A 249,562-nucleotide genomic window follows, 5' to 3' on the forward strand; every position below is an offset into this window, starting at 1 on the left:
AATGATAAAGTCTTTGATTTGAATGAATTTAAATTTTTCTTACTCAATGTTTATCATTTTCCTCACATGATGCTCTTTTCAAAGAACACATTCTTTCCATTAAAACAATAATAAAATCCTTTACAGGGAAAGCTGATTGGACTAGGACATGGCTGCATGGATTCTACCTCACCAAATGGTCCAAAGGCCTTTCTTCCAAATTTCTGGCAGGAGCATCCTGAAGTACCATCTCCAAGAACAAAGGACATTCCAACTTTCAATGGGTACACTCCAACATCTCCTAGCTCTCCAAAGCAGAAACATAGTTTAAACATTTAAATCAGATGTGAGAAGAGAGCTTAGGGCCAAAAGAAATTAGCACTGATCAAGTGAAAGTGGAAAGTAATTTGGTATGCATGGGTTCTCCTCCGCTTCAACCCCATCTGTTTAGCTCTTATGGGAATGCGGTTTTTCAAGGGAATTCCAAATGGGAATTTCCTATAAGGAGATATTTGTGGTCTCTTAACCTCACGCTAGGGGACCGGTACAAGAAGACGAAGACGAGGGTGTCTTGGGTTTGCATTGACAAACATGGTAATGCCAATAAACCTTCTACAGATTTATTACAACTATTGCCAGTGATACCGATCTTTAAAACTCATAGGTAAAGCAAATCTCATCTAAATCCTTTTGCTGCAATATTCTTGCACCTAATTGTCTTACCCTTGTCCCTTGGAACTATAAAATTGTATTTACTTCACTGTGTATTGGCATTCGTTAGACCCCATGGAGAACACTGGCTGATCACCAGGATGCCATTGTAGAGTAGAGGGAAAGGCATCGCTCTGAGATGAAAGTAGAGATCCTTTCTTCAAGACCATCCTCTTGTGAAAACCCCCTGGTTGGCTTCTTTGAACTAGCCCCTGGCTTCCTTCTCTTTTCCAGATGTTTCAGTCTCCACTTCCTTGATGACCAACGTTTTACTTCCTACTTATAACATGAATTATAGGATTTGCTAGTCACTGAACAAGAAGTCAGAGGGATCCAAAGCATGAGAAGGATAAATGTACTGTTGCTGACCAAAGAGAGGCCGCTAGGATCAGGTAATGACCACACACACACGCACGCACACAAGCACACACACACACACACCCCACACATGCACACATACATAGAAACTGAAGGCAAATCAATGAAATAGAGACCTCAGTCCTACACCCACAAGGAACTAAATCCTGCCAATGAGCTAAATGAGCTTGGAATGAATTTGTCCACAAAGCTTCAGATAAAAGCCCATCTAGACTTCTGACCTATAGGATTGTAAGATAAAAACTGAGTGATATTTTAAGTTGCTGAGTTTGTGGTGATTTGTTACAGGGCAACAGAGATTAACACAATATTGGCCAGGTGCAGCGGCTCAGACCTGTAATCCCAGCATTTTGGGAGGCCAAGGCAGGTGGATCACTTGAGGTCAGGAGTTCAAGACCAGTCTGGCCAACATGGAGAAACGTCATCTCTACTAAAAATACAAAAATTAGCCAGACATGGTGGTGGGCTCCTGTAATCCCACCTACTAGGGAGGCTGAGGCATGAGAATTGCTTAACCCAGGAGGCGGAGGTTGCAGTGAGCCAAGGTCACGCCACTGCACTCCAGCTTGGGCAACAGAGCAAGACTCCATCTCAAAAAAAAAAAAAAGAAAAAGAAAAAGAAAAGAAAAGAAAAAAGAAATTGACACAGCATCCATACAAGTGAAATTCTTAGGTCATAGCATGTGTACATGCTGAACATTGTAAAGTAGTACCAATTGTCTTCGAAAGTATTATAGCAATATTTACTGCCACCCCCAGTTTACAATAGTTCTAGTTGTTCATATTCTTGTCAACACATAATATTGTCAGTTGTTTAAAATTTTCAAATCTGGTGTATGTGTAATGGTATTGACTATAGCTTTAATATGCATTTTTATGATTACTAATGAGACTGACCATTTATTTCTTAATATATTTTGTAGCCATTGAGTTTTCCTTCTTCTGTGCAATATTTGTTCACATCTTTTAACCCAATTTTTATTGGGTTCTTTTCTCTTATGCATTGATAAGATTTCTTTAAATATTCTACGTGTCAATTATTACTTCACAAATATCATCTTACAATTTTTATCTAGAGAAATATTTTGCTATTTCAAAGTCATGAAAATATTTTTTTATAAATGTATTATACTTTTGCTTTCATATTTAGGTCTTTTAATCCATCTGGAATTGAATTTTGAGGATGGGTTGTGGTAGGATCCAATTCTATTTTTTTCCAGCTGGCTAACTGATTGTTTTTGCAGCATTTATTCAAATACCAGTTCTTTCCCCTCTCATTTGCAATCTCAACTGTGTTTATGTCCAGTGACAATATCTGTGTAGATCTGGTTTTTGAACCCCATCCTGTTCTGTTGTTCTATGTTTTAAAATTTCTGCATCCATACTACACAATCTTAATTATTATATTTTTATACCATATTTTGATAGCTTATAGGCCTAGCCTTCCTAGGCTGGTTTCTTTTCTTTGGCTGTACTTGGTCCTTTATGTTTCCACATAAGTTTAAAATCTGCTTATAAAGTTACAAACACACACACACACACAAACACTTTTGGGATTGCTTTGAGTGTATGTCAATTTGGAGATAATATGTTCTAATCCATGAACATAGTATGTTTCTCCTCTTATTTAGGACTTATTTCATATAGGTCAGTAAAGAATTTTAAAAGGCTTATAATTTTTAGAACCTTTGTGCTATTCTTTTACATAGAAAGTAAATTAAAACATTTTATAATGCACAGAAAAGCAACAACAGAATGGAGAAACCTTCTAGGACTTATGAAACCTTTTCCTTATCTTTTTATAAGGAAACTTTATATATCTACTTCTGTTAACTCATTTAATAATATTTTAAAAATTATTTTTATTTTATATATTTAAGGTGTACAACATGATATTTTGATATACATATTCATAGTGAAAGGACTATTTACAGGCAAGAAAATTATCGTATTCATCACCTTCCATTGTTACTCTGTGTGTGAGAAAGAAAGAGTACCTAAAGTCTACTCTCTTGGCAAATGTTCAGTATACAACACAGTATTATTAACTACATCCTCATTCTTCACGTTAGTTCTCTAGACATATTCATTCCACCAAACTGCAAATTTGTAGCCTTGGACCTACTTCTCCCCAATTTCTTTTCCTCTGTACCCCTAATAACCACTATTAGACTCTTAGACTCTCTGTTTCCATTTATTTGACTTTTTAAATGCTTTTTAGTGCTATTCTGGTATCTTTTTTAAATTCATAAACTTTATTTTTTAGAGTGGTTTTAGATTCATAGCAAAAAACAAAAAGGCATCTCTTTCATTTCATTTTCCAAACATTTGTTGCCAGTATATAAAAAGACAATAGATTTTCTTATATTGGTATTATATCCATAATCCTGATAAACTTTTTATTTAATCTAATAAGTTTTATATAAATCTGTTTCCATTTCCCATATATACATCATGACATCTACAAATAATAACAATTTTGTTTCTTTACAATCCTTATACTTTTATTTTTCTTGCCGTAGTGTACTTTCCAAGACCTCCATTATGATGATTATTAGAGATCTTGGCCAGGCACGGTGGCTCAAGCCTGTAATCTCAGCACTTTGGGAGGCCAAGGTGGGAGGACTGCTTGATCTCAGGAGTTCAAGACCAGTCTAGGCAACAAGGGGAAACCCCATCTCTACAAAAAAGTCAAAATTAGCCAGGTGTGGTGGTGCACGCCTGGTTGTCCCTGCTACTCTGGAGACTGAGGTGGGAGGATTGCTTGAGCTCAGTGGTTGCAATGAGCCAAGATCACACCACCACACTCCAGCCTGGGCAACGGAGTGAGACCCATTCTCAAAAAAAAAAAAAAAAAAAAAAAAAGAAAGAAAGAAAGAAAAAGAAAAAAAGAAAGATTGTTAGGACCCTTCCATCATTAGTCATCTAAAAAGAAGTGTTTTCACCCTTTCACTGTTAAGAATGACATCTATGGCAGAATTTATGTTTTGTTTTGTTTATTTTTAGGTATAGTTATGTTAAGGGAATCATCTTAGTTTGAGAAGGATTTTATTAAAAATCACTTGTGATATTGAATTTTATTAAATATTTGTCTATATCTATTGAAATAATCACATAATTTTTCTCCCTTAATCAAATACTTTAGAAAATTACATTAACTGATGCTCAAAGTTACGCTAGCCTTGCATTCCTGGAATACACAAACTTGGTTATGATCATCCCTTTGAGATGTTGCTGGATTTGGTTTGCCAATATATTGCCTAGAATTTTTGCATCTGTGATCCTAAGTGTTGTCGGCCAGTAATTTTCCTGTCTCCTACTATCCTTGGTAGGTTTTGGTATCAAGATTTTGGAAGCCTCAAATTGAGGTGAGGAGTGTTTTCTCTCTTGCTGTACTCAAGAATAGTTTGTGTAAAATTGGAATTATTTTTTCTGGACTATCTGGTAGAACCTGCCATTGAAACTATTTTTGCCTAGAATTTTAAGATTTTTTTGACTACTGATCAATCTCTTTGAAGCATATATTATGTTTTTAAATTTTGGATTTGTAATGTTATATTTACTCCCTGACTACAAATTATCTCATATAAAAAAAAATTTCACTAGCAACTAAAAGAATGCCACAGGAGGGCCTTAAGCTTGAAGCTTTTGAGTGTAGAATTTTTGTTCAGGAGAATCAGAGGAGCAATGAACTAGCTCTGTCCAGAAATGAAAGCAGGTGGTGACCAAAAAAAGGAAGAAGGCAGAGAACAAGGAAGATAGTCTCCAGTGTTATTGATTGTATAAATCTCAATTCATCACCCCAAAGAAAAAAGATTTCATGCTCCAACTACCTAACTCATCCACCAAAAAGAGAGAATCGGCCATCACTAGGCTCTTCTTTTTAACTTACCTCTGGGCAACACAATACCTCTTTGTTCTTCTCTGCATTTATTTGATTTTAAATTGCATGAGCAATTTACATTAATATTTCTCTGTAGCACTCACAGATTTCTGCTGGGTCAGTCCAGGTCCAATTTATAGGCATGGAAACTGATTTCCAAAATCAATTAAGTGGCTCCAAGGAATGAGGCTGCAGAGCCAAGATGCGAATCTGAGAATCCTAGGATTGGGAGAGACCTCAGAAATCATGTGGTGGCTATTTTGTACCGTTGAGAAGGCCAATAGGGAACAGCCAGTGAGGGACAGAGCCCCAGCCAGAATCAAGGGTTTGACTGCTAGGCCAGGTTCCGTTACCCAGAGAGATTTGCCCCCCGTAGGAGTCACTTCACTGATGCGTTTTAAAGGTCTTTAAGGAGGGAAATGCTTGCTTTTGTGCAAAGTGTGTGTAGTGATAGTTTCAAATCTCTCAGTCAATAACAGGAACATTCTCCCATATAGTGACCCTTGGTTGAAAAGGCAAGTTCAACCATTGTGGAAGACAGTGTGATGAGTCCTCAAAGATTTAGAACCAGAAATACCATTTGACCCAGCAGTCCCATTACTGGGCATATACCCAGTGGAATATAAATCATTCTATTATAAAGACACATGCACACGTATGTTCCTTGCAGCACTATTCACAGTAGCAAAGACATGGAATCAACCCAAATGCCCATCCATGATAGACTAGATAAAGAAAATGTGGTACATATACACCATGGAATACTACGCAACCATAAAAAGGAATGAGATCATGTCTTTGGCAGGGACACAGATGAAGCTGGAAGCCATTATCCTCAGCAAACTAATGCAGGAACAGAAAACCAAACACCACTTGTTTTCACTTATAAGTGGGAACTGAACAATGAAAACACATGGACAGTGAGGGGAACAACACACACTGGGGCCTGTCAGGGGAGGCTGGGGAGGGGAGAGCATTCGGAAAAATAGCTAACGCATGCTGGGCTTAATACCTAGATGATGGGTTGATAGGTGCAGCAAACCATTGTGGCATGTGTTTACCTATGTAACTATACATCCTGCACATGTATCCCAGAACTTAAAATTAAATTAAATTAAAAAGAAAAGGTAGAAGCATTATTAGCAGAGAAAGTGGCCTAAAATCACAAAGAAGAAAACGCTTGTGCATAAATGAATACTTCATACTCTAAATCTGTTTACATTTTATGAAGAACTTTTCAAAGGATCTGCTGGCTCGTGTTTCTCTGATGTTTTATAGTTTACAGAGCACTTTCTCCTGTGCTGTTTCATTTACTACGATTCAACAAACCTTTATTTAGTTCAGATGGCTGCAGATGTTTACCAAGGCCCTTGCCATGTGCGCAGGGAGACAAACATGTATACAACCTCTATCGTGCATGACAGGCATGACACCTTTGAATGAGGCTTCTGGCATTGGCAGTGGGAAAGCAGTTGTATCACGTGGGTGTCAAGAGCAGTCTCGTGGGCAGCATGCTTGAGTCAGCTCATCTGCAATTGGCGAGATTTCACCAGGAGGCCATGAAAAGGCTGACCCACCAGATGTGAAGGGAGGGAAGGCGCAGCATTGCCGGGGACGAAGCAGCATATGGCAGTGTGGCCAAGGGGGCAAGGGCACGGGCTCCGTAGTCAGAGACCTGGGTTTCAGTTCCAGGCTGCTATGTACTAGCTGTGTGACCTTAGACATATTCCTTTACTTCTCTCTGCTTCAGTTTCCCTGTAGATAAATGGGGGAGGGTAATAACACAATATCACTCTTAAGATGAATGTGCAAATTGATATATAAAGCACTGAGCAAAACACCTGGCACGTGGTAAAAGTTACCTGTTGTTGTATCAGAAAACCATAAGTAGCTTGAGGAAGCTGGCTGGTGTCATTGGTACTGTAACTTCCATGATAGAGCAAATTGAACCTTATGATATTGACAAGGAGGAAGGTCTCTCTGCAAGTGGTAAGAGGCTCAGGTTTGTGTTTTAGGAAAGAACTGGCCTATTATGAAAGGAGAGCGATTGGAAGCAAGGAATGGAGGAGGTAGGACTTCTACCAGTCACTGTGAGAAATGGCTCTGTGCTTTGTCCATTGTGTGTGTGTGTTCATGCATGTGCACGTGTGTGTGTGAATGTGTGATCTCTATTTTCCTCCATACAGTGCCATCTCCCCCATGGCAGGAGCCCTGGCTTCCTTACTCACCCAGGGCTCCTGTGCCTGGTACCCTTGTGCTAGATGAATGAATGTGTGAAACTGCAATTCTCGCAATACTTGACCATGGGCAGGAACGGGATGGCGAGTCCGTTTTACACATCAGGAAAACCACATCAGGAGGCTCCGTGACTGCCCCACTGCCCTCACAGTAAGAGGCAGCAGTGGGCCTAGAAAAGGGGACTTTTTACTCTTGGTGCCTGAACCTATCATATCAAACTGAGAGGTGTAATAATAACGCTTACTGCTCATGATTTGAACTAGGTCACTTCAGACCAAGAACAGAAGATTAGAACTCAATAAATCAACAAACGAATTATAATTATTGTTTTTATAGAGATGGAATGGAGTCTCACTATGTTGCCCAGGCTAGTCTCAAACTCCTGGGCTCAAGCCATCCTCCCACCTCAGCCTCCCAAAGTGCTGGAATTACAGGTGTGAGCCACCACACTTAGCTAACTTTTTAAATTTTTTGTAGAGATGGGAAGGGAGTGATGGTGGGGCGGGGGTGGGGGTGGGTCTTGCTATGTTCTCCAGGCTGATCTCGAACTTCTGGCCTCAAGTAACCCTCCTGTCTTAGCCTCCCAAAGTGCTGGGATTACAGGCATGAGCCACTGTGCCCAACCTATGAATTGCGATTCCATTTTTAAAAACTAAAAAGTTCTGCTGGTGCGCACTAGATGGCAGCAACGTGCATCATTTTAAGGACGGTGAAAGTAGCCGCTGCACACCTTGGTAGGGTCTGCATAGCCCTGGCCCTCGGCTAGGGCTGGGTTTTATTATTTCATGTACGCTTCCCAGCCTCTCAGTATTGCAGGTACTTAGCAGAAAGGATTAAGTCCCAAGTTCCTGAAGCCTAACGTCACCAACCTTGCTATTGCCAAGAGCAGGCATGGAAAGCTTTCCCCTCCTCTCTGTAAGCCAGCAATTGACTGTCTTGCCCAGTCATAGAAGAAGCCACTTAGGGGAAGCCTTGATTCCCAGAAACGGCTGAATTAGGGGTTCTTGCTGCAGGGACAAAGGCTTCCTCCGGGCCTTAGAATGGGCTGAGAAAGCCTACCATCTGCCTTCCCAGCCAGCAAGGCACCTTGACTTTGGCCGGGCTGGGCCAGCCCTGGACACACTGGTGACAAGCCACGCCTGCCAGTGCCCAGCTCCCTTTTTCCAGGCCCTGTCATTTAATGGCAAATATTTATTGAGGGCCTACTATGCACCAGGCCTTATGTCCCAGCCTCCAACTCCACATGCTTCACCCCCACACTGTCTCCTATACAGGAGCCATCCTATACATCCTATACAGGAGATCATCCTCCTGTCCCAGGCTCCTCAGGGCTCCTGACTTGTTTCCCCATGCCTGACTGCTCGTGCCTGGTCCCCCTTCTCCCTTACCAAGCCAGAAGAGGTTGTCCCAGCTGTACCCAGTGCTTGAGGATGCATTAAGGTATCTCTGTCAGGTAGAAAAGGGTTAATGCGTTGTCTTTCCCCAGACAACGGCGTGTTGACATTTTACCACTACACAGTGGTTGGGACTTAAAAGGTTAATGCGGGGCTGGGCACGGTGGCTTATGCCTGTAATCCCAGCACTTTGGGAGGCCAAGGCAGGTGGATCACCTGAGGTCAGGCGTTTGAGACCAGCCTGGCCAACACGGTGAAACCCCGTCTCTACTAGAGACACAAAAATTAGCCAGACGTGGTGGTGCAGGCCTGTAATCCCAGCTACTTGGGAGGCTGAGGCAGGAGAATCGCTTGAACCTGGGAGGCAGAGGTTGCAGTGAGCTAAGATCGCACCATTGCATTCCAGCCTGGGCAACAAGAGTAAAATTCCATCTCAAAAAAAAAAAAGGTTAACACAGTAGGATTTTAGAAGAGGCATTTGAGGGCAGCTGGACATTATGGCTTGAAATCATACCATGTGGTGAGGGGCTGTACCTAGGATGGCCCTGGTCCTGCACGTTCAGTGTATGAGCAACACTGCAGCCACTCTGCCCCACACCAGAGCCTGTGACTGAGCCTGGACTTCCTGAACCTCATAAATACAATATGTAGATAACAAATATAAACAAAAGAACAGCAATGATTATAATCACTAATGTTTACTAAGTACATGAATCTCCTCTAGCACTTTTTTTTTCCCCCAACAGGAAGTCTCCTTCTAACACCCAGGCTGGAGTGCAGTGCTGCGATCGTGGCTCACTGCAGCCTCAACTTCCTGGGCTCAAGCAATCCTCCCACCTCAACCTCTCAAGTGGCTGGAACTACAGGCTGGTGCCACCATATCTGGCTAAATTTTTAAAATTTTTATAGAGACAGGGTCTCACTATGTTGCCCAGGCTGGTCTGGAACTCCCAGCCTCAAGTGAGCCTCTCATCTCGGCCTCCCAAAGTGCTGAGATTATAGGCATAAGCCACTATACCCACCCTACTCCTTTAACTCTTACAACAACTCAATGAGGCAAACAAAATCATTATGCCCATTTTATTTTTTATTTTTTGAGACGGAGTCTTGCCCTGTTGTCCAGGCAGGAGTGCAATGGTGCAATATTGGCTCACTGCAACCTCTGCCCCCTGGGTTCAAGTGATTCCTCTCAGCCTCCTGAGTAGCTGGGATTACAGGCTCACAACATTATGCCTGGCTACTTGTTGTATTTTTAGTAGAGACGGGGTTTCACCATGTTGGCCAGCCTGGCTTCAAACTCCTGACCTCAAGTGATCCACACGCCTCGGCCTCCCAAAGTACTGGGATTACAGGTGTGAGCCACCATGCCTGGCCAGTTACGCCCATTTTACAGATGAGAAAACTGGGGCCAAAGAATTTATTTTCCCAGAATCACAAAGTTAGAAAGTGATGGGACTATGATTCAAATCCAAGTCCTGATTCCCGAGCCTGTGCTCCTTATTCTATTGCCCACTCAATTTTTCCCCCAAATCCAAGCCAACATCCAATGTTAATTCCATCTGACCTTGCTTATGGAAAGCAGCCCCCTCCGCTACCCCCGGCCCCACACACACATAGCCATTCTACTGAAGGAGACCAGCCCCAGATGCCTCCTGGGTTCCTGCTGTCAGTAGTAGGAATTAGTCCAACAGCTGGAGAAAGGAAGCCACCAATAACTGAGAGTTGGCTATTGCCTTCATTCTCTGCATTTTGCTCTTGTACAAAGCAACGTGTGTGTGTGGAGCCTCTAAGTATGTCCACATGGTGACATAGGCAAGACCATGGTACTTGCTTGTGACAACTGGATCTGAACTTCCCTGGAACTCAGGAAAATGTAAATTGATCGTTTGTGGCTCCAACAGCATTTTTTTGTACCTACTTTGGTCGAGGTCACCATACAAGGAGGATCCTTGCATGCTGCGAACACTTGTTTACCTGTGCGGCCTCCCAAGAATCAGCCCATGGGTGGAGACTGCCCTACTCACTTTTTATTCTCATGCCGACTAGCACAAGGCAGGTACTCAATGTGTGTCAGTTGACATAAAATAAAGTGAGCATGTCCTAGGGAGGTGAGACGATGGGAAAAGGTGGGTCTCCTCTTGACTCTCATCACCCTTGCTACCTGGGGTGCCTGTTCCTCCACCTCACTTCCCTGGAGTCTCCCAGTCTGTCTTGCCTCATTGCTCTGTCCCAGGGAGAGAGGGGTGACAATGTTGCAGAGCCAAAGCCATCCTGTGCAAAATCAGATAGGAGGAAAGTACATACAGTGCTACCCAAAGAGCCAGCACAGCCTGGAGGAATATGATGCTTTGGGGAGGTACCTAAGGATCCTGTATAGGAAACATAAGCCATGATGGAAAATAAAGTAATACAAGCAGTAACCTCCAAGACAGAAAATTGATTCATTAGTGCCTCTAGGTTGCATGACTGTGGAAAATAACTCTCCCGGCTGAATAACCAGTTGTGATCAGCAGTTAAGACTTCTCTTTTGTTTTACTTTGTAAGAAGAAGAGAAGAAAGAGAGGAGGGAAGAGAGGAAGGGCAAGTCAATGAGTTGTGTTGAGGATGAGAGGAGAGATTTATCTTTAAGACTAATAGCTTGTCAATGAGAGTCTATAAATAGCCTGCCTTTGAGATCAGCCAAGTCCCTATTATATACTAAATTCCTTTGCCTGAAAAATAAATTGTGGAAGAGAAAGGGAAATTATTTACATTCCATTTTATGGGAATGAGACTTGTCTGTGATCTTCCTGTCCGTCTGGTGGTTTCCACTTGGCTGGATTTATTGGCATGACTTGCCTTGTGGGTTCACTCTCACTGGGCTCCTGCCTCTTTAGGGGGCTAAAAGTCTTTGTGGATCCTGCAACAGTATGAGAGAGGGCTCTTCCATGCACACCCACCACTGTGTCCACAGACAGAACCCAGGGGCATCGTTCTGAGATTGCAGGGTGGCGTCTTCCAGCACATAGGTAAGTAACAAGCTTTGTGGTAAATTTGCAATGCAAAATAGCCACTTACCAGCTGCCAGAGTAGACACATTTTACTTTTAAAGTGTTGTGTGTACCCTTAAGTATTTGTAGTGCCTAACTGGAGTTGCTTTGAATTTGTTGAAAGGATTCAAGCCTTGATTTATTTATTTTTATTTTTTGGGTGTGGAAAGACAATGGTCTCCAAGTCCCCTTTAGCAGGAAGTCAATACCCCAGAGTTAATACTCCCTTTCTTTGAGGGAGCGATATTTCTCAAGAAAAGAAAAAAAAATATTTTTCAGCAAATCTTGACCATAAAATTCATCTGCTCAAGGCTTTACGTCAATTCAATGATAGGCAATTTATGAACCAATGAAGTCAGCCAGCTGGGGGGCAAATCAGGATGGAATAAACTTATGCATTATTTTTGTATTTGTTCAAAGTAAAAATAACTTTTGGAGTGCCTATGGTGTTAAAATATCAGGTTCAACATAGAACTTTCCTCTCTGCTCTTATTTTCCACCATTCAAGGCTGCAAACAATATGCTTTGAAAGAAAGAATGATTTTTGGAAAAATTGACTTTTACAAGGCATACAATCTAAAGAAAAGCAGAGTGGAATATAGATAAGTTCAAGTTATCTCCCTGCATGTTTTATGGGAGGTAAATTATTGATTTTGTCTTATATTTTTGTTCAAGCCACTTGTCTATCAAGTGCCCTTATACATTATCCTTTGAGAGAATACAATAGATCCTCCTAGACCAAGCTTCAAACATTGGAATTTTGATAGAGATTGCATTAAATCTGTAGGTTGCTTTGGATAGTATGGACATTTTAACAATATTAATCTTCTAATCCATGAACATAGGATATCTTTCCATTTATTTGTGCCTTTTTCAATTTCTTTCATCATTGCTTCATAAATTTCAGTGTACAAATCTTTCACCTCCTTGGTTAAATTCATTCCTAAGTATCTTCTCTTTTTTTGCAGCTATTGTAGATGGGATTATTACCTTGATTTCTTTTTCAGATAGTTCGCTGTTAGTGTATAGAAATGCTACTGATTGTTGTGTGTTGATTTTGTATCATGCAAATTTACCGAGTTTGTTTATTAGCTGTAACAGTTTTTTGGTAAAATCTGTAAGATTTTCTATATATAAGACCATTTTCTCACCAATGATTATTTATCTTACTTTTTACTTCTTCCTTTTGTCTAATAACTCTGGCAAAGACTTCCAATACTATGTTGCATATGGCAAGAAGTGGGCATCTTTGTCTTATTGCAGATCTTAGAGAAAAGGCTTTCAATTTTTTACTGTTGCACAAAATGTTAGGTGTGAGCTTCTCATATATGGCCTTTATAATATTGAGGTACATTCCTTCTGTACCTAGTTCGGTAAGAGTTTTTCTTTCTTTCTTTTTCAAATTACTACTTCTTGCAAACAAGGCTACTCCATAGGCAACGTGCACAGAGTAGCTGGTATGCATTTTTTTTTTTATCATGAAAGAACGTTGAATTTTGTCAAACCCTTTTTTGTTATTCAGTGAAATGGTCATATAATTTTTGTCCTTCGTTCTGTTAATTTGATATATCCCATTTATTGGTTTGTGTATGTTGAACCCCTTCTGCATGCCAATGATAAATCCTACTTGATTGTAGTGGACGATCCTTTTAATGTGTTTAATTCCATTTGCTCACATTTTATTGAGTATTTCTGCATCTATGTTCATCAAGAATAGTGGCTTGTAATTTTCTTTTCTTGTAATGTCTTTTTTTGGCTTTGATATCAAGGTAATGCTGGCCTTGTAAAAAGATTTAAGAAGTGTTTCCTCCTCTTCAACTATCAGAAAGAGTTTGAGAAGAGTCAGCAATAGTTCTTTTTTAAATGTCTGATAAAATTCAGCAGTGAATCCATCAGGTCTTGAGCTTTTTACTTTTTCTTTTTTTAAGAGACAGGGTCTCACTCTGTCACCCTGGCTGGAGTACAGTGTCATGGTCATAGTTCACTGCAGCCTCAAACTCCTGAGCTCAAATATTTTTACTATCTCAGCCTCCCGAGTAACCAGGACAGCCACCAATTACCCTTAATCGGAAGGGGTCTCATTATGTTCCACAGGCTGGTGTTGAACTTGCTCACAGCCTCCCAAAGTGCTGGGATTACAGGTGTGAACCACCATGCCCGACCCTGTGCTTTTCTTTGATGAGAGAGTTGGGTCTTTTTTGTTTTTTGTTATTTTCTTACTGATTCAATGTCCTTACTCATTGCTGGTCTCTTCAGACTGTCTACTTCTCTGTGATTCAAACTTGATAGGTTATATGTGTCTAGGAATTTATCCACCGCTTCTAGGTTATCCAATTAAAATTCCACTCTTTTTAATCTATCTTCTTTTTGGCTAAGAATAATTTTTAATCTGTCTTCTTTTTGACTAAGAATAATTATTTTAGACCTCTTGATTTTTATCACTAGCTCTTTTCCCAGTTCACTTCAGTAGAATCACATATGAGAACAGGTAAAAAGCAATAGAGTCACCGTGAGAGGCAGCTGCTGCCCAACATTCTATTAAAAAGAACATACGGGTTCATTCTGTATACAGTAAATTTGTGCTGAAGCTCTTAATGTCTTTAAGACATTATCATGGTGGTGGCGTAGAGGACAATAGTAGAATACAGTGATTAAAAGCATAAACTTTGATATTAGTCAAACTGGGTTTGAGTCCTGGTTCTGCCATATATCGACCATGTGAACTCTGGGAAGTTCACTCATTGATTCAACAAATGTTTGTTGAGTGCCTACTGTATGCCAAGCCCTAAATGAATAATACTGCAGTGAACAAGGCAGATGTTATACCCAACTTCATAGCTCATATACATAAGAGAGACATTAATTAATTACCCAAGGATTAATTTACCTAATGTTACAAAGAAGAAGTAAAACTGTATTATGAGATTGATTTGACCTGCTCTGCACAGTTCAGAAAGTTTCCCTAAGAAAGTTGGGAATCTAAGGGCCCAACATGAATTAACTAAGCACAAAGGGGAGGATGAGAACTTTGAGGAAAGGCAGTTGGTAGGTGGGAAAGCCCTGAAGCAGAGAGGAGGCTGGAAAGTCTGGAATAAGGAGAACAAAGGCAGAGGTACAAGAGGAGCAGCTGGTGATGCAAGCAGGGGCCAGAGCATGATGGGCCTGGAGGCCATATTAAGGATTTTAGTCTTTGCCCTAAAATCAATGGGAAGTCTTCAAGCAATGGAGGAACACAGTCAAATTTGCCTTTGCTAAAGATCATTTGGTCTTCTTTGGAGAGCACAGAGCAGATTGAGGCAAAAGTGAGAGGAAGAACCACTAGGAAGCTGCTGTTCTAATATGGGTAGTGAGATTGCAGAGGAGTAGAGAAATTGACTGGATATTTATGAGGTAGAGTGGAAAGAACTCCATTGGAAACGGAGGGTGAGACTGGGTCAAAGATGACTCCCAAATTTCCAAATTACAGGACTGGATGGAGAGTGGTGCCATTTACGAAGACTGGGACTGTGGATGAGAGTGAAATTTTGGAGGAGAAGGCCTTCAGTTCAGTTACAGTAGTCTTCCTTAATATGTGATTTCACTTTCCATGGCTTGACTGTTACCCATAGTCAACCACGGCTCGAAAATATTCAATGGAAAATTCCAGAAATAAACAATTCATAAGTTTTTAATCACAGGGTATTCAGAGTAGTGTGATGAAATCTCATACCATCCCACCCAGCATGGGAATCTTCCCTTTGTCCGGGATATCCACGATGTCTACACTACTGGTCCATTAGTCACTCAGTGGCCGTCTTGGTTATCAGATGGAAGAAACATAATATATAAAGGGTTTGGTACTATCTGTGATTTCAGGCACCCACTGGGAGTCTTGGAATTTACCCCAAGGAGAAGCAGGGACCACTGTATTCAACTTTGGTGACCTTCAGTTCCCTCTCCTCTATAGTAGAGGTGACAATAGTGTTGCCCCCATAGGAATATGGTGAGAATTCCATTAGGTCCCGAATGTTAAGCACTGAGCATGGTGCCTGGCACATGGAGAGCGGCAATGGCTGGAGACTAATGTTCTGCTCATCAGCCATTATGTGCAGAGGCACCCGTTCTCCTAGCTCCCTGCCCTTCTCTTTGTACCACTCACTACAGTTGTCATTTTACATGCATTTCTGTGATTCTTTGAATAATATTTGTCTCCTCACTCCATTTTAAGCTCCAAAAAGGCAGGGGCTATGATTTTGCTTAGCATTATATTCCCAACGCGGGGCATTGTGATGAAAATGGACAAACATACAGCCTGAGCAGGAAACACACGCTTCCCCAGAGCCCCATTCATTCCTGCAACCAGGTACCCGCAGCATGTGCACAGGGATGGCCTGCCATTTGATTACACCACAGCAAACCACACAGGTCTTCAGATTTCAATGCTAGGACACAAATCAAAACTCACCCATAGCCTAACCTCAAGCACCTCAGGAAGTTCTTTGGAAATAAACGACAGGTGTTTCCTAGCAACACTGCAAGCGGTTGTGCATGGGGGAGGCAGCAGGCCTATTTGGCGTTCCCACTTCCTGCTCTCCCTCTCCCCAGTGTCCTATTACTGCTACTCACAAAAACCTGGCTTTTCAAACTGTTCAGTTGTGTTTTTTTGAAGAACAGTCTGGGAAGCAGAGAGGAAGATCAAGAAGAAACAAAATTTACATTTAATTTAAAACATCATTTGAACCATTAATTTCCACGGCTTCCCTCGTAGAACATTAATACGAACATCTATCTAGCAATAAAACCATTTGATTTCATGTGTGTATTTTCTTAATTTGCTCCTATAGTTCTTATCTTCGAAGTATTCATGTGGCACTTTATTTCATGTCTGTTATTATTTATTACATCTTATGCAATGTCTCATCTCTGAACAGGATTACAAACACCTCCAGGGCTGGAACTGGCTCCTAGCGAGATATCTTGTCAACATATTCAGTAAGCACGTGTGCCTAATTGATCTGACTGCTTATCTCTGAGAAACACTGAAGTCACTAAGGAAGGAAAAGGGAATGGAAAGAAAGAGAGCAAACTCCAGCAAGTCCCCCTAGAGAGCAAAGCACCAACTCACTGAATTAAAGCCACATTGCAGCAGCTAGAATATTGCCTTCATGCATGTGGCTTTGCACAGTGAACTTTTTCTTCGTTGAACTTATAGGCTGGCTATCAGCTCTAATGGAGGCTCCTACAAACCCTGATTCTGATTCATAGCCTGTTGTGTAAGGTATTTCCCTCCTGGGTGGCATTTTTTTTTTTTTCCTTTTTGAGACAGAGTCCTGCTCTGTCACCAAGGCTGGAGTACAGTAGCGCTATCTCAGCTCACTGCAACCTCTGCTGCCTGGGTTCAAGCGATTCTCTTGCCTCAGCCTCCAGAAGTAGCTAGGATTACAGGCACGCGCCATCATGCCCTGCTAAGTTTTGTATTTTTAGTAGAGACAGGGTTTCCCCATGTTGGCCAGGCTGGTCTTGAACTCCTGACCTCAAATGATCCGCCCACCTCAGCCTCCCAAAGTGCTGGGATTATAGGCGTGAGTCACTGTGTCCAGCCTCACAGTACATGTTTTTAATCATGCTGCTTTCACTGTTTGTTGGCACCTGGCTAACACAGGTGCCATTATTTCCTGGAATCTCTTAAATGAGTAAATAACCATGGACAACCAACCAAGGAGGTCCCCATGAGATTACACCTGAAGCTTCAATCCTAAAGTCACAACAGGGGAGGCTGCAGCCGCTACTCTCTGCTGCTAATTCTACCCTTAGCCAACATCTGTGACGGCTTCTATTAGGCCTCATAAATTAAATCCAAAGAGTCAGCATTTCTCCAGGGCTTGGCTAGCTCCTTTCCTAAGCGTCTATCTCAAGTATTCAACCAGAAGGAGCGGAAAGAGTAATAAATCGACTCTTAGTAATACGATGAAGGCCCCACCTGGTACCAAGGGAGAAGGGAAAGAGAATTCCATCGTCATCCAAGAAAGAACATCCGCCAAGACGACCTCCACTGGCCAAGCTGGAGCTCCCCCAATGCCCTGCGCGCACCAAGTAGCAGTATTTCATTGCAGAGCTCCCGATTCCTCACTTCCAAGTCACTTAGTCCCGGGCCAATGAAAACAACAGGAGGAAAACCAGAGGACTGTAACTACAGTTACTGAAGTCCCAGGAGCAGCAGAAAACTCTAAAGGGCAATGCTGTTTTCATGGCGAAGTCTACACCCCTCGCGTCACTTATGAGGAGCCCCCAGCTCAGGTCTTTGTTCCATCCTTACGAGGTTGGCAAAAGGTCGAAACATTTCTCAGTGCCGCTCTGGAGTCAGAGCTTCTATCTTTTCGCTAGACCTGTTTTTCCTTCGATGATTTCAACTATAGGTCTGCATGTTTGGGGAACATTGAAACTGCTCTTGTGGGTGTTCACTGTACACGCCAGTTATGAAATTAACAGTGTTTAGATTTTAAGGGATTTTTTTGTATTAAGCAGACTTATTTTCCAAGCTTTGCTTTTATGCCGTTTTAAACACTAGTGAATCAAGGACTCATTCCGATTGTATGCAATTTTAAATACATACTAATATTGGTCAGGTGCGGTGGCTCACACCTGTAATCCCAGCACTTTGAGAGGCTGAGAAGGGTGAATTGCTTGAGCCCCCGAGTTTGAGACCAGCCTGGGCAAGATAGTGAGAGCCCATCTCCACAAAAAATAGAAGAATTAGCCAGGTGTAGTGGTGAGTACCTGTAGCCCCAGCTACTCGGGAAGCTGAGGTAGGAGGATCACCTGAGCCTGGGAGGTTGAGGCTGCAGTGAGCTATGATCGACTCACTGCCTGGGTGACAGTGAGAACCTGTCTCAGGGAAAAAAAAGATCACAAATATACAGATTACATACAGAAGCCGCTCTATTTCTGGCCTTAAATTCCTTCCCTCCCCTAGAAGTAGCCGCTGTTAATATGTTAGGTAAACTTCCAGTCCTGTTTGCAAGCATTTGTATAGATGAATGGATATGAATACTTAAAATTTTTTTTCATATAAATGAGATCATATGTCTATTGTTCTGCAGCTTGCTTTTTTGTTGTTGACAATAAAAATTCTATTTCAGGTCAATCCAAACAGAAAACCAAAAACAACCGTCCGTAAATGTTTTCAGGTTTCTTCAGGGAGAAAAATGAAACTGTTATAAGAGAAATATTATTTTCTCTTTCAGTTTATAGGATATTTGGGTCAATACTTATTTTCAGGAATTTTAGTTTATAATTTTTTTATTTTTAATTATTTTGGATACAAAATAGTTGTACATATTCATGGGGTATAGCTTCAAAGCCTTATTTATGTATATGTATAATAATATATTATTTTAAAAGCTGCATTATAGTACATAAAGAGAATGGGAATGTACTACACTTAATCTAGCAAACTACTAGATAAGCAGGTGGTTTGCAAGATAAATTATGACAAATGCTGTAAATATTTCTTTTTTTCTTTTTCAGAGACAAAATATGTTTGCCCAAGAAATGTTTGCTCTATGTTGCCCAGGCTGGTCTGGAACTCCTGGGCTCAAGTGATCCTCCCACCCTGGCCTTCAGAGTAGCTATGACTACAGGTGCACACCACCACACCTGGCTGCAAATGTCTTTGAAGAATAATCTCTATGCACATAAATATTTCTTAAGGTCACATTTCTAGAAATGCAATTGGTATGTCAAAAGATACATGCATTTTTAAAAGTTTTATTGTTTCAGAGATTTATCCATGTCATAGCATTTATCGGTACTTTGTTCCTTTTTATGGCTGAATAATATTCTACTGTGTGGCCATACCACATTTGCTTGTCCATTTATCAATTCATGGGCCTTTGAGGTTCTCCCACACTTTATTATGAATAATCTCGCTATAAACATTTGTGTGCAAGACTCTGTGTGTAGGTGTATGTTTTCATTTCTCTTGGGTAAGTACTTAGGAGCGGGATTGCTGGGTCATATGATAAATCTATGTTTAACTCCTTAAGAAACTGTCAAACTTTTCCAAAGTACCTACGCCATTTTACATTTTCACCAGCAATGAAACAAGGGATTCAATTTCTCCACATCCTAGTCAACACTTGTTATTGTATATCTTTTTTGTTACATCCATTCTAGAGCGTGTGAAAATATGTTTTTAAATTGGCTTTACTAATTTGCACTTCCCCTGATGTTGTATATATAATACCTGCTTCTCTACATCCTCACCAACTATAGCCATTATCAGTCTTTCAAATTTTTGCCTTGTGGATATTTGTGTAAAGGTTACCTCACTGTTGTTTTAGTTTGCATTTTCCTGATAGTAGTGAGCATCTCTTCATATGTTGATGGACTGTTTTTATTCCATCTTCTGTGAATTGCCTGTTCATATACTTTTTTTTTTTTTTAACTGGATTGACATTTACAGATATTCTGTATGTAATCCAGGTATTGCTGTATATATGCCTTAGTCTGTGACACTTAACCTTTCTTACATCTTTTTTGTACAAAAGCATTTAATTTTCTCTAGTTAAATCTGTCAGTTTTCTTCATTATAGATTTTGGGCTAAATATTATGCTTAGGAAAGCCTCCTCCAACCCTAGGATTATAGAAATATTCCCTTATATTTTCTTCTAATAATTCTACAGTTTTATTTTTATGCTGAACACTAATAAATTTGGAAGTTATTCTTACATAGAGGAATATATATTTGTTTGGTTCCAATTGCCCCAAAACTTTTCACTGAATTGTTTATCCTTTCCTAACTGATCTGAAATAAAATAAAATCCCACCTCGATCATTGTAAATTTTGACATGCAAATCAGTCATTTTCTGGACTTTATATGCCACTCCATTCATCAGTTTGTCTTCTCTGAGCCAATATTGAACCAGTTAAATTACTATTGCTTGAAGGTGTGTTTTGGTATCTGGTCTGGTAAATCCCCATTCATAACTCTTATCTGTAAAGAAAATATCTCAACTAATCTTTGCAAGTGTAATGAAAATATTTCTGGATTAACAAGATCTTGTAAGAAAAATAAGGTAGAACCACATAAAGGGTCGAAATGGAAAAACAAGGATAATTTCACATTCTTTAGCTCTGTCATTACTACCAGTGCAAGGACACTTTTGTCCACTAGCAGTTTCTATTCTTCATCAAAAAAGAAACCAGGGCTCATGTCTGTAATCCCAACACTTTGGGAGGCTGAGGTGGGTGGATCATAAGGTCAGGAGATCGAGACCATCCTGGCTAACACAGTGAAACCTTGTCTCTACTAAAAATACAAAAAATTAGCTGGGCGTGGTGGCAGGTGCCTGTAATCCCAGCTACTCAGGAGGCTGACGCGGGAGAATGGCGTGAACCCGGGAGGCGGAGCTTGCAGTGAGCCGAGATCACGCCACTATACTCCAGCCTGGGTGACAGAACGAGACTCCGTCTCAAAAAAAAAAAAAAAAAAGAAAAGAAAAGAAAAAAAAGAAACCAGGACTCCTTGAAAGGCACAGTCCTATGTCTTGCATCAAAACAAAAACAAAAACAAAAACAAAACAAAAAGACAAAGCAACAACAAAAAAATTAGGATGGCCCCAAACATCCTATTGTTGTAACAAAGTAAGGATGCTGCCATAACTGTCAAAAGCAATATTTTATTTTTTAAAAAACCAAAACCCCACAAAAACAAAAGATTAAGCGTGAAGGACTTCCACCAGCCAAGCTGTAATATTCTGAGCGTTCAAAAAAGGAGATGAAAATTATAAGGTGAGTCTATAAAGGGACACACCTTCATAGAGATTCGAAGAGAAAAAGGAGTTGTAATACAAAATTAAGATGATTATAGGATATGGCTAAGGGACTATTCATATATGTATGGACATTTTGTTTGTTGTGTGAAGAATAACACATTTTCATAAACCATAGACATGTGTTTGTTTCTAGCTATCCTCACAGGAATAAAGAAAATCATAAGATAAACTAGAAAATATAGTACAAAAAGACAAAAGAAGCCAGGCACAGTTGTGCATACCTGTCATCCCAGCATTTGGGAGGCTGAGGAAGGAGGATCACTTGAGGCCAGGAGTTCAAGACCAGCCTGAGCTGTAACAGAGTGAGACCCTGTCTCTACAAAAAAACTAAAAAAAAAAAAAAAAATCAGCCAGGCATGGTGGCACATGCCTGTAGTCCCAGCTATTTGGGAGGCTGAGGTGGAAAGATTGCTTGAGCCAGGGAGATCAAGGCTGCAGTGAGCCAAGATCGCATCACTGCAGTCCAGCCTGGGTGACAGAATTCTGAGACTCTGTCTCAAAAAAATAGAATCGTCATCAGTGATCACATATAATAAATAGAAATAAAAGAGTCCACTTAATCATATATGATCACAAACAGAAGAGGATCCAGCAGTTGTGTCAAAGATAATAAATAGCCAAATATCCCAGGGACAAGCGTTCACCACACAGACTTGATGATTCTTACTAGACAAAATCTTGAAATGATCCTAGTTATATGAGATACTCATAAGGCGTATGTAAGTTTTCAATTACACTAATGGACAAGATCAATAGATCGTAAAGGCAAGACAATGAGTAAGTCAGGCTGACTATGCAACATGAAAGCATCCATTTCTGGGAAGGACACCAAGTTTCCAAAATGAAAGAAGAAATGGCAAGATATTAAAAATTTCAAGACAAAGCAAGGAAGAATTAATTATAACAAAGGACTTCGTCCAGGGCCCGTGGTCCATGACTGCAGCAGCTTGGACTGTGCTGCCAGGCCCTCTGTCCTAAGAATCAGTCAAGAACCCAGATCTTGTTCCTTCAATTAGCCTGAGGGGGTAGTTCTTTCCTTTTAATCTTGGTAAAATTACTGCAAGCCCAGAAAGGAGAGTATAACTGAATATCTAGGAGAATATGAAAATAAATACGGTCATAGTAGTAGGAAAGTGTTTTTAAAAGTAGAAAACTAATGGACAAATGGCCAGGCACGGTGGCTCATGCCTGTGATCCCAGCACTTCGGGAGGCCAAGGTAGGAGGATCACTTGAGGCCAGGAGTTCCAGACCAGTCTGGGCAACATAGGGAAACCTTGTCTCTACAAGAAAATAATTAGCAGGCATGGTGGCATGCACCTGTAGTTCCAGCTACTTAGAAGGCTGAGGCGAGAGGAGAGCTTGACCCAGGCAGTCGAGGCTGCAGTGAGCTATGATCGCACCATTGCACTCCAGCCTGGGTAACAGAGAGTCTATCTCAAAAACAGTAATAATGGACATAAAGCTTGATTTTTTAAAATGGGTATATGTAAGCTATTTTTAAAATGTGCTAACCACTGTGTTCAAGTATAGTTGATATATTAAGGAGTTTACAAGGTTTTAAACAATCATGTATACTCGATCTATAGCTGCACTTTAGGCTGTTTGAGGCGATTTAATTAATTTAACTCACAATACATGTTTACATGCTCAAGAAAAATTGCTGTTTGTTTTCTTTCTCCCTTCCTTCCTAATTCAGTCAAAAAGCCACTAGGCAGTGCCTGGGAGGTGAAAGCAGTTGAGGAAGGTCAGGACATTGAGAAAATAAATAAATGAGTGGAGGACAGTGGAAGCCAGGATTGTCACTGTCGGAGGAGGGAGTGACAAATTCGGAAAGGGGGAAAAGAACATGCCACCAGGTTGGGATTGGAGGTATCAATGTGACCTCATGATTTTTTTTTTTTTTTTTTTTTTGAGATGGAGTCTTACTCTGTCCAGCCCAGGCTGGAGCACAGTGGCGTGATCTCGGCTCACCGCAATCTCTGCCTCCCAGGTTCAAGTGATTCTCCTGCCTCAGCCTCCTGAGTAGCAGGGACTACAGGCACGCACCACCACGCCTGGCTAATTTTTATATTTTTAGTAGAGACGGGGTTTCACCATGTTGGTCAGATTGATCTTGAACTCCTGACCTCAAGCAATCCACCCGCCTTGGCCTCCCAAAGTGCTGGGATTATAGGCATGAGCCACCATCCCTGGCCCGACCTCATGATATTCTATAAATACAGATATAAAAATAAACATCAATGCAAATGTGTGCATACATATTTACACTTAGACACACAGGCACATATACAGTTTGAGGGTTTCTAGGAGTAGCGGGACTGCAGTAGCAATGAACACACTTTCAACAAATGAGTGAGTGCCCTTTGTGCCACGGCGAGTGGTAATTATCATCTTGCCAGAAAATCTAGGAGCAAGTGGGAAGACATTCAAAGGATCCCCAACTGATAATCAGACTACGTTTTCTCATGAGACAAAACAAAGTAGAAACTGTGATTGTTAGCCTAGCTCATAAAGATTGTATTTATCCAAAGACCCTGGAAGTAAAATACTTCATTTTTTTATACTAGGAAATGTATGCCGGGTAGTATTATTTTAAAACTTCTTTTAGCTGTCCTATAGTATTTTAAATCTTACTAAACACTTTGAAATTGCCCTGTCTTGTTTCAAATCTATTACCACTACTGTAAAACACACACACACACACACACACACACACACACACACACACACACGCCGGGGGCGGAGTGAGGGGAGGGCGGGGAGAGAGAGAGAGAGAGAGAGAAGAGAAAGAGAGAGATTGGGGAAGTGGTCAAATGCATTGACAGCCTTAACACAGTCACCTGGGCAAACTGCCTAGTTATTCCAAGGATGCAGCTACTCCTCAATTGATTTTTGGATCTATCTTCTGTACTGGCTTTAGAGTTCATGGTACAACCTTAGAGATAGTAAATTTTTACTCTCCTGAGTAGATACAATATTTTAAAACAGTCCAAAGACACTAGAAGTTGGATGATCAAACTGAGTAACTTGTAGTTGAAAAATAAAGGCATACTTATAAAGAGACTTGAACCTCCGAAGTATTTTCACCAGTAGTATAATGCGATCAGGTGTATACCTTTCCAAAGTAACTTCTTTGAGGAATAACATTCATATAGTTGAATAAGCAAAAAAAAAACCTCATAATCACACTTCAGACATGCCATATGTACTGGGGTCAAACGCACTAAACAATGGCCCTTCTCAAAACCTGTCTCCCACTGTCCTCCAAGCTATCTAAAATACAGAATACTTTGAGCTGAGGACTGACGGCTGCAGCTGAAGGCCATAGGGTCTACTGCAATGTGTAATTTACAGTGCCATAAATACCTGAGATGACTCTGTTTGATATGATAAACTGTCAGCTGGACTGCCACAAGGCAATAGGACATAAGTGATTTGGGGGTAAGGTTGTCAATGAGGACCAGTCATCAAAAGGGAGACCCTGGAACCAACTCTCACCTTTGAACTGAACCCAACCCTGTTCTGTTCCAGATGCCCACTTTAAACAGATCAGACAAACATGGTTGCATGGTCCAAGCATGTGGTGATTTTTATTAAGAATAACTTTGGTTCTAAGAATTCCACCCTCAATTCTTTAATACTTTCCGTTAAAAACAATTATACAAGAGCAAATACAAAAAATATTAAATTATGAAAACCAATCCATTAAGGCTCCCTTTATATATATTATATACACTCAAACAAGTCAAGATTTTTCAGAGTAGAAGAATAAAGTCGACTGTTATAGCTTAGAAAGCAACACTGCTACTATGAGACTATAAAACATTGAACTAGTTTAAGAAAACCACGCTGTGGAAAAATGGAGCCATTTTTGTCAAAAAGTGGCTCAAAGCACAAAACTGCCCGGATGTTCAAGAGTCCTAGGGGTTTGGGCTGCACGGTATTAAGGGGAGAGAGGAGACTGACAGCCTGTTTGAATCAGGCTTGTAAGCCCAGGTCATCTGACAACTTCAAAGAGCTTCTCTGCCTATACATTCCACCGTTTAGCATAAAACACCACTTTACGCTATTTACAAGTCTCCTTTTGGCCAGATTTTGTACTACTCATTACAAATAATTCTGCAGATTTGAGTGAGATTAGGAAGGAAATGCTTTCTTAATTAACTTTTTTTTTTTTTTTCCCCCAGTGAAGAATGAATTCTAGTTAAGCTCTAGGAACAGAATTGGGCCTTCTAAAAGGAGCCTATCAGGGCCCTTGTGAATACGATCAAGTGGCAGAATTGCTTCGAGAATACAGATTTCAAGATCTGACATCTAGTTAGATAACAAGATAGGAGCCAGTCCCGAATCTTCATTTTGCAAACAGCATCACTAGTCCACAGACACAAAGAAAGAATTCCAGTCAATGTGCAATCAGAAATGGGCTTTTCCAGATCATCAGTCACCACACTTTCTTCTCTCAAAAGGAAGAACGATGGAAAAAAATAGTTACCATTCCATTCTTCAAAACCAAATTACTATAGAGCAACAATTCTTCTTAAGCATTTCTCATTTTATTCAAATAATACTTGCTGATGAGATAGATAATCCATTTCAGGTATAATCAACTAACATGTTTCTCTAACTAGCAGTATATTATCATTGCATTTACTTTTGTTCCCATTCAGATTGAATATGGGCCTAATTGTCAACTGCTAACACTAAAGCATTCCCATAGAAAGCTAATTTCTACTATGCTAATTAAGGATTCAAAAGCTCTGGATCCAGCTTTCTATGAGTCTTCAAAGAAAGTATGAGAAGTCTCTACAATGCAGAAATGACTGGCTGAACTGTCTCTATGGAGAGCATACTAAATCCTCAAAAATTCTTCCATATCACCCAGGCAAAAGGTACCGATGCCCACACCAGCAGCTTAAAACTAATTTTGCATGAGAATGCTGCTGCTGTCTATAACTCGGCCGCTCTCTGAGGAGCGTGGTGCTAGCTAGAATGAGGGCACTCAGCAGCCCCTCCCTTCCCGTCAGCTGTTCCTGAGAGATGCAATATAGTAGTCATCGACATCATCCTTATCAACAGCATCATCACTCGAACAGTGGTGAAAGTCTTTCTTCACAAGAAAAAACAAAGATAAATATATAAGCATTAATCAGAAATTTTCAAAGCTTGGATTCTAATGACACTCATTATCATTAGACATTCAAATGCTATACATCTCATGAAGCCTCCTTAAGAGCAATCTACACTGATTTCACATTAGAATGCCTAGTGAAATCCTCACTGCCCAGCCGGTCATGGGAACCTTCCCCACACTCCTCTTGGAGAAATGAAAAGATGTGCGGGCTTCTACTTGTGATACTGAAGCTGGGTTATATGAACTAGTTCCACCCTCTAAAGGACTGGAAGGTTATTCCATCTAAAAGAACTAGATCAGCAAGACATTTAAAAACAAAACTGAACAAAAATCCTCCTAGTAATCAAAGCAATTAACAAACGGACAGGATGTACCTTCTTGGAACTGGAATGTCACTATGTAGCCTACTATTATTACACAGAGAACCAAAAGGAATGAAAATAAAATCAAGATGGGTGTTTACAGGCTTTTAAACCTTCTCACCCTATTTCTAAATTTAGTGCCAACAAGGGTAGTGGCTGTGCTCAACATTCACGTTCCTTCTCTGGTGTTAACTGCAACATGGGTGAAAGTATAAATTAGACAAGAAAATTCTGGGTCCTCAAAATAAAATTTACAGTGGGTGAACAGATTAAATGCATTTCTATGTGATCTCAATTATCTAACATAACAAAAAGGAATTAAAAGTATTTTTTTTTTTTTTTTTAGCTTTTAAAAGAAAAAAGCTCTGGGTCCCACTAAACTTGGAATGGAAGAAAAACCAAGTCGTGCAACTCTCAAGAACTGATTCCAGTGTCCTCTTCCTTTTTCCTGTTCTCACTTTTCTGCTTGTTGGTTCTGTTAAGTCTCTGAACACGGGTCCATCATTCCAACTTATGTGCGGGGTACTGCCCTTCATTTGGCGAATAGGAACTGCAACCATCACAGGCAAGGCATCCACCCAGATCGTAGGAAAATCACACCAAATCCTACTGCAAGTCAAAATTCTCTGCTGGCTGGAACATTCTGCAGGGGCTTGTGCCCTGAGATTGAGGAGCACCCACAGACAGCTCTGTGGGGTGACACACGAGGCCTTGCTGCAACCTCGGCCTAGGACTCCTGGGCTTGGGCGACTTCTTGGCCTGTTCTCCTGAGATTGCCTTTCACCTTCACGAACTCGGGGGCATTTTCTTGCTCTTCTTGCAATTTCTGCTTCTCAAGTTCAAGCTAAATGACATTCAGAAAAGGAAAAATTATTTACAAACCAAGCAGCCTTTCAAAATACTCCTCTCTCTTTGCAAAGTCCCTGACAACTTTACTTCCCCATGGAAGGAAGTCTCTCCTGGTGCCCCACTTTTAAAAAAATGGATGGATGGAGTCTGGGTAACGTGCACAGAAACAGAGGCTACTTGGTTGTCACTGCAAATAGCACCACGAGATGACAAGAATTGAAAAGACAGGGCTAAGAAAACACATCCTGAGGTCAGCGCGCAGCTGCTCTGGAGTCTTCGTGAGGGTGAATTTCATAAAATGACCCCAGCACCCTGTGTGAATTCAGTGCCATGTCCCTGTTTTGCTTTTGCCTCTGGAATCTGTTTGAGGTCCTCAGTAGGATTCTTGTCCCCGCCTGGAACATATCTGACCCCATTTGCTGACATTTGTCTCCAATATTTCTTTCATAGTATAAATGTATACACTGACACGTCTGGTAAATCCTGCCTGCTCCAGCACTCCAACATTCCTCAAGATAAAAAAAAAAAAGAACAGCTTCCAGTCAATCCCCCTTACCTGCTCCAGCTTCTGCTGCCGTTTTAATAGCTCTATTTCCAAGTCAGATTTCTTCTTCTGTGCTTCTTCTTCCTTCTGCTTTATTACTTGGTCTCGTTTTCTTTTTTCCATCACCTTCTGCAATTCTGGTTTGTTCTGAGGAGCAAGACCCCTGCAAAAAAAGTATTAATAAAAATTTTTAAAAAGTTCATCTAATGGCTACATCGTTTTATGAACAGAAATATAACTTACAATATCAATCATGGAAAAGAGGTCTACAGAATTAGCATGATACCTACTAGGCTACAATAGGCAACATGGTGATCTAAGAAATTCACCAGCATGAAAGAAAGGCAACAGGAGATCTCCAGAGAGTACATAAAATCCATTCATTCAATAAAAATGTATCGGCCACCTGCCGCGTGCAAGACGGTAGGCTACGCAAAGAAGGGCAGTGAGGGTGGGGGTGCTCGTACGATGACTGTGATGGGTGCCCATGACGGAGACGGAGATGCTCAGGAAATCAGGGGGCTCTGCACGGAGAGAAGGCTTCCCAAAACCTAGCCCCTGATTTTTTTTTTTTTTTTTTCTGAGACAGAGTCTTGCTCTGTCGCCCAGGCTGGAGTGCAGTGGCACACGATCTAGGCTCAATGCAACCTCCGCCTCCTAGGTTTAAGCAGTTCTCCTGTCTCAGCTTCTGGAGTAGCTGGGATTACAGGTGTGCACCATCACGCCCATCTAACTTTTGTATTTTTAGTAGAGACGGGGTTTCACCACGTTGGTCAGGTTGGTCTCGAACTCCTGACCTCAGGATCCATTCACCTTGGCCTCCCAACGTGCTGGGATTACAGGCATGAGCCACCGTGCCTGGCCTCTGGCCCCTGATCTTATGCACTAAATGCAGCCTCAAGACCAGCCAGCACAGAAATTTAGACAGTAAAATGGCCCTCGAAACCTTCCCACTCTCCATTTTTCAGATCGGAAAGGGGGTTCTTGTACATCTAAAGGCACGTCCAAGGTTATATCACTACTGAAGGATATGGCCGTGCAGAATCTTAATCCCCTAACTCTCAGTCCAGTGCTCCTCCACTGAAACCCTTTCAGATGTGCGGTTGATTCTTTACAATGAAAGCAAGTCAGCCTTCAGGGAAGGTCTACATTTCTGAGAGATAAATTAGGCAGCCATCTCTCCAAATGGGGAGAAACAAGCCAAACAGGTCATGAACTAGCCACCCTCCATCTGAAATATTTGAGAGAAGTCAAGGGAAAGACATGTCTTAGCATTTTCTCCGGTGTGATCTCTGTCTAACTGTCAGCTTAAGATTTGCCTTTTCTATTTCCTTAGGATTTCTCCTATGGCTTTCCAGAATGCTGGATCATCCCGCCCACCTTTCTTCTTACTGTCTTCCTTAGTCACTTATCTTAGCCGGTCTCTGCCAACTCAGTAAGTAATCTCAACTTGATGTTAAAATTTACCAAGACAATTTAAAATCAAAATAGGACCAACCACCGAACAGGAAAAGCACTATCAATTTCAGGCAGCACAGGGTGTAGGTAACAGTGCACACACACCCATGCTATGCACACAGGCACGTAGCAGAATAGTAATTCATGCTTTTCTGAACTGTAGGCAACGAACACTACTGACTCTGTCCTGGACTCCAGGATGGGCCTGAGCACTTCCCACACACCTCCTGGTCTGGCTGCTGGTGACTGCTAATCTGTAGACCAGGGACAAGGTTGTTTTTTAAACAACTCCTGTCAACTACCGTGACTCACCAACTAGGACTCATCTGAGCAACTGTTAAATAACAATTTCCAATATATGTGCTCTGACCAGAGAAACTCAACAGCACACTCACCTTGATCCCTTTCAAGTCCACACAATCACATCTGTAAACCAATCCTCAATTGCATACTTCCTTGTTCATCTAGAATTTCTAAAAATTCTGGCATCTCTCCTATGTAGATGCTTTTAAAAATCACAATAAAAACTTAATTCAAAGTTGTTCTTTAGAGTAAAAATCAGTATATTCCATCTTTTTTTTTTTTTTTTTTTTTTTTCTGAGACAGGGTCTCTCTGTTGCCCAGGCTGGAGTGCAGTAGCATGATCTCAGCTCACTGAAACCTCCGCCTCCTGAGCTCCAGCGATCCTCCCACCTCAGCCTCCTGAGCAGCTGGGGCCACAGGCACAGGCCATCACACCCAGTTTTTTTGTTTGTTTTTTTGTTTTTTTGTTTTTTCTTTTTGAGATGGAGTTTTGCTCCTGTCACCCAGGCTGGAGTGCAATGGCACAATCTCGGCTCACTGCAACCCCCTCTTCCCAGGTTCAAGCGATTCTACTCCCTAAGCCTCCCGAGGAGCTGGGATTACAGGCGCCCACAGCCACGCCAAGATAATTTTCTGTATTTTTGGGAGAGATGGGGTTTTACCACGTTGGCCAGGCTGGTCTCGAACTCCTGAGCTCAAGTCATCTACCCGCCTTGGCCTCCCAAAGTGGTGGGATTACAGGCATAAGCAACCACACCCAGCTAGTATAGTCCATCCTTAATGACAGAGGACACACAGTCAAAATAATATATATCTCCAATTTCCCAATTTTTATTAGCAGAACTTTCCGTTAAAAAAAATCTGGCCAAATTTCCAGTGAAACAAAAGAGGCAGGTGACTTTTGTGCTTTAATTATGGTTTGCTTCATACTTATCAAGACTGAACAACAGGGTAAAAAATATGGACAGATTAAATCTTTAATCAGCACAATATAAGTTGCTTAAGAGTACTCTGTTCAAAATAAAGGTGTTATTAACCACAGGAAAAGCTGTTTTTAAGTAATCTGAATAAAGATTTACTCAGTTTCATGACTACTAAAAAGTCTTGATATAACACTATAGACAAAATTAAGGGATTTAAATTTTAGGATTAAGAATTTAGCTATCTGAATAATTTAAATTTGAAACATTTTTCTTTCCCTACATTTCACTGGCAAAATGAACTTCAACTATTATTAAATTCTCCTGGATTATGCAAAAGCTGCTGAACATTTGATGTATGACACAATTGGCTCACACTCTATTGCAACCTATGAATGGGTTTAACTATTACACAGTATTCATTTGCCTTTCAAAGATTTTACACAATAGTGACAGTAAGATAAAATATGTAGTAACAAAAAATTCAGGAAAATGGTGCTTATATGATAAATATTCTCTACTTACAGCAGTCAAGAAGTCATACAAATTTAGTTAAAATTTTATCACAGTGGATTACTTAACTTTCTGTGCTGAATGGAAAAAGTCAAGCATTGCCCATATAAGTCTCTAAGTCTAAATGGAGCAGAGATAGTGTTGACAGACAGAAATGAGTTTCTCCAACTTTCATAGTTAACTACAATACCACCCCTGGCATTAGAATAGTTGGTTCTCTTTAATCAATTCTGACATATACAGCTAACAAGTACTTTCAACCCCTTTATGACAGTATCACCCAAAAGCAACAGTAATTTCCAAGTTGGCTTCTTGGTCAGGTAGCTACCTGCGACTACTAAAGTGGGCAAAGCCAATTTTAAACATTATAAAATTAGTAAGTGCTCTTTGCAGAAAAAGAAAGGTAATATAGCCATATGTTAAATAAAAAAGCAAAAGCACATCCAAACCCTCTCCTTTAAACAAATCAGAGGAGCTCCACTCCACTGCAAATGTTCTGTGTGAACAGTGGCCCCAAAATTATACAAAGTAGAGGCCCTGTACCCATCAGCCCCTACCCATTCCTGCATCCAGAGAGAACTGTTACCGACAGTTTGGTCTATGTTCCTCCACACTTTCTATACCCATATAAACATGCCACAATTCTGCCACACCCCTATTGACAGACATCTATTTGGTTTCCAATTGTTCACCATTAAAAACAATGAGGCACTGAGCCTCTGTGGACATTTATAGCTGCAAGCTTCTACAAGTAGTTCTGTTGGCTAGATTCATAGAAGCGGAATTGCTGGCTAAGCACCTGCACATTGCATATTTTGATGAGCACTGCCAAAGTGCCCTACAAAAAGGCTGCAATGATTTATATTCCCACCACCAGAGTATGAAACAACTCTGAAAGGTACATTTCACATAAACCACTAAATACATTCAAGGGCAGATAGGGCGAGTCCACATTCATTCCACATCTACCTGAACTCTGTATCTATGTATCAATAACTGAAGTCATTCCGTTACCTGGGAGAGCATTCAGCCAGAGGAAAGGTCTGGGGCTCAGACCATCACAGAACAATGCCTGCCCACTTAGCCAAACATCTCCTGGCCTCATTATTTTTCTTGGGGTACAGGGAAAAGCTGACTTGAATTTCAGCCCTTGTTCTTTTTTTTCGAGGGGGCAGACTCTCGCTCTGTTGCCCATGCTGGAGTGTAGTGACATGACCTCGGCTCACTGCATGACCTCGGCTCACTGCAACCTCTGCTTTCTGGGTTCAAGCTATTCTCCTGCCTCAGCCTCCTGAGTAGCTGGGACTACAGGTGCGTGCCACCACGCCAAGCTAATATTTTTGTATTTTTAGTAGAGATGGGGTTTTGCCACATTGGCCAGGCTGGTCTCAAACTCCTCACCTCAGGTGATCCGCCCACCTGGGCCTCCCAGAGTGCTGGAATTACAGGCGTGAGCCACTGTGCCAGGCCTGAATTTCAGCCCTTGTTCTTTAATCTTGTAATCTTCCGGTTTGGCCTGCCTCATTTACATTTCTGGTTCAGTCATTTTTACCTGCATGGATTCGAACACAAATACTTGTATCCTTTATCTCTAGAACTGCCCCTGTCTTTTTCCATGCTGTACAGCAGCAAGTATTTATTGAGGAACTATTCATCTAGAAAAGCATGCCAAAAGAATGTCAGCTAAAAACCAGGAACGAGAAGCCACTGACTTCCAAATATACAAGCCAAAGAACCAATTTTAGGGATATGTTTAAGTAACTGACCTATTTATTCCAAAAAGTAATTTTTGTAGAGTACAGAATCTCTCTCTCTAAATAATATCAGAAATATTCTTAATTTTTTTTTTTTTTTTTTTTTTTTAAAGACAGAGTCTTGCTCTGTTGCCCAGGCTGGAGCGCAGTGGCACCATCTCGGTCCGCCTCCCGGGTTCACACCATTCTCCTGCCTCAGCCTCCCGAGTAGCTGGGACTACAGGCGCCCACCACCACGTCCGGCTAATCTTTTGTATTTTTTAGTAGAGATGGGGTTTCACCGTGTTAGCCAAGATAGTCTTGATCTCCTGACCTCGTGATCCGCTCACTTCACCCTCCCAAAGTGCTGGGATTATAGGCGTGAGCCACCGTGCCTGGCCCTTCTTAATTGTTTTTTTAAGGATCCCTTTAATAGTGATCTTTTAACCAAAAAAAAAAAAAAAAAAATCCTTTTGAAAGCTGCCTTTTTATACCACTGAGAACACCTATGGAAACTGAGAACTTGATGCAGGGTTTTAACAATCAGACCTAGAGGCTTCAAGACTTTAACCTGAAACTAAGCTGGGTCCTAAAGACGGTAAATAGAAGAGTAGGATTATACACTAGAAAGAGCATAGGTTTCACAGTTAGAAGATCTGTGGGTGCTTGTTCTCTAAAGCAGTGACTTGGCCTTTAACATATAATCTCTAAAATGTAACTGGAAAAACTGTCTGAATTGCTATAGAGCTTTGAGCTAAATTTGTAGCTATGCGTAGCAAAGGTATAGTCTCCACATAAACTTGTTTTTATTTCCAAACACTATTTCAAAAAACTATTACGTGATCTTGAGATGATTCCTTAAACCAGTTACCCTGAGATTACTCACATGAGTGAGGGTAATCTGAAGATAATGCACACTGGGTTACTAGAAAGAGCACCGGATGAGACAAAATGTAGGAAGACTTGTTATAAACTGCAGAAAAGCAAACAGATTTTCATTACAACACCATGCAATAATCAAGACTGGTTATTCCTTAACCAAACATACATCGTATTGATGGGACGTATCCTACAGTTCGGCACTAAAATTTAGAAATAAAAACCCCAGTCTCTAAAAAGTATACAAAATAAAAGATTAATAAAAGGAAAGAAATGAGAAATTCTCGGTCTAAAACCAGTGTATTTCTAACAAGTTTGCTATGACCTTGAAAACTCTTAAGAGATAAGATGACATACATTCATTTGATTTTGAAGTCTGTCTTTTCTTTTTCTTTTTCTTCTTCTTTTTTAATATATTTCCAACCAAACCAAAATCCGTCAAAGAAATGGGAGAAAAAGCAATAGGAAATTCCAGATGTTGCCACATAGGAAGTGGAAGATAGATGTGACTAAGTGATCACTTACTATGTTAAGCATTTTCATACAAGCTATTCTTTAAGTGTTTTTTTTCTTTTTTTTTTTTTGGAGACAGAGTCTTGCTCTGTCACCCAGGCTGGAATGCAGCGGCACAATTTCGGCTCACTGCAACCTCCACCTCCCATGTTCAAGCAATTCTCCTGCCTCAGCCTCTTGAGTAGTTGGGATTGCAGGCGTGTGGCACCATGCCCAGCTAATTTTTGTATTTTTACTAGAGACAGGGTTTCACCAGGTTGGCCAGGCTGGTCTTGAACTCCTGACCTCAGGGGATCCACCCGCCTTGGCTTCCCAAAGCGGTGGGATTACAGGTGTGAGCCACGGTGCCCAGCCTACTTTAATTTTTATAAGAAAGATATTATTATCTCCCACTTTAGAGATGAAGAAACAGATCTCAAGAGGGGATACCTTGGCCAAGATCATAAGATAGGTAAAGTGAAGTCCTACCATTTCTCTCTGACCCCAAAGCCCACGTCCTCTCTACACCATAGTACTTTAGGGAAACCCAGCATTGTCTCAGATCAGTTGAGCTGGGCAAACAAGGAGAAGAAAGAACAGGCCAAAGACAGCATGGAAGAAGCCCTGTCTCTAAAAAATGTGGAAATAGACGCAACTGCACAAATCTGTAGCTTTTACAGCAATATGACCCAAACTACTAAATACATTTCTGCAGAATAATTCATAGCCTATAATTTAGAGAACATTTATTCTGCAAATGTTTGTTTTACTCTGACCTTTATTCTGAGTTGGAGCCCTTTCATAGGTTTTTCTAGAAGAAAAAGTTTGAGCTAAAATGTTTCTTAGAGAACAGCTAAGTCCCCCACCTTACACTTTATAGATAAGGGAACTGAGGCCAAAGAGGTGAAGATAATCTGAAAATCTATGAGTGACAACTGCTATTCTGTTTCAGAGCCTACTAAACTGACGATCTTTCCACCAAAATGAAGACATGATTTCCCAGGCAGGATAGGATGGCTTCCAAATTCTGTGGTCTATTTTAGGAACTTGATAGTCTCATTTTGCTTTGGCCGTAATAATACCAAATTCATATATTCTTCCTTCTATTGTGTGACAAAGGCAGATGGAAGCTAAAATCTTCTTTGCATTCAATTTAATATACATTAATCCAACAGCTTCCTAGTAATAATGCTGGGGATAAAACAGGAGTAAGCCACATTCCCACACTCTAGAGGGAGAAATGTATTTACAAATACTTCCTGGGATAGATAGGAGTCATTAGTTCTACTGGAGTGTAGTCAGGAAAGAGAATTGCCATAAAAATGCCCCCTTTATCCTCTTTAAAACATTTTTTTAACTAGGCCTCCCTGCAATAAATTACCCTAATGCTAAACTTGATTTGCGTTATCTTTCAGTTCAATGGGAGACCTTTCACCAGGGCTTAGCAAAGCGTGGGCAAATGAGCCACCTATAGTCCTGCGAGATCTGAAAATAATCCTAAATGAAGCTTCCTAGTTCTTAAACTGAAAAAGTGGCCTTGCATCCTCAGTTCTCCTAGTCTCCTATCCCGCCCAAATTACTTAAAAAGCAGAGCACACCAGCCCAACATCCAAAATGATTATGGCACAGATGGAGCTTGCAAAGTAGATAGAAGGTAAATGTTTTCCTGTCCTCCAAAATAACAATAAAGACTATGATAATAACCATTTAAAATGCTACTCAAAAACAAACCAAAACATGAGTGTCCTATCTACTAAGTCTAATATGGTTCTAGAGACTTCTCCCTGCTACTGACAAATGCTGGAGTAGGCAGTAATTACCTGATTCCTACACCTCCCTCAGTGTAAGGAGAAAATTCAGAGAGTTTAAATTTAAGAATGTATTTCTCTTCTACTTAGGACATCTCTTCTATCCCTAATCCAGCCTCTTCCATCCAAATTTGGAAACAGGCATCCATTTCAGAAGGGAATCCGGGACTGCAGGAGTCTGGAAGCACTGCCGGCCACCGCAGTCACAGCCACCTGCAGGGGACCTGCCTCATGGAGGGATAACCCGGTTCTAGGATGTGAGAAGGAATAAGAAAGCCTTAACACAGGGCAAGAAATCAAAGAATCTTTGAAGCCTCTGTAAATACAATTAAAATTAAATATCATTATCTTAAAAGTCCTCTTAAAAAAAAAAAAAACAAACTATGCTCAAGAAACCGTTTTACCTTTTTTGATTCATAAGAAGTTCTCTGTGAAGATCTTGATGGTTCCGGGAGGTTTTGACAGGATTGATCAGTTTCTGAGGCCTAATGAGTTCAGGATTGTCATCTTCTATGTAGTCTGGCTCGGCCATGATGCTTCTTGTAATGAGATATGAGTCCTTAGGGTCGATATCCTCAGGTGGGCCGTCTGAAAGAGAAAGATGAGAAATACTCATTTGCAGTTTTTGCCAAGGCTTCTCCCACACATGCAGAGGCCCACAGAGCTGTGCTCAGTATGCTAACACATGCCATCCTCCTGGGTCCACTCTGAGGTATCACTGATATATCTTCTAAAGCGCTTGGAATGTAACTGGGGTGGGGCAGGGAAGAGAATGGTGGCCTGGTCTTGTCTTGCCCATGACTAAGGCCAGGGAGCCCTGTGGCCTGACTTCTATCACTGCCACTGCCACACCTTGAGTTCCAGTCACAAAGGATGCTTCCTGCCACCCTGTCTCCGTATACACTTCAGAACAAGCACTTGAGTATGTCAGAAAAAAGAAAGTTCAAATGAAAATTCGAACACTGGCCCACGAGGGCTGCAGTCGGACACATGTGTCAGGAAAGCAGGGCCTACAAACTAAAGCTGGCCTCTTGCCTGTTGAACTGGAGTTTGTTAAATATTTCGCTGACGGTTATTGGTTATAAACCTGTTTATCAAACACAGAACAAAGACAGGATGGAATCAGTCACCCTCCACCAGATTCTAAGACGCCTAACATTTCTCCTAGCCACTCAGCTGCATATTTACCTTATCTTATACACAGCATCACTGAGGCCAGTCACACAGGACTGAAACTGCTGTTTCACTGCCTGCTTCTCCCACCTCTGCGCCACATGTATTCCCCTGTTACAAAATACAAGGCCGGGAAAGGTAGCTCATGCCTGTAATCCCAGCACTTTGGGAGGCTGATGTGGGAGGATCCCTGAGGCCAGGAGCTCAAGACCAGCCTGGGCAATACAGCAAGATCCCATATGTTTAAAAAAAGTTTTAAATGCCCTGGGCATAGTGGTACATGCCTGCAGTCTCAGCTCCTCATGGGGCTGAGGTGGGAGGATCACTTGGACCTAAGAGTTGAGAGGCTGCAGTGGGGCTATGATTGCACCACTGCACTCCAGCCTGCGTGACAGAGCAAGAGCAAGACCTCATATCTCTAAAAGAAAAAAAAAAAAAAAAAAAAGAGGCTGGGCACAGTGGCTCATGTCTGTAACCCCAGCACTTTGGGAGGCTAAGGTGGGTGGATCACTTGAGGCCAGGGGTTTGAGACCAGCCTGGCCAATATGGTGAAACCTTGTCTCTACTAAAAATACAAAAATTAGCCAGGCGTGGTGGTGCACGCGGGTAGTCCCAGCTACTTGGGAGGCTGAGGCAGGAGAATCGCTTGAACCCGGGAGGCAAAGGCTGCAGTGAACCGAGATCACGCCATTGCACTCCAGCCTGGGTGACACATCGAGACTGTCTCAAACCAAACAAAACAGAAAAGGAAAGGGAATGAAATGTATATATACAGCCCCTCACATAACTTACTTTGGGACCCATTCTCCGTCTACACTGAGTCTGTGTTCCCAGGCTTACGTAAGTCCTCAAACCTGGCTCTGAATAAATCTAACTGCGATTTCTCTAAGTTTTAGCGCTTGTTGTTTCACTTGCTGGTCAATACGCACCGGACCCAGGTCCTTTATTGCTAATCCTTCAGCCTCAGCAAACCAATCTACACTACAAACATATCAATGAGGACCCTGCGCCAGTGGAAGAGGCTTCCAGGGCTCAGCACGGTGCTCGCTGCCTGTGACACTGGTCACTGTCTCCTTCCTTAAGCACCTTGTGGGCTTCATCCTGCTCGTATCCTTCCAGGCCCTTCCTCAAATGTCACCTTCTCAGAGAGGCCTGACTTCCTAGCCGCCCTGCTGAAAAGTATGACCCGGCCCCCAGCACCTCCCATGTTATGTTCCGTCCACCAAACCACAGCAACATTTTTACAAAGTGAATGTGAAAATAAAGAGAATGAAAATCCAAAGGCGAAGTCAACTGAAAAATCATGTAGCTGCAACGTTTGTTTAAATATCTTAAATATCACCGCATGATTAAGGCTCAAAATTATCAAACAATAAGGCATATATAATAAATTACACTAAACATTCCTCAGACACTATCTGCATTGATCTTTTAACAACAAGAATGCCTGCACCCTGAACTGAATTGAGAATTACAAACCTCGCAGAGGGTGACTCAGGGAACCCATCACAGCCAGCCTGATTTCAACACACTGTCCCATGGAAAAACGTGCTCCTCGGCAAAATCCTAAATGCACTACATACACCTCTATGCAGCCACAAGTGTCTGAAAAACTCAACTGCAGTTTGATTCTAGTTAATCATAGACAAGAAGGCTACACACTTCCAGAAAAGGCTATCTCTGCCCTTCACCACGGATAATCTCCACGACGCCAAACCCAAACAGACAACCGCCTCTGACCTTGACCTCGTTATTACAGTTGGGGAGGAGCTGGAGGGAATGTGACAGAAGAGCCGGCCAGTGATCAGCAGCGGGAAGAGCGCATGCAAAGGCCACAGGGTAGGAGGGTGCCTGGGGGGGGGGATGAGAAACAGCGAAGCAGCCAGGGTGGCTGCATGGGAGGGAGGGATGGTGAGGATATAGAGTGTGGGAATTTCAACACCAGTGCTGGCATTCTGGTCCTCACCCTGAGGGCCATGGGGAGCCATTCCCAGGTTCTGAGCAGAGTAATGACAGTATCTGACTCATGAGTTAAAAGATTACTCCAGCTCCTAGGTTCAGAACAGGCTGCAGGCAGGCAGGCAGGCAGGGAGTCAGGGCGGCAGCTGCAAGGGTCATCCAGGTGAGAGATGCTTTAGACTCACGCAACAGCAGCACAGGTAGGCGGAGAGCCTGATTCAAGATGTATTTTAAAGGTAAAGTCTCTGGGACTTCCTGAAGGACTGGACACGAGGCGTGAAAAGCACAGAGGAATCAAGGATGACTCGGAAGTTTCTGGCCCGAGCAACCAGAAGGCTCAAGTTGCCATGACAGGAGGCTGAAAGAGCAAGTGGATCCGGGACGTGTCGAGTCTGAGATGTCTGATCGACATGGAAGAGGTGACAACGAGAGGGCAAGTACAGTCAGCGCTCAAGCCCAGGTGACTTGCTCTCCTTTACCTGACTGACTGGCCCTCCGTGGCCTCAGGCTTTGCCTGCCCTCCACTTTCCATCCCCTCCTCCTCTGTCCCGCGCTCCCACTGCTCCCTCAACTACAGACAGCACAAGATGCCCACTTCCAGCCTTTCCTGGAGGTCAGCGCTCGGGTGCAAACATGCCGTGGGCCTTGTTGCCAGGAGGGAGGTTGAGCTTCTAGTGTGTAGAAAGAAATGACTTCAGTTCTGAATCTAAGAAACATGCCTTAGCTTGGGACTTTTTTCTGACTTCTCTTTAGACTTAGTTGCTTGGAAGTCTTTCTTCTCCATAGCACCAGTGGGGTGAGGGGCACCCGAGCCTGTCTCCTATTAGAGAGACACAGTCACTGGGAGCTGGTGCAGGAGGGGAGGGCTGTGGTTGACTTTTCAGACACTTGTGGCTGCACAGAGGTGTGTGTAGTGCATTTAGGATTTCAGCCCAGGAGCACGTTTTTCTGTGGGACAGTGTGCTGAAGTATACGTATATGCTGTCAACATAGGGGCAAACATCTTCCTTCTTTTTCACTGGTTTGTCCTTCTTCACAACTGGAGCTGGGAAAGGGAGTGCACAGGAGCGTCTCAGTCTGAGTTAAGCATGGAGACCTTAAGCCTGTCCTCAGAACAGGTGGCAGGGTCCCTGCAGCTCCTCATGCACAGGCCACAGTGGGGTCTGGGAAACAGTCATTTACTAACAAGGGGGTAAACGGGCCGGGAGCAACCCCCTCCTTGAGTCTCTGCACTCAGGGCAGTGGTGCTGGGAGAACCATGTGGGATCTGGGTTCCAGCTGCTTCTCAGTGACACCCCATCCTGGACCTGTGACTAGCACATGGCAATAACCATCACAATGACCTTCTTCAAAGCTCTCTTCCTTCTGCCAGCCGTCTTGCTCACTGCTACCAACGCTGGAAAGTACAACTCTGGTATAAGGGAACTCTTGCATCTCACAAATCCTATCTCCCAATCAAGCTGAAACCAATATTCTTGCTCTGCACATCCTTGCACCCCGCCTTCCTCCACCAGCGTGCTCACAGCAGCACTGCTCCCTCCAAAGGCATGTTGAGCCTTTTCCCACTGCAGCCCGAGACCTCCACAGAGCCAAACCCACACATCCGGCAGATTCAAACAAACGCCACATCTGCCCGGACACCTTCCCAAATTCCATGGGATGTTCTTTGTTCTCTTTTCCTAGTATTCGTCGACCACCACCTTTGTATTACAGCAACGTGGATATAAATCTTATCCTCTCTTCACTGCAAAGAACATGTCTGGTTTATGTTCCTATTCCTTTGACCCCTTGGACTTGTTCAGTAAGTATTACCTAAATGAAGTAACAAAGGCATGGGCTAACGACAGAGGGTGCCCCGAGCCATCTGGATTCCACCACCACAAGGTACAGTGCAGAAAGTGGGGCTGAGCGGCCAGGTACATTTCCTCACTGGGCATCAAGAATCCAGGAGCCTGAGAGTAAAGATGTGGTAGAAATGTCTAGAGGTACAAGTACTTTGCAGGCAAATATTATTGACATGAAACATCGTTTCTAGAAATAAACACAAAGATAATCTTGTCACAGTCACTTCACTGGTCAAGTAACTTACTCAAAGTCATTTTTTTTAAAATGTATCAAGTCAATTAAGGAAAACCAGCACCAGCTCAGTGAAGGAAAAATAAAACTGGTTTGAGATCCTGGACAAAGTTTAACTTCCCTGACCCCCAGTTCTATGTGTAAAACGAATGTTGTAAAAATTGAGTAAAATGTGTATGCAAGGGCTCTCTCTAATCCCTGGCACAAACATGAGAACTCAACAGAAGCTATTATAAGCCCAACTATGTGACGAGCAACATTTCATACTTTATTTAGAGGCCTGGAAATCTCTGTATAGGAAACTCTACTTCTCTGGGCTTCGATTTCTTCAAAAATGTTACTTCAGTTGAATGACCCGCAGACTTTCTCACTGATAACATTCAATGGTTCTTGAACCCATTCATGCCACTAACATAAGAAGCTTCTGCAAAGTCTAAAAAGGTCTATCTATCACACTGCCAAGGTGCTGCATGAAGTTCTGAATGGCTCCAGTCATTCAGAGTAGGGCAAGAAACAGGCAGCCCTGATGACAAGGGCCTCTCGTGCTGTTCTGAACGGAGGGGACTCAACAGATTTTTAAGCTAATGAATAATAAAAGAGAATTGTATTTCAGAAGATACACTATGCACTGAAAAATGCTGCCTGATCAGAATTCTACCTTTAATTTCCACTAAGCAACACATGGAAGTCATTATTTGACTCTACTATCCCAGAGAATTGGGAAATCCCATGCTTACAGATGGATTTTGAGTCCTTGCTTTTCATGTTTTTCCCTTTCCAAAGTTCACTCTGGGCCCAGCTCTCTGGCTATCCCGGGTACTTCTGCTGACTGCTTTCCAGAGGTGAATTACCATTCCCTCGGAAAACTTTCACAACTGGGCTGATAAAACGAATGCTGACCGTAGCTGGCTTGCCCCAGCAGACTGCTCTGGCTCCATATCTGCATATTTCTACATCAAACAGATACAATAAATTCAAAACCTAATCCTATAAGATTTAAAAATCAGAACTTAGAGATTATGCTAACTTTCATGTTTACCTAAATATTTAAGACCTAATTCTATCTAGAAGCACTAACACTTGAATCCTTTCTGAAACAATCTCTTGGCACATGGTAATGTGTACAGTTTACAGGTGTCTACTACCAACCAAAACGAAACAAACTTTTGAACTGTCATAACTTCTGGAAAGTTGAAAGTAATTCCAAGGTATTTTTGGAGAATCTGTTTCCTAAGCTGTCTCTAAGATTCTGGCAACCCTCTGGCAATACCCTGAGAAACCCAAGTTACGTAAGGTGGAGGCGGCAAACTCCAGACCAGGTCAGCCTGAAAACGGAAAGACACGGCTCGGATCCAAAGCCTCCCTCTCAGCACCCACAGTTCCCAGACAGGCAGGAGTCTGAGTTCCAGTAAGAATTTTTACCAAAGTGCAGTTGGCTTCATCACAAACTCCTGACTTGCCTAGCCCTAAGGCAAACCTAAAAGTTTCCATCTTAGACCAAGAGACACTGGCATCACCTGGAAATCAAAGGCAACAGACAAGTGCCCAGGGGATTTCTGTGGCCACCAACCTGGTGCACCAAGGCTTAGAAACGACGTCCCACCAGAGTCTTATGTGTAAGTGCAGAAATGTTATTGTTTCATCTCTGTCAAGGCCCACTACAGCTGTAGGACAGTCCCCTGTGGCTTCCCAGGACGGTCATTTAAAATAATGACGAGCTCAACAAATTTGCTGCCAATATGCTGTTGTACAAATGCCAAACAGTGAGGCTCTTGGGAAAGTATCACATTCATTTTCTCATCAATTTTTTCATCCCCCGAAAATGTATTTTTACAAATAAGGCACATATTTTATATTTAGAAAATGGCAGAGGAGGAGGGAGTGAGTAGAGTACTACGGAAGGCAAGAAATATCCGACAGACATCTGCCTACAGCAACCAGAAGCTGGCCCAAGTGAGGTGGGAACGACCAGTAGATGGCGACGGCTCCTCAACTAATGAGGTGTCCAGAGCCGGAATGGCAGGTCCGCTTTCCTTAGGACAGCCAGAGTGGGGCAGCCATGCCCGCTCTGCCCTCCTGCACTGTAGTCAAAGCACACCCCAAAAGCAGTTGGCCATTCTGAGAGATGTGGTGAAAGGAATCCATCCTGGAGCTGGTGTCCATGTCACCTGGGGGTATATGTAAGCTTCCCCCGTCACTTGGTCCTCATACAGCCCACGAGGTCGGGGTCATGACTCCCCAGTCTCCAAATGAGGCTGACAGTTTCAAGAGCATGGGTTAGAGTGGGGCTCCCTGCATCTGCATTCCAGCTTCCTCACTTGCTCTAAGTGTGATCTTGGGTAAGGGCCTTCGCCGGTTCAACAACAGCAACAATGAAAAAGGACTGATAGATCTCACAGGGTTGCTATGAAGAGTAAATAAGAAATGCACCCACCGGGCCGCGGTGGCTCACACCTGTAATCCCAGCACTTTGGGAGGCTGAGGCGGGCGGATCATGAGGTCCAGAGATGGAGACTATCCTGGCCAACACGGTGAAACCCTCTACTAAAAATACAAAAATTAGTTGGGTGTGGTGGTGCGTTCCTGTAATACCAGCTACTTGGGAGGCTAAGGCAGGAGAATCACTTGAACCTAGGAGGTGGAGGTTGTAGTGGACTGAGATTGCATCACTGCACTCCAGCCTGGAGACAGAGCAAGACTTTGCCTCAAAAAAAAAAAAAAAAAAAGAAAGAAAGAAATGCACCAAACACAATGTCTACAACACAGTAAGACTTCAACAGATGTCACCTGCTATGAGTGCTGTCACTGGCAACGAGTAAGAATAAATTAGTAACAATAACGCTGTCACTTGCTGCCCAAGGCTACCCAGATTTGACCTTGAGTCTGTGTAATTCCAAAAGCAAGCTCTTAGGCACTCCATGGGCTGGGATGACGATGGAGGAACCAGGTTTGAGTTTAACAGAATGATTTCCTGTCTCTCAACAGGACGCTGGAAGCTTTCTAATATCACAGCTTTACGATCCCAAACAGAAAACATCTTGCAATGGATGACATTAAAGTTAGACGGGAGGCAGGAAAGACAAATTTCATTCAAACATATTAATATAAATGTTTTTATAAGAATGTTTATGGCAGTGCCATTCATAATAGTCCCAAACTGGAGGCAACTCAAATGTCCACTAACAGTAGGATGGGTAAGTAAACAGCGGTGTGCTGATAAAGTGGAATACTACCCAGCAATGAGAATGAACCAACAATTCTGCAAGCAAAGCACAGTTGAATCTCACAAATACAATGTTGAGCAAACAAAGCCAGATGCAGAAGAGTATATACTGCATGCGTCCACGTACATAATGTTCAAAACCAGGCAAAACCAACCTTTGATGTTAGGTGTCAGGATAACGGTTATTTTGGGAGTGAACAGACGGCAGTACAAATGGGGCTTCCAGGGTCTGGAAAAGATTGTTTCTGGATTATACAGATTCTGGTGACACAGGTGTGTTCCCTCTGAAAATTCGCCCTCAATCAGTACACTTTTTTGGTGCATGCCCCCCTCTGCACGTGTAAGAGTACATGTTCAACAGCTATTAAAATTACTATCCAGAAATCACTTGGTAGCTGCTGCATTATGACAGTTCTGTCATTTCATCCATCTTAAACCGTGCACAACCCATGGGAAGTTATACAGCGTAACGGAAAAAAGCATCAGGCTTGAAGACCACCCATCTTGAATGAGAATCCCTTGTTAGGTCACTCATCAATTATGTGATTTTATAAAATTATTTAACTTGAGTCTTGATTTCCTCAACTGGAAATCAGAGCTAATACACTTGCACGTGCAGAGTTGATCTCAGCATTCTCAAAAACTCATGGAAAACATCTACCATCCATAGTACTTGCCCACATGACAGAAGCTCAACGAAGTGGGCAAACAGTCCCAACAAACTAATTCAATACTCCAACTCTCTGTTAAAGTTCCATCAACATGAAAGTGAATGACCATATACCGCAAGTATACTAGTTTAGACAAAGAATAATGATGAACCCAGTCTTGGCCTCTGTTCATTTTTCCAGTGTGGACAGGAAGGGATGACAGAGAGGGAACAGGGAGGGAGAAAGTGTTGTGGAAGAAAGGCAATGACTGGAGCAGGATCTCACAGAGGCTTGTGCCAAAGTTGGGTAACCCAAGACCCAGCTGCTATCTGTCAGAAGAAAGTGAGGCTGATGGTCAACCAATGACAGTTTGGGTTGCTTTCCATGGAAACTAGCAAATTACTCCTGCAACTAAATTTCTTCAGCCTTACACCTCCCCGAAGTCTCAATCTTGGCTAAAAAGAGGCATTTTCTATATTGTCCAAATATATTATGATCAAAGCCAAAGTTAAAAAAAATAAAGCAGCTCTTGCATAATCTAGTTTTGCCAGGAAATTGGATATTCAAACAAACTTAGAAAAGACTGAAGACAAAATATAGAGAGAAAATGAAAACAAAAACAAAAATACTCTAGGGTGTGAGAACAAGAAGTCTCTAGATAGAAGAAAACTAATAGAAAATAAAAAGTCATTCAATTCCTAGCTCAGGGGAGGAGGTAAAAATGGTTTAAAGGGTGAATAAAATCCTTCAAGGGCCCACAGCCAACTATAACAGCCCCTTGTCTCGGCAAGAGGCTGATCCTTGGTGACTTTTTTCACTCAGTTGAAAGTCCTAGGACTGCAGATAAGACACAAAGCCCACAGCCTCACTTCCTCCCCTCCTGTGCAGATTCCAGAATTCCCTGGTAGACTGCAGAGCTACCCTCGTCCTGTGAGTAGTACGTGGTGGGAGGGAGGAATGTCCCCTGGGCTCAGCCAACAGCAGCACATCTATGGGAGAAACGAGAAGGGTGACCAGACGTCTGCCATCTTCACCGTATGGAGGTGACACACAGTCGGAGCCTGCTCTGCTCTGCAGCTCTGGGTGCCCCAGCCTAGTCAGTCCCATCTGAGGCCCCAAAGCACAGAATGTTTATCAACCAAACAGGTGCATTTGGGCTTATTCCCAGGACAATGGCTGGGCCTGAGAACTATTCTAGAGAAATTTCCCCCTGAGAAGGGCCTTGGCTAACGTTCCCCAGACCAACTGCTCCCCAGGCGCTGGCAGTGTCACTTGGCCTGTCAGGTGTTATTTCCGGTAAGAAGTGCCTGTGCCTCTGGCCCTCAAGGTCTGCCCCCAAGGGCTGTGATCAGTGGTCAATAACAGAAAACAAGTGTCATTCTTCAAATATTCACAGCAACAGCATGTTACTATCCACATGACAGTCCACACCCGGGGGACTTTCCTCAGGTCATCCAGGGCTCCCTTCTTTGGTGACACTCTCCTGGGCATCTCCTGGGTCTGGGGCCGGTGTCCATCTCCTTGCTGATGCAAAGGCAGCCCGTGGACCACCCTCCCCCTGTCCTCTCCCACCTTTCTGCCCACACTTCCTCTTCCCTCCCTTTAACGCCACCAGCAGCCCAGGCAGGTGGCCACAGCCCTGTCCTCTTCTCTCGGTCATGCCTCTGGAGACCCCACACACCTTTACCCCTTCTGCTCCATGAGCTGTTTCTGAAGTGTGTGTGAAGATCGTTCCTGTCTTCCCGAGCTCTGGCTCTGAAATACCAACTTCGCACTGGAATGTTCACCTCAGAATCAACAGACATCGAGTCGAGCTCCACCTTACTCACCATTTACTGAAGGCCTCCCGGGTGCCAGACACTGCCCAGGTGCTGGGAACGACACTCAAACGACAGAGCCGACCCCACCCCAGAAGGCCTACACTGCAGCGGAAGTCATCCCAGGCAAATTTGAGTTGGAGCTATTGTTTCTCAAAAGCAACAGAGACGACAGCATACACATCATTCTTCAGCTGAGAAACAACCCCTCGCAGTCTTCCCTTAACTTCCTTATTTCTCCAAAAGGTTCTATCTCACAGGTTTCAACCCTAAGTACAGAATCGATCATCAGTTCCCTTCCATAAACGCATCTGAAAATCATCCCCTATCACCAGCCGCTCATCCCTCATCCTAGGAATGATGCACTTGGTTTCTCCACGGCCTCCATCCCCCCGGCTGCCTTTCCCCCAATCCAGCTGCATCCTCAGTCAAATCCAATGAGCTAACTCATTTCATCAGATCAGGGCCACCGAGCTAAGCATCAGTGGTCACCTCAAGAGAGGACGCTAAACTGCTTGGCCTTCTGTGGCCCCCTTCTCGATAGCGGAGTCCTCAATTACCTTTTCAAATGTGTGGTTCTTAACTCTCTGGCACCAACTCCAGGCAGCCAGTACACACCAAGCCCACGCACGTTCCCATCTCCACCCCTGCTCCCTATTTCCCCCTGGGCAGAAATCCGCCCCCACTGGCCAGTCAAACTCCAGGCACCTTGCAAAGACCAGCTCACAGCCTGCCTCCCCCAGTCTTCCTGGGGCCTCTCCTTTGGAGACATCTCCTCCTGTCTGAACTGCTGTGGAAGAACTGCCCTGGACGCCCCTTGCCACAGGCACTTCCCCACCCAGTGAGCTAATTTCCCACGTGTTTCCACATTGTCTCCCCTTGAAGGACACAGAAGTGAATCTCTGCAGAAGGGAAAAGACCTCTGAGTGACTTCCATCCTCTCCCCTCTGCCCTGGCACGACGGCTTGTACATAGGCCACACAAAGTAGCAGTGGCCTCACAGTGACTAGCAGACACAAGAGTTAGGAGAAAGCTGGAGCTGCCAACTTGTTGTGCCTCTGGCTGACCTCCAGAGGTCTGCAAACCTCTGGTCTTACCCCCTATATTGCCTTCCCCAGCCCTGGGCTGTATGTCATACTGTGTGTACCTTATTAAAATTTACTGAATGGGCCGGGCACGGTGGCTTATGCCTGTAATCCTAGCACTTTGAGAGGCTGAAGCAGGCGGATCATGTAAGGTCAGGAGTTTGAGAACAGCCTGGCCAACATGGGGAAACCCCGTCTCTACTTTAAAATTATATATATATACACACACACACACACACACACACACACACACACACACAAATGAGCCAGGCACGGTGGCGCATACCTGTAATCCCAGCTACTTAGGAGGCTGAGGCACAAGAATCGCTTGAACCCAGGAGGCAGAGGCGGCAGTGAGCCAAGATCACGCCACTGCACTCCAGCCTGGGCAATGCAGCGAGACTTCATCTCAAAAAAACAAAAAAAAAAAGTATTGAGTGAACAGGATAACATGGGTAGCTTAGAGTATCCACATGTAGGAACTTACCCCACCAAGTCTTCCCTGGCTCCCCCTCAGTGTTTTCCCTTTACTTTCCTGCAGGACTCCATTAATACCTCTCCTAGGATACTAAAGTCTGCTTCTATTAAAATTAAATTTGAAGTTGTCTTCTTTCTCACGTTAAGCCCATAAAGGGAAGGCCCAACTCGCACTCATTTCTTAACCTCGCACACATTTCAGTCACATGGTGGGCAGCCAAAATTGACCAGATAATGCTCACTTCACATTTAGAAAGGCAGACATCGGATTTCCAAAAGGACCCAAAAACAGAGTAGGGAAGGTCAACCGATGCTTTAAACAAATTCTGTGTCTTCATTTGATCTCAAAAGAGCTCAGAACTAGTAAGACATACAATCTTCTTAACACATACCAGTACAGAGAACCAATACCCATTTCTCTAACCAGCAGACATGCTTCCTCTTGAATAAGATGGCTCAAAAAAAAAATCCTCACTAAAAGTCCGTAACACTAACTGCTGTGTATGAATAGTGAGTCTTTTGCCAAAGAAAGAGAACGTAAGACTTTTGTCTGGTGGGAAATAGATATATTAGTACTTTGGCTTGCATAAATATTCCCATGAAATAATTAGTAGTTCATTAACATGCAGCACATCAATCTGCAAAAACTTCTAAGCAATCAAAATCCTGCCAATTAATGGTTTCTTTAATAAGTGATTGCCTTAAACTCATTGGCCTTAAAATTGATAAATTACACTTATCACATAACATTTGATAGATGACTATTAAGTGATTTGGAGTTTCTCTCTCCTATGTAAAGTAGCTTGATGAAATCTGAAATTCAAGGACTCTTGATTTTACCACTGAAGCATGTTCTGTGGTCTAACAGTGTCACCCAGTGGTAAAAGGCACAGTTTGGTGTTCAGGGGAGCTGTTGCTTTTTAAAAGAAATAACCATCATACGTGTTTCTTTACTAAAAGGAAAATAAAAAAAACACTTTTTTTGAATTGCAAGAAGAAAACCAGTATGAAAATTCTAAAAACCATGACCGGCACAGAAGAGAGCAGCTCGTCATCCAAGGCCACTCTGAAGCCTTTGGAGACCACTCAGGAAGGAGCATGCAGACCTGAGCTTTGGAGACCACTCAGGAAGAAGCATGCAGACTTGAGCTTTGGAGACCACTCAGGAAGGAGCATGCAGTCCTGAGCTTAGGAGAGAGGTGCGGTGGTGTAGGACCTGTGACTCAGAGCGGTGCAGGAGGAGCTAAAATTAGTCCATTCCCCAGGCCAAATGAGACACCACAGTCCACCCTCGCTCTCAGCTGCACTGCGTCCTTCCTGCTTTGCCCATCTGCCATGCAGCCACAATTGTCTAAAGTTCAGCTCTTTCAGGAAAAAAAAAGCAACCAATTCTGTTCTGAGGTTCACTATCTGATCCTAAAAACTTAAAACAAACAAACAAACAAACAAAAAACCAAAGAACTCTCATATGGTGAAGCTTAACTGAAATAATAAATTATTTAGCTTCCTTATCTGCAAAAAGAGAAGGCTGTGCCAGATGACCCCTGAGATCCCTTATTAGTGAAATGTTCTGATAATAGAGAAGAGTTTGGCTTATCTGCTGGTCTCCACCACACAGGCTTATAACCAAGAGCCCTACAGCTCTTGTCCCACCCTGAGGGCCTGACTGACCTGTGGAGGGCCACACCTTGGCCTCCATTCACTCACCCCTGTTCCCAAGAACCAATGACTTCTTTACATGAAGCCTACTTTGAGTAAGTTTTTAGGTACGCATGTTGAATTACCCAAGCTGCACCCACCCTCACTCCAAGTCCCCCGAGGAGAGACTCAACTGCTTGGCCCAGGATTACAGAAGCCCACACGGGAAGGCAGAGTGGAGCAGATGTTATTTAACCACAAGTCTGTATCCTGGGGCTCCCACAGTCAAGAAACACATTTTTTCAAAATCAAGACCCTTGAACTAGCAGCAATAGTCACCCATACCATATATGATAAACAAAAGTGAGCCAATGTTTATTCTTCTTTGCGTAAAATCACCTATACCAACACCTATACATTACAGCATCATTCAATTAATTCAAGTCTGAATCCCAGAAACTCTCCTGGAATCAAGCCACAGTTCAGCCCTATTTTTCCTCCCTAGTTTTTCCTGACATACCTTTGCTTACTGTATAAATCCACGGATATTCTTCTTGCCTACTCCCACCAAAGCCCAAATATACATGAAAAAAGTTAATGATGAAGTTTTTCTTATTCCTTTACATTTAGAAAATCAGCATCTACTCTCATAGACCACTTGTAAGAAGATAAATTTCTGCTACTCTCTTTCTGAAGAGTTTGTTGGCAATGTGTAGCAAAAGGCCTTACCATGAAACAGCCTTGAACGTGGTTACTTCCACTTTTAGTGGAAGTAAAGAGATCAACAGAGATGTAGACAAGTGTACACAGAATGATATTTATTCCGGCATGGTCTATGATAGTGGAAAAAATGGAAGCCATTTAAATATCTAATAATGGAATACAATGCAGCTTAAAATAATTCCTTATTAGAATCAATAATGAAAGGGAAAATATTCACAAGGCACTAAATAGGAGAAAAACATCAGGTTCCCAACAGTATGCCCTTTACTTTGGAAAATAAATGCCTACGTGTGTGTCTGTGTGTACAAATGCACAGCACGGTGATCCTCAAAGTGTCATCCCAGGGTCCGAGGCATCGGCACCACCATGGAATTAGTTAAATGCGAATACCTGAGATGCAGTGAATCAGGGTCTCTGGGGGGTGGGCCCAGCAACCTGTGTTTTCATCATGTTTGCTAAGTGTCATATAACCTTTGCGGTAGACATTAAATTTATTCCATTGTACAGACAGGAAAACTAAGGCCCAGCGAGGCCAGGTGACTTGCCTAAATCTACAAAGCTTATCAAGTGGCAGCATCACGCAGCCAGCTCCAGAGTCCATGCTCTGAGGCGCTTTGCTACAGCGCCTCTCTATATTAACTCTCCTATTTGGACGTGTGCTCTGTGCTATTTCTGCTAAATTAATGGCAGGATGCATCCCACTGTTGTCTGACCATCTTCATAGCAGTTTAGTGCTTCTGTTACAAAGCTATTGATCTGGGGGTTGGGGGTGTCTTGGGCACTATCACTAACATCCCCATTAATATACCTCTTGATGAATATCTGGCTGACATCTTTGAAGGCTAAAAAAAATATTTAGATCTAAGTGCACGTTAAATATCAGCACACATAAGCAAAAACTTGAATGCCATCAGTGACGGCATGCAGCATGATACTGACTAAACACACGAGGCACTTGTTGCCTGCTGGAGTGGAGCAGCCATGCGGCAATCCCATGCACAGCTTCCAAACCATCTGGCCACCATCTTTGAAATTATACAAGTTTTCATTGACTTCTTTTCCTTTTTTGGTGTTTGCATGATTTCAAAACTTGCATGTAACAGAATCCTTATTTACATTATGTTATTTTACAGTCACAACATTAAAATTGGTAAAATAAAGTTATCACACTTAATTCCTAAACTGCAAGTTCCCGAAGAAAGAGGCCTCCCCGGGAACTTTTCCCCTATGTTATTTTCTGAGGAGAAAACACCCTGGTCATTCATCTCAGGAAACTACAAACAGGATGGACTGAGAAGATGGTTGATTTCGGCCTAATCATTCATGAGAGGAAGGAAACTACACAGACCACGAAAAGCTTCCTGCTGGGCTAGCTTTCAAAGCCCTCAAACATTCCTGTCTTCAAAAGCTGAAAAATAATTCCATAATATTTAGGACCTGGCCCAACTGGCCAAACAAACTAATACTTTCTTTTTTTTTTTGAGACGGAGTCTTGCTCTGTCGCCCAGGCTGGAGTGCAGTGGCACGATTTCGGCTCACTGCAAGCTCCGCCTCCCATGTTTACGCCATTCTCCCGCCTCAGCCTCCCAAGTGGCTGAGACTACAGGTGCCTGCCACCACGGCCGGCTAATTTTTTTTTGTATTTTTAATGAAGACGGGGTTTCACCGTGTTAGCCAGGATGGTCTCGATCTCCTGACCTCATGATCTGCCCATCTCGGCCTCCCAAAGTGCTGGGATTACAGGTGTGAGCCACCGCGCCCGGCCACAAACTAATACTTTCAAAAGAAGAGACTATCTTCAAACAGACTTAATGATAGAAACTGTAGAAGGAACACAGAGACCATGTGTTCAACTTCCTCATTAGGACAGATGAGGAAACTGAGGCCCAGAGATGAAATGACTAAGTTAAGAGAGTGGCAAAGACATTCTGGACCACACAGTGGCAAAGCTCGGACTAGGACCAAGATCAGAGTCCGGTCCACTCTTCACTACCCAACACTGCCTCTCACTTCTGACTGCTTTGCAAATTTTCTAAATGGATTGCTCACATTTTCTACTGAATTATGGGTGTTGTGGCACTGTGAGTAACACCACCATTAACGCTACCTCTGGATCAGTAGCTGGATGGCATCTTTGAAGACTGTAAAATATGTTTCAACTATAAGTACACTTTAATAACAGCTCGACAGTTTTATCTGCTTCTATAGCTGATCAAGTTTTAAGAAGTACAAAGTCATCATGATGATTTTTAAAGCTTCTCAAGCTAGGAGAAAACTACTGCCTTTTTTTAAATTTGCAGTATTACCACCGAGCAGCTACAATGTTTAAAAACCAGTGACTGCTCAGACACAGTTATTTAGACATCCTCTGAGTCTCTACTTCCCACTGCATCTTGCTCCTATTAAAACCTACTATTCCTCAAGCATCAGCATTCCAAATGAAATTAAGTAAGTTGGTGAACAAATTAAATTCAACCCTACCAACCACCAAAGTAAAGACCAGTCTAATTGACAACTCGACCCCAATAATCCCATCAGAACATAATGAAGGCTCAAAAAATGACACAGATGGGCCCACGCTACCAAAAATAAACCAGATGCCCCCTCTTCTCACCAACATGTATGACTGCAAATCCTTTACTGCACGGCCACTGTAACTCTACTTTAATCTCCTACCTCCTAGATAAAAATTGTTGGGATACCCAATCACTGAATTGTTCCTACCTCCTGGCCACATCCAACCCAGATCTGGCCCTATTTCCCTAATTCCACCTTCAAACCACCCAGTCCAACCACAAACCCAAGTCTGCCTTTCCAAAATAATCCCAGGGTTCTTCTGGGTACACCGGTCCCAGCAGAAGCAACTAAATGAAGCCAACTTCTGTATAACTACACGTTGTGTTCCCGGTGGTTTTTGGCTGATGAAATTAGACACTGTCTGAAGTAACTAGTAACGTATGGCAGAGTAGAAAGAACCTTAAATAAAAGGTCCACAAACCTAAATCCTGACTTCGCTCTCTGGGTTTGTTTCCTTACTGGTAAAATGACAGCCAGTCATCCTATCATTTTATAACTTTTTCATCTCAAATCTCCATATATTGGCCAAACTGTGGGTCAAATAGGTTTGTTTCTATGGAAGAGTATGTTCTAACTTCCAACCACTCACTTACTACAGGTTGAGCATCCCTTATCCGAAACACCACAAGTGTTTCAGATTTCAAAGCTTTTCCGATTTTAGAACATTTGCGAGTGTTTGGAATATTTCTGAGTATCTACACTCTGAAATGCTCCAGTGAGCATTTCCTTTGAGCATGTTGGTGCTCAAAAACTTTTGAATTTTGGAGCATTTCAGATATCAGATTTGGGATGTTCAGCCTGTATTTCACTTTTGAAATACTGAATTAGTGAAGTGTTTGTCTGGAAAACTTCATTTTTCACTCTTAAAAAGAAAAAAGAGACCTTAATGCCAGAAACAACGGTAACAATGATGTGTTTTTTCTGTAGGCTTAAAATGTTCCATAATTGAAAGAATTTAAGTTGGCTCTTATTTGATTTCTGCTTCTGCAATGAACACTGAGCATGAGGACCGGGACACATCTGTCTGGGTCTTTGGAGGATTGTCTGTCTCTAACCAAACCCTAGAGAACAGCTATTTCCATGGCCCAGGTCCTTTTAATTCAAGTCTGTTTTCTTACTTCCCTCTCTTCAGGCCACCTCGTGGGCTTTCTGTGAACAACCAATAGGCAGGTTTCTTAGGGAAGACACCAAAAGCAAGAAAGGAGTAAAGCAACAGCTGTCAGCAAGCCCAGGACCCAGAGCGCTCTCTGGTTGACTGAACCTGGCTGGCTTAACCGGTTGCTATGTCTCCTACGGGGGAGCACAGGGTGGGCCTGAGGATCGAGAGGGGAGCAAGACGTGGTCCAGGAGCTCCCAGCCTGGAGGAGAAGACAGCAGACGCAACAGACCCACCCAAGGGTCAACAACTCTGAACACGGACACCCTGGGGGTCCAGGGGGAGGCACAGGGAGGCCTGAGGGACCAGATGCTCTCCGAGAGCACCTCCTGCCAGTTCCAGGGGAGGCACGTGTGCCCTCGTAGACAGTTCCATAAGGATGTGTGGGACGCAGGTAACAACACCTAGCTGCAAGTAGCTGGAAGCGCGGGGCTCCTCTGCAGCTCACACGAGAATGTTGGAGTTGGCCCAGGGCTGCTTCAGCACTTGCAGGTGGCAGGAGGGACCTGGGCTCTTCTCCTAGCCCTGCCTCAGCTGCCCCAGGCACACATGGGAATAAGGGAAGGCAGGGACAGCCCCTGAGGAGGGCTCTCTCCAGCTGGAAGGTAAGGCACTCCCAGAAGCCCCTGGGGGCCTTCCTCCATCCCCTCATTGGCCAGAACAGTGTCACATGACCACTCCAGCCACAAAGGGTGCCAGGAAAACGCAAATTGGCATTGAGCACGGAAGAGGGGATGGCAATGGCTGTCAGGTGGACAATCAAGCCTGCTCTACATGTACACATGCACACACACGCGCACGCACACACACACACAGAGTTACCAAGTGAATGCTGAGTTCCCCCCTAAATTCCTATGTTGAAGCCCTAACCCCCAAAGTGACAGTATTTGGAGGTGAGACCTTTGGAAGGTAATTAGGTTTAGATGAGATCATGAGGCTGCAGTCCACATGACGGGATCAGTGTCCTTATAAGAAGAGGAAAAGAGACCAGAGCTTCTTCTTTCTCAGTCTCTCTCCCTGTACTCTCCAGCCCCAATGCCATGTGAGGGCACGATGAGAAGATGGCTGTCTGCAAGCCAGGAACCCAATCTGCTGGCACCTTGCTCTGGGACTTCTAGCCTCCACAAGTGTGAGGAAATAAACATCTATTGTTTAAGCCACCCAGTCTATGGCATCTGTTATGGCAGCCTAAAGAGACTAAGACACATACGAAATTCAACCGCCTTCAGCGGCAGGCCATCCTCCTGACAAGGGGCTCGCCGGGCCGCTTAGTTAACTACTCTGGATCCCAGCTCTAAGCTAAAAGGGAAACAAGAGTAATGGGAGTTTCTTAGGACTGCTAAGTACTCGCAGCATCTATAATGAAAGCTGCAATAAGCAACAAAGATGAGAGAAGTTTAGACCTTTTAGCCTCAGCTTTTCCATTTATGTAAAGCCTCCCTTTTAAACTAAGGGGGATTTGGCAAAAGTTTAATGTAAACACATTTGTAGTGAGTGTGGGCACTGGAATAAGGGAGTAAACTACACTGCCCCTGAACTTTCCTGATTCAACTCTGCACATTAATTCAACTCCCTCTGGAGGCCTGTGGTTCTAAGAAGCCAGGCCTTGCCATTTTCCCACAGGCTGCCTTGCAGAGTCATGAGTAAACAAAAGCAAGGCAACCCCAGCTCCATGAGACCGTTCACTCACCACCAACAGTGATCTCAGTCACTCCATCACAGCACACCCAAATCCAGAAACTCGAAGTGATCTCCCCACAGGACTGAGCTGAAGCCTTTCACTATCTGTACGGACAGTAACAGACACAGGAAAACTTAAAAGTAGAATGGGAAAACGACTGCATCCTGCAAGTGAGCATCCTACTTGGCAAACAAAGAACACAGAACGATGAAAGCCTAAAAGCAAAGAGCTCACTGGTAAATACCCAGACATCGGGTATCACTGCATAACAACTTTTTTCTTATGGGAATGGAAAGGAGGCTGTTTTAGAAAATATTCAACATTTCAAAAATGCATGTAATTCTAGAGTGAAAAGAGGCCTTGGAGAAATACCACTTCATTTTAGTGACGAGGAACACAGACATCAGTCATAATCCAGATCCTATAGAAGTGAAGTGATCCAATTCACCCTGACTCCAACAGGATGCTTGTAAGGATCATTTAAGACTACTGCAGTAATCTCATGTCTACTTTGTAGTTTCCAGCCTCAAGTCAATTCTCTCTCTGTCTCTCTCAAAACAAAGCCTTAATAGTCACTCCTTCTCCCACTACACAAGTCTGTGAGAACCACCACCACCTACCACTGAGTCTACAGCTCTAGTCCTTGGCTGTCGGTATAAGGACTTTTGCCCCAAGAACCAATACATCCTCCATCAAGTTACTCACTCTGGCAATTCATTGCATTGCAATCAAGTCTGTTACTACCTAATAACTCCATGGTCAAGTAATGTTTGCCCAAAGTCTCAACACATCATCAAGGGATTTAAATCCTGTAACAGCAGTAATGACTCAGGGGAAGAACAGAATAGAGTGGTACAGAAACCCTCAAGCAAATGCTCCACCTGATACGAAGTCCACATGAAATGGAGAACTCTGCTCCTTTCCCTAAAGTTACCCAAGTTGTCGTGCTTTTTCTTTTGTTGTAACAGGATTTATTACCCAAGAACCCAGCATCCCATCAGCTTTGACTTCACTCACAGCTCTTATCACAAAGGTCAGAACTTTTTTAACAGTACCTTTTTTAAGTTCACAGAAATAGGAGCTACTGGTTACTTTAACTAAATGAAAAGGACAAGGACAAAGGATACGTCAACATACTCATAATGAAAACTTTTTTACTGACAGCTGGTTATAAAGGAAATCATTCATCACTTCTAGAGGAACAATTGTAAAATAATCATCTAACAAGAAACTACAGATCATCATAGCTAACCACTTCCTTTATGCCTTAAAAAAAAATTAATCTGGGCCGGGCGCGGTGGCTCAAGCCTGTAATCCCAGCACTTTGGGAGGCCGAGGCGGGCGGATCACAAGGTCAGGAGATCGAGACCATCCTGGCTAACACGGTGAAACCCTGTCTCTACTAAAAACACACACACAAAAAAAAACTAGCCGGGCGAGGTGGCGGGTGCCTGTAGTCCCAGCTACTCGGAAGGCTGAGGCAGGAGAATGGCGTAAACCCGGGAGGCGGAGCTTGCAGTGAGCCGAGATCGCACCACTGCACTCCAGCCTGGGGGACAGAGCAAGACTCCGTCTCAAAAAAAAAAAAAAAATTAATCTGAACAGTTTAATTACAGTAGAATAGTGTTACCTCCTTAAACAGATTGAGTGCTTAAAATGTAGCACAAAGGCCATGAAAAATGAGACAATTCTTTTAAAAGTTTTCGGAGGCAACTCAGAGTTGAAAAAACAAAATCTAAAAGTAATTCTCTACATTTTGGTTTATAGTGTTTTGTTTGTTTGTTTGTTTGTTGTTGTTTTTTGAGATGGAGTTCGGCTCACTGCAACCTTCGCCTCCCAAGTTTAAGCGATTCTCCTGCCTCAGCCTCCTGAGTAGCTGGGACTACAGGCGCCCACCATGCCCAGCTAATTTTTGTATTTTTAGTAGAGATGCGGTTTCACCATTTTGGCCAGGCTGATCTTAAACTCCTGACCTCAGGTGATCTGCCCGCCTTGGCCCCCCAAAGTGCTGGGATTACAGGCGTGTGCCACCTCACCTGGCCGAAAATCTTACAAATGTCAAACTGGGTAAGATTTCAAGTATTTGTGAGTATACTTTATCCAAGATTTTAAAATTCAGTTTATAGTAGAAAGTACCTAAACACAATGGTACATGGGACATGTTAATTAGGAAGGACACTATTTTCCTCATTTCATCTATGAATCTTTAGAATTGAAGACATAAACCTTATATTCCACTGGAAAAAAAAATCTCTGTATTACCATTACTATAAATTGTTATACCTGATAACAACATATTATCACCAATGTCAAGGAATCTCTTTTTTCCTTCTATAGTTTAATCCACTGAAAGGCCAGTCTCAACAGTCCCTATTTGTACCTTTCTGGCTTTATCAAATTCTCCCCCAAAAAGGCTTCAGAGTCTTCTTGGTGGCCTGTGACACTAGTTTTTCATATTTCAACCCTACAGTGGTTGGACTGTGCTGTCTACTTTTGCCACACATTTAGCCCCTCGGAGACCTACCTTCTGTGACATACACTGTAGTTCTATTGTAAAGGATCACAAACTATTTCATTTAGTGTAGAGAAAAGAAAAATGACAGCCTTAGAGAAACAAAACATTTTTAATTTGAAAAGGACAGTCTGTGTGGTCACATCTACTCCGTATAATTGCCTGTGATAACTGGCTTGGCTACGTGTGACTCTCCCACCTAGAAATGATGCTTGGGAAGATCTTAGTGGAACCACAGAAGGAAGGAGGACGATGCAAAACACTGCCACTGTGATGACCAAAGTCCTAAACCCTAAAAAGGGTCACGGTGAATCCACTCAATGCTGATGGAAATACAGCTAAGAAAGACTCAGTTATAAGCACTTTCCTTCTCTGCGCAATTAGACTTGCTCTAAAGAACTCTGATCAACTTTCTAAAATATCTCACATCAGAGGCTTTCAAATTTTTCTGTCTGTAACCCAATTTATTTATATACAGTGACCCAATAACCACACACACCCAACAATGAAAAAAAATGAAGTCAAGGTTTCCAGGAGAAATACACAGCCTTTACAACATGCTGTATACTCTGATAAGTTCATTATTTTGGCCAGGTGTGGTAGCTCATGCCTGTAATTCCAGCACTTTGGGAGGCCAAGGCGGGTGGATCACTTGAGGCCAGGAGCTTGAGACCAGCCTGGGCAACATAGTGAAACCCCATTTCTACTAAAAATACAAAAATTAGCCAGGCACACACTCATAATCCCAGCTACTCAGGAGGCTGAGGCCCAAGAAAAGCTTGAACCCGGGAGATGGAGGGGTTGCAGTGAGTCAAAATCTCACCACTGTACTCTAGCCTGGGTGACAGAGTAAGACTCTATTAAAAAAAAAAAAAGAAAAAAAAAAGTCATTATTTCACTTTGTTGTAATGCTTGTTGTGACCCACTAAACTAATTTTATGACCCACTAACGGACTGCCTAGCAGCTTGGAAAATCCTGCCCTAATTCACTTACTTAAACTTGTCACAATAATTTGGCAGCTCTCTTAGGACTAGTGAAAGCACACGAAAACGTCCAACAGAAATGTACATTAGATGAGCTGCGCTATACCACCTGTCATGATCCCTTCCAAATGGGAAATATTTAAACAGTTTTATTTGGGTTAATATTACTGATAGTAAGACATCATCTTCTCTTCCACCTAATCTTTAAACTACCCTTCTCCAATTGTTAAAAAATAATCTCAAATCTTTTTACCTGTGTGCGAATGAGGGAGGGAATAGAAATTAAAGATGACTTCAATAATTGTATCTGTTCAGTTAGGTAAGTTTTTCCCCTATATCATGATGAAAGCTGAGGAATAAAGATGACCAAGACAGTAAATTGCCCCGCACTTAATAAAATACTTTGTAAAGCAGTTCCAACAGTTTCTCTATCCACAAATAAAATAAAATTAGCTTCAACTGCATTTTCCTTTAAAAAAAAAAAAAAAGTGAAAGTCAGTTAACAAGTTTCTTAATGCCAAAGCAATCATTCTATCTATATAATTTTCTAAGAAGCTGAACAAAATTCCACACCCTTAGCTTAAATTAACAATGGGAAGAAGGAAGTTCTCTGGTCCCTGGTACCAGGAACCAAACAGTCAAGGGCCATTTAACCTCACCACACAGGAAACTTGGCAAAAACAGTAGGGGAGACACTAAGAACTGAGGTACTTTTCATCCCGACCAAAAGAGATGATACAACTGTAATAGCATGACTTGTAGAAGGAGCCCAAGCTTTAGAGTCTGAGAAACTCAGTCCAGCTCTGCCACGTATCAGCTGGCCTTAGTTCAGCAGAAAAAACAATGAAAATAATTACTCAACTAATATTAGCTTTGAGCTGGGCAGTCCTAACTGCCATTATCTCAGTGAATTTTTACAACGCTCTGAGGCAGGTTCTGAGGGCCAGAGAGGCTAAGAAACTTGCCCAAATTCATACAATTAATAACAATTAATAATGGGAGGGGCAGGCTTCAAACACGGGCTGACTCATTTTAAAGTCGTTGAGGGGGTTCAGGTAGCTTTCTGAGCCTGTTTTTCCTTGTCTTCACCTCCCAGGCTTGCTGCACGGATTGACGCCTCTGGCCCACCCTAAGAGGCTCACTGCCACACGTATGACATATATAACTAATGTATGGTAGATACGGACTCACCTTATCACAGGTATCTCAGGTAAGCTGGCCTCAGAGAGTTAGAAATGGGCTTTTACTTTATCTCCTTTTCCTCTACCCTCCCACTGCCTTACCCCACAAACACACCTCCCCCACGAATACTTTCCAACCCACCTTATGGCAGTAGGACCGAGTTCACAGCACTGCAGGCATGAGAAACATGACACCTATCATGAGTATGTTTACCAAAGGAACGGAGGTGGGTGCTAGCATTGCTTAGGCAGGGCAAAGGTGCAGGCAATTCAAAGCCAAGACAATGACATTCAGAGAGCCACAAGGGCCGGGACTCAGGCTGGGCAGGAGGAATGTGCTGGGACAGCCATTAGATTAAACTTATTGACCCAACAAGGTCTTTGCCACCCAACAGAAGGGAGGCAGAAGAGGGATGAAGGCTGGTACGGCTGGTGTGAAATGGATTGGACCAGTTGTGACTTGGGGATCTGGCACAAATGAGAGGGGCAGGGTCTCAAACATGCCAGGAGTTCTGCTTAAGGCAATAAACAGTCTCACAATGGAGTGTGGCATTGCATAAACATTGGTTTTGGAAACAGGAAGTACCAGTACCAACCAGCTAATAAGTTTCAACAGAACTTTTCAAAACAGGGTTACGCTGTCCCTTTCTTTCCTGTGTGCGGTGGATGACAGATGCTGTCCCCTTCAATCCTCTACCAAAAAAGTGGGTCAGCAGAAGCAGTGATGGGCGGTCAATGAAGCTAACCGAAGTATATCAACCAAAAGCCCATTTAACCAAGTAGATGAAAAATATGCCAATCACCTGATGACTGAATCAGGCATTTTTTAAAGCAAGTATGTAACAACTGTGAGTATGCAAGCTCCTATGGTCTAACAAGTTACCTGTAAATGTCAGACCAAAATTGTTAGTTGTCATAGCAACAGTACACAACACTGTCTGCTCAGATTAGTCATAAGCAGTTGAGCTCTTTGTTTTACATTATAAATATACAACTAATTATTATAAAAACTATCTTCCAAGTATTAAGAAATCACTACTTTCTCAAACCAGAGGGATTTATAACCAAAGTCATAATCTTGACTTGGAGAAAAGCACCTATAAGCCTAAATGATATAAGCTGAATTTATAAATGTTTGGGAAACAGGACATTGTTATTATAAAGTTGTTTAATAATTTGAAGACATATGATTTTTTTTACCTCAAGGAAAAAACATTGATTATAAAACTGACTACTGGATTAAATAATATTATCTAACAAAAGCAGACTTACAAATACATCTATTATTTTAATTAAGTAGTGATGACATTATGAACTTGGAATCATACTTCCACTGATGTAATTTAATGCCTAATTATAAAATAAAGTATTCTAAACATTTTACTTCTGTCTTTAATCTAGTTTTATTTTGCTCACTCTTATTTTTTTAAATAAGTTGTTCCCACCCCATTAGCAAGAAATAAATCTTGTTTTATCTTAAAATGTTCACTTCAGAGTTAAAAAGATTCGATTCAGTGACTTGGAAAAATTGCGCATTATTTGTTTCCTCACTGCATCTGCTGCTGAACCATTTTCTCTACAATTAAACATCACGGCTTTATCAAAGAACACAGGTCTATCTAAACGTCAGAAACGCCAGGCCCAATCCTTGCTCTGCCACCCAGGAGGCTCAGTGCCTTCAGAAAGCAAGTCGCCCCCTCAGCATCAAAGTATCCTCACCTGAGCCCCGGCCTAGGCCATCAGAGGTCCTCACTAATCAGGACAGGCCAATGCCAAACTTGCAGACATCTTTCTCACACACACACACACACACACACACACACACACACACACACACACAGGGCAGTGCAATCAGGCCACATGTGACAGGCCTTTCAAATCCACACACCCCACCCCCAAAAGGGGAAACAGGAGAAATCTGATTTTACCTGGCTGCAAGTGCAATGCCGAATAACAAGGTGAGCCCCAGGACACCTCTGATCCATAGGAATCCACATTAAAGTTTGTGCACTGCTGCCTGGGGCCCTCAGGACTTGCAGGTGACTAGGCACAGAGAACACCAACCAAGCACATTCCCTTCTCAATACTCAATATACAAAAACAGCACTATTTGACTAACAATGATTAGCTTAAAGCGACTTTCCAGAGCCCTCGTCCTTCCTGTCATCAGAACTGACTGATGGGAAGGCCAGTAATTTGATATCGGAAATTTACAATTGATAAAGTCATCGATGGTGACTCCTCCCAAATGCATAGAAGATCTGGAAATGCTGATCTCAGAGTTTCTGGACTGTTCAGGGCTTGACCAGGATTCTCTGGTTGAAAAAGGAAATACACCAGTCAGCACTCAGCATGCCAGATAGCAGCCCAGGCCAAAATATTCACATTTGACAGCCCCGACCTAACGAGAGCTCAGCTCTGGACAAAACAAAGCCGTGCACAACGTTTAGACTTGACTGACACCTACTGTGTGCCCCGCGCTACTGCCCCTCACTCGAGATCTCCCTGGCCCACCTGGGCCACAGGCCACACCTGGCTTCACAACGCATCCTGCAATGGAACAGCAGGCAAAGATTTAGAAGGCCACCTCAGCAAGTTCCACTTCTCAAAGATACCTAGATAGTTTTGTGGCTAAAATAAATATAGTATCCAAGTTTTCGTTATTGAATAGAAAAGGTTCAAAGCAGGAAATGCGCACTAAGAATGGACTTTTCTCCCCATGGGATTGTCAGGGCCTCTCAATAGCTTCTCCAATGCCCTGGCAGCGGCCCTCACCCCCAACCTGATCTGACCTGGGCCTGTTTCTCATGCCTCCTGCCAGTCTCTCCACCACCTTGCTCCCTGCGCCTCAGCCACACAGGCCTGCCTTCATTCCTGGAACGCACCAAACCCTTCCTGGGCTGCATGTCTTGGTGCACACAATGTCCCCACCCGGAGCACATGCCCCTCCCAAGCCAGCCCCCTTCCCACACTTCTCCCGACCCCTGGCTCTTCCTCACCTTCTCCGTCTGTATTTCAACATCACCTTCCCGGATCACCAATCCAACACGGGTCCCTCCGTGGTCAATCTCTGTCCTAAGTTTGTTTCCCAGCTCTCACCATCTGTAATTGTTTAATTTATTGCCAGCCCCATGTGTGTTTTTGATCTTCTCCCCTCTAGATATTTAGCTACCTGGGGGCCAGGGCCATTTCTGGTTTGTACCTCACTGGATCTTCAGGGCTAGGAACACTAAATGTTCAACTATCATCTGTTAAAGTGATGAAATACCTCAATCAATTGTGCGTGGAGAAAAGACGCAGTCTATAAACATTTGTGTTTGTACTAAACTGGTCACGGTGTGAAAACAGCCGCTCACTGGTATTGGGCACAATTATTAATTTCTAGCCCCTATTTCTCCCTACTAAGTACCCAACCAGGTTGGGTCTGTGCTCTACTGTAATCTCTTGATTAAAATGGGATTCTCTGTTATTTAACTGTTTAAAACTGGTAATAGAAATATCAACAATGATGGTTTGGTTCCCAGGTAATCCACAAAAATACGACTGCTACTACTGGTTAACATTCGAAGTGCTTACTGTATTCCAGGCACTGTTTTAAACACTCATACTTCATCTCAACCTTCACAACAGTTCTACGAAGGAGGTATTATTATCCTTACTGATGGAGGAGTAGCTGAGGTCCAGGGGGATTAGCAGCCTGCCCACAGTGATGCCACTGGAGGGGCCTAGCCAGGACCCAGCCAGGTCCCAGCCAGGTCCACCCGATGCCAGAGTGCCAGCTCTTACGATAGTTCATCCCTTGCTAATGGAGCCCACAGGGCAGGAGGCAGGAGAGATGAGGTAAAGCTGTCTCTTCCTGATTTGGAGTCAGGCAAACCACTTTTTAAAATGTTTTTAGAAAAAGACTGAATTCGTCTTTTGAGCCCCTCTCTGTGAGTCCAGGTAATTCCCTCCTAATTCCCCAAGCTTGCCCTCTCTGTTCCTCAGTTTCCTCTTGCTTCCCTGGACCATCCCATTAAATGCACCACTAGGCTTAGGCATTCATGACACAGCCCATAATCACCTGCCTCCCCTACCAATGTGTGTGTGTGCATACACTCACACACATACACACATGCGGGCACACTCACACACATACATGCACACACACTCACACACATACCTGCACACGCACACACTCACACACATACGTGCATGCGCACACACAGACTCTTTTTTTTTTTTTTGAGACGGAGTCTCGCTCTGTCGCCCAGGCTGGGGTGCAGTGGCCAGATCTCAGCTCACTGCAAGCTCCGCCTCCCGGGTTCCCGCCATTCTCCTGCCTCAGCCTCCTGAGTAGCTGGGACTACAGGCGCCCGCCACCTCGCCCGGCTAGTTTTTTGTACTTTTTAGTAGAGACGGGGTTTCACCGTGTTAGCCAGGATGGTCTTGATCTCCTGACCTCGTGATCCGCCCGTCTCGGCCTCCCAAAGTGCTGGGATTACAGGCTTGAGCCACCACGCCCGGCCCACACACACAGACTCTTTCAAAAGCTCCAATTTGCTCCCTCTAGCTTTCAGAAGACACAGGGTAAACAAGTCACCTAATTAAAAAGGAAAATAATTCCTTGACCTTCCTAGAGATGCTAAAATGCATAACTTTTAAAAGGTAACTTATTCACAAAGCACCGTTTGAATTATTACACAGCCAAAAGAATGACCAAAATTGGATGGCAATTTCCAGAAGCGTCCAGAAAGAGAGTTGTGTGGAGAAGTCATCTGGCTACTGCTCACCTGATCTTGATTTTTTTTTTTAAAACTGTATATCTTCTCCATTTCTGAACTCAGTGTAAGGTGATCCTGACTGTGCCTCTGGTGAACGCAGGAAGGACTGGAAAACTGGGGTCGGGTGGGGAGTTGAGCAGGGAGCTTGCTAAGTGTGTGGAGCTGGAGACCACCTATAGTTTGTGGCTGGATTTTTAAAACATAACACCTTAATACATTCTGCCAGGTGTAGTGAAAATGTGCCTGATGAGATTGAATTCTTATTTGCTTCCAAAAGCTCTATGTGAAGGGGAGCCCAAATTAGGAGATGAAAACATAGAAGGAAAAAAAAAAAACAAAACTTCAACTGCTGAGTTGTGTGGGTCCGACAAAGAGTAACAGAATTATACGTCCTTCAAAGCCAAGCTGGCTTTGTTGATTTCCATGTGAACCAACTGGCCTAAGCTGACCTCCATTTCCCTTCCAACGCAGTCCAGCTGTGGCTTTCAACCCCGGCTCACACATCAAAATCACCTGTGGAACTTCAAAAAAAAAAAAACAAAAACAAAAACTGGTGTCTAGCTCCAGCACAGGGAGCAGAGAAGGAGAATCGATCAAGATGAGCCACAAGTACAACACGGCCTGTGCCACACACAACCATGTCCAGAGGGCAGGCTGGGGAGAACTGCAAGAACCATTTGGTGGACCCGACTCTTCTCCCCCATCTCCAGGACCAAGCGTGTGAGCCAGCCATCCACCCGCGCAGCCAGCTTTCATGAGCGCAGCTTTGCCAGCACTGAGGTCTGAGTACCAGGGACACGGTGATGAACGGTCCCGGCAGACCTGCCAAAGAGCTTCCATTCTAATGGAAACCATACCAGGGAGATTTAAATCTCCCTGTTCTCTTAAAAAAAAAAAAAAAAAAAAAAAAAAAAAAGGAGGGGGCAACTGAAAAGGATCCCCTAAGCAATTTCAGCACGGAACTTCAGTCCTATAAGCCCGCGGCTTCTCACTCAGTTCTCAGAGGACTTTTCTGTGCAGTACTGGATTAAAGGAACTGTAAGAGCCTTCTCTAAATGTGGAGAGAATCATACTAGTATAAACCTCAACCTCCTCCTCCTAATTCTTTCCATTTTCATACAATCTCTGAATTAACAAATGCACAACCCTTGCTTCCCCAATCTCATTGCAACCTGCGTGCCAGGCACTCTACAACCCGTTGTTCTACTCAATAGCCTGATCCAGACCATCAAACAGTGGCCCTTATGTACCCCACACTCTCAGCTGAGTGACCACCGTGCTCTAAGACCAACGGTTCGTCCCATCTGCATTCTGGGTGGCTTATTTTTATTTATTTATTTATTTTTTGTCTTTTCTTTCTTTCCCAATTGGAACAAGCACCCATCAAAGGCTTAGGAGATAATAAAAGATGTAGAAGAACAACTCCAAGATCCCTTTTAAGAGTCTTTCATCTTTCTGTAAAAACTAAACCAAGATATACCACATATGAGTGTCACCTAATATCCCATGCTAATTCAGAAGCAAGCTATATGAAGCAATAGGAAACAGAGCTGTCAGAGCGGGAAAGCCCTGGAGGCTCGAGTCAGTGATGACACCACAGGGTATTCAAGGAGCACCGATGGCCTGCAGGTGGCAGAAACAATGGAGGAACCAGCCTGAGTCAAGGAGGACTCACTAGGTAAGGGCAGGAAATGGGGCTGAAGAGGTGGAATGAGCAGTCAATGGAAAGACTGGGAGTCAGGTGTGGCTCACCTGCGACAGGGGCCTCAGCAAGAGACAGGTATGGGGACACTGTTTTAGGCACATGGATTAAAAACACAGCTGCCATCAACATTGATTCAGCCTGTGTAAATGGCGCACCAGTTTATTCTCCACAAGATCTTAATTAGGGTGACTCCTACCACCTCCATTCCTATCATCAAAATGGTTCAAAGGATGCCAAAGCCCCCATGTTTACACATTAGAAATTCAAAATTGCTTCCTGACAACCTTCCTGGGCTTTTCATGTCCCTGTTTCTCCCCCTACGGAGCAGATGACTGTTCTGGGAGACAGCTGGCGGCAATGAGTATGAACAGCCAACTGTGTGGCCATCCTGCTGTAATTCTGTTCCCTACACATCTGTCAACTGGGTGTCAGGCACGGGGTGTGCCACTGGGTCAAGCTATACAACGAACCCAGCCATCATTCTCTGTCTTTAGAAGGGAGCAGGACACCTGGAGAGTAAATGCCATCTTGTGTAGAGTCACCCACAAGAGGGAATCTGGTGAATTCATCCTCCCATTAATTCATCAAGTATTTAGTCCGTGTCTGTTAAGCGTAAGGCACTGTTCACAACAACACAGGCCTAGCAGCAAAGGACACAAAGCCACTGCCCTCTTGGAGCCTGCATTCAGGCGCAGGCAGCCAACTGACAAACCGAGGGAAATACAGTATCAGGCCGCGCAAAGTGCCATGCGGGGAAATACAGGTAAGGCAACGGAGTGGCAGAGGCTGCACTATTGTGGATATTCATGAAACACCACACTGAGAAGACAGCAGACACCTGAAGGAAGTGAGGGACGGAGCCCAAGGCTACCAAGGGAAAGAGGTTCGGGCAGACGGAGTAGCAAACACAGAGGCCTGGGGCAGGTGGGAAGAGCGAAGAGGCCTGACCAGGAAAGCGGCAGGGAGGTGGCATGGTCAGGAACCGGGTTATGGTAAGGCTTCCTGCCCTCAAAACCACAATGGGGCAAGGGCGAGAGGCCCCGCAGTTTGTGGTCATGGCAATACAATAATAATAACAATAACACTCCCCATTCCTTATTTAGATCTGCAAACCTTTCCTAGTCTAGTCTAATACATAAAAGAAAGAAATAAACTTAAATAGTGGTTTCAACAATAAAAAAGAATAAACCACTAGGTTTACTTAGATTGTATTTTCTTTTTTTTTTTTTTTTTTTTTTTTTTTGAGACAGAGTCTTGCTCTGTCGCCCAGGCTGGAGTGCAGTGGCATGACCTTGGCTTACTGCAACCTCCGCCTCCTGGGTTCAAGGGATTCTCCTCCCTCAGCCTCTCGAGTAGCTGGAACTACAGGCATGTGCCATCACACCCAGCTCATTTTTTGTATTTTTAGTAGAGACAGGGTTGCACCATGTTGGTCAGGCTGGTCTCAAACTCCTGACCTCAAGCGATCCACCTGCCTTGGCCTCCTAAAGTGGTAGGATTACAGGCGTGAGCCACCATGCCCGGCCTTAGAGTGCATTTTCTACTCCAAAAAGTTCAACTCATACTTACTGATGGAAAGTAAATTCGAACATTTTCAAATGTAATGATGATGTTAACCAGTAGGGATGCCCTCAAATATAATATCCTCAATTGTTTTAAGCAGAGGACAGAATGGTCTTTCAATATAAAACAATATTAGAATATGCAATTCAGTAGTTTTCCATCACAGTCTACAGTTCAAAGTGTAGTGATGCACCTTCCTAAACAGTCTTGGGAGAGATTCTAAACCCTGAGAGTCACTGACACAGTTAACTAAAGCCACAGAACTATACATTCAGCTGGAAAAGTCAAAGTGATAACGTCTTCAAGCTTTACTACAAGTGGTAGAGGCAGAGTTGCTAATTTCCTGCTTTGTGGGAGCTTTGCAGCTTCTGTAGACATCTTAATAACCAATTGTATCATAAGAAATGTAAGAAAGAAATACAAACATGATGAAATCCTCTACTTGCAGGAAAACAGAAGATCATCAAATCTGGAGTCCTGTCCACAGAAGACAAAAGTCTGGACGTAGCAATCCTTTACAACAATATCACGTCAGCCACATTATTAGCTGCAAACATGCTTTCTAAGTCCAGGAGTAAGCAGGGAACTCATCCCCAGAGGTGAGCTGCCCTTTGCATTTTTGAAGCCACTTGAACTTCCAGCCATAAAACTGTGACACTCACACCATTGGCAAACAGTTCAGACACAATAACTCAGAAGTTGATTGCATGCTAATTTCCATGTTATTTCTCAACCATGAGAGTAGCTCTATCATCCCTGTAGGACAAGATATCCTTTGGCCATTTCACTTAGATAAGAAACAGAGCTTGCCTGAGCTATAACAGAAATGAGAAAAAGCAAATTATGTCTCTGCTATATGTGAAAGTTTAATTTCTGCAACTTTTCTTGAACAAGTCAAAGCTTCTCTATTCAATCGATGAATTGCTACTGAAATAAAGCAGAAAAACTGGGAAGTTTAAAAGCCACAGAAAGGTTATAATAGTCTGTTAAATAAATAAAAACTTGAGGGGGAAAACAGACCTTTGTTACCACTCAAACTGAAAATGCTGGGGTTTTACACATAGAAGGCAACCTACAGAAGAGGGAAACAGTTTAAACAGACATTTCTCTCATAACAAAAAAATACTTATTTTTTTCTTCTGATTTTAAAAGCAATGTGTTGATCACACAAAATTTGGAAAATACAGAAAAGTATAAAGAAAATTTCCCCCATGAATGCATCATTTAAAATATTTATATTTTGATACATTTCCATTCAATTAATACAAATACACACCTTTTCATTTTTTAGCAAAATTGGGATATTAAATAGTTTATTACATTTGTAAGCGTGTCACCCGTAATAACTTTTTCAATATATGGTTGCAAAATCTGCCATTACATGAATGTATTATAGCTGACTTAACTATTCCTCTATTGTCCTATTCAAAATGCAAGATAGACAAATTAATTTTAATGTAACAGAATAGGAAAGACCATTGCTATGGTTTCAGAATACTGTAACTAACCTTTCAGACACTACCACTTGTCAGGTTTTGGTGTGATACCAAGGAAGAATGTCCGTAATTATTTGAAAAGGTTATTTCAATTCTCTGACCTTTCCCAATGATATAACCGTGCGAAACCAGATTTTCTGCATATACAACCCCCAAAACAACCTATCCCGACAGATGGATTACAGAAGCAGATAAGAAAACCCAGCTATTTTCTATCAAAGCTGGTTATGAAACAGATTCACAAAAATGGAAAATAATGTCACTCTTCTCACTAAATTTTTTTTTGGTTTTCATTTTTAAAAATCACTAAAGAGATATAAATAAATAAAACAATGTCAAACATTCATCTCATACTTCTTTTGTTTTAGGAAGGTTATTCTTCATTATAAATGGCCTTTTTATTAGTATGTAACAGGTTTATTATTATGGTTGTTATTTTTAGGTGAACTTTTAAAATTTCTCAGTTTTAATTTTTAACATAGTAAAATATCAATAGATAGAACCAAAAAAAAAGTTCTTTAAGATTCTCGAATACTTTTTAAAACAGTGTAAAGGGGTCCTGAGGTCAAAGAGACTGAGACCCAGTAGGTAACAGAATAAAGAGTTTAACAGATAAATAAGTCCAGTGACATTGTGTTTGCTTGTTACTGACTTCTGCTTAAAAAGAGACTGCTCCGAGACGTTGAGCAGATCAGCGGCAGCTTTCTTGGGTAGACTTCTTCCTCTTCCGGCCACATTTAGTCTCTGAATAATGAGGCCCCCAAATACTTGATCCATTTCACCATTCTATATGAAAATACTTTTCCAAGCAGATACTGCAGGCTTGTGAGGAAACAGCGCCCCCAAGAATCAGAGATGCAGATCTCTCACCCGACTACCTCACCACTTATTTGTTTAAAAAAAAAAATAAGATAAAATATTATCAAACTATTTTTGCTGCGGTAAGGGCAAACTGATTCAGATGGCGGTATCTGAAATACACTTATCTCCATGGTTAATCATCACCTATTTTTACTTCCTCCCACCCGAATTGCACAAGTTAATTCTGTGAATTCTGCAGGGCAAATGGCACCAGTTTCCTTCCACCTGTTAGTGCCCAGCTCTCAAGAGAAATAAGAAAACACCCATTTATTTCCTGTTACAGGTTTACTTTCTAATCAGTAATAATCCAGCGGAAATGCCCAAAATTATTATAACTGTACAGATATTTCTAATATCTCAAGAACAAGAATCCTACTATACCATTGTCCTACTCTTCCATATATAGTATTTTCTACACTTTCATCCTAAAACAACAAAATGGTCATACTTGAAAACCTGGGCTGGGCTGGGCTGGGCTGGGCTGGGCTGGGCATGGTGGCTCACGCCTGTAATCCCAGCTACTTGGAAGTCTGAGGCAGGAGGATCACTTGAGCCCAGGAGTTCAAGACCAGCCTGGGCAACACAGCAAGACCCTGTCTCTAAAAAATCAATTTAATTCTTTTAAAAATTGGGCTGAAAATTAAAACAAACTCTTTCATTAAAACACGTATTTATTGAGTGTATAGCATGTGCCGGGCATATGTCTGGACACTGAGGATAAAGCAGTAAAGCTCTCTGCCTCATGGACTTACTTATCATAGCTTATTTTCTACTGGGGGAAGCAGGCATTTGACAAAGGAGTAGCAATGAAGTGTGCTGGGTTTTAACAGAGGAAGCCGAGGTCACCATGAGAACAGACCATGGAAGTCCAGGGAGAGCACGTGATGAAATGCAGTCCAAGGGAGAACCCTCGACAGACATAGGCACGTGGGCTTGGAGCACAAGATGGGCCAGAAGAAGAAGAAAGATGGGGCTCAAGCCTGGGGTTAGGGCACAGATACAAACCCAGACTCGCCAGGTAATGGGTGAGGCCAAGTGCTGAAATAGAGGACACTGAGGAAGAACCAGGTCAATGGATCAGAGAAAACAAGGCGATCTGTTAGACTCACTGCATTTTAGATACCTGCAAAGCATGCAAGCCTATGAAGGATGCCCTGACGCAGGTGCTTGAGCTCACAAGTTAGGTAAGGGCTGGATATGTAGATGTGAGAGCCAAAATCCTACAACAAACGAAGCAGCTGAAACTGCTGATATTCCTCAGCAGGGTGGCAAAAGTGTCCTCAAAATACCCAAATATAAAGGGGTGGGGAGAGGAAGAGGAGGCTGCAAAGGAGGCTGAAGGGGATAATCGAGAGGGAGAAGGAAACCCAGGGGAGGGTGTCTCAGGCACTCAGAGGGCATGGAGATGTTTCACAGAGGAGGATGCGCTCCACAGTGGTAAATCCCAGCTAGCAAAGGCTGCTGAGAGGCCAAGCAGGAACACAACCGAAGGGCCCTGTGGAACACGCAGCAGGGCGGACATAAGGCCTCTCTGCAGTGCTGGCTTCGTGGGCATGGGACCTTCACAGCCCCTATGCCCGAGGGGCCCCATGCTTCATTTAGTGCTTTGCTGCTACCATCTTGAAATTCTTAATTTTTGAACAAAGAACCCTGTATTTTCACTTTGCACTGGACCCAGAACATTTTGCAGCCAATCCTGACCCTCTGGTATCAGTTTCACTAAAGTAGCAGAGATAAAAAACAGAATCTAGTGGATTGAGGAGTGAAAAGGGAATGAAAAAATAAGTAGGTAGCAGAGTGACTTTAACGTGATCCCACATTCCTCTCCTCCTACTGTTCACTTCTCACTGTTGCTTCTAACAACAGAAGATGGCAAAGGTGATGAGATGTCACTCCTGTGATGCCATCATGGTGCAATCTTCCACCCTTGCCAGCTGTAAGGAAGTAAGGACCCACGTGGCATGGGACTGCAGGCGGCCCATGTCCCACAACTGCAGGGAAATGAATTCTGCCCATGACCTGGAGAGCCTGGAAACACTCTTCCTCAGATGAGCCTCTGATGAGACCACAGCCCTGGCGCCCACATGGACAGGAGCCTGGTGAGATCCTGAAGCACAGAAACCAGCTAGGCTGTGCCCGGGCTCCTGACCCACGGAACTGGTGAGGGAACCAACACAGGTTGTTCATGATACTGAGTGTGCAATCATTTGCTGTGTAGCAGTAGGTAATAGTACAAGGCAGAAAGTAGAACATGCTCTCAAAACATTTAATCAAGAGAAGGGGAGAGAAAGTGGTCGCTGAAAGAGAAGAGTTCCAACAAGGGCTTGGGTTCTGTTTTTGTCTTAAGATAGGAGAGACCTGAGCACTTGTAAATGCTAATGAGAAGGAAATACCAGGAGAGAGGTTTAAACCGGAGATTGGAGAGAATGGTGGTACAGAAATGGATTTCTAGAGAATAGGATTCTTCTTTCACTATAAACAGAAAAATGAGAAAAGTACAGGTCCAGGAGCAGGTGGATTTGCAAAGGGGCAGTGGAAAGGTCAGAGAATGGCCTTCGCACGACTGTCCCGTGAACTGTGGAAAGATCATCTGCTGAGAGTGAAATGAGAGGAGGAGGGATGGGCTGAGTATGAACCTAGAGATTTAAGAAGTGTGGAGGAGGTTGGAAAAGTCATTATGGAGAGGAAGAGGGTTGAGGAGGAAAATCTGATTTCCAGGCAGTGTTGAGGCCCTGGTGAGGCAGATATCAGGATCACAGGGATGCAACTGTGTAACTTTCCCTGGCAGAACTCAGAAGTCCAGGGACAGGCATGGGTGGGCCGCCCAATCCTCTAGGACAGTGAAGGAAGGGATTCCAGCGTGTTGACAAGGGCGTCGCTGAAACGCTGGAATTCAAAAGCAGAGGCAAAGTCCAGCAGGAGCAGAGGGGTTGGAAAGGGACCTGGAATGGGAAAAATCTGATGTTCTTATGGTAATCTGTCAGCTGAGCTGAAGGATAAAGCTTCTGGTGAGTGGGATCTCTGGATTTCAGCTCAGAAGCGGTTTCTGGTATTAACAGTGCCTTTTTTAGGGTAACCTCCTCCTCCTAGTTTGAGCACTGAAAGTCCTGTGTCCTGTGAAACTCCTTAGTCCTCAGACTGAACATCCCCATCCCATAAAGCTCCAGCCGCCACTCCAGTCTCAGGCAAACCAAGCTGCTGATCACTCAGCTCCAGCTGCCATGGTGTCCCCAGCGAGCTTTAACAAATACTGACCTGACTGCAAGCCAGGGGCCAAAACTTTTCAATGAACAAAAGAGGAGCTATGACCAGGAAATGCTAGAACCGAGGGTAGAGGACAGAATACGACTGAGACAAGGCTCAAAGAAGCAGCGAGGGGAAGGGTCATGACCTAAAAGTGGCCATAAGGGCCATCTGAGCCCTGCCTCCAGATCCCATGGCACACACCGGGTGGGAGAAGGTGCACTCCCATTCCCAAGGGAGCCGAGGCAGCAGTGAACTTGGAGAGCAGCTCTCAGTTAGACCAGGAGGTGAAGATACTGGGGGAGGAGGAGGCTGGCTGATGATCCCAGGGTTAGACCAGGAGATGAAGATACTGGGGGAGGAGGAGGCTGGCTGATGATCACAGGGTTAGACCAGGAGGTGAAGATACTGGGGAAGGAGGCTGGCTGATCTGAGGGTTAGATCAGGAGGTGAAGATACTCGGATAGGAGGAGGCTGGCTAATGATCCCAGGGTCAGACCAGGAGGTGAAGATACTGGGGGAGGAGGCTGGCTGATCTCAGCATTAGATCAGGAGGTGAAGATACTGGGGGAGGAGGAGGCTGGCTGATCCCCGGGTTAGACCAGGAGGTGAAGATACTGGGGAAGGAGGCAGCACAGGAGCTGGCTGATCCCAAGGCAGGAGCGCAGCACCTGGTGGAAGAGGCTGGAAGGAAGGGAGGCTGGGTGGGGTCGAAGGGGGAGGCAAAGAGCAGTCCCAGGAGCCTGGAAGGAGCAGGAGGGGCAGGGCATGAGGGTGGGATCCTAAATCCCAGAATCATCAGCAACATAATAAATGGCAACTCCAGGGGAGCTGGCGTCTGACGATGTCTGTGGGACACAGTGCATAGGTGGATTTTAACACACTGAGACTGCTATTTGGTATAATGACATGTTTATCCTGAAGAAATGAAGTTAGGGATTTTCTGAGCTACAGAATGAATTTTTTGGTTCTCATCGAAAAGTCCGTTGCTCTTGGAACTCAATTCTCAGAGGTTTGTTTCACAGATCATCATCCTCGTTCTGATGTTTCTTCAAACCTTTGCCCACCCTCGAGTCTCCTTAAATTCCTCATATTCCACAAATGATGCGTGTTTGTTATCTGAATCCAGAAAACCCTCGTGGGTTTGCAGATAAAACTGCCAATAACCGATATAGAAATAGAGAGTGTAGAAAATATTTCTTGACAATAAAATCAGAAGGAAGATTCGAGTTATCCTATCCCCATGGAAGGAAGCGGAAGGTACATGTTGTGTTGTGGTGAGCTGCAGTTTGCATTGTGCACGTGTGTATGTGTGCATGCATGCGTGCACACGTGTTACGTTAAGATCATAACATCTGGTGATCTATATTGTTCCAGCAAAAACTTTAGCATCATTTAGAAAAAAATATAGCAGAAAAAAAAATCCCTGAACTCAAGAAACACAGGTACTTCTGTTCAGTGTACCCTTCCTCTTAAGTTTTGGGGAAGATGGAAATAGGCCAGGACTGGAGGTGTGAAGCCCCCACACAGTCAGCTCACAGGTCAGCAGAAGTGACAGGTACTCCAGACTTGAGAACTTGAGGGAAACCAAGGGTCCTCTGTCTCTTCTCTGACATAATCAAGTTCTTTCTTCCCTTCTTCCTCCTCAATGCAAGGCAGTGCTTCCCCAAACAAGATATGGGACTCTCGCGCCTACTGAGACGGGCAGAGAGCCTCACAGGTGTCAACAGTTTCGAGAACCTTGCCCAGCCTCAGCCAACAACCAACCAGGCAGGCTGGGCGAGCCCAGAGGTTCCCGGAAACCAGAAACTAGGGCAGAAACACCCAGCAACTCAGGCCCTTTTCTAAAACAGAGCTACCAATAAATATATATTTATAAATCACTGTCACAAACCATAGAAAGGGGATGCTTTTATAAATTAAAGCATCCAAATGTTAAGCCGATATTACTTTGGATAGCATTTATCATTGCTACAGAAAAAAAATTGTATGTAAATAAATGTGAATGCAAACAAGGTAAATAAGTGCCCTATGTTAATATAAGTGTAGCCCATATTTTTTCTGAAATGAAACGACACTGAAAATGCACCTACCAAAAAAATGTGTGGGGTGTGTGTGTGTGTGTGTGTGTGTGACCTGTTTGTCTAGGTCAACATTAGATTTTTACCCAATATTTTTACCCAGTCTGTGTACACCAAGGCCCAGCAGGGCAGGGTGGTTACACAGTGTATGTAGCAAGACAAGCCATAGCCACTGCAAGAATGACTGCCCAAGAGGAAGGCGAGCATTTAAATCTCCTTAGACAGGTACCGACAGGGACTGGAAATGCTATTTCCACTGTGGTCACCCAAGACATTCTCTCCCTAATCCTAACCAAGAAATAAGAAGCAAATTAAAGACTGGGTGCCGTGGCTGATGCCTATAACCCCAGCGCTTTGGGAGGCCGAGGTGGGTGGATCGCTTGAGGTCAGGAGTTCAAGACCAGCCTGGCTAACATGGTAAAACCTCATCTCTACTAAAAATACAAAAATTAGCTAGGCGTGGTGGTGGGTTCCTATAATCCCAGCTACTTGGGAGGCTGAGGCAGGAGAATCACTTGAACCCCAGAGGCAGGGGCTGCAGTGGCCTAAGATCGTGCCACTGCACTCCAGCCTGGATGACACTCCAGCCTGGATGACAGAGTGAGACTCCATCTCAAAAAAAAAAAAAAAAAAAAAAAAAAAGCAGCAAATTAAACTCAGCACATATTAGTGTTTTGTTGTGATCACGTGTTCATTTATATATATATCCACAACTACAAGGGAGGAGGTAAAGGCAATGAGCAGAATGCTTTCAAATCAAGAGTTATTTTGCTAAAATCAAATACGTCTCAGCTCAGGCTGCTACAACAAGCTGCCATAAGCTGGGGGCCTTAAACAACACTTGTCTATTTCTCACAATTCTAGAGGCTGGGAAATCCAGGATCAAGGTGCCGGCAGATCAGGTGTCTGGTGAGGGCTCCCTTCCTGACTGGCACACAGCCACCTTCTGGCTGTGTCCTCACATGGTAGACAGCAGAGAGAGTGAGAAAAAAGCTCTTCTGTCTCTTCTCCTGGAAGCACTAATCCCATTCTCAGGGGCTCTGCCCTCATGACCTAATCAGCTCCCCAAGGCCCCTCCTCCTAAAACCATAAGGGGTTCAGATTTCAACATATGCATTTTGGGGGTGACACACACATTCAGACCATAACCAGTACTTCAAAATATATTGATCAGGCCTACAATCTTCACTAGATAGTCAAACTTTACTGGAAATAGATATCTTCAGAGAAAATGCATAATTATAAGGATCCTAGAGACTTAATAGACCATGGATAAAATCCTGCAGATAAAAGTTAGTGAATCCAAAAAGATTTCTTAAAAAGCTAAGTAAAGGGCGACTCATCCAGAGTTTGACAGACACGGTTGGCATCTGAAGAAATTTTAGGAAAAAAAAAAGTAGTTCACAACTGCATAAGACACAGCCTATTCCAAAGCTCTCTTCCTGGCAAAGACACACTATTCAACACCGCTCACTACAACAACATATAATTTTTATTTAGTCTCATACAGGTTGGCTGTTCTGTTAACAAGTCTAAGTTCACACAACATTTTCTAGAGAAGGACTAAATTATTCAACAGCCCCAGAAAGGTCCCAGTGCTTATTCTCACCTCGGATATCTATTTTCTTCTTTATGTTTCAATCATGAGCATTTAAGGTGGTGAAAAATCATCCTTTAGCAAGAGAAGAGTTAGCCCAGGAAGTCATCCCCATCCCTGTTACCCATCAAGGCCTAAGTGACAAACGGTTACACAGACTGACCTAACCTCACCTCGGTAGACACCGTCAGGCTCCTCAAGTCCAAGGTAGCAAATAAAAAGACTGCAGTAAGAATGCACCTTCTGACTGCGGTAGTTCCTTAGAGCGGTGAAGAAGAGCACCCAAAATAAGAATTAACCATCCCCTAAAGAGCTCTCTTTCTGGATTTATCAAAAGAGCCACAGTTCAAGTTCAAAGAGAAACACTCTAGCAACTTCTGAAAGCAGGAACTGTGTGCAACTGAATGACCTCATCCGGCACAGCAGCCAGAGAAAACAATGAAAAACAAACCATACCAACTCTGGTACCAGTTACGGACCTTCCAGACCAAGGGATCGTGCTGGTGGCACTGGTAAAATGTACTTGTATGTAAAAAATCGGCTCCTCTACTTGTAAGCAAATATGCACGCAAGACCTCTCCCGCCCTACCATCCCCATTCCGACACTCACGCAACCTGACTGCAGGAAGCATGCGTGAGTCAACCTCCAACTGGAGGAGGCCAAGTTCTCGCACTTCTTAGAGCATCAACACAACACCTACAGCACGGAGGCCTGAGACCAATCAGAATGGCCCTCCTGAGGCTGGGATTCATGGCATCACAGCCCACTTCATAAAACGTGCTGAGAATTTTCTGTAAGGAAGGGCTGTGTTTAATACAGCAGAAGACAGTTACGGTGGTGTGCACCTGTGGTCCTAGCTATTCCAGAGGATCACCTGCACTCAGGAGTTTGAGGCTGTAGTGTACTACGATCACATCTGTGAATAGCCACTGCATTCCAACCTGGGTGACAGAGAGACCCCGTCTCTTTAAAAAATATATATATATTTTTTTTTACATATATCTTTATACATATTTATATATATTAGAGTGGGTATATATATGCATATATACACACATATGTATATATACATATACAGATATATATTTATACATGTATCTTTATATATATGTATATATATTAGAGTGGAAAAACATTACAAGTAGAAGGGACTTGAGTTCCAGTCCCAATTCTGCCCAACTATATCTGTATGATCTCTGGGCTGAAGGATCATCCCCTCAAAAACAAGGAGTTTCCTTCCAGTTCTAGATTGTTATTACTAAATTATTAGGAAATAGCAAATATATTTCAAAGCAGTAAGTATGAAATTACCATTGCAAAGGCACATACAGATGCCCATTTGGTGACATCTGGCCCATAAGTACATTTCAACTCCTGCACCAAGCCCAGTGCATGGCAGACACCAGCTACCTCCCAGTGCCGCTGCCCTGCTCAGTCAGTGCACTGTGGAGAGAAACAGGCTCGGTGGAAAGCTCTGAAAACTGCTATGGTTTGACTCTGTCCCCCAAAGTTCATATGTTGAAATGTAATCTTCAATGCAACAGTGATGAGGCCATGAGGGCTCCACCCCATGAATGGATTAATGCTGTTATCGTGGAAGTGGCTTATAAAATGGAAGAGTTCGGCCCCCTTCGTCTCTTGCCCTTCCACCTTCCACCATGGGATGACGCAGCAAGAAGGTCCTCGCCAGATGCAGGCCCTCAACCTTGGACTTCCCAGTCTCCAGAACTATAAGAAACACATTTTTGGCTGGGTGCGGTGGTTCACACCTATAATCCGAGAACTTTGGGAGGCCAAGGCAGGAGGATCACTTGAGGTCAGGAATTCAAGACCAGCCTAGACAACCAACATGGTGAAACCCCATCTCTACTAAAAATACAAAAAAAAAAAAAATTAGGAGGGCATGGTGGAACATGCCTGTAGTCCTGGCTACTCGGGAAGTAGAGGCAGGAGAATCACGTGGGCCCCAGAGGCAGAAGTTGCAGTAGGCCGAGATCACACCACTGCGCTCCAGCCTGGGCAACTCCATCTCAAAATAAATAAATAAGTAAATAAGTTCCTTTTCTTTGTAAATTACCCAGTCTGTGGTATTCCATTACAGCAGCACAGAACACACTACAACAGTGTCTATAAACAATGCTGTTCGACTCACACTTGATTCACTTGGATTCCTTCCAAATGATGAAGGAAGGAAGGAAGGGAGGGAGGGAGGGAAGGAGGGAGAGAGGGAGGGAGGGAAGGAGGGAGAGAGGGAGAGAGGGAGGGAGGGAGGGAGGGAGGGAGGGAGGGAGGGAAGGAAGGAAGGAAGGAAGGAAGGAAGGAAGGAAGGAAGGAAGGAAGGAAGGAAGGAAACAAACAAACAAACAAACTAGGGCCCAGGAGTTCATCTGCTCTTTCTGCTCCTTCTCTCATGATCTATCCTTCCCATGACACAGGAAATATTTTGGCGCTCTCAACATGAAATGCCACAAGACCACGTTAGATACTTAGGGGTTCAGCTTCCCCCTGCTTATAAAAAAATGCAAAATATCAGCTCAGTAAGAACAGGATTTGGTTCAATACACAAACACTATGGAATATGCATGCCACCCTCAGAAAAAATACTGAATTAGTATTTAATAAATAGATAACAAGGTGATATTTCCTCAGGCATCCAGAAACAGTTATTCCCAACTGAATCTGTAAGAGTGAACTGTTACTCTTTACATTCTGTACCCTGAGACATCATAATATGTATGCACGGTGGATATAATTTATTCAATATCTCAAAGCTGAACCCTGGTTTTGTTGTTTTAACCTACACATTGCTAAGAAGGATCTTCTGTAGGACATTGTGCAGACCGGTACAAAAGCGCCCTGGGCAAACAACATTTGGGAAACACGGCCCTCACCTACACTTGCAGAGTTCCTGCCAACTAGGAGTTTCCGCTGTCACCCAAGTCTCAGTACAACACCGTTGTGGCTGATCACAACTGTCCACCTCTCGGCAGCCAATCAGACTAGCAGACCAGACATACTGTTTTTATCCAGTGGAACACAACTGGCCAAGAGAGGAGAGATGAGAAAAGGCTTAGCACACAGACCTCTCACAGATTATTAGTATATTTTAGTCAACTCCTAGAAAAAGAATTATGAAATTATACTGTTAATATGAAGGGTAGGAAATAAAATTACTTGATTTTTAATAACATTACATCACACTTTTCCCCAAAACATCACCACCCCTGACACAAGTCATATATGGCCCTATAAATTCTGTATGAAGATGGTGAAATCTCTTCCTAATTCGTGTATAATTGGCCACAGCTAGCAAATAACAGGATGATTGAATCCAGACCTGTTTATTCCAAAAATCATATTACTCTAGGCTACAGTGTGCCCCATTGGAGAACACACCAGGAAAAGAAATATGACCTCCTTTATTAACAGTCTTTCATACTGACCTTTAATGAAAACACTGACTTTGCTGACCGGTGGGAAAGTAGCTCATAAAACTAAGTTATCTGTATGAATCAATAATAAGCACTAAAGGCGCTGAGCTTCCTGCACTGAATAAAGCAGGTGGCATATTATTTAGAATTTCTAGTTTAAGTAGCTTGTACTTCCCTGTACTAGGGATCACATGCTAAAGAAGCTTTTTTTTTTTTTTTTTTTTGAGATGGAGTCTCGCTCTGTTGCCCGGGCTGGGGTGTAGTGGTGCACTCTTGGTTCACTGCAGCCTCCACCTCCCAGGTTCAAAAGATTCTCCTGCCTCAGCCTCCTGAGTAACTAGGATTACAAGCTCGTGCCACCACACCAGCTAATTTTTGTATTTTTAGTAGAGAAGGCATTTCACCATGTTGACCAGGCTGGTCTCGAACTCCTGACCTCAAGTGATCTGCCCGCCTCAACCTCTGAGAGTGCTGAGATTACAGGTGTGAGCCACTTCACCCGGCCAAGAAGCTTTTCAATGGAGAGCAATACAAACACAGCCAAGAAAAAGCACTGTGTGATGGCCTGGACACCAAGGGAACACCATACATGTCACAAAGGAGCTCACGTAGGCACAGGGGCCCAGGGAAACCTAACATCTAAAGGATCTTTAGGGTACGGCTTCCAAACTTTTCTGACAGCCACTGACAACCAGAAAAAAACATTTTACATCACAATGCAGACAGACACATGTGTGCCCGGGCTCACAAAACAACACGAATACCTCATATGGACACACATTTCCTAATCTACTTTATGTTTTAAAATGCAGGCTGTCACCCTCAGTATAAAAACACTGAGTCAGATCCAGCAAGGGATAAATGAATAAGCAGTGTGGTCTATCCATACAAGACAGATATTAGGCATTTTTCAGCCTTAAAAAGGAAGGAAATTGTCACACATGCTACCACATGGACAAACCTTGAAGACATCACGCTAAGTGAAATAAGCCAGTCACAAAAAGACAAGTACGGTATGATTCCATTTATATGAGCTCCCTGGAAGAGTCAAACTCACAGAAAGTAGAATGCTGCTTCCCAGGGGCCGGGAAGAGAAGGGAATGGGAAGGAATTGTATTATGGGTACTGAGTTTTGGTTTGGGATGATGAAAAAGTTCTGGAGATGGATGGTGGAGATGGCTGCACAACAGTGTGGTTAAAATTGTTTACCTTGTTATGCATATTTCACCACGATTTTTTAAAACGCCACTAAAGTTGGCCAGGCGCAGTGGCTCACAACTGTAATCCCAGCACTTTGGGAGGCCGAGGCGGGCAGATCACGAGGTCAAGACTTCGAGACCAGCCTGGCAAACATGGTGAAACCCCATCTCTACTAAAAATACAAAAATTAGCTGGGTGTGGTTGTGGGCACCTGTAAACCCAGCTACTCGAAGGCTGAGGCAAGCGAATCGTTTGAACCCAGGAGGCGGAGGTTGCGGTGAGCAGAGATCATGCCATTGCACTTCAGCCTGGGCGACAGTGCGAGACTACGTCTCAAAAACAACCACCACCACAAAAAGCCACTGAGTTAGAAAGCAGTGAACAATGGGGAAACGCTCACAAAATTACGGCTTTCTGTACTATGTGATGTTGGTAAAACTATCACAATTGGAAAGAAACATTTACGGTAGTATTCTGTGGCATCAGAATCCTAACAGTGCAAATACATCTTTGTATTCTATTTTTTTTTTTCTATCTATAAAACAGGAACAAGGATATTTACTACAAAATGAAAGAAGATCGCAATGCTCAAAAACTATTTTGTTAGAAAAGTTGAGAATACCATGAAAACCTAGTAAGAACAGAAATGATCAGATCCCTGAATAGAGAAGGGGTATTTTATTAGATTAAATCTTCCCAGAGTATTTGGGATCAGCAATGTGCCTCTATTAAACACGATGAGAAAACAGAAACATTAATTTCCAGCAGCTCAGAAAAAAATATAATAATGCACGACTTTTTTTGATCAATAATTGTTTCTTCATGTTGTCAATGTATGCTTACAAGGAAGTTTCTCTATTCAAACACTTCCATTCACTGACAGAACACTGCTTATGATGAAATCTTACAGAAAATATGCAAATGCCTTTTATGGTTGGAATATGCCTCCTTGCCTCACAGGGCCCAACTGAGAAAATATTCTAATTGCATATTCTCAACATGTAACTTACAAAGGTGTTTCTCTGTCAAATCCTTCCATTCCCTGACAGAAAACAGTTTATGATACATCTTAAAGAAAGTATGCTCACATTTGCATTTTATTGCTGGATTTTTCTGCTTGGCCTCATGGGGCCCAATGGAGAAAGAATCATGTTCTAATAACGTATTCTCGATGTGTGCTTACAAAGGTGTTTCTCTGTCAAACTCCTCCATTCACAGAAAGAAAACAGCTTCACGTGAATCTTTACAAAAGCGAGCTTACGTTTGCCTTTTATAGCTACATATGTAAACTTGCATAGTACAAAGAAAAAAAGTGCTAGTTTTCAAAACTGTTTCTTTTTAAAAACTGGATTTCCAAAGGTATACAGATCCATATCAGAGTGTTAGCCCCTGATTTTCAGGTTGAGATCCTAGGATTTCAGCTCCCGAGATGGCAGGAGAGGCCTTGGTCTCTGACGCTAATCTCAGCTCATTTCCAAGTGCCAAGCCTTGAAACTCAGAACTGCAAACCTCTGTTCACATTAATAACCATGATGAAGTAGGCCCAATGTTTTTAACCCCCAATGTGAACAAAAGTATTTACTTATAATCTAGTTTTCTGTGCATTTGCCAATACTGAAGTCGTTTCCCTTTAAAATAAACATTTTTGGACAGTTAATACTTCTGTAACTGTAGTCAGCCAGGAAATACATTGAATCACATGAAGCTTTTTATTAAAGGTGGTATGGCTAATGCCACCTAAAAATGGCTCCCTTCCCCCAGTTCTTCCCAATGGAACTTAGTCCTAAGGCTGACAACCATTTTCATGTTTAAATAAGAGCTTCACAGGCTCTCAACCTTTACATTCACAGCCAGTCCGTGCAGGTACAAAGCTTTCTTTCCATTTGGAAAAGTTCATTAAATGAAATGAAATGGTAATGGCTCCGCTTTCAAGCAGAATGAGCAACTACGCTAACATTTCTGTTCATTGCAAGCAGGTTCCAGCCTCCCTAATGATAGGGAAGTTCCCTGAGGGCGAATATCCTGCACTTATCTGTGCCCTGGATGCTGGATCCTTCACGTGGAGCTGAACAAACATGAGCTGAATTAATACATTCCACAAACTCAATCCAGTCTCACTCATCTGTCTTCACTCTGCCAAACTTCTTTGAGTAATTTCCTCAACGTTAGAAATACAGTGAAGAAAAGTCTAGAATAAACAAGGTGCTTCCCTATCACGAATGCACATTTCCCTTGGAGATTCTGAAATAACACCGTTGGCTTCTAAATATGACAAGTCTTCACTGGGGGAAAAAAAGAAACCCATCAGACTTGCCGAGAGAGGGGATCTGGCCACATTGCTCACTTTCTGGTCCTGTTTATAGAGTGAGTGATAGCAGTCTTCATTTGCGACCTATTTTCTGGAGTCCGGAAGCAGCTACCGGCCATTCAGAAGGCAAGAAGACCTCATCAACTGCACCCTCAATCACAAGAAAGAATTATTTACTCGGGAATTCCTGTTCGGCAAAAGAAAAACAGAACTATTTAAGAAGAGATTAGAACAAGGAAGAATGGGGCAGAAGAGTATGCTTATCGTGCCTGGCAAATCATTGCTGGGAACAATGACAATCAAATTTTAATCTAAAGAATGCTGCAAGTTAGTTCACCTGTGGTTTATCACTACCCCAAGCACCGATTACTCAATCAGAGTCTCCAAAAAGTACAGCACATTTTCGTTCAAACGCAGACAAAAAACGACAGCCTTGTTCACATTTCACTGTAAGACTTTACCAAAATTATAATGAAGAAAAAAAAAAAAAGCTACACTCCTTTTCTATTAATATATACAAGCCTCTCAGGAAAATCCCCGGTGACAAACACCTAGAAAAAACCCATTCGTTGTAAGAAGCACTTGGCTCAAGTCCATAAATTGATTTTCTAAGATGTTACCTTAATTTGCTTCTGAAATAATTACCAATTTGACATACCAATTGTGAAAATTAATTTCTTAAAATGTTAGCTTATCCACAGAAGGGTCAGCCAGCTAAGCATCATTTGGAAGCACCCATACCAACAAGTAGAATTCCTTGAACAGAGGAAGGCACTGAGTCTGTGAATGAAAACAAACTGAACTCCCTTGGAAACAGCAATGCTGAAGAAACCGTATTTCAATCTTCAGAAGCCAGTTACCTGGTTGCTGTAAAGCAGTGCATATTTAAAGCCTCTATTGCAAAGTAACGAAAATCTCACAATTAGAATCAACAGAGGAAACCAGTGAGAAGGTCATCTCAAAACGGTTCCTACCTCTCTACCCAGCTGGCAACTTCCCTAAAACTGCAACCCTGGGCTTTATCAAACAAAGAAATGGAAATTCTACTTAAGTAAATCCAGAAATTTCCGTTTGTTGCATTACCCAAGTAAAAGCACACAAGGGCAACAGAATTTCAAAACCAAGTTGGTTACTCAATACCCCATATTAGGAGATAAGAGGAGGATAAAACTGTTCTGTCATTCACTAGTTCCTTCTAAAGAAGATTTGGAGTGTGTTAAAAGTCTTACATGTCTCACGCCTGTAATCCCAGCATTTGGGAGGCTGAGGTGGACACATCACTTGAAGTCAGGAGTTCGAGACCAGCCTGGCCAATATGGTGAAACCCTGTCTCTACTAAAAATACAAAAATTAGCCAGGCATGATGGTAGGCACCTGTACTCCCAGCTACTTGGGAGGCTGAGGCTGGAGAATCGCTTGAACCCAGGAAGCAGAGGTTGCAGTGAGCTGAGATCATGCCACTGTACTCCAGCACGGGCATTACAGCAAGACTCCGTCTTAAAAAAGTCATACATCCAACTAGGTAAATAAAATAGCATTAGAAAGCCAGGCCAGGTGCGGCGGCTCACGCCTGTAATCCCAGCACTTTGGGAGGCTGAGATGGGCGGATCACGAGGTCAGGAGATCAAGACCATCCTGGCTAACACGGTGAAACCCCGTCTCTAATAAAAATACAAAAAAAATTAGCCAGGCATGGTGGTGGACGCCTGTAATCCCAGCTACTTGAGAGGCTGAGGCAGGAGAATGGCATGAACGCGGGAGGTGGAGCTTGCAGTGAGCCGAGATTGTGTGCCACTGCACTCCAGCCTGAGTGACAGAGCAAGAATCCATCTGAAAAAAAAAAAAAGTCAAGGCCACCCTACAAAAGAAACAGCAAGTGTTATAACACAAGGGCTAATAGAAATTTCCAGATCTCTGTATTAAGTGTGGTTTTGAGCTTCCTGGGGGGCCAGGACCAAAAATAAAAACGTACATACTATACATTCTTAGAAAAAAAATAAGTATCCATCTTCGCAAGGAAAAGAAAAAAATATCATGACATGATCGTCTAAAAGAAGTTTTCCACATGGAATGTTACACAAGGAACAACGCACTACAGCATGGATAAAAGCCTTTATTCATTCATGCCAAATAAAAGCACACTGAACACATGGCTGTTTTTTATTTAAAAACAACAACAAAAAAAAAAAAACCTGTCGAGGGCCAAAGGCACAGGATTATGCCTAGCCTTTAATTCACTAGTCTTTAAATCATTTTAATTCACTGAAAGAAAACGCCAGCAGAATCCTCACACTTGGCCTCCCAGGATCCTAACTTCATACCAAGATGGAACTTAATGTATTCAGCAGAACATTCTTCCCAGAGATCATTTCCTTCTGTTGGCGTATTGAGAGCACAGTGATTAAAAAATTAAAACCTCCAGAACTCTTACTCTGTTGCTTTGGTAAGTTCAATAAACAGTCTCACCAGGCTGAATGCACCTGAAGTTACAGCAAATCAGAGCAAGAACTAAAGTAAATCTGCTGCTGGAAACAGCAAGTACAAAACCCAAAGTCTATGGAACGTAGATTCTAGCTGCCGGGCCTGGGGAGGAGGAGAACAGGCAATTTGTAAATGAGCACGCACAGATCTGTAATTGGTCTGGTGCAGTGCTCAGAAGAAAAATAACAGAGCTGAGGAAGAGAGCGCTGCGGGTCAGACGCCGCATTTATAAAGGGTGGCCTGGAGGCCTCTGCAGCGCATCTGGTGCAAGCTTTCCAGAGAGGCATCTGGAGAAACCAGGAGGCCCTGGGCAAGCACGTGAGTCGCTGCTCAGGGAAAACAGCAAAGAAGCCAATGTGGCTGCGGCAGGGTGCCAAGAGGGAAGCGGCTGGAACCCGGGTCAGGCTCAGCTTCAGATGCATTCCACGATTCAAAAAGCAGTCGATTCAAGTCTCAGAGTTCCAGGCCACCGAATGCAGTGGAAACATCAACTGGCCTAAAAGACGTTCGTTCGGAGCCATCCCTGTCACAGCCTCATCCAGCCATCAGGATGTTCCCAGCAGACATCTAACTCTGGCTGCCATCACCAGCAGGTGTCCACACCAGGAGCAGTTTTAAAATTAACGCCCAGCCAGGCGTGGTGGCTCACATTTGTACTCCCGACTCTTTGGGAGATCAAGGCAGGATAACTGTTTGAGGTCAAGCGTTGGAGAACAGCCTGGGCACCAGAGCAAGACCCCATTTCTACAAAAACATAGTAAAACTCAGGTGAGCATGGTGGTGCACACCCACAGCCCCAGCTACACAGGAGGCTGGGGTGGGAGGATCATTTGAGTCCAAGAGTCCGGGGCTGCAGTGAGCTGTAGTCACATTACTGTACTCCAGCCTGGGTGACAGAGCAAGACCATGTCTCGAAAAAATAAAATAAATATAAATAAAATCAATGCCCATTTATCATAAGGAGACATGCTGTACAGAATTTGATATGATTTAAAATTGTATAGGATGCTTGCCCAAGTTGACAGTTTCAACTTTGGCACATTGATGACACATTCTTTGCAACAAAAGTTAACACTCCCAGTTATGGCACATTAGAATAAAACCCTGTCTTCAACCATACAGAGTATCAGCAGCAGCCTGTTTGCCATGGGTTACCAAAGGGATCCAAGGTTGCTAGGATACTTCAATTTCAAATATCCTGCTTTGCTATCCCCGTAAATGCACATTTAGTTTTCAAATAAGCTACTCTAATCCCAAATTGATAATAAACTGTGACCACACCTCTAGGAGATAAATAATGGTCCTTCTAAAAACAGTACCAGAGCGTGGAAGTGTAAGTTACTGCAACCACATATCCACGTTTTTGGTTTGTTTTGGGTTTTTTGTTTGTTTGTTTTTTTGAGACGGAATCTCGCTCTGTCGCCCAGGCTGGAGTGCAGTGCGCAATCTCGGTTCACTGCAACTTCCGCCTCCTGGGTTCAAGCAATTCTCCTGCCTCAGCCTCCCGAGTAGCTGGGACTACAGGTGCCCGCCACCACTCCCGGCTAATTTTTTGTATTTTTAGTAGAGACGGGGTTTCACCATGTTAGCCAGGATGGTCTTGATCTCCTGACCTCGTGATCCGCTCCCCTCGGCCTCCCAAAGTGCTGGGATTACAGGCGTGAGCCACTGCACCCAGCCTACCCACATTTTAACACTGTACTGAGTACTTATTCCATGAAGGCACACTACTCATGCACCAACTTTATTACTGTACAACTCTATGAAGAAGGCACTATTATTTTATTGATAAGATGAAACTCGCCAGGCATGGTGGCTTACGCCTATAATCCCAGCATTTTGAGAGGCCAAGGCAGGTGAATCACCTGAGGTCGGGAGTTTGAGATCAGCCTGACCAACATGGTAAAACCCCATCTCTACTAAAAATACAAAAATCAGCCAGGCGTAGTGGCACATGCCTATAATCCCAGCTACTTGGGAGGCTAAGGCAGGAGAATTGCTTGAACCCAGTGGGGCAGAGGTTGCAGTGAGCGGAGATCGCATCACTGCACTCCAGCCTGGGTGAAAGAGCAAGACTCTGTCTGAAAAGGAGGGGAGGGGAGGGGAGAGGAGAGGAGGCCAAAACTCAAGTAGGTGATTCCCTTGCCTAAGATCACAAAGCTGATAAATGGCAAACCTGGAAGGTGGGCCCAGTAGTCTCATTCCAGAGCCTGACGAATCATACTATTACTATTTCTCCATTTAAAGAAACCAGAAAAAGAAAAATTCTTCATCTGGCAGAAGTTACCTGGGGAGACAGAAGAGGACATATCCCTTTTGCTTGGCTAATAGGACAGCCTGTGTCTTATTTAAGAGTCAGGGCACCGGTGGGGTAGAGTCGGAGATGAAGATACTGCAGAGAAAGTAGCTGCTGCTGCTTCTTAGTGACAGATGACATGAAACGCAGGGCTGCAGCACAGACCACAGAACTCTGAAAACAGGACCCAAGCTCACCTTAGCGGGAAGTCACCACCCACTCACCTCCGCCCTTCTAGAGCTGAGTATTCTTTCACCTGTGGAAGTCACAAGCATGTGGCATGGCTCTCCATTTTTAATTTTTTAAAGAAGTTGTGGCCAGACACATCACCCTACCCCAGTCCTAAAGATAGGGTGGGTGGGGTTGGAGGAAGAAGAAGAGGCTGGGCCTAACTAACCTGGGCACGTCCTTGCCAACATCTGCTGCCAGGAAGGAGCGGGGAAAGTTGACAGTGGAAGGAAGCTACAGGGAAAAAGGAAAAGAAACTACCGCACGAGGCCACAAGTTCATCCACTCACCGGAAGAATCTTCCGTACGCAAACACCGTTGGGCACTCTCCTAGACCCAAGGCCACCCCTCAGGATCCAGGGCTGGGACACAATACAAAGTATAAAGTGACACTCTCCCCGAAAGGGACTTGTGGTCACCGTTGGTCATGGGAGTGTTTCATGGCAGGTCTTAGGAAAGAGGGTTTTGAGTTCAGGAAGTGTGGGACTAAAATGATACTGACACTGAAATAAACGCTGCCTTTCAGCAGGAGTGCCTAGCTACTCCAGCAGATCCAGATGCTGAGACATACTGGGTCCGAAACAAAGACTGACGGAGGGGCCAAGCAAGACAGGCCCTCCCGATGCCCAGCCCGGCCCACCTAAAATAAGCAGCAACACTCCGGGTCCGATCTGGGTAGCTCGCTGGGTGTCTCAGCTGAGCAGCAGCGATGACTCAGGAATAAGCACTTACTACTTGTAGGACCCTCAGGAGACACAAAGATGAGGACGCCAGGGTCGCTGTCCTCAGAGCTGCCAACCAGATATGGAAAAGCGCAGTGTATAACCAAGTGACCAGGGGAAAACTCAAAGGTGGAAAAGGACTTCCCAGGTCCAGCTGCCGATGAGAATTACGCTTTCGCACCCCATGGCCCTTGGCACCCAGAGTCTTTCACTCCATTTCACCATAAATGAAAAAGTTGCAAAACAAGACAACAGCCTATAAGATGCTGGGATCCAAATAAAACAGTTGGTGCAGAAATTCAAGGAGGTGCATCGACTCCTCCCAGAAGGGATGGAGAAACCATGTCAAAAGAAAACCAGGAACACACATGCAGTGCTCTCCCTACAATTATAAACAACTCCACAATACGGACCCTGTGAGGTAGAAGAGGGGCTGGAGGCAGGGAACCTAAGGCCGATTCACACTGACTTCCTAGAACTAAATCAAAAGGAAAACCCCAACTTTCCATGCCCTAGTAACAAAAGGACCAAAGGATACTCCCTTTGCAACCCCCACCTTTTCTGCATGGCAGATGAAAAACTGAAAGGACCTCTGCTTGGTCCCCTCTCCCGTACAGTCAGGCTGGTCACAGGCCAAGTCTTCATTTGCATAGGAGTATAACTTTGGAACTTCACTTCAGCCTCTAATTGGTTGCTTCCTGCAACCAATCAGATGTTGCCATAGGGTGTAACTTTGTAACTTTGCTTCAGCCTCTGATTGGTCCCCTCCTGCAACCAATCAGACCGATAGTGGGCCATTACTTCATTTACACAGGGTGTACATCAAGTAACCAACAGGAAACCTCTAGAGGGTATTTAAATCCCAGATAACTCTGTAACTGGGCTCTTAAGCCCGTATGCCCAGCTTGCTCCCACCCTGTGGAGCGTACTTTTGTTTTCAATAAATCTCTGCTTTTGTTGCTTCATTCTTTCCTTGCTTTGTTTGTGAGTTTTGTTCAACTCTTTGTTTAAAATGCCAAGAGCCTGGACACCCTCCACTAGAAACACCTGGACCCCACCTCAGCCACCTCCACTCTCACATGCCAGATCTTCCCCGCAGTCAACTAAGAGTCAGACTTTCCCAGCCCCTGTCAATCAGGCCGATGAGTAGAAGGCCAAACATCCTCTCCTTCCTCTCCTTCCTCTCCTTCCTCTCTTCCTCTTCCCTCTCTCACCAGTCCCTGCCACCAAGCCTTTAGGTGAAGCCAGCCACATACCCTGGGTGGGCCCAGGAAAAGCAAGTCCAGTCTCTCGAACATTCCAGCCAATTACAGAGGTGCAATTACAGATGCTGCGTGTGCGGCTGCCCTGAGGTTTACAGAATTAGCTGATCGATGACAAAACAGACGGCCGTCTAAAACACACACTGGGAGAAAAGAGCTCTGAAAAGTGTGGCGCAGAATGTTCTTTGGAGTTCAAATAACAAATACACAAAGAGAGGCAGCCAAGCTCCACCCATGAGACAGGTAAACCATGGACTCACTACAGAACCTTGTGCTGGTCAAATCTTTAGTCAGGATCTTCACTCATACACATAACAAATACTTCTCTGCAACCAAGTACTCGTAAGTAAGGTGACCATATTACTTGTCGACCACAGTAGTCATTGCTGAGTGTGGAGGAAGCCTCTGTTAGTAATTACACCTGGACCAGGCTCGTCCCAAACCAAACAGGAGATGCGCTCTCCCTGCATACAAGGCACCCTCAGGGGGTTCTCCTGCTACTACCTGCTGACCCTGGATCCCTCTTGCTTGGGCGTGCAGGGGTGACCCCAGCCAGCAATCAGCTCCTGCATAAACAGGAACCCAGCAAGCAATAAAACAGCTGGGCAAGAGCACTGACTCTGCACCACTGTCAACTCCTGGTTACTGGTGACCTCCTGACCCGAATTCCTCATGTGCTACTTCAACTCCTGACCTACAGCCTCACTCTCACTTTTACAACTCACATCCTCCTTATCCTCCTCCAGCACCACTGAAAACTTACCTTCTCTACAGAACACTTCTTTGCTTTTAAGAATCCTACCTGTAGCAAAGAATGTCTCTGTGGTAGACTTAAAAATAAAAGAAAAAAAATACAAGGTGAGAATCCTGCCCATAGACTTGAAGCCTCTGCTCACCTTGGCCATGGCTATGGACTGAATGTTCCTCCCCCGCCATAAATTCATATTATTTAAGCCCTAATCCCAATGTGATGATATTTGGAAGTGGGGCTTTGGGGAAGTAATTAAGTCATAAAAGTGGAGCCCTCATGAATGAGATTAGTGCCCTTAGAAAAAGAGACACCAGACAGATGCTCTCCCTCTCCACCATGTAGGGATACAGCAAAAAGGTAGCCTTCTGCAAAACAGGAAGGGAGCCCTCACCAGACACCGAATCTGCCAGCACCTTTGATCTTGGAGTTCCCAACCTCCAAAACTGTGAGAAATAAATGCTGTTAAAGCCACCCAGTCTGTGGTATTTTTTACAGCAGCCCAAACGGATGAAGACAGCCATCCATACCTTTGAGCCCAGGGTTGCTCCTCCACTCTCCAGTTAGACCCCAGAGCTCCAGTTTGGACCCTCTACCCCCACCAGGTTCCTAACCTATCTCTGTATTCTACCGCTGCTTATCAAACTAGGTTACATTTCAGGTGGAGAAGACCCAAGAGGATGATATAGGTGAAACAGGATGATATAGGTGACACATTCACCCCAATCCTGGGACAAACTCTCTCTCACTGAGTCCTGTGAGAATTGAATAGTCTCGCCCATCAGGTGAGAGTGTAAACAATCACGTATGACATCACATCACAACACCAACTTGGGGGAGCAGACACTAACCTTTGTTCACACCTGTGTACAGGTACTGTGCCAGGTGCTTTGACTGCCTGATAACAGTCACACCGCAGAGATGAGAAAACTTGAACTCACCAATGTAAAAGCTCTTACGACATGCCGCCTAGATCTATCTAGCACAAAGTTCATCGTCCTTCAAATGCGCCAGTGTTGGAACTAATAAATAACATACATCTGAAAAAAGCGTGAGGATAATGGCAGTTTAAGACACAGTGCTGGAACTCGTGTATTTATTCTCATGTATTTATGCACAGAAATATATTCTCATATATTTATTTAGAAAGAACTCCCATATTTATCCAATCGCAGGAAGTTGCTTAGCCCTAGAAGTCAAAATGTGGACAACAGATACAGTCGACAAAGACAGTTCTCATACATTTAAATAAATGCTAGGCTTATGTTCATAGTATGAACAATCATTTTTCATGTTTAACGTTTTTAAGACTTCCCATTAGTATAGGAATTTGTCTTACACAAACACCCCCCAAAAAAGACAGTTTTTTTAGGATCACATATTTTAAACGTTATCTTGTTTTCTGCTATAAAAATGTTACCACAAGCCTAGTAACTAGGAAGTTTTATTTCCTGTCCTTGTTTTTATTCTTCTGTGGTGGCAAGCGCCAGCATGTGGGGTAGGTAGCGTGAGGCAAGGTGGGTGACAGCAAAGGACACTGTGCTCAATTTGAAGTATGGGAGGAGAGAGCTCCAGTCCTAGATTTGCACCAAGGAGCTTTGAGCTCTGAGTAATTCAGCAGCCCCGGGCTGTCGTTTCATCTATAAAATAAGAGGGTTAGGTGTTCTCCACAGCCTTGTCCTGCATTCAATCCTATCATAATTGCTGAAAACTCCAGCATGGGCCAATTACTAGTGTGACACACATGAGAGAAATGGTGGGATGTGTATTTAAAGAAGACTATCTAATGACTCACCCATGAGTAAAAAGTAATTTACCTCCATTTTAAAATCCATATTAATTGGCATGACATTAGCAGAGAGAGTGCCTAACTCTGACAGCTATTCTGAAGAGGATATAAATAGGGGGTTTTTGAAATTAGTCAGCCATGTGCTATGGTCCACCAAGAAGCACATGCAGGCAACATGCTCCAGGCTGTGCGTGCAAGCTGTTCTGTTTCCAGCACAAATGGAGAAAAGGGGAAAAAAGCAGTCCTGGTAGATTCAGTCATCACATATTTCAGCTGTAAGTATGAAACAGGAAGCTCACAAAGAATTGTAACTTAGAAGCATTTAAAACAAAACAAACAAACCTACTCCAGGCACAAATACCAGATAGCTGCAAAGCCAACTGTGGTATTTTATGACAAATTGTTTAAAGTCACCAGTGGGTCAGAGTACAAACCACGCCCACGTGAAAGTCTCCCTGGACGTTCCCAGGATCTACCCATTATCCCTCCCTGTGGGCCGGCTTCACACAGGTAAGTGGGTCCCATAAGCTCCCGGAGGCATCCACATCCAGCTCTTTGTAGGCAGTGCAAATAGAGAAAAAGACCGTTGACCAAGCATCCCGAGAAACAAGAGGCTGACACTCAGAAAATCAACACCAAACACCCTCTCCCATGCCACAGGCTGACTTCTCACCTCCACTCCTCCCCGCCCATCACCCCACACACGCTATCTCCCAAAAACACATCTGATCTTTATGAAATCTCAGCTTCAGGGCTGCCCAGGATATGACTGAAGGGGAGTGAAAGGAGGAAGAAGAGAATGAGGGCTCCAAACCCATCCCAAGTCGATTCCTCCATGAAGTTTCCAAGAATTTAAAGAATAAGTGGTGAGACCGTGTGCAGTGACTCACACCTGTAATCCCAGCACTTTGGGATGCCAAGGCAGGCAGATCACTTGAGGTCAGGAGTTCGAGACCAGCCTGGTCAACATGGTGAAACCCCATTCCTACTAAAAATACAAAAATTAGCTGGGCGTGGTGGTGCATGCCTGTGGTCCCAGCTACCTGGGAGGCTGAGACAGGAGAATCACTTGAGCCCGGGAGGCAGAGGTTGCAGTGAGCCGAGATAACACCACTGCACTCCAGCCTGGGTGACACACCAAGACTGTCTCAAAAAAAAGAAAAAAGAGTAAGTGGTGACTTTTTAAAAAGAATGGTCAAGGGAAGTATTTTTAAAGCTGTGGGTTGGCACAGGACATTTATCAAAAGAAAGAAACTATCAGTTCAAACTTACTTATACATCTTTTAAGAGTCCTGAACCATCCATAATCTGAAAGCTTTTTCAAATACCAATAAGCCAGGCACAATTACCAATTATTAAAATAACAGTTATTATAGCCAGTGATTTCCATTGACCATATCTGCAATAATTAGGGCTGGTAGGTTTTCAAAAACATCGATTTTAAGAGTATATGGGAAGTCCGCGAAAGGCAATGTTTATAGGCTGTTAGGAATAAGGCATTCCTTTAACACGAAACAATGAATTTTAAACAGTAATAATAATAAAAAGGAAGAAACGAATGAATGAACGAACGAATCAGAAGCCGGTACCACAGAGTGAGTAAGAGCACATTCTCGGGGGATGAGGGGCAAGGGAAGGGAAAGCATGAGGACAAATACCAAATGTACGTGGGACTTAAAACCTAGATGACAGGTTGATGCGTGCAGCAAACCACCGTGGCACATGTATACTTATGTAACAATCCTGCACGTTCTGCACATGTAGCCCAGAACATAAAGTAAAATTTAAAAATTTTTAACAATTTTAAAAAAAGAGTGCATTCTCTGTAGTGAATATGTCTCAGTTCTGGGTGATCTGGGGCAAGATACTCAATGTCTCTATGTCTCAACATCCTCCTGAGAAAATGAAGCCAATTACAGCCCTAAATCACAGGGTTGTCGTGAGGATCCAAAAATGACGCATGTAAAAAGCATTTAACATGTTCACAAGAAACACTTACGTACTAATGGTCCTTATTCCAGGATGAGTTTTGGTTCCAACTCTGCAAATCATTAGCTGTGTGGTCTTGGGCAAGCGATTTAACACATCTAAGTGTTGGCTTATTCACCAAAAATGAAGAGTCTTGATTAGATGACTTCTTAATTTCTATGGCTTCTCCAAGCTCAAGACCTCCCTGACAACAGAAGCATCATTTATGATTTCAAATTCTTTCAGGTTTCTAGTTTTCACAACTTTCTTTTACAACTTATTGGTCACAGCCATGATTTATATGAAACCAAGTGTTTGGTCAACAGCACAATTCCTTAAATGAGACTGTGACTGTGCAAATCCTAGAACCTACTTTATAATGATCCTTTTAACAATCTGGTTTCAAACAACACATTGCAGCAAAAGACAGGCTTGCCCATGATAGTTAGAATCAATCTATTTCCATTCTGGTGGCCTTCCGATATGGAAGTTGTCCCAAAATCAAACTGCAGGTGTAGTATGTCACCATGCAGCCTGGTGCTGATGGACCATACATAAATTAAATTCATTCGCTATGATCATGCTCCTTTCAAAGGAACTCTCAATTTCTTCCTAACAGAAACAATGCAAGCATCTACCCTCTCCAAACACTCTTAACAATGAAGGTGAGCGTTGCCATTAAAAGATCCATTTCTCAGCCGGGCACAGTGGTTCATGCCTGTAATCCCAGCACTTTGGGAGGCTGAGGTGGGCAGATCACCCAAGGTCAGAAGTTCGAGACCAGCCTGACCAACATGAAGAAACCCTATCTCTACTAAAAAAATACAAAATTAGCCAGGTGTGGTAGCATGCACCTGTAGTCCCAGTTACTCGAGAGGCTGAGGCAGGAGAATCACTTGAACCCGGGAGGCAGAGGTTGCAGTGAGCCGAGATCGTTCCATTGCATTCCAGCCTGGGCAACAAGAGCAAAACTCCATCTCAAAAAAAAAAAAAAAAAAAAAAAAAAAAAAAAAAAAAAAAACACTCCATTTCTTCTGTATGTTTGCAGAAGAAAACACAAAACTATTTCAGGTGTATCATTCTTTTCTAGTTATTTTAAACTCATCAATGACTGATCTTTTATAAGAAAAGACTAAGCATGAATGTCTCCTTACAAGTCAGAAAATTTTAAATGACAATTGAGAAAGATACTTTCAATCATGGTCTGCACCATCACAGGGAATTCTATCTCCTAAACCTAGGTCATTCTCTCCTAACTTAGGTGAACAGGCACCCAAGTTATGTGAACAAGAGAGTTAGCACATATGCACAGAATTTAATATTGCTGCCACTTAAGACTTAAATAACAAAATTAACCTGACACGGTAACATCCATAGAAGACCGTGCAAACGGTAATTAGCTTTAATAACAGGAGGCGCTCACAGTGACTGCAAGAACCAAGCCAATCTTTGCTTTTTTCTGTTAATTCTTTAGATGCCCCTAAGCTGTATCAATGTTGTCAGTTTTCCCTGACACCCTGGTCAGTTTAAATCTCATCTCACGCTCACTGCCATCTCATTAAGAGAGAAGAATCAACAATCTCTAATGAAATAATTAATTCAAACAACAGTCATCGATGAATGCCAACGGCATTGGGAGAAAGATCGATGAGGAAATGAAAGGGTCAAGCTGCCACCCACCACAGGACCCCAACACTCAGTTTTAGAATCACTACACATGAGACAGACCTTTTCCCAAGCTGATGCAGCGTTAAGCCAGATGATACCACCAACAGATTAATCCTGCCAAAAACCCTGCATATGAATCTGATCAAGCTTTCATGATAACTTCCAGTTTATAGAAATACAGGGACTAGCGGGATGAGTTTAAAAGAAAACCAGCACCCAAATCCAGAATGTGGAACATTCTACTGAACAAGTGACCTGATTCCTTCAACAAGTCAATAGCATCGGGGGAAGGGGTGGGGGCAGAAGAACTGTTCTACATGTATAGAGCTTTAAAAGGCATAACCATCAAATGCACTGGACAGACTTCGTTCAAATCCTGGTTCTAAAGAAGTCATTTTTAAGTGAATAAAGGATGAAATCAATGCTGGGGAGGTGGGAAGTTCAACAGATCCCTGGGCTTCCCCCATCTCTCGCCATCTGATTTCCCAAACTGCATGTCCAGCCAGCCCTGAGTTGAAAGGCCAGGGCCCAGCACAGAAACTAGGCTACAAATAGCTGGGCCACACCCAGCTCAGGACCAGGAAACCCCCACGTAAGATGATTCAGGTTTAGCAAAGGAAGAGGCAGTTCCTGGGGCTATTAGAGAGGAAATGTACAGGTTCCTTTGCTGGAAATTTTTGCCAGCAGGTTCATAGCAACCCTGAGGCTTCATGTGAAAGCCATTCACATAAAAAGCATAAAATCACAGGTCTGCCCAGAGTCATTTTATCACGTGAATCAAAACAAGGCACCTCTGAAGTGAAAGAGGAGAAAAAGAGGCAACACCCAAGGGGTGGCTTAGATTTTGCATCCTTAACAGTGTCTACTCCAGCATTTCTACCCGGGGTTTTGTGGTTTGGCTTTGCTTTTCGTGTATCTTTTTAAAAATACATAATTGAGGCATAACTTGCATACAGTGCATGCGTTACATGTACAGCCCCATTTTTACTTTCTGCAAATTCAATTTTACTTGGATCGGTTTTGCAAGATAGTATCTCCTCTCCTCAAGGCATGTGCCAGTCAGAGCGATTCTGGAATGGAAAAAGAAACAGGTTAGGGGCCTGCTTCCAACTCTTGCGCCCTGCACACTGGTAGCCTGGGCAGCTGACATGCACCGTCCAGCCAGGACACAGATTAAAGCTGAACAGAGTCCCTTGGCAATGGAAGATAACAGCTTCTTCACTGCACCATTCCAGTACCTACCTCTGCCCACAAATGTTACTTTCCCCAAGGCTTCTAGCTCAAGTTGTAAGGATTTCTAACTGGCCACTGCACTGCCTGGAATTGCCCAACAAATATGGAACAATGGTTGACCTCTTTCACTCATTTCAAAGGCCTACCATTGTACGGGTTAACCTTCTTCTAAAAAATGGCAGACTTCCCCGGGGTCCTAACCATATAAAGAGATTAACAAAGATTTGAACGAAGTCTTTTTAAATTAAAATGTAATATTATTAATTCTTAATTTTTATTCTTAAAACTAGGTAGTCTAACATAAAAAGCTTCTTTGTTTGCTACTTGGAACTAGTAAAATTATAATTACAAATCCTTAAAAGTGAAAAACGTACTAAATGTGAAAAATTAGTTTAACGACACCATAATTCCATTTGAGGAAGTTTAGGAAGATGTGACACCAGTAAAAACTGTTCTACCAGAAACCAGGGGTAGAACCCAGTGTAACATTAATTCTTATTCCAAAAAGTGTACTGCTGGCCGGGCGCAGTGGCACTTTGGGAGGCCGAGGTGGGTGGATCACTTGAGGCCAAGAGTTTGAGACCAGCCTGGCCAACATGGTGAAATCCCAAGCCTACTAAAAATAAAAATTATCAAACAAAAAAAATTAGTCAGGTACAATGGTAGGCACCTGTAATCTCAGCTACTCAGGAGGCTGAGGCAGGCGAATTGCTTGAACCGGGAAAGTGGGGATTGCACTGAACTGAGATCACACCACTGCACTCCAGCACCGGCGACAAGAGTGAGAACCTGTCTCAAAAAAAAAAAAAAAAAAATTACGGCTTATCGTGGCTAAAGTTATGTAACCAGCTCTTACCAAGCTACTGCGTATGTAAAGTATTTAAAATCTTTTCCAAAATTTCAGAATTCTTGGTATATACAAAGAACTCTGCAAAACAAAACTAAGAAATCTTCTAATATAGACTAAATGTGGCAGGAAAAAATACCGTTTAAATATAGAATTGTTTGAGAATAAAATGTACTAATATATAATACAATTAGATAAACATCTTGAAAAATGCATGATGCCTAATTAAATTCCATCCATTAATAGGGTAACAGCCTTGGGGCACTTTGTACAAAAATGGCATTTCTGGTAAACACAACATTTAAAACAACTCAAACACACAGGCTCTGCCTGATGACATAATTATGTGTTTTTAATTTGGTGCCATCCTGACACTGTGCCTAAGAAAACTACTTCACAAATGGATCACTTTAGGACACTATCATCTCCATATGGTAATGCCAAAATAAAAACTCAGTACAAATATTCTCCTTAAAACCACAATTTTCAGCCAGGCACGGTGGCTCACACCCGTACTTGGGGAGGCCAATGCAAGAGGAATGCTTGAGGCCAGGAGTTCAAGACCAACCGGGCAACAGAGCAAGACTTCATCTCTACAAAAAATAAAATTTAAAAATTAGAGTGGTGAAGCACTCTGTAGTCCCAGCTACTCAGGAGGCCGAGGTGGGAAGATTCCTTGAGCCCAGGAGTTCAACGCTGCAGTGAGCTATGGTGGTGCCGCTGCACTCCAGCCTGCACGACAGAGCAAGACCCTTGCATCCTTAACAGTGTCTACTCCAGCATTTCTACCCGGGGTAGAAAAAAAAAACTGGCAAATGTGGCAAACGCATTCTCCAAATGGAATCCCAATCTCTTTGTGAGGCTACAAAGACACAAGCCTGAAACACATGGTGAAGGGAGTGTGAAGGAGCAGTAAAGACGCAGCTCCATGAGGAGAAGGCCCAGGTCTGATCCCAGTTCTTAAAACCCTGAGCAAGTTTTTAACTTCCCTATGCTTCGGCTTCCTCACTTGTAAATCACTGATCACGGCACCTGTCATGGAACTTCATTGGTTGGTGCCTCTAAAACTGATTTCTAGAAATCAGAGAAAATAATGGTCATAACGGTGCCTGGCATATAACAAATGCTCAGGAAATGCCAGCCCCTGTTATTTTTATTCTCATCTTAAGGCACATCTCAGCGGACGTTTTTCTCATCAGCACAGAGTACCTCTTAGGACAGATGACAAATACCAAGAAGTTTCCTTAAAAGCAGATGTCTTAGGCAACAATGGATGGACCCCAGAAACACTATGCTACATGAACAAAACCAGACACAAGAGGCCACCCTGTGATTCTACCTGTGCAAAGGCAAAACGCTAGAGACAGAGAAAAGATCACTGATTAACTAAGGCTGGGGGCGGGAGGGGGAACTGACTGCAAAGTCTAAAATTGGGCTAGGGGGAGGCTGCCCACCCTTACAAATTTACTAAACACTACAGAGCTGTGCACGTATAATGGGTGAATTGTACGGAATATAAATTATACTGCAATAAAGCCATACTAAAAACAAAACAGATCCATCTCCCAAGCGTTTCTGCAGGTACTTTCGTATCAATCTGGCAAGGAGAGTAAATGAAGGTATTTACAGAGTACAGTAAAAATGATTGAAAACGCAAGGGCTTGGGCATAGTTCAGACTTGGATCCTAATCCTGGCTCAGCTTCTTCCTAGGGCAAACTTTTTTTTTTTTTTTTTTTTTTTGAGAGGGAGTCTTGCTCTGTCACCCAAACTGGAGTGCAGTGGTTCAAGCTCAGCTCACTGCAACCTCTGACTCCTGAGTTAGAGCAATTTTCCTGCGTCAGCCTCCCAAGTAGCTGGGACCACAGGCAGGCGCCACCACGCCCGGCTAATTTTTGTAATTTTAGGAGAGACTTGTTGGCCAGGTCCTAGGGCAAATTTTTTACTTCTCTCGCCCTTGGTTTCCACATCTGTAAAATGGGAATAAAACAACACTAAGTCCAGAGGCTGATGTCAACATCATAAAGCTCATCCTCCACAGTCTCCCCATATCAATCAATGGCACCACCTTTCACCCAAAGGCTGAGGCCAAAAGAGCAGGTGTCACTCGCAATGCCTTTCTCTCTTGTATCAACTCCAATCCATCTCACCAGCAGCACCCCGGGTCTCCCTGCTCCCATTCCTGGCCCTCTGCAGTCCCCGTGGCCCTCCACAGCCACAGGGACACACTTACAAAATACAAGGTCCATCTCCTGTACGCTCTGCTCAGAACTCTCCTGTGGCTTCCTCATCAGCCACATCCTCACCGTGGCCTGCCAGGCCTCCTCGCACCCCACCGCACAGCTCTCTTCCTGCCCTGCTCGCTGGCTCCTCCCACACGGGCCCTCTTGCCGTTCCTTCCACAGCAAGTTCCTGCCAGCCACTGAGCTGATATTTGCACTTGTTTCTGCGAGGCTCATCCCCTTGCCTCACTCAGATCTCAAATTCTCCTCCTCGGAGGGGCCTTATCCTAATAAAAACACGACCTGCTCTCCCACCAGACTCCAGCCCCCTGGCCTGACTTAGTTTTCTTTACAGCACTGACCACGGGAATCACCTCATCCACATATCTATTTATCTTCTGTCATGCACTAGCATATAAACTCCATGCAGGCAGGGAGTCAGTCTGTCCCCCCCACCATCCTAGCCAGTGATCCCACCGATCCCCAGAGCATGGAATGGTGCCTGGCATACGGCAGCATTCATTAAATAGTTGCTGAATGAATGAAGAAATGTCATAAAGCACTTGACACCATGCCTGGCCACATATGAGGTGATCAAGAACTGTTCATTGATAATAATAACATTACCAGTATTATTACTGCATTTCACAGGTAAGAATATGGGAGCCCCAAGAGGGCAACTGACTCACTCAGGTCAAACTCTACGTCTGATGTCTATGACTTCTATGACGCCTCCCATTTCACGGGCACAGAGTAACAGAATTCACCCACCGCGGCAGGAACCTGAAAGATGATGTAGCTGATTCTCTCGCACACCCTGGGCCCTGCCTCCTCTCAGCTTCTAAGAGTCACCTATCCTCGGGGGTGGCCCACGGGCTGTTCCAATTCCAGAGCATTCCCTGGAAGGACAAGCAGGCATAAAGAATGCAGGCTTCTGTCTCACCCTAAGACAACTCTGAGAGGTAAGCGAGTGTGACTATTTCTGTTTTACAGAAGACGACACTGGGAAACAGAAAAAATGACATGCTCAAAAGTCATACACTCATTCACGGCAAGCTCAGGCTTCAGATTCTGAAAATGTTTAAAGTCTAGGCCTCTCTCTTTCCAAAATACTACATTGCCCTGCACATCCACTAAAAAAAGAAAAAATGAGAAAGAACTCTGACCAGTTTTACGTGTTTCAAATAGCATCAAGTTACAAGGGAAAGAATATCATAAAGCCCCCTCTACATGCGCATATGCACAAATGGCATTCTCAACTTCCTCCAGGACACGGGAATTTTAATACATCTACATTAAACACTCACAAACCACGTGTGATTATTTATACTGCAGGATTTCATAATGAGACTGTGCAATTTTTTGTAAACTCATTAGCTCTCACCAGGCCCAGATACCTTAAAACTTGGAAAAAGCGTGAGTTTTTACTTTGACGAAGTATGCTCTGTCTCATATATTAATAAGGGCACAGAAAGCTTATACCACAGTATGACAGCCCTCTTTCCTATACACTTTTTTATGACACTTTAGGAACAATGCCAAAACTCATGTCCAAGAATAGAATAAAACAGGCTATTTCTAATATGAAAACCCTTTAAAACTTTAAAACTCTCCTGAAGGCATGAAGAGATACTGAGGAGCAGGTGGGGACAAGGGACAAAGCTCCCATCCTCCCTCCCAAGTGTCCCTGTGTCCGCATCTGGACATCACTGCCGGCTACGTTACTAACACTCTGAGTTGAGGCCAGGCACGGTGGCTCACACCTGTAATCCCAGCACTTTGGGAGACTGAGGCAGGTGGATTATTTGAGGTCAGAAGTTCAAGACCAGCCTGGCCAACATGGTGAAGCCCCATCTCTACTAAAAATACAAAAATTAGCTGGGCATGTTGGTGCATGCCTGTAGTCCCAGCTACCTGGGAGGCTGAGGCAGGAGAATCGCTTGAACCCAGGAGGCAGAGTGTGCAGTGAGCCGAGATGGTGCCATTGCACTCCAGCCTGGGCAACAGAGTGAGACTCCATCTCAAAAAAATAAAAAATAAAAAATAAAAATAAAAAACTCTGAGTTGAAATGTCTGTTTAAGTCCTTAGCCCATTTTTGAGTTGGGTTCTTTGTTTTTTTACTGCTGATTTGTGGGAATCCCTTATACTTTTTAGTTATGAACTCCTTATCGGATATGCAGTTTGCCAACATTTTTCCCCATTCCACAGGTTGCCTTTTTACTCCATTGACTGTTTCCTTTGCTGTGTAGAAGCTTTTTAGTTCGATGCAGTCTCGTTTAGTTTTGCTTTTGTTGCCTGTGCTTCTAGTGTAGCACTCATGTAACTACCGCTAAGACCAGTGTTCTGAACGTCTTCACCTATGTTTTCTTCCAGGAGTTTCGTGAAACCAACTTAACCATCAAGGACAGATGAATGGGTAAAGACACATGGTAATGCACCTACAATGGAATACCAGGCAGCCTTAGAAAAGCAGTAGTTCCGCCAAAAGCGCCAGCATGCAGGCACCTGGAGGGCTAATTGAAAGAGGCCAGGCACAGAAGGACAAATACCATGTGACTCCTCTCAGACGAGGCATCTAAGTAGCTAAATTTATAGACTTGAAGAGTGGAATGGTGGTTGTCAGGGACCGCAGTGGGGGAAAATGGGGAGTTACCAATCAATGAGCACAAGGTTTCAGTTCAGCAAGAGGAATAAGCTCTAGAGAGCTCCCCCACAACACTGCACCTGCAGTCAGCAATAAAACATCGCACGCTGAAAAATCTCTTAAGAGGGTAGATCTTGGCCGGGCGTGGTGGCTCACGCCTATAATCCCAGCACTCTGGGATGCCGAGGCAGGCGGATCACAAGGTCAGGAGATTGAGACCATCCTGGCTAACACGGTGAAACTCCGTCTCTACTAAAAATACAAAAAATTAGCCAGGCGAGGTGGCGGATGCCTGTGGTCCCAGCTACTCGGGAGGCTGAGGCAGGAGAATGGCGCGAACCCAGGAGGCGGAGCTTGCAGTGAGCCAAGATTGAGCCACTACACTCCAGCCTGGGCGACAGAGCGAGATTCCATCTCAAAAGAATAAATAAATAAGAGGGTAGATCTCATGTTAAGTGCTCTTATCACAGTAACATTTTGCAAAGAACATTTTTTTAAAGACCGTGGGCACTGGCATAACAGCATAAACACCCCTCATTTGCCAAATCTCAGGGACCACATGTCCACACGATGCATGGGAGGTGCATATAACCCAGGGATGAAAACACTAGATGAGAACACTAGAGCTCAAAGGGGTTACGGGACTTGCTGGAGGTCACAGAGCTGGGGCCTGGATCCTCACCCTGGCAGGCCGGGCTCACAGCTCCAAACCTTTCCCCCACACCACATTCAGCACCTTGCTCCGTTCAGCAACTTCACTCCTCTGGCTCAGGGCTGTGGCCAGACAGGGCTGTCACCTGGAGATGTTCCAGCATAATTCAAGTGAGCAATGACAACAGAAAGGAGAGCAGAGAATGTGGAAGGCAAACCCTCTAATTGAATGCACCGAAACCTGCCATGGCGGGAAGAACCCGTCTGCAAGCTGCATTTTTTCTATCTTGTTTCTGCGGGAGACTTGACAGCACATACATAACCTGAGGGTTGCCAGGGCTCAGCGTCCCCCCACTTCAAGACTTCTAAGTCTCCTGACTGCTAAGGACTTCAGCAGCCCCACCAGGAAGAGCCCTGCTGAACAGCCCAGAGGGCCCCTGCCCTCTCACAGCCTCTAAGGGGGTGCTCTTCTTACACCCCAGTCTCTCTGCCACAGCAGGAACCCCAAGACTTTGCTGTGTGGAGGAAACATTACTGTCACCAAACCATGTGACTTACACACACCCCCAATACCACTACAGACCACGGGGCCTGTTTTAGGACTACTAACATGTGCTTAACTCACATCTTTGGTAGGCTAGGCCTGGGGGCTCATGCCTATAATCCCAGCACTTCGGGAGACCAAGGCAGGAGGATCACTTGAGTTTGAGATCAACTAGGGCAACATAGTGAGACCCCATCTCTACATTTTTTTAAAAAAAGATATGCTTAACTCACATCTTTGGTAAAACATCTTTGATCAGGGAACATAAAAGAATGTAGAATCTGCAGCTGAATAATGATTCTTATTTCCACAGAACATACAAACTCAACACAACTCACTCCTCACAGGGAAGCCCTTCTTCTTTAACTTTCTCAGTGCCGGCATGTACCCTGCTGTGGGATCGCTGCTATTCCTTGTTCCACAAAAAAAAAGAGCTCTTTTCATCACATACATCTCGTGAATCTCAGAACTCAATTTTACTCTTTAAATATTTTTAAAGCTGAAAGACTTATTTTCACTAAAAAAAAAAGTCAGTCCCTAAGTCAAGAGTTCACCTGGTGTCAAAGCAAGATTCCCTCCTTTTTCTGCATCTCTCTCCCCATTTTCCTTCCTACAGCTCATCTGAGTCCGAATAATGTTCTTAAATAAGTCTTCTCGCTCGTTCCCCACAAATCCCTCTTATCTTTTCATTAGCAACAAAACCTCTGGTGGGCACAGCTGTAGTCGGGTGAGCCTTGCGTGACACAAGTCCTCACTCCTGGAATCCAGGCCAGCTCAGGACACCACATCCCACCACAACTGGCTTCCCGGGGCTACTGGCCATAAAGTTTACCTTCAGCAAGGACACTGGGACAACCATATGTTTTCCAGATCCACCTCAATTCCAAGACAAAGCGTCTGAACCCCTCAGCCAAATTCCAGACAGAACTAACAATCCACCTCATCTGTTCAGCTACGGCCCTACCCCTGTTCAGCCTAGGTGAACAGTCCACCCCCTGTTCAGCTAGGCTCTGAACTGATGGGCACTGGGCAAATCCCCATGTAGCTCCATGGCCCGCCGTACCCACCCACCCTGACATTTCCACTGTCAGATACCCAACCCCCACCTTCACTGGCAATGACATCATTCTTTCTGAGCTACCTTAATTCACCACGCACTGCTTTCCTTTCCCAGCTCTTAACTATAATTAAACAATTTTTGTGTAATTTTGTGTAATTCTTGTTTATGTATATGTGTTTTTTAGCGACAGGCTCTCACTCTATCGCCCAGGCTGGAGTGTACTGGCATGATCACAGCTCACTGCAGCCTCGAACTCCTGGGCTCAAGTGATCTTCCTGCCTCAGCCACCAGAATAGCTGGGTCTACAGGCATGCACCACCACTCCCAACTAATTTTTAAAAATTTGTTGTAGAGATGGGGGTCACTATGTTGCCCAGCCTGGTCTCAAACTCCTGGTCACAAGCAATCCGCCTGCCTCAGTCTCCCGAGTAGCTTCCACCACAGGAGCGCGCTGCTACACCCAGCTTTTTTTTTTGAGACAGAGTCTCTGTCGCTCAAGCTAGAGTGCAGTGGCGCAATCTCGGCTCACTGCAAGCTCCACCTCCCAGATTCACGCCATTCTCCTACCTCAGCCTCCCGAGTAGCTGGGACTACAGACACCCGCCACCACGCCCGGCTAATTTTTTTGTATTTTTAGCAGAGACAGGGTTTCACCATGTTAGCCAGGATGGTCTCGATCTCCAGACCTCGTGATCCGCACGCCTCGGATTACAGGTATGACCAGCTAATTTTCTGTAGAGATGAAGGTCACTATGTTGCCCAGGCTGGTCTCAAACTCCTGGCCTTAAGCAGTCTTCCTGCTTCAGCCTCCCAAAGCACTGGGATTACAGGCACGAGCCACTGTACCCAGCCCAGTCTTTACATATCTTCCTCACCTACCTTATAGTCTTGTTAACAGTAGTAAACCCAGTGCCTGGCGCATGATGGGCACTAAATGTCTGGTGAATGGAGAGTAAATGACAAGCAAAGCCTCCCCCATCAATCTTAAAATAGCCCCTTGTCCATGAACCATGACTAAATGGCAATCTAAACCAGCTTGCCAAATAATCTTCTTTCTTTCACTGATGGGGTACTGGAATCAGTGATATGAGATGGGTAAGACTGTCCATTCCTCTTGAGCAAGTATCCTAAGTACTTAGGGTGAGGGAAAGTTCAGATGGATCAGGCCCAGCCCTTCTTGAACTAGAAAGGAAAAGGAGAGAAAAATGGTTTGCTTCAAGAAGGAAAAGCAAAAATAGGCCATGATTAGACAAGGGAACTATACAAGGAAATGCAGCAAGGTCTCATGAGGTCATCCCAAAGCCACACTTGACCCCATGATGCACGCAGAGGGCATCCCACTCCACGGCAGCTTTCCCACCCCAGAGTGTGCCCAAAGCACAGTGGCACCCATAGCCACCTTCTCTAGGCTGAAAGAAGAGCAATGACTCCCAGAGATAGCTGGAGACTTCTACAAATGCCCAAAATCTAGATCTCACCCAAACTCCCAACGCATTTCCTCAAAATGCTTGCGCACAGAATTCTGGAGGGAAGGGGCAGAAGGTAAGTTAGGAATAACATTCAACTATATTCCTCATCTACTGTGTTTCCTCTTTCCGTCCGGAGATACGTCTTCTACCCCTCCACCGTTCCCAAAGAAAATCAGTAAAACTCTTTTCCACCTTTACTTGTGACATTTTAAACAATTAAGAGTCAAAGGAAAGACTGAATGAATGAATGAATGACGGCATCCATCCTCCCACATCAGGAACAAGATTTCACATGTCAATTTCTCAGACTCGTAAACCAAGTCCATTTTTAACCATCCAAGGAAGGGGATCTCTAGTCCCCTGGGGTAGGGGATTGTGACATTTTCTATTGGAGCTTCGTTTGACTTTTGCAGACAGAAAGGCATCAGGACTCCTGAAGGAATGCCGATCGTTAGAGCAGACTACATGCATGACTCATTGACTCACAGGCCACTACTACACCTCAACGCTCAGCGTGCGTGCAGATTAAAGCGCCCCAAGTGTTAGGAACTGCAACAAAAATGCACCTGAGTGTACACAGCCACGACTTCCTTCTTGTAAATTCTTCTAACTTCAAAATGTATTGCATCATCCTAATGATCAACCTACTTCTAAATGGTTGTCTCAAAGACCTTTTATTTTGCATATTAGAGAATTCAAAAGTCCAAAAATGTTACAAGAGGAAAATAAAAGTACGTAATAACAAAAGCGTCCAGTGGCCAAATTTGTGGCTAAAGAACGATTTTATTTTAAAAGAACATACACACTCAACACAACTCACAACTCTCAGGAAAACTCTTATTTTACTTTCTCAGTGAAAGGTCTTTAAGAAACCAGCATGCACTCAGTTGTACAATCACCGCTATTCCTTGTTCCACAAACAAGAATTCCTTTCCATCACATATTTCTCACGAATCTCAGAACACAATGTAACTTTTTAAATATTTTAAAGCTGAAAGATTTCATTTAAAGACAAAAGTAATCCCAAATGACTCCTGAATTCAAAAATACAGTCCATAAAACTTTGTCAGCCCATTCTTCCAAATAAAGTGGAAATCTACATTGTCTTTCCTGTATCTTTCTTCTCCCTTCTGTACAGGTGGTTATTTGCAAACCTATAAGAAAATATATTTCAAAACAACTTGTCCGTATTAATCTTGGATGTAAGTGGCATACCAATGTTGTAGAATTATCATGATTAAATGTATTTTAGGCTGATGTGGCTGGTCAGTAATGCTCTCATTTACCACCCCACCCTTTGTCCCTCCCTCTCTCTTTCCCTCTCTATCACACTCACACACACACACACACACACACACACACACACACACACACTCTTTTTGGCTGCCAAGTTATAAATTAAGCAAAGATGCCTTCATCCTTAGGGTGTGTTTGGGTGGTGAGCACGAGTGGTTTTCTTCTGTATTTTTTCAATCAATTTTTTAATTAATATATAAAATTTTCTAATGAAAAGTTTAACCCGGAAACCAGCGGCGCTAAGAAATCTTCTCTGGACAGGTAGCCCAGGCACTATTTCAACTTAAAGCCACTTGGATAGAATTTCCAAAGTGATGTTAGGAAAACGTGGCTGGAGGAGAAAACCGATGTACTTGATAGCAACAAATCTCAAGTTTAAGAATGTGAAGTTGAACAGGCCTCATTCCGTTTTCTTTATGTCCCCTCAAAATCGCTCCCATCCTATCAAGTAACTTTGCTCTGCTGTCATTGCCTGAAATCTTTGGGAGGGAGGAAGGAAGGAGGCTTGGTACCTTGCAGCAGAGAATGAAATCTGCAGTTCACCCTCTCAACCTAATTCCTCTTGCAGACTTCACAAGTGGTGAACACCACCCCCTACACAACACTAACACTTTGCCATACGCATCAGTGCCACCTCCAAGGCACCTAAAGATGCCTGGGGGAAATTATGGAACCCAAATTGTATTAGGACTCCTTGTGTGTGTCACACCACCCCATATGCTGGGTTCACTGGAACAGTGGAGAAAGAGAAGAGGCAAAAGACGAAAAGTTACTTGCAGACTGCAGTCAGTGTCACGGCCACCTTCGGCGCGGGGCGAACCTCCCCGGCTCCGGCTTTGTCTGCGGGGCGGGGGCTGGCGTCGGGGCGCGACCCGGTCCACGCCGGGCGCCGCGGGGCGAGAGGCGCCAAGGGCAGGCACCCCGCGCCGGGTAGGGCTCCCCAGCGGCAACGCCGAGGAGGCAACAATGAGCCGGGCGGCCGCTGGGCCCCTTCCCCGCAGCGGTCCCCGCCTCCGCGGCGCCCCTCGCCCGGCCCCGCCGCGTGCCGGCCCTGAGCCTCGGCACCTCCCGGGCGCCGCATGGGGTGACCCGCAGTCCCCGCAAGCCCCCCGCCCCCGGCGCTCGGGGACCCCCCCACCCGCCCGGCCGCCCGCCCGCCCGCCCGCCCGCCCGCCGAGAGGGTCCCCGGAGCCGGGGTCGGGCCGGGCCGCCGCCCGCCTCCCCGCGCCCCTCGTCTTTGTGTGCAAAGTAAGTGCGGGAGGCGAACCTACCTCGGCGCGCACAAAGACGCGCGGCTCCCTCCCGGCTCGCTCCGGGCACCCACGGCGGCGCCCAGCGGCCCGACTGCTCCGCGGCGGCCCGAGGCGGCGCGAGGGCGGCTCCGGCGGCAGCGGCCCGACCCGCAAGCCAGTCCGGCTCAGGGCGGCTGTCGCTCTCCGCGGCCCCGCGCGTCCGAATTAAGCGGCGGGGCGGGGCGGGGAGGGGCGGGGCGGGCAAGGCCACACCCCCGACGCGCCCCGCCCCCAGCAGCCCCGCCCCCGCCTTCCTTCCACCGCTCGCGCGCGTCGGGCGGAGATCCAGACCGGCCGGGCATCCGCACCGCGAGGGGCGCCAGCAGGGGCTCCAGCGCTCAGCCTCGGGGACTCGGTGGGAGCGAGGGCTGGAGGGGAAGCGCGGCGGCCCCGGACGACCGGGAAAGTGGGAAGGCGGCCGCGTAGGTCACAGCCACACTCTCCTGTTTTCTCACTCCCTGGTTCCGTCGCTCTCTCCCTCTGCGTCTCTGTCTCTGTCACTTCTCTCTTCTTTTTATCTCTCTCTCCCTTAATCTCTTTCTCTCATTGTCTCATTGTCTCTCTTTCTCTCATTCTCATTCTCTCATTCTTTCTCTCTCCCCGTCTCATTCTTTCATTCTCTCTCTCTCTCTCTCTCTCTCTGTCCCCACCCCCCGTCTCTCTCTCTTATTCTCTCTCACACACACAGGTACCCAAGAGCATCTGGCTCCTGGGTGTCCGGGCTCTGTCTCCCCGGCAAGCGTGCAATGCTTAGAGGCCGTCCCCATAGAAATCCTGCCAGTTCCTCTTGGAAGAAAACGCAGACGGAATCAGGGAGGAAAAGGAGACATTCGTTGTAATTGTACAAATCAAAACCCAGTGACCTGGGGATTCACCCATTTTCCTCCCCTCCCTTCATCAAAGGGTAATTGGAAATTTAAATATGCAAGAAAGAAAGGGTTTATTCTGCCTCTTATCTGCTCTCTGATCTCCTTTTCTTCAGCTCTTTTACAAGTGCTGCTCTAACCAACCCTAAGGCTCTGAGATTACCATCTACTTGAATCACAGCAGGTACAAAATCAGGGACTGAAACAGTATCTGTTTCAGCGTAGCAAAAAGACAACAGGTTCGTGGATTTTAGATCAAAAGCTTTTTCACTGTCTTGGCAACAGATGACTAAGGGCTTATTTATGGGGAGATTTTTCTGACTAAGACAGTTTGGGTCATAGTCATACAGAAAACTCACATCAGTTATGGATTGTGGTAAACAAATTACTTATTCCAAAGATATTTATCACACACCATGCTCTAAACCACAGCCCGCCAACCGTGTAAGGGTCTGGCCATCCGTGGTTCCCTGGAACCCACTGAGGGCTGGAATCACTGCCAGAGAACTTAAAGAAACTCCTTCCCAGCTCAGGAAGTTGAATTCCATGAACTTTATACATGGTGTTTCCTATGATTCTTCCTTCTCTCCCGTCCTTGAGTTGTGTTTCTGTTCTTCACAATGGCTCAACCGGTCACCAGACTAAAACCTAGGATCCAGCCTAAACTGTCTCCCTCCCTCCCCACATTGGCATCAACTCCGAGGCCTGTGCAATGTGTGCAATTCCTGGCCGTCTCCCTCCCCCTCCTTTGGCACTGCCACTGTTGCCTTTGGGCTCAGTCACAATATGGTGGCAGGGGCTTCCTAACTGGCCCCAGCCTCTGATCTAACACACGGTTTTCCTCTCAACTTTCTGGGGTGCAAGTGAACTTTCCAGGTGCAAGATGCTCAGTGTCCTCCTCTGCTTGAAACACTTTAGTGGGTACCTGCTTCCTGCTACATGATCAAGTCCAAGCTCCCCAGCAAACATCCAAGACTCCACTCAGCCAGCGTGCCGTATTTGCTAAGTGGCCCTGCTCTGTGATGAAGACTGGATGAAATAATGAATATATGGCCTTGTCATGCTCTTCCACGGGCTTCCCCTCCGCCTAGCAGAACTTCACCCATCCCCAAGAGCTCCTCTCCTGAGAATCAGCCTTCTCTGGAAAACCTTTCCTGACCTGCTCAGGCTAGATGGATCTTTTCTGCCCCTTCCATACCCGGCACGGTATTGCCACTATTGCACTGTATTGTAAATATGTACCTCTGTGAGCCCAGAGTTTGTGCTTGACATATATACATATCTTTATATCCACTTGCCTAATGTAATATCTGGCATATAGGAAGTGTTATGAGCTAACACTTACCCCTATAATTCATATGTTGAAGCCCTAACCCCTAATGTGACTGTATTTGGAGACAGGACCTATAGGGAGGTAATTAAGGTTAAACAGGGTCATAAGGGTGTGATCCTAAGCTTAGGTCTTGTGGCCTTATATAAGGAGGAAGAGACACCAGATCCCTCCTTCCTTCTCTCTTCCTCTCTCCCTCCCTCCTTCCCCCCTGTCCCTTTCCCCACCCTCTCTTTCTCTGCCCAAACACAGAGAAGAGGCCACATGAAGACACAATGAGAAGGCCGCCAACTACAAGCCAGAAAGAGAGACTTCACCAGAAACCAGCCCTGCTGCCATCTCGATCTTGGACTTCCAGCCTTCATAACTGTGGGAAAATGAAATGTCTTGTTTAAGTCACTCAGTCTGGGGTATTCGGTTATGGCAGCCCCATCAGATGAATAGGAGAAGCGTGCATTGGATTCGAGATTCTAACCAAAGATTCATTGGATTCGAGATTCTAAACCCCAACCCAGCAGTGAGCCTGACTTCTCCATACAAAGTAGCCTGGATGAACATCTGTGATGCAAGGCCAGGCAGAGTGTCTGAATGTGATAAGTGACCATGGTCTTTTCCCTGCCCCATGAGAGAAATAGAAACAAAGGCTTGTTCCATACTCCAGGGTATAAATGCCTACAGGCTCAAAGTCACCATGCTACCTTTTGTACCAGGTACCATAATTTCTTTTAAACCAGAAACAAATAAAAGCAAATATTTACTTTGAATTTATTAATTCAAATAAAAGACAGGAGGCCAATATCAATATGTTAAAACCACTCTTTTGGGCTGAATATCTCACATCCCTAGGGAATCTTAGGGGGGTTTTAATACAGGTAAGATCAAGTATCCAATTTGGTTTGGGGCCCCTGGAGCTACTGTGGGTGAATCCCGGGAAATAAAAGCTTAAAGGTTATGAGCTATGGTGATATTTCCATTTGTATCCATACCATCCACCAGAGTATCTGCAACATATCACTCTGTGTGTGATAGATGTTGTTGAACGCATAAGCCTGGTACTTCCCAGGGTTATACCAGGTAACACCGGACCCTCAGCCCAAGTCTGATATACTGTAGATTTCACATTCTGAATGTAGACAGGACTCTGGAAAAAGTAAGGGGAACTAGTGGCCTAAATAGCCTGCTGGATTGTGTTTAAGATTTTGTTATGGGGCTGACACAGTTTATCAGGTGGCTTAGATGGTGTTTACTGATTTGCTTTCAATACAAATACTGATTTCCCTTACAATACAAAGGGAACACTCCGCTGAATGGTTTCTGAGTCATTTAACCCATCACTGGTGATAGATTCTCTGATCTTGCATTACTGGAAAACATACATAATAATTTTCCATTTCAGAGCAGCAACCTACAGGGTCACCATATACTCTGCTATGACCTCATCCTTTAGCTTGGACATCTGGGGACCTTGTAAATTCATCCCAAAGGAAAATTGAAGAAAGCAGAAATGAATATTTGGGGACATAAAATGATACAAAGCAAATCAATTTGGAATAAGACGTGTTGCTTTTTTATCTTCTACTTGGGTCATTTTCCTCATGCATAATCTTAAAATTGTTACTTTACACCCAAACCACCATGCTGAAGAGCTCCAAAGAGATGAGAAAAACTTAACAATGCCCTAGAGGAGGGAAATGTGTTTTGACATGTATACTCTTTTGTACCTTAAATTTTGCACTGTGTATGTGGACATTTGAATCGTAATCCATTCAAAAATAAATAAAATCTTAATTTTAAAATCCTATTTTTAAGCCACGCTCTCTCATTCTGTGTCAATTATCTACGACTGTATAACACATCACCTCAAAACTTTAGTGGCTTAAAATAAGAGCACATGATTTGCTCACAATACTGTGGGTTGGCAGTTTGGACAAGGCTCAGCTGGGATATCTTATTTCTGCCCCATGTGGCATTAGCTTGGCTCTGTCATACATTTGCAGTCAACTGGGAGGTTAGCCAGGGACTGGCTTGCCCTGAGTGGCCTCAAAGTCCAGAAGTTGATGGCAGCTGTCAGCTCTGGCATCTCAAATCCCCTTGTATGGCCTCTCAGCAGGCTACATAGGACTTCCTCACACAGCAGCCTGGTCCAGGAGGGAGAAAGAGGAAGTGGTAAGGCCCCTGGAGCTGTAGCATTATAGGTCTAGAAGAATGATAGAATTCTGCTACATTCTACCATTAAAAATGTCACAATGTCAGCCCAAATCCCAGGTTTGGGGAAACAGACTCCCCTTGATGGTAGAAGCAGTAGTCATGTTGCAACAGGGCTTGCGTGTGGTACTAGGAGAGGAGGAATTCTTGTGGCCATCCTTGCAGATAATCTTCCTCTAAATCAGACATGAGGAACTACAGAATGGAGGGCAAAGTAACAGGTGCTAACAATAGTCTCAAGGGAAATCTTTCCGATGATAAGACAAAAACACTTTGCCATTCAACACAAAACCCACAAGGACAGATTCAGTACATTTGTATTGACCTCATGGCCTCAACTGATAGGTCAAAGAAAATAGTTAATTTCTGCTTATTTGTTTTTGGTTTAAATAAGAAAAAGATGGGGGAAAGAAAAAAGAACAAAGGCTTTGGGACTGTAATGCAACTAAGGTGGATTGGGTTCTAAATAAGTGTTTTAGATATCTATTGCTGCATAACATCTTACCATAGACTTAGTGGCTTATAACACCCAGATATTGACTCATCCTTTTTTCAGTCCAGAAATGCCATGACTGAGGTCTATGCTGAAGGCCTTCCAAAGCTAAAATCAAGATCTTGGCAGGGCGCATAGTTCATCTTGTCTGCAGCTCAAGGTCCTCTTCTAAGGTCATTCAGATTGCTGACAGAATTCAGTTCTTTGTGGCTATAGGACTGAGGACCCAGTTTCTTTGCTGGCTGTCAGCTGAGAGCTACTCTCAGCTGCTAAAGGCTAAAGGCTGCCCAGAAACCTCATCATGTGGCCCTCCCCATCTTCTGGTGAGCAGTGTCTCCACAAATCCTTCTATGCTTCCAATCTCTGACTCAACCATCTTGGGTTCTAGACTCAGATTTAAAGTACTCATGTGATTATGTCGGGCACACCCAGATCATCTTCCTATCTGGACAGGCAACTGACTCGAGACCTTCCTTACATCTGCAAAATCCCTTCACAACAATACCTAGATTATGACTGAATAACTAGAGAAGATGTGTGTATACCAGAGGCCAGGAATTGTGGAGGCTATCTTAGAATTCTATGATAGATGGAAGGATAGGCAAACACATGCTCTTTAATATAAACATAAAGTGGAAGCAGGCAGAAGGTGGAAGGTATCACATGCAGAGCTCAGCAGTAAACCAGGAACCAGGCCTAAGAAGGAATTCTTATCGAGTAATAACCGAGCTCCCACATGATTCAATGGTTACCAAGTCTTCATTGAACCCTGATGACCTGAATACTGAAAAACATAGGGAAAGGAAAACAAAGTTAAGAATATGGCACCTAGGCCAGGCACGGTGGCTCACACCTGTAATCCCAACACTTTGGGAGGCCGAGGCGGGTGGATCACGAGGTCAGGAAATTGAGACCATCCTGGTTAACATGGTGAAACCCCGTCTCTACTAAAAATACAAAAAATTAGCCGGGCGTGGTGATGGGCACTGGTAGTTCAGCTACTCGGGAGGCTGAGGCAGGAGAATGGCGTGAACCGGGGAGGCAGAGCTTGCAGTGAACCGAGGTCTCGCCACTGCACTCCAACCTGGGAGACAGAGCGAGACTCCATCCCCCCACAAAAAAAAAAAGAATATGGCATCCTAATTTTATCATTTAAATAGCATAATCATGTAAATATAACAGAATTTCCTTTATTTTGCTTAACTAGTTTGCACAATTGTTGTATGACATTAATGTAATGTTCCATAACCCAGGAAGATAATGCTTTTCAATAAAGAGACTTAGATAACTCATTTGTGGAAAATTTTTGTGAAAAGCTGTGTGGTTTGCCAAGCAAATATAGCACATGCGTACCTTTTTAAATTAATAGTACTTAGGAAGAATCAAAATGATATGCCCAAATCTGAAAGAATATGCTAGAAACCAGATGATAAGCTGTTTCATTAAAAGAGCCTCTGTGTATGAGCATTTGTGAGCACAGGAATGGAATTGCTTCATTAAATATGCTAATAGCACCAACAGTAAAGATAAGTATTGTCCCCTGCAGTAGTTATCCACTACAAAAGCACTTTGCAAGCTCCAAAACAGAGCCGTATTTCATGATGTAACTGAGTACTTTGCCAATTCTAGAGAGTTTACAAATTCAGGAGCGTTTTATTTTCCAAACACTTAATATATGTATTGCCTAAAATACTAAATTTCATTTTTAAAGACCACTTGCTTTTCGTTGTTCAAAATTTTAAAATCAAAGGTACTCTATGAAATGGTGGTTCTAACTTGTAACTGGACATCACAAAGAATCAAGAGAAACAGCTGTTACTCACATAAACGACTCCTGAACAATGCAAAGATCTGCATTTTAAGTTTTTTTTTTTCTTTCCATGAATCCAAAACCAGAAAAAAGGATTTCCCGAGAGTCTTCCTGTGTATTAAAACTAAGATCTCTAAATAGCAAAGAGACGGGGAACAAAATCCTCAAGTGTTCATCCTGTCAATACTAAGATATCTTCATGATAGATACTAATGAGTAAACAAGCCATCTCTGCAATTAAGCAATATGAAGATAATTTCTGTAAATTTCCTGATTCAAATAACTAACATATAATACAAATGGCCAAATTTCTGTGAACATTCTACAGTTTGCTCCAACTTCTTTTTCTTCTTTCTGATATTCACTCTAGATACACACATTTCCATTAGCAGAAAGTATCCCTTGGAATGCTTATATTATTAATAACTAGTTGAATGCCAGTTTTATATATATATATATATATTCACCTAACTTATATTAATTGCAATAAAATCAGTTTATGGAAGAATGGAAGGAAGGCTAGGCTAGGACTAAAGAGATCTGCCTGGTGACCTTGGATAAGAAACTTAACCAAAGCTTCAGCCTCCTCTGGTCTTAACGGTAAATGAATTCATAGCTATTTCTGTAGTCCTGAAATGGCATGGCTGCATTCTCTGCTGAAGTCCTCCGAAAATCAAAATCAAGATCTTGGCAGGGATCATAGTTCATCTCGTTTGGAGCTCAAGATCCTCTTCTAAGCTCATTCATTTATAAATATATATAAAAATATATATGTATATATTTTTCCTTGCTAGTTATTAGCTGGGAGTCACCACTCTCAGCCACTAAATACATACATTTTTATGTTTATATCCTCATACATATAAAACATTTTTATGTCCTTATATATGTGTATGCATGTGTGTGTACGTGTATGAGTATAAATATGTATACATGTTTTATATATAAGTCCTTATTTCTATAAAAAGTTCCAGCTTTAGTTGGGTTGCTGTCCAGGCTTGGCTGGAAGAGAGGGCTGTGTGATCCACTCCGACCTTAGAAGTAAAGTTCAAACTGCAGCTAATGTTAAATCGTGCCAGAGAAGGTTTGCTTATTAACTCTGCTTAGAGATGTGTGTGACCACACATTTGAACTGCTAATGATTACTAGACTTTTAAAACTGCTATTCAAGTAATAACACTCTTCTATTTGTTCCACCAAATTTAAACTAAAATTCTAACTAATGTTAGTGTTTGCTGGATAACATTAATTTAATAAAAGTTTGAACTTCATAAGGAAAAAGAGAGAATGAATGCATGATGGAAGGACAGAATCCTTCATGGGCAGCTGAGGGCAGTTTCTGGAGAGGTTTTGCAAGTCTCCTTGTTCCTCTCTCAGTTGCCATCAGCACTCAAAACAACCTGCCCTGTCCTTCCTTACTTACCCTGTCCAAGATTCTAGCTTGTTCTGGTGGCCTCCTTTTTCTAAGTCCACAGCTGACACACATTGCAGGAAACTGTACTTTGACATGCACCTGCTTTTCTCAGCTCATTTCTCTCTGCAACAATTGCTTCAGCCATTTGCTATCATTTGTATCATTTAATACACAAATAATTACAAGGACAGAAGAAAGAAATACAAAGATACGACAGAACTGTCCTTGTCTTTGATAGACCAAAGAAAATAACAGACCTTTATCCAAAATGATAAGTGACAGACAGGCTGAGAGACAAAGACACACAAAGAAAGAACAAGTAAAAAAAGATTGGGAATAAAAATGGAGACATAATTGTAGATACCCCAAAACTAAAAAAAGCATACAGAAATACCATGAGCAACTTTGTCTGGAAATGCAGATGAAATAAAAATTCCTAGAAAAATACAAGTGACTCAGGATGAAACAGGTAAACTTTCTTTTTTAAATTTTATTTATTTATTTGAGACAGAGTCTCACTCTGTCACTCAGGCTAGAGTGCAGTGGTGCAATCTCAGTTCAAAGCAACCTCCACCTCCCAGGTTCAAGCAATTCTCCTGCCTCAGCCCACGAGTAGCTAGGATTACAAGCGTGCACCATCATGGCCGGCTAATTTTTGTATTTTTAGGAGAGACAGGGTTTCGCCATGTTGGCCAGGCTGGTCTCAAACTCCTGACCTCAAGTGACCTGCCTGCCTCGGCCTCCCAAAGTGCTGGGATTACATGTGTGAGCAACCGCACCGAGCCCATAAACTTTCAATGAATTGACTTGGCAATTAAAATGTTATCATAGAACAGGAGGAACCTAGTGGTATGGAAATTGATTTTAAGAATGATTTGCTCATGAAATTGATTTTAAGAATGATTCTTAGCTTGATTGGAGAGATTCATAATCTTTTAAAAGACAGTTTATCCATATAACTAATGAAAAGCAGAACTTCTCTTTTTACTCGGAACTTCCTTATTTACCCCATGCCCCCTCATTAACCCTGACAGTTTTTTTCACTGCACAAACTTCAAGATAATCTTAATTTCCTCACTTAAGCCCCACATCTACTTTGGTGACAAAACCAAGACATTGCTTTGTCTATCATTTCTCTCAAATCTACATTTTTCTCTCCATCTCTATCAAATTCTGCCTGGCCCACAGACACACAATTGTCAGAGCGCATATCCACTAATACTGCTCTCCTTCTGTCTGCCCCACACAGGTATACACTATGACTCAAGTCATCCCACAAGCAGGCCACATCGGCTAGGCTAATCTAGTAAAACAAATTATACAACACTTTCCCCTCAAAGTCAGACCACTGGCTTTTCTTTTACTAAAATTCAAAGTCAGCTGGGGGCGGTGGCTCATACCTGTAATCCCAGCACTTCGGGAGGCCGAGGTGGGCCGATCACTTGAGGTCAGGAGCTAGAGACCAGCGTGGGCAACATGGTGAAAACCTGTCTCTACCAAAAATACAAAAATTAGCCAGGCATGGTGGTGGGCACCTGTAGTCCCAGCTACTTGGGAGGCTGATACAGAAGAATCACTTGAACGTGGGAGGCAGAGGTTGCAATGAGCCGAGAGCATGCCACTGCACTCCGGCCTGGGCAACAGAGTGAGACTCCATCTCAATCAATCAATCAATCAATCAATAAAATTTGAAGTCACTTCTTTCTTTTCCCCCTGACAGTCATTGTCCTGTGAGGGTCACAGATCACATGAGGTCCTGTGGGCTCTTAGAGGCTCTGAGCATGATCAGAAGCCATCAGTGTGCGTGATACTGAAAGCCAGGAGCCTGTGTTCATCACCAAGGGAGAAACTGAGGCCTGTGCCCAGGGCGCCCTGGCATTTGGTGGTCGGGGAGCTGCTGGGAACTGGCAAAAGAGACGGAGAAGGAGCCAGGTGCAGTGGCTCACACCTGTAATCCCAGCACTGTGGAAGGCTGAGGCAGGTGGATCACCTGAGGTCAGGAGTTCAAGATCAGCCTGACCAACATGGCAAAACCCGGTCTCTACTAAAAATACAAAAATTAGCCAGGCATGGTGGCCCATGCCTGTAATCCCAGCTACTCGGGAGACTGAGACAGGAGAATTGCTTGAACCCAGGAGGCAGAGGTTGCAGTGAGCCAAGATTGTGCCATTGCACTCCAGCCTGGGCGACACAGCAAGCGAGACTCTGTCTCAAAAAAAAAAAAAAGAGAGAGAGAGAAGGAATGGCCAGTGAAAGTGAATGGGACCCAAGGGAGCTATGAATGAAACCTGGAGACCAAGTGAGACCAGGGTTTCAAGCAGGAGAGGATGTGATGGGCACCTTTATCAAACACTGCTACCAGGTTGCATGAGACAGGGAGTGTTTACCAACTCAAGAATCACTCGGGGAGGAGTGGGGATGAAGACCTGGCTGGAGTGGCTTCAAGACATAATGGAAAAAGAGCAATTGGAGGCAGCTATTATAGGCAGCTTTGTCAACGGCAGTAGACAGAGGGGAATCCAGGGCCAAGAAAGGTTTTGTTTCATTGCTTTGCTTGTTTTTAAAAATGGCAGAAACGACTGGGCGTGATGGCTCACGCCTGTAATCCTAGCACGTTGGGAGGCCAAGGCAGGTGGATCACTTGAGGTCAGGAGTTCAAGACCAGCCTGGCCAATATAATGAAAACCCATCTCTACTAAAAACACAAAAATTATTTTTTGTATTATTTTGGGCACGGTGGCATGTGCCTGTAGTCCCAGCTACTTGGGAGGCTGAAGCAGGAGGATTGCTTGAACTTGGGAGGCGAAGGTTGCAGTGAGCTGAGATTGTACCACTGCACTCCAGCCTGAGTGACAGAGTGAGGCACCATCTCAAAAAAAAAAAAAAAAAAAAAAAAAGGCAGAAACGAATAATTATCCGTAAGCTGATAGGAATGATCTTGTAGGGAGAGAATTAATGGATATATTTTGGTCTTCTGGACATTAAGCCTAGGCCTTGCTGAAGTGAACTCTACTCTAGCCATTTTTCCTATGAGACATAAACACACACTTCCACTTCCCAATCTTCATTCATGATGCTCCCTCTAGCAGACATGCTCTTCTTCCCCTCTGTTAGCAGATCCAGGTTTTGCCCATGCATTAAGCTTCTGTTCAAACCTTAGGTCTGCCATGAGGCCTCCCTTAACTTTTGTAACCTAGACCAACTGCTTCTTTAATTTTTTAATAGCACTTAATATTTATAAATTACTTATTAAGTATCTCTGTGTGGAAAGGAGTGAGCTAGATTTGGGAACAGAATAAGTTAAATAAAAAGCACCATTCTATATTTGAGAAGCTAACAAACTTCTTTTTCCTTTTCTTTTTTTTTTTTTTTTTTTCTGAGACCGAGTCTCACTCTGTTGCCCAGGCTGGAGTGCAGTGGTGTGATCTCGACTTACTGCAAGCTCCGCCTCCCGGGTTCACGCCATTCTCCTGCTTCAGCCTCCCGAGTAGCTGGGACTACAGGCGCCCGCCACCACGCCCTGCTAACTTTTTTGTATTTTTAGTAGAGACGGGGTTTCACTCTGTTAGCCAGGATGATCTTGATCTGCTGACCTCATGATCCACCTGCGTCAGCCTCCCAAGTGCTGGGATTAGAGGCTTGAGCCACCACGCCCGGCCACAAACTTCTTATTGTAATAATTTTTTGTATGTGTTCCCTAATTACCTTGTCAACCTTGAAGGCAGGCAGGAATCAATGTTTTAATCTTTTTTTAGTGCTTAGCACAACAAGAACTTCATAATCAGAGCTAGATAGATATTTATCAAATTAAATTAAAAATAAGTATAATGGAATTACTTAGGCATCATTATATTACTTCCCAATTGTATAAAATAATCACAAAAACTTCCCTTAATAGTTTATTCCTTCAAACATTTTATAACAATTATTTTAAAACTTTCTAAAAGAGGTTTGATATTTCCCTGCTGTGTTAAATAAAGAGCCTTAAGGACAGTGGTTTTTTAAAAACAATAATAATATTGACCTGCTTGTGGATGGCAAAACTGAGTATCTTTATTGCAAATTTTGATAAAGCTGAACTACAAGGGCATGTTGCACATTTGTTGGAATGAGTGTTCTTAAGACTCAGCTTTATATGTAGGAAAAAAAATCTGATTAGCAGTTCTACAGAGCTACTGGAAACTTGAGCTTCAAAAGTACTACAGAAATGAAAAGACAAAGGACATTGTTTTTACTGAGATTTCCATAATTCTCACTCCTCTTCTGATGACACAAAATAAGCCCAGGGGACTAGTAATGAGGTTGAAAATGAATATGCATGAGCTGGAATCACATCAAGAAGCTGATAAAAGGTATTGTTCCATTGCCTAGGTCAGCCTGGTATAAAAAAATGGAAAGACCCAGTGGGTATATTATTGGCAAGTTTGTGGCAGACTTTCTTCTAGGCATATTGGAGAACACAAAACTTTACTGAATAAGAACAGCAATAATGAAAGGTACACTCGAGAGAGTAAGGAGGCTGGGCTCAGTGGCTCACGCCTGTAATCCCAGCCCTGTGAGAGGCCAAGGCAAGCAGATCGATTGAGCCCAGGAGTTGGAGACCAGCCTGGGCAACATGGGGAAACCCTGTCTCTGCACAAAAAATACAAAAATTAGCTGGGTGTAATGGCACAAATCTGTGGTCCCAGCTACTTGGGAGGCTGAGGTGGGAGGATGCCTTGAGCCCTGGGAGGTCAGGCTGCAGTGAGCCATGATTGTGCCACTGTACTCCAGCCTGGGTGACAGAGGGAGACCCTCTCTCAAAAAGAAAAAAAAAAAAGAGAGAGAGAGAGAGAGTAAGGAAAGTAAAAATAAAAATAAGGCAGGCAGGTGGGTGAATAAGAGAAGGATAAGGAAGAGAAGAAAAAGGAGAGGAGCAATAGGAGAAAAGAGAAGAAAGAGAACCGAGAGGAAGAACTAATCACACACAAGAATGCAGCAGGAGCGAAGAAAAGGAAATAAAGAGGCTGGAAAGGAAAAGGAAATTAACCGACTTGGGATATTTTCAGGTTTTTTCGAAGGTCACGCCCCGGTTTTCACTGTGAATTAAAGACTCAGGAAACAGCCTTTCCTGTTGAGACCTGTGTGTAATTCCTGCTCTGCACCTTGCTAGCGATTGTTGCATATCCAGATAAAAGCATCTGCAAAGAGAAGGGGCTTGCACCTCAAGGTGGGGGGCCTTACTGCTTTAAATCCCTGGGGAGGATACGTGTCTCTCAAACTTGCAACAGGAAGTGAGGGAGAGCCCGGGTCTTGCTCACGACGAGTCAAGCCACTCAGGAGACATTGTCTTTTCAAAAATGGGCTAAACTGAATATGATTTAACACAAAATTGTACATTCTGGCATCTGAAGCTTAAGATATCCTAATTTCACAATTGATGACTGCTTAGAAGTGATGAAACATGGAAGTGGCTATCTATGTTCGAGCAGAGACAAAAGTAAAACGGTGTGCTCAGAGCTTGAACACATGTAAACCAAGAGCAAGCTGTCCTGGTGGGGAAGAAAGGACACCGCCACATCTAGGAAGGTGCTGTCCGGTCAGGAGTAAAGAACAAAGAACTAGAGACAGATTCAGGTAGATGCCAAAAAAAAAAAAAAAAAAAGAGTCTGAGACAGGCCCATGACCCAGAGTTGGGGGCCTAATTACTGTGGTGGTGCACACCTGTTATCTCAGCTACCTGGGAGGCTGAGACAGGAGAATTGCTTGAAGCTGGGAGGTGGGGTTTACAGGTGTGGAGCACCAAACCCAGCCTCTTGAAGTGAAATTTATACACAGTAAGATTTACTCTTTTTAGTGTACAGATCTATGAATTTTGACTCATGTAATACAGTTGTGTTACCACCTCCACAATTATCATAGGGAATATTTCACCACCCAAAAAAGTTGACTCATGTCTCCTTGTGGTGAATTCCTCCTGCCCACCCACAGTCCCTGCGATTCTTGCTCCATAGTTCTCCCTTTTCCAGAATGCAACCTGCAGGGTATTATACAGTTCACAGTCTCCTTCGGGGCTGCTTTCACTTCACACAATGCTTCTGAGATTTCTCTATGTTCTCAGGTCTATCAGTAATTCGTACTTTTTATTTCCAAGTGGTATTCCATTGTATTGTTTATCTCTGTTTATCCATTTACAGTTGACAAACATTTGGCTTGTTTGTAGTTTGGGGTGAGTGTGAATAAAACCACTATACACATCTCACACAGGTCTGTGTGAGAACATATGTTTTCATTTCTCTTGGGTGAAAACCTAGGAGTAGGACTGTCGGGTTGTATGGTGTTCTGGGTTGGATTCTGTCCCCTGCCCCCACGCCCACCAAAAAGATGTTGAGTCCTAATCCCCAGTACCTTATTTGGAAATAAGTCATTGCGGGCCAGGCTTGGTGGCTCATGCCTATAATTCCAGCACTTTGGGAGGCCAAGGCAGCTGGATCACTTGAGGCCAACAGTTTGAGACCAGCCTGACCAACAGAGCGAAATCCCGTCTCTACTAAAAATACAAACATTAGCCGGGCATGGTGGTGTGAACCTGTTATCCCAGCTATGCAGGAAGTTGAGGCAGGAGAGTTGCTTGAATCCGGGAGACAGAGGTTGCAGTGAGCTGAGATTATGCCACTGCCTACCAGCCTGGGCGACAGAGTAAGACTGTGTCTCAAAAAAAAAAACAAAAACAAAAACAAAAAAAGTCACTGAAGATGATGTAATTAAGATGAGGTCATATTGGAGTAAGGTGGCCCTTGATCTGACTGGTAGGTATCATAAGAAGAGGAGAAGAGACACAGAAACAGACATGCAGGAAGAAGATGGTCTTGTGACAACAGGGGCAGAGATTGGAGTGATGCATCAATAAGATAAACAGTGCCAAGGATTGTCCGCAAGCACCAGAAGTTAGAAGATGCGAGGAAGGAAACTCTCCTATAAGCTTCAGAGGGAGCTTCAGAGAGAGCACCACCTGCAGACCCCTTCATCCGATACTTGTAGCCACCAGAAGTGGGAGACATACATTGCTGTTATTTTAAGCCACTCACTTTGCGATACCTTGTTACAGCAACCCTAGGAAAGTAAGGCAGTATGGTCCGTGTGTATTTCACTTAATGGGCACTTTTCCCCAAAGTGCCCGTAAGTATTTACTTTCCCATCAGCAGTGCATGAGAGTCCTGCTTGCTCTATGATCCATCAGCACACGACACTAGCAGCGTTTTTCATTTTAGCCATTCTAATAGGTGAATAGTGGTTTTAATTTTTATCTTTCTAATGGCGTACTATGTTGAGCACCTTTTCATGTACTATTTGCCATCCATATATCTTCCTTAGTGAAGCATCTGTTCCAGTCTTTTATCCAGTTTTTATTGGTTGTGTGTGTTTTCTTAATAAGTTGTAAGAGTTCTTTTACAGGTGTGTGTTTTCTAAATATTTTCTCCCCATCTATGACTTCTCTCTTTATTTCCTTAACAATGTCTTTTGAAGAAGAAAAAACTTTAAATTTGAAGGCTTATTTATCCATGTTTTCTTTTATGATTTGTGTTTGTGTCCTAGCAAAAAAACAAACAAACAAACAAAAAAACTTTGCTCAAGCTAAACACTCAATTAATTTCTCTTATGTTTTCTTTTAGAAGTTTTATAGTTTTTGCTTTTACATTTAGGTCTATGATGTATTTCAAATGAATATTTTCATATGGTGCTAGTCAATGGTGTAAAGGCAAAATTTCTTTTTTTTTTTTCATTAGTATACAGATGTTCCATTGTTCTGTTTGTTGAAAGGACTATGTTTTATTTTTATTTTTTATTTTTTATTTTATTTATTTTTTTTTTTTGAGACGGAGTCTCGCTCTGTCGCCCAGCCCAGGCTGGAGTGCAGTGGCGCGATCTCGGCTCACTGCAAGCTCCGCCTCCCGGGTTCACGCCATTCTCCTGCCTCAGCCTCCCGAGTAGCTGGGACTACAGGCGCCCACAACCGCGCCCGGCTAATTTTTTGTATTTTTAGTAGAGACGGGGTTTCACCGTGGTCTCGATTTCCTGACCTTGTGATCCGCCCGCCTCGGCCTCCCAAAGTGCTGGGATTACAGGCGTGAGCCACTGCGCCCCGCCGAAAGGACTATGTTTTATACATTGATGAACTTGGTAGCTTTGTTGCAAATCAATTGACTGTGTCAATGTCTATCTATTTCTGGATTTTCTTTCCTTTTTTTTTTTTTGAGATGGAGTCTCGCTCTGTTGCCAGGCTGGAGTGCAGTGGCACAACCTTGGCTCATTGCAACCTCCGCCTCCCAGGTTCAAGCCATTCTCCTGCCTCAGCCTCCTGAGTAGCTGGGACTACAGGCGTGCGCCACCACGCCCAGCTAATTTTTGTATTTTTAATAGAGACAGGGTTTCACCATGTTGGCCAGGATGGTCTTGATTTCCTGACCTCATGATATGCCTACCTCGGCCTCCCAGAGTGCTGGGATTACAGGCATGAGCCACCGCATCTGGCCTGTTTCTGGATTTTCTATCCTGTTCCATGTCTCTATATATCTAACCTTTCATCACTACCACCCTATCTTATTTATATTGCTTTATAGCAACTCTAAAAATCAGGTTTTGTGAGTTATCTAACTTTGTTGTTCTCCAAAAGTATTTGGGTTGTACTAGGCCCTTTGCTTTCAAATACATTTTAGAGTAACATTGATTTTTTTCAAAACGCTTACTGTATTTTTTTTATTATTATACTTTAAGTTCTGGGATACATGTGCAGAACGTGCAGGTTTGTTACATAGGTATATACGTACCATGGTGGTTTGCTGCATCCATCAACCCATCCTCTACATTAGGTATTTCTCCTAATGCTATCCCTCCCCTAGCCCCCTATCCCCGACAGGCCCCAGTGTGTGATGTTCCCCTCCCTGTGTCCATGTGTTCTCATTGTTCAACTCCCATCTATGAGTAAGAACATGCAGTGTTTAACTGATATCTTAATATATAGTCTTCTGATATGTGAACATAGTATGTCTCTCCATTTATTTCAGTCTTCTTCGATTTCCTTATCAATATTTGGTAATTTCTAGCATACAAACCTTACATATATTTTGTTAAAGTCACCCCTAAGTACTTCTCGGTTTTGATGTTATTGTAAATTATACATTTTTAGAATTTCAATTTCTAACTATTTATTGCTTGTATATAAAAATACAGTTGATTCCCACAGATTGACCCTGTATCTTATGAACTTGACAAACTCACATATTATAGTTCTTAGTCATTTTTACAATAGTTCTTTGGGATTTTTAATGTAGATAATCAGGTCTTTTGTAATAAAGACCATTTTATTTCTTAGGTTCTTGGTTTTTTTAAATTTGGCATTCTTTTCAGGGAATTCCAGGGGAAGAGGCACATCCACAGCCAGTGAAGAGAAGGAGATTTGGTTTCACATTTCGGTGTTTTGAAAGCAACATTAAACTGCTGTTTATGTTACGTAGACTCATTTCTAAATTTTTATGTCAAACTGTGCCCCTGTTATCTGTGTCCTGTGACTGACTCCTACTGCAGACTCTTTGATTCTAGATCTTAAGTGTTCAAACTATAATGTTCCCTTTGGATAAAATATTTCCTCCTGTGGTCCACTTTTTAAAACGTATATGAAATGGGACATTTTGTGGCTACCCATAAGCCAATGCCACAGGGCAAGGAAAAATTAAAACAAGACATTTGATTAAAGAGTGAAGACAAGGAATTAAAGAATATAAAAGACAAAAAGGAAACTAATTCTTACCTTAGTCAGGCTGCAATTCTATTCAAAGAAACAGGATACATGGCCTTGAGAACTCCCATAGGTTCCCAGACGAGAAGCATCTGTTAATTTGAAGTTGGGGAACAGAGGAAGGAGCATAAACAAGATTGGAAACAGGATTTGGATTTTTTGAGGCCTTCCCAGCCAATGTCGGGTGGCAGCAGCCCCATTCCACAGCTCGCTTGTCAGCTACTGAAAGCGGAGTATGACTCTTGGAGAGCAAAAAGAAAGGGAAGGAAAAATTCTTCAGGGTAAAAAAGATGTACAAAAGTACCTTGCAGTTAAGAGAGGGTCTGCCACGTCAACAAACACTAACAATAAAATATATTCAAGTTGCTCTCTGATTCCAGGCCTTTCCCTTCCAACGAATCACACGCATCTTAAATACCCCCCAAAATGACCCCTTATACCAACAAAGCTTTTCCACAGTCTCTCCGTGAAGTAACATGCCTGGCTTTTCATCTTGGCTTTTCCATCAACACATTTAATAAAGTCCATCTTTCCGCTTTCATTCAATAAACATTTATGCATCAAACTGGGGCCAGGCAATATGTCAGGACCTAAGAATATGGAGATGAAAAATGCGGTCACTGCCCTCAGCAGACTTACAGCCTAGCGGAGGAGACAGACATTGGAACAAACATAATACAATAAATGCTGTGATGGACAAGCACCTGGGAGCCAGTATGAGAGACGCTTTTTTTTTTTTTTTTGAGATGGAGTCTCGCTGTATTGCCCAGATTGGAGTGCAGTGGCATGATCTCAGCTCACTGCAACCTCTGCCTCCCGGGTTCAGAGATTCTCCTGCCTCAGCCTCCTGAGTCGCTGAGACTGTAGGTGCGCACTACCCTGCCCAGCTAATTTTTGTATTTTTAGTAGAGACAGGGTTTCACTATGTTGGCCAGGCTGGTCTTGAACTCCTGACCTTGAGATCCACCTGCCTCAGTCTCCTAAAGTGCTAAGATTACAGGCATGAGATTCTTAAACCAGGTCAGAGGGAGAAAGTCAGAAAGCTTCCTGGAGAAGGCATCTAAGCAGCACATAAAAGCTTCTGTACACTAGAAACCCTCTTATTGGCTATTTTCATTCAAGTACATGGTCAGTTAATCAGAACAGGAAATTATAGAAACATAATGTATGCCTTAAACACTTAATTTAACATAAACATATGTTGAGCATTTGTGTCTCAGTTTATTTGCCTGTAGACTCAACATTTTCCTTTAACCATAAATCTTCTAATTGGAGTTCCCTGTAGAAATCACAGGGATTTCTTTCCTGTAGAAATCACACTCCTAATGCATTCATTAACTACACAATTTCTAGTTTGCCTCTTCAAAGGGGAGCAGGAATGTGGAGAGAATTGCAAAGCAACCTGAGTAAAGCATTCTTCTTGACTGATACTAGTTTATCCATCTGATACAATTCTCTTACCCACACCTAACTTGACAGCATTTTGTTTTAAGCTGCTCATGTTCATTCTTTTCAAAGCATTTGACTTGATTTTGATCATCACAACCCTCTTTCTTTTGGTGTTCATGTTTTGTTGATTTGATGTTTAATTATATAACCGTATTAAAATAACAACTAGCAGAACAAGTTTGAGGCAAACACACCTTATTCTTCTTAAGCAAACAGCTCAATCAGTAGACACAGAAGTAGGTGGAGAACAGCTTATCACCTGCAGGAGTCCAGCAGGCCACAGGATGCATCCTGTGCATCTTACATCAGGAATTTAGGTGACAGTTCATCCCAACTGTGGCTAAGTAGAGATCTGTTAAAACATCTACTACCCAAAAGGCACAGACATTCAAAGGAGGCTGACCAACACAGAGAGCTGAGATGGGCACAAAGGAAGCAACCCATATTCAGAGGAGGAGTCGGGAGAGTTCAGGCTTCAAGCCAATTAGCTCACAGTTGGGCCCGCACGGTGGCTCATGCCTGTAATCCCAGCATTTTGGGAGGCTGAGGCAGGCGGATCACATGAGGCCAGGGGTTTGAGACCAACCTGGCCAACATGGTGAAACTCCATCTCTACTAAAAATATAAAAATTAGCTGGGCATGGTAGTGCATGTCTGTAATCCCAGCTACTCAGGAGGCTGAGGCACGAGAATTGCTTGAACCTAGGAGGGGGGGGTCACAGTGAGCTGAGATTGCCCCACTGCCCTCCAGTCTGGAGGACAGAGACTCTGTCTTAAATAAATAAGTAAATCGCTCACACTTGGGCTTTGTATCTTAAAGGCATATAAAACAACTCATTTTCCTTAATTTTTCTGTCACTATGAGAATGTCAAACTCATCTTTCTCAACATCAGCGCTGAACACTAGTGAAGACACCACTATTCCAATGAACATGCCAACATTTGTTACAAAGCCTTCTTCAGAAGAATGGAGCATCACAATATATCAGTTGCTCGTGTCATCAACAACCACAGTACTGACTCCTAAAGGGTTCCTAGCAAACATAAAACAATGGAGAGGCAGGTGAGGGAAGCTGGTGCCCAATTCACGAAACCCACAGAGGATCATTAAAAAACCACTAGAGGCTTTGAAAGAGATCTATTAACTATACAAACAGTGGAGTGGCTATAAGGACAATGAATAAAACCATGAAACCCATCAGAAGATGTGAGAAGTGTGGAAACTGTCCCAAGGCTGGTGGGAAAAGCTGGAGAAGAAATGACCAAGCCAGTTTCCACTGGACCACGGCTTTGTCTATCCTGCCCCATCTCGAAATCAAAAGAACTAGGGGGAGTCTCAGCACTTTTGGGAGGCTGAGGCGGGTGGATCACTTGAGGTCAGGAGTTGGAAACTGGCATGGCCAAAATGGTGAAACCCCGTCTCTGCTAAAAATACAAAAATACTGCAGGTGTGGTGGTGTGCACCTGTAATCCTAGCTAGTTGGGAGGCCGAGGTAGGAGAATTGCTTGAACCCAGGGGGAGGATGTTGCAATATGCAGAGACTGTGCCGGTGCATGCCAGCCTGGACGACAGAGCAGGGAGGGTCTGGAGGGTCAACTCCCAAAGAATTTGAATGTCCCTGAGTCAGTTTTCATACTTGAGCATAACAAGCTGCACTCATGACAAATGTCATAAAAGAACTGAAGCAGCTGGCAAACGTAAGAAAAGAAAAACAGAGCGGGTGGAGCTGTTAAATCAATGATACAGAGGTCTGAGAAACAGAAAGTACCTACATAAGGAAGTTCATTTCTCTCTATCAGTAAATATTCAAGGGTAAGAAACTCAGGTAATCCACTGATCTAGGTGGACGACAACAGTTTTGTTGATCAGAATGCCATGTGTGGCCGGGCGTGGTGGCTCACACCTGTAATCCCAACACTTTGGGAGGCTGAAGCAGGTGGATCATTTGAGGTCAGGAGTTCGAGACCAGCCTGGCCAACACGGTGAAACTCCGTCTCTACTACAAACACAAAAATTAGCTGGGGTGGTGGCATGCACCTGTAATTCCAGCTACTTGGGAGGCTGAGGCAGGAGAATCGTTCAATAATCTGCTGAATAATCCAGGCTTCCTCCATTTACCTGGGGAAATGGAGGTTGCAGTGAGCCAAGATGGTACCACTGCACTCCAGCATGGGTAACAGAGTAAGACTGTCTCAAAAAAAAAAATAAATAAATAAAGGAATGTCGTGTATGTGTGTGTGCATGTGTGTGTGTGTATCCCTCCCAGCCCTGGGAATTTTTCAACCTGCCATGAAATCTGTGTTTTGTCTCAGAGTCATCCTTCCTTTCTTCTTATTTGACTCTCTGATGACGCCTCATCTAGTCCCAAACGCCTCCCCAGAACAGCGAGCAGAGCTTGCCCCTTGCTCTGAGAAAAAGCCTTTGTAACTGCTCCAGCCAGGGCCTGACAGCCATGAGTACAACTGTCCTGGCAGCTCTGCAGGGAGCTCATAAGAACAGGGAAACAGGAGGGACCAGCTCTGCCTGGCAGCTGTGACATGGTGTGCCAAAATAGGCATTAATGTCGCGTGCAGGAGAAAAAGGCGGAAGGGACAGAAGGATTTATCTCTTGTTAGAACTGAGCTGCGTTTTACAATCCAGATCAAATTTCTTGGTCACTTTTACGGTGAAATTCTCATGGTTTCAGAGTCCAGTGCTATTGCTTAGAAGGAAAAAAAAAGTGGCACAGAAGGATAATTGAATTAAGTAAATATTCAAGAGTGCTTTGGCCCAGACAGATTCAGTGCAACACAACACACAAAACCATCCGACCTCCATGCAGCTGCTCATGGAAAAAAAAAAAAAAAAAAAAAAAAAAAAGCTAATTTCAACAGGGCTGCTGAATAATCAAGGCTTGAAAGGAGAAGTCGTAATGGAATCTGATCTGTTGCCTACATCGTTAGAGGACATACAGCTTTGTACATCAAAGCAAAGCACATCCTCCTCCCTCATTAGAGCCAAGGGGAGGCTTGGGACACGGTCCCCCCCAGTACACTTGGGACTCTTTTAAGACCGTGGTTGTTTTGAAGCTGGCAAAGCAGAGAAGAGAAAAGCCATCTTCTCTTATGGTGATGATTTTATTTACTCTGTTGAAGGCTGGTCACTGCTGGTCACTGCCAGCCCCTGGGTCGCCTGGGATTTACAGAGGCCCCTCTTCATATAGCACGAGTTCACTGAGATGGCCCCCTTCTTCTCTGTCTTCAATATACGATTCATTACATAAACAATAAAAACAATGCTGGTCTATATTTGAAGGGAATTTTACAGTTTTCAGTCGGACTGTGCAATTGTCTAAGAGCTGGAAATCTTGGAATTTAGGTGCATGAGAGCATACTCTCTCACAGTACTTCTGCCATTTGGTTTCTCATTTGGGCTGTTAGTTATCACAGGACCTGACTTTCACGGAAACAAACTGCAGAATTTGAGATGGATCATTTTATAGTATTAGTTGTGTTGTGCTGCTTGGTTCCTTTAAGAGACTCCGTGTATCTCAGCAAAGCTCTTTGGCCGTGCATAAAAAGTACTACGGAGCACATCATCGATGGCCTCTGATTTAATGTTTTATCTGCACCCACATGATCTATTTGTGCCTCCTTCTATTTTTTGGGCGTCTGGATTTAAATCCTCATTTATTATCCTGATTTGCTTCTGCACCAAATGGCTATGTTCCCGCTTCTCATCAACATCTCTTCCTTCTCCGGACGCTCTTAATTAGATATGACCATAACCTGAAGGTGAGCTTCAGACAGGATATTTACAAGACAGACACTGGTGGACCTAGTTCCTGCCAGGCACCAATTACCACAGGGCAATTTAGGTAAATTACCAATGTTTGAACAGCAGTCTAAATTGTGGCCTTAAGATTAAAAAGGAAAATTTCCTAAATGGATGTTATTAATTCTTAAAGTATTGCAATCTGATTCTACCAAAACATACTTTCGTCTCAGTCCTAATTTCCTCCATCCCAAGCTGTTTAAGGTTATATTCAGAATATTATCATTAGAATGACTTTAGAAACGGACCATAGGGATAAACAGGCAGGAGAAGATCTGCGGAATCTAAAGGATGTCATGCAAGTATCCGTTAAAATCATACAAATATCTGTTAAAATAGCAGCTCTGCTAGATAGGAAGATAGAATGTAAAAAGAATACAGAGGTGAGGCTGAGTGCAATGGCTCACGCCTGTCATGCCGACACTTTGGGAGGCCAAAGTAGGAGGATCACTTGAAGCCAGGAGTTTGAGACCAGCCTGGGCAACGTAACGACACCCCATCTCTACAAAGAAATGTTTAAAATTAGCCATGGTGCAGCACACCTGTAGTTCCAGCTCCTTGGAAGGCTGAGGCAGGTGGATCGCTTGAGCCCAGGAGTTCAATGGTGCAGTGAGCTAGGATCACATATCTGCATCCTCACCTGGAGGAAAAAAGTGAAATCCCCAGGTTTTTTCTTTCTCTATAAAAAAGGGGGGAAAAATCAGAGTAGAAAGAGGGATTTAACAGATTGGTTGAATCCAGTGAGGGAGTGGCACAAAGAGGGAGATCAGAATTGGGGTTTGGAAGGAAGGTCACAGGATTTGCCTTAACCAGAAGATATAATTGGCCTTAACCAGAAGATATAATTGAGAGTAACTACAAAGGGTAAGTGTGAATTCAAGGGCCTAGGGCAGAAGACATGGACTTGGAGTCCACGGTTGGTATAAGCTACAATTATTATAAAAAAAGTCAATACAGCAGTCTATTTGTGAGAAAAGTTATGCTGGAGGTCCATAGCTCTGTCTTTCTTTTTGTTTGTTTGTTTGCTTGTTTGTTTTGCTGAGGTTTTTTTGTTTTTTGTTTTTGAGATGGAGTTTCGCTCTTGTTGCCCAGGCTGGAGTGCAGTGGCGCGATCTCAGCTCACTGCAACCTCCCCCTCCTGGGTTCAAGTGATTCTCCTGCGTCAGTTTCCCGAGTAGCTGGGATTACAGGTGCCCACGACCATGCCTGGATATTTTTTTGTCTTTTTTAGCAGAGATGGGGTTTTACCATGTTGGCCAGGCTAGTCTCAAACTCCTGACCTTAAGTGATCCACCTGCCTTGATCTCCCAAAGTGTTGGGATTACCGGCGTGAGCCACCGCACCTGGCCCATAGCTCTATCTTTCCTACCCAGATGGGTCTTTCCAGTTTATGTGCTACTCAGTCTCTGAGAAGGTAACCCCAATGTGCTAGGAATGGAAACCCCAACTTCCTTGGGGAAGTATTTGTAAACTTCTTAGAACGATAAGTGAAATGAATGTGGGATAGTGTAATTGGTTCTTTGGTGAGTAAATACATTTTAACCCCAGGTGAGGTTAGATCCAAGTCAAGTCTAAAGAAGATTAACTAAATCAAACTCACAGTATTATTTGTGTGTTAATATAGGGAATAGTTTTGTGCATGCCTTATATTTTAAATGTTTGTATTGTATAAAATAATTTGGGAACTGTATGTGATGGCTTACATCTGTAATCCCAGCACTTTGGGAGGCTGAGGTGGGAGGATCACTTGAGCCCAGGAGTTTGAGACCAGCCTGGGCAATATAGCAAGACCCCATCTCTATAAAATAAAACAAAATAAAATAATTTGGTATGACTAATAGATTTAGACTCATGCTTTTATGTTGACACAATAAAACCAAATTTGTAAACAGTACTGGAAAAACTTAGGAGAATTAAAGTTTACATAAATGTTTATAAATATATTATATACATGTTAGCTTTATATTACAAGTCTCTGGGAAGTTGTATTAAAAACTTGAAGGATTTAGAAAGAAAACTAAATATATAAAGTTTATAAATATGAATGCAATTTAAGATGTTTAAAGGAGTTTAAGTTTCTAAGTGCAACCAAATATTAACCAAGGATATAAAAGTAATTTTAAAACATTATTATTATATATGGCAAAATATATACATTTAAGAAAAAATCATGGTTTTTACATTTACTTTTTAAAATCAAGTATTAATACTAAAAAAACCACGTGAATGACGAAAGTGCAAACACACTTTCAACTTAAGATACATATATCTTCTTTGATGTTACACAACAAATGAACAATATTTATCACGTGCAACTTTGATAGAGCTTTATCTCCTTCCACAGGATGCTGTGTGTAAGTAGGAGTTTCCTTCACTGAAGAATTTCCTGTTATCTGCACCTAAATCTCAGGGCAAGAATCAAGACTTTTAAGAAAACATGGGGTCGGGCACGGTGGTTCATGCCTGTAGTCCCAGCCCTTTCGGAGGCCAATGCACGCCAGCCTGGGTGGCAGAGCGAGACACTGTCTCAAAAAAAAAAAAAAAAAAGAAAAAAGAAAACATGCAAAATGTATATTTCTCTTGCTCACTTTAGCAGTTTCACCTGAAGTAAGCACTTTATGTCCCATATACAACGTTAAGACATGCTTATGCAATTCACTATGCCTTGCTTCTCTCCTGATGCTAAAAAAAAAGATGGAAATAGAATTGCAGAAAAAATAGCTGAATTGCGATATTTACCAAAGTGATCATTAGCAAAATATAGAATTGCCTACAAATGCCCACTGCTCCCGAAGAATCCCAACAAACAAGAAAAAAAAATGCACGTAGGCAGAGTTGAATTTTACATATATGTTATATATTTCTTAGGGAATATAAGTTATATATTTCTCAGTTTCCCTTTCAAAACTATATTTTGAAGTTAATTCTCTTTAAAAGCAGTCAGTTCTGTGTTTTTTTAAAAAATAACATTGGGCTGGCCCATGCCTATAAGCCCAGTACTGTAGGAGGCTGAGACAGAAGGATGACTTGAGCCCACGCGTTCAAGACCAGTCTGGGCAACATAGTGAGACCTCGCCTCTAAAATAAAAATACCCCCAAAATTACCCAAGCATGATGGCATTAGCCTGTAGTCCCAGCTACTTGGGAGGCTAAGGCAGGAGGATTCCTTGAGCCCAGGAGGTTGAGGCTGTGGTAAGCCATGATCGTGCCACTGCACTCCAGCCTGGGTGACAGAGGGAGACCCCGTCTCAATAATAATAATAACAAACAAAAATTTTAAAATAAAATAAAGTAGAGCATCAGTAAAGGACCTTCAACTGCTATTGTCTGAATTCTATGAATATAAAGGGATCTAGTCTGTTTGAAATGGTTTACCTAATCGACTTCTATTATTTTACATTTATTGAGAGCCAGCGAAACAATGAATGAAAAGCAAACAGAAAGGCATGAATTTGTCATCTAAACTCTGCCTCTCTTTCTGTTGTACTGATCATTACAAAAATCTTTCTATTGGGATAAACAGACACTTTTCTCCCTGGGACAGTTTGTAATTATCTCACATCTTTTTTCTCACAGATGAGTCTCAGTGCATATCCCCTGGCTGGGTCTGGGCAGCATCCCATCATCCCTTCAACAGAACTACATCACAGTCCCCTTCCTAGTTTACTCTTCCAGGATTTCTTTCATGAACTGCCACCAGAACATCTCCTTCTAGCCAACATCCATATAAAGTACCATGTCAGGACAAGATAGGTCTTGGTTTACTGGGATAATCTTGTCTCTGCTTTTATATTGGGTTATCTGTTTAAATGGAAAAGATGAACCAGTGTGTAAATTCTACAGCACAACTTTTAGAATCCATCTATTTTTAGAGACAGATTACTTTTCTGGAATTTGGCAGAAATTCCTTAAGAACAGTTCAGAATTGACTGTGACCATTTGATCATTTTCCTGATTGATTTACAAGAAGTCTACCACCATGCCCCATCCCAAACCTAGCCCTGCAATTCAAGGAGGCTTCCAGGGGAATAGTGAGCACTACTGAAAATGACCCCTCTTTTTTCCTTCTCTAACCTCCTGGACCCCCACCCCAGCGACTTCATCATCAGCCCTGATTCTGCCCTTTTGCTCCCCAGTGAATTGCACCCCTCCTAACCCCTGCCATAAGTATTTCTCTGTAATGCCAGGCTGGCTACCCAGGTTGTGAGGTCCAGTGCAACATGGAAATCTGTGGTCCTTTGTCACCAAATGATTAGGCATTTCTAGAGGGTGACAGCACAGCATCAAGCCAAGTGACGGCCTTTGTAAGGTAGGTTTTGCCATACAACTGCACAGGTTGTAGCCCATGAAAAAAGTGCAGGTTCCTGAGCCATTAGGACGATTGGAATCCTCTGATAAAATTAAGAAATCTGGCTAGGCGCAGGTGGCTCACATCTGTAATCCCAGCACTTTGGGAGGCCAAGGCAGGCGGATCACCTGAGGTCAGGACTTCAACCAGCCTGGCCAACACTGGTGAAACCCTGTCTCTACTAAAACTACAAAAATTAGCCGGGCATGGTGGTGTGCACCTATAATCCCAGCTATTTGGGAGGCTGAGGCAAGAGAATCCCTTGAACCCAGAAGGCAGAGGTTTCAGTGAGCTGAGATTGCATCACTGCACTCCAGACTCCAGCCTGGGTGACAGAGAGAGACTCCGTCTCAAAAAAAAAAAAAAAAAAAAAATTCAGAAATCTGCATCTAAGAATTATTCCGTAAAGAAACCCAAAAGAAAGTTTTTCTCAGGGAAAGAGTGAGTACAAAGAAAGGCTGGGAGAGAAAAGATAGCGTCTGAAGTAGGGAAAGGAAGGGAGAGACACAAGATATCACAAAGTGATTGAGGGTCCTGACTAGCAGACTACAGAGACAGGGGGCGCAGGGCAAGAAATGCCAACTAGGGAAGGGGTTCAGAGATGAAGCTGGAGACTCATTTGCAGGAATGAGCAATGATTTAAAATCATACAGCTGGAGGCCGGGCACAGTGGCTCACACCTGTAATCCCAGCACTTTGGGAAGCCAAGGCGGGCAGATCACTTGAGGTCAGGAGTTCCAGACCAGCCTGGCCAACATGGTGAAACTCCGTCTCTACAAAAAATACAAAAATTAGCTGGGCGTGGTGGTGCATGCCTGTAATCCCAGCTACTCAGGAGGCTGAGGCAGGAGAATCGCTTGAATCCAGGAGGCAGAGGTTGCAGTGAGCCAAGATTGTGCCACTGCACTCCAGCCTGGGTGATAGAGACTCCATCTCAAAAAAAATAAAAAAAATAAAAAAAATCATACAGCTGGTCAAAAGCACCTCACTGAGTGATGGCCCCCTTGGAGGGATCATGTGTAATTTACCTAAGTCTTTGATTGTGAAACTAATGGAAAAGAGAATCTACATAATTCCTTAAGAGAAGAAATACATATACACATAGACTCCTGGTTTTCAAATACTACTATACAAGATATAATTGATGTTAAAACTATTCTGCAGAAACTTAATCAACCTAATACTGTGGAAGGTGTTCCAAGATCTTCTAGTACCTTTGAATAACCAGTAGGAATTTAATGATGGATTAAATCATTTCATTGATTCATTTCTACATTAACTTAATTACATTTATAAAATATATTAATTTATTGATGAATGAAAGCATAATATACCACCTAATCTGTAATCCACAGAATACTAAATTAGCTTTCATTAGATAAACTAAATTAAATAATATTCAGTAGGGGTCTAACACATTTTTGTTGAGCCAGTCAATAAAATGTCAACAAATCCCTTATTAACCCTCAAATCTCAGAATGATAATTTTCCAATCTGCAACCTGACAACTTTTTTTCATAAGGCAGCTAGAGAAGATATTGATTCAACAGACACCTGGTTTTCAAAATTAATCTCATATTTCTTTTGCTCCCCATATAGCAAGAAATTTCAAATGTTTCTTTTTCCGGTCAATCATTACATCACTTTGTGGAGCATAAATAGGACTTAGGGAAGAGATAAAACAAGTTGTAATGACCAAGCCTCAACTCACATGCTCTAAAGTGAAGGGACACGGTCACATTTCATGCAGGCTTTTCCATAGTGCTATAAAGTAGACTGTGATGTTTTGCCCCTAATTGAGTTATGCTTTTAAGACATCGTTATTGATTTTTAAAATGATACAAAATCGCCTTTAAGATTTCAGGCCAGGAGCAGTGGCTCACACCTGTAATCCTAGCACCTTGGGAGGCCAAGGCGGGCGGATCACGAGGTCAGGAGATCGACACCATCCTGGCTAACACAGTGAAACCCCGTGTCTACTAAAAATACAAAAAATATTAGCCGGGCGTGGTGGCGAGCACCTGCAGTCCCAGCTACTCAGAAGGTTGAGGCAGGAGAATCGCTTGAACCCAGGAGGCAGAGGTTGCAGTGAGCCAAGAGTGCACCACTGTACTCCAGCCTGGACCACAGAGCAAGACTCTGTCTCAAAATAAATAAATAAATAAATAAATAATTTCAAAATATATGCTTGGTGTCCAAATTTTGGAAAACAGGCAGGCAAAGCTGGGTTTATTCACACAGAAATAGCTTTTCAAGAGGATGGGAGTAAATAGAGGGAAAGTTGATGAAATTCTGCTTCCAGTAATGATGGAATTAACTCTCCCACAGAAAACAACTGCCAGCTAAAAACAACAATAACAACAACAACAACAACAAAAAACCCAAACCAACAAACCAACTACCTGAGTGACCAAAAGCAGGCAGAAACTGGAGCAGGGAGGGTCTACATTTGGGAGGAGGATGGCATTAGCTGAGTTTCCCATTTTTGCAGCTTTTAACGTAAAGTCAGATGATGCCATCAGCATGGGGGTGGAGAGTTAGGCAGGGTGTGTGTCTAACACTTGGATAGAAACCTCAGTCTTGGCCGGGTGCGGTGGCTCACGCCTATAATACAGCACTTTGGGAGGCCGAGGCAGGCAGATCACTTGAGGTCAGGAGTTCGAGACCAGCCTGGCCAACATGGTGAAACCCCGTCTCTACTAAAATACAAAAATTAGCCAGGTATGGTGGTGCACACCTGTAATCCCAGCTACTCGGCAGGCTGAGGCGGGAGAATCACTTGAAACTGGGAGGCGGAGGCTGCAGTGAGCTGAGATTGTGCCACTGCGATCCAGCCTGGGCAACAGAGAGAGAACCTGTCTCAAAAAAAAAAAAAAAAAGGAAAGAAAAAAAAAGGAAGGAAGGAAGGGAAGGAGGGAGGGAGGGAGGGAGGAGGGAGGGATGGAGGGTGGGAGAGAGGGAGGGAAAGAAAAAGAAAGGAACAAACCTCAGTCTTCTTGGCCTGAAGAACTAGGGTGGGGGTCAGTTAGGGGCCATGGGCAGCTGGAAAAGGAAGAGGAGAAATATGCAGAAGAAGAACTGGAGCAAGAAACCAGGAAGCCCTAAATTCTCTGCAGGAACCCTACCTAAATGCTTGGCTGACCCCTAAACTTTGCTTGCAACCATTAGACTTCAAGCAGCCCACCTACGGCTGAAAGAACTAAATGGAGATTTTAGCTATTGTTCATTACTTATTAAAACAACAACAACAAAAATCAATCCCCTCTGCCAGTGATCCTCCAGTGTGTGATTAGGACATGGCAGGGATATCCCTTTTTTCACTGTAAGAGACAGTCCCACACCATGAAGTTCTACTCTATTCAAAATGTCAGTTGCACACACCCTTAGTTCTGCTCTAAGGAGAGGTTTCAAACCTCCCTGGTTGGAACTTGGAATGTGTTTTTCTTACTCTTTTTTTTTTTTTTTTTTTTTTTTTTTGAGACACAGTCTCATTCTGTCCCCGGGCTGGAGTACAGTGGCGTGATCTCAGCTCACTGAAACCTCCACCTCCTGAGTTTAAGCAATTCTCCTGCCTCAGCCTCCTGAGTAGCTTAGATTACAGGTGCCTGCCACCATGCCTGGCTAATTTTTGTATTTTTATTAGAGACGGGGTTTCACTATGTTGACCAGGATGGTCTCGAACTCCTAACCTCAAGTGATCCGCCCACCTCAGCCTCCCACAGTGTTGGGATTATAGGCGTGAGCCACCATGCCCAGCCAGAATGTGTTTTCCACTGAAACACTGTGATAAATGATAGCTCGTGTGGAGTCAGGTGCACGATGAACTCGGTAGTCTTTACACCAATCTGGAAATAGTACCATAACTTGTCTTATTGCTTCTATGAGAAAATGTGTTCCAAGTTTCATACAACACACTTTGAAATTTCTGGAGCACAACTACTTCTTCAATGCTCCTTTGGCTTCAAAACTAGCTACCTTCACCAGTTAATCCCCGTACACAATAGTGGCATCCTATGTGCAATCAGAATAGGGTGGATAAGCACTCAGAATTTTGCCATAGTGTGTCTCTTTTTAAAAGGAGTTAAAAGAGAAAAAAAAAAAAGCCAATAACGATCTCAGGAGTGTGTGACAGAGAGAGAGCAAGTGAGAGAAAGAGAGAGAGAGAGAGAAATGTCTACTTCTACGTGCTCATAGAACTAAATATAAACATTCTGCCTATTCTCTACATACCTCTAACTCCTTTTGGGGGTTATAGTATATGAACTATTTAGTAACTCAAGGTAATGATGTTACATTTTAGAATAAGAACCCAGGAATCAGATTTCAGTAGAAAAGCAAAGTATTGAACACTATATATCTTGTGTGTCCAAATATTCTCTTTTTCTAAGGACACAGTAATACTGGATTACGGTCCACTGTAACAGCCTGATTTTAACTTCATCTCTTCTCTAAAGGTCCATCTCTAAACACAGTTACATGGTGAAGTACTGGGGTTAGGGCTCAACATGTGAATTTTAGGGGGAGTGAGTATGAAGAGAAATCAGCCCATAATGCGTATCACTCTCTACCGAGTCAAGTTCTTGGAGGTTGAATCCTGCTGCGATAGCCTTGAACTCCAACTCATTATGGCTCAGCTCCTTGCAGGGTTTCTAATTTGGAATTGCTTGAGTGGATGGCCCATGCCGCTTTATCTGCGGGTATCCTTCCAAAGGATTGTGGGCATATCTTTCCAAAGAGGTTGTGCATTCGCTTTTGCCAGATGTCCTGGAGGATTTACTGATCTAGGATGTTTTGTATGTTCATTTTTCAACTTCGGAAGTCATTGTACTCTACAGATAAACTTAAATCTCAAACCCATGCATTGCATAACCTGTGATCACGAATTCTTACGGGGGACTTTTTTCCTCCTGAGCGCGCATGCTGAGACAGACAAGCTTCATTGCCGTCTCCCTTTTAACAAGGGTGTCATCCCTCAAGATCTCGGTTTCACGAGGGTCTTATTTCTAACACCATGCCTCTCCTAGCACCTAGGCCTTTCCCTGTGGCAGTCTAATTTTTGGGGTGACCCCCACAATCCCTACCTCCTGGTGTTCATGCCCTTGAATAATACCCTCCTCTTGAGTGTAGGCAGGACCTGTAACTTGGCTCTAACCAATAGAATATGAGACCAGCCGCAGTGACTCACGCCTGTAATCCCAGCACTTTAGGAGGTTGAGGCAGGTGGATTACTTGAGCCCAGGAGTTCGAGACCAGCCTGGGCAATATGGCAAAACCTATCCCTACAAAAAAATACAAAAATTAGCCAGGTGTGGTGACTAACTTTTTGTGGTGCCTGTAGTCCCAGCTACTTAGGAGGCTGAGGTCAGAGGATGGCTTTAGCCTGTGAGGCTGAGGCTGCAACGAGCTGTGATCACGCTACTGCACCCCAGTCTGGGCAACAGAGCAAGACCCTGTCTCAAAACAAACAAACAAAAAAAGACGGCAAGGGTGACAGAATGGACATGATTCCAGGATGATTTTGTTCATCTTGCTGGAGCCTCTCACTCCCTTCCTGGCTTTGACAAAGCAAGCTGACATGTTGGGGTGGTGTATATTAGGATGCCCATGTGGCACTAAGGGTGGCCTCCTGGCTGACAACCAGGAAAAAAAACCAGAAGCTTTCAATCTTACCTACACCTGCGAAGAACTGAATTCTGCCAACAAGAGTGGATTCTTCTCCAGTGGAGACCTCAGCCTAGCAGACACCTTGATTGCAGTCATCTGAGACCCCAAGCAGACAACCTAGCTGTGCCATGCTTAGCCTCTTGACCCACAGAAACTGGAACATCATAAATATATGTTGTTTTTTGTCACTAAGTTTGTGGTAATATGTTACATAGCCAAAGATAACTAATATACTCTCCCAATTCAGATGGTCACCAAACCCAAGGCCAAAGATTGCTAAGACCTGCCTCCAGAGCAGTGATAACAGTAATTTATAAAATTATTACTCTGGTTTTCAGTTTCTTCTTTGTTTTTGGTCCCTGGGAATTTCTATTATTTTCTTTAACAATTAGCTGTGGATTTACAAAAATCTTACGTTGTGTACAGCCTAGTTAGGTTTTTTTTTTTTTCTGCTGTAAACTGGATAAGTTTCATATTATAAAGTCCTCCATATTGCTAGAAATGGTACAACACCTTAAATGTTTCCAGTCAAAGTAGAAGCATTATGCTCTCTTCTCCTTGAATGAATTTTCTGTTCTCCAGAAAATCCACCTACTCTCAATGTTGGCATGTAGCCTTTAAGTTTGAGACTCAACTTTATCTCAAATGCTAACTTTTTCTCAAAATGCCAATCCACATTTTTAGCTGTCTCTTAGAAATAGTTTTCTTTTGGAGGTCTTATCTTGACATTAAGCACCTTACTTTCCAAAATCCCTGCTACCTATTTTTGCCTGCCTTTCAGGGGGATTATTTCCTAATCATTTCCCAATGCTCACCTTCACTCACCCCTTATCCAGTTAGTGACCAAGAGCTCTTTCTTCTTCCTTACAATTCTTCTCGCATCAGCTTCTCCTTTTGCCATGCTGCAGCCAATATCCCCTTGTTTAGGCTCTTACCATCTCATGTTCACATGTTGCACTACTTTCTCTTCAGTGCCCTTCCTTTTGCATTCTCATTTCCTCAACTTTGCCCACGTGGTTACTTCCTTCTAGAGTGTTCTCTGTCTACCAACATTTCACCTACTTTGTCCAGGCACAGTGGCTCACACCTGTAATCTCAGCACTTTAGGAGGCTGAGGTGCGAGGATTGCTTGAGTCCAGGATTTCGAGACCAGTCTGAGTAACATAGTGAGACCCCATCTCTACAAAAAATTTAAAAATTTGCCAGGTGTAGTGTCATGCCCCACCTGCACTCCAAGCTATTTGGGGGGCTGAAGTGGAAGCATTGCTTGAGCCTGAGAGGTCAAGGATGCAGTGAGCAGTGATGGCACCACTGCACTCCAGCCTGGGTGACAGAACAACACCCTGTCTCCAAAAATAGTAATAATAATAATAATAGTACGTACCTTTAAACATCCAGCTCAAAGACAGCTTCCTCCAGGCAGCTTTCTCTGACTAACAAAGTCAAAGACAGCTCTTTCTCCTCTGAACTCAAATAAGACCAGCAACCTTAGGGTTAGGTAGCACCATGCTTTACATCTTTGTATCTGTTCTGGGTACAGTGCTTTCCATATAGCAAGTGTTAAATCCCTTTTAAAAGATTGTGACTCAGATTTGAAAAACTGCCTGATTTTTGGTTCAGCAAATGTGGGACTAGTCAGGAAATCTAGTATAAAGAAGTGACATGGGGCTGGGAATCATGAAATAAGAAAAATTAACAAGATTTCTCATTCTTCTCAAGACTGCCTCCAAGATCCTCCAGACCCTGGATTTGAGTTCAATCCCGTTCCTTGACTTCCCTTATCATTCCAATTCCAGCCTTGCTCCAAATCTGAGGGCTTTCTGGTTACGGTATTGTCCAGCTTAAAACACCTCTAATGGCTTCCATGGAGCATAGACTGCCCCCATCTTGGAGCCCTCCATGACCTCACTTGCTCTTCTAGCCTCATCTCTCACCTTGCTTTCCCTTTCTCCTATACTCCAGCCACATTCAGCATCGTTATCTGAATCTAAGCATAACTTGCACCTTCCTCCTTCAGCTAACACTGCTGCTACTACCTGGAGTGACCTTCTTTCTTTGTCTAACAAAGGCTTATCTTAACTTTAAGACTCAGCTGAAATTGCCTCCTCCATGAACTTCACCCTGACTGCCACCCCTTCCTTCATCGTATGCTGATGCTGATCTTGTCCCTAGCAACATCTCTCAGAGATCCCATCTGTATCTGTTAATAATACAGAGCTTGGTCATGGTAATCCACACTCATCATTGAATAATTTCTATGAGCTGGGCATTGCTATAGATATTTTGCATTTAGTAATTCATTTAACCCTCACAACCAGCCTTTGAGATGAGGACTATAGATGAAGGAACAGAGCAATTAGATATCTTGCTCAAGGCCACAAAGCGTATGTGATGGAACCAGAATTTGAACCCAGGACTTCTGAATACAGAACCTGAACCATTAACCACACGCTATGCTGCCTCTCAGTGAGTGCCAGTGAAATGAATGGGTGCACAAATGAATGATTTCTCCAGAATGGTAGAAGGTGATCAGCTGTTCTTTCCCTATGCCTCCATTGATCACTTTAGCATACCCAAAGTAAACACTCTTTGGATCCACATCTCTTGAGGAAGGTTCCCATCTGCTTGAGTTCTCTTGGAAACAAAGCAGAGAACTAGTCAACTCTGGACAAATAGAGCTCTGAGATGAGCCCAAGGTGACCTAGCTGAGTGGCAAATACTGGATAATAAAGAGGTGCTTTCCTGCAAGTGAAATAAAGCCAATGGATTTTCTTTTTGTCTGCTGGATTCCCTAGGATATCACCTTGCATAAATCCTAGTTAATATCACAGAATTTGACAACTGGAATGATCGATGGTGCATCTCAACCCCTTAATTTAATGATAAGGAAACTGAGGCTCAGATCAGCAAAATAGTCAAACTGTTCACGGTCACACAGCTAGTTAATGATTCCCAGGCTAGCATCCAGAAGAGACAGAACACTCCCAAAGGATATTGGCACATTCCTTTTCTTCAAGGGGACTGCCCAATTCTCACCTTTTCTCCTTTTTTTAAAGAAAAAAATTTGCTTTAAAGAAATTTTAATCTAGAGTTAATTGTTTCCCCCTTAACCTAGCATATATCTATGGTTTCCACTTCCAAATTGGCTTGGACTCAAAGGATTTATGGTGGCTCTATAATGTCATGCTAGGTGAATGTTCTTTTGTCTCACAAATGAAGAGATTACTTTGCTTTTCTTACTAGCAGCTTTAGCAGAAGGGGAAAATGTGCTTTCACCAAATGTGTTTGCTTAAATAATGTAATTGATCATCAACAAAGCCCTACCAGCTTCTGTAGTTTCTTCCTAGGTAGATATGATAACCAAGCTGGTAATTTCCCTTTCTAACAGCTACAATTTCCAAGCTACATATTAAGTACCAATTTTGACAGATAAATATTATCTATAAAATGCATTTTGGGGTCCTCTGGCACATGAGACTTCTGATTAATTTGAGCCAACATTGGTTTGCTGCACTGAGCTCTGTACTTAGATTAGATGTCTATTAGAATAGATACAAAACCAAGTTAGGCTAGTTTCAAATAACTGGCTCTCTTAGCTCAGGCTGCCATAACAAAATCCCATAGTCTGGGTGACTGAAACAACAGAAATTCATTTTCTCAGAGTTCTAGAGGCTGGAAGTGCAAGATCTCAGTGCCAGTATGGTCAGGTTATGGTGGGGACTCACTTCTTGGCTTGTAGATGGCCACCTTCTTGTTATGTTCTCACATGACAAAGAGAGAAAGAGAGAGAGAGGAAGCTCACTGATGTCTCTTCTTCTAGGAAGAACCCAACATCATCACTTCACCCAACATCATCACCTCATCTGAACCTAATTGGGAATCTTTTAAATCTCCCAAATGCCCTATCTCCAAATACTATCACATTGAGGATTAGGGCTTCAACATATGAATTTGTGATGCGGCAAGAGGGAGACATAATTCAGTTTATAGCATTATATCCCTGGCTCCCCAAATTCATATTCTTCTTGTATGCAAAATATATTCATTTCATCTCAACAGCTCCAAGAGTCTTAACTTGTTCCAGCACCAACTGTAATGTCTAAAGTCCAAAGTCTCTTTTAAATATCATCTAAATCAGATATGAGTGGAATTTGAGGTACAATTTATTGTGAAGCAAAATTCCTCTCCAGGTGTAAACTTGTGGAACCAGACAAATTACACACTGCCAAAATACAACATTGGGACAGGCGTAAGATAAATGTTCCCATTCCAAAGGGAGAACTCAGAAGAAAGAAAGGGGTGACAGACCCCAAGCAAGTCCAAAACCTAGCAAGGTAAATCCCATTAGATCTTAAGGCTCAGGAATTACCCTCCTTGGCTCAATGTCACATCTTCCAGGCTCACTGGGGTGGCAGCATCACCCCAATGACTCCAGGCAGGGGTCCTGCCCCTGTGGTTCTTGCAGACCCTGGGTCTTGTCAGAAGGTTGTGTCCCCAAGGCTCCACCGGTCCTCTAGCAAAGCTTCAGGTAGGGGCTTTCCGGTGGTTGAAACCAAGGCCCTGGCCCCAAGGAGCTCTGAGTCAACTTCAGCATCATTTCTTTCTCTTCTGGGAGAATAGTGCATGTTCCAAGTAACTCTACATTCTCATCTAGTGAAATCCAAGAATTCTAATAGCCTTCCTTCATTTTGTTATGTCTCCATCCCCTTCAGTTCAAACTGGCAGTGTTTCTGCTCATATAACCCTATAAACACTATCAAGTGATAGTTTGGCCTTGGTGTGTTTTTTTTTGCAATATGGATAGATGAAGTATTTTCCAAGTCTGCAAGTTCTTGTTTTATTTGGCTTAATAATTCCTTCTTCAATTAATGTTTCTTTCCCACATTTCCCTATAAGCAATCAGGAGGAACCAAGTCACTCCTTCAACGCTTTGCTTAGAAAGTTCCTCAGCTAAATATCCAATTCTATCACTCACACATTCTGTCTTTCACAAAATACTAGAACACAGTTCACCCAAGTTCTTTGTTACTTTATGAAAACAATCATCTTTCCTCCAATTTCCAGTAACACAATCCTCATGTCTGAGACCTTGCCAGAATTGCCCTTAATGTTCATGTTTTTAGTGTGCACCCCCAAATTCTTCCAGCCTCTACCCATTACCCAATTCCAAAACCATTTCCACATTTTTAAGTATTCATTACAGCAGCACTCCACTTCTTGGGTTCAAACTTTGTATTAGGTTTCTGCAGAGGAACAGAACTGATTGGAGATAGGTAGGTAGATAGGTAGGTAGATAGTTTTATTAAAAGGAATTGGCTCATGTGATTATGGAGGATGAGAATTCCCAAGATCTACAATTAGTGAGCTAGAGACTCAGTGGAGCTGATGGCATAATTTCGGTTCAAAAGCTGGCAGGTTTAAAATGCAAGAAGAACCAATGTTAGTCTAAGTCTGAAGGCTAGAAAAGACAAGCATCCCAGCTCAAGCAGTCAGGCAGGAGGAATCCCCTCTTACTTAGCCTTTTTGCTTTATTTAGGTCTTCAGTCAAAGACCCATATTAGGGAGGTCAGCGTATTAGGGAGGTCAGTCTGGTTTTTTGTTTGTTTGTTGTTGTTGTTGTTGTTTTGAGACAGAATCTCACTCTGTCACCCAGGCTGGAGTGCAGTAATGTGATCTTGGTTCACTGCAATCTATGCCTCCTGGGTTCAAGTGATTCTTGTGCCTCAGCCTCCCGAGTAGATGGGACTACAGGCACATGCCACCACAGTGGGATGATTTTTGTATTTTTAGTAGAGACAGGGTTTTACCGTGGTGGCCAGGCTGGTCTTGAACTCCTGACCTCAAGTGATCTGCCCGCCTCGGCCTCCCAAAGTGCTGGGATTACAGGCGTGAGCCACTGCGCCCAGCTGTCAGTCTGTTTTATGCAGCAAACTAACTCAAACATTAATCTCATCCAGAAACATCCTCACTGACACACCCAGAATAATGTCTGACCAAATGTCTTGGCACCCCAAGGCCCACTCAAGTTACACATAAAACTAATCATGCACAGACCCTCAGGTACATGATTTTAGTACTCCACAACAACTGCAGGCTTTTAGGAAATAATTCCTCAAGAAGGCAATTTCAACAACATCACTTTGGGCAAAGACATAAGAAAACAGCTGTCCAAGAATTTTCATAGCTGCTATTGTATTACTTACTTAGAAATTGCCTAGTGATACCAGTAATGGGAAGGAGAGATCGAGGGTAAGAATGAAGGATATTTCCTCTCTGTCTTTGTATTCTTATTCTCTCTCACTCTGTATACGTAATCCTGTTATTGCAGTAAGATAGTAGAATCGTGGGGGAAGAGACCAACATTTATTGAAAATTTACGATGATACAATAATAATGATGATGGCTAACATTTATCAAACACTTACTATGTTCCAGGCACTCTTCTTATTTAATTCTCTAACCCTTTACTATACCCGGTGTTGTATATTCCATACATTACATTGTGTTATCTTCACACCTAGCTGATGAGGTAGGTCATTTATATTTTTTTATCTATTTTACAGATAAAGACATTTCCCAAAGTCAAACAACAAACCAGAGGTTGAGCTGGGGTTTGCATCCAGCATGGCCCATGTTGTTCTTTCATGCATGTGCTGCCTGCCCTGCTAAGACACATTACACCATATACATTTGTACACTAACAGAAATAAATAATATGGCTATGTCTGATGTTCTCCTCTGCATTGGAACTCAGAAAATGTGAAAATCTCATCTTGGTTTTGCTTCTCATTTGCCGTATGACATTAACATATCACTTAATTTCTCTATGACTCAATTTCTTTACCCATAAAGTGAAAATTCTATCTGTCCCATCTATGTCAAGGCATTTTAATGATGGGTCTAAACAAAATGACCATGAAAGCATTATGAAGAGTGCTATACAAATGCAGGTATTGGTATGAGTGTGCTTACTACAAAACACAAAATCCTTCCTCCTTTTTGTGCATCAGACAGGAGAGGTCTTTCCTAGATGCTTCCTCTGTCCCATCATCTTCATGGCCAGCTATGCAAAGCAGGAAACAAATTGCCTCCTAATTATAAGAATGGATATACAAAGCATGTCTGGTCTAGTAGGTGCTCAATAAATATTAATTTCCTTACTTTGTGTGAATGGGCATAGGAGTCAAAGCCTGGTACCTACCTGCTCACCAAGTGTCATGGGGAATCTGTTTCCAGGATTCTAAAAATAATAATCAGCCATTATCTTTCTTGTGCGTGATTTGATTCAAAATGGAAAATACTGAGTGTGGTGGGGAGAGGGAACTATGCCTGAGGAACCACTTAGTTACAACAGGGCCCCAGCCTTGTGATTCAGAACATGCTGCTGGAGAAATGTGGTTCTTTTCATGGGCAGGACCTGACTGTCCTTTCTGCCCAACAGTGCAAATCACTTATTTGGCTACAAAAAGCTCCTTTATTGCCTGTCTTGCACTCTCCACTTCATAAATCTTCCAGAGGTGTCAGCTGCACAGAAGGCAGTGGCTATTTTAGTAAGTCTGAAATGATCCCCAAGGGCTTGTCACCTGTATATATCAAGAACGGCTTTTAGGTTTCCGCTTCCCATTCGTCTAAGCAAGCCTGAAAAAGAACATGCCGTGGCTGTCTGATTTAGATGGTCCTTTCTCGCCCCCACATCTCCATTCATTTATAACTCATTCTTTCTGGTTCTCCGTGACCGTGATTGTAACTGAGCACAGGACCCTGGAGGGACTTCTCAGCTTGTAGGGGGATGTGGCTGCTAAAGGGAGAACCTCGCTCCCAGAGGGCTTGGCTACTGAGACGTATTTTTCTTCCTTTCTCGTTTACAAGTGGAAAATAATGCCTGGGAGGAGAATGAGACAAACAGTGGCAATTCCAATTTCCCCTAAGATAGGGTTTATTATTTTTTTACTATTCCCAGCTCCCAGATAAATTTTCTCCCTGATTTCTGTTACACGTCACTTTGGCTGACACATGTCAAGCTCTTAACCTTGATTAAAAATAACCCATTGGGTGGAAATGAATATCATGACACAGAGGGGATTTTACTGTTTTGTTATTTTAATGAATGGAAAGGTTAACAATAAGAATCGGACTAATAGTGTTGGAAACAAGCCCTCGATTTATCTGCAGAACAGACACAACCTTCTCAGCTCTCCTCCCTCCTCTCCAAGTGATCAGTCTGCAAGGTGGGTCGCCCTGAAACTCCACCACTGCCCTCTCGGGGAAGAGGGGATTCAACAGATCGTCTGTAATGCACGGCTTATCTTTCTTTAGGCTGTGATCTTGCTTGACAGTCATTAGTTACATGTGTACACATCTTACCCACTGTTTAAATTTTTTTTTTTTTATTTCAATAGCTTTATAGGTACAACTGGTTTTTGGTGACATGGATGAATTATATAGTGGTGGAGTCTGGGCTTTTAGTGTACCTGTCACCCGAACAGTGTACATTGTACCTAATAGGGAATTTTTTATCCCTCACCCCCCTCCACCCTCCCTCCTCCTGAGTCTCCAATGTCCACTGTGCCACTCTGTATGCCCATCACTTAGCTTCCGTTTAGGAATGAGAACATGCAGTATTTGGTTTTCCATTCCTGAGTTACTTTACTTAGGATAATGGCCTCCAGCTCCAATAAAGTTGCTGCAAAAGAAATTTTATTCTTTTTTATAGCTGAGGGGTATTCCATAGTATATATATGCCACATTTTCTTTATCCACTCCTTGCTTCATGGGCACTTAGGTTGATCGCATGTCTTTGCAATTGTGAATCGTGCTGCGATACACATATGAGTGCAAGGTGTTGATATAATGACTACTTTTCCTTTGGGTGGGTACCCAGCAGTCCCACTGCTGGGTAGATCTGGGTAGATCAAGTGGTAGATCTACTCTTAGTTCCTTGAGAGCTCTCCGTACTGTTTTCCATAGAGGTTGTACTGATTGACATTCCATTTTCTCCTCTTTGAAATGGAGATCTTCCTAAGATGGGCCATTCATGTTTTTCCCATAAGACATAACAGAATGTCTTCCACATAGCAGACACTCAATTACAATTACAAATATTTGTTGGTTGAATGAATGAAGGAAAGAAAATATTTTAAAAGGTACAGATGAGAAGAATTCTGGGAGCTGTTAGGCTCAATTACAATTTACTCATTATAATTACTGTCATTCATCACCACAGTCTGGCCAGATTTTCAGTGCCACAAATTGATACTAGCCTACTGGTAGGCAGAGACGTATAAGCATCTCCTATAAAATTGCTAATTCAGGCCAGGTGCAGTGGCTCACGCCTGTAAATCCCAGCACTTTGGGAGGCCAAGGTGGGTGGATCACTTGAGGTCAGGAGTTCAAGACCAGCCTGACCAACATAGTGAAACCCCATCTCTACTAAAAAAAAGTGCAAAAAAATTAGCCAGGCATGGTGGTGGGTGCCTGTAATCCCAGGTACTCGGGAGGCTGAGGCAGGAAGAATCACTTGAACCTGGGAGGCAGAGGTTGCAGAGGAGCTGAGATCACACGACTGCATTCCAACCTGGGTGAGAAAGTTAGACTCCATCTCAAAGAAAAAAAAAAGATTGTTAATTCGAACAGTAATATGGATTGCTGTTTGAAAATGAAACTAGGCATTGCAGTCAACAATTCTGGACTCATCTCAGAGTTATATGCCATGGTCTGTCCCAGTGACCAATGCCCTCAGTAAGGGCTGTCTCTAGACCCCAAGGCAATGTGGGAAACACCCTCTAATATTGCTCCAACCAACTCATATATTCAAATATGTATTGGGATGCTGACATAGTTAAGGAAGGCAGAATTTGTTAAGTCTGCGGAAAAACTGAAAGAATGGAGCGAGAATCCATTTTTAGCGGAAAAAAAAAAGGCGATATAAAACATTTTCTTAAGAGGTTTAGCATATTTGAAAAGATGTGCCAAAAAAAAAGTATTCTTTTACTAATTCAATTAAAATGATCTCAGTCACTTCGGTATTTTCCATTTCTGGTCAGATCTAGACAACAAAGAAGGAAGTGTGATCTGAGGTAATTATGGTCTAACCAGGAGCAAAATAGGTCCCAGGCCTCACAAGGAAGCTTGACCGAAAGAGGAACAGAGGCCTTTGACTTAGTAAAACTGAACTGCTGGGGTCGAACTGACCGGCCCTAATTCGGAGCAGGTGCAATCACTCTGGCCATTTGCTGACAGGCAGCATGGACAAGGGGAAACAAAAAGCCCGGAGAAGTACTGAGTGCTAAGAGGCTTTCAGAGGCGCTTGTTGCTAGGGAACCACTTCCTCTGTGTTCATACCCAGCAAACTCAAGCTATTCAGATATCACTGGAATAATCTCTCTCAGGCTCCAAGGGGAAAAGAAATAGCTCTCAAAGCTCAGACGTCATGGTAACACTGGGAAAAGCCCAGCTTTTCCAGCAGACACCAAAGAGCCAATGATACCAGGAGAAAACCAGAAGTGAATGGGCATCTTGTGTTTTATTGAGACACAGAAGACAGGCACCTTCTGTCTGACCCCACCCAGGTGCGTTGGTGGCAAATAGTGACACACCCACAACCCACATGCAATTTTATTATCAGTTCTTTGAGAATGAGATACTGTTCTTTTCATCTTCAGGACCCACATCATCTAGCCCAGTGCTTTCCACACCATTCTCCAAGTTGGTGGAATTCAGCTTCTTCATTCCACAAATATTTATCGAGGACTTGGTTCTATGTGCACTGCACGGATGCTATGATAGAGATTAAAAAAGACACAGAGACTATGCACCCAAAGAAGCTTCCTGATCTCAGAAACACCAATGAGGATGAGGTTTGTCTACAAATAATGGTAACACAAATAACAGCAGTATAAACAACACAGTAGGTTTCATTTGTCAACCAAATAAAAAATTCTAAGCCCCACAACCAACTGAATGGACCCCTCCTCTCGGCCAAGGGCATTCTAAAATAAGCCTGAAACACCAGTTCAGGCCATGATGGGAATGCGTGATCAGACGTGCCTCAGTTTACATTGCTCTCGTTGGAATTCAGGCACAGCTGACTAGCATTAGCATTAAAACAGAGACCATAAGACTGACCAAACAGACTCTGTGTGGCAATAAGATAACAACCTGACAGACAACAGGACCTGAAAGAAATAAAAATATTTTATCCCAAAATATATTTCTTTGACACATTTTGAAATGGCACTGCAAAGCTGTCTCTTGTGGGGAAAACCTATATTTTACAGAGAATCCTCTTCCCTTTCCAGGTCTTTTTTCTGATCTAGGAGAGAATTAACTAAGAGTCTGGCACATTTTAAAGTCTGTTAAGAAACATTTACCATCTAGTCTCTCTGAAGCCTGCTATCTGGAGGCTTCATCTACATAATAAGAATCTTAGTCTCCACAGTTCCTTATCTTAACCCAGACACTCCCTTCTATTGATTCCACATCTTTAGATAATAACTCAACACTTTCAACCACATGCCAAGCAGAAAATCTTTGGATCCACCTGTGACCCGGAAATCTGCCTACTTCGAATTGTCCCACCTTTTCCAGACTGAACCAATGTACATCTTACATGTATTAATTTATGTCTTATGTTTCCTTAAAATGTTTAAAACCAAGCTGTAGTCTGACCACCTGGGCACATGTTCTTAGGATCTCCTGGGGCTGTGTCACAGGCCATAGTCACTCATATTTGGCTCAGAATACATCTCTTCAAATTTTTTTATAGAGTTTGACTCTTTTCATTGGCACATTGTTTGACTGTTACACATAATGAAGGCCAGTAGGTAGGCAGTGCAGAGTTAGTATTGCTGCTTTTTGGTCATCAGAGGTGCAGGCATCTCCTGTGCATTTCCTCCAGTATCCTTAACACATGGTTTCATTTCTTGGGTCAACACCTAGTCCAAGGTGGCTGCCATAATATCCTGTCAATGTTCCAGACAGCAAGAAGGAGGAAGGACGTGCTCCCTGGAGGAAGCTTTCCAGGAGCCCCACTGTTGTCAATGCTACATTCGAAGTCTCCCCAGCAAAAGCATGAAAGCCTCTTCACCCGAGTTATTGTTTTGGGTTGTAAAATAATTCTTATTTGTATACAGTTTTTTATTTTTTTTCATTAGGAAGGTTATAGAGGCTCATTACAGAAAATTTGGAAAATAAATGAATTCATTCTTAACTCTGATTTTTTCTTTTTTTTGCCATGGAGTCTTGCACTGTCGCCCAGGCTGGAGTGCAGGAATGCAGGGCACGATGATCTCCCTCCCAGGTTCAAGCAATTCTCCCACCTCAGCTTCCCTAGTAGCTGGGATTACAGGTAACCACCACCACGCCCGGCTCATTTTTGTATTTTTAGTAGAGATGGGGTTTCACCATGTTGGCCAGGCTGGTCTCGAACTCCTGACCTGAGGTAATTCTCCCACCCCGGCCTCCCAAAGTGCTGGGATTACACGCATGAGCCACCGCGCCCGGCCTCTCGATACTTATTTAAGAGTAACAAATACTTATTGCATACGCATTGTGAGCATTCAGGTTTAGTTCCTCCATTCCATAAAACTATGCATCAGTTGTTGTGTTCTGTACTTACAGGTATAGTAAACAATTTTATATCCTACTTCTTTCTACACAGCATTAAATCATTAGCTTTTTTCTATTTTGTTATATCACTAAATTTCAAGAAGTCGTATACGCTCACAGTAAAAGTGAAAATAATATTTTTTAAAAACTCAACCGTATTCCCTCGCTCTTACCCTTACAACGCACTCTACTCCAATTTTAGAATAAGTTCAGTGTTAAGTGTTAACGATAGTGAAGGAAACTTCTAATGTCTGAGCTACATCCCAGAGCTCCCCAGTAGAATGAAACTCCAGTCACCAAAAGTGATTCTGTTCCTAATAAGCAATGCTTTATTGGCCTCTTTGTACTACTGATGCTTCCTGAGACAACCTCCAAATTAAGCAAGCTGTACTAGAATTCTTGTCTCAGGATCTACTTCTGGGAGAACCAAATTAAGACACCACTTGACAACTTCAGCTAGTATATCACTGGCCAGCCCTATCTATAAGGATGCTGGGAAATGTCATTTTAAAGCTTGGGCTATAACTGCCCTTGACAATATTAGGATTCTCTGGCTAAAGTATATGAATATTGGATAAATATCTGGCCATCTCTGCCATGTGAGATAAGATATATCCACACATGGCTTGGGGCAGTGGCTCACATCTATAATCCCAGCACTTTGGGAGGCCAAGGCGGGCGGATCACTGGAGGTCAGGAGTTCGAGACCAGCCTGACCAATATGGAGAAACCCCGACTCTACTAAAAATACAAAACTAAAAATACAAAAATAAAATAGCCAGGCGTGGTCGTGCATGCCTGTAATCCCAGCTACTCGGGAGGCTGAGGCAAAATTGCTTGAACCCGGGAAGTGGAGGTTGCAGTGAGCCGAGATTGCGCCATTGCACTCCAGCCTGTGCAACAAGAATGAAACTTCATCTCAAAAAAAAAAAAACCAAAACAGATATATCCACACAAAACCATAAATTATGAGCCATAAGAAGGGGACTGGAGAGATTACTTTTTTTGTAGGTACTTATTGACTTCCTTGAGACTGTAGAATTTGACTTGTACCCTCACGTCTAGGTGGGATTTTAATAGGTGAATAGATACTCTGACAGTGGTGTGTAGGGTTTATAAGAACAAGTAAAGCCTGGACACAGAAAGACAAGTTAGGAGATAATGAAAACGGTTTGGGTGTAAGAGAATAATAACCCAAACCAGAGTGTGATACCAAGACTGGAAAATTTGGAATAAGTATGAGAAATACAGCAAATGAACTCAATAAGATTCATACAGAGGTGAAATGGAAAGAAGGAATCCAACGTGACCTTGAAGCTTGAAGCCAGGGTGGATTGTAGCACCATAAACAGAAGTTGTACAGTCAGAGAGAAGGGCCAAGTTCAAGGGATGTTTGTTGTCTTTGATTCTACCAGACTTAAACGTAATGTTTTGATGGAGTGAAGTCAGATTTAAAACATAGATATTCAACTTCAAATGTTAAAAGTAAAAAAGCAGTGACTCTCATTTCTATACTTCATCTCAATCAAAGAATGACTTCCTATGCACAGGGAAAATTCCTTGAGCTCACCCTCCCGCAGAGCTCCTTCCTGACCGAAATCACGAGGGTTAGGCTTTCTAAAGAGCACCGGATCCCAGATCCCTGCTGATAAACTCACTAAGTCAGAAAGACACAAAATCAACACTCTCGTTATAGAGAGAAATTCTCAACTCTGTCCAGATACGTATTGGTCTTTGCAGAGTTGTGGAAATGACGAAAAGTATAGGGGTTTGGACTCAACCAGGCCTGGACTGAGTCCTGGCTCCAGCTCTTTCTTGCCACGTGACCTTGGTTAAATTAACTTTTAAAGCTTGAGTTTTCTTATCTGCAAAGGGGAGAAAATATAGCACTACTTTCTAGGGCCGTTAAGAGGATTAAGGAAAAAATCCATGTAAAGCACTTAGCATGGCACGTTATGCATTGCAAGAACACTACTTAGAAAATGTTAGCTATTGTTATTGCCATAGTGTCAAGGGTAGCGTGGATACCAGAGGTTTTGTGTTCAGTTGTGAGAAAAGACCAATTAAGATAATATGGCCCTGAATGTGCTAAAATCAAATATGGCAGCTGGACCAGATTAACTCAGGACACCACCAGTGGATTAGAATTGGTAGGAAGCTGAGAAAGTTATAGTCACCTGAAGAAGTTAATGCAATTATCCATCTTCTTAAGACTTTTCAGGTTGTTGGGAGAAACCACATGCTGTGAGCCCACCTGGAGCACGGCAGTTGTGAAACGAATTCAGGCACAGAAAAATTGTGATGCATCAACTTCTAGAAACATGGCCATCAGGGTGCAGCTTCATAACTGGCCTTGGCTGAACACAAAACCAAGAAGAGCCGGGTGCGGTGGCTCAAGCCTGTAATCCCAGCACTTTGGGAGGCCGAGACGGGCGGATCACGAGGTCAGGAGATCAAGACCATCCTGGCTAACACGGTGAAACCCCGTCTCTACTAAAAAATGCAAAAAACTAACCGGGTGAGGTGGCGGGCGTCTGTAGTCCCAGCTACTCGGGAGGCTGAGGCAGGAGAATGGCGTGGACCCGGGAGGCGGAGCTTGCAGTGAGCTGAGATCCGGCCACTGCACTCCAGCCTGGGCGACAGAGCGAGACTCCGTCTCAAAAAAAAAAACCAAGAAGAGAAAACTCGCAATCCCTGAGTAGAGGGAAGGCTCCATAAATGCTTAATGAATACGTGGACAAATTAAACTTGTGACCAAATGTACCACTGCCACAATATTTACAATTAAGGCCAAATACTAGAATCAGGCCTTTGCAGCATGTGCCCTGACTTTTTGAGTCTTAGAACTGTTCTGTTTCCATGGCTCAGCAAAAGCCAAGAGAAGTTTGTTCCTTTTATCATTTTCTCCTTGGAGAGGAAAGCTGAAAATTTCCATGATTACCATGCACACTGGAGTCACGCTTGATCAAAGACTAACTAAAAGGTGCCAGGCACACAGCCAGGCAGGCAAATGTTCTCAAAGGTGATTTCACATCACCAGCCTTGCTGAGCAAGAGCAGAAGCTGTTCTTCACTCCAGCCTCTCAGGAGCGTACAGCGGTCTCTCAGTTCCCCTTGCAAGGAAGAGCTCTGGGAGAAAAGCCCATGGTTCTGGAACTTTTCCTGAGACCTCCAAACACCTGTGCCATCGTGGTGCAAGCCAGAACTGTTATTTCTGGCTACAGCCGTCTGTGTGGTTCCATTTCCTGGTGGCAATCTTCATAGTTGCAAAATATTTTGTAATTATTCATTACTGAAATCACAAAGATGCCCCTAAAGAGTATAGTATTAGCTGCTTATACACAGTAAAATGTAACTGCGGGAAACTTCAGGGAATCGTGTCAAGATCACTGGGTGAGGTAACGCCCACAAGCTTGATGCTAGTGTTTTCTCCTGTTTCCATAGCAACGACCCCACATGCTCTTACCTGCTCCTCAGACCAGAGCCAAAGAAGAGATTTCTGACAACCAAGCAAAAACACAACACTGTCCACACAACTGTAAATATGCAAGGAAGAGTTTCTTCTTGCCTGAAAACTGTAAGGTTTATTATTTGTTTGTGTTTCTTCCTTTTATCTCATATGTCTTCTAACGTCATAAGCCTGGCATTTAAACCCCACATGCCTGCAGGGGCCAGGCAGGATAGGGAGGTACCAGCTAAAAAGGCAACTCCGGTTGATTTTTTTTTTTTTTTTCACTGCTTAGGAATGCAGGCCTGGTTTGGCTAGTTCTCACAATTTCTCAAGAGAAATTGGAACCTAGTTTTTTACATGAAATTTTCCAGCTTTTTAAACATTGGCAACCAATTTTCAAAAAATTCACAAGTCACAAAAACACATCTACAGCTGAGTTTGCTCTGGTTGTAACATCAGTCATAAGAAGTTGAAATCACCTTTAAGGGCTTCAGAATTACTTCCTATTTTCTGAATATCTGTGTGGAATATAGGCTGCATATTAACCCTAATTATTAATTATGGCTATGTATTAATTCATTAATGAAAGCCATAATTCATTGGAGAAAGGTCTTTATTAACATACTGCTGCTGCATTTGACTATCTCTTGCTCTCATCATCAATCTGTGGTGAAGGATAAGAAACCAGAGGTGATCTTAGCTAGTTTCCTTTAAGACTTTTCTTAGCTGTTGTTTTTTTAAGGCTCAAAACAAAATATCTGATTATGTATTCCATTTCACACAGAACCAAACAGCAGTTAATCCAAATATTTTGGCCCACATTGGGTAATTCAAAAATAAATGATTTTATGATTTAAATCCATTCTTACGCTCAAATAAGCACGTTCAAGTTGAGTTGAAATATGGCAGTAACTAAGTAGATATGCTTTACCATAGTCAACTTCAAGGTGAAAAAATCCCCTTCCCTTTCACTAATCATTAAGTGCCCCTCAATGGATGCATAGGATAGAACACTGTGTTCAGAAAAGGTCAGAAAACTGTGTTCAGAAAAGGAATTTTAAGAAGCTTGAGAATGCTACCATTTTAACCAGTCAGTGGGGTCGTGTCCATTTTACATTGCTATAAAGAAATACCTGAGGCTGGGTAATTCATAAAGGAAAGAGGTTTATTTGACTCATGGTTCTGCAGGCTATACAAGCATGGCACCAGCATCTGAGGCAAAAGGGGAGCTGGCACGTGCAGACATTACATGTTGAGAGAGGATGCAAGAGAGAAAAGGAGGTGCCAGATTCTCCAACAATCAGATCCCATGGGACCTAAGGGTGAGAGCTCCCTCAATCCATCAAGATTGACACTAAGCCATTCATGAAGAAGGATCTGCACTTACAACCAAAACACCTCCCTTTAGTCCCCACCTCCAACACTGGGGACCAAATGTCAACATGAGATTTGGAGGGGACAAATATCCAAACCATAGCAGGTAGTAAGTAGTCAAAGAAGATAGTTTGCATTTAGTGTTTTAATTTTTTTTGACAGGTTTTCTTTTTTTTTTTCCTGCTATCTCAGTCAGGCTCACAAATGTTGTTTTGTTTTGTTTTGCTTTGCTTTGTTTTGTTTTGAGACGGAGTCTTTCTCTGTCACCCAGGCTGGAGTGCAGTGGCACAATCTTGGCTCACTGCAACCTCCGCCTCCCAGGTTCAAGTGATTCTCCTGCCTCAGCCTCCTGAGGAGCTGGCACAAATGTTTTAAAATATGTTATGGTTGCGTTCAATACAGTGATAATGTCTTTTCAACCTGGTCTGGCCCCTGTGCTCCTCCTAGATACAAATTCTGGAGCAGCGACTGATTTACCAGGAAACACTGAGGAGTAGAGCAAGGTATGGTGGCTCCTACACCACCCTGAACCAGAGTGTGGGGCATGCGGGGCCATAAAGAGGCTGACTTCACAGGGAACTTCCAGGGCCAAAATTTCACTTCATTTGAAGGTTTTCAGGAAAACATGGGTAAATAGCAAAAACAATGCCAACAACAACCATCTCTGAGATTTGAAAACTTTGGATTTTCTCTCTTGGGAGTCTTTGTGACCATCGGTTGAAATTTCTAGATGACAATTTCCACCTTCCACGTCATCAGAATGGAAGGAGAGGTGCACTCCAAGGAGACAGGTGATTGGACATTCGGGTCCCTGGCATGCAATATACAAGTTCATCTTTTTATGCCTATGTAGGGGAAGGAAGTAAGAAGTAAGAAGTGGGTAGAGAGATTCCTTCAGGATGGAAACATTTAAAGACCATCACTTTACTTCTGATTTTGGATGTTAATGTCACCTTCAGAATTCCTCCTCCTCTAAGGAATTTTTACAAAGGGCCAACATTAAATTTTAAACAAACAAATATTAAAAGAAAGTGAAAGAGTGTAGAAACGCATCTTGTGGCACACACAAAAAATTAGGCAATTCTGCTGCAATTTGTGCACACTGAAAATTTCATTCCTGGTAACCGGTAACTGGTTCACCTTGCAACCTGGGTAAACTTCTGGAAAGTTCCATGCCTCCATTCCCACTGTGTTATGAAGACATAGGATTGGATGGAGAAGAATAGATAATACTAAATAGACTACTGAGGTGTCCCATGGGTGGGTGGGCACAATGTCAAGGCTGAACAGCTTGCTGCACAGATGCAGCTCAGCTCCCCTTTAAGGCACATGTGCCCAGTCCATCAACAACACATCAGGCTTACTTTGAATACAGACGACTAAATCAAACCCTCATTTTATGTATTTTTGTATTTTCTCATTTATGAACAATAAATGGTCTGTTAAATTTTCTAAACAGAAAAATCTGGAAGCAATTTGCTCCCTGCCCATGTAGAGAGGAGAAAGCACAGATTGCTCTCCAATGACTCTGAGGAGGATGAATGCCAGGGTTTTCAAACCCTGGGTGGTGACACCACTTGACAGATTCGGCCTAGAAGGTTGCTGAGTACTTGGAGATCCTATCTCATTAGCCTGACACCTTCTCAAGGCAAAATGGCAGAGGACTGGATGTAGATTGGTACATCTTGAATAGGCAGGCCAGGAAGTCTCCCTTTACTTCAGACCCGGAGCATATCATTGCTGGCCTGACCCTCCCAAAGACAGACACCTCCAGCCCCAAATCCCCACCCCACCCCTGGTCACCAGAGAAACATCTCCTTGGATTCTAGGGCAATTTCAACAGACTTAACAGGTGGAAAAATACCTAGAACCTAGATGGAAAACCAACCAACTTTTTCCTACTTACACGTAATAATGCAAGATCTGTAAGTGCGTTCTAGAAACATTTTCTTTTCGTTAATATATATTAAAGCCCATGGCCTCTTGTTCACTGGTGTTTTAAGTTCTTGGAATAGGGTACATATCACTTGCACGTCTATGTTCCTCTAATAAACCTCCAGCAACAAGCATGTTGCCACCTTCACTTTTTTTTTTTTCTTTTTTTTTTTTTTGAGTCTGGTCTCACTCTGTCGCCTAGTCTGGAGTGCAGTGGCACGATCCCAGCTCACTGCAGTCTTGGCAGCCCAGACTCAAGAGATCCTCCCACCTTAGCCTCCCGAGTAGCTGAGACTGAAGCCACACACCACCATGCCTGGCTAATGTTTTCTCTTCTTTTGTAGGGTGGGGTTTTGTTATGTTGCTCAAGCTGGTCTCCAACTCCTGGGCTCAAGGGATCCACTCACTTCGGTCCCCCAAAGTGCTGGGATTACAGGCATGAGACACTGCACCCGGTTAACCTTCATTTCTTGGGAAGAATTTATACGACAGTGAAAATCCAATTACTATTATTCGAAATAGAGACAAAATGGTGAGATTCTTTAGACTAAAATGCAAGCTATGATAGTTGAGTCCCATAAAAGAGTTTAGAGACCAGGTCTTCATTGAAAGTCATCATCTACAACCCTCAGGAGCATTTCCCCTAAGAAAAGTCTTCCTGTGACCCCACAGACTGTCCTAGGGTTAAGGGAACAGAAAGAAAGTAAACTCAGGACAAAGGAAGTACATTTAACATCTTGAAGGCAAGACCCATGTCTGACTCATCTTTGACTCTCCGTGGATCAGCATGGTTTGCTTTATATGTGTTAAGTACCCAAATAAACAACAGTTTTTATATCAAAAGTCACGTTGTAAACCAGACTCAATTATTCATTCACGCATGCATACTTTAGTCAAACAACCATTACTTTTCAATTCCTACATAGTCCAAGCATTGTGCGAGGAGCTGGGGGGAGAAAACAAAGAGAAAAAGACGTAACATCCAGTGTCTGATTCATCTGCTTCACTTGATCTTAACCAAAGGCCTAGAAGTGACTGATGCATCTACTTGCTTCAGTAAGATTGAAAAGAGCAAGTATTCATTCTCCATTTAATAAATATTCATTGAGTGCCTCCAATATGTCAGGCTCCATCCTAGGCATTCATTATATTTGCAGCAGGACACAAAATGGTCAAACATCCCTGCCTTCATGATGCTTACCTTACAGAAGGGGAAGATAGACAAAAAGCAAGTGAATTATATAATATGTGGATAGTGACAAGTGGTTTCAAAAACCAAAACACACGAGGAAGTAAGAGTTGAAGGAAAGGTTGCAGTTTTGCAGAAAGTGGTCAAGGAAGTGGTCACTGAAAACAAAGACCCAAAAGAAGGAGCTGTGCCGACCAAAGAGTCCCATAAAGAGTTTGGGGACAAGGTGTTCACTGAAAGTCATCTACTACCCCCAGTAGCATTTTCCGTAATAAAAGGCCTCCCATGAACCCTCAAACTATCTGTCTTGGCCGGGTGCGGTGGCTCACACCTGTAACCCTAGCACTTTGGGAGGCTGAGGTGGGTGGATCACTTAAGGTCAGGAGTTAGAGGCCAGCCTCACCAGCATGGCAAAACCTTGTCTCTACTGAAAATACAAAAATTAGCTGGGCATGGTGACGTGCACCTGTAGTCCCACCTACTCTGGAGGCTGAGGCAGGTGCCTTGCTGCAGGGGAAGGGCCAGAGGTTGCAGTGAGCTGAGATTGTCCCATTTCACTCCAGCCTAGGTGAAAGAAAGAAACTCCGTCTCAAAAACAAAACAAAACAAAACAAACAAAAAAACTGTCTGCCCTAAGGTTAAGGAAATGGAAAGAAAGCAAACTTAGGATAAGTTTCCCTTCTTTTTTTTCTCACCTTCCTATCTCAACGGTTTTCTGTTCATCTGTGGCCAAAGACTCAGAAAAATCTGTATGGAAGATAAACAACTCTTGTGCAAAAGTAGAGAGGTGTGTGACTGAGATAAATAGTGGGTTCTGGTGGAAACTGCACTGTTGACTGTTCTCCCACGACATGAAAGTAAAAGCAGACACTTCTTCTGAATTGTCAGAAAATGGGTCTCGTTTTGTCACCTCCTGAGATGCCCAGCAAGGAGATCTGAACACCAAGTGTCATGGACCTTCCCGCAGAGGGGCTGGCCTCGTGTGCACAGCAACAAGGAACTGCTCAGTGGAACCCCAGTCTCACTTCCCCATAGAAGTTACAAAAATACCTATTTTTTTCCTCATTGCATCCATTTTTAGGTAAAGAATTTTAACTGTTTGGGGTTCGTTACTTCACACTTAAGAAATCTACAAACCACAGGAAATGAAACTTGACTAAATGCAGATGACACAGACAGCCAACTCTGAAAATGTACTGGGCTCCCCTCAGTTCTAGTGACCTTTAGCAAAAAGAGGGTGTTCTGATGAAACCCTTTGTAACCAACTGCCTCCAACTTACAGGATTCTCCCCTCATACGACCAAGCAGTGTAATCTTTGAGGCCCTGGCAGCACAAGTTGAGTGCAACCTAAAAGAGAATAAGGATTCCACAAGGTCTTCTGGGATGGTGCACAAATTGGAAAGTTGTTTCAGCATTCAAAAAGACTTGGCCTGTTTCTAAAGCAATGCATGGTTTGAAAGGAATGGCAAATTGAAGCCAACATTTTTCAAACACATTTCACTTAAAAAAAAAAAAAATGGCCACTAGAAAGAATGCAACTTATTTTCAAAAAGAATTCTATCAAGAAAGCATGGTTGGCCCATTCATCCATCTCCCTGCCCACAAAGGAATGAATGAATGAAGACAAGATGTGCCACCTCTGAAAGACTGTTAATCTCCCTCTCTCCATAAAAGTGGTACTATGTGATTTCTACTCATTTGATTGCAAATAAAATTAGTAAGTGAAGGATCCGTAGTTTCCGTATGTCACCTATAAACCTGAGTCTTTGTGCTAAAATTGTTCAAATGTTCAATTGAATCTTATCCAATACCAATGCCTTTGCATATTGCATGTAGTATATATGCATGGTGCTTAGCTTGTTCTGAGAGCCATTTGGTGGAATAAGAAGAGAGTAAATGTAGCCTCATTCTAGAACTTTATTTCTAAAATGAAAAGGCAGAGCAATCCATAGAAGGCTCTAGAAAGGAGCACATACCATGGAAAGGCAAAAAGGAAAGAGATGCTACCCAGGTCACCCAGGTTTGGATTTGTGTTCTTCCCCAAATCTCATGTCAGATTGTAACCCCCAATGTTGGAGGAGGGGCCTGGTGGGAGGTGACTGGATCATGTGAGTGGATTTTCCCCTGTTCTTGTGATAGTGAGTTCTCACTAGATCTGGTTGTTTAAAAGTATGTAGCACCTTCCTCTTCGCCCTCTTCCTCCTTCTCCAGCCATGTAGGACCTGCCTACTTCCCCTTCACCTTCCGCCATGATTGTAAGTTTCCCAAGGCCTCCCCAGCCATGTTTCCTGTACAGCCTGCAGAACTGTGTTCCAATTAAACCTCTTTTCTTTAAAAATTATCCCGTCTCAGGTAGTTCTTTACAGCAATGCAAGAAAGGACTAATTCACCAGAGAAGTGTGATGGTTGATTCTCTGTGTCAAATTGACTGGGCTAAGGGGTGCCCAGATTAAACGTTATTTCTGGATGTGTCCATGACAGTGTATCCAGATGAGATGAACATCTAAATCAGCAAACTCAGTGAAGCTGATCACCCTCCCCAGTGTAGGTGGGCATTACCCAATCTGTGGAGGGTCTGAATAGAACAAAAGGGGAAAGGGGAAGGAATTCACTCCTTCTGCTTTCTGTGTGACTGCTTGAGCAGGGACATCAGTCTTCTCTACCCTTGTTCTGGAACTGACACCATTGGCTCTCCTGGTTCTCAGGCCTTTGGACTTGGACTAGAATTTCACCACTTGGGCTCTTGGATCTCCAGTCTGTAGAGGGCATATCGTGGGACTTCTCAGCCTCCAAAATCATGTGAGCCAATTCCTCATAATAAATCTCCTTCTATATCTATGTCCCAGTGGTTCTGTTTCTCTGTAGAACTCTAGTTCAGGAAGAGACTGATTTTGGTATTGCAGCTGCTGAGAAGTGAGGCACAAGCCCAGGTGAGAAAAGGTAAACCAGTGACTATCCCTGTCCTCAGCAACTTCAAATAACTGGCTTACCCTCAGAGAGTCATGTAGTGAGGCTTCAAATTGTGCTTTCTCGCTGACATGCAGTTCTCTCTGTCTGTGGCACTGTGTCCCTTCCCTCGTCACTATTAATAAAGGATCTTTGTTTTAGTCTCTATTATCAGAACAGCATCCTGACCACATCATAGGAACTCTTAAGTATGGAAAACTTTCCTCTGCAGGGTCTCCACCCAACGTATCACCATTACCTCATTCTTCCTTCTCCCTATGTGGAGTTATAAACACAGCCCAGGTTCAGTTTTTTTATATGTTCTTTATTTTTGCATTGAATATTATATAGAAGGGATTGCAAAGCATCTTTAAAAATGGCACCTTCGAATAAAGGACCTCACCTCACTTTTAAACAGACATAATCCCTGCTTTTGGGGAGCACACCGTCTAACGGAGTCTTCATTGACTGCTCCCATCATTTAGGGCCTTCTATGCTCAGGTGAAGGAAATGACCAGCCACGCTGTGTAATTGCTGCTGGAGGCAATTCTCTCTACATCTGACCTCTGACCTGTCTGGGTGTTGTTTTTTTTTTTTTTTTTTTTTTTTTTTTTAGACAGGGTCTCACTCTGTCACCCAGGCTGGAGGGCAGTAGCACAATCATGGCTCATTGCAGCTTCAACCATCTGGGCTCAAGTGATCCTCCCATATCAACCTCCCCAGTAGCTGGGACCACAGGTATGTGCCACCACGCCCAGCTAATTTTTTTTATTTTTATTTTTTGTAGAAACTGGGTCTCACCATGATGATCTCTGTCCTTCTTTACCTGTTTGTTGATGTTTAAAATCCCTTTCATAACCACCACATCTTTTCATTCCATAAGTAGATCTGAGGCTTAACATACCAATAGGCTGAAAGAGGGGACACAGTGCACCAAGGTATATGTGCTTGAGTGCATGCCATTCTGATGATAGAGAAACTGGGAAGCGAAGGTGTAGAGGAAGGAACCCCACTGTGATGGTTAATATTGAGTGTCAACTTGATTGGATTGAAGGATGCAAAGTATTGTTTCTGGGTGTGTTGGTGAGAGGGTTGCCAATGGAGATTAACATTTGAGTTAGTGGATTAGGAGAGGCAGACCCACCCTCAGTCTGGGTGGGTACCATCTAGTCAGCTGCCAGTGTGGCTAGAATAAAAGCAGGAAGAAGAAAGTGGAAAGAACAAATTTGCTGAGTCTTCTAGTCTTCATCTTTCTCCCATGCTGGATGCTTCCTGCCCTTGAACATTAGACTCCAAGTTCTTCAGCTTTTGGACTCTTGGACTTACACCAGTGGTTTGCCAGGGGCTCCCAGGCCTTCGGCCACAGACTGAAGGCTACGCTGTCAGCTTCCCTACTTTTGAGATTTTGAGTTTGGACTGGCTTCCTTGCCCCTCAGTTTGCAGAAGGTCTATTGTGGGACTTCTCCTTGTGATCATGTCAGTCAATACTCCTTAATAAATTCCCCTTCATATATGCATCTATCCTATTAGTTCTGTCCCTCTAGAGAACTCTCACTAATACACTCACCGAGGAGGCTTGGAACATAGAAAGGGCAGGTGTGATAAAAAGATAAACTTCATCTCCCTGCAGAACCTGCTCAGCACTTCTCTTGCTGAAATGGGGCACCCATTGACAATTCATCAAATTAAAAGGAACTTCTTATAAATGGGCTAATGTATCCATGAAGCTAGTATACCCACAAAGTGATGACGAAATGCAACCTGATTCCGGGAAAGGCATTAAGGTTCCATCTTTCAATCACCTACTAAGAAAGGTCTCCAATGTACACAGACACAATTATCTGAGGGCAGAAGACAGTAACGATGGTGGTAAAGACAGAGCACACTCCTAACTGGTCTGTCATTGTCACGTGGGTGGCTCCTACAAGTATTAATACAAACTATGGACCTCAGGATGAAGTGTTAGATGCCCAAGACTTAGATCATCAGTCACAAAATAATAATAATAATAATAAAAACAAATGAACTGAACTCCAAGTAGGTATCACTTGGAATTCAATTTACAGTATTTGGGTTTTGCTTTATAAACACCCTGGCTTACGTGTCTCCCTTCACACGTGAATTTCATCTCTATCCTTCAAGGCCCAGCTCTTATGGTGCATTCTCTTGAAAAACTTCCTGGATTCCTCCAGCTGCGTTTCTTTCACCTCCTTAGTGCTCCCCGGCTCCTGACTCATGTCTCTGTTTCAGCATATGCTATATTCCACCTTTTGTCCTAGCTCTCTGTGTGCATGTTTGAAAGGCTCCATTTGACTAAAGCTCTGTGAAGGCAAGACTTTCACAGTACCCTGCTTTCTCTAAAACTTACATTTTACTATTTAAAAGCTGCCATTTCTCTATAACTCACATTTTATTTGTCTAATGGCTGTATTTTTCACTTTCCATACATTCCAGGAGGCTGGAGTCATGTCTGTTGTATTTACCATGCTAAAAACAGTCATGTACCATGTAACAATGTTTTGGTTAACAGCAAACCACATATAAAATAGTGGACCTGTAAGATTATACTACTGTATTTTTTGCTGTACCTCTTTTATAGTGAGATATGTTTAGATACACAAATACCACTGTGTTATAATTGCCTACAATATCCAGTGTAATAACATGCTGTGCAGGTTTATAGCCTAGAAGCAGTAGGCAACACCATATAGCCTCAGTGTGTTGTAGGCTATACTGTCTAGGTTTGTGTAAGTGCCCTCTATGATGGTCACACAATGACAAAATTGCCTAGTGACACATTTCTCAGAATGTATCCTCCTCCTCATTCTCAGATTCATGGCTATATAGCATAATTCCTATTACAATATCTAGCACATAGACATTCAATAAAAGTTTTTTGAATGAATATAGCGTATGTTCATACTTTTCAAATAATTTAGCAGACACAACTTATACCTAATAGGATTTTAAAGAATGGTTAATCAATATGGGAGATCTGGATAGAATGATCTAGAACTAGAAACACAAGTACACCCAAAGCAAGATGCAATGCAAATACACACATTTAGGAATAAATCCTGAATAAAGAGGAAGAGGAGCTCTATAGCAAGCCCCAAAGTCAGTGGACCCAAGCGTTTTAAAGAAATAAGGAGGAACTGCATTTTCTGCTTGAAATTTCCACTTAAACAACAGCATTGTTAGATGTTTTTGAAGAAAGTAAAGTAATAAGCCTTTTATTCTTGTGTCAATAATGTAAAACCATACCAGTTGATCACAGAGAAATCGGGATTGCAAATGTCTACCTACACTTCATTTGTTCTTTTCTGCAGAATTATTTTCAGGGAGATGTCCAGCTCCAAATGCATTTGCTGAGGGAAATCCTTACCACTTTGCTGAATCTCTAGTAACACACACTGAGGGCCCTAGCAGGGAACTGGGAACCCTAGCAGGGAACTGGGAAGCCTAGCAGAATTTTCAGAATGGGATGTCTAATTTCTCACCCTGAGGTGTCATGAAAGAACTCCATAAAGTCATCTCATTTCTTAGAAAGTCTTTAGTGAGTAGTGATGCCCTCCCACCATGTGTGAACAAATGTTCACAAAATGTAGTAGGCACTATGCCAAGAGAGCAAATAAAAGCATTTATAACAGCAGCTGGGAAATTCAAAGCCTTTGAGTTGGCTGAATTTGCATTGATGCAGCCAAGACCATCCTCCCAGCCTTCTTCTCTAGCTGAGAAGTGAAAGATCAAGGGCAAATGTGCAAAAGTGGTACTCAGAGTCATTTCCAAAGGTATGATACGTAAACTCCACCACTGCCCCTACTATGCCCCTATTATGAAAGTAGGCTTTCAAACTCCAATCTTCATTACAAGTATCATCAACCCCAAGGGGCCTTCTTTGATCCTGCTTCCCAATGCAAATTGAATTGCTCCTTCCTCGGTGCTCCCAGCAGCACTTTGATTATATAGATATTTTCACATTATTTATCATATTGCAAATATAATTTGTTGTCTTGAGGGCAAGTGCCATGTTGTATTCTTTTTTATATCCCAGAAATTTAAAATAGGCATAGTGTTGGCCTACGCCAAACCTACCCCACCTATACCCCCACTACAGACAGGAAGAGAGTGCCTTGCTCATAATGGACATCAGGGGTCACTTAACAAAAATTTACTGAATTACTACTATGTTCCAGGCACTGTCCAAGGTACTAGGGATACCATTAAACAAGACTGTTAATGTCCTTGCTCTCTAAGAGACAATATTGCAATAAACCACAGATTAACAGAAAGATTATTTTGGATCATGTATTAGGCCATTCTCATTCTGCTATAAAGAACTGCAAGAGACTGGGTAATTTATAAAGAAAAGAGGTTGAATTGGCTCACAGTTCTGCAGGGCTAAGGAGGCATCAGGAAACTTACAATCATGGTGGAAGCGGAAGCAAACACGTCCTTCTTCACATGACGGCAGCAAGGAGAAATGCAGAGTGAAGGGGGAGCAGCCCCTTATAAAGCCATCAGATCTCGTGAGAACTCACTATCATGAGAATAGCATGAGGGTAACTGCCCCCATGATTAAATTACCTCCCACTGCATCTCTCCCACAACACATGGGGATTATGGGAACTGCAATCCAAGGTGAGATTTGGGTGGGGACACAGAGCCAAACCATATCAGATTGGAATGAGCATCATGAAAAAGAAAAATGTGCAATGGGATGAAGAGTGATTTGGAAGAATGCCAAGATGGTTGGGAAAGTTTTCTCTGGGACAGGATGTTTGAACTGAGCCATCTGTACAAGGATCTGCAAGGGGAGAGTGTTCCAGGAAGAGGCACTAAATTAAAGCAATGTTGGTAATTGATGGGGGTACAGGGAACTTGGGAGGGGATGGGTGTAGAGGGAAAGGGTGGAGTTGATTAATTGCTCATTCTGTCTCCTTCATCTATACCAGAGTAGGGTGCTACTTTTCCTCTCGCTTTGCATACTCTTTTCATTACCACTTCCAATTTCTTAATTCTTTTCCCTAATTTCCATTAAATTACAAGAACATGAGCCTTTGCCAGCAGCAAACACATCTGGAGCCATCTTCTAACACCAAATCACATAAAACACCAAACTAAAACTAAAAGCCATTGGTAAATAAAGGTTGAGAATATTAAGATTTAGCTTTCATTATTATTAGGTCCATTCAGCTAATGTTTATTTTATGACAATTACATCTCATTATCATTACAGATCTTAATCACAAACCAAGTTACAAATTCACTCGTTATTTATTTCTTTCCACATTAGCTCCTAGGGAGTCCTATTGTGGCATAAATCACTTCAGCAAAGCTGTGTACTTGACCACTCACAAACATAAAAATCTCCCAACAAACTTATCTAAATAATGTTTCCCAAGAAAATCATAAATATTTCAGTAAATAATGATACTTCTTAGTTTAGCATTACTGAATTTGAAATGTTTTCATCATTATCATCATCTACTTCTTTGCAACTGTTTGTTCATCAAGAACTGTAATCAATAAAAGAAAGAAGACAAAGAAGAGAACGAGCTATTTTCTGCATCACAACCAGATTGTCCAGATGTCGTGCCTGGAATACATCACACGTGACATTTCTAGTCATGTTTCCAGTCATTTGGAACATACAGGTTTTCCTTTGCAATCTGCAAAGCTTTAGGATGCTCCAAGCACTTCTGTCAGCAACAGCAGCCTGGAAAAGCAATCATACAGAATGTACTCTACCTGATGTCATCTTCTGCTCCAGCTCGAGGCACTTACGTTCTTCTTGAAATTCTTCTTCCTAAGTGCCCACAGAACAGAAAAGCAGGGAGAAAGTAAAAATAATTCATTAATGTAAGGCAATATTTTTTACAAGCCTGCTAATTAATATGAGATCAACACCTGAAAAACTTAAACCATGCCTTAAAAAACTGAGGTTTTGGACAAGCTACTACAAATCAACAATAAATGCCAAGTAGAGTAACTAAAGGAGCATTGGGCGACACAACTCCAGCGTGCTATTCCCATGGTAGTGTCTATGCATGTTGTCCCTGGAGTGGTACAACCCAGGGGCTCACTGTGACTAATACATTTGAAGGCACCTGAGACTTAGAAATGATGGTGACGGTTTTCTCTTTGTTTGTTTGTTTGTTTTTTGAGGTGGAGTCTTGCTCTGTCACCAAACTGGAGTGCAGTGGCGCGATCTCGGCTCACTGCAACCTCCAACTCCCTGGTTCAAGTGATTCTCCTGCCTCAGCCTTCTGAATAGCTAGGATTACAGGCACGCACCACCATGTCTGGCTAATTTTTTTTTTTTTTTTTTTTTTTTTTGAGACGGAGTCTCGCTCTGTCGCCCAGGCTGGAGTGCACTGGCCAGATCTCAGCTCACTGCAAGCTCCGCCTCCCGGGTTTACGCCATTCTCCTGCCTCAGCCTCCCGAGTAGCTGGGACTACAGGCGCCCGCCACCTCGCCCGGCTAAGTTTTTGTATTTTTTTTAGTAGAGACGGGGTTTCACCGTGTCAGCCAGGATGGTCTCGATCTCCTGACCTCGTGATCCGCCCGTCTCGGCCTCCCAAAGTGCTGGGATTACAGGCTTGAGCCACCGCGCCCGGCCTTTTTTTTTTTTTTTTTTTTTTTTTGGTATTTTTAGTAGAGATAGGGTTTCGCCATGCTGGCCAGCATGGTCTCGATCTCCTGACCTCATGATCTGCCTGCCTTGGCCTCCCAAAGTGCTAGGGTTGCAGTTGTGAGCCACCACGCCAGGCCAGGTTTTTCATAAAATAGAAATGCCACCGGCATGGTTGAACAAAGAGAATTATGTTTTGTTTTTCATTGTTCAAGGAACTGATTTCATGTACTTCTGAAAGTTCCCTCATTATTCACAGTTATATTTTTATCTCTAAGAAGGTAGGTGTACACATTCTTTTCTGAGTCCCGGTATGATATTCTTTAATGACAACGGTTGTCACTGCTGTAACACTGATAACAGTAGACCCCATTAGAAATGAGAAGATAAATTAAGAGGAATATCTAAATAATCCTTTTCTAATTTTGCTTGCAAGATGACTTTATGCCAATTAATTTATTTGTTTTTCTGTTCATTAAACAAATATTTGTTGAGTGTCTGCTACAGGCTATTTCTGTGGGATCTTAACCTTTAGGCAGGATACCTTCTAACATCCCTTGAATTATACTGCAGGAAGTTACCTACTCAGCTTCCTTCCTAGCCTAGCAGGAAGGCTACGTGCTTACTTTGTTCTTTCTAAGAATTTAGCCCAATAGAATATACACTAGACCATAGTAAAGTATATGGGTGTAGAGTTCCATAAATAAAAACTGGGGTTATTCTATAACCAGAGTGAAAAAATGGAATTCAAAAACTGATATTATTCATCATAGGAATACTCTCTCAAATTTGTCCTAAGTTTGCCAGTTCTCAGTAATATCTCATCTGGATTAGAACCCACCAGACGCTAGGGCTCAGTTAGTAAGATAAAGAAAGGTCCAGGCCAGGTGCGGTGGCTCACGCCTGTAATCCTAGCACTTCGGGAGGCTGAGGCAGGCAGATTGTCTGAGCTCAGTTCAAGACCAGCCTGGGCCACATGGCAAAACCCTATCTCTGCAAAAAATACAAAAAAAACTTAGCCAGGTGTGGTTTTGCCTGCCTGTAATCCCAGCTACTTGGGAGGCTGTGGCAGGAGAATCACTTGAGCCCGGGAGGTGGAGGTTGCAGTGAGCTGAGATTGCACCACTGTACTCCAGCCTGGGCGACAGGGCGACAGAGTGAGACTCTGTCAAAAAAAAAAAAAAAAAAAAAAAAAAAAAAAAAAAAAAAAGAAAAGTAAGAAAGAAATGTCCTTTTCAAAGGAAAACAGTATATCAAAGGGATATCTGCACTTCCATATTTATTTGAGCACTATTCACAAAAATCAACCTGAGCATCCATCACCAGATAAATGGATACATAAAGAAAATACGGTAAATATACACAATGGAATACTACTGGCCACAAAAAAAAAAAAAAAAAAAATGAAACTCTGTCATTTGCAGCAATGTGGATGAAACTGGAAGTCATTAAATGAAATAAGCCAGACCTGGAAAGATAAACATCTGTTTGCCTTTCTCATATGTTCTTATTCTTGTTGCACGTTCTTACTCACATGTGGGAACTAAAAACGTTGATCTCATGGAAATAGAGAGTAGAATGATAATTACCAGAGTCAGGGAAGGGTGTGGTGTGGGGAATGAAGAGAAGTTGGTTAATGGTTACAAACATACAGCTAGACGGAAGCAATACATTCTAATATTCATAGCAGAGCAGGGTGACTACAGTTAACAACAATGTATTGCATATTTCAAAGTAGCTAGAAGAGAGAACTTGAAATGTTCCCAACACATAGAAATCATAAATACTTGCATAATGGATATCCTAAATGCCTTGACTTGATCATCACACATTCTATGAATGTAACAAAATATCATGAGTACTCCATAAATATGTAAACTATTATGTATCAATAAACATGTTTTTAAAAAGAAATGTCTTTCTTAATTCATAAAAACTGGTTTCATTAAATTGCCATAAGTATCAACTTAGAAGTGAATTGATTTCACCTGTTTGGGAACAAATGCTTTTCCAGAGATCAAGAATCACGTCCAAATTTTCATCATCAGAGACCATTTCCAAAAATGTGTCCTACTTTTAAAACCCATGGAATAGCATTGGCATAAGCAATTTGAGTAAATAAGGTCTCAGTTCAATTATCTCAAATGTATGTGTTATAAGAAATTTTTATGAAAATTGCCTCCAAAATCACATATTTGAAGGGGGTATGAATAGTAGTATACCAAAGAATGTGTAAATAACAGAAAAGCCCCATCACACAGCAAATAAATGCAGTAAGTCATTTCTTGTTTCACAAGGCCCGACAGAACAGTGTGTAATGAACCACGAGGAGTTATTTTATAATACAGCCACAGGGGAAGTCTCTTGAGAGGCCGAAATAATCCAAATAAAGTCATTTTCAAGATGAAAAGACTCTCCCCTTTGAGCCAATAAGACTGTTTACTTTTTTATTGCTCTGAATTCCAGAACTGTGAAATAACATAGCCCTTTAGCTCTTCTCCAAACATATTTATTACTCCATCTTAAATAGCCCCTCCCTAAGGTTTCCCTTTGACTAGTGAGAGTTGCAAAGTCCCGCAACAATCTGCAGAGGGAAGGATTTTGGAAATGCTCTTGGTTGGAGAGCTCTCAGCACAGAATAAACAAGCATCTGTCCTCAATAGTACAAACTATGTTCTATTTAGAGAAAAGAAGCTGAGCTCCTTCAATTCTTGTGTCTCTTTTCTTCAGCGCAAGTCTGCAATTTGCTGAATGCATTGGTAGTGGCTTTTTCTCAGCAAAGCTAGAATAAAATGACAACAGTCCAACTGTAGTAGACATCTGTTGATTTTGCTGCCTGGTACTCACTCACTCACTACCTAGTAAGTGCGTCCCGATTTCCTCCTTAAAGCCATCTCATCCCATCTCATCCCACTCTTAAGGAACTGTGGTTTTCTGTGCTCCATGAAACCGACTCCTTCCCCACCACCCAACTCCAGGGGTGGAACATGGGACCCAGGCCTGTGCCCATCAGTCTGTTGCATTTCCCTCTGATTGGTAGAGTGGTCATGTTCCAGGACTGTTCCTTAGTTCAGCTAAAGACAGAGTTCTTTGTCCCGTGGCCACGAAAATTAAGGCTTGCAGACAATTTGAAAAAGCTCACCAACAATTTGAATGGTGAATAAGACAGGGTTTTATTGGGTGAAAAGGAAAAAAAGGGGGAAACAGGGACTCTTCCTAGGTCAGTCTGGCTACAGCCCTTCCTGATGGAATCCCAGGTTACACACAGGAAGAGGAGGGGCCAGGCTCCTCCCTGATGCAAATGGCAGGAAATTCCCGAGGCTCCACCCCAAGTGGGCAGGCTGGTTGGAGGTTTTCTGGGGACCTCCCTCTCATCTCGCTGTCTGAATGTGACCCACTCAGGGTTAATGAGACCTAGTGAGATTTTTCTCTGGACTTCTGGGAAAATGACTCCTGTTCTCACCCACTGGCCCTGAAACCAGAGACAGGGGTTGCAGCTGCTGCTGTAGCCACCACCTCGTTATCACTTGCAGCTGAAACTGAAGCCCACCCAAAGGAAGGCGGAGCCAACAGATGCTCCAATGCTTTCTTTTGTTGATATCAACTAAGCCCCAAATTCAGCCGCGCCTGAAGCAAGATTAACCCTGGACTCTTCTGCAAAATCCAGCGAATACACTCCCTTTTATTTAAAAAACAAAAAACAAAACCTTTGTTTTTTAATCAAACTGATTCCTATCAGGTTTTCTGTCACTTCTAAAAGAGCGAGTCCCAACTGATACACCAGTGTAAGAACCCTAGCTCTGGGAAACCGGGAGTCAGGTGTGCTGATCATTAGTTCTGTACCTCCCCTGCCATCATGAGTTGTTGTTGTTGTTTGTTGTTGTTGTTGTTTGAGACAGAGTCTTGCTTTGTTGCCCAGCAATGGTGTGATCTCGGCTCACTGCAGCCTCCACCTTCCAGGTTCAAGTGATTCTCCTGCCTCAGCCTCCTGAGTAGCTGGGATTACAGGCACCTGCCACCACGCCCAGCTAAGTTTTGTATTTTAGTGGAGACGGGGTTTCGCCATGTCGGTCAGGTTGGTCTTGAACTCCTGACTTCAGATGATCCACCCACCTAGGCCTCCCAAACTGCTGGGATTACAGGCATGAGCCACCATGCCCAGCCCCATCATGAGTTTTACATGCTAATTAAATCAAATGTGACCATGATGATGTACCAAGAAGGTACTATTAAAATTTGTCAAACAAATGGACTTTTCATTTACAGTCATGTGTTGTCACTTAACAACATGAATATGTCCTGAGAAATTCATCACTAGGTGATTTCATCATTGTGAGAGCATCATAGATTGTCCTTACACAAACCTAGGTGGTATAGGCTACTCACACCTGGGACAAATGGATTAGCCTATTGTTCCTAGGCTGCAAACCTGTCCAACACATTAATGTACCAAATACTGTAAGCAATGGTAACACGATGGTAAGTATTTATGTTTCTAAACATAGAAAAGTACAGTAAAAAGACAGTTTATAACGTGATGGGACCTCCATTCTATATGAGGTCTGTTGCTGACTGAAACATGGTTCTATGGGTCATGACTGTATTTCCCTCGAGGACTAATCCCAAGATGCCTCATTGAAAGGGCATGTGAAACCACAGTAAGTTTACACTTAGGGAGTTCAAGGTAAGATTTTGGTAGAAATTAGTTTCTTTTCCTAAGATTCAACTGATTGAACATTAGTAGAAATAAAGAAAGAAGGAAGGAAAAAAAAAAAGATTTAAAAACACAAACCAAATACCTTCACCAACATACATCAAGTCATTTTCTTTTGGCCTCATAGTTGGCAACACTGGGAGTTAACATTTCACTCTAGGGCAGCAAATTTAGAAGCAAAAAGGTAGATTGTTGGAGACAGAAATAGAATTCCTGACCAAGAATTAAAGAGGCTTTGTTCCATTCTTTTCAATTGACACATAATAATTATACATATTTATGGGTACCTGTGATATTTCAATACAGGTATACATGTGAAATGACCAAATCAGGGTAATTAGCCTATCCGTCACCTCAAACTTTTATCATTTCTTTGTGTTGGGAAGATTCAATATCTGTTCTTCTATTTGAAAATAGACAATAAATTATTGTTAACTAGAGTCACCCTGCAGTGCTACAGCGCTATAGAACACTAGAAACTATTCCTTCTATCTGGCTGTAGTTTTGTACTCATTAACCAACCTCTCCCTATTCCTCCTTCTCCCTACCCTTCCCAGCCACTGTTCTATTTCCATGATACCAACTTTTTCAGCTTTCACATATGAGTCAGAACACGTGGTATTTGTCTTTCTGTGTCTGGCTTATTTCACTTAATATAATGTCCTCCAGGCTCATCTATGTTGCTGTGAATGACAGGATTTTATTCTTTTTTTAAATGTCTGAATAGTATTCTATTGTATAAGTGCCCCATTTTCTTTGTCCATTCATCTGTTGATGGACGCTCAGGTTGATTCCATATCTTTGCTATTGTGAGTAGTGTTGCAATAAACATGGGAGTGTAGACATCTCTTTGACATGCTGATCTCCTTCCCTTTGGATGCATACCCAGCAGCGGGATTGCTGGATCATATGGTCATTCTATTTTTAGTTTTTGGAGAAAACCTCATACTGTTTTTCATAACGGCTGTACTGTAGGAGTTCCCCTTTCTCCGTATCCTTTCCGGCATTTGTTATTTTTTTATCTCCTTGATAATCGCCATTTGAACTGGGGTGAGATGATATCTCTTTTGGTTTTGATTTGCATTTCCCGGACGATTAGTGATGTTGAGCATTTTTTTGTATACTTGGCTATTTGTACGTCTTCTTTTGAGAAATGTCTATTCCAATCTTTTGCCCGTTTTTAAATCAGATTGTTTGTTTTTGTTTTTGTTTTTTGTTTTGTTTGTTTGTTGTTGAGTTGTTTGCGTCCCAAGTGTCTCTAGAAAAAGAGGGCATCCACATGCAGAAGAATAAAAGTAGACCCCTGTCTCTCACCAGATAAAAAAATCAACTCAAAATGCATCAAAGACTTAAACGCAAGAAGCTATGAAACTAGCAGAAGAAAACATATGGAAAACACTTCAGCACATTGGTCTAGGCGAAGGTTTTATGGATAATACCTCAAAAACAGTCAACAAAAGAAAACATAGACAAATGAGATTATATCAGACTCCAAAGCTCCTGCACAGCAAAGGAAACAACAGAATGAAGCGACAACCTGCAGTTTGGGAGAAAATATTTGCAAACTATTCATCTGACAAGGGAATAATATCCAGAATACACAGGGGCTGTGTTTTTTAAAAGCCTTCTCAGCACTGCTCCCTGGGGATGGAGTCCTTCAAATTGCTTATGCACCCTTTATAATGTAAAACCACCACTTTTTAATCCCTCTGCAGTCTAGAGAGACATGTGTTTGCCAGTCCCATCCTCTCTCTGCACTAGGAGATTTAAGATGCAGTTCCTTAGGTGGATGTTATAAGGGCCGGAGCACTTAGCATGAGTACAAACTCCTCCCAGACTGATGACAGGTTAATAATTGTCTTGTTAACTCCCCAAGCAAGTTAATTAGAAGCCAGGCCACCATGTAGCAGCTGCAGGTATGTTTTGGAAACTCCTTCCAAGTGGAAACAGAGTTGTTCGTTTTGTTTTGTTGAGACAAGGTCTCACTCTCACTCTGTTGCCCAGGATGGAGTGCTGTGGTACAATCTTCACCCACTGCAGCTTCGACTTCCTGGGCTCAAGTGATCCTCCCGCCTCAGCCTCCTGAGAAGCTGGGGCTACAGGCATGCACCACCACAGCTGGCTAATTTTTATAATTGTATTTTGTAGAGACAGGGTTTTGCCATGTCGTACTCCCAAAGTGCTGGGATTACGGGCATGAGCCATTGTGCTTGGCCACACGTGTTTTTAAGCCCCTTCTCTGCACTGATTTAAGCCCCTTCTCTGCACTTTATACAATCACAGTTGTATAAAGTCTCTGAAAATACTTGCATGCCCATATCAAACTGCTAGATTTTTTTCCTACACATGTGTATCTAATCCCCTCTGTTCTTGTGGTCGGTGCATTAAGTGTTAAACCGTGGGGAAACAGGATTGGGGCCCTTCATGCGGGGCTCAGACCATCCTCTCCACAGGAATAAGCTGGGTGATGGGAACTCCTTTGCCAATTTTATGGCACAGTGGTCAGGGTGCGTACTGTGCCCAAGTGTGCCCCAGTTTTCCTGTCTATCTGATATCAACATTTTCTCAGTTGTCTGGTGGGTAGGTGTCTCTAACTGGCCTCCGACTTCCCGAGGAAATGGATCTGCGGGTAGATGCTTATTTGGTGCATCTATACATGGAGGGAGGTCAGTAGCTTTCTGTCCCATTATATTCCTGATGTCACCCAAGGCCTGGTTGCATTTGTCTCCACCTGTCTCAACAAACCTATGACCGATTAATGGCCTCAACTTCCTTCATTTGAAAAATGGGTCCCAAATGAAACCCAACCCTTTCCAAGATAATTGCATTTTAATTTTAAATAAATGTTTCCCTATCATGAAACATCGAAAGCATTTTCAGAGTCTTTCTGTTAGGAGCCATATAACAAAGAAAACATCTTTCAGTGTTTTCTTTCTTTTTATTTTTTCTCATTTCAAATAATTCTGGATAAGAGTCTCAAGGGTAGGATTCTGTTTCAAAGGACATGGGTGTCTTTGAGGCTCTTGATGTAGATTCAAAATTACCCCCAAAAATGTTTCAGCAAGTTAATGTGTTAAAGTGTAGCCATCCCATTACAGCTTCTCCACAGCCCGGTGCAGTGAACCACGCCTGAAATCCCAGCACCTTGGGAGGCGAAGGCAAGAGGATCGCTTGAGCCCAGGAGTTCAAGACCAGCCTAGGCAACAGAGTGAAAGCCTGCCTCTGCAAATAATAGAAAAATTAGCCAGATGTGGTGGTGCACACCTGTAGTCCCAGCTACTTGGGAGGCTGAAGTGGGAGGATCACTTGAGCCTGGGGAGGTCAAGGCTTCAATGAGCCAAGATCATGCCACTGCACTCCAGTCTGGGTGACAGAGCAAGACTCTGTCTCAGAAACAAAAACAAAAACAAAAACACTTCGGGAGGCCGAGGCGGGCGGATCACGAGGTCAGGAGGTCGAGACCATCCTGGTTAACACGGTGAAACCCCGTCTCTACTAAAAATATAAAAAATTAGTGGGGCATCATGGCGGGCGCCTGTAATCCCAGCTGCTGGGGAGACTGAGGCAGGAGAATGGCAGGAACCTGGGAGGCGGAGCTGGCAGTGAGCCGAGATCATGCCACTGCACTCTAGCCTGGGCGATGGAGCAAGACTCCATCTCCAAAACAAAACAAAACAAAACAAAAACAAAAAAACATATCTAGCAGCAGCATCTAATTCCACATTTTGATGGAAATGAAGAGTCTCTTATCGGAGGTAACTATAGAACCCAATATCCAACACCCACCATATTCTAGTACCAACAGCCTTCCATACCGCATTGCATTGCTACTAACAAAAATGTGTTTAATTTTCCGTGGAATCTCTTATATAAGCCATCTGTAGCCCACTAAATTACATATTCTTCCAGAGCAAAAACTACTTTCCTTTTCAACCTTCATTCAGAGTCTACACTCTCTCTTAACAGGTGTTTATTAAACAATTGTTAAATGAATTCACTTGTTTACCCACTTTTTATCTTCGTTTCATGCCCAACCTAGTAACACATCCTACAATAAAAATTCAAACATTGTTGCTTCTAGTAACACAGATAAGTCAGAAATGCCTCCAAGAAAACTTTCTGAAGCAGTCCCACCTCCATCTCAAGCTCTACCCCATTCTATCTTTAGAGTATTATATTAGCTAAAATGACTTGAGTGCTTGCAGAGTGTCGGAGAAACTGCACTGTACGTGTGCACTTAATCCTTAACAATCCTCTGTGCAGGGAATCTTATTAATTCTTGGAGGAGTTGAGTAATTCACCCTATAGTGGATGCTGTGATGTGGCACCTGAAAAAGTTGTTCTCTGTAATATTTATTCTCAAAGCTGCAAGAAACGCTGTTGACAGATAGCTCTCAGCTGTCAGCCTCCCGGGTGATTGCTGCAGGGTAGCCAGCATCCACTGACTTGGTTGACATGAAAGCAGAGAGGCCTGGCCCCCTCTCTCCAACTCAGGACAACTCTTAACAGCTCTCCTTTCTCCAGAGCTCTCTGTGAGGTTGGCTGAAACCTCCATCAAGACTTTATTATAGCCCAATGCCTCCCTCTGCCCAATCCTGCCCCTTTCCCTTCTCTTTCCACCCACAAGGGTTGATCCCAGGAGCAATCCCTAATCAACAATATACCTGCTACTCTCCATTTCCCGGTGGGCTTTCCAGGAACTCTTCAACACAGCCAAAGTCATACTTCTCAAAAAACGACAAAAAGGAGATTCAAACCCAGGTCTACCCAGCTCTCAAACCCGTGATATAAACCACTACACTAAACTCTCTCCCTAATCCCAATGCCTCTCTCGTTAAAGCTATAGATACCTGAACCCCACACCCAGAGATTCTGATATGGTTAGTATGGGGTGGTCAGTGACTAACCATCTTAACTTGCTCAGGACTGCGGGGTTCCCCAGGAGGCAGGACTTTCAGAGCTAAAACCAGGAAAGTCTTGGGGAAACGGGGGCAAGTTGGTCACCCTAATTGGGGTGTGTCCCTGGTATCTGTAATTTCAACAAGCTCTTTGGGTGTTTCCGGTGCACTCTAAAGCTTTAAACAAGTAGTGTACTGATAAAAAGAAGTCCTAATGATGGGCGAGTGTTGTTAAATGACCATCATCAAACTCTATTCTGTGTTAGGCACTGTGTTTACAGGGCAATCTGTTTACTAGATATTATCATCCCCATTTTACAGATGAGGAAAGTGAGGTCAGAGAAATCGTGGAACTTGCCCAAGGCCACACAAGCGAGTACCTGGTGGAACCTGAGGACAAGCCTAGGTGGTCTGGAGTCTGTGCTGACAAACCCTACCCCATGCTGAATTCAGAATGACTTACTCTCTCTAAATTTCCTCCCCTGGAGTGGAGAGAAGAATATCTCTGCCCATGTGTGGTTGCTGTTAGGGTAAAATAAGGTAACATACATAAAGCACCTCCTTTGCACCTCCCAGAGTGAATACGTATGATGTTCCCTTCCTTTCTTCCTCGGTAGGATGGCAAGTGTGTGTTTTCTGTCCACTGGACACTAAGAAGAGGATTAGAGCTGTTTCCTGATCGTATACAGAACTGTCAGCAAAACTGACCCAAGGCAAAACTCACTTTAAGTCACTACACATTGACCGAGAAACTTACATGTTCATGGCATTCTGCTAGGAAACGTGGGGGACGCTGCAGTGAACAAACCTAATCCTGGACCTCCAGGAACTCATCAACAAAGAGAAGAGATGGATTACATGGATCTCAGTCTTCCTGGGAAAAGAAAAATCCTAATGCTAACAAATAGCTTCCTCTCCTCTCCTCTCTCTTTGCCTCCCTTTTCTTCTCCTGTCTTCCTCATGAAGTGGGCAGAACATGCAGGATAAATAGGAAAAAGAACTTCAACATGAGAACCTGAGAGAAAGAGAGTTTGACTAGCATGTTGGAAAGAGAGAAGGTGACAGAAATAACATCAGCTCTTCTGTGTCCTCAGCCTTCATTTTCTGGGTGAGTCCCTGGTGAACACAAGCATCTCCAGGCCTCAGCACACAGAACAGCTTAGGTGGCGGACACATCCAGTCAATTCTAAAACATGCTGAGTGATTCTCATTTTAAGAAATTAACACAGCAGATACAACTATTGTGAAAAGTGCCAAGAACTCCAGAGTAAGTGAGAAGAGAGAGAAGCAAAGCCTGCTGGCATCCCATAGGGGTGCTGGAAAGGATGTGGGCCTTGGAGTTAGAGTTCCATGCAGGAACTGTGTGAGCCTCAGTTTCCTCATCAAAAAGTCAAGGTAATTTATTTTCCTTTTGTTTTTTTGGAGACAGGGTCTCACTGTATTGCCCAGGCTGGAGTGCAGTGATGTGATCATAGCTCATTGCAGCCTTGACCTGCTAGGCTCAAGCGATCCTCCTACCCCAGCTCCCCTAGTATGTGGGACTACAAGCACACACCACCAAGCCTGGTTAATATTTTTTTTTTTTTGTAGAAACAGGGTCTCACTATGTTGTCCAGGCTGGGCTTGAACTCCTGGCCTGAAGCAATCATTTTGCCTTGGCCTCCCAAAGTGCTGGGATTACAGGCATGAGCAACTGGACTAGGCAAAAAAAAAAAGTTGAGGTAATACTTAATGTCCTTGCAGGATTTCTGTGAAGATGAAATGAGGTGATGGATGTAAAACTACTTCCCTAGTCACTGTCATTGTGAGATAGTGGGACTATCATCTACCCGTCCCCCCTTCTGGTAAAAGTTGCTACCCCTTGGACATAAGGATGAACCTAGGCAAGATGACAAAACCTAATTCAAGCTAGGGTGTTGTGATGTTTACTACTGAATGTCAACTTGAAGGGGCTGAAGGATGTAAAGCATTGTCCTGGGGTGTGTCTGTGAGGGTGTTGCCAAAGGAGATTAACATTTGAGTCAGTGGACTGGGAAAGGCAGACCCACCCTCAATCTGGTGAGCACCATCTAATCAGCTGCCAGCACGGCCAGAATAAAAGCAGGCAGAGGAATGAGGAAAGACTAGACTGGTTTAGTCTTCCGGCCTCCATCTTTCTCCTGTGCCAGAGGTTTCCTGCTCTAGAACATCAGACTCCAAGTTCTTTAGCTTTGGGACTCGGACTGGCTTCCTTGCTCCTCAGCCTGCAGACAGCCTATTGTGGGGCCTCCCCTTGTGATCATGTGAGTCAATTCTCCTTAATAAACTCTGCTTTATATGTTCAGCAATCCTATTAGTTCTGTCCCTCTAGCAAACCCTGACTAATACAGATTTTGGTATCAGGAGTGGCTGTAATACAGGTGGCTTGGCTGGGACTCTTCAGCTGGGCTGGTGGAAGTCTTATATTCTTTAGTTCCTAGGATAGAAACCTGAGCTAGCAACAGTCACATCCCATGAGAAAGTTATTAAGAGAATGAACCCAGGACCTAATGAGATCAGACAAAAGCCAAAGAGAGGCCGGGTGCGGTGGCTCATGCCTATAATTCTAGCACTTTGGGAGGCTGAGGCGGGCGGATCACCTGAGGTCAGGAGTTCAAGACCAGCCAGGCCAACATGGCAAAACCCCATCTCTACTAAAAATACAAAAATTAGCCAGGCGTGGTGGCACATGCCTGTAATCCCAGTTACTTGGGATGCTAAGACAAGAGAATCGCTTGAACCCAGGAGGCAGAGGTTGCAATGAACTGAAATCCTGCCACTGCACTCCAGCCTGGGCAACAGAGCAAGACTCTGCCTCAAAAAAAAAAAAAAGTGCAGAGAGGGAAGCTGAGGAAATGGTGGCCCTGCCTCCTGCAAGGATTCCTCATCTGTGATTGTTCATTGTTTTTTTCCCCATTCTTCTGCCAAATTCCCACTAACTTCCTCCAGTTCAAGGAATGCTCTTCAGGTAACTGTAGACATGAGGGAGTAAAAACAGGTGGAAGGTGTCACTCCTGATTTAGCATGGAGTTCCTCTCTCCAGAGCTTTCTGCGAGGTTGGCTGAAGCCTTCATCAATACTTCATTGTAGCCCAGTGTCTCCCTCTGCCCAATCCTGCCCCTTTCTCTTCTCTTTCCATCCACAGTGGTTGATCTCAGGAGCATTCCCTAATCAACGTTATACCTTAGCACCCCACTCCAGCCATCGCTGGGTCCACGAAGTGTATTTCCCAGGAGCAAACACCGCAACTCACTCAGCCATCCAGGATCAGGGAGACTCTGGGGTCCTGACTGGAGGTTTGCCACCTTCACTGCGTAGAATGCTAGGTGATTTTCTCTATCGCTTCTTACGGGAACCCTAAGTAGCTACAGCAGAAGAGAGAGTGGTTCACGTGCTTGCAGAGCTGTATTTCTCAAAGTCTGGTGTGTGTTCAAATCACCTGGAGAATGTGGAAGAAATGCAGAGGACCTGGCCCAACCCCTCTTCAGCAAGCCTGGGCCTCCGGCTTCTGTGTTAGTTCTCCAGGTGACGCTAGTACACACTGAAGTTTGAGAGTCGCCGTTGCAAAGGAGGCAGGTATGGTCTGACGCTCAGACAATATCATCAGGGCCCTCTCTTTTTCTCAATGTCTCCACCTGTCCATTGCTGTCTGGGTGTCATTCCATAGGGTCCTTCTTCATTACACGGTCAAGGCCACTAAAAGCTCTGGGTCACATCCTTTCAGCTCGTTTCAAAGGCAGACAAGGAGCCTCTCAGTCCCTACATCCATATACAGGGTTTCAGGGAAAGACTGACTGGTCCATCTTGGGTCACATACTTGCCCCTTGTCACGTGCTCGTGACCGTCACCGCACCCAGGGGACTGAGGGGGACTATAAGTCTCCAGACTTGTATCACTGCCCATTCCAAGAACCACTGGAGGGAGGAAGTGGGTGCTATGATTAGAAACCTCCCAGAACCTCACGGAATGGGGAAGTCAGAGCTCCTTGATGTAAAGAAGGCCGTGTCTCAAAGCAGAGGAGCAAGGGATGCTGGATACAATGCTGTTCCAAATACACGCAGCACAATGGTTTGCTCCCAAGTAGACTGAATTCTAATCACAGCCATAAGACTAGTAGCTTTAACAAGGGAGAGGCATTGGTAGTAGGGGGAGAGTTTAGTGTAGTGGTTGATATCAAGGGTTTGAGAGCCAAGTGAGGGCACCTACACACCAGTCAAAACAAATATGTTTCAATATTTTTACAGCCCATATTTTCTCACAGATGCACACCTGTTGAATATTTTCAGCCCTGAGTATCCTCTTAATAACCATACTTCCAGAACATAGGTATGTATGCTGTAGGATGTTGGAGTTACGCAAAGTCTCTTTCTGGAGCACTTGTTTTACTCAAATATTTGGGAAGGAAAACATCATTTGTGTATTAAAACAAACCTGATTACATTGCTGAACAGTGTGCAGAACAGACACAAATGTTTAGGATGAACATAAAATGTCAAGAAAGCTTGGGCTGGGTGTGGCGGCTCACACCTGTAGTCCCAGAACTTTGGGAGGCCAAGGGGTGGGGGGGGGGTGGATCACCTGAGGTCAGGAGTTCAAGACCAGCCTTGCCAACATAGTGAAACCTCACCTCTACTAAAAATACAAAAATTAGCTGGGCATGGTGGCGCATACCTCTAGTCCCAGCTACTCAGGAGGCTGAGATAAGAGGATCACTTGAACCTGGGAGGTGGAGGTTGCAGTGAACTGAGATCACACCACTGCACTCCAGCTTGGGCGACAGAGTGAAACTCCAACTCAAAATAAATAAATAAACAAAACTATGCCGCCATAAAAAAGGGTGAGCTCATGTCCTTTGCAGGGACATGGGTGAAGCTGGAAACCATCATTCTCAGCAAACTAACGTAAGAACAGAAAACCAAGCACCACATGTTCTCACTCACAAGTGGGAATTGAACAATGAGAACACGTGGACACAGGGAGGGGAACATCACACACCGGGGCCTGTCAGGGGCTCAGGAGCTAGGGGAGGGATAGCATTAGGAGAAATACCTAATGTAGATAATGGGCTGATGGGTGCAGCAAACCACTATGGCACATGTATACCTATGTAACAAAACTGCATGTTCTACACATGCACCCCAAAACTTAAAGTATAATAATAATAATAAAAGAAAATAAATAAATAAAAATAAAAAGAATGTCAAGGAAGCTCGAACGTGGAGTCCCTGACATAAGGGACCCTCCTGCAGCAAAGACTGCAAAGCATTGTCAGAGAAACTGCCCTATAGACAACATTTGTGTCCCCATTACAAATGTGGGACTGGCAGGGTGAAGACGTTGTCTAACGGTGCAAAGCATACTTTTAAGTGGAGCAGGAATCCACACTATCCGCCTGGCTCAGAGCACCTGTGCTCTCAGCAATATCGTGCTGCCTTCCTGAACTCTAGCCCCTCGCTGGTCTTGCTGGTGTTATTTTGATTTTTGAGAAATCTAATCTTCAGTGGAAAGAAAAGTTATCGAATAGCTCTCCTCAGTGAAAGAACTCACTGAGCAGAACTTTGAGGTAAGGAAGAGGGTAGGTGGGACGGTTCTGCAATGGAATGAGTGATTATTCCACACCGTCAGGGAAGGCCTTTGCAAAGACAAACCGTTGTGTGTTTTGAGGTTTAGAGAGCCAAAGGCCAAGAAAGCCGCAGGAACAAAACAACATTCATCGCGTGGTGGAAATTTCAGAACCAGTTGCATAGGAAAGTTTGACACAGTCTTCTGACTGCAATTCAACCTGCTGGTCCAAAGTTCGAAGTTATACAATAATTCCAAAAAGATTTGCATTCAAGTAAACACTTATCAAACTACTGGAAAATGGAGGGGTAAGACTGATTGTCTATACTGATGAGCTGAGAATTATTAGAAATATCATATGGAGATAGGGTTACAGATCATGAGTGAGTGCCAAGAGAATCATGACTCTCCAGCTACTGAGAGCATCTAATTTTCCTCTACAAGTCCTCTATAAACACTTGTCAAATGAATGTATAAATAAGTGAATACATCATAATTTTTTAAAGAAAAATGTTTCTCTCAAAAATTATTTTTCATATAACTGAAGCTCCCAGAGGTTACACTTGCATGTCCCCTGGCCTTAAGCACTATAGGGCACTGTTATATATCTCTGGAAAACAATGCACGGTTAAAGAGAGATGTGTGTCTTAGTCCATTTGGGCTGCTACAATGAAATACTATAGATTACCTGTCTTATAAAAAACAGCCATTTATTTCTTACAGCTCTAGAGGCTGTAAAGTCCAAGATCTAGGCAGTGTTAGACTTGGTGTCTGATGAGGGTGCACTTCCTTGTTCACAGGCAGTGCCTTCTCAGCTGTGTCCTCATAAGCTGGAAGGGGCTCCCTGGGGTTTCTTTTAAAATGGCAACAATGGCCAGACACAGTGGCTCACACCTAGTAATCCCAGTGCTTTAGGAGGCCAAGGCAGGTGGATTGCCTGAGGTCAGGAGTTCAAGACCAGCCTGGTCAACATGGTGAAACCCTGTCTCTACTAAAAATAAAAAATTAGCCAGGTGTAGTGGTGCAGCCTGTAGTCCCAGCTACTCGGAAGGCTGAGGCAGAAGAATCACCTGAACCTGGGAGGCGGAGGTTGCAGTGAGCCGAGATCGTGCCACAGGACTCCAACCTGGGCGACAGAGCGAGACTCCATCTCAAAAAAAAAAAAAACCATAAATAAAATAAAATGGCAACAATTCCATTCATGAAGGCATCACCTTCATGACCTAATTACTTCCCAAAGGTCCTACCCTCCTAATATCCTAATATGTTAGGATTTCAGCATAGAAATTTCAGAGGGACATTGGCCGGGCGCGGTGGCTCAAGCCTGTAATCCCAGCACTTTGGGAGGCCGAGACGGGCGAATCACGAGTTCAGGAGATCGAGACCATCCTGGCTAACACCGTGAAACCCCGTCTCTACTAAAATACAAAAAAAATTAGCCGGGCGAGGTGGCGGGTGCCTGTACTCCCAGCTACTCGGGAGGCTGAGGCAGGAGAATGGCGTGAACCCGGGAGGCGGGGCTTGCAGTGAGCTGAGATCCGGCCACTGCACTCCAGCCTGGGCAACAGAGCCAGACTCCGTCTCAAAAAAAAAAAAAAAAAAAAGAAATTTCAGAGGGACACAACCATTCAGACAACAGCATTGTGCCAAAAGTATCTCACAAATACATTGTGAATGAGAGAATGAGGGGTTTTGTTCAAAACTAAGGCATACTTTTTTATTCTCTCTCTTTATGGTTTCACAAAATTAGTAACACCTCATATCTACCTCTCCATTCATAAGGCAATATTTAATAGATGGTTTCCTTTGACTTCTTCAGTGACTTTCTTTTTTTTTTTTTTTTTTTTTTTTTGAGACAAAACCTCACTATGTCACCCAGGCTGGAGTGCAGGAGAGCAATCTTGGCTCACCGCAGCCTCAACCTCCTGGGCTCAAGTGATCCTCCCATCTCAACCTTCCAGTCAGCTGGGACTGCAGGTGTGCACTGCTATGCCTGGCTAATTTTTTAATTATTTTACATTATTTGTAGACATGGGGTCTCCCTATCAATGCCTAGGCTGGTCTCTAACTCCTGGGCTCAAGTGAATCTTCCAAAGTGCTGAGATTATAGGTGTTAGCCATCACGCCCAGCCAATAACAACATTTTTTTTTTTTTTTTGAGACAGGGTCTTGCTGTGTCACCTGGGCTGGAGTGCAGTGGTGTGATCAGAGCTCACTGCAACCTCCAACTCCTGGGCTCAAGCCATCCTCCAACCTCACACTCCTGAACAGGTAAGACTACAGGTGTGCACCATCATGCCCAGCTAATTTTTAAATTTTTGGTGGAGATGAGGTCTCACTATGTTGCCCACACTGATCTCAAACTTCTGGGCCCAAGCAATCCTCCCACCTAGGCCTCCCTCCAAAAGTGCTGGGATTAGTGTGAGCCACTGCACCTGGTCTTGATAACTTTTTATGGTGGACAGAACAGGTGTCCCCCAGTTTTCACAGGAAGAATTTAATCCCCACAGCCACACAACTGTAAAGAAAGGCAAGTTAGGGCGCCCTGCTTGTGAGCCATTAAGGGAGTGCAGCCTCGTAGCTTCCTATTGGCTCCTGTCACTTCCGTAAAGTTCAGACAAGAGTTTCAGAAAGTAGAGAAGGAGGAGAGGTGCTGCCAGAAGCCTCAGACTGCCTCTGATGAACACATCCTTGGAGCGTTTGTAAGAATCCTGGAAGTTACTTCTTAGTTTGGGTTTTTGCATTTGATTAATCTCCCTCTCTATCAGTCTGTTCTCACACTGCTTATCAAGACATACACAAGACTGGGTGATTTATAAAGGAAAGAGGTTTAATGGACTCACAGTTCTACATGGTTAGGGAGGCCTCATGATCATGGCAGAAGGCAAAAAAGAAGCGAAGACAAGTCTTGTCTTACATGGCAGCAGGCAAGAGGGAGCTTGTGCAGGGGAACTCCCATTTATAAAACCATCAGATCCTGTGAGACCTGTTCATTACCACGAGAACGGTCTAGAGGGCCCCACCCCTCTGATTCCATTATCTCCACCTAGCCCTGTCCTTGACATGTGGGGATTATTACAACTCAAGGTGAGATCTGGGGCGAGACTCAGTGGCTCACGCCTGTAATCCCAGCACTTTGGGAGGCCGAGGTGGGCAGATCACTCGAGGTCAGGAGTTTGAGACCAGCCTGGCCAACATGGTGAAACCCCTTCTCTACTACAAATACAAAAATTAGCCAGGTGTGTTGGTTGGCACCTGTAGTCCCAGCTACTCAGGAGGCTGAGGCAGGAGAATCGCTTGAACCCAGGAGGCGGAGGTTGCAGTGAGCTGAGATTGCACCACTGGACTCCAGCCTAGGCGACACAGCAAGACTCTGTCCGTCTCAAAAAAAAAAAAAAAAAAAGTGTGGTGGCAAGGTGAGATTTGCGTGGGGACACAACCAAACCATATCACCGTCTCAGAAGGCATTCTAAGCTTCTAAGCCCTGGTATTTGTGGAAGCTGGAACTATATCTATGAGCAGAAGTCTCAGCCCTAGACAGTAACACTCAGCAACGCTTCTGGTTTCCTGTAGAACCTTTCAGAATGAATGGAAACTCAGTAGCGAATTTTTTTGGTAAACCTGCATTTTTCTCGTCCTTGCTGAAGTGAAGCTGTAAGTTTAGACTCCAGGCTTGGCAACCCAACCTCTTTTCCTGAGGCTTGAGTCAGCACAAAGCGCTATGCATAAGTGCCCAAGTGAACTTGAAATATGGTCTGAATTCATCCTGGGAAGAAATGCTAAACTGAAGTTGTTCATTGTCAGTTAAAGAATTGAAGAGAGAGGGGCAGGGGGAGCCAATGGCCTGTTCTCCAGCTCTCTCCTGGCCCCCACCAATGCACAGGGCCCTTGCTATGCATGATTGTTAATGCAACTTTTAAAGCAATATTATTTTTGAATATAATTGTACAAGCTCATTTAATTACAGTCATCTAATGTAACTCGTTGCTTTTCAGGAATTTCAGGAAACGTTATGCCCAAAAAGGGTGGTGAAGCCTCAGAGAGACGAAACGATTTCCTTGGTTCAGTAAATAGCTCTTATCTTTCAGTCTGTCCCCAACCCAACAATTGTTCTCTAAATAATGTGCTTCCTATGAATCCTTGTTAACCTCATTCTAGAAAGGCAATGCCATCTAATGGAAAACGAGACTCAGGAGATCCATGTTCCAGGACAACATAATTATGTGAACCTGATCAAACCCACACTTCCCTGGGCTTCATTTTCTCCTTAACCAAATGGAGAGAACAACAGCTCTCTGCAACCTCATGGTCAAATAAACCTACAGATCAAATAGGGAGGAAGACTGAAAAGCATTCTGAGCTCTTTAGAATAACGGGAGGTTCAACACTCTCGTTATTTGGAAAGAGATCATCATAAAGGTCAGTATGTATCTTTAGAATTTTCTCCATAGAACCCAGGCACTTGTGTGCAAATAAAAAACCCACACAATGCTTGGAATTCTGTCACCTTGTACACAGTGATCACTGAGCAAATATTTGTCGTTTGTGGAGTGACCTCACCCTACAGACCATTTCGAGTCTGCATGGAGAACCCAGGAAAACACAGCGAGGGAAGGACAGGTGTTGGGAGGGGGCACTGGGAGGGCTGGGGAGAGGCAGGTTATAATGAAAAGTGCGCCGCTGAGTATTTTCTTCCATTTCCATTCCATTTCTGCCTCTAAATGTTTCTCTGCCCAATTCTTATTCCTGGATAGAGCCTGATAGAACCACTTCTAGACAATAAAGACTGGGGTAGTCCCTGCACACACACACAAGCGTGCATGCACAACCACACACACATGCACACACACAAAAACAGTCACATACACACACACACATACACACAAATGCACTGTGATGGTCATACTGAGTATCAACGTGATCAGATTGAAGGATGCAAAGTATTGATCCTAGGTGTGTCTGTGAGGGTGTTGCCAAAGGAGATTCACATTTGAGTCAGTGGTCTGGGAAAGGCAGACCCATCCTCAATCTGGGTGGGCACCATCTAACCAGCTGCCAGCGCAGCTAGAATAAAGCAGGCAGGAGAAGTTGGGAGAAGCTGACTTGCTGAGTCTTCCAGCCTTCGTTTCTCTCCCGTGCTGGATGCTTCCTGCCCTTGAACATCAGATTCCAAATTCTTCAGCTTTTGGACTCTTGGGCTTACACCAGTGGTTTGCCAGGGGCGCTCAAGCCTTTGGCCACAGACTGAAGGCTACACTGTTGGCTTCCCTACTTTTGAGGTTTTGGGACTCGGACTGGCTTCCTTGCTCCTCAGCTTGCAGATGGGCTATTGTAGCACTTCACCTTGTGATCATGTGAGTCCATACTCCTTAATACACTCCCTCTCATACGTACATCTATCCTATTCGTTCTGTCCCTCTAGAGAACCCTAATACACACACACATGCCCGTGCACACATAAACACATACACACAACTGACCAAAAGTGAACCAAACAACAAACAATAAACTCGTTAATAAGATTTTCAATTGTTCAGCCTTCCCACGCCTCCTGTCAATGCCTCTGATCTTCATAACAAGACATACACCATTGGCTTTAGCGTCTCTTTTGTCAGCGCTTCCGGAAAGCAAAGAGATGTTACCTAGAATTTGAGTGTGAATTTAAATGGTGCTCAAGGTTTCTTTACAAGGCGTCAGTAAACAGAGTTTCCATTTTCCAGACATCATTCCACAGTCTGACCACCCTCTCCACCCACACCTTCCTGCTGGTTTGCCGCCTCCCACAGCTGCTGCTAACACAATCCAGATGTTCAAATCCATCAGTGCCCTTTGACCTCTTTCTGCTGGTCTGAACATGCCTAAGAGAGAAAAGATGTATTTGTTGGGACAAGGGGTTGATTCTGGGCTAGAAAACCAAGGGAGGACTTCATTGTAATCTAAGGGCAAGCATTCTTTCATTTCATGGGAAACATTTTATTTCATTTATTCAACAAACACTGACTCAGCATCTACTATGTGCATGTCACTGGGCTAGTGTTGGAAATACAAGGAGAACCAATACATGGGACCTTGTCCTCAAGAAGCTCCTGGTGGCCAGGTGCGGTGGCTCACACTTGTAATAGTGGACAGATTGCTTGAGCTCAGGAGTTCGAGACCAGCCTGGGCCACATAGCAAAACCACATCTCTACAAAAAAATACAAAAATTAGCCAGGCTTGATAGTATGCACCTGAAGTCCCAGCTCCTCCAGAGGCTGAGATGGGAGGATTGCTTAAACCCAGGAGGTCGAGGCTGCAGACAGCCGAGATCGTACCACTGCACTTTAGCCTGGGCAACAGAATAAGACCCTATCTCAAAAATAAATAAATAAATAAATTTTTCTTTAAAAAAAGAAGCTCCTAGAGAAGGAAAGCAATCATTGCAAACTGGGAAGTGCTAGGGTAGAGTTTACAGCAATGCACTTAGGAGTCCTGAGGAAGGAGGAAGGACACCTCCTGGCCTGACGGTAATGACAGGTAAGTACGAGGAAGGCTTCTCAGGGAAGAGGACACATGCCAGGAAGGTGGAGGTGGTGGCATTCCAGCTAGGGAACCACTTAAGGGAATAAAGCATCTGACAATATTTTTTACTTTTAATTTTTGTTTAAAAAAGATACCTTGGCTGGGCGCAGTGGCTCATACCTGTAATCCCAGCACTTTGGGAGTCTGAGGCAGGAGGATCATTTGAACCCAGAAGTTTGAGACAAGCCTGGGCAATATAGCAAGAGCCCATCTCTATGAAAAAAAAATTTTAATTAGCTGGGTGTGGTAGTGCATTCCTATAATCCCAGCTACTCGAGAAGTTGAGGCAGGAGGATTACTTGAGCCTGGAGAGGTCGAGGCTGCAGTGAGCTGAGCTGGCACCACAGTACTCCAGTCTGGGTGACACACTCTGCCTCAAAAAAAGAAATAAAAAGAAAAAAAGAAGAAAGAAGGACAAAAGGAAGGAAGAAAGGAAGGAAGGAAGGAAGAAAGGAAGGAAGGAAGGAAGGAAGGAAGGAAGGAAGGAAGGAAGGAAGGAAGGAAGGGAGGGAGGGAGGGAGGGAGGGAGGGAGGGAGGGAGGGAGGGAGGGAGGGAGGGAGGGAGGGAGACACCTGGCATCTCAGAGACAGCACATGTATCCGGTATCCTCCATGTGACCCATCCTTCTCCCCCCGCCTATTGACTGATCATATCAATAGGTAATGGGTTCCCTCACCCTCTGGCTTCTCACTGGGTTCAGTCGAAGGAGATCACTAGCAGATCTAAGTGAGGGAGGAGAGTGAAGTCAAGACACTTACTCCACTGGCTCTCACCTTCAGGTCACTGAAGGTCAAGGCTCCCTTCAAGGCAGTCTTTCCTATGAAAGACTCTGCTTCTGGTTCCTGTGTCTGCTTCCTCCCCTCATCCTTCTGGATGTGGGAGTTGTCACAGCTTTTCTGCCATTACTAGTATCCCTGGTGGCTGCTCTACATCTCACCCACACTTTCATAACTAGCCCCTTTATTTATTTATTTTCATTTTTATTTATTTTTAAATTTTATTTATTTATTTATTTTTTGAGACAGACTCTCACTCTGTCGCCCAGGCTGGAGTGCAGTGGCATGATCTGGGCTCACTGCAAGCTCCACCTCCCACGTTCATGCCATTCTCCTGCCTTAGCCTCCCGAGTAGCTGGGACTACAGTTGTGTGCCACCATGCCCGGCTAATATTTTGTATTTTTAGTAGAGACAAGGTTTCACCTTGTTAGCCAGGATGGTGTCGATTTCCTGACCTCATGATCCGCCTGTCTCTGCCTCCCAAAGTGCTGGGATTACTGGCGTGAACGACCACGCCCAGCCAACTAGCCCCTTTATTAAGCTCTCCTTGCATTATTCTAATTTGAGGGCCATCTATTTCCTGCTGGAACCTTGACTGATACAACAAATAGATCAGGGAGAAAAGGATGCAAAAACTATATATATGCTATGATGGTAGTGATGATGTCTGATTGATCCATTCATTATTTCATGGGCATTTGTTGATTGATTGATTGATGGTTAACAAAGTGAAAAGCACAATGGGTAAGAAAACCATATTTCCTGGGTTGTATGATACAGTGTTCGTGACAACATTCCTTGTTATGATCAGGCTTATTTTATTTTTAGAGACAAGGTCTAGCTTCCATCACCCAGGCTGGAGTACAGTGGTACCATCATAGTTCACTGCAGCCTTGACCTCCTGGGTTCAAGTGATCCTCTCACTTCAGCCTCCCAAAGTGCTGGGACTACAAGCATGAGCCCCTGTACTCAGCCCTAAGCTATGTACTTTAATTTGGGGTTCAGAAAATATGATCTCAGTAGCTGTGGGTAAGGGAAGAATGAGAAACATGGGATCTGTACTCTCACAGTACAGAGGTTAGCTCAGTCCTGCAGAGTCCATGTCTCTAAAAGAAAAGAGCAAACGGAGAAAGTCTAAGACACAATCAAGTGCCACTTCTGCACTCTGCAGGTTACTCTGCAGGCCAAGCTCCCTCGCCCTGCTGAATGGTAAGGCTGCTGATTCGGAATCGAAACTTCCATAATCACAAAGTCCCGGTATGAGCCAGGCAGTGAGGTGAAAGCTTTTCACACAATACTGAATTTATCTTTATGACAACCCTATAAAACAGGCCTTATCTTCCTCATTCAACAGAAGGGAAAGCCGAGGCTTAAAACATTAAACTTGACTGAGTGTGGTGGCTCATGCCTATAATCCTAGCCCTTTGGAAGACTAAGGCGGGTGGATCACTTGAGGTCAGAAGTTCGAGACCAACCTGGCCAACACGGTGAAACCCCATCTCTACTAAAAATACAAAAAATTAGCCAGGCATGGTGGCGGGTGGCTGTGATCCCAGCTACTCAGGAGGCTGAGGCAGGAGAATCGCTTGAACCTGGGAAGCAGCGGTTGCAGTGAGCTGAGATTGTGCCACTGCGCTCCAGCCTGAGCTACAGAGTGAGATGCTGTCTCACACACACACACACACACACACACACACACACACACACAAAAGTAGGCAGCATCTGGACTTGCATCTGCATCTGGAGCGAAGACCACACATTCCCACCTATATTACTGCATCATCTCTCCTCAGAATAGACAACCCTTGGCCAAGACCAAAGGGTGTTTAGTGAAGAAGAGACAGTTATAGGTTTGGAGGCAAGCACTATCCTGCAATTGTGGTTTAATCTCTGTTATTCCATCCACACAGTAAGAAGCAGGCTGGGAGGACAATCGAGGGGAGCCCCCTTTGGATTCTGCATGGTACAGTCAGACATCCACCCACAATTTGCTCTGGGTGGAAAGAAGGGAGAAGGGACAAGAAAAACAAGGTGTACCCCTGGGGCACACCAAAGATGTGCTCCCGTGGCGGCTCTGCTCCCTTGGAATCATCTGGGCATTATCGCTTTATTGGAGACTGCAGTATTCGTTGGAGGGGTACTAAACCCATTTGGAGTTTGAGGCTGTTGTACTTGTGACTGGGGCTGAGGGTGGCGTGACTTCATCATACGCTTCCTTTAGGGACAAGGGCAGACAACCTAGCCACATAGGAGGGTTTTTATGAGTGGCAAGCAATATAAATGGCTGTAAATTTAAAGTACCCCATAAATTCTGTAGAATTCATATTTAAGACCCGTTGATGCCCTCATAAAAAGCTACCTTACTTTCCCCCTCTGCCGAACATCCCCCTATGGCATGGTTTATGCCTGTTGTCTCAGCATGACTATTAACGGTGTCCCCGTGTACTCTCAACAGTCTCGAATTGGATGATAAATTGTCACTCTTCCTTTGCTGTATGCAATTGGTCAACAAAGAAAGGTGGGCGAGGCAGTGGGCTCTGAGCTTCAAATAGCCCAAGTGTGGTTGCAGAATGAATGTTGTCTTGCTGCATAGGCCTGGGTTATTCAATTATCCTCTCTGATTCTTTATGTGCCAAGTGAGAATAAAATATGTGGCCAATGACTTTTACGAGCCATAATAAATAGAGGTGGTTCATAGAGTTATAGATCTTTTAGCTAGAAACAACCTCAAGAGATCATTCAGGGTACAGGGCTATGACGAGCCATGCAGAAATCGCAGGGATGTGGTCAGCCTTCACTAGGGTCCTCTGTTACTGTTTTGGAGAAACCTACCAAGTCAACCCAGCCATGATAAACATCACAGAGAGCTGATGACTTGGCGACTTATGTTTTGTATCAGGTGGAATTCTAACTTTCAATTAGTCTACATCTGTGTGTGTTTTTTAAATATAACTTTTATTGTATATATTTAAGGTATACGGCTGGGCAGGTTGGCTCATGCCTGTAATCCCAGCACTTTGGGAGGCCGAGGCAGGTGGATCACCTGAGGTCAGGAGTTCAAGACCAGCCTGGCCAACATGGGGAAGGGAAACTCCATCTCTACTAAAAATATATAAAAATTAGCCAGGCGTGGTGGTGGGTGCCTGTAATCCCAGCTACTCGGGAGGCTGAGGTAGGAGAATTGCTTGAACCCAGGAGACGGAGGTTGCAGTGAGCCGACACGGTGCCACTGCACTCCAGCCTTGGCGACAGAGTGAGAATCCGTCTCAAAAAAAAAAAAGGATACCACAGGACACTATGGGATACATATGGATAGTAAAATGGTTATTAGAGTGAAGCAAATTAACACATGCATTATCTCACATACTTACTCTTTTGTTTAATTTTGTGTGGCAAGAGCAGCTAAAATCTACTCGTCTAGCAGAAAGGGCAAATAGAGTACAATTTTTTTTTAGTGGCAGTTTCATGTTGTAGGTAACATTCCGAGACATGGTTATCTTACGTATTGTTTTGCTTTGTATCCACTGACCTCCACGTCCCCATCTCTTCTCCCCACCTACCCTTCCCACCCCTGGTAACCACTGTTTTATTCTCTACCTCTGTATGAAGTGTTTGACTTTTTTTCCACATGTAAGTGACCATGTAATATTGTAAACAGTATTTGATTTTCCACATGTAAATGAGATAAGTGAGATGATGTGTCTATATACAGTATTTGTTGCTTTTTTTAGATTCCACATGAAATTCGATCATGCAATATTTTTCTTTCTGAGTCTAGCCTATTTCACTTAGCATATTGTCCTCCAAGTTTATCTGTGTTGTGGTAAAGGGCTGGGTCTTCTTTCTTAAGGCTGAGTGATATTCCACTGTATGTATATACCACAGTTTCTTTATCCATTCACACACCGATGGACATTCAGGCTGTTTCCATATCTTAGCTGGTAGGAAAATGCTGCAGTGAACCTGAGAGTAAAGATATCTTCATGAGGTGGTGATTTCATTTCCTTTGGATATATGCTCAACAGAGGGATTGCTAGGGCATATGGTAGTTCTATTTTTAATTTCTTTAAGACTTCCATATTGTTTTCCATAATGGCTGCACCAACCTACATTCCCTTCCACAGTACATAAGCGTTCCCTTTTCTCTGCACTGTCACCGATATTTGCTATGTTTTGACTTTTGTTTGAGACGGAGTTTCGCTCTTGTTGCCCAGGCTGGAGCGCAATGGCTCGATCTTGGCTTACAGCAACCTCTGCCTCCTGGGTTCAAGCGATTCTCCTGCCTCAGCCTCCCAAGTAGCTGGGATTACAGGCATGCACCACCACGCCCAGCTAATTTTGGACTTTTAGTAGAGACGGAGTTTCTCCATGTTGGTCAAGGCTGGTCTCGAACTCCTGACCTCAGGTGATCTGCCTGCCTCAGCCTCCCAAAGTGCTGGGATTACAGGCGCAGGACACTGTATTTTGAATTTTTGATAATAGCCATCTTAATGGATGTGAGGTGAAATTTCATAGTGGTTTTCATTTGCATTTTCCTGATGACTAATGACACTGAGCACCTTTTCATATTAATGTTGGCTATTTCTTTAGAGAAATGTCTATGCAGGTCTTTTGACCATATTTTAAATCAGGTTATTTATTTTTCTCTTATTGAGTTATATGAGAGCTTTACAAGTTGTAGATATTAACCCCTTATCAGAGATATATTTTGTATATTTTTCCCAACTTACAGGTGGCTGTTTCACTTTGATGATGGTTTCCTTTGCTGTGTAGAAGCTTCTTAGTTTGATATAGTCTTGCTTATTTATTTTCAATTTTATGGCCAAGTTTTTGGTGTAATATGCAAAACATCATTACCAAGGCCAATGTCTAGGAACTTTTCCCCTGGTGTCCCTTTTCAGAAATTTTGCAGTTCCAGGTCTTACGTTTAGGTCTTTTGTCCCTTTTGAGTTGATTTTTGTGTACGTTGTAAGATAAGGGTACAATTTCATTATTTTGCATGTGGGAATCCAGTTTTTCAGCTCCATTTATTGAAGAGACTCTCCTTTCCCCATGTGTTCTCTTGGTGCCCTTGTTGAAAATTAGTTGACCATATATGTTTGGATTTGTATCTGGGCTTTCTATTCTGTTCTACTGGTCTATGTGTCTATTTTTATGCCAGCACCATGCTGTTTACGTAGGTTTATAACGCAATTTCAAATCAGGAAGTGTTATGCCTCTAGTTCTTTCTGAAGACAGCTTTGGCTATTTGGGTTCATTCGTGGTTCCATATGGATTTTAGAATTTTTTTTCCTATTTTTGTGAAGAATGACACTGGGATTTTTATAGGGATTGCATTGAATCTGTATGTTCCTTTGGGTTGTAGGGACATTTTCACACTATTCATTCTTCCAATCCATGAGCAGGAGAGATTTTTCCATTTATTTGAATCCTCTTCAATTTCTTTCACTAATGTTTTATAGTTTTCAGTGTACAAATCTTTCACCTTGTTGGTTAAGATTATTCCTAAGTACTTTCTTGATGTTATCATAGAAGGGATTGTTTTCTTAATTTATTTTTTAGCTAGGTTGTTACTTATAGAAATGCTACCGGTTTTTGTGTGTTGATTTTGTATCCTTCAACTTTACTGAATTCACTTACTAGTTTTAACAGGTTTTTTTGTGTGTGGAATCTTTCGGGTTTTCTACATATGGGATCAAGTCATGTGCAAATAGAGATAATTTCACTTTTTCTCTTCTAATTCGGATGACTTTTCTTTCTTCTTCTTGTGTGATTTCTCTTGCTGATACTTCCAGTACTGTGTCAAATAGAACAGGTGAGAGTAGGCATCCTTGCCTTGTACCATAACTTAGTGAAAAACCTTTTAATTGTTCCCCATTTATTAAAATGTTAGCTGTGGTTTTTTCCTAAATGGCCTTCACTATGTTGAGGAACTTTCATTCTATACCTAAACTGTTAAAAGTTTCTATCAAGAAAGAATGTTGAGCATTGCTGAATGTTTTTCTGCATCAATTGAGGTAACCATGTGGCTTTTAATCTCGCATTCTGTTAATGTGATGTATTGTACAGATTGATTTGCATATGTTAAAACCAGGCTTGCATGCCAGGAATAAATCCCACTTGGTCATGATGTAAAATCTTTTTGATGTGTTCTTGGATTCCATTTGCTAATATTTTATTTAGGATTTTTGCATCAGTGTTCATCAGAGATACTGACCTGTGGTTTTCTTTTCTTGTGATGTCTTTGTCTGGCTTAGGTACCAAGCATCCTAGCCTCATCAAATGTGTTTGGAAGTATTCTCTCTAGCTCTGTTTTCTAGGGGGAGGTGGTGGGGGCGGGGTAAAGAATTTAAGAAGTGGCCGCGCTCAGTGGCTCACGCCTGTAATCCCAGCACTTTTGGGAGGCCGAGGCGGGCAGATCACGAGGTCAGGAGATGAGACCATCCTGGCTAACACGGTGAAACCCCGTCTCTACCAAAAATACAAAAAATTAGCCGGGCCTGGTGGCGGGCGCTTGTAGTCCCAGCTACTCGGGAGGCTGAGGCAGGAGAATGGCGTGAACCCTGGAGGCGGAGCTTGCAATCAGCTGAGATCACGCCACTGCCCTCCAGCCTGGGAGACAGGGAGATTCTGTCTCCAAAAACATAAAGAAAGGAAGAATGTAAGAAGTATTAGTAGAAATTCTTCCTTAAATGTTGGTAGGATTCAGTGATGAAATCATCTGGTCCTGAGATTTTCTTTGTCGGGAAATTTTGATTTTACTTCTTCAGTGTTTGCATGTGTTTACGTAACAAAATGTCCAGGATCTCGGTCCCTTGTTAACAAATCTCAGAAAGGTGTCTATCTCACACTCAGCAGATGCTTCTGAATGTCGATTGTGCCTGTCTACCGCTCAATCTGACTTTGCGGAGAAGGGTGGGATGAGGGAGCAGACCCCGAGGTCCTGTGGGCTGTGCCCAGGGACACTGTGGTTCAATTTCAGTGATTTGCTCCTTTAGCATCTCTGAAAAGTGTCAAAGGTCTGCTCCTCTCTGTTCTGTTCACTGTGGCCCTGAATCAACTGTGTCCCCAACCCCCACTACTACCCAACCAGGCCTAACAACTTTCTTCAGATGATGTCTGATACATTCACAGTCTAGAGAGAGAGAAAAAAATGGGGAGGCACAGGGAGAAAGGTCATTAGAGTGCACGCTCTTTAGCTCAAAGCTTGGACAGGGAGCCAGTTCTGTGCTTGGGCCTCTGGCTGAGGCTATGGAGTGCAAGGATGTAAAAATCTCAGCCCCTCAAAGAGGAGCCGGAAAAGGCTGCCTCATTGCCTCTGCCGCTTCATCAGCTCATGGCCAACTCTTCTTTCCTCCTCTCCTCCTCTCCTGAGACCCCGCTACCCAGCCTTCTCCCAACCTAACTGGGTCCCTGAAATAGCAGCAGAACAGTTCCTTCAGATTTTCCGTGGCCTGGAATCCGGAATCATTTTCAGAGCAAGTACCATGTGTTTTTGAAATAATGCAGGGCTCTGCATTTATGTAATTGGAAAGTTTGCCATGCTAGCCCAGGAATTAATCGTAGGCCAAATTCAAATTTGGCTGCAAACAATGTGTAAACTACTGTGTTCCAGAATCTGTTTTTCTTCCTCTTACAATAGCCTTGAAGGAACAGGGATGAGAGAAATAGAAACAGACATTTTCTAAAGACATTACTTCTAGGACAGATACAAAGGTGCTCTTGAAAGCTGTTTTATTCCTCTGCAAAATGCATTCACTGTCTGGTGCTCAGGCCTATGTAGCTGCTGTTGCATTGTGCACGTGGAGCTCCTGATGTCGGTCTCGAAGGGACTCTACCTAGACTGTTTCTATAGTGTTGTATCTTTATTTCTGTGAGACCACCTGCCACACAGTGACCCAGCCCCAACTCAACTTCTGTTCTTGAAATACAGATACCACGGGATGGACACAGTGGCTCGGGCCTGTAATCTCAGCACTTTTGGAGGCCGAGGCAGGTGGATCACTTGAGGTCAGGAGTTTGAGACCAGCCTGGTCAACATGGCAAAAACCCATCTCTATTAAAAATACAAAAATTAGCTGGGCTAGGTGGTGTGTACCTGTACTCCCAGCTACTCAGGAGGCCGAGGCACAAGGATCATTTGAACCCAGGAGGTGGAGGTTGCAATGAGCCGAGATCGTGCCACTTCACTCCAGCCTGGGCAACAGAGTGAGACTCTGTCTCAAAAAAAAAAAAAGAAAAGAAAAGAAATACCAACAAACACCAAGATTTAAAATAATGTATGCTCAGAGTAATTTTTATATGCACGAAAACAAATCATTCATGCAGTAGTACTCCTAAGCCAACTTAAATCATGGTGGCTTTGCTAGAAGAGAGGTCAAAATCTACTGAGGTCCGTTCCCTGTGTCTTTCTAATTCTGCGATCAAAGGCCCAACTGAAAGAGTGATTTGAGCAAAAGGAGAAAGAAGTGACACTGGCAGGGGTGAACAAAGCTCTGCTAATCCGGGAGGATTATCTGTATAGCTGTGTCTTGGAAACTTTTGGAAACCATTTGCTAACTTTTAAACCTAATTCTCCAAATATTTACTGTTTATACTTAATGTGTGCATTGCACGTCATCATTTGATGATCACATTTCATGTATATTATCTCACGTGAGCCATATAGCAGCCCCTTGAGAAACAGTCTGTCATACTCATTTCATATGTGGACATGCCAGGGCTCAAAAACACATGTGCCTTGACCAAGGTCCTACAGCTGTGACTCAGCTCCAGACCTGCCTGACATTCAGCCTGGCATTCATTTTACTGTATCCCTGCTGACTCAGGGTTACCTTATGCAAAACAGATGTCGGCTTTCAGGGAATGACAAATTAGAAAGCATTGGCCTGTCCTCTTTGAGGCAGAGACTGAAGCACAAATAACTTGTTTGGGGTTGGTGCAAAAGTAATTGCAGTATTTGCCGTTGAAAGTAATGGCAAAACCCACAATTACTTTTCACCAGCCCAATAATAGGAAGTAGGTAGAATTACCAGAAATGAGGCATAAGCACATGCCACGTGCTGTGGGGGTTCTCCACATCTCTTTCAGAGATGACAAAAATCTTGAGAACACCATAGGTCTGAGTTGGAGCATGGAAAGTGGGTACCCTGTGAGCAAGCAGAGGTAGGGGACAGGGGGTACACTGAAAACGAAAAGACAGAGGGAGCAAAGGCAAGGAAAGTCTGGTACTTGATATGAAGTGACAGGTTCTGGTTGTAGAGAAGGAATTTGCGGAGCAGGGAGAAACAGTCTGGACCGTGCTGTATTAGTCAGGGTTCCCCCAGAGAAATAGAACAAAGAAGCTATAGAGATATAGATATTTTGATGGGTTGATATATTTATACAGATGTAGAGAAAGAAATTTCTTATGAAGTATTGGCTCACACAATTATGGAGGCTGAGAAGTCCCACAGTCTGTCATCTGAAAGCTAGAGACCCAAGAAAGCTGGTGGTGTATTCCCCAGTGCAAGCCCCAGGGAATAAGAACCAGGGGGCCGATGGTGTAACTCCTGGTCCAAGCCCAAAGGCCGGAGAACTGGGAACACTGATGCTCAAGGCAGGTGAAAGTGGATGGCTCAGATCAAGCAGAGAGAACAAATTTGCCCTTCCTCTGCCAATTTGTTCTGTCAAGCCCTCAGTGAACTGGAGGGTGCCTGCCCACATCAGCAAGGGATAGCTACTTTACTCAGTCCACCAACTCAAATGCCAATCTCTTCCAGAACACCCTCACAGACACATCCAGAAATCATGCTTTACCAGCTATCTGGGCACCGCTTAGCCCAGTCAAGCTGACACAGAAAATTCACCATCACACACATTGTACGGTGTTTGCCTGTCATGGTAAGGATTTTCATGTAATTTTCAAGGCAGCAGGAAGCCTGCACTGGAGCAAAAGGATCGTCCATCCTGAAGGTTAGTCTGGCGACAGAGTGCAGGCTGGGTTGGCCTGTGGAGCGCCAGTGAGTGCAGGGGATAGTGAAGAGTCCGTCTTTATTTATTTATTTATTATTGTTATTAATATTTTTGAGATGGAGTCTCGCTCTGTTGCCCAGGCTGGAGTGCAGTGGTGCGATCTCAGCTCACTGCAACCTCCACCTCCCAGGTTCAAGTGATTCTCCTGCCTCAGCTTCCTGAGTAGCTGGGATTACAGGCGTGTGCTACCACACCCAGCTAATTTTCATATTTTTAGTAGAGACCAGGTTTCACCATGTTGACCAGGCTGGTCTCAAACTCCTGACCTCAAGTGATTTACCTGCCTCGGCCTCCCAAAGTGCTAGGATTACAGGTGTGAGCCACTGCACCAGGCCAAGTGTCCCTTTTTAAAAAGCAGCACTGACAGCTGCGATGCAGGGAGAGCGGCAGACTAAATGGGGACAAGCAAAAGCCGGGAGAGAGTCAGCAAAGCACTGAGAGATAACCTCTGGGTAGGAGAACTATTCTTTGAATATGAGCTATTTCTTTGGGCAATTTGTAGAGCTCCAGGAAATCGTGGACACCATGAACAGCCATATGGAAGCAAACCTTAAGGGTATTTCAGGGCTCGCATCGAATTTAATGCAGGGATAGTTATTAGTGACAATATCAGAAGAGATCCAATAAAAAGATGAATGTCCTGATGCAGAAATGAGCCTGAGAATGAAGGGTGGGGTGGGAGTTTGAAAGCCCAGCCTGTGCCCCTGCCTTCATCCTGAGCTCAATCCACGATGTAGAATCTGCTGCAACTCCCTCTCCATCCATTGTCTGCCATAAACAACAATGACACTTTTTCCCCCAGATGTTGAAACAGACTAAATAACCATTTTCTGCTGGCAACTCTGACAGCTGAAGTTACTTGAAATCACACCAGCTCTGGATAAACTACAGGCCCAGCTGGTCACTTGGATGCTGATGGCAAGAGGCAAAAAAAAAAAAAAAAAAAAAAAAATGGCATTAGTGTGAGTGCAAAAGTCGAGCTATGCTCACTCATAACCTGGGGCACACACACATATCATACCTCGCACTACACGTGGCCCCTGGTGTGCTGTAATCCAGCAAGAGCTTCCTCTTGGTGCCAGGACGAGGACCAGAAGTGAAACCTAGTCATATTTTCCTTGGAAAACACTCTCTCCACCACTGCTTTTTTTATGGAAGCATTGAAGGCCTCTGATTTTAAGCCACTTCCATTAAGACATTCTTTAATGTCCTAATTTCACCTTATGTTCCCTGACATTGACAGGGACAAGGTGAATCTCATTTAATTCCCTCTAATAAATTTATTTTTTAAAAGCTTAGTGCCAGGCAAAAACCTTTCATTTTATTACTTATTTCTTATTTTAAATTTTATTTATTTATTTATTTTTTGAGACAGACTCTCACTCTGTCACCCAGACTGGAGTGCAGTGGTACGATCTCGGCTCACTGCAACCTCCGCCTCCCAGGTTCAAGCGATTCTCTAGCCCCAGCCTCCTGAGAAGCTGGGATCACAGGCATGTGCCACCACGCCCAGCTAATTTTTATATTTTTAGTAGAGATGGGGGTTTCACCATGTTGGCCAGGCTGGTGTTGAACCCCTGACCTCAGGTGATCCTCCTGCCTCAGCCTCCCAAAGGGCTGGGATCACAGGCATGAGCCACCATGCCCGGCCAAAACCTCTTCATATTAAATAGTCCTCACAGCTCCAAGAATATTGACCTATCTCCCAATGAATCATCCCAAGGGAACTAAAAGGAACGCCAGAGTCAACTCCCGCCATCATCTTGTGTTACGTGCCAGGAAACAGAAACAGAGGCCAGAAAGAATGCAATGACTGGCCCTAGGCAAATAGTTTTTTTTTTTTTTTTCCCCAACAAAAAGCATGATGGACATAGGCATTATATGATATCAGACCTGTAACCTTTGGAAACACTGGCCTGTTGTAAAACTCATCCCTCTGCTGGCCTGTGAAAAGAGCAGGGGAGTCCCTGGAACCTGGAGCAGGGCTGGAGAGATTAAGAAATAGTTCAGCACACTCGAATTTACTCCTTGGTCGACAAAGTCTAATCAAACAATTGTCACAACAAAAGCAGTGTGCGAAAACAAACTTTCAGAGGTTTAGGATTCCTGCTGCAGCAATAGCTACCCACCCAAAAAAACATATTGCAGAAATGAAAATTCTCGTATTTCTTCTTTTCAGATGAAGAACAGGGAATATACTGATAAGTAAATACAAAAATGACAACAATTAATTTGTTCCACAAACACAGTGCATTTCATGCAATATTCTAAATGAACAAAGACACGCACATAGCTTGTTTATGCTCATCCACAATATTTTATGTATTTGGAATATATGTACATGGATATCCTAGGGCGCCATCTCATACTCAGCATTTTTCCTAAGACAAATGAAGTTAAATTAACCTTTTGTTGGAATGTTGTTGCTCCTTTTCATAAAGTTTTTGATTCAATAATCGTGTATCTTTATTTATTTTATGTTTATTTTATTTTATTTTATTTTATGTTTTTGAGACAGAGTCTCACTTTATTCCCAGGCTGAAGTGCAATGGCACGATCTTGGCTCACTCAACCTCCTGGGTTCAAGCGATTCTCCTGCCTTAGCCTCCTGAGTAGCTGGGATTATAGGCGCACACTACCACGCCCAAATAATTGTTTTGTACTTTTAGTAGAGATGGGGTTTCACCAGGTTGGCCAGGCTGTTCTCAAACTCCTGACCCCAGATGATCCACCCACCTCAGCCTCCCAAAGTGTTGGGATTATAGGCATGAGCTGCCACACCCGGCCAAAGTGTATTATCTTTAAAATTTAGTAGAAAGCCATGCATTTGGTGCTTTGCAACAGGAAGATGAGCTCTCCTGTAGCAGAATAAGTTTTGGGTTGACAGAGTACAGTGAACTCCACCCCAAAACATGGCTCCCTTGTAAAATGAAAATTTTGCCCTTAGAGATCAACGGACACCAGAATAGACTTCTCCCCTATCTACAGAAAGACCAGACAGACTCACCAAGAATTGTTTTTCCTTCCTCTCCCTGTTATCTCATTATCTATTGCAGTAAAAAAGACCAAAAATGTCACCAGACCTGACTGACCCTATTACAAAATCATGTTTATCTCTCAGGCTCATTCAGTTTCCATAAAGAACTATTTACAAGTTAATCTCTATTCCCCCATCCATTCATTCTCCCAGGTAATCATTTATTGCCCCTCAACCAAAGTACCTATATTCCCCGTCTCTCCCTCCCCTCTGAGGTAAGGCAATAAAGGCACTTGGGCCCAGTGGGATAGGGAATCATCACTGCGGCTCTCCCCAAGTGCGTGCTAATGAATTTGCCTTTTCTCCTAATCATCAGCCTTTGTCAGTTGATTTTTCAATGAACCCTCCAAGGGCAAAGGGGAAGATTTCACAAGATTTCCCTTTGCTCCTACAAAGTCTTCCTACGTTTTCCTTTTCCTTTTTTTTTCCCCCTGCGACAGAGTCTCTCTCTGTCCCCCAGGCTGGAGGGCAGTGGCGTGATCTCGTGATCCCGGCTCACGGCAACCTCCGCCTCCAGGTTCAAGCAATTCTGGTGCCTCAGCCTCCGAGTAGCTGTGATTACAGGCGTGTGTCATCATCCCTAGCTAATTTTTGTATTTTTAATAGAGATGGGGTTTCACCATGTTGGCCAGGCTGGTCTTGAACTCCTGGCCTCAAGTGATCCACCTGCCTCGGCCTCCCAAAGTGCTGGGATTACAGGCATGAGCCACTACGCCCAGCCCAGGTCTTTTTAAATTTGAAAATCACACAAAATAAAAACTAATCTTTTAAGAGTGACACTGACTCATTTTAAGTCTTCTTTGAATTATAATGAAATGTGGTATCCAATTCTGCTTTAGCAGTCAGGAAAAGCTTCCAGTTTTCACACTTACATCAGGACTTGAAGTCAAGTTTGGTTTGAAAGTCTTTTTTTTTTTTTTTTTTTTTTTTTTTTTTTCAGAAACGCCGTCTCGATTTTTTTAAGGTTGCCATTTATGAGCAGCTGATCATAATAGACTGCAATTTCTATTTCTCCCCAGGTTCTGCAGCCACTGAAGTGCTTGAGTAGATAACCAGGCATGATGATTTTAAAACAAACATTTTTAAAGGGGGAGAGGAAAAGAAAGAGAAAAATGCTGAAGTGTTTGGACGGAAAACTGGGTTCTCCTCCCAGTGGGTATTAAGCGAACCTTGTGGGTTTTGCACAAACCTTTTGAGAGAAACAGCCATCATGGTTCCCGTTCTACAGATGGTAGGAACTGCCTTCTATGCGCTGACAGTACATCCAGGTGGTCTACCTGCACATCCTTGAAGAACGTTAAATGCCCTTAGAGATTTTAAGGCTTAGAAGGAGAAATCCAATCACTTTATTTTCTCCTAAATTTGTAAATTATCAAAGAGGCTAATTGTAAAGGTTTAGGTAAATTGCTCTGTGTGTGTGTATGTGTGTGTGTGTGTGTGTGTGTGTGTGTGTAGTATGTATAAAATAAATACAATAAATGAGTCATCCAAACACACAGGAACAGGTTTTAACTAATAGCCAACAAAATGCTAAGTGTCATAGAAGAATCCAATAACTAATGGCTTCCAACTGTTTACCCTAAAAATATTGTGTGGTTGTAGCCTATCTTCAAAAAGGTGGGTCTACCCAGGGACAGGTCTCTGACAAAATCTACAAATCATAGAGGGGACACCTGGTCAAGACTGGGTAGCCTTCAAAGTTCAAGACGGTTAAAAATTAAACTAATTTTTTTTTGAGATGGAGTCTCACTCTGTCGCCCAGGCTGGAGTACAGTGACATGATCTTGGCTCACTGCAACCTCTGCCTCTGGGGTTCAAGTGATTCTCCTGCCTCAGCCTCCCAAGTAGCTGGGATTACAGGCACCTGCCACCACACCTGGTTAATTTTTTGTATTTTTAGTAGAGACGGCGTTTCACATTGTTAGCCAGGATGGTCTCGATCTCCTGACCTCGTGATCCGCCCCCCTTGGCCTCTCAGAGTGTTGGGATTACAGAGTGAGCCATTGTGCCTGGCCTAAACTGAATATTTAATTGAATCTCAGGTGAAATAAAAATAGTATAACACAATGAGAGAAAATATTTGTAGATAATATATCTGATATGAGATTAATATACAGAATATATAGAGAATGCCTACAACTCAATAAGAACAAAACAAACAATCCAATTTAAAATAGGTAAAGGGGCCAGGTACAGTGGCTCGTGCCTGTAATCCCAGAACTTTGGGAGGCCAAGGCGGGTGGATCATTTCAGATCAGAAGTTTGGGACCAGCCTGGCCAACATGATGAAACCCCATCTCTACTAAAAATACAAAAATTAACTGAGCATAGTAGTAGGCACCTGTAATCCAAGTTATTTGGGAGGCTAAGGCAGGAGAATCGCTTGAACACAGGAGGCAGAGCTTGCCACGAGCCAAGATGGCACCACTGCACTCCAGCCTGGGCAATGGAGTGAGACCCTGTCTCAAAAAAAAAAAAAAAAAAAAAAGACAAAGGACTTGAATAAACATTTCTCCAAAGAAGATACACAAACGCTAGTAAGCTCATGGATTGCTGCTCCGCATCACTAATCATTAGGGAAATACAAATCAAAACCACAATGAGATACGACTTTCACATCCATTAGAATGACCACTATTTTTAAAAAAAGAAAAAAGAAAATAATAAGCAGTGGTGAGAATGTAGAGAAACTGGAACCCTTGTACACTCCTGGGGGAACTGTAGTGGTGCAGGTGCTATAGAAAACAGTACTCATTCCTAAAAAATAATTACACGTAGAACTACCCTAGGAGCCAGCAATTAGACTTCTGCATATTTATCCGAAAGAATTAAAAGCAGAGTCTAGAATGGATATTTGCACACCCATGCTCCCAGCAGCATTATCCACAATAGCCAAAGGTGTGAACAACCCAAATTTTCCCTGATAGAAAAATGGATAAACAAAGTGTGGTCTAGCCATACGATGGAATGTGATTCAGCTTGAAAAAGGAAGGGAATTCTGACATACGCCACAACATGACTGGATCTTTAAGATATTATAATCAAAGAAATAAGCTAGCCACAAAAAGACAAACACTATACATGATTCCACTCCTACAAGGTCCCTAGACTAATCAAATGCATAGCGAGAACAAGCAGAAGGGTGGTTGCCAAGCACTGGGGGGAGAAGAGAATGGGGAGTTGTTTAGTGGGTACAGAGGTTCAGTTTTTTGCAAGATGAAAGAGTTCTAGAGATGGAGGGTGGTGATGACTGCACAACAATGTAAATGTATTTGATGCCACTTGTGATCTGAGAGGCCAAAACAGATGCCCTTTTGTCAACTAAGAGAAACTCTAAGGTTAAGGAAACAGAAGTTACCTACGGATCAAGGGTTCAGGACCCAACTGGCAGGGCAAATTTCTAAATTCCTATGGCTACAAGAAAAACCGCACTCTTACTAAACTCCTATACAATAGGAACTATCAGGCAAATTAACAGACCCTTCCTCGTTCTGATTTACAACCCAGACCACTACAACTCTGTTGGACAGAGGATTGGCCTGATAAACATTCTTTCCTGATAAGCAACTGCAGCCCTTAAGCCAGTTTCAGCAGCTCATGTGCACAAACTGTCATGGTGTCCTATACTTCACCTTTTGATATATACCATCTTGTTTTGTTATTTTATTTTAAGAGACAGGGACTTACTCTGTCACCCAGGTGGGAGTACACTAGTACAATCATAACTCATTGCAGCCTCAGACTCCAAATTGTTTTTGTTTTGTTTTGTTTTCAGACAGCTTACGTGTCCCTCTTGCCTCAGTTTCCCAAGTAGCTGGCACTACAGGAACACATCACCACACCTGACTAATTTTAATTTTTTTTTGTAGGGATAAGGTCCCCACTATGTTGCCCAGGCTAGTCTTGAACTCCTGGCCGATCCTCCCACCTTAGCCTCCCAAAGTGCTGGGATATCTGCCTCATTTTAATGCTAAAACTTCACCCCAAAGTGAACTGGAATGTATGTTACAAGTATGTTTACCTATTGCATATGTGCTCGACCTCATCCTTATAAATATGTATAGCTTTTCCCCAAATCTGCTGAATATATATGACTATTGTGTAATATGGACATTGTAAGGCATAAAACCTGACCTGCCCTTCCCCTCTTCAAAGAGTGAGCAGCTTCAGTCCATGCTGGAGACTATCTTTTCCTGGTTTGCAAATTGATATTGCCAATAAAACTGTCCCTTCTACCCTTCAGCCATCGTGGTGGTCTTTTGGATGACACACCGAACTATACACTTAAAAAATGGTGGCCGGGTGCTGTGTCTCAAGCCTATAATCCCAGCACTTTGGGAGGCCGAGGCGGGCGGATCACGAGGTCAGGAGATCGAGACCATCCTGGCTAACATAGTGAAACCCCGTCTCTACTAAAAATGCAAAAATTAGCCAGGTGAGGTGGCGGGCACCTGTAGTCCCAGCTACTTGGGAGGCTGAGGCAGGAGAATGGTGTGAACCCGGGAGGTGGAGCTTGCAGTGAGTTGAGATCGCACCACTGCACTCCAGCCTGGGCGACAGAGCGAGACTCCGTCTCAAAACAAAACAAAACAACAACAACAAACAACGACAAAACAAAAGTATGGTTACAGTGGTAAATTTCATGTTATGTGTATTTTATCACCACCCCAACAAAAGAAAATTGAAGAAAGATGATTTTCAGTGGTCTAGTTCTGATTCAATCAGTGCCACCTCCTAAGTGAGTTCAGGGGTTGTCATAACCCTCTTTCAACTACCCACCAATTGCATTTCCACAGTGAAATTCTCAAAGACACAAAGAGAGACTGTATCATCGCTCTAGCAGCTCAGAGAATTTGTGTTCCCAGGTACCTCCCTGAGCTCTCTAATAGGAACAGAGGCACCAGGACAAAAAGAATAAGGATCACCCAGCGGGATGCCCCGAGACTGACGAGAGGTGAATCCGTGACAGCAGAGAAAAAGGCCCTTCTCTCACTTTGTGATCTCTGTGGGCATTTATTGCAACTTACAGGGCATGCTGGTCTCACGGGACAGATTCTCCACTCTCTGCTGAAAGCTGTGACGTCTGGGATAGATTAAGGAACCACATGGCCACCCTCAGTGGGAGGGCCCAAGTATGTATTCTCATTTTCTTTTGCATTCTTCATTCTGTTAAAATCCCTTTGCTTTTCCCATCTATAAACATGGCTCCCAACTCCCACTTCATCATACTAGTAAAATGTGCATATGTCTTGGAATTTTTTTTAAGTAATTTAAAAAGAAGCCATGAATCTTTCATGTCTCCTTGTGAAGGAGACACCAAGCTTATGAGGAAAAAAAAGAAAATTACAAATTCAGACCAGGCTGTGGAAGGCACAACACATGTTAAAATAGCCATGACTGGTCCTGCCTTCAGCCCCAAACTATCCTAACAATTATGTCCAACCCAGTGCTCTGTCTCCACCCTCTCCTTTCCATTTCCAGCCCTGTCCATTCTCTTCACCTTAGGAGGACTGTCTTTTTTTTGTTGCTGTCGAGATATGGTCTCACTCTGTCGCCCAGGCTAGAGTGAAGTGGCACAATCTCAGCTCACTGAAAACTCCACCTCCCAGGTTCAAGAGATTCTCCTTTCTCAGCCTCCCCGGTAGCTGGGATTACAGGTGTATGGCACCACATCTGGCTAATTTTTTTTTATTATTATTTTTAGTAGAGATGGGGTTTTGCCATATTAGCCAGGCTGGTCTCAAACTCCTGACCTTAGGTGATCCACCTGCTGGGGACCTCTCTAACTGCTGAGATTACAGGCATGAGCCACCGCACCTGGCCCACCTTAGAAGGACTGAACCCCAGATCACTCTGACCAGTTCCCTTTCTCATGACTTTGTGTGCATTTCAGACAGTCATCTGCAGTGAAGACATGACAGTGTATTTCCCACTCAAGATCCAGGGAAATGAATTTCCCAGGGAAAAGCCTGGAGACCAGTGGTAAAGCAAATGTGCAGCCAGGCCATATTTACTCTTTAATTTGAACATTGGATCTCAACCCAGCGGTATGTTTGAAGAATAAAAAATTGATAAGTTGGACTTCATTAAAATTAAAAATTTCCGATCTGCAAAAGTCACCATTAAGAGAATGAAAAGACAAGCCTGGGGGAAAGTATTTGCAGAGCACATAGCTGATAAAGGATTGGTACCCCAAATAGCCAAAGAAAGAATGTTTCAAATGCAACAATAAGAAAACAAACAACCCAACTTAAAAAATGAGCAAAAGATCTGAACAGACATTTCATCAAAGAAAATATACAGACGGAAAATAAGCATACGAAAAGATGCTCAATATAGATGTCATTAGGGAATTGCAAATTAAAACAATGAGATACCACTACATACCTATGAGAAAGGCTGAATTCCAATATGCTCAATATAGATGTCATTATGGAATTGCAAATTAAAACAATGAGATATCACTACATACCTATTAGAAAGGCTGAATTCCAAGACACTGATAACAACAAATGCTGGCCAGGATGTGGAGCAGTGGGAACTCTCATTCATTACTGGTGAAATGCAAAATGGTGCAGCCACTTTGGAAGACAGTTTAGCAGTTTCTCACAAAGCTAAACATACTCTTATCACATGATTCGCAATTGCACTCCTAGGTATTTACCCATATGACTGGAAATGTATGTCCACACAGAGAAACCTGCACAGGTATGTTTATAGAAGTTTTATTCACAATGGCTTGCATTAGTCTGTTTTCACGCTGCCGATAAAGACGTACTTGAGACTGGGCAATTTACAAAAGACAGACATTTAATGAACTTACAGCTCCACCTGGCTGGGTAAGACTAACAATCATGGCAGAAGGGAAGGAGGAGCAAGTCACATCTTACATGGATGGCAGCAGGCAAAGAGAGACAGCTTGTGTAGGGAACCTCCAGTTTTTATAACCATCGGGTCTTGTGAGACTTACTCACTATCACAAGAACAGCATGGGAAAGACCCGCCCCATGATTCAATTACCTCCCACGAGGTTCTTCCCACAACACATGGCAATTGTGAGAGTTACAATTCAAGATGAGATTTGGGTGGGGACACAGCCAAACCATATCATCACTAAAATTTAGAAGCAACCAAGATGTCCTTCAATAGGTGAATGGCAAAACAAACTGTGGTACATCCAGACAATGGGATATTATTCAGTGATAAAAAGAAGTGCACAATCAAACTGTGAAAAGACATGGAGAAACATTAAATGCATATTGCTAAGTGAAATAAGCCAATCTGAAAAGACTATATACTATATGATTCCAAATATATGACATTCTGGAAAACGCAAAACTACAGAGACAGTAAAAAGACAGCAGTAGCCTGGGATATAGTGGGGAGGTGAGAGAAAAGAATAAAACAGAGCACAGGAGATTTTCAGGACAGTGAAAGTATTCTGTATGATACTGTAATGGTAGATACATATCATTAGGCATTTGTCCAAACCCACTGAATGTACAGCACCAAGAGTGACCCTAATGTAAACGGTAAACCTTAGTTTCTAATAATGTATCTGTATTGACTCAACAATTACTTCAAATGTATCACACTAATATCAGACGTTAATAACGGGAAACTAGAAGGATGGGTAGATAGGAACTCTACTTTCTGCTAGATTTTCTTGTAAATCTAAAACTACTAAAAAATAATAAAGTCTATTAATTTAAAAATATAACATAAATCCCATTTCTACAAGAAATGAAAAACAAAAAAACAGCCAAGCTGAGGCAGGAGCATTGCTTGAGCCCAGGAGGTTGAGGCTATAGTGAGCTACGATTGTACCACTACACTGCAGCGTGGGATAAAAATATATATATATACATATTTTTTTGCCTGTCTCTAAAAATACACACACACACACACACACACACACACACACACAAATGTTTAAAAATACCAATGCTTAGGCCCCACCCCAGAGATTCTGATTTACAGTTATTTATTGCATCATGACATTTTGGGCAATAATGGGTGCCATTCACAACGTGGTCCTGTAAAAGCATAATCAAGCTGAAACATTCCTATTGCCTGGTGACATCCTGATGATCCTAACCCTGTGTTGGCCTAGGCTAATAATGTGTGTGCTTGTTTCTTCACTTTTAACAAAAAAAGTTCAAAAAGTAAAAAATAAAAACTTTTTAAAAAGTAACAAGATTATAGAGTATGAATATAAAGAAAGATAAAATATTTTTACAGAGCTGAACAATGTGTTTGTATTTTAATCTAAGTGTTATGAAACAGTAAAAAAGTTGAAAAAGTAAAAGGTTTATAAGGTAAAAAATTAATGGTAAACTAAGTTTAATTTATTATTAAAGAAATTTTTTTTTTTTTTTTGAGATGGAGTCTCGCTCTGTCACCCAGACTAGAGTGCTATGGTGAGATCTCAGCTCACTGCAACCTCCACCTCACAGGTTCAAGCGATTCTCCTGCCTCAGCCTCCAGAGTAGCTGGGACTACAGGTGTACCACCACGTCCGGTTAATTTTTGTATTTTTTTTAGTAGAGATGGGGTTTCACCATATTGGCCAGGCTGGTCTCAAACTCCTGACCTTGTGATCCACCCACCTTGGCCTCCCAAAGTGCTGGGAATACAGGTGTGAGCCACTGTGCCCGGCCATAAAATTTTCTTAATAAATAGTGTAGTCTAAGTGTACAGTATTTATAAAGGCTACAGTGGTACACAGCAATGTCCTGGCCCTTCAGATTCACTCATCACTCACTCATTGACTCACTCAGGGCAACTTCCAGTCCCGCAAGCTCCATTCATGGTAAGTGCCTGGACAGGTGTGTCATTTTTTATTTCATACTGTATTTTTACTATACCTTTTCTTACGTTTAGATACACAAATACTTACCATTGTGTTACAGTTGCCTGCAGTCTTCGGTACAGGCACATGCTACACAGGTAGCCTAGGAACAATAGGCTATACCACCTAGCCTAGGTGCGTAGTAGGCTAGACCATCTAGGTGTGTGTAAGCACACTCCTATGATGTTCGTGTAACGATGAAATTGCCTAATGAGGCATTTCCGAAAATGTATCCCTTTTTTTTTTCTTTTTTATTTTTGAGACAGAGTCTCGCTCTGTCGTGCAGGCTAGGGTACAGTGGTGCGATCTCGGCTCACTGCAACCTCCTCCTAGGTTCAAGTGATTCTCCTGCCTCAGCCTCCCGAGGAGCTGGGATCACAGGCGCCTGCCACCACACCCAGCTAATGTTTATATTTTTAGTAGAGACAGGGTTTCACCATGTTGGCCAGGCTGCTCTCAAACTTCTGACCTCAAGTGATCAGCTGGCCTTGGTCTCCCAAAGTGCTGGGATTACAGGTGTGAGCCACCGCGCCGGGCCTCAAGATGTATCCCTGTTGTTAAGTGATGCAAGACTTTAATGAGTGTGCAGTGCTACATGTCGGTTTCCCTGTAGTAGTCTAAGGCTTAAACCCACAGGTTCTTGCCAAAGAGCAAGAAATCCCCCGAGGTTACAAAGTCAAGAAGACAGGACTTTCAACCCTAACCAGTCAGCATCACTTAAAAACACACAGATTTACTGATAGGTTTTGAAGTACAAAAGTTAGGATATCAATTTTCCATGATGTGATTATTACACATTACATGCCTGTACCAAAATATCTTATGTATCCCATAAATATATACATCTACTTTATACCCACAAAGATTAAAAAATAAAAAAATATTTAAAAACAAGTTGGGGCCGGGTGCGGTGGCTCAAACCTGTAATCCCAACACTTTGGGAGGCTGAGGCGGGTGGATCATTTGAGGTTAGCAGTTCAAGACCAGCCTGGCCAACACGGTGAAACCCTGTCTCTACTAAAAATACAAAAAAAAAATTAGCCAGCTGTGGTGATGGGCGCTTGTAATCCCAGCTACTCGGGAGGCTGAGACAGGAGAATTGCTTGAACCCGGGAGGCAGAGGTTGCAGTGAGCCAAGATTGTGCTGCTGCACTCCAGCCTGGGGGACAGAGTGAGATTCCAGTCCCCTGCCCTGACTCCCACCAAAAAAAAAAAAAAGAAAGAAAGAAATTGGGATAAATGAATAGAAGCCAAGAGCTTTGATGCAGTAGTCTAAGCCTTAATGACTTACAAACCATTGCTGGGAAAAGGTTTAAAAAAACAACATGATCAGAGTTCAGATGAGAAGTGTTGTTTTTTATTTCTTTGTTTCTTAAATTTCCTTTTCTTGGAACTACCCAGGAAGGGCCTTGTTTTAGAACACGAGTTCAAAATTCGCATTGGCCTTGGGCTCTAGTTTCTAGCAATTTTCTTGATGGTGACTGAGATTAAAGTGTACCCACTTTTCACTTTAGGGCTTCTTGGTTCCTTCCTGGACCCTCTTCCTATACTGCAGGTTTCTGCTGCAGCCCAGTCCTTAGTTACTGAGCCCTCAGGGTGACCCTGCTCCTCCCCTCCCCTCTCCCAGGACTGAACTCCCTGATACGATTTGCTCTACTGTACAGGTTTAGAATCACACTCAAATCCTCCCTCTCTCTGGCTAATCAGATTAAGTAAACCACATTGTTGTAATGGAGGATAATGGGTTATTATGTTACCTCCCTCAACAATGGACAATATGCATCAAAAGCCTCCATATTGTTCATCAACCTTGACCCAGCAATTCAATAAATGCCAGCAAAGCTTTATCTAGAACGTTCATATTACAGCATGAATAATGTTACATAGAAAACATTCTGAAAATATTTCACAAGTGACTACACCTCAAACACAAAGTTCCCTGTAACCATTCACCATTGTGGCCCAAGATTCAAGGAGAGGGAATGTCATCAAGACATAGAGGAATCTGTGACCCAGGGACAGTCTTTGAGCAGGAAGAATTGGCATGAATCTCTTGCCATTTCTGGAAGAAGGAGAAAGAGCGGAAAACTGAGCTGAGGAAGAAATAGGCACTGGTGTTCTCTTTTCCCTATTCTGCACCGAAATTCTGGAACAGACAGAGTTAAGTTAATTAAGAGGAAGGAAAACATCAGTGTTCATGATTTCCTAGCTTGTCAGCTCCTGCAAACATCCAGGAAAAGAAAATCCTAATTTGATGTCATCTGAAACACAGCCACATGTCAACCTTGAAAAAAACAGACATATGTACATGTATGTTCATTGCAGCACTATTCACAATAGCAAAGACATGAAATAAGCCTAAATGCCCATCAAGAGTAGACTGGATTAGGAAAATGTGGTACATATACACCATGGATACTATGCAGCCATAATAAAGAATAAGGTCATGTTCTTTGCAGCAACATGGATGGAGCTGGAGGTCATTATTCTACGTGAATTAACACAGAAATAGAAAACCAAATACCGTGTGTTCTTACTTATAAGTCAGAGCTAAACACTGAGTACATATGGACACAAAGAAGGGAAAAAGAGATACTAGGGCCTGCTTGAGGGTGGAGGGTGGGAGGAGGGTGAGGATAAAAAAAACTACCTATCGGGTACTAGACTTATTACCTAAGATGACAGAGTAGTCTGTACACCAAAGTTCTGTGACACACAATTCACCTGCATAACAAACCTGTATATATACCCCTGAGTCTAAAATAAAAGTTAAAAAAAAAATCTAGGAGAAGGTTCTTATTTAGCCTCATCCAACCTAGGGTTGGAGTAGCATTGCTGGTAGGAGAGGGCTGACCATGTTCCTGGACCCCCAGGCCATCTTCCTGGACCCCCACAGCCTCTGTTAGCTCAGGGACTTTACAAGTCTCCCTGTGTCTCGGTGTGGGCACAGAGGATTGGTGGACTGGCAGAGGCCTTGGCTCAGGACACAGAGGCGGACAGTGTGCCAGGACTTGAAAATAAGATGCAAATGGTTGGAACCATGACATTCAGTATTAGGAATCACCAATAGGTTCAAAAGGCCCTAAGATGCTGCCACACCTCAGTAGACAGCAGGCCCGGGACAAATCCAGACCTACCTGCTCCCTTCATTAGCAGGCAACGAGGGTAAAGATGGCGGCACACCTACTCGAAGACTTTAATCAACACCACTGCCCCATTGTAAATCCAGACTCAATCTTAGGGAGGAGCTGAGGGAGGGAAAGGAAACCTGAACAACTGAGCATTCGTCCAAAGAAACTGCCCTGAAAGGGATGACTTCACCTGGAAAACACTGAAAGAATTTTTATTTTCTTCTCAAAATAGTGACAGGTCAGAGAAGAAAGATTAGATCAGTGATGGAAGACAAATTATATTTTTTGATTCATCTGAGTAGTGTTGCATTAATTTTTATACCCATTACACTTACATATATATATATAGCCAGGTTTATCCTCAAGGCAGGAGACTAGAGGATCCTTCTTCACAGACCACCAAATATTGATATTTGGATGTTGACATAAGAAGCAGGTGGTCCACCCGTGGTCCTGTAGTAAAGTCACTAATGGGCAAATTCCAGGCCACACAAAGAGAGTCTCCAACCCCCTTTCTTCCAAATATAAATGTATGAGTAGGGATCAGCCAATACTCAAGGACAACTTCCAACACAAGACAGAAAAGGAAACAAGTAACTCAGAAAATCAGAGAATACAAAGAGTGAGGGAAATATCAAAGACTCATTGGCATCTTCAGGGAGGAAGGAGAAGATCCCTCAAAAAAGGATAGTTGATGTGAAAATAAATAAATAAATAAAAATTGAAAAAAAAAAACTTCAGAGCTCAAGAAAGAACCTTTCTTTGGAAATTAAAAATATGATCGCCAAAATTAAAAGAGGCTGGAAGATATACAATCAAAGGAATCTATCAGGATATAAAACAAAAAGACACAGAAAGATTAGTAAGATAGAAAAATACAAGAAAATTAGACCAACTTAGGAGTTTGTATTAGTTATCTATCATTATATAGTAGATTACCCCAAAACGCAGTAGCTGTGATGGTTAATTTTTTGTGTCAAGTTGACTAGGCTAAGAGATGCCCAGATAGTTGGTGAAACATGATTTCTGGGCATGTCTGTGAGGGCATCTCTGGAAGAGATTAGCATATTAATTAGGAGACCAAGTAAAGAAGACCTGTCCTCCCCAGCATAGGTGGGCACCACCCAATCTATTGAGGGTCTGAATAGAACAGAAAGGTGGAGGAAGGGGGGAATCACTCGCTCTTCTTGAGCTGGGACATCCATCTTCTCCTGCCCTTGGACATCAGCACCCCTTGTTCCCTGGCCTTTGTACTCCAGGATTGACACCACTAGGGCCTCCCAACCTCCTGGTGGTTCTCAAGCCCTTGGCCTTGGAATGGGGGTTATACCACTGGCTTCCATGATTCTCAGGCCTTTGGACTCTGACCAAATCATACCATCTTTCCTGGTTCTCCAGCCTGCAGGTGCAAATTGTGGGATTTCTTGGCCTCCACAATCATGTGAGCCAATTTCCATAATAAATCCCCCCCGTATAAATCTACATTTACATAGACACAGGAGTCTCCAGAGAAATAGATATATAGAACATATACTTCTATAGATATTCCTGATGAGACTGGCATCCAGGGTAAGTAAAAGCCCTGTTGGTTTTCCATCCACCCTTCCATAGAAGAAGAGCACCTCTATTTATAATCTACCCGGCTTTTGTGAAATCTATCTATTTCTCCGGAGAGCCCTAATATATTGGCTTAAAACAACCATAAACATTTATTAGGTCACTCAGCACTTACTTGGGTGGTTCTAGCTCTTGGGGCCTATCCTGAGATTGTGGCCAAGATGTTGGCCAGGACCACAATCACCTGAAGGCTCCACTGGGTTGTGGGATCCATTTCTAAGATGACTCCCTCAGAGGGCAGCTCCTCACCGGCTGTTGGCAGGAGGCCCAGTCCCTTGCCACGTGGGCCTCTCCACAGAGCTGCTTGAGTGTCCTCATGATATGGCAGCTGGCTTCCCCCAGAGCAGGTAACCCAAGAGGGGGTGCAAGGAGAAGGTCGTCATGCTTTTCAGAAGTAACACACTGATACTTCCATCACAGGCTACTTGTGAGAAGTGAGTTCCTACGTCTGGCTCATAGAGAGCAAGCTGGACAAAAGTAACAGTAAGGACATGGCCACCATGGTGCCAAGGAGTGGTGGGGTAGGCTGGGGAGAGTACTTGATCTGCTGTCAAGTGATCGCGGGTTTGAATCTTGGCTCCTCCTCAAGCACATCATTTAACCTCTCCTGGCTCCACATCTGTAAAATGGGGATGATATTGTCACTGTGCAGAGACTTGTTGAGAGTTAACCATTTAAAATGACTTGTGCCAGGTGCAGTGGCGCATGCCTGTAATCCCAGAACTTTGGGAGGCCAACATGGGTTGATCACCTGAGGTCAGGAGTTCGAGACCAACTTGGCCAACATGGTGAAACCCCATCTCTACCAAAAATGCAAAAATAATCTGGGCGTGGTGGTGAGCACCTGTAATCCCAGCTACTCGGAGGCAGAGGCAGGAGAATCTCTGTAACCCGGGAGGCAGAGGTTGCAGTGAGCTGAGATAGTGCCACTGCACTCCAGCCTGGGGGTCAGAATGAGACTCTGTCTCAAAAATAAAATTTAAAAATTAAAGTGACTTGTACATGGCAAGCACCCAACAAAGCAGAGTTATTAATATTGAGATGCCTTGGGTAAGGTAGCAAGCATGTGGTTTGTTCTGAAGTCCTGGCTTAGGCCCAAACAAAAGCTCAGAAAACCCAGCCAAAGCCCCTCTGTATCAGTCAGGGCTCTCTAGAGGACATAATCAATCAGATCTGTGTGTGTGTAAAAGGGAGTGTACTAGGGAGAACTGGCTCACAGGATTGCAAGGTGAGGTCTCCCAATAGGACATCAGCAAGCTGGGGAAAGAGAGAAGCCAGTAGCATGGCTCAGTCCAGGTCCGACAGCCTCAAAACCAGGGGAGCGGACAGTGCAGCCCTAAGCCTGAGAGCCCCGGGAGGTCACTGGACCCAGAGTCCAAAGGCTGAAGAAACTGGAGTCTGATGTCCAAAGGCAAGAGGAGGGGAAGCAAACATCCAGGCCCAGGAAAAGAGAGAACACGAGAGACTCAGCAAGCTTCTTCTCCCCAGTCTTCCACCTGCTTTGTTCTAGCCACACTGCCAGCCGATTGGATGGTGTCCACAGACCTCAAGGGTGGGTCCGCCTCTCCCAGTCTGCAGACTCAAATGTCAGTCTCCTTTGGCAACCCCCTCCCAGACACACCCAAGAGCAATGCTTCACCAGCCATCTAGGCATTCCTGAATCCAATCAAGTTGACACCTAATATTAACCACCACACCCTCTCAACTGTCTCAGAAACAGACAGCTGAACAACTGGAATGCACCACTGTATCTTTCTTTAATGCTGATGCAGATTCTGCTTACAGCCCAGAGAAATCTTCTGGAATATGGGTTTTATGAATTTGGAGGAAACTTTTTAGCTAACAAAAGGTCATGTTTTGGTTCTTGGTTCCTGGGAGGTCCAGGAGAAGAAATATATTTGAATCTCACCGGGCATCGTGGCTCACGTCTGTAATCCCAGCACTTTGGGAGGCCAAGGCGGGCAGATCACTTGAGGTCAGGAGTTTGAGACCAGCCTGGCCAACATGGTGAAACCCTGTCTCTACTAAAAATACAAAAATTAGCTGAATGTGGTGGCACACACCTGTAGTCCCAGCTACTCCAGAGGCTGAGGCAGGAGAATAGTTGAAACCTGGGAGGTGGAGGTTGCAGTGAGCCAAGATTGCACCACTGCACTCCAACCTTGGCAATCCAGCCTGGGCAACAGAGTGAGACTCAAGAGAAGAAAAGAAAAGAAAAGAAAAGAAAAGAAAAGAAAAGAAAAGAAAAGAAAAGAAGAGAGAGAGAGAAAGAAGAAGGAAGGAAGGAAGGGAAGGAAGGAAGGAAGGAAGGAAGGAAGGAAGGAAGGAAGGAAGGAAGGAAGGAAGGAAGGAAGGAAGGAAGGAAAAGAAAAGGAAGGGAGGAAGGAGGGAAAGAAAGGAAAGGAAAGGAAAGGGAGGGAAGAAAGAAGGAAGGAAGAAAGGAAGGAAGGAAGGAAGAAGGAAGGAAGGGAAGGAGGGAGGGAGGGAAGATTGGAGGGAAGGAGGAAGGAAACAGAGAGAGGGAAGGAGGGAGGAAGGAAGGAAGGAAAGAAGGAAGGAAGGAAGGAAGGAAAGGAATTTGAATCTCCAACCTCACAGCAGAGTCAATAACAGCATGAATTAGGTGAGCAGTAGGAAGAATGCATCAACCAACTGAAGATGAGACCATCTTCCAGATGAGGCTGGCATCCAAGAGTAACTGGAAGTCTAATTGGTTTTCCCTCCACTCTTCTATAGAAGAAATGTATCTCTATAATCTGCCTGGCCTTTGTGAAATAGGTTATGCAAGACATGGAGAGGTAGTACAGCCTTTTATAGCAATGCTGGTTCTGTTCATTGCGGTTGATGAACAACATTATTAGGAATGCTAATTTGGCTTCCAGTGTGCCTCTTCATGTTGCACAGTCATGATCGTTTTTGACCCTCGACGACCTTGAGAGGTGGGAAGAGTCTAAATTTTTATTCCCATTTCTATAGATGGGGAAACAAGATACTCAAAGAGGTGATAGGACAGTCCTGAGATTTTACTGGTGCAGAACTAAGACTAGAGTTCAGGCCTTCTCCGTGTCTAGGGCTGCTCCTATTATCAGCCTATCAAACGCACTTAGCTAGTGATAGGAGGGGATGTGCCTTCCCAGTCAGACAGGGCTTGAGCCATCAGACAATGGGCGTAGAGCAGGATCTGAGGCTCACTGATTTTCAATTCACTGGACTAAGCCTGCCCAAGTAACACACACTCAGGCCTGAGCTCAGGAGTCAGAGTTCCAGCCAGGAACGCATTCTCTCCTGGTCCTATTTTCTTGCCTCTAAAATAAGAATCCTGACCTACTTCACTGGCCTGTCCTCAGGGAAGAGATAAACATTTTTAAATTAAACTAGAAATGGGTTCGTAAGTGTCCTAATACAACATAATTAATACTTTGCCTTTAATGATTTTTTTTTCATCTCGAGAATCAAAATGAAATCCATTCATGTTCTTTCAACGAACATAAATATTTTGTAGAGAGTAAAAGATACAAATGGGTTAGTCATTTGTTCCGGGGAACACATGCCAGTCATTTGCCAACTTGCTCTCAGCCTCATCCTGTTCCTCCCATAGCAGACATTTCCCATGCTCCCTTGCATACTGCCTTCCTGCCAGGTAAGGCCAATGGGAGGCACTAGGGGATTTGACGGGGAGAGAAAGGAAAAGCCAGGGTATCTATGGTCTTCTCTCTCTCTCTGCTTCAGGCAGCACTCCCAACAGTGGCTGTGTCTCTGCTGTGGTTCCTCCTCCTGCCAGGTGGCCTTGGCTCCTGGGCTCCGCTCACACCCTCTCTGTCTTCTGTCTCTCTCGCCGAAAGGTGGGAGCTGCTTCCCGCTGTTACTGATCTCTGGGTTGGCTTACCATGGCCTGTAGGCTGTTCAGTTCTTCTTATGCCTTTGTCTCCAGTTCTTTGTGTTCGATTCTGTCTGTTAAATGCCATAGTGTGGGCTCTTTTCCTCACTGGGCCCTGATGGATTGGGTACCGCACAGAGAAAATGTGTTGGGGGAATGCCTTCTCCTGGAAGGAAAGAGATCTGGGCCTGAGTTTGGCCACTTTCTCCAACCAGTTGGTGACCTCAGGCAAGTCACAACCTCTTTGGGCTTCGGTTTCCTTTTCTGCAAAATGAAAGAGCTGGACTAGATGATTCCTGCCATCCATTTCGTAGTTATCAAGTAGGTAGATGATTCCCTGACGGTGTCAGAACCCTTCCAACTTGTACTCCTGTTTCCAGTAAAAAGACGTAGCTTTTTGGTAATTTTTTTTTTCCTTTGAGAAGGAATCTCGCTCTGTTGCCCAGGCTGGAGTGCAGTGGCACGATCTGGGCTCACTGCAACCTCCGCCTCCCACGTTCAAGTGATTCTCCTGCCTCAGGCTCCTGAGTAGCTGGGATTACAGGCGTGCACCACCACACCTGGCTAATTTCTGCGTTTTTAGTAGAGACAGGGTTTTACCATGTTGGCCAGGCTGGTCTCAAACTCCTGACCTCAGGTTATCCACCTGCCTCAGCCTTCCAAAGTGCTGGGATTACAGGTGTGAGCCACCACGCCTGGCCTATTTTTGGTATTTTTAAAGTAAATTTTAAAAGTTGTAGGGCTTTATCAGCTCCAATTCATCAATCAGTTGAAGGGTTATTTTAGAAATATAAGAAAATTATAATGAGCAGAATGGTTCCCTCAAAACTCTACCAGACATCATTGTCTTAAATTCTAGAAGTTCCCAGGCAAGCATTTGAAGAACGAAAGTAATCCAGAGGACCTAGAATTCACTGAAAAATGCTGTTTTTATCACCTTTCCCCTCCCTGTAGAATATCTAATAATTTTAAAGCAACATACTTTTGTAAAATTTTTTTTTATACTTTAAGTTCTAGGGTACATGTGCACAATGTGCAGGTTTGTCACATAGGTACACATGTGCCATGTTGGGGTACTGCATCCATCAACTCATCATTTACATAGGTATTTCTCCTAATGCTATCCCTCCCCCAGCCCCCCACCCCCTGACAGGCCCCAGCGTGTGATGTTCCCCTCCCTGTGTCCAAGTGTTCTCATTGTTCAGTTCCCACCTATGAGTGAGAATATGCAGCGTTTGGTTTTCTGTCCTTGCAATAGTTTGCTGAGAATGGTGGTTTCCAGCTGCATCCATGTCCCTGCAAAGGACATGAACTTATCCTTTTTAATGGCTGCACAGCATTCCATGGTGTATATGTGCCACATTTTCTTAATCCAATCTACCATTGATGAACATTTGGGTTGGTTCCAAGTCTTTGCTATTGTGCATAGTGCCACAGTAAACGTACGTGTGCATTTGTCTTTATAGTAGCATGATTTATAATCCTTTGGGTATATAGCCAGTAATGGGATCACTGGGTCAAATGGTATTTCTAGTTCTAGATTCCTGAGGAATAGCCACACTGTCTTCCACAATGGTTGAACTAATTTACACTCCCACCAACAGTGAAAAGTGTTCCTGTTTCTCCACATCCTCTCTAGCACCTGTTGTTTCCTGACTTTTTAATGATCACCATTCTAACTGGTGTGAGATGGTATCTCATTGTGGTTTTGATTTGCATTTCTCTGATGGCCAGTGATGATGAGCATTTTTTCATGTGTCTGTTGGCTGCATACATGTCTTCTTTTGAGAAGTGTCTGTTCATATCCTTTGCCCACTTTTTGATGGGGTTGTTTCATTTTTTTTCTTGTAAATTTGTTTAAGTTCTTTGTAGATTCTGGATATTAGCCCTTTGTCAGATGGATAGATTGCAAAATTTTTCTCCCATTCTGTAGGCTGCCTGTTCACTCTGATAGTAGTTTCTTTTGGTGTGCAGAAGCTCTTAGTTTAATTAGATCCCATTTGTCTATTTTGGCTTTTGTTGCCATTGCTTTTGGTGTTTTAGTCATGAAGTGCTTGCCCATGCCTATGTCCTGAATGGTATTGCCTAGGTTTTCTTCTAGGGTTTTTTATGGTTTTAGGTCTAACATTTAAGTCTTTAATCCATCTTGAATTAATGTTTGTATAAGGTGTAAGGAAATGATCCAGTTTCAGCTTTCTACATATGGCTAGCCAGTTTTCCCAGCACCATTTATTAAATAGGGAATCTAAAGGAACATACTTTTTTATGGATTTATTTTCTAAGTGTACAATTTGATGATTTATTAGTGCAGTCACAAAATTGTTCAAACATCACTACTAATTCCAGAATATTTTCATTACTCTAAAAAGAAGCCTCACACCTATTAGCAGTCATTCCCCATTCCTTCCTCCCACACAATCCCTAACAAATACTATTCGATTTTCTATCCCTATAGATTTGCCAATTTCGTACATTTTATAAAAATGAAATCACATGATATGTGGCATTTGTGAATGATTTCTTTCACTTAGCATAATGTTTTCAAGGTTGTTACCTATTGTAGCCTATATCTGTACTTCATCCCTTTTCATTGCCAAATAATATTCCATTGTATAGACATATTCCATGCTGCTCATCCATTTATCAGTTGATGGCTATTGGATTGTTCTCTGAATCCTTGTCAACATTTGTTATTTATCTGTCTTTTATTTATTATAGTCATCCTAATGGGTGTAAAGTTGTACTCTCTGCTGTTTTGATTTGCATTTTCCTAATGACTAATATTGAGAATCCTTTCATGTAATTCTTGGCCATTTGTATGTCTTCTTTGGATAAATATCTGGTCAAATCCTTTGCCCATTTTTAATTGGTCTTTTTATTGTCAAGTTGCAATATATGTAGTTCTTTATATATTCTAGATATAAGTCTCTTATCAGATATATACTTTGCAAATATTTTCTCTTATCCTATAGGTTGTCTTTGTCATATCTTAGAAACCATTGCCTAATCTAAGGTCATGAAGACTTACTCCTATGTTTTCTTCTAAGATTGTATTGTCTTAGCTCTCATATTTAGATCTTTGATATATTTGGGGGTTAATTTTTGTATATAGTGTGAGGCAGGGGTCCAACGGCCTTCTTTCACATGTGTCTTATATTTAGGTCTTATATTTGTGTCTTATATTTAGATCTTCTTTGGCATGTGTCTTTTTTTCTTAAGAAATTGATGTTTATTTTCCATCAACCTTGTGTCCATGTTGCTTAAGAGCCAGTACAAGAACAGCTTTAGACCAGTCAGTGGTTGCTCCTAACTATTCAGTGGCCTGAGCAGTGGGAGCCGCAGATCAGTCTTCTGTAGTGGGCCAAGCACTCTAGTCTTCAGTAGGGAACTGCTGAATAGGCACAGAGGGCATCTGCACACCTTCAGATGAGTCTGCAACCTCAGGCTGAGTAGCAGTGAACTCAGGAGTTGGAGCAGTCCATTCACCCTGAAATTCTTCCTTGCTCACAGCCTTTTCAGCAGTAGTCTGCTCTTCTTTTTTAATTTCTTCAGGATTTCTGTACAAGTAGAGATCAGGCATGACCTCCCATGGGTGTTTGCAGGAAATGGTGCCATGCATGCACAAAACTTCTCAGGCCAACATCCACCACATCAAACCCACTGTGTGAGCTCCCTTACTGTTGCATGGAATGGCAATGTCCACATAGCACAGAGGGGAATCTGTGTGACACAGAGCAATGATGGGAAGGTTAACATAAGCTTCCTCTGCGAGAGGCTGGTGGTCAGCTCTGGGGTCAGTAACCACAAGAAACCATGGCTCCCAGAAGGCTGCCTGGATCTGGTTAGTGAAGGCTCCAGGAGTGAAGTGGCCAGCAATTAGAGTGGCTCCAGTGGCAGCAACAAACTGCAGCAGGGCCCCCTGGCCAGTATACCTGGAGGACATGACACTGACATCAGCAGGGTTTTCAATGGCAACAATGGCATGAACTGCCAACAGAAGCTTCTCCCAGGTCCTCTTCAGATTTATGATGTAGATGCCATCACTTTTCCTTTTATAGATGTGCTGTTCCATTTGAAAGTCAAGATTAGTGCCACCTAAGTTGGTTCCTCCTCCAAGGAACTTAAGGGCATCCTCCTCCTTCATCTGCAGGACATCAAGGGCTTCAGACACTGTGAAAGTTTCCCTTTATGATGGGAATCCAGAACAATGCCAAATGGACTCCCCTGTGGGTAGCGTGGAAAGGCTGCATGTGTCTTCCATGCATGTGTCTTCTATGTGTCTTATATTTAGCTCTAATATTTGTGTCTTATATTTAGGTCTTCTTTTGCAAATGTCTTACATTTAGCTCTTAGTTTTAGGTCTTTGATACATTCGGGGGTAATTTTTGTACATAGTGTGAGGTAGGGGTCCAACGGCCTTCTTTTGCATGTGTCTATCCAGTTGTTCCAACACTATTTGTTGAAATCACTATTATTTCTCCATTGAACTTTGTTGGAATCCTTGTCAAAATTCAATTGACCATAAGCATAATGGCTTATTTCTAAACTCTTAATTCTATTCCATTGAATAGACTAGAAAACAGTTACCATGCTATTTTGATTACTATAGCTTTGTAGAAAATGTTGCAGATAACCCACGTGGTCAAATTGTCCATCTGCTAATGTGGTACCGAACCCCAGTTCACTGTGAACCTTATGAATTAACTCCAGTAATTGTCTGGAGCAGGTGGTCACATTTTTATTTTCAGGAGGAGAGCATTCCCTAGGATGAGAAGCTTAGACCAAAACCTTCCCAGAAGAAAAAAAAAAATCAACACCGAAACACCTTCACACAAGTTCCGAGGAACCCACTAATAGTGAGGACAGGAAACAGCCTGAAGGAAATGACAGAAGCTCATCCACACTGAAGTCCCCAGGCCCCAATACCTAGGTCTTAAAGCACTGGACTCCAGTGTCTTCTCCTCCAGGGCCACTGACTGTGAGGAAATGAAGCAGGGACATTTCTAGAGTTCATTTGAGAATGAAGGCTCAAAAGTAAACATTTGCAGAACCATCCATAAAGCTCCCATAACTTCAAAAGGCTGCAGGGAAACAACATTGCTTTGAATATAATGTAAATGAAATAGAAACATATGATTTAGATTTCCACAAAAACAAACCCAGCTCCACAGGGAGAAGAGAAACAGCACCTGAGGACCAGATGCCTTTGGGTAGGGCTTTGTGTTTGTAGATCCACAAGGCTGCAGGAAAAACTGAGACTCTCAGACCGTCAGCACCCTCCTATCTCCCTACAGAGCCAGACTTGTGGGGCTGGCTTATGGAGCTTGACTGAGTTTTCTAGAAGCTAGAAACTCTACTTGCAACTAGAGACACTTATGGTTCCCTTATAGAGAATGGGTAGGAGAAGAAAAGGGAAGGGAATGGAGAAAGAGATTGAGATGTCTCCTCAAAGGCAAGGTTTGTAAACCACAGAATATCTTTAACTCTGGATTTCATGTTCAATCAAAGTGCCTGTCTTAGTTGGTTTGGACTGCTGTATCAAATACGCTGTAGGCTGAGTGGCTTAAACAGCAAACTTACTTCTTAGAGTGCTGGAAGCTGGGAAGTCCAAGATTAAGGCTCTGGCAGATCCAGTGCCTAGTTAAGACCCCCTTCCTGGTTTGCACATGGCTGTGTTCTGGTTGTATCCTCACGTGGTAGGGGGAGAAAGAGAGACAGAGAGAGAGAGAAAGGGAAAGCTCTCTAGTAACTCTTCTTGTAAGTGTCTGGTGTCTCTAATCCAATTATGGGGTTTCTACCTTCATGATCTTATCTAAACCTAATTATCTTCCAAAGTCCCCATCTCCTAATTTCATCATATTAAAGGTTAAGCCTTCAACATATGAATTTCTAGGGAGCAAAAGCAGTCAAATCCCTTTTTTTTTTTTTTAGAAACAGAGTATTGCTCTGTCCCCCAGGCTGGAGTGCAGTGGCACTATCTTCGCTCACTGCAACCTTCACTTTCTGGGTTCAAGCAATTCTCCTGCCTCAGCCTCCCGAGTAGCTGGGATTACAGGCATGTATCACCACACCCAGCTAATTTTTTTTTTCTTTTTGAGATGGAGTTTTGCTCTTGTTGCCAAGGCTGGAGTGCAATAGTGCGATCTCAGCCCACTGCAACCTCCGCCTCCTGGGTTCAAGCGATTCTCCTGCCTTAGCCTCCCAAGTAGCTGGGATTACAGGCTTCCATCACCACACCTGGCTAATTTCGTATTTTTAGTAGAGACAGGGTTTTGCCATGTTGGCCAGGCTGGTCTTGAACTCCTGACCTCAAGTGATCTACCCGCCTCGGCCTCCCAAAGTGCTGGGATTACAGGCGTGGGCCACCATGCCTGGCCAAAAGCAGTCAAATCTGGAGAAAATGAACACGTAAGAATCTATGCGGGAAGCATCTCCTGTTACAAATCAGGGACAATGGTGTTTGTGTGCCTGCCTCAGAGCCGAGCAGAACAAGTGCAGCAGGACAGGACGTGCGCACCAGGCTTGAGAAAAGAAAGAACCAAAGCCATAGCACAGTGCAGCATGGAGCCAGGCTTGAAAGACAGTCAAGCATTTGTCAGGTTCCCCAAGGCTAAAATTTGGGGGTAATATTCCAAGATAAAGAACCATAATCTCATGCTTTCCCCTGGAAACCACGTCTAGCCACATGGCAGCTAGAAATCTATACAGCCAAATTTCCACAAATGGCTTGATCCTACGCAGGAAGTATTGCCCAAAAGTACCAGGGTAGATTAAATGACTTTTCCATATTTCCCAAATTATCAGCTACATTTTTGTGCCTTCCCCGCTAGAGTCCTTTAAACCACAGGTCCCCAATCTTTTTGGCATCAGGGACCAGTTTCATGGAGGACAATTTTTCCACAGACCAGGGTGTGGGGATGGTTTTAGGATGATTCAAGTTCATTACATTTATCATGCACTTTATTTCTATTATTATTACATTGTAACATCTAATGAAATAATTATGCAACTCAACATAATGTAGAATCAGTAGGAACCCTGAGCTTGTTTTCCTGCAACTAGACGGTCCCATTTGGGGGTGATGGGAGACAGTGACAGATCATCAGGCATTAGATTCTCATAAGGAGCAAACAACCTAGATCCCTCACATGTGCAGTTCACAATAGGGTTCACGCTCCTGTGAGAATCTAATGTCACACTGATCTGACAGGAGGCGGAGCTCAGGCAGTAATGCAACTAATGGGGAGCAGCTGTAAATACAAATGAAGCTACGCTCACCCACCCACTGCTCACCTCCTGCTGTGGCCCAGTTCCTAACAGGCCACAGACCAGTACCGGTCCATGGCCCAGGAGTTGGGGACCCCTGCTTTAAACTCTGACTTTTCCCTAATCTTCAAAAACAGGTGTGCATTGTTTTAGAAAAAGCACCATCATGCTTGAGTTTTTGTCACACTGGCTGAGCCACATCTCTTAGATCTTAACCATTACAATGTGTTCCAGCCTGGATTTACAATTGTCAGCAGTTACATGTCTGTGCCATGGGGCATCTTCTAGAGCCAAGGAAGATGATAGCCTGGAACTCCACAGGCTGGAATGACAAGCAATTAACACCTCCCAGGAGCAGCCCTCAACTGATGACTCTTGGGAATTGGTGTATAAATACCCCAGCTCTCTCACCCTCCAGTGGGACAATTCTGAGGCATGTGTTTTACATTCTTCTTAGAGGTTCCCTATGGTATTAAGCTCCAGTTGTCCACTGTGGCAGCTGACTTAATAACAGACTTCCCTTCCTTGAATCACTTCCCCACTCTCCCACTGGGGCTTCTCGGGAAACCCACACTAAAACAAGACATCAAGATGCTTCACTAAATTTCCATTCTTTAATAGCCCACTTCACTTCCTAATTTTAAGCAAGAAACTTTAAAAAGCAATTTCAGGGAATTTAAAGTAAATAGAAAAGTTCTATGCAGATGGAAAAAATATAAAAAATACATCCTAACAGCAAACTCTTACATCCCAAACAAAGGAAAAGGGACTGAGCTAAGTATGCCAGTGATCAGTAACCCTATCAACATATTCTCTCCTCTTCTCTCGCTCCCTCTGTCTCTTGTTCACTGCCATCCTCCTCCCCCTCACATATTTATGGAGTAAGGAAGCCTCTTGAATAACCTGAAAAGTAAAAAGAAATGTCCACTCAACACAATGTTTGTGAGTTTGTGAGTGGTCTGAGAGCTGGGCTTAAAGTCATGGCTTGGATCATTACTTGCATTTTTAATATCAACTGCATTTGCATAATTTTTTTATCAAGGTTTTTCCATTGATCTAAACTTACTCCAATCCATCAACTCTCTTGAAAAATAGCCAGCAATGATCTTTCTCCCATTTTGATTATTTCTTTCTTTGTTATAAGGGGTATGTGTGTGTGTGTGTGTATGTGTGTGTGTGTGTGTGTGCTTTTTTTAAAAGTCACCAGCGATAGAAATTACTATTTTTGAAAATAAAGCCAGTGAGAGATATAAAGATGGAAGACACTAAATCAAAGTCAAGGGGAAAGGAAAGAAGAACTAGCCACAGGGTGTCCATTCCAAGTGGCTGCAGAAGTCAAGATGGACCAGCAGGGGTAATTTTTGTGGGTTATCCATCACTGAAGGCCTCAAGAAATACATCCTTCTCTTTGTCAATAGCTTCCCCACCCTAATATCTCCTTATAGATGAGAATAGTGGGTTGGGAGGTCATATTGATTCCCTCTTACCACATGGTGATTTATTTGCAAAACTGCTTGCAAAGCACTCAGCTGGGGGGCGGGACACACGTGCTTCCAGTGTCCAGTTATCAGCAAAACACTACGTACATTCACCTCCAGTCACCTCTGAACACTTTCAAGTCATAATCTCATTCAGCATCTCTGGCTTAGGAGATAAAGAGTATGTGGGCATTCATTCTGGGTAGATTTTTCTCTTTAATTTTTGACAAGAGTAGGCTTTAGATTCAGGCCTAATGGGGAAATGACAGAATGTTCTTCCCTATTAATCTGCCTCATAATGAATAGCAAGTAAAATACGAGCCAGGCACTTTACGTCAGTTGTTCAATTCTCAACTCTTCAAGTTAGATTGATATATGTGTAGTTTTTTTTTTTTTAAAAAAAAAGTAAGGTCTTGCTCTTTGGCCCAGGCTGGAGTACAGTGGTGCATTCATAACTCATTGCAGCCTTGACCTTCTGGGCTCAAGCAATCCTCCCACCTCAGCCTCCCAAGGAGCTAGGACCACAGGTGTGCATTGTCATACCTGCCTATGTTTTTTTAATTTTCATTTTTGTAGAGATGAGATTTCAGTTTGTTGTCCAGGCTGATTTCAAACTCCTGACCTCAAGCAGTCCTCCTGCCTTGACCTCCCAAAGCACTGGGATTACAAATGCAAGCTACTGCACCTGATGAAGTTAAATATTTTTATCCCCATTTTATGGAAAAGAAAAATGAGGTCCAGAAAGGATATGTAGGCTGCCCAAGGTCATTGCTGTATGCAACTGACATTAATTAAACCTTTGCTTTGTGCCAAGCCTGGTCCTAGGCAGTGAAAATGCTTATACAAATTAGCCAGGGTCCCTGCCCTCAAGGAGTAGTGTGATGAGTGTGGGGCACATAGACATGAAGTACCTGAAGTAGATAAAGGGAGGGATCAACACAGTGGCATATGAAGTAAAAAGAGTCATAGGATCAGGGAAGCTTCACTGTAAACCAGTGGTTCACAACCTTGGGTGCACCAGAATCACCTGAGGAGCTTAAAAATCCCTAGGTGGAAATACCATTTGAGCCAGCAGTCCCATTACTGGGTATATACCCAAAAGATTATAAATCATTTTACTATAAAGACACATACACACGTATGTTTACTGAAGCACTATTTACAATAGCAAAGACTTGGAACCAATCCAAATGCCCATGAATGATAGACTGGATAAAGAAAATGTGGCACATACACACCATGGAATACTATGCAGCCATAAAAAAGAATGAGTTCATGTCCTTTGCAGGGACATAAATGAAGCTGGAAACCATCATTCTCAGCAAACTAACACAGGAACAGAAAACTAAACACCACATGTTCTCACTCATAAGTGAGAGTTGAACAATGAGAACACATGGACACAGGGGAGGGGAACATCACACACTGAGGCCTGTCGGGGGGTTGGGGGCAAAGGGAAGGAGAGCATTAGGACAAATACCTAATGTATGCAGGGCTTAAAACCTAAATGACGGGTTGATAGGTGTAGCAAACCACCATGGCACATGTATAAATATGTAACAAACCTGCATGTTCTGCAAACGTATCCCAGAAATTTAAGTAAAATAATTTTTTTTTTTTTTTTTTTTTGAGACAGAGTCTTGCTCTGTCGCCCGCGCTGGAGTGCAGTGGCCGGATCTCAGCTCACTGCAAGCTCCGCCTCCCGGGTTCCCACCATTCTCCTGCCTCAGCCTCCCGAGTAGCCGGGACTACAGGCACCCGCCACCTCGCCCGGCTAGTTTTTTGTATTTTTTAGTAGAGACGGGGTTTCACCATGTTAGCCAGGATGGTCTCGATCTCCTGACCTCGTGATCCGCCCATCTCGGCCTCCCAAAGTGCTGGGATTACAGGCTTGAGCCACCGCGCCCGGCCTAAAAAAAAATTTAAAAAAAAAATCTCTGAGATCTGGTTTCATATCCAGAGATGGGAATTGGTCTGAGATGTGACACGGGCATCGGAATTTTTTTAAGTTCTCCCAGGTGAGTTTAATGTGAAACCAAAGGCGAGAACCACTGATCTATGGTGAAGGTGCCCTGACCCAACTCTTGCCTGAGATGGTATTCTTGGGCTGGGATTTAAAGGCTAGAATTGGATTTGTAGGCAGATAAAGGCATCGGGGCAATTCACACAGGAGTAAGAGCATTATGAAGCCCAGTGAGGGAAGGTAGAGGATATGATGTGTTTGGGGAACCAGCGGAGCTGAGAGAATGCAGAGATGAGGTTGGGGGATGAATGGAAACCTGATTGACCAGGTGGTGTGTTGAAGATTTATAGAGTCCCTGAAGGATTTTCACCAATGGCATGATCTGGTTCATGTTTACAAAGATTTTTCTGGCAACAGTGCAGGAATGGATTATAGGTGAGAAAGCAGATTGTGCAGAGGCTACTGCAGTAGACCAGGCGAAAAATTATGTGACCTAGATCTATGGTGACCAGCCTCCCCAGTTTGCCCAGGAATGTTCTTATTTTAGCACTGAAAGTCCTATGTCCTGGGTAACTCCTCAGTCCCGGGCAAACCAAGACAGTTGGTCACCCACCTAGACCACACCAGTAGCAGCATGGAGAATGGACAGATTTTAGAGATGCAGGGAACAGAGCTGACTTTAGGGGTTAGGGAGTGGAGGCAGAACATCAAAGCTGACTACCTGGTTTCTGGCTTGAGCAACTGGCAGAGGGGTGCTGTCACCATGACTGGAATCGGGGAGAGGGTTTAGTGGCACAGGCGGATATTACAGGCTTTGTTTTGAACCTACTCACTTCGGTGTGTCTTAAACAAAATCCAAAATTTGGATCATGGTACCCAAATATCCAACAATCCATTGGTCCATTTATTGAGCACCTAGGTGTCAATACTAAAAAGGTGTCAGGTACTAAAAAAATAAGACAGAAAAGGTGCTTGCCCTGTGGAGCTCTCAGTCCAGTGAGGGAGCAGGATTAAATCAATGACTTTAAGGCCAGGCGCGGTGGCTCATGCCTTTAATCCCAGCAGTTTGGGAGGCTGAGGCAGATGGATCACCTGAGGTCAGGAGTTTGAGACCAGCCTGGCCAACACGGTGAAACCCCGTCTTTACTAAAAATACAAAAATTAGCCAGATGTGGTGGTGTGTGCCTGTAATCTCAGCTACTTGGGAGGCTGAGGCAGGAGAATTGCTTGAACCCAGGAGACGAAGATTGCAGTGAGCCGAGATTGCGCCACTGCACTCCAGCCTGGCCAACAGGGCAAGACTCCATCTCAAAAAATCAATCAATCAATCAATCAATGAATTTACAAGAAGCTTTTTAAATCTCTCAATGCATGCACAGTCATGTCCTGCATAACGACACTTGGATCAACAACAGACCTCATATACAACAGTGATCCCATAGGAGTATGATACTGTATTTTTACTGTACCTTTTCTATGTTTAGATACACAAATGTCATTGTGTTACAGCTGCCTCCAGTATTCAGCACCATCACATGCTGTACAGGTTTGCAGTCTAGGAACAACAGGCTACAGCATCTAGCCCAGGTGTGCACTGGGCTACACCATCTAGGTTTATGTGAGTACACTCTATGATGTTCACACAATGATAAAATCACCTAACGATGCATTTCTTGGAACAGATGCCCATTGTTAAGCAGTGCAGGATGGTACTTCTCTGCTTTCACCATTTGCCCTCCTGTAATGTTACTGTTTTTGAGATGACCGAACATCTGCTTCCCCTGGAAAAGTAACAATTTCCACCTGTGGTCCCAAAGTAATTATTAATAACAACACTTTGCAATCTCGGAAGTGCCCCAGTTTCTATGGTGAAGTAGATAATGACCTAACTGCTCTCTATACCACCTCAATCACACTACTGATGTTCTGCGTTCATTTTCTTACTACAGCTATCTCTCTGCACAGACATCATCATTCAGCAGGTATCGACTAATTCCAAACCTGCAAGCAAGCATGAGGACATGAAGTAGACCTATTTCTCCACTCTATAAACCAGTCTCTCCCAAAGATCAGCAATTAATCAACTTGTCAGGGAGGCAGTGTTGTGTGGTGGGAAAATATTGATTGGTCCAGGAGTTCCAAGAGCTGTTTTTAATGGTGGCTTGGCCATTTACTAGATGCCATTTCATTTCGTGGCTCCCCAGTAAGTAGCCTTATCTTCAAATGGAAATAACTATATCTGCCTGGACTATTTTAGAGTGCTGTTTTGAGAAGCAAATGTATGTAAAAGTATTTCTAAACTGTGAACTGCTATATCAATGTAAGGTATTCTAAATATGAAACTAGAAGACACTTGATATTCTATATTGTAATTGACATAGTTAATCCACAATAGAATTCTTGCTGATGGAAACGTAGAATGTCTGAGTGCAAAGTACAAATATTTAGAAGGCATGTATAGTAATAATATCACATAATTAACAATATTCTTTAATAACATCGTTAAATATATAACAAAATAATATATTCTATAGAATATATTATAGTGCATCTAATAATTATATATTGTATCTAATATATATATTTTATCTAATATATCTAATATATTATATCTAATATATATTTTATCTAATATGTTATATCTAATATATGTATTTTATCTAATATATAATATGTTCTAATATATTATATCTAATATATATTATATAGTACATCTAATATATATTATATTATATCTAATATATTATATATTACATCTAATATATACTATATCTTATATATAAGATATATAATATCTAATATATTATGTATTATATATCTATATATTATATAATATATATCTAATAATTATTAGATACAATGTAGTCTATAGAACACATTATATATAATAATATATAGCATATTTTGTATACGATAAGGTATTAGGTATTCAGAAACCAAATACATTATTCAAATTGCATACAGCATTTGAACTTTCTTGGCTGTCACTATAACTTCTGTCACGGAAAAGAATATAAGCTGTAGTACACGCAATCAACCTCACCTGCCTTTTCAAAATCAAACAGCCCCGGAGTTGATCTAATGTATCTGATTCAATTTTGCATCAACAGAGATCACATTTTATTTCAATTTTGTTAGCAACATGCAAAGATCACTGAGATCTTTTGTTAACAAAATGCCATCAAGTTTCATACAAACCTGACTAAAATGATGTTAAGTAGAAATGATATCCAGCAAGATAGGCTTGTTTTACCCATGATGTTAAACTAGTTCCTAAATGCAGGGTAGAGTGACACCAGTCTGTCTGTCTCAACCAGGAAATTTTACTGGCAAATGATATATCAGGGGGCTCTTAAATATTAGAATAAATACCCTCAGCACTGGAGAAAGGTCGTCCAAAATAATGATAAGGTAAACTGTGGTTAATTCAGTTCCTATTGTCTAACTTATTTCTCTCACAAGCCTGAGAGGCAGGTTTTATCATTTCCATTTAACAAGGAGAAATTGGCAGCTCAAAGACACTGTGCAACTTGCTCAAGATCAGACAGTGAGTAAATAGCCAAGACTCAAGTCCAAGTCTGTCTGATTCCAGACCCCATATACTTCTCAGCAAACCACACTGCCTCTCCACATTTTCTCTCTGAAGAGATTTTTAATTTGGCCATATTAACTGCATAAAGCCTTTGGAAGTATTTTCAATGAATGTCCTTGAAAAGAGTTTCTGGGCACCTGGTATTTAGAGAGGACTTGGGAGGAGAATGGGTACCAAACCAACGTTCAACCCTTGAGCCACTGAATTAATAAGTGGGCTGCTAAACGCACCTACATCAACTTGGGACTAGATTTGTTTAAGCTCACACATTTGGACTTCCTTTAAAAAACAAAATACCACTTCTTGTTCTGAAAACAATGCCAATCAATTTGTAATGAGATTACAACGTTTCAATAACAAGGGAAATAAATGTCCTGCCACACACTGAATCAAAGATCCATTGCATCATGGCTTAATAAGCCACTGGGGGAAAAGTACATGGTTTCCATGATAATGAGTAGCACACTCATCCACACCAGAACTGTCCTGCACCAACTGCAACCCAGTTATATTTCCCATACATTGGCCTATCCTGACCTACAGGGAGTTGGAAACATCTACTAAATCAAGCTTGTCCAACCTGCAGCCCACAGGCCACGCCGTAGCTTTGAAGGTGGCCCAACACAAATTCACAAACTTTCCTAAACATAATGAAATCTTTTTGTGAGGTTTTTGTTTTTTGGGGGTTTTTTGTTTGTTTGTTTGTTTGTTTGTTTTAGCTCATTAGCTATCGTTAGTGTTAGTGTATTTTATGTGTGGCCCAAGATAATTATTCTTCTTCCAGTGTGGCCCAGGGAAGCCAAAAGACTGGACACTTTTGAATTGTACCAGTGATTACTAAGAATGAGCAGGACCCGTGCTCCGGAACCTAGGACACGTCTCCATTGCTCAAGCGGAGTGACAATTTGGGTCTATAAATGTTCCATTGATCCTGGCATTACTTTCCAGCTTTGTGCTTTTAAATTGTTCATTTGTCAAGTACCTTGGCAGTGAAATGCAGTGGACACAGTTGTATAAATCCTTTGAAGAAAACAAATTGATACACGCAATCTCCTCCCCTGGCACATAGAAGCCCATCTGTTCCAGCCGAATCTGCCAAGTCAGCAGAGTGAGTCTCGAGCCAGCCTGCATCAACTGCCACACTTGCAGGTGTCCAGCAAGATGTCGTCCACCTGCTGTCTCCAGGCTTCTCTTGCAAAAGTAGGTTATAGTTTGGTGTTCATTCTGAGGTCCTGTCCATTCTGGCAGATAAAATAAGTAGAATTCATTCCTCAAGAGCCAATGGCCTTTCGTGATAGGATAGATCAAGCACGTCCAACCCATGGCCCTACGCCACATGGGGACCAGGACAGCTTTCAAGGCAGCCCAACACAAACTCATTAACTTTCTTAAAACATTACGAGATTGTTTGCAATTTTTTTTTTTTCTAGCCCATCAGCTATCATTCATGTTAGTAAATTTTATGTGTGGCCCAAGACAATTCTTCTCTCAATGTGGCCCCGGGAAGCCAAAAGATTTGACAGCCGTGGTGGATACTCATCTGTTGGAGCTATTTTGGGGTGGCCTTTGCTGAAAGCCAACTGGGGCCTCCAAGATGATTCCTCAGGATGTCTGTCTGCCCAGTAGAGGAAGGAGATGGCACTTTGGTTTCAGGTTCATTTTGGTTAAATGCATCATTAACAGATAAGCAAGAACATTTGGGGCAAAAGATAGTATGCTTTAGAATGACTCTAGGAAAAATTCTCCAGTTACAAGGGAATAAAGCATTGGACTGCACTGTTCAGTCCAGTGAAAGAGAAAACTCCTTTTCATAGAATTTAAAGCAGAAGGGTAGCTGGAGTTCTGTCAGTCCTCTCTGAGCCAGGGCATACACTGGAAAGCCTTTCATAGTCAACTCCCAGGGATCTGTGATTGTCCAGCTTTACTAAGTGGGGTCTACAGTCCATCTCTAGGAAATGTAGCCATGGTCACACCTAAGATTTGGGGTTAGCATGACTACATTTCCTAATGACATTACTACATTTCTACCTTACTAAAATGTCCCAAAGGGCTATTACATATCTATTATGTTTTATTATTACAAGAAACCTAAGAGGAAGGTAGGGAATGATTATAGGTTAAATGCAATAAAATATCATGAGAGGTTTTATCTATGGTGCCTGGGAAAAGGGAAAAAGAAGAAGGGGAGAGTGTGTCTGCAGTTTCTTCCTTCCGGTGGGTTCTTGGTCTTGCTGATTTCAAGAATGAGGCTGTGGACCTCACGGTGAGTGTTACAGCTCTTAAAGATGGTGCGTCTGGAGTTGTTTGTTCCTCCCGGTGGATTTGTGGCCTTGCTGACTTCAGGAATGAAGCTGCAGACCCTCTCAGTGAGTGTTACACCTCTCAAAGATGGCGCGGATCCAAAGAGTGAGTAGCAGCAAGATTTATTGTGAAGAGCAAAAGAACAAAGCTTCCACAGTGTGGAAGGGGACCAGAATGGGTTGCCGCTGCTAGCTTTGGTGGCCAGCTTTTATTCCCTTATTTGGCCGGCCCATGTCCTGCTGATTGGTCCATTTTACAGAGTGCTGATTGGTCTATTTTACAGAGTGCTGATTGGTGCATTTACAATCCTCTAGCTAGACACAGAACGCTGATTGGTGCATTTACAATCCTCTAGCTAGACAGAAAAGTTCTCCAAGTCCTCATCCCACCTAGAAGCCCAGCTGGCTTCACCTCTCAGGAGCAGATAAAAAAGATGGAAGTCCTCAAAGACAGCAATCCCTCTGTGTGGCAAAGCTTCTAAAACAGGATGTAGCTCCAGAATATATTACTAGCAGCCAGCCTTAAACTGGACAAGCTGAAAGGGAACTGAGAGATCTCCAGTTTGTTCTCTAGTTTTCAAGACACAAGCTCATAGACAGGAAGTGATTAGACCAAAGTCACATGTCAGGAGAGAGGCAGAACTGAAGAAAAACACAGGTAGAATCCAAAATTCATATTCTGCTGCATTGCTTATGAAAGTTAAAAGACACGATATGCTAACATCAACTTGTCAGCCTATTTATAACAGACCTCTGGTGATTTGAGTAGTTCAGGCCAATCTAAGGGACGAGCCAATCTGTTTGGGATGGCTTTCTTACAGACTCACAATTAAAACTCTATCCTTGATGTACTCTTCATCCTATTGCACTAAAGTGAATACTACTTTATATAAGAACAGTAAGTCCGTTACCAAAAAATAAAAACAAGAAAAAAACACATTATCACTCAGTCTCCTTCACTGGTCCTATAAATCAATGCTATTTTCTGAGTCCAAGATCCATGAAAAACCTTCACTAAGTATACACATCATAAATCATTAACTGATCATTTCCAAAAAGTTACTTTAACTCTGGCCAGGGGTAAATATTCCTGGGATTCACGTCCAATCACAAGCATGCAATGTTATTTCAGCACATTCAACGCTAGAATTTTGAAGGGTCATCTAAAAATAGACTCTCAATGACTGCGATGTGAAATCGTGCCCACAGAACAGCAGTTGAATGCTGTGGTTTAGAGCTGTAGAGAGACCCACTGAAGCCTTGATAATGTTGTCTCCCAGCACTCAGATAGGAAGCCGACACCAGGCAGCCCTGTTGGCAGTCTGGGGAAAGGCCACACACCAGACCTCACTGCCTGAGGAAGGCGGGGAGTATGAAGCCTTGAGAGCCCAGAGACAGACAAGGAAAAGGGAAGGAGAAATGAAGGAAGCAAAAACAAGGGAGCTAAGAGGATTTCTCGGAGCACCATGAGGCCAGAGATCTTGTCAGGGCTCTGAGAAAAAACAGAGAGACTCCATAATCTCTGCCTCACAGTAGGCTCTTTTGTTGGGCTTGTAGGGCTTCTCTTGTATTCATATATTACAGAGGGGGAGTTAGGATGATATGGGGAGAAAAGGGAAGTGAGAGAGAAAGAGAGGAGTGGAGAGGGGAGAAGAAAGGAAAAAAGTATTTCCTCTCTATAGAAAAAAAACATTTGCCGGGCGCGGTGGCTCAAGCCTGTAATCCCAGCACTTTGGGAGGCCGAGACGGGTGGATCACGAGGTCAGGAGATCGAGACTATCCTGGCTAACACGGTGAAACCCCGTCTCTACTAAAAAATACAAAAAACTAGCTGGGCGAGGTGGCGGGTGCCTGTAGTCCCGGCTACTCGGGAGGCTGAGGCAGGAGAATGGCGTGAACCCGGGAGGCGGAGCTTGCAGTGAGCTGAGATCCGGCCACTGCACTCCAGCCTGGGCGACAGAGCGAGACTCCGTCTCAAAAAAAAAAAAAAAAAAGAAAAAAACATTTTAGGCCAGGCGCAGTGACTCATGGGAGCACTTCGGGAGGTCGAGGTGGGCGGATTACCTGAGCTCAGGAGTTGGGGACCAGCCTGGGCAACACGGTGAGACCCTGTGTCTACTGAAAATACAAAAAATTAGCCGGACGTGGTGGCAGGCACCTGTAATCCTGGCTACTTGGGAGGCTGAGGCAGAAGAATTGCTTGAACCTGGGAGGTGGAGGTTGCAGTGAGCCGGGATCCTGCCGCACTCCAGCCTGGGCGACAGAGAGAGACTCAGCCTCCAAAACAAACAAACAAACAAAAAAGAAAGCATTTTATTTTCACAAGGAAATGCCCTAAGAAAAACTTATCTTCCCCAACCAAGAGGTTCCCCTGAAAACGTTTCCCAGGCTGCCCCAGCCCATGCAGTGCTGTGCTCTCTCTCTCTCTCTCTCTCTCTCTCTCTCTCTCTCTCTCTCTCTCTCTCTCTGTCAATCTCTCTACTTCGTTGGCTAAACTTGGACCAGCCACCAGCACTGTGCCTCAGTTCATTTCTTTTTTTCCATCTGAAAATGCAGTTTATCCCCCGACTGGTGACGATGTTATAAAATGTCCTGAACATCTTGGAACAACATGTATTCATGAATAAAAGCTCGGTCTCTAGGCGTTTCGTTCCACCGACACTGCAGCCGCTAACGCCACCACCGTAGAGTATTTCCCATGTGCCAGCGCTGTGAGGACCAATTTACACACATGGTCTCGTTGGAATTTACTATATTTACATGTACAAATGTGCAGCAGACAGGGAGGGGAGGAAGATTTCCCCATTCTGCAGCAAAGGAAGCTTGAATTCCAAAAAGCGAAGTGACTCGCCCAACATCCCAAAGGTAATAAATGACTGGATTGGAACCCAAATCCACATGTGACACCAGGGTGCAGGTTATCTTAGTCTTAAATGAGATAAGATGTAGCTATCAGAACAGCAAATCTGTTAGCAGTGGGAGTTAGGGAAAAGATAAGGTATAGTTCAGAGAAAACGAGGCACTATCCAGGTCACCACGGAGCTCATCCACTTATCTAAAGAATCAGTTATTGACTAGAAAGTGGTGTAACTGATGGCTGTCTTGAGGTGCAGGCCGGGCTTCCTCCTGACCTCAGCCTAAGCCCTGAACCTCCTTAGGGCTCTTTAAATCTTAGCTCTAAAATGAGATGGTCTCTCGGGATCCTTTCAACTCCAAAAGATTCCCTTAGGATTCCCAGCAGTAACCTATTTCTGGGCATCCTGAAGCGTGTCACACGCCACCTGAAAAAGGAGGTTAGAGGAGTGAATGCAAAATGAGGTCAGCAGCACCTGTGGGACTGCCTGTAGGCCTCGGGAAGGTAAGGTATCCGCACATTACCCCTAACACATGGATTGGGTCCTTTGGGTTGGTGTGCTACGTTTCCATTGATTATATTGTAACACTAGTTGCCATCTGTTCTGGACATTGTTGCTGTATAACAAGCAACCCCAAAACCAGCAGTTTAAGGCAATGAATTTATTTTGCTCATAATTTTGTGGGTCAGGAATTCGGAAAGGACTCAGCTGGGCTATCTGACTCTCATGCATGTGCATCAGCTGGGGTGGCTTGGGTTGAAGGGGAGCCTTTCACCATGGCTTCCTCCTCCACGTACCTGGAGCCTTGTGGTTTACACTTTTCCCAGCTTGGTAGTCTCAGGATATTCATACTTCTAACATGGCAAGTGGCTTCTAAAAGGTGAAGGTAAAACCTGCCAGTCCTCTTAAAGGCTAGGTCCAGAAGTAGAACAACGTTCATCGTACACACCCCATCGTGTAAAGCGATCACAGGGTGGCCCAGATTCAAAGGGAGGAGAAGCAGCCTCCACCTCTCAATGACAGGAGTGCTAACCTGCCATGGCGTCCTACCTTGGGATCTGATCAGAAAGGGCCTAGCCAACTGCTGAGTTTGGAGAAATTGGAATGATCCAGAAATGGGAAATTGAACTGATACATAGAACTATCCCCACTCAATGAGTACGGCAGGCGCTGGGGACAGACTCCACAGTTGCAGTTGGAGGACAAGGTATTTGTACCTGCCAGACATCCATGATCCATCCAGCTTTCTTCTGAAAACAGCACCTTGGGGAAACTTACTGCCTCAGCTCTCAGTCCATGGGTTGGGTAGAGGACTAATTTTACCCCTGGAATGTGTGACTTGGGCCTGACCAGTCATCATGACTGCCTGGCATATAGTAGGTGTTCATGATGAATGAATGAATGAATGAATGAGCGAGTGAGTGAATAAATGGAAAATATTTCATTTCCCAGACCACAAGGATTGTTTTAGGGATAGATACATAATTCAAGTCCTACAACTTGTGCTAGAAAGAGGTATTCTCTCTATGCTGAACTTGGAGTTGCGGGCATGTATTCCTAGAGCCAGTGAGAGACATCATAAAGTGAATCCCTGCAGGAGACTGGAGCTGGCCCAGGGGAAAGAAAAGCCGAGAGACAGAAAGAGCAAGACAGAGTCCTGATGACATCGTTTGACATCCAGCTATGTCTAGTTGGTCTATCCCCTGGATTATTCACTTGAATGGCTGAAATTTATGCACTGACATC

The 249,562-nt window shown here is 43.2% G+C and overlaps 1 protein-coding gene across 11 annotated transcripts; it reads right to left on the reverse strand.

Annotated features, from left to right (window-relative positions):
* Positions 1–24,993: 24,993 nt before the first annotated feature.
* On the reverse strand, positions 24,994–112,141 carry FAM107B (family with sequence similarity 107 member B). Of its 11 annotated transcripts, none has more exons than XM_045399598.2 (5): positions 111,982–112,141; positions 41,367–41,506; positions 36,827–37,010; positions 28,329–28,479; positions 24,994–27,767 (listed from the first exon to the last, which is right to left on the reverse strand). In XM_045399598.2, the coding sequence occupies exons 2-5, from the start codon at positions 41,386–41,388 to the stop codon at positions 27,651–27,653; spliced, it is 474 nt and encodes a 157-aa protein (XP_045255533.1). In that variant the 5' UTR covers positions 41,389–41,506; positions 111,982–112,141; the 3' UTR covers positions 24,994–27,650. The 11 variants fall into 11 exon arrangements, with proteins under 11 accessions (XP_045255533.1, XP_045255535.1, XP_045255536.1 ...); XM_045399600.2 differs by lacking the exon at positions 41,367–41,506 and adding an exon at positions 85,620–85,770; XM_045399601.2 differs by lacking the exon at positions 41,367–41,506 and adding an exon at positions 85,590–85,770.
* Between the last annotated feature and the right edge of the window lie 137,421 nt (positions 112,142–249,562).

This window comes from Macaca fascicularis, chromosome 9 (assembly GCF_037993035.2).
Source record: "Macaca fascicularis isolate 582-1 chromosome 9, T2T-MFA8v1.1".
NCBI classification, from domain to species: domain Eukaryota; kingdom Metazoa; phylum Chordata; class Mammalia; order Primates; family Cercopithecidae; genus Macaca; species Macaca fascicularis.

Excerpts from the sequence above, each read along its gene's own strand:
- FAM107B (XM_074001083.1), bottom strand. The coding sequence starts at position 103,123 with ATGTGGCTGATGAGGAAGCCACAGGAGAGTTCTGAGCAGAGCGTACAG. Across the intron at positions 37,011-103,056 it reads GGAGATGGACCTTGTATTTT|ACGGCCCACCTGAGGATATC; the intron begins GTAAGTGTGTCC and ends TTTCTCTTTCAG. Across the intron at positions 28,480-36,826 it reads CTTCTTATGAATCAAAAAAG|GGGTCTTGCTCCTCAGAACA; the intron begins GTAAAACGGTTT and ends CTTTTTTTGCAG.